The sequence below is a fragment of the Macaca mulatta genome, chromosome 7, assembly GCF_049350105.2.
Source record: "Macaca mulatta isolate MMU2019108-1 chromosome 7, T2T-MMU8v2.0, whole genome shotgun sequence".
NCBI classification, from domain to species: Eukaryota; Metazoa; Chordata; class Mammalia; order Primates; family Cercopithecidae; genus Macaca; species Macaca mulatta.
The window spans coordinates 95,764,459-96,045,189 of record NC_133412.1 but is presented as its reverse complement, the minus strand read 5'-3'; the positions used below and the strand labels follow the sequence as shown (position 1 = coordinate 96,045,189).

The 280,731-nt window shown below is 46.4% G+C and overlaps 10 protein-coding genes, 5 long non-coding RNA genes and 2 other non-coding genes across 85 annotated transcripts; 8 read left to right on the top strand and 9 right to left on the bottom strand.

Moving 5' to 3' along the window:
* Positions 1-6,933: 6,933 nt before the first annotated feature.
* Positions 6,934-17,402, top strand: HAUS4 (HAUS augmin like complex subunit 4). Of its 9 annotated transcripts, none has more exons than XM_015143380.3 (10): positions 6,934-7,148; positions 8,889-8,965; positions 11,380-11,522; positions 11,608-11,739; positions 12,357-12,491; positions 13,634-13,730; positions 15,620-15,765; positions 15,898-16,028; positions 16,386-16,454; positions 16,915-17,402. In XM_015143380.3, exons 2-10 carry the CDS (start codon positions 8,911-8,913, stop codon positions 17,096-17,098), a joined length of 1,092 nt encoding a protein of 363 aa, XP_014998866.1. In that variant the 5' UTR covers positions 6,934-7,148; positions 8,889-8,910; the 3' UTR covers positions 17,099-17,402. The 9 variants fall into 9 exon arrangements, with proteins under 9 accessions (XP_014998866.1, XP_014998863.1, XP_014998867.1 ...); XM_015143377.3 differs by having other exon boundaries at positions 15,599-15,765; XM_015143381.3 differs by having other exon boundaries at positions 6,934-7,156.
* Positions 14,441-15,100, top strand: LOC144330183 (uncharacterized). Its single transcript, XR_013396127.1, has 2 exons — positions 14,441-14,555; positions 14,989-15,100. It is a non-coding gene; the product is annotated as an uncharacterized LOC144330183 (long non-coding RNA).
* Positions 17,403-31,963: 14,561 nt separating the features above from the next.
* Positions 31,964-32,036, bottom strand: TRNAR-ACG (transfer RNA arginine (anticodon ACG)). The gene has a single exon. It is a non-coding gene; the product is annotated as a tRNA-Arg (tRNA).
* Positions 32,037-32,360: 324 nt separating this feature from the next.
* Positions 32,361-41,144, top strand: PRMT5 (protein arginine methyltransferase 5). Of its 19 annotated transcripts, none has more exons than XR_001446147.3 (18): positions 32,379-32,494; positions 33,128-33,246; positions 33,532-33,617; positions 34,103-34,237; positions 34,929-35,041; positions 35,176-35,225; positions 35,434-35,597; positions 36,646-36,807; positions 36,976-37,053; positions 37,144-37,202; positions 37,289-37,411; positions 37,498-37,673; positions 38,508-38,617; positions 38,828-38,921; positions 39,104-39,220; positions 39,423-39,487; positions 40,618-40,833; positions 40,942-41,144. XR_001446147.3 is itself a non-coding variant. In NM_001258067.1 (17 exons), exons 1-17 carry the CDS (start codon positions 32,521-32,523, stop codon positions 40,768-40,770), a joined length of 1,863 nt encoding a protein of 620 aa, NP_001244996.1. In that variant the 5' UTR covers positions 32,361-32,520; the 3' UTR covers positions 40,771-41,142. The 19 variants fall into 19 exon arrangements, 13 of the variants coding, with proteins under 13 accessions (NP_001244996.1, XP_014998772.3, XP_077794538.1 ...); XR_013395197.1 differs by having other exon boundaries at positions 32,379-32,579; NM_001258067.1 differs by having other exon boundaries at positions 32,361-32,579; positions 40,618-41,142.
* LOC144330181 (uncharacterized) lies at positions 38,268-42,212 on the bottom strand. The gene is made up of 2 exons (XR_013396125.1): positions 40,553-42,212; positions 38,268-38,697 (listed from the first exon to the last, which is right to left on the bottom strand). It is a non-coding gene; the product is annotated as an uncharacterized LOC144330181 (long non-coding RNA).
* A 279-nt stretch (positions 42,213-42,491) lies between these two features.
* RBM23 (RNA binding motif protein 23) lies at positions 42,492-63,098 on the top strand. 4 transcript variants are annotated; one of them, NM_001266374.1, is given in 14 exon segments: positions 42,499-42,669; positions 50,581-50,656; positions 52,703-52,818; positions 53,907-53,954; positions 55,946-56,116; positions 56,977-57,030; positions 57,179-57,296; positions 57,386-57,538; positions 57,620-57,757; positions 59,179-59,244; positions 61,404-61,599; positions 61,682-61,807; positions 61,904-61,973; positions 62,051-62,917. In NM_001266374.1, coding segments are annotated over 13 exon segments (1,326 nt in total). In that variant the 5' UTR covers positions 42,499-42,669; positions 50,581-50,590; the 3' UTR covers positions 62,055-62,917.
* A 15,356-nt stretch (positions 63,099-78,454) lies between these two features.
* Positions 78,455-82,908, bottom strand: REM2 (RRAD and GEM like GTPase 2). Its single transcript, XM_001100692.5, has 5 exons — positions 82,733-82,908; positions 81,112-81,453; positions 80,788-80,861; positions 79,896-80,103; positions 78,455-79,513 (listed from the first exon to the last, which is right to left on the bottom strand). The coding sequence occupies exons 1-5, from the start codon at positions 82,833-82,835 to the stop codon at positions 79,218-79,220; spliced, it is 1,023 nt and encodes a 340-aa protein (XP_001100692.1). The 5' UTR covers positions 82,836-82,908; the 3' UTR covers positions 78,455-79,217.
* A 5,684-nt stretch (positions 82,909-88,592) lies between these two features.
* On the bottom strand, positions 88,593-95,551 carry LRP10 (LDL receptor related protein 10). Of its 4 annotated transcripts, none has more exons than XM_077938405.1 (7): positions 94,949-95,551; positions 94,508-94,552; positions 93,847-94,079; positions 91,386-91,576; positions 90,259-91,276; positions 89,844-89,973; positions 88,593-89,722 (listed from the first exon to the last, which is right to left on the bottom strand). In XM_077938405.1, exons 3-7 carry the CDS (start codon positions 94,026-94,028, stop codon positions 89,135-89,137), a joined length of 2,109 nt encoding a protein of 702 aa, XP_077794531.1. In that variant the 5' UTR covers positions 94,029-94,079; positions 94,508-94,552; positions 94,949-95,551; the 3' UTR covers positions 88,593-89,134.
* On the top strand, positions 94,660-120,601 carry LOC114679535 (uncharacterized). 6 transcript variants are annotated; one of them, XM_077940635.1, is made up of 3 exons: positions 94,660-95,863; positions 95,968-96,008; positions 104,968-117,888. In XM_077940635.1, the coding sequence occupies exon 1, from the start codon at positions 95,039-95,041 to the stop codon at positions 95,651-95,653; it is 615 nt and encodes a 204-aa protein (XP_077796761.1). In that variant the 5' UTR covers positions 94,660-95,038; the 3' UTR covers positions 95,654-95,863; positions 95,968-96,008; positions 104,968-117,888. The 6 variants fall into 6 exon arrangements, with proteins under 6 accessions (XP_077796761.1, XP_077796757.1, XP_077796759.1 ...); XM_077940631.1 differs by adding an exon at positions 120,146-120,601 and having other exon boundaries at positions 95,039-96,008; positions 104,968-105,105; XM_077940633.1 differs by adding an exon at positions 120,143-120,601 and having other exon boundaries at positions 95,039-96,008; positions 104,968-105,105.
* A 27-nt stretch (positions 120,602-120,628) lies between these two features.
* MMP14 (matrix metallopeptidase 14) lies at positions 120,629-131,745 on the bottom strand. Of its 2 annotated transcripts, XM_077938393.1 has the most exons (11): positions 131,403-131,734; positions 126,731-126,879; positions 126,342-126,464; positions 125,660-125,967; positions 124,974-125,135; positions 124,509-124,669; positions 123,873-124,011; positions 123,602-123,752; positions 123,015-123,130; positions 122,512-122,678; positions 120,629-120,752 (listed from the first exon to the last, which is right to left on the bottom strand). In XM_077938393.1, the coding sequence occupies exons 1-11, from the start codon at positions 131,508-131,510 to the stop codon at positions 120,723-120,725; spliced, it is 1,614 nt and encodes a 537-aa protein (XP_077794519.1). In that variant the 5' UTR covers positions 131,511-131,734; the 3' UTR covers positions 120,629-120,722.
* Positions 131,746-134,256: 2,511 nt separating this feature from the next.
* On the bottom strand, positions 134,257-138,406 carry MRPL52 (mitochondrial ribosomal protein L52). Of its 7 annotated transcripts, none has more exons than XM_015143278.3 (5): positions 138,344-138,406; positions 138,182-138,242; positions 137,953-138,105; positions 135,119-135,183; positions 134,257-134,428 (listed from the first exon to the last, which is right to left on the bottom strand). In XM_015143278.3, the coding sequence occupies exons 1-5, from the start codon at positions 138,377-138,379 to the stop codon at positions 134,279-134,281; spliced, it is 465 nt and encodes a 154-aa protein (XP_014998764.2). In that variant the 5' UTR covers positions 138,380-138,406; the 3' UTR covers positions 134,257-134,278.
* On the bottom strand, positions 136,268-137,933 carry LOC144330169 (uncharacterized). The gene is made up of 2 exons (XR_013396082.1): positions 137,256-137,933; positions 136,268-137,157 (listed from the first exon to the last, which is right to left on the bottom strand). It is a non-coding gene; the product is annotated as an uncharacterized LOC144330169 (long non-coding RNA).
* A 68-nt stretch (positions 138,407-138,474) lies between the features above and the next one.
* Positions 138,475-196,454, top strand: SLC7A7 (solute carrier family 7 member 7). Of its 22 annotated transcripts, none has more exons than XM_077940601.1 (14): positions 138,475-138,543; positions 149,526-149,768; positions 149,870-150,129; positions 153,211-153,329; positions 157,561-157,689; positions 159,589-160,129; positions 189,692-189,817; positions 190,819-190,963; positions 193,397-193,520; positions 193,774-193,877; positions 194,157-194,253; positions 195,180-195,329; positions 195,564-195,747; positions 195,964-196,454. In XM_077940601.1, exons 6-14 carry the CDS (start codon positions 159,631-159,633, stop codon positions 196,068-196,070), a joined length of 1,536 nt encoding a protein of 511 aa, XP_077796727.1. In that variant the 5' UTR covers positions 138,475-138,543; positions 149,526-149,768; positions 149,870-150,129; positions 153,211-153,329; positions 157,561-157,689; positions 159,589-159,630; the 3' UTR covers positions 196,071-196,454. The 22 variants fall into 22 exon arrangements, with proteins under 22 accessions (XP_077796727.1, XP_077796730.1, XP_077796745.1 ...); XM_077940619.1 differs by lacking the exons at positions 138,475-138,543; positions 153,211-153,329 and adding an exon at positions 149,297-149,338 and having other exon boundaries at positions 149,670-149,768; positions 159,589-159,720; positions 159,987-160,129; XM_077940613.1 differs by lacking the exons at positions 138,475-138,543; positions 149,526-149,768 and adding exons at positions 151,057-151,122; positions 151,737-151,774 and having other exon boundaries at positions 150,071-150,129; positions 190,822-190,963.
* On the bottom strand, positions 149,479-157,900 carry LOC144330173 (uncharacterized). The gene is made up of 2 exons (XR_013396087.1): positions 157,737-157,900; positions 149,479-152,085 (listed from the first exon to the last, which is right to left on the bottom strand). It is a non-coding gene; the product is annotated as an uncharacterized LOC144330173 (long non-coding RNA).
* A 1,409-nt stretch (positions 196,455-197,863) lies between the features above and the next one.
* Positions 197,864-203,933, bottom strand: OXA1L (OXA1L mitochondrial inner membrane protein). Of its 4 annotated transcripts, none has more exons than XM_077940624.1 (10): positions 203,852-203,933; positions 203,141-203,368; positions 202,448-202,737; positions 199,721-199,864; positions 199,377-199,462; positions 199,028-199,192; positions 198,744-198,848; positions 198,473-198,635; positions 198,305-198,385; positions 197,864-198,219 (listed from the first exon to the last, which is right to left on the bottom strand). In XM_077940624.1, the coding sequence occupies exons 3-10, from the start codon at positions 202,704-202,706 to the stop codon at positions 198,089-198,091; spliced, it is 1,134 nt and encodes a 377-aa protein (XP_077796750.1). In that variant the 5' UTR covers positions 202,707-202,737; positions 203,141-203,368; positions 203,852-203,933; the 3' UTR covers positions 197,864-198,088. The 4 variants fall into 4 exon arrangements, with proteins under 4 accessions (XP_077796750.1, XP_001099660.3, XP_077796748.1 ...); XM_001099660.5 differs by having other exon boundaries at positions 202,448-202,661; positions 203,207-203,368; XM_077940622.1 differs by having other exon boundaries at positions 199,721-199,858; positions 202,448-202,661; positions 203,207-203,368.
* Positions 203,934-204,053: 120 nt separating this feature from the next.
* LOC106999355 (uncharacterized) lies at positions 204,054-206,561 on the top strand. The gene is made up of 2 exons (XR_001446153.3): positions 204,054-204,144; positions 206,271-206,561. It is a non-coding gene; the product is annotated as an uncharacterized LOC106999355 (long non-coding RNA).
* Positions 206,562-214,877: 8,316 nt separating this feature from the next.
* On the top strand, positions 214,878-214,946 carry LOC114680015 (small nucleolar RNA SNORD41). The gene has a single exon (XR_003732092.1). It is a non-coding gene; the product is annotated as a small nucleolar RNA SNORD41 (small nucleolar RNA).
* The last annotated feature ends 65,785 nt before the right edge of the window (positions 214,947-280,731 follow it).

Here is a 280,731-nt window from a genome sequence, read left to right as displayed (position 1 = left end):
TTCAGGCCGGGCGCGGTGGCTCAAGCCTGTAATCCCAGCACTTTGGGAGGCCGAGGCGGGCGGATCACAAGGTCAGGAGATCGAGACCACAGTGAAACCCCGTCTCTACTAAAAATACAAAAAATTAGCCGGGCGCGGTGGCGGGCGCCTGTAGTCCCAGCTACTCAGGAGGCTGAGGCAGGAGAATGGCGGGAACCTGGGAGGCGGAGCTTGCAGTGAGCCGAGATCGCGCCACTGCACTCCAGCCTGGGCAACAGCGTGAGACTCCGTCTCAAAAAAAAAAAAAAAAAAAAAAAAAAAAAATTGTTTCAATCTGTCCCATTTTTGAGCCAAATTTCTTAGCTTTTCTTTGAGCTCTAAATTTTTCTATCAGGCCTACTTCATACACTAGTTCACAATAGTGTCTCAAAGTAAAACCAAGCTCATTCTAGTTTGTATAACAGAAATTTCTGTGAACAGACAGGCAACCCTTGAAGCCTCAAGGGCCTAGCTTTGAAATCCCCTTGGAGGTGTTAAGCAATTGAAAAAATGGCACATTATGAACATTTGTTCTGAAATTTTCATTTGATGTCGTAGGTTGATTACGTATTTTTTTATCCACTTGTTTTCTTCTTAAATCATGTGCTTACAATAGGCATGAAATTTTCTAGCTTATTCATCAATAGTTGTAGCTCTGAATACCTTCATTTTCCAGTGAACACCCTTGAAAATAAATCTAAAATTTCTTGACTGCATGTAAAATTTTTTCTTTCTGAAACTAGCTTCTCAGTCCATATAATATCAGAATGTATTCAAATACTTTCAAAGTGATATGGCTTATTTTTCAAGTTTTTCTAAACTATTGATCAGTTAAATATGATTCCAGCCAGTCACAGTGGCTCATACCAGTAATCACAACAGTTTAGGAGGCCAAGGCATGTAGATCACTTGAGCCTAGGAGTTCAAGACCAGCCTGGAAAACATAGCAAGACATGGAAAACATACTGTCTCTACCAAAAACAAAAAAGCAACTGGTCATGGTAGCATTTGCCTGGAATCCCAGCTACTTAGGAGGCTGAGGTGGGAGGATCACCTGAGCCTGGGAGGTCAAGGCTGCAGTGAGCCGTGATCACACCTCTGTGAGACAGATACCCTGTCTCCAAAAAAAAAAAAAAAAAAAGATTCCAAGTTCCAATGCTATTTTAACATCCTAGCTTTGCAACTGGTTATTAAAGCCCATGTTTTTAGTGAGAACATGTTCTACTCAAAGATTTCTATTGGTATCATAAACAGAATACAGTACTAAATACTTACCTGGAATTTCTCTCTGGAATTTTTGTTTCCTGGCCTGAGTGTGGGAGGCAAAGTGCCTGCAATGTTCTTACAAATCTCCATTCTCTGCAATTCTAAACAATGCAGCAAAGGAATGTCCAAGTCTTAAAGGTTATGTAGACTTTTTCTCAGACTCCCATTTACATTTATTACTAAATTAAAAACATACATGAATAGTTTTTAGAAGACCAGGTCAACAGCAATGTCTCCGAAATGGCAGAGTTGGATTGAGGGCAGGAGTTATGTCTAATTTATCTTCCTACACCCCGACCTCCCACCCTTACAGGAATCTAGCTCAGGAATACCTGAGTATGTTCTTGCCTTTATCATTAAAGAGCATTTAAGAAGTGAGTGACTGTATTTTGCATATGGCATAACAGAAGGTGAGATGAACAACACTAATGAAAGGACAGGCCTTTAAAAGCCAAGCATTCCATGGAATAAACAAAACTATGTAAGGTATTTGTAGCGTGGGGGTGGCTGAAAATTCATTTTTCAACAAGTAAGTGCCTCACTGGAATTTGAAACAAACAAGTATGGAGATAGGTACCTTGGGGCTGTTAGAAGCACCTCCTTAAATACAAACCCAAACAAATTAAGGGCTTTTTTTTTTTTTTTTTTTGAGACCGAGTCTTGTTGTCGCCCAGGCTGGAGTGCAATGGCGTGATCTCAGCTCACTGAAACCTCTGCCTCCCAAATTCAAGCGATTCTCCTGCCTCTGCCTCCTGAGAAGCTGGGATTACAGGGCACCTGCCACCACTCCTGGCTAATTTTTGTATTTTTAGTAGGGACGGAGTTTCACCATATTGGTCAGGCTGGTCTCAAACTGCTGACCTCGTGATCTGCCCACCTCAGCCTCCCAAAGTGCTGGGATTACAGGTGTGAACCACTGCACCTGGCCCAAATTAAGGTTTTAAAGAAAGTTTCATATTTATCAGCAATGAAACGACATTAACTTAAAAATTAATTGGTTGGGCGTGGTAGCTCATGCCTGTAATCCCAGCACTTTGGGAGGCCAAAGTGGGAGGATCTCTGGAGCCCAAGAGTTCGAGACCAGCCTGGGCAACATAGTGAGACCCCAATGTAGTGAGTACATCTTTATTTGATTCAATTTACATAAGATTCTAGAAAGTCCAAACCATTCTATAGTGACAGAAAACAGAGTCAGTAGTTGAGTAGGGCAGGGAGAGGCTAGAGAAAAGAATTACAAACGGGCACAGGTAAACTTTTACAGTATGATACATATGTTCACTATCTTGATCTTGGTCATGGTTTCACACATATATAGTGGTATCAAAATGTGTTGAATTTTACACTTTAAATACTGTATGCCAAAATGAAGCTGTTTTTTAAAAATCTGGCAAAAAAGAGGGAGAGAGAAGGACGGAGAGAGAGATAATATGAATGAATTCTAGGGTTTTTCTTACAATTATTTCTTGTTCAAGGACACCAGATGGTGTCTGATTATAAACTTTTTTTTTCAGCACTTCGCTGCATTTTTTTTTTTTTTTTTTGAGATGGAGTCTCTGTCGCCCAGTCTGGAGTACAGTGGTGCAATCTCCGCTCACTGCAAGCTCCGCCTCCCGGGTTCACGCCATTCTCCTGCCTCAGCCTCCCCAGTGGCTGGGATTACAAGTGCCCACCTCCACGCCCCTCTAATTTTATGTGTTTTTAGTAGAGACGGGTTTTCATCGTGTTAGCCAGGATGGTCTCTATCTCCTGACCTCGTGATCCACCTGCCTTGGCCTCCCAAAGTGGTGGGATTACAGGCGTGAGCCACCGCGCCCAGCTTTTGCTGCATTTTTAAAATTTTTTATTTTTTATTTATTTTTTTTTTTTGAGACGGAGTGTCCCTCTGTCGCCCAGGCTGGAGTGCAGTGGCGCGATCTCGGCTCACTGCAAGCTCCGCCTCCCGGGTTCACGCCATTCTCCTGCCTCAACCTCCCGAGTAGCTGGGACTACGGGCGCCCGCTGCCACGCCCGGCTGATTTTTTGTATTTTTAGTAGAGACGGGCTTTCACTGTGTTAGCAGGATGGTCTCTATATCCTGACCTCGTGATCCGCCCGCCTTGGCCTCCCAAAGTGCTGGGATTACAGGCGTGAGCCACTGCGCCCGAACTTTTGCTGTATTTTTAACTGCCAAGATGGAGTATAGGCTTAACTTTCTAGTCTTATGTAGAGCTGGCCTATAAAATCCTTCACTTCAGTTGGTCCTATCTCCTCTTGGACCTAGAATGCAGTTTATACTCTCCTTGTCTCTGCTTCCATTTCCTGGGATGTTTCCTTCATTCTAAATGATCCAAATTTTCTCTGTCCTTTCAGGCACAATGAAAGTAAGATTTATTTCATCTATCCTATCCTATTTCTGCAGAAAGAATTCTGTACCTTCTTCATGTTTCTCTAGTATTTGTAATCTAAACCGCTCTTTTGACACCTATTTGCTGCCTTGTATTATTTGCTTTTTCATGTGCATATGTCTTATCTTTCAGATTATGAACATCTTTGGGGCAAGGACTGGGTCATATTTATCTTTGTGTCTCTCCCAAGGCACTTAATAGGTGTGTAATAATGTCAATTTAAAACACCTCACTTTTAGTCTTTCCAATGCACTTTCTCAGCCATTATCTCATTTGATCATTACATCAACACCATGAGATTGGAGGAGTTAGAAATAAGTTATTTTCTCCTTTTGACAGATAAGGACCCTGAAGCCCAAGATCACACAACTTGTAGAGACAGAGATGGAACAGATAATTGCACATGAAGGTCTGATCCAATTCAAGGCTTCTTTGCATCACTATCCTCTCTGTCCTGCTACCTGAAGACAGCCTGCTGCATCCTTCACCCCCTCATTCCCCAAAGTACTTTAGCCAAAGTTTTGTAGTACCATATTAGAGAACTTGACAAATCTGGGAGACAAAATTTCAGTAGATTTCTGATCAGCTCTGAGTCACCAAAGCATACTTGCTATTTTGTTCCAAGTGCCGTTTGCTACGGACATTATGCCTGATATTTAGCGTTGCTGTGCTACAGAGTTGAGGAAGCATAAATGATTTTTAAAAGCTTTGAGAAAATGACAGCAGTTCAATATTAATCATGAAAGGTGGCAGCTGATGAGCTGACCAAGAATACAAAATTTCTTCACTGGACCACACCATTCCTCTATGTATATTAATAGAATTCTCTAGCTGGTACTGAAGGAAAAGGTGAAACTCCCCGTCTCTCAGCACACCTAATGGAGATTCCTTCCCTACCACTCCAGACTATTACCTTATCTGATGTAAGGGATGAGATATACTTGGCACAGTTTACTTAGCATTGCATATTTTCTTTCTTTCTTTCTTTCTTTTTTTTTTTTTTGTAGAGACGGGGGTCTTCTCACCATGTGGCCCAGGCTGGTCTCGGACTCCTGGGCTCAAGTGATCCTCCTGCCTTGGCCTCCCAAAGTGCAGGGATTACAGGCGTGAGCCACTGCACCCCGCCTATTTTCTTTATATTTAATTTTTATTTATTTTAATTTTTTTTGAGACCGAATCTCACTTTGTTGCCCAGGTTGGAGTGCAGTGGCACGATCTCAGCTTACTGCAAACTTCGCGTCCTGGGTTCAAGCGATTCTCCTGCCTCAGCCTCTGGAGATAATTTTTTGTATTTTTAGTAGAGAAGAGGATCTCACCAGGTTGGTCAGCCTGGTCCCAAACTCCTGACTTCAGGTGATCCACCTGCCTCAGCCTCCCAAAGTGCTGGGATTACAAGTGTAAGCCACCGTGCCCAGCTCTTTATTTTTTAAAATTTATATTTTTAAAATAATTCACCGAAGGTGGGGGTGGGAATGAGGGTTGGGTTTAAGATTAAGACAGGTGGGCCGGGCGAGGTGGCTCATGCCTGTAATCCCAGCACTTTGGGAGGTGGAGGCGGGCAGATCACGAGGTCAGGACATTGAGAGCATCCTGGCCAACATGGTGAAACGCTGTCTCTACTAAAAATACAAAAAAAATAGCTGGGCATGGTGGCATGCACCTGTAGTACCAGCTACTTAGAAGGCTGAGGCAGGAGAATCACTTGAACCCAGGAGGTGGAGGTTGCAGTGAGCAGAGATTGTGCCACTGTACTCCAGTCTGGCAACTGAGCAAGACTCTCCGTCTGGGGGAAAAAAAAAGATTAAGACAGGTGAAAGATAATTGGCAGGGCAGATTGCTTGAGGTCAGGAGTTCGAGACCATCCTGGCCAATATTGTGAAACCCTGTCTCTACTAAAAATACAAAAGTTAAGGCCGAGGCGGGCGGATCACGAGGTCAGGAGATGGAGACCATCCTGGCCAACACGGTGAAACCCCGTTTCTACTAAAAATACAAAAAATTAGCCAGGCGTGGTGGCGGATTACAGGGTGGCAGCTATTCGAGAGGCTGAGGCACAAGAATGGTCTGAATCCGGGAGGTGGAGGTTGCAGTGAGCCAAGATCAGGCCACTGCACTCCAGCCTGGGCGACAGAGCCAGACTTTGTCTAAAAAAAAAAAAAAAAAAAAAAAAAAAAAAAAAAAATTAGCCAGGCGTGGTGGCTCGTGCCTGTAATCCCAGCTACTCGGGAGGATGGGGCAGGAGAATCGCTTGAACCCAGGAGGTGGAGATTGCAGTGAGTCGAGATCGTGCCACCGCACTCCAGCCTGGGCAACAAGGGCAAAACTCTGTCTCAAAAACAACAAACAAACAAACAGGCGAATGAGGAATGAGCGCTAATAGGGAGTCTGTGGTGGGAATTCGAGAGGAAGCTGACCCTGAGGAAGCTGCGTATGGTGCCCCGCATGGGCTGGGCTGGGCTGGCCTGGGCGGGCAGCGCCTCCGAGCCAGGCCCTGGTGAGGAGACTCGCAGGGCGCGGCGTGGGTGGCAGGTCTGGGAAGGTTCCGTGAACCATTGGGACAGGTTTAGACCCCACAAATGGCGACCTCGAAATTAACCCTTTGTGCCTCAGTTCTCCCCCTCTGTAAAATGAGTATGATGGTGACTTTCTCACAGGACGCTTTGAGAACTAAATGAGGCCTGGCAGGGCGAGGTGGCTCACGCCTGTAATCCCAGCACTTTGGGAGGCCGAGGCGGGTGGATCACGAGGTCAGGGGATCCATACCAGCCTGGCCAAGATAGTGAAACCCCGTCTCTACTAAAAATACAAAAATTAGCCGGGCATGGTGGCGGGCACCTGTGGTCCCAGCTACTCGGGAGGCTGAGGAAGAGAATTGCTTGAACCCGGGAGGCGGAGCTTGCAGTAAGCGGAGATTGCACCACTGCAACCCAGCCTGGGCGACAGAGCGAGACTCCGTCTCAAAAACAAAACAAAACAACAGCAAAAACTAAACGAGGCAAGGCAAGCAAAATGCTTGGCCTAGTGCCTGACTCATCGTAGGCCCTCAATAAATGTTAGCAATTACTACCATTTTCTCAGCATCTGCCCTTCACTGGAGAGGCACTAAGGAGAAGGGGCAAAAAAGCCTTTCCGAGACCATCCTGTTTTCCAGTCCGGGTTCCATAACCCGAGCGTGCGAACCCAGGGCGTTGGGAACCCAGGGCGCGCACCCGTTGAGGGGCGGGGCCTGCCGTTCCCGCCTCGAGTGTGGCCCCGCCTCCACCTCCTTCGACGCAGCCTCTAGTGCACTTTCGGCTCCTTCCCTTTCCCCGGCCTTCCAGCTTGGTCTTTCCGGGCCTCACTTCCCCCAGCCCCTGCGCCGGGCCCGAACAAGAGGTTCCGGAGCCCCGGTGCGGGCGGATTCTGGGGTGTAGACGCTGCTGACCAGCCCGCCCCAGCCGAGGTTCTCGGCACCGCCTTGAGAGCTTCAGCTGCCCCAGGGTGTGCAGGTTTGCTTTAGAGGGTCGGCGGGCGGGGCTTCGGGGAAGAGGAGCTCGGGGAGAGTCATTCCGGCCAGTCGCCGGCCTCCACGGCCGGAGAGTCGTCGCCCTTGGGAATCTTTGGCCGCCCAGACAGAAGGGAAGTAGGCGCGGGAGAGCCCGTTCTGCATTTTGATTCATCTCGAGCCCTGTAAGGGTCATATCTTGTGAAAATACCTGTAAAATCAATTTAACGTTCAGTGCAGCGTGTAAAGACAGCTCTAAGAATTTAAAAGACGTCTGAGTCAGAACATTTAAATGCTTGGGTCCCTGTAACAGCGTTTTAACACGTCTGAGTGCAGAGGGTGGAGAATCGAGCCTGATTGCGGTTCACGCCCTGTAACCTTTAAGAAGAGTAAAGAAAGGCACCCTAAAAAACGCAAGGGGACACTTACCCTAGGGAGGGACGAACAGCTGGCTTTTTGAAATTTGGGTTGGTCCTCATTTCCAAGTGCGAAATTTGCCTGCAAAACTTTTTATTTGCAGTCATAGATCAACGATAAACAGAATTGTTAAAACACTGAGCTTAACTAAGTAGTGGCTTTTGTTGACAAGTCGATTGTGTTATTAATTCTTAATGTCTCGTCCAAGGCAGGAATTGTTATCTCAGTTTTGCAGGCGGAAAAAGTTTGGCACAGAAAAAAGCATTTTCCTTAAGTTCACGGAAGCAACGGCCTAGCTGCAAATTAAGTCCCAGCATTCTGCCTTCTCAGCTGCGTCCCCCTCTAGACCATGTTAGAAAACAAATGAGTAGTTACTTTGATGTTACTCATAAAACGATCGAGTAAACCAAATGTTCTATAAACATGAAGCGTTAAATCATAATAACCTTCAATGCCTCTTCGGCTTTGGGAGGCTCAGCTGCCCTTTGGAGTTTGATACCTTACTCCAAGAAAAAGGGGCAGAGCAAAAACATGTAATGTCAAGGGAAAATTTTTGTCTCCTGAGGCCAAACTGTGCCCATCTTTACCGCCCCTGTGTTGGTGTCATTCCTTTCAGCGAACTCCATGTTCTGGCAAAACACCCACAGCAGTCCCGGCTGCAGCCACATTAGGCCTTTGCATTACTCTTTTGCCACTGACCTCACTGTCAGTCTTCCTGGCATGCTCTTTCCTCCAGGTTCTTTTTAGGCTGTTATGTGAAAACCAGTTGTTGTTCAAGTGTGGAATGATTTGTCATTCCTGAAGGATGATTCTAGAATTAACGATAAAAAAAACTACCAACAGATCTTAGATGAAAGTTAAAGAAGCACGAAAAAAGTATTATGGAATATGATAGCTGCGTTATTTGGGGGGAAAAAGTAGACTTTGATTTTTTTTCCCTTTTCCCTCAGTTCACTCATAACTGGGAAGCTGCAGCTCAGTTTTAACTTTGGCATAATGGTGGTGGTGGTGGAGAATCCTCTTGTTTAGACTCAGTGAATTGGAAAGCTCTCTTTTTAGGAGGCTCCTTTGGGACAGCTTGGAGCAAGTGGAAACATGTGTGTGCTTAGAATGTGACATGTTTTGGCACTTGCAAATTTGTTTGTCCATAAAACTTGTGTAAGAGCTTGGGACCCAGGGTGGGTGATACAGGCCCTCTATAAAAGTCATCCTTGAGGTTTCTTTCCAGCTTGTAGACAACAAATTTGAACCTAAGATAGTGTCCTTGAAGTAGCCAGCTGTTTATTCATCTTTTTGTTTTCTTTCACTTGGTTCCACAGATTAGAATCCCAAGAAAATCAAATGGCATCCGGGGATTTTTGCTCACCTGGAGAAGGGATGGAAATACTTCAACAAGGTAAGAGTAGTCATTTGCAAAAGGTTTGATGATTTATCCAGAGAGGTCTTATCCAGGTTCTTGTGTTTTCTAGTAAAAAGGATTTCTTGGCTCACACCTGTAATCCCAGCACTTTGGGAGGCCAAGGTGGGCAGATCATGAGGTCAGGAGATCGAGACCATCCTGGCTAACACGATGAAACCCTGTCTCTACTAAAAATACAAAAAATTAGCTGGGCATGGTGGCGGGCACCTGTATCCCAGCTACTCAGGAGGCTGAGGCAGGAGAATGGCGTGAACCCGGGAGGTGGAGCTTGCAGTGAGCTGAGATCGCGCCACTGCACTCCAGCCTAGGCAACAGAGCAAGACTCCGTCTCAAAAAAAAAAAAAAGATTTCTAAGTTTCCCCAGTATGTTTTTCCTCACAGAAGCCTATGTTTCTGAGGAAACTGGAATACATGGAGATCCTTGAACACTCTCTTACTGGAAAACATACTATACTAATTTCTGTTAATGTTGGTTCAATATCTGCTTGTGTAGTAGACTAAAAACTCAAGATGCTCCCATGCTGATGTTAGCAAGCATATTATAAAAATAAGGGTAGCCAGCAAATTCCTTGAAGGCGTCCTTCCTACCTGTGTCTTAAATATTCTCATATCTTAGTCTCCAAAATTTCAGATCCTTCTATATCTTGAGTTATTTCCATATCTCAGATCCTTTATATATCTTGAATCCTTCAAGAGCTTGCATTTTCTATATCTTGACTATTTCCATATTGGATGCTTCAGTACCTTAGGGAAAAAGAGAGATTTCTTATTTCCCAAGAAGACTTTGGATATGATGTTCCAAAGAATGAAAATTTGGGTGTTTTGGTAAGTAGAGGTTAAAGACCCCAAGAAAGAGCATATGGAAAAAGAAATGGAAAGAAAGCTCCTTGAGCATATGGAATAACCAGAGGATCTCAATTTCTTACACTTTTTTCTCATGCCTATGCTGTTTTGTATCTACATGGGTTACTTTACTCTACTGACAATTATAAGAATTTGGGCCAGCTGGCTGGATGTGGTGCCTCATGCCTGTAATCCCAGCACTTTGGGAGGACAAGGCGGGTGGATCACCTGAGGTTGGGAGTTTGAGACCAGCCTGACCAACATGGAGAAACCCCGTCTCTACTAAAAATACAAAAATTAGAGGCCGGGCGCGGTGGCTCGGGCCTGTAATCCCAGCACTTTGGGAGGCTGAGGCGGGCGGATCACGAGGTCAGGAGATCAAGACCATCCTGGCTAACACAGTGAAACCCCGCCTCTACTAAAAATACAAAAAAAAAAAAAAAAAAAAATAGCCGGGCATGGTGGTGGGTGCCTGTAGTCCCAGCTACTGGGGAGGCTGAGGCAGGAGAATGGTGTGAATCCGGGAGGCGGAGCTTGCAGTGAGCTGAGATAGTGCCATTGCACTTCAGCTTGGGCGACAGAGGGAGACTCCGTCTCAAAAAAAAAAAACAACAAAAATTAGCCGAGCGTGGTGGTGCATGCCTGTAATCCCAGCTACTCAGGACGCTGAGGCAGGAGAATCGTTTGAACCCGGGAGGTGGAGGTTGCAGTGAGCCAAGATTGTGCCATTGCACTCTAGCCTGGGCAACAAGAGCAAAACTCCATCTCAAAAGAAAAAAAAAAAAGAATTTGGGCCAGCTGTGGTGACTCACACCTGTAATCCCAGCACTTTGAGAGGCCAAGGTGGGAGGATCACTTGAGCCCAAGAGTTCGAGACCAGCCTGGGCAATGTAGTGAGACCCTGTCTGTAAAAAGAAAAAAAAATTAGCCAGTCATGGTGGTTTGCCTTGTAGTATCAGCTACTCAGGAGGTGGAAGGATTGCTTGATCTGGGGAGGTTAAGGCTGCAGTGAGCTGTGATTGTGCCACTGCACTCCAGCCTAGGTGACAGAGTGAGACCCTGTCTCAAGAAGAAAGAAAAATTTGGTTAGTTGAACGTTTAACTTACTCTGAGTGTATTCTGTTAGTCTTGTTTACGTGACTAGACATCACATCCAAAGTTGGAACTTCACGTGTTGTTTTTTTCTCCCCTACTTCAAGAACTCTATTAATTTTGGATGAATGAGGCATTTCGTGCATTGTGATTCCTACTAATGGTCCCTTAATTTTTATTCGATTTGTCTAATATGTACCAACCGCATTTCCATTTCTTAAGATCTTACTTTATTACTTATTCCCCCTTAATATCTTTATATATAATATAAATGCTTGTTACCTTGAATATCACCCCTAGTTTATTTGTGGATTTTAAAAAAACTCATTAGATTTAGCAATCTTTCCTATAAAAATCCTAGGGGTTTTTTGGAAGTATTAAGTTATGCTCAATTATGTAAAGTAAGAGTCTGCATCTTTTTTGTTTTTTTGTACCTGTGGGGACATGATGTTAAGTGTGCAGCAAACAACTTCCTCCTTGTAACCTGAGTAAAGAGGACTTGTTACAGAACCCATACTTCAGCAAGCTTCTCCTGAATCTCTCACAGCATGTAGATGAGAGTGGCTTAAGCCTCACCCTGGCAAAGGAGCAGGCTCAGGTAAGGGCTTTGGAAGAAGAGATAAGAAGAAGGGAAAATCCTGAGAGAGAGAGAGGTTCCTACCTGAGATTTTTTGGATTTCTAGGCATGGAAGGAGGTTCGACTGCATAAGACAACATGGCTGAGGTCTGAGATTTTACATAGAGTCATTCAAGAGTTGCTTGTGGACTACTATGTGAAGATGCAAGACACAAATGTAACTTCTGAGGACAAAAAGGTGAGGCAAAGGCTGGGCGTGATGGCTCACACCTGTAATCCCAGCACTTTGGGAGCCCGATGCAAGCTGATCACTTGAGGTCAGGAGTTTGAGACCAGCCTGGCTAACATGGTAAAACCCCATCTCTACTAAAAATACAAAAATTAACCAGACACACTGGCATATGCCTATAATCCCAGCTACTTGGGAGGCTGAGGCAGGAGTATCGCTTGAACCCGGGAGGCGGAGGTTGCAGTGAGCCAAGATTGTGCCACAGCACTCCAGCCTGGGTGACAGAGCAAGACTCAGTCTCAAAAAAAAGTGAGGTGAAAGAAACCAGGTACAAGAACCACCAGGCCAACTGTGGCTTTGTCTTATGATGTGATCTAGGGGAAGTAGGAGCTTTGAGAAATGGGTTGTCAGAAGAGAAATGGACTGTAGTTATGGGAAGGAGTGGATGTGTTATCAGAGTTTGAAATACAAACATTGACAGGAGAAGTCACTTGCAGCTGAGTTATCTGAGGGGAGATGACATATTTGAGGACTTTGAAAATATGTGAAAAAATGGTTCATGAGGATGGAAGAGGTGGAGTGGGAGAAGTTTTATAGTCACCTCTTTCTGTTTTTTATTCTGTCAGTTTCATGAGACCCTTGAACAGCGGCTACTTGTAACTGAACTGATGCGGCTCTTAGGTCCTAGCCAGGAGAGGGAGATACCTCCACTGCTGGGGATGGAGAAAGCGGACCTTCTGGAACTCATGCCACTCTCAGAGGTTGGCGGGGAGATATTGGAACCAAATAAATGAAATAGTTTAATTTCTCCCATATCTTTAAAATGTTTTTTGTCAAGCTTTATTGTTTTTGTAAAAATGATACACATTCAGGGTGGTCAGACTCAAATAAGAAAAACGTTACATAGGAGCAAGTAAAAGCTGAAATACTGCATCTAGAAGCACAATATTATTATAAATAGCTTGACATAAATGGTATTATACCCTTCATGCTTATACAGAGAGTATAAGTCTGAGTGTAGTGACTTCTGCCTATAATCTTAGCACTTTGGGAGGCTGAGGTGGGAGGATCACTTGAGTCCAGGAGTTCAAGACCAGCCTGGGCAATATAGTGAGACCTCATTTCTACCAAAAAAAAAAAAAAAAAAGAAAAATTAGCCAGGTGTGGTGGTGCACACCTGTAGTCCCAGCTACTCGGGAGACTGAGAAGGGAGGTTGACTTGAGGGTGGGAGGTCAAGGCTGTAGTGAGCTGTGATCATGCCACTGTACTGCAGCCTGGGCAGAGTGAGACCCTGTCTCAAAAAAAGAAAAGTACAGTCTATTTTCATGTAATATATTTCGGATTTCTTTTCAAGTCAATACATAAATGTATATTAGATGATACCTTTTATAGCACTCTTAGCAAAGTATCTAGGCACATAGTGCTTAGTGTTATGTCATCAGTTTAAATCTCTGCTAGGATTCTACTGTATGGATGTAGAATAATTTGCTTAACCTTATTGATGGATATTAAGGTTGTTTCCACATTTTTGCTGTTAGAAACCACAGGGAGATGAACATGCTGGTTCATATGTGTCTTTACCTTTGTATGATTATTTCTGTAGTGTTGGTGCTAAAAGTGGGATTCCTGAGTCAGTGCATACTCATATACAATATTGGTACCTAATGCCAAACTGCTATCCAGAAAGGTATTTTCAGGACTCCTGGATCCCCCATGTGCTCACCAACATGGGGTCTTAACAGTCATTTTATTCTTCGCTAATGGATAGGTGAAAATGAGTCTCTCTGATGTCTCTTGATGCATTTTCTTTGGCTATTGTTCGGGTTATCATCATGTATTCATTGCTGAGATGTCCTAGTTCCTACAGTCTATTTGCATTTCTGCTTTTACTTCTGTGACTAGGATTTTGTGTGGATGAGGGCTCGGCTACAGCAAGAAGTAGAGGAGCAGCTCAAAAAGAAATGTTTCACTCTGCTCTGCTACTATGATCCCAATTCAGGTGAGTGCTAGCTCTCTGTTCTGCTCACAGCTGGACTTCAGGGTTCCTGGTCTGCTCTTTTGAGACTAATATATTTTGATTTTAGATTTGGGACAGAGGTTTAGACCCATCAGAGATGCTTATTTGTTTCATTGCTGGTGGAATAAAAACAAGGACTTTTTTTTGAGATGGAGTTTCGCTCCTGTTGCCCAGGCTAGAGTGCAATGGTGCCATTTCTGTTCACTGCAACCTCTGCCTCCCAGGTCCAAGTGATTCTCCTGCCTCAGCCTCCCGAGTAGCTGGGATTACAGCCATGCGGCACCCCGCTCAGCTAATTTTGTATTTTTAGTAGAGATGGGGTTTCTCCATGTTGATTAGGCTGGTCTGGAACTCCCGACCTCAAGTGATCCTCCTGCCTGGGCCTCCCAAAGTGCTGAGATTACAGGTGTGAGCCACCACGCCCAGCCAAAACAAGGACTTTTGTAAGGACTCTTTATTCAGCAAGATACCAAGTGGGAGTGTCCTCCTGCTGCAGGGAAGGATGAGTTCTCTCAGGAGGTTCCGAATGGTTTAGGGAGGAAAGTTCAGACTCATAGAACACCTTATACTCTCTGTATAAACTTGGAGGGTATAATACCATTTATGTCAAGCTGTTTATAATAATGTGTTTCTAGATGTAGTATTCATATTTCAGCTTTTACTTGCTTCTGTATAATGATTTTCTTATTTGAGTCTGACCACCCTGAATGTGTATCTTTTTTTTTTTTTTGAGACGGAGTCTCGCTCTGTCCCCCAGGTTGGAGTGCAGTGGCGTGGTCTCAGCTCACTGCAAGCTCCACCTCCCAGGTTCACTCCATTCTCCTGCCTCAGCCTCCCAAGTAGCTGGGATTACAAGTGCCTGCCATCACGCCTGGCTAATTTTTTGTATTTTTAGTAGAGTTGGGGTTTCACCATGTTAGCCAGGATGGTCTCAATCTCCTGACCTCAGGTGATCTACCCGCCTCGGGCTCCCAAAGTGCTGGGATTACAGGCATGAGCCACCACACTTGGCCTCCCTAAACCATTTCTATGACTTAAGAATTAAGGTCCGGGCCTGGCGCGGTGGCTCACGCCTGTAATCCCAGCACTTTGGAAGACCGAGGTGGGTGGATCATGAAGTCAGGCATTCAAGACCAACCTGGCCAACATAGTGAAACCCCGTCTCTACTAAAAATACAAAAAATTAGCTGGGTGTGGTGGCGGGCGTGTGTAATCCCAGCTTCTTGGGAGGCTTAGGCAGGAGAATTGCTTGAACCTGGGAGATGGAGGTTGCAGTGAGCTGAGATTGTGCCACTGCATCCAGCCAAGGTGACAGTGCAAGACTCCATCTCAAAAAAAAAAAAAAAAAAGAATTAAGGTCCAAATCTGGAATCAAAGGTAAGAGTGAAGATAATTTATTTAATAATTATGAGAACCAGACGCCCCCCTCCTCCTCTTTTTTTTTAAACTCTGTCACCCAGGCTGGAGTGCAGTGGCACAATCAAACCTCACTGCAGCCTCGACCTTCTGGACTCAAGTGATCCTCTCACCTCAGCCTCCCAAGTAGCTGGCACTACAGGCACATAGTATGCCTAACTAATATTTTAGAATTTTTTTGTAGAGACAGGGTCTCACTATGTTGCCCAAACTGGTCTTGAACTCTTGGGCTCAAGCAATCTTCCTGCCTTGGCTAGGATTGCGGTGCTAGGATTGCAGGCATGAGCCACCATGCCCAGCCCAGAATGGGGCCATTTTTAATAGATTATTAGAAGAAAACCTGTTATTAGGCAGGATTTGTGGGGCTAGATATAGGATAGGGGCACTGGGAAGTTGCTTTAGAGGGGTTGTAGCGATTAGGGTTTTCCTGTCAGTCCTCTGCCCCCTTTGCCCAGATGCTGACAGTGAAACCGTGAAGGCAGCAAAGGTGTGGAAACTCGCAGAGGTTCTGGTGGGTGAGCAGCAGCAGTGCCAGGATGCCAAGAGCCAACAGAAGGAACAGATGTTGCTGCTGGAGAAGAAGAGTGCTACTTACTCCCAGGTTTATCAGGGCATGGGACAGCCCCTTTCCTTTATCCTGACCCCAGGAGCACTTTTGGGGAAGCCAAAGATTCCTGATCTACGCTCCTTTCTACTATATTTATGCCCTCTTCTTCCTCCATCTGGGGCTCAGGTGCTTCTCCGCTGCCTCACTTTGCTGCAGAGGCTTCTTCAGGAACACCGGCTGAAGACTCAATCCGAGCTAGACCGCATCAATGCCCAGTACCTGGAAGTCAAATGCAGTGCTATGATCCTTAAGCTAAGGTGAGCTGTGACCCCTGTGGATCTAAGGGATTCTGTCTCACATATCAGCCCTCTATCCCTCACCCTAATCTCTTTCCTCTCCCTTATCCTAGCACCTTGTGGGTATCCAGTAAATGTCACATAGGAGTATTACCTTTTGGATTACCCCAAAGCTTTCAACATCCTTGAGACTTTTCTTTTACAGCCTTCTGAAATAGGCACTTTACTGTGAGATCAATTGCTCGGGAATTTAGAGTGACCTTGTTTATCCTATCAGTGCTTAGCCCACACCTTGACCATCAGCAGGTACTGTGTCCATTCCCAATCCTGCTGCTATCAGGGACCTTCCACTTGCCATTTCTTTCTTCCCTCTGTCAGGATGGAGGAGCTAAAGATTTTGTCCGACACTTACACTGTTGAGAAAGTGGAAGTTCATCGTCTGATTAGGTGAGAACTCCTAAGAGTCTGGTATAGCTGTTCACAGGTGATTCTCACATTCCCTAAACTCATTTATTTAAAGATGTTGCCATTTTTGGCCAGGCACGGTGGCTCACACCTGTAATCCCAGCACTTTGGGAGGCTGAGGTTGGCGGATTGCTTGAGGTCAGGAGTTTGAGACTAGCCTGGCCAGTATGGTGAAACCCTGTCTCTACTAAAAAAATGCAAAAATTAGCTGTGCATGGTGGTGTGTGCCTGTGGTTCCAGCTGCTCGGGAGGCTGAGGCAGGAGAATCGCTTGAACTCAGGAGGCGGAGGCCGCAGTGAGCCAAGATCATACCATTGCACTCCAGCCTCCATGACAGAGCGAGACTCCGTCTCAAAAAAAGAAAGAAAAAGTTTTCATTTTTGTCTACTACTTTCTGAGGAGCAGCATCCTTATATTGTACCTTCTCTGCCCGGGCTCTTAGGGACCGTTTGGAGGGAGCCATTCACCTACAGGAGCAGGACATGGAGAAGTCAAGACAGGTCCTGAACTCCTATGAGGTCCTTGGGGAAGAGTTTGACAGGCTGGTGAAAGAGTACACCGTACTCAAGCAGGCAACGGAGAACAAGCGGTGGGCTCTCCTGGAGTTCAACAAGGCCTATCGTTGAGCTCTGGCAGGGCCAGGAAACATGGCTTCTGCACAGCTGCTGCCTCCTAATCTTCCTGCTAGTAGGACCACCTTCACCTGGGGCTGCCTTCACTACAAGGGAGTGTGGAAATGCTTACGCTTACTTGAAACACTGCAGTCATTTAGGCACCCTCGTGGTTTCCCTTTATTTTTTATAATGACTGGGCCTCTTCTGGAAAATCTAGCAAGCAGATTTATATAATTTTTATGCATAGCTGTGTGTCAGTGTCAGCCCTGTATTATATTTGATTATCTCCTGAATAAAGTTATGATATTATATCTTAGAATTTTAGTCATTTTCCTTGGGCAAAGATGGAAAAAGAACATTGAAGGCTCTGTGGGTAAGGAGGGGGGAACTGAGTGGATCCAAATAGAGACAGATATATGATGCTTATGCAAAGAGTAAGAAGTAGATGTGCCAGCTTGCCTACATCAAGTCTTAGAGGCTTCATTTTGGGAGAGTACAGTGGATTAAATTTGGGCTTGCTCTTGAAGAACTATAATGTCCAAAGGAGTGCTAGATGCTCAGGCAGGTAGGGAGCTATTTTCTAACTATGGGTATCAGTGTGGGAGTTATAATAAAGCAGCTGAGCCTGGGAGCAGTGACTCACACCTGTAATTCCAGCACTTTGGGAGGCCAAGGCAAGAGGATCACTTGAGCCCAGCTGTTCGAGACCAGCCTGGGCAACATAGCAAGACCCCTGTCTCTATGAAAAACACTTTTTTTTTTTTTTTGAGACAGAGTCTCACTCTGTCACCATGCTGGAGTGCAGTGGCGTGATCTCAGCTCACTGCAGCCTCCACCTCCTAGGCTCAAGCAATTCTTGTGCATCAGCCTCCCTAGTAGCTGGGATTACAGGCATGCACCACCATGGCCAGCTAATGTTTGTATTTTTAGTAGAGACAGGGTTTTGCCATGTTGGTCAGGTTGGTCTCGAACTCCTGACCTCAAATGATCCGCCCACCTCGGCCTTGTGAAGTGCTGGGATTATAGGCGTGAGCCACCACACTCAGCTGAAAAAATTGTTTTAATTAGCAAGTGTGATGGTATGTGCCTGTAGTGCCAATATCTCAGGAGGCTGAGGTAGGAGGATCACTTGAACCCAGGAGGTCAAGGCTGCCCTGAGCCATGATGGCACCACTGCACTCAGCCTGGGTGGCAGAGTGAGACCCTGTCTCAAAAAAAAAAAAAAAAAAGTAGGCCGGGCGCGGTGGCTCAAGCCTGTAATCCCAGCACTTTGGGAGGCTGAGACGGGCGGATCACGAGGTCAGGAGATCGAGACCATCCTGGCTAACACGGTGAAACCCCGTCTCTACTAAAAAATACAAAAAACTAGCCGGGCGCGGTGGCGGGCGCCTGTAGTCCCAACTACTCGGGAGGCTGAGGCAGGAGAATGGCGTGAACCCGGGAGGCGGAGATTGCAGTGAGCTGAGATCCGGCCACTGCACTCCAGCCTGGGCGGCAGAGCGAGACTCCGTCTCAAAAAAAAAAAAAAAAAAAAAAAGTAGCCAGTGTCCAGCTCAGTTATAGGAAAGGACACAAGCCACTTGTGTTCCTGGTTCCCTTGGTGTGGTTTGAGGGCTACATTTTCCTCTAAAAGCAGAGGTTTGGAGGAGATCCCCCTGAGGAACCAAGTTCAACAGTCTACTTAGCTTAGAACAAGGCAGAGTCCTGGCTGGCGTCAAAATAGGGGACTATGAATAGAAACAGAAGGCCTCCACCTTTATTTAGAAAAGCCTACTCAGTTTCTGAAACCACTTTCTAGGGAAGCTGTCTTGGGGTATTCTTCTGCTAATATAAAATGATGATCTGGATTTATTTACAAGAACAATTAATGTCTTTGACTCAACTTTTTTTTTCTTTTTTTTTTTTGAAACAGGGTCTCACTTTGTTGCCCAGGCTGGAGTGTAGTGGCATAAACATGGTTCACTGAGGCCTCAACCTCCCAGGCTCAAATTATCCTTCCACCTTAGCCCCATAAGTAGCTGGGACTACAAGCATGTGCCACCATGCCCAGCTAATTTGTGTGTGTGTGTGTGTATGTGTGTGTGTGTGTGTGTATATATATATATTTTTTTTTAGATAGTCTCGCTCTGTCACCCTGGCTGGAGTGCAGTGGCACAATCTTGGCTTACCGCAACCTCTGTCTTCTGGGTTCAAGCGATTCTTGTGCCTCAGCCTCCCGAGTAGCTGGGATTACAGATATGTGCCACCACACCTGGCTAATTTTTGTATTTTTAGTAGAGACGGGGTTTCACCATGTTGGCCAGGCTGGTCTTGAACTCCTGACTTTAGGCAATCCACCCGCCTCAGCCTCCCAAAGTCCTGGGATTACAGGTGTGAGCCACTGCGCCTGGCCAATTTTTGTATTTTTTGTAGAGATCAATTGCTCAGAGATTCAGAGTGACCTTGTTTATCCTATCAGTGTTTAACCCACACCTTGACCGTTGGCAGGCACTGTGCCCAATCCTAACCCTGCTCCTATCAGAGATCTTCCACTTGACATTTCTTTCTTCCCTCTGTCAGGATGGAGGAGCTAAAGATTTTGTCCAGGCTGGGCGTGGTGGCTCACCTGTAATCCCAGAACTTTGAGAGGTGGAGGTGGGTGGATCATCTGAAGTCAGGAGTTTGAGACCAGCCTGGCCAACATGGTGAAACCCCATCTCTACTAAAAATACAAAAATTAGCGAGGCGTGGTGGTGCATACCTATAATCTCAACTACTAGGGAGGCTGAGGCAGGAGAATTACTTGAACCCGGGAGGTAGAGGTTGCAGTGAGCCAAGATTGCGCCACTGCACTCCAGCCTGGGTGACAGAGCAAGACTCCATCTCCAAAAAAAAAAAAAAAAAAAGATTTTGTCCAGCATGCCACTGCACTGCAACCTGGGTGACAAAGTGAGACCCTGTTTTTCAAAAAACAAAATTGAATTTTTCAGTAGGCTGGTGGTTACTGTATTAGTGCAGATATAGAATATTTACATCATTGCAGAAAGTTCTATTGGACAGGGCTGTAAGCCTATATTTCCTCAAAACTGGAAGTAGGTCTACAGACTTGATTAGATTTGGGTGAAACAATTTTGCAAAGAATACTTAATAAATGACATTACATACTTCACATTACATTACGCTGGAGACATCAGGTCAGAATTTGTCACTTAATTATGCTCAGTTTCATTGCTTGGTTAAGGTGGGAACTGTCAGATACCACATAGTGCTATTTCTCTGGTGTATAAAAATCCGTTTCCTCTTTGTAAGTAGCAGTTGGAAATGAACTTCAAAAATCTCAAAATAGTTCTTCCTGATACTTATAGTATTTAGCATTTCTTCAGTCAATTAGTTTTGGTATACTCATCATCTTGAATCATACTAAAGTTTTAGTATTTGAAATAGTAAGGATAAAAACTTTTAAAATGGACCTTGACGCCAGGCGCAGTGGCTCAAGCCTATAATCCCAGCATCTTGGGAGGCCGAGGCTGATGGATCACTTGAGGACAGGAGTTCGAAACCAGCCTGGCCAACATGGCGAAACCCTATCTCTACTAAAAATACAAAAATCAGCCAGGTGTGGTGGTGCATGCCTGTAATCCCAGCTACTTGGGAGGCTGAGGCACGAGAATCACTTGAACCCAGGAGGCAGAGGTTGAGGTGAGCTGAGATCACACCATTGCACTCCAGCCTGGGTGACAGAGTGAGACTCTGTCTCAAAAAAAAAAAAAAAAAGGACCTTGATGAGGTGCAGTGACTCACCCCTGTAATCCCAGCACTTTGGGAGGCCGAGGCAGGTGGATCACTTGAGGTCAGGATTTCGAGACCAGCCTGACCAGGATGGTGAAACCCCACCTCTACTAAAAATAAAAAAATTAGCCAGGCATAGGGGCACATGGCTGGAGTCCTAGCTACTCAGGAGGCTAAGGTGGAGGATTACTTGAACCTGGAATGGGGAGGTAGCAGTTAGCCACCACTGCATTCCAGCCTTGGTGACAGAGTGAGACTGTTTCTAAATAAATAAATAAAAACTGTGTCCTCAATGTTTATAACCTATACACAGTAGTGGACACACAAAACAGTCTAAGAACATAAAGTAACAAGAAGTGCAAATACATGTGGTTGCAAACCAGAAGTGAATCAAGAATAGAATTTGGGGGCTGGGTACAGTGGCTCATGCCTGTAATCCCAGCACTTCAGATGGTCAAGCAGGGAGGATTGCTTGAGTCCAGGAGTTTGAGACCAGCCCGGAAGCATAGGGAGAACCTGTCTTTACAAAAATAATTTTTAAAAAATTTTTGTTTGTATTTTTGTTTTTTGTTTTTTTCCTCCTTCGTAGGGGAAAAGGAACAAAAGTCATGTCCATTGTGGCCTGAGGGAGCACTACAGGTGTTTCTCTTGGTCCATTCATTCTGCACATTGACTGGAGGTGGAAGATTTGTTGGAGGTGCCCTTCGTACATGCTGCTCTTTATTGTGGCAAAGATGGGAAGGAGCCTTGGAGGACAAGTAGAAGGGGCTGCATGAAAGTGACAGCTGAGGGGCCGGGCGCCATGGCTCATGCCTGTAATCCCAGCACTTTGGGAGGCTGAGGCAGGCGGATCATGAGGTCAAGAGATTGGGACCATCCTGGCCAACATGGCAAAACCCCGTCTCTACTAAAAATACAAAAATTAGCCAGGCGTGGTAGCGTGCACCTGTAGTCCCAGCTACTTGGGAGGCTGAGGCAGGAGAATCACTTGAACCTAGGAAGCAGAGGTTGCAGTGAGCCGAGATCAAGCCACTGCACTCCACGCCTGGCAACAGAGCGAGACTTCTCAAAAAAAAAAAAAAAAAAAAGAGAAAGTGACAGTTGAGGGTTAGCATCTTGGACCTTAGCTGCTCTCTTTCCCTCACACTGCTCAGAAAAGATTTGCATTTACTGCCTCCCTTCATTCTTTCAGTCGAACCTCTCTTTACTTGCCTCTTACCAAGTCTGATAAGTCTTATAGATTATTCCCTTGTGATGAGAGGCAAAGGAAATCACCTTCAGAACTTAGAATAGGATCAACTCTGGGACTCTTGGATAAACAAAATCTGTTTCCTGAATATTCTCGATGAAAGGTGAATATGGAGGTGTCCTGGGAAGTGACTGCACTCTTCCTTGGCCACCACAATCAGGAGACCCAGCGCCCCCTAAGGGCCAGCTTTGGCATCTCCAAAGGAGAAGGGTGCCCCTCACCCTATAAAGAATCTCTCCATATTGGCTGGGCGCGGTGGCTCACGCCTGTAATCCCAGCAATTCTTTGGGGGGAGGCTGAGGCAGGCAGATCACTTGAGCTCAGGAGTTTGAGACCAGCCTGGCCAACATGGTGAAACCAGGTCTCTACTGAAAATACAAAATTAGCCAGGTGTGGTGGTGCACACCTGTAATCGAGAGGCTGAGGCATGATAATAGATTGAACCTGGGAGTTGGCGGCTGCAGTAAGGCAAGATGGGGCCACTACCCTACATCCTGGGCAACAAAGCAAGACTCTGTTTTGAAAAAAAAAAAAATCTGTCCACATTATCCATCTTGAAGGACCTGGACTAGGTTTTGTTAAAGGAACTAGCAGGCTTCCTTATACCTTGAGACAGCAAAAATATGAGTGAATTTACAATGGACTAAACAATGTGTAGAAATAATTTACCCTAAAAGATGGTTTGTTTTTGAGTTGCTGAGGTCCAGCCAAAGTGGCTAAGTTCTGGTCTCAGGAAAAAACAACTGAAGTTTGGAGAGTCCTAAATTTACCAAGCCTGGCTGAATAAAGAATGTGTAACCAAAAGCAAATGACCTGCCTAGGATTTAGAAAAGGGTTATCTAAAGAGCAAGGTTGGCCAGGCACGGTAGCTTACGCCTGTAATTCCAGTACTTTGGGAGGCCGAGGCGGGTGGAACACCTGAGGTCAGGAGTTTGAGACCAGCCTGGCCAACATGGTAAAACCCTGTCTCTTCTAAAAATACAAAAATTAGCCAGGCATGGTGGCTTGTGCCTATAGTCCCAGCTACTCGGGAGGCTGAGGCAGGAGAATTGCTTGCATCCAGGAAGCAGAGGTTGCGGTGAGCCGAGATCATACCATTGCACTCCAGACTAGGCAACAGAGTCAGACTGTATCTCAAAAAAAAAAAAAAAAAAAAAAAAAAAAAAGCAAGGTCACAACCTGGAGATATATATATATGGTTTATTTTAAAGAATTGGCTCATGTGATTATGGGAGCTGGCAAGTCTAAAATCTGTAGGGCAGGCCAGCAGGCTGAAAACAAGCAGAAGTAATGCTACAGTTTTGGTTTTTTTTTTCCAACTTTCATTTTAGGCTCAGGGGGTACATGTGCAAGTTTATTACATGAGTAAACTGTGTCACTGAGGTTTAGTGTATGAATGATCCATCACCCAGTTAGTGAGCATAGTACCTGATAGGTAGTTTTTCAACTGTTGCCCCCCTCCCTCCCTTCCCCTTCTAGCAGTCCCCAGTGTCTATTTCCATCTTTATGTCCATGTGTACTCAGTGTTTAGCTCTCACTTATAAGTGAGAACTAGTGGTATTTTGTTTTCTATTCTCGCATTAATTTCTTTTACTTTTTTTTCTTTTGAGACGGAGTCTTGTTCTGTCACCTAGGCTGGAGTACACTGGCATGATCTCGGCTCACTGCAACCTCCACCCACTGGGTTCAAGCGATTCTCCTGCCTCAGCCTCCCGAGTATCTGGGATTACAGGCACCTGCCACCACGTCCGGCTAATTTTTTTGTATTTTTAGTAGAGACAGGGTTTCACCATGTTGGTCAGGTTGGTCTCGAACTCCTGACCTCGTGATCCGCCTGTCTTGGCCTCCCAAAGTGCTGGGATTACAGACATGAGCCACCACACCCAGCCCAGCCATGACTTTTTAATAATAGCCATTCTGACTGGTATGAGATGGTATCTTACTGTGGTTTTGATTTGCCTTTCTCTAATGATTAGTGATATTGAACATTTTTTCATATATTTGTTGTCAACATCTATGTCTTCTTTTGAGAAGTGTCTGTTCATGTTCTTTGCCCAGATTTTTTGTTTGTTTGTTTTCTTTTTCCGGGAGACAGGGTCTTACTCTGTTAACCAGGCTGGAGTGCAGCTGCAGCCTCAACCTCCTGGGCTCAAAGGATCCTCCCACCACAGCCTCCCTAGTAGCTAGGACTACAGGCATGTACCACCATGCTGGGTTTTTGTTTTGTTTTGTTTTGTAGAGATGTGGTCTCACTCTGTTGCTCAGGTTAGTCTGGAACTCCTGGGCTCAAGCAGTCCTCCCCACTCTGCCTCCCAAAAGTGTTAGGATCACGGGGTGAGCCACTCCAACAGGCTGAGAAAATTTTAAAATATTTGTTTCTTTTTTTTTTTTTTTGAGAAGGAGTTTTGCTTGTTGCCCAGGCTGGAGTGCAATGGCGCTATCTCAGCTCACCGCAACCTCTGCCTCCTGGGTTCAAGTGATTCTCCTGCCTCAGCCTCCCAAGTAACTACGATTATAAGTGCACCACCAGGCTCAGCTAATTTTTTTGTGTTTTTAGTAGAGATGGGGTTTTACTATGTTGGTCAAGCTGTTCTTGAACTCCTGACATCAAGTGATCTGCTGACCTTGGCCTCCCAAAGTGCTGGGATTAGGGGTATGACCGACCACGCCTAGCCTTTTGAGATAATATATTTAAAGTGCCTGGCATGTGGTAGAGCTTAATTAATATTAGCCCGGGCCGGGTATGATGGCTGATGCCTATAATCCCAGCACTTTGGGAGGCTGAGGTAGGTGGACCACGAGGTCAGGAGTTCAAGACCAGCCTGGCCAAGATGGTGAAATCCCATCTCTACTAAAAATACAAAAATTAGCCAGGCGTGGTGGCGGGCACCTGTAATCCCAGCTACTTGGGAGGCTGAGGCAGAGAATTGCTTGAACCTGGGAGGCAGAGGTTGCAGTGAGCTGAGATTGTGCTACTGCACTCCAGCCTCGGTGACAGAGCGAGACTCTGTCTCTCTCTCTCTCTCTCTCACACACACACACACACACACACACACACACAAAACAAACAAAAAGAAACAAATATTAGCCTGGCTAGGACTATCATGTTACTGTTATGAGGCAAGAATGATTGCTGAAGACTAGATAGCTACACAAGCCTACAGAGAAGGAGGGGGGCCTTGGCTAGACCTTCAAAAGAAAGGACATAAGCACAAAGATCAGGGAGAGGTAACAAGTTTGTTTATTTTTATTTATTTATTTATTTTTTTGAGACGGAGTTTCGCTCTTGTTGCCCAGGCTGGAGTGCAATAGCACTATCTCGGCTCACTGCAACCTCTGCCTCCTGGGTTCAAGTGATTCTCCTGCATCAGCCTCCCAAGTAGCTGGGATTACAGGCACACACCACCATGCCTGGCTAATTTTTTGTATTTTTAGTAGAGATGGGGTTTCACTATGGCCAGGCTGGTCTTGAACTCCTGACCTCAGGTGATCTGCCTGCCTCGGCCTCCCAAAGTGCTGGGATTACAAGCGTGAGCCACTGCGCCCGGCCAAGGTAACAGGTTTTATACGTATTTTTAAAAATATTTTACATGTAATATAAACATGCTTCTACAGAACATTTGGAAAATACATAGTTGAGGTCATTCTGTGTGTAAAATTTGTAATGTGTGTCTCTTAATGGCATGTCATAAGCCTTTCTCCATGTTACTACATCTTCTTTGATAACACTGATTTTATTTATTTATTTATTTATTTTTTTTTTTTTTTTTTTGAGACGGAGTCTCACTGTGTCTCCCAGGCTGGAGTGCAGTGGCGTGATCTCGGCTCACTGCAAGCTCCGCCTCCCGGGTTCACGCCATTCTCCCGCCTCAGCCTCCCAAGTAGCTGAGACTACAGGCGCCCGCCACCACGCCCGGCTAGTTTTTTTTGTATTTTTAGTAGAGACGGGGTTTCACCATGTTAGCCAGGATAGTCTCGATCTCCTGACCTCGTGATCCACCCGCCTCGGCCTCCCAAAGTGCTGGGATTACAGGCTTGAGCCACCGCGCCCGGCCTGATAACACTGATTTTAATGGCTGCTGAAGATTTCATTGAGGCGGAGTGTGGTGACCACGCCTGTAATCCCAGCACTTTGGGAGGCCGAGGCAGGCGGATCATTTGAGGTCAGGAGTTCAAGACCAACCTGGCCAACATGGTGAAACCCCATCTCTACTGAAAATACAAAGTTAGCCAGGTGGTAGTGGCGTGTGCCTGTAATCCCAGCTACTTGGGAGGCTGAGGCAGGAGAATCACTTGAGCCTGAGAGGCAGAGGTGTCTCAAAAAAAAAAAAAAAGCCACCACTCCCGGCCCCTTTCTCCGTTCTTTTTGAGGTTTCTTTGCTTTTCTTGTCTGATTTTTATTGCAGACGAACAGTAGAATTATTTTATCAAGTAACAAAAGATTCCATTAGAATTGTGCTTGAATGGGCCGGGCGCGGTGGCTCACGTCTGTAGTCCCAGCACTTTGGCAGGCGGAGGCGGGCAGATCATGAGGTCAGGAGATCCAGACCATCGTGGCTAACACGGTGAAACCCCGTTTCTAATAAAAATACAAAAAGCCGGGCGTGGTGGCAGGCGCCTGTAGTCCCAGCCACTCGGGAGGCTGAGGCAGGAGAATGGCGTGAACCCGGGAGGCGGAGCTTGCAGTGAGCCAAGCTCCAGCCTGGGTGGCAGAGCGAGGCTCTGTCTAAAAAAAAAAAAAAGAAAGAATTGTGATTGAATGTTGTGAAAGTGAGAAATTAATTTGGTAAGAATTTACATCTTTGTAAGATTCGTTATTTTCTAAGATTATGGCTTGTTTCTCCATTGTTTTTAGTCTTCTATTATATCTTTCAGCAAAATTTTTTTTTCTTTTTGATAGACAGGGTCTTGCTCTGTCACTCAGGCTAGAATGCAGTGGTTTGATCACAGCTCACTGCTGACTCAACCTCCTGGGCTCAAGCAATCCTCCCACCTCAGCCTCTTGGGTAGCTGGGACTACAGGTGTGTGGCACCACGCCCAGCTCTTTTTTTTTATTTTTGAGACGGAGTTTTGCTCTTGTTGCCCAGGCTGGAGAGCAATGGCCCGATCTTGGCGCACTGCAACCACTGCCTGCTGGGTTCAAGCAATTGTCCTGCCTCAGCCTCCTGAGTGGCTGGGATTATAATGCCTGCCACCACACCCAGCTAATTTTTTTATTTTCAGTAGAGACGGGCTTTCACCATGTTGGCCAGGCTGGTGTCAAACTCCTCACCTCAGGTGATCCACCCGCCTTGGCCTCCCAAAGTGCTGGGATTACAAGCATGAGCCACCGTGCCTGGCTGCTAATTTTTTTTTTTTGAGACAGGGTCTCACTCTATCGCCCAGACTGGAGTGCAGTGGCACGATCTCGGCTCAACGGTAATCTCTACCTAAAAGGCTCAAGGGATTCTCCCACCTTAGCCTCCTGAGTAGCTGGGATTATAGGCATGTGCCATCACACTCGGCTAATTTTTGTATTTTTAGTAGAGACAGGGTTTCACCATGTTGGCCAGGCTAACGCCCAGCTAATTTTTAAAAATTTTTTTGTAGAGATGGGGTATTGCTATGTTGCCTAGGCTGGCCTTGAACTCCTAGGCTCAAGCAATCCTCCTGCCTCGGCCTCCCAAAGTGTTGGGATTATAAGCATGAGCCACTGTAACCAGCCTATAATTTTCTTTATGTCAGTTTCTCACATTTTTCAGTAAAGATAAATATTTTATAGTAGTGTTACTGTTACCACTGTGAATGGGGAAAATAATAATCAAAATAGCTAATATGTATTGAAGGTTTACTATGTGCAGGGTAGCTTCTAAATGCTTTACTCTGTTAACTAATTTAATACTCATAATAACTTTATAGGAGCTATTATTTACATTCCCATTTTGTGGATGAGAAAACTGAGGCCAGAAGGGCTAGGTTCACAGTCCTAGTAAATGAATGAACAGGGCTTTAACCTCTTGCTATCTGGTTTAGCAGGCCATACTCTTAACTATCATATTATTGGGATTTTTTGAAATCAATTATGTCTTTTAACTGGTTATTCTTAGTACATGAGAAGCTACAGCTTTATTTTATACTTATCTTGCATCAAGTGACTTCTCTGCATTCTACTATTCTCATCATTTTAAAATGGATTCTTATGAATTTTCTATGTGTACAATCATATCATCTACAAATAATGATAAATTTACCCCTCCCTTCCTAAAAATTGTAACCCCCTTTTTTCTATTTCCAATCTTATTATATTGGATTTTTCAGAATAATATTAAATAACTCAGTGATGAGACTAGATATTCTTGTATCTTTTTTTTTTTTTTTAAAGAAAAGGTCTCACTATGTTACCCAGGCTGACCTCGAGCTCCTGGACTCAAGGGATCCTCCCGTCTCAGCCTCCTGAGTAGCTGGGACTATGGGCACTTACAACCATGCAGGGTAGCTCATTTCATCTTTGTTGATCTTATATATACACATATATGATTAATATAAAAACTATTAATATTTATGGCCAAGTGCGGTGGCTCATGCCTCTAATCTCAGCATTTTGGGACGCCAAGGTGGGCAGATCATAAAGTCAGGATTTTGAGAGCAGTCTGGCCAAAATGATGAAACCCTGTCTGTAATAAAAATACAAAAAAAATTAGCCGGGCATGGTGGCACACGCCTGTAGTCCCAGCTACTCGGGAGGCTAAGGCAGGAGAATTGCTTGAACCCAGGAGGTGGAGGTTGCAGTAAGCCGAGATCGCGCCACCGCACTTCAGCCTGGGCGACAGAGCGAGACTCCGTCTCAAAAAAAAAAAGAATACTTATAGAAAATGCAGTTAACGTACTGTGTTCTCTTATTTGACAATTAACAACCGTCAAATATTTTTTGTTTGGTTTATTTTTGACCTATTCTATAAAGAAATTTCCTAATACCTTTGTGTTAATTATTGGTATAAACCCTAATTGGTTGTGTTATATAATTACTATATTAACATACTGTTAAGTTTTATTTATTAATTCTAAATATTTTAGGAATCTTACATTTATATCCATAAGTGAGGGTCTATAGCTTTTTGGGAGTGTTATTTCTGACAGGTTTTGATATTAGATGTGTTCTGTCTTCATAAATAAATTGGGTAGTTTTCCATCTTTTTCTATGTTCAGAAGTTACTGCTTTCTATTCATTTTGACAGATAAACACTGTATAATAGAGATGACAAAAAAGAGAATGCAAATCTGCACAGATTATTTTGCCTCAGTAACTCTGCCACTTTTATAGCTGGAAGACAGCCTTGATTGTGAAAAAGCAATTTGGAGCAGTAGGAGGGTCAAACAGGCCATTATTTTGGTGTTGAAGAGTGTGGCTGGCTGGGCAGGCACAGAGGTGACTGAAGGTGGGCCTGGGGAGGGAGGCAAGCACCGAGGGAGTAGGGGAGCACAACAGAAGATGAAAAGAGGTTTCCAATGGGCTAGAGGTGTTTAAACAAGGACAAAAGAACAAGATAAGGTGGAAGAATTGGGCCTGAAAGTGAAGAAAGCCGGGAGATAAGTGGGAGCATTATCTGGGAATGGGGACCCCTTTCCTCCAGAAAGTCTCCAGTGCTCCGGCCTGTTGGTCATTGGCTCCTGTTGGAGACAGTAACATTATTTCTCACCCAGGGTATTTGCCCTTCTGTCCCACCATTTCCCTATCTTCATCTCAGCCAAGGCAAAAGTCCCATAGTATAACAGTGATTCACATGCTTCTGGGCCCAAAAGCTCAGCATGCAGGGCAGAGCAAAGCAGAGCATAATGTAGACTTCACCAACTTTGACTTAACACCTAGGGACAGGACTTGTTCAAGGTGCTCTATTTCTTTTCATTCCTTTCCTTCTTGTTCCTCTACAACTCACGTAGACAGACCCACGGTTACATGCTGTTTTTTATGGCATAGGAAAGTGCTATAGGAAAGGCTGAGAGCAACGTGGTATGGAGTTACTGAGAACTGTTCAGCATGATGCTAGCCACAATGCTAAGGCCATTTGGAATGAAAAGACAAAGACAACACAGACCAAAGAAATTCAGCCCATGTAAACTTACTTTAGGGTCAGTCAGAAATTCTAGGCTCTTTTTACATGAATCCTTTAGAAAATTATTTTAACTGATGGCAAAACCGACATTATTGTTTTATAGATTATCCTCTCTCCCTCTCACCCATGATGGGTTAGTTAACAACCAACAGAGCAGCTACCAGTTTGACATCAGGAGCGAGGTGCCAGGAGCACAGATGGTCCACAATCTAGACAATTAGCTTCTAAAGAAGAAAAAACGTCTAACGAGTCTTCCATGAATGTAGAGTTTGGTTGGGCACAGCTAGGGCAGAGAACAAGCAGACCTCCTCAACAACTCTTTCTTTTACCTCTTAAAATGCTGGTGAAGGCTGGGCGTCATGACTCACACCTGTAATCTCAGCACTTTGGGAGGCTGAGGTGGGTGAATCACCTGAGGTCAGGAGTTTGAAACCAGCCTGGCCAACATTGTGAAACCCCATCTCTACTAAAAATACAAAAATTAGTCAGGCGTGGTGGTACACACCTGTGGTCCCAACTACTTGGGAGATTGAGGCAGGAGAATTGCTTGAACCCGGAAGGTGGAGGTTGCAGTGAACTGAGATCATCGGCCTCCCGGGTAGCTGGGATTACAGGGGCCTGCTACCACGCCTTTGGTATTTTTAGTAGAGACGGGGGTTTTGCCATGTTGCCTAGGCTGGTCTCGAACTACTGACCTCAGGAGATGCACCTGCCTCCACCTCCCAAAGTGCTGGGATTACAGGCGTGAGCCACCGCGCCCGGTGGGTTTTCCAGCTTTCATTCTTCTGGGGCACTTGCATTGCACCCAGGGTTCCCCAGAATTTATCCTACCCCACACCCTTTTCGTATTTCCTATGGCTCTGTCCCCAACGAGCTATGGTGATCTCAGTCTCATGACCTCAGTTCTTTCTTCTGGCGACCTCCATCTCATCTGGTTCAGATCACTCTTCATCCAACTTTCTATTACACAGCGCCCCCTAGACGTTCAATTCAGCATGACTAAACCCAAACCCTGATTTCCCAAACCCTCTTCGCATTTCTCGCTCACTGCAGGGACAGAATCCTAGGCATCACCCCGACTGCTTTCTCAGGACTCCCTGCCAGTCGGTCCCTAAGTTCTGCCAGCAGCGCCTGCGTGGGGCCTCTTGTACCGTGTTCTCCTCTCCATCCTTGTTGCCGAGCTGCCTCAACACCAGTGGGCCCCCTGCCTTCAGAAGTTCCCATTTCCCTCCCCTATGTCTTTCCTTGCTTCCTTCCTTTCCATCTCTCTAGCAGCTATTGACATGGGAAAATGTAGATTCTCTCTGGCCTCCACGCCAGCCAGTTTCATGACTGCTGCCCACTGTAATTCATGAATTCCTTTTCTCTATCTTGAAGTGTGTGTGTGTGTGTGTGTGTGTGTGTGTGTGTGTGTTTAGGCGTTTATTCAAACCTTTTGTGTTTGAAACACAAAACACTACTTCCTAGAATCACTAGGAAGTAGCTGAGTTAGCAGTTTATTTTAATATGTAACATAATAAGGTGACAAAGCCCATTTTAATAGCACCAGCCATTAACCCAGTTTTCTCAATGTTCATATGGACGTAAATAATGACACAAGGAAAACACTTTTGAAGGTAGTTATGGGAAAAGCTGACATTAGATGGCTGCAGAACCCAACCAACTTAGGACCTGAAAATGAAAGCGTTAAGATAATAAAGAAGCTTCAAACGACGAAAGGTAAGGAAAATCAGAAAATGCTCATAAAGTAAAATTGTGAACAGCCCCACCGAGCCAGCCAGGAGTCGAACCTGGAATCTTCTGATCCGTAGTCAGACGCGTTATCCATTGCGCCACTGGCCCTGAGACGAAAGTGATTTTCTCCGTGATCCTCCTTCAAGGTTGTACTGCAGGGTTTCATGGGAGGTGTAGTCTCATAGCGGAGTTCTGCAGATACACTAAGCATTCTGGGAGATTGAAGTTCGTCTGAAACCAGACTCTGAGATTGGTGGATCTTCAGGAGCCTCGCCGTACGCCACTGCGCAGCCCGCGGATTGGCGGGAAAAGCCACTCCCCATCCCTCCCGTTCGGGAGCTGTGGCAGACGCTCTGGTTGTTAAGGCGACTCGTCCCGCCTCCTGGGTCTCTAGTTTGGCTTTGTGATTGGCTACTAGTATCAAGGAATCCCGGCATGGACAGCGCGAGGAAAAAGATGGCGGCGATGGCGGTCGGGGGTGCTGGTGGGAGCCGCGTGTCCAGCGGGAGGGACCTGAATTGCGTCCCCGAAATAGCTGACACACTAGGGGCTGTGGCCAAGCAGGGGTGAGGGCCGGACCTCCACGAGCGGAATGCGGGGTCTGAACTCGGGGACGGAGAAGGGCAGACTAGTCATCCCGGAGAAACTGGGGTGAGGGGGTCGGCTAAGATGAGAAGGGGAGAGACTATTACTCTTTGGAGGGGAGAAGCCTCGGACCCAGTAACGTGAGGAAGAGAACTTGTGGGGGGCCTGTGGTCACTGAGTCCCAAAGTTGGGAGAGTTGTTGAGTAAACTCTAAAGGGCTCTGGAGGTCGCGATTATTGTCTGGGAGTGGGAGGAGGTGTTAGGGGGCAAGGGAGAGAAGAGGCTAATCTTGACAGGGGAGGCACGGGCAGAACTGGGGCAAATCTGGATGTGATGGTCTTCGAAACATAGTGACACCTGAGGAGAAAAAAATTCTACTTGTGGATTTCCATCGTTTTCTCCTTACTCATATTTCCCATGGCTGTGTTTTGGGGAGAAACTGAGGCACAGTACAGCAGAGATATCCCCCAAGGTGGTCTGAACTCAGCAGCCTAGTAGGGTGAACTGATGGCAGCTGAAAGGGCTGTGCAAAATCAAAATAGCCTAAATCCAGTTGCTTGGCTTTCTGGCACTGCTGCTCTCTTTACATGATTCTGGGTCTGTCGCGGTTGTAGGTTTGATTTCCTCTGCATGCCTGTCTTCCATCCGCGTTTCAAGAGGGAGTTCATTCAGGAACCTGCTAAGAATCGGCCCGGCCCCCAGACACGATCAGACCTACTGCTGTCAGGAAGGGGTAGGGACCATCCCATATGCCCCTTAATTATTAGAGGCAATAACAACTTCTGCTTTATCGGGGCCCCGATTCTTCTCCTTTTCTGACTTGGATATATTTGTTAGTCCCTGGGATATAGATAACTTGTTTTCTCCTTGCTTCTCTATTCTGCATCAGGCTATCCCATGTCTATGTAGAAAAAACCTTTGTCTCTCATTTCTACTCTTGATTCCCAAAACTAAAAATTGAACAAGTAAAGTGCTGAACCTTATTCAGTATTTGTCTCTCTTGGGTGGGGGAGTGCAGACTGGAATACGCTAATTGTGGGAAAGCTTTCTCCATGGATTCGTCCAGACTCAAAAGTGGAGAAGATTCGCAGGAACTCCGAGGCGGTAAGACTCTTTGACTTCTATGCTGGATCTTTCTAACCAAGCTGGGTAGGGAGAGTGGTCCCCTCCCACCCCCAATAACTTGGTAAATCAACTGATACAATGAAATTAAAGCTATTAGGCTGGACCCCATGGTGCACACCTATGATCCTATCACTTTGGGAGGCTGAGGTTGTAGGATCACTGGAGCTCAGGAGTTTGAGACCAGCCTGGGCAGCATAGTGAAACCCCATCTCTATAAAATATACAAAAATTAGCCAGGCATGGTGGCACATTCCTGTGGTCCCAGCTACTCAGGAGGCTGAGGTGGGAGGATCAGTTGAGCTTGGGAAGGTTGAGGCTGCAGATGAGTGGAGATTGTGCCACTGTACTCCAGCCTGGGTGACAGAGTGAGACTTTGTCTCAAAAAAAAAAAAAAAAAAGAAAAGAAAAGAAAAGAAAGCTATTTGCTTGTTAGCTCAACCTTTTCCTCTTCATCTCCATTCCAGGCCATGTTACAGGAGCTGAATTTTGGTGCATATTTGGGTCTTCCAGCTTTCCTGCTGCCCCTTAATCAGGAAGATAACACCAACCTGGCCAGAGTTTTGACCAACCACATCCACACTGGCCATCACTCTTCTATGGTATAGCTGAGGGGCTCCTTTCCTGCTGCATATCATAGTAGTCAGATTGTGCTAAGTACCTTCTTGTGCCTAGCCATTCAGTGAAGGGTGTGTTTGGCAGAATTGAAGTATCAGTATTGCCGGGCACAGTGGCTCATGCCTGTAATCCCAGCACTTTGGGAGGCTGAGGTGGGCAGATCGCTGAGCTCAGAAGTTCGAGACCAGCTTGGGAAGCCTGGTGAAACCCTGTCTCTACAAAAACCAAAACCAAAACAAAAAAACACAGATTAGCTAGGTGTGGTGTCACACGCCTGTAGTCCCAGCTACTTGGGAAGCTGAGGTGGGAGAATGACTTGAACCTGTGAGACGGAGGTTGCAGTTAGCTGAGATTGCACCACTGCACTCCAGCCTGGGTGACAGAGCCAGACCTTGTCTCAAAAAAAAGGTCAATATTGCGCACCTCTCCATCTAAAAGTGGTATGAAGAGAGTTTCAAAACATGCAAATGTAATTATTTCGGAAACTTACGTAAGATAAGGCAGATATTTACATAAGGATCTATACATAAGGTACATGTTCACTTACAAAATCACAAATTGGGAAAAGCATATAAAGGGATTAGCGAGGTCTGAATGAAGTTTTTGATTGAGGGAAACTTTCTGGACCGAGTGAGTTCAAAAGGGTGTTCTAAAAGGGTGACTGTTCATGTGCAGTTCTGGATGCGGGTACCCTTGGTGGCACCAGAGGACCTGAGAGATGATATAATTGAGAATGCACCAACTACACACACAGAGGAGTACAGTGGGGAGGAGAAAACATGGATGTGGTATGTCTCCCTTTGCTGCTGTGATAGGGTGAGGGGAAGTACAGGGTGAAACCTATAGGGAGGTCTCCTTGAGCTATGGTGATTGGTCGGCCGTATCTAGTTGACTGTACTTTTCTGTATTTGACTCTGAACAGGTGGCACAACTTCCGGACTTTGTGTGACTATAGTAAGAGGATTGCAGTGGGTGAGTCCATGAGAATCCTGGGTTGGGTGTTGCTTCTCTGACCTCCTGTGAATAAGATTCAGGAATTTTGTATATAGTATACAATTTTACTACTTACCCTCTGTCTCAGACTGCCTTTCTCTTAAAGAGGTAAACAGATTTTTCACAAAGGAGCAAGGAAGGGTTTCTTGCCTGGCAGTGGTTGACAGTTTTTCTTTGTCTCATGTAGCTCTTGAAATTGGGGCTGACCTCCCATCTAATCATGTCATTGATCGCTGGCTTGGGGAGCCCATCAAAGCAGCCATTCTCCCCACTAGCATCTTCCTGACCAATAAGAAGGGATTTCCTGTTCTTTCTAAGATGCACCAGAGGCTCATCTTCCGGCTCCTCAAGGTGAGTGGTAGGAGGGTTCTAAAGGTGGTCCAGCTATACATCTTGCCTTATTTACCTGTGTATGATCGTTTTTTCCTGTGAGGCTGACTCTTTTTCTTTGGTTTCTGGGGAGCAATTTCAGTGAAGTTGGGAGTCTTGAGAACAAAAAGATAAATGCCAGTAATAGCCCTAGAAACCTTTCAAAACAAACCAAACCTCATGAGAACTTTGCAGAAGGTTTCATTTAGGAAGTTACAGCAAGGATCCATGAGGCTCTTTGGGTGTTGATGATACTTTTATGGCATAAGAGGGCTTTTCTTTTCTTTTTTTTTTTTTTTTGAGACAGAGTCTCACTCTGTCACCCATACTGGAGTGCAGCGGTGCAAACTCAGCTCACCAGAACCTCTGCCTCCCAGGCTTAAGCGATTCTCCTGAGTAGCTGGGATTATAGGTGTGCACCACTACTGCCCGACTAATTTTTGTATTTTTAGTAGAGACGGGTTTTACCATGTTGGCCAGGCTGGTCTTGAACTCCTGACCTCAAATGATCCACCTGCCTCAGTCTCCCAAAGTATTGGGATTACAGGCGTGGGCCACCACACCCGGCCAAGAGGGCTTTTTACAAGTTTACTGAGGCCTCATGCTGCCTTTGTTGGTATTGGAACAGATACTAGAGAACTGTTGGTCTGGGCCAGGCACAGTGGCTCACGCCTGTAATCCTAGGACTTCGGGAGGCTGAGGCGGATGGATCATCTGAGGTCAGGAGTTTGAGACCAGCCTGGCCAACATGGTGAAACCCCGTCTCTACTAAACATACAAAAATTAGCCAAGCCTGGTGGCACGCACCTGTAGTCCCAGCTACTTGGGAGGCTGAGGCAGAAGAATTGACCCTGGGAGGTGGAGGTTGCAAGTAAGCCAAGATCACGCCATTGCACTCCAGCCTGGGCAACAGAGCGAGACTCCATCTTTAAAAAAAAAAAAAGGAGAGCTGTTGATCTGGGCCATATTTTACACTGGGCCCAGAATCTTGGTTTGCGGGCTGTATCTGATAGTCTGACTTTTCTTACAGTTGGAGGTGCAGTTCATCATCACAGGCACCAACCACCACTCAGAGAAGGAGTTCTGCTCCTACCTTCAGTACTTGGAATACTTAAGCCAGAACCGTCCTCCACCTAATGCCTATGAACTCTTTGCCAAGGGCTATGAAGACTATCTGCAGTCCCCGCTTCAGGTGGGTCTGGAGTGCACTGAGAGTAGGAAGGTGGGGTGAAAATGTATCTTGAGAATATATGCCTCCAAATGTTACTAAAACTCAGAAAGCAGTGGAAAGTTTTTGATATTTTAGTGCATTGTCCTTTGCCAGAAACTGGCTAACTTTATCCTTTTCCTCATTCATCAGCCACTGATGGACAATCTGGAATCTCAGACATACGAAGTGTTTGAAAAGGACCCTATCAAATACTCTCAGTATCAGCAGGTACTGTGTGGTATGCAGGGTGAGGAAAGCACAGGGCTAGCATGACCTAGGGAGATTGGGATTACAACCATAGGATATTCTCTCCTCCAGGCCATCTATAAATGTCTGCTAGACCGAGTACCAGAAGAGGAGAAGGATACCAATGTCCAGTGAGTGCTTTCCCCTCAATCCCAGGGACTTGCATATCTACATCTGTATATGCCAAGTCTGCTTGACTCTTCCCTTTCTTTCTTAGGGTACTGATGGTGCTGGGAGCAGGACGGGGACCCCTGGTGAACGCTTCCCTGCGGGCAGCCAAGCAGGCTGACCGGCGGATAAAGCTGTATGCTGTGGAGAAAAACCCAAATGCCGTGGTGACGTGAGTAGCAGCCTGCTTGCTGGGAAGTTAGTCCCCATTGCCAAATTTCCTTAACATGTCTCCTCACCTTATTGTCTCTGTTTCAGGCTAGAGAACTGGCAGTTTGAAGAATGGGGAAGCCAAGTGACCGTAGTCTCATCAGACATGAGGGAATGGGTGGCTCCAGAGAAAGCAGACATCATTGTCAGCGAGCTTCTGGGCTCATTTGCTGACAATGAATTGTCGCCTGAGTGCCTGGATGGAGCCCAGCACTTCCTAAAAGGTGCACCCAGGTTGGGGTGTAGGTGGAGGGTGATGATGGATGAGACATCTACCTGGGAGGAGGGTACAGGGTTTAGGGGAAAGTGAGTTGGACCTGGGTCACATCATATGAGTTTGAGAGCTATTGCTCCACTGCCTCTGTGCCCTTAGCAAATGAAGTCGTCTCTTCAAACCTCAGTGTTCATATTTGTAAAATGAAGGGAGTGGGCCAGGTGCTGTGGGAGGCCAAGGTGGGAGGTCAGGAGTTCGTGACCAACCTAGGCAACATGGCAAAACCCTGTCTCTACTAAAAATACAAAAATTAGCCAGGCGTGGTGGTGCACGCCTGTAATCCCAGCTACTCGGGAGGCCGAGGCACGAGAATCGTTTGAACCCGGGAGGAGAAGGTTACAGTGAGCCACGATTGTGCCACTGCACTCCAGCCTGGGCAATAGAGCGAGACTCCGTCTCAAAAAAATAATAATAATGAAATAAAAAATAATGAGGGGAATGGACTCCTTGAGCTGACGTATGTACCCTGAGCTTAGCTTTCATCAGGAACTTTTGTGGGACTTTGTGACCCCACAAAAGTTAAGAACTACCAGATTAGACTATCTTGGGTTCTTTCAGTTTTTATCTGTGTGACTCTGTAAATTAACCTAGAAGTGGAATCATCCGTGACAGTAGTTGGAAGGCTGGCTTAATAATGTGACAACATGCATTTGTCTCTTTCTTCCATGCCCATGCCAACGTTGGTTGGTTTTGACATGGGAGGTTTGATCCTTCTGATCCTTCAGTTAGTACAGACACACCATTTCCCTCCCTCTGGAACTAATTTGACTCTCCTGCTGTGCAGATGACGGTGTGAGCATCCCCGGAGAATATACTTCCTTCCTGGCTCCCATCTCCTCCTCCAAGCTGTACAATGAAGTCCGGGCCTGTAGGGAGAAGGACCGTGACCCTGAGGTAAAAAAACACTCTCTGGAAAGAAGTGGTACTCTTCAGTCCTCTTCTTTTTCTGTATTTGCATCAGCTATTTTCTTCTGCTGGGGATGAAGAGGCGAAGAAGTTAGGGATTGGGGAAGCACTAAAGTAAAACTTTTTTTAATCCTTGGGGAAGTAGGTATCTCCTGTCTGTCTTCCCCAACACTCTCTCTCTCTCCTTGTCTCTGACAGGCCCAGTTCGAGATGCCTTATGTGGTACGGCTGCACAACTTCCACCAGCTCTCTGCGCCCCAGCCCTGTTTCACCTTCAGCCATCCCAACAGAGGTAGATTCTTTTATGACTGTCCTCTGACTAGAGGGGTGTGGGCTTCTTCCTTCCTCCTGCTTTCTTCCCTTGCTGTCCCTAGTCTGCCTTATCTACTCTTCCCTTCCTGGGTCTTGCTCATGGTTTACCAGGTTGTCTAGAGCTTCTGGCCCCTTGTCATCCACATGATTATTTCCTGACAGATCCTATGATTGACAACAACCGCTATTGCACCTTGGAGTTTCCCGTGGAGGTGAACACAGTACTGCATGGCTTTGCAGGCTACTTTGAGACTGTGCTTTATCAGGACATCACTCTGAGTGAGTGTCTATGGCAGTGGATGGCAGAGTATGAGGGTGTGCTGCCTGGGCAGCTTATATGTACATGTGTCATTTAGATTTATGGGGGGCCCAGTACTCAATGAATGGAGATCTTTGTGTGATTAGAGAAGAGACCCTCTTCAACATAGGCTAAAGGCACAGCCATGGAGACTTCTGTTTTTTCATTATTTTGTCCACACAGGTATCCGTCCAGAGACTCACTCTCCTGGGATGTTCTCATGGTTTCCCATCCTCTTCCCTATTAAGGTAGGAACTGCTTTTAAGACTCTGTAGGTTAAGGAGTAACTTTTGCCTTTGGTGTTGTGCCTCTTTCCTTCTCCCAGGAAGATAGTTGACTATATGACTCATATTCTCCTGATTTCATATGCTCTTGGATCCCAGTGGTAGGTGTTGGGAGTATTTGGAGTGGCCTTCTGCCTGGCTTTCCCGCATCTATTCTGGCTACCCTTCTGTCCTCTACTTTGAGCAAGAGCCATCTTTTAAACACTCAAATTTGATCTTATCTCTCTCTTTCTCTCTTTTTTTTTTAAAGAGACAGTCTCGCTCTGTCACCCAGGCTGGAGTGCAGTGGTGCAATTTCGGCTCACTGCAAGCTCCGCCTCTCCAGTTCATGCCATTCTCCTGCCTCAGGCTCCCTAGTACTTGGGACTACAGGTGCCAGCCACCATGCCTGGCTAATGTTTGTGTTTTTAGTAGAGATGGGGTTTTACCGTGTTAGCCAGGATGGTCTGGATCTCCCGACCTCATGATCCACCCGCCTCAGCCTCCCAAAGTGCTGGGATTACAGGCGTGAGCCACCGCGCCTGGCCTGATCTTACCTCTTTTTTGCTTAAAACCTTTCAATGCCTTCCCGTTGTCTTTAGGATAAAAGTCAAAATCTGGAACATTGCTTGTAAGACTTGATGTGATCTAGTGTTTGCTTGCCTTTGCAGCTCCTGTCCCCTTGCTTACACTGCTTCAGCCTTATGGACCTTCTTTTGGTTCTAATTGTCGATCTTCTTTCCTACCTCAGGCTTTCATGCCTCTCTTTTGCCTGCAGAGCTCTTTGCTTGTCTCTTCACACCGTTAACCTATCTTCTAGGTCTCCTTTAAACATTTCTATTGTGAGATAAACTTTCTCTGACCTCCTAGACTAGGTTAGTGTTCCCTTTCATAGTTGTTTTTCTAGCACTCTGTACATGTTCACAGCACTCACCACACTTTTGATTATTTGTTCAGTGTCTTATTGTTCAGCGTTCTGATAGGCTTCAAATAACTTTCATGAGGGTTGGGACAGTCTTGTCATGTTTATCATTTTATCTCCACACCTACCTTAATACACTGCCATTTATAATTCATTAGCTCTACCCTGAACCTCCCTGTCTTTCTTCTTACAGCAGCCCATAACGGTACGTGAAGGCCAAACCATCTGTGTGCGTTTCTGGCGATGCAGCAATTCCAAGAAGGTGTGGTATGAGTGGGCTGTGACAGCACCAGTCTGTTCTGCTATTCACAACCCCACAGGCCGCTCATATACCATTGGCCTCTAGCCCTGCGTGCAAGTGTCCAGAGCCTTGGAAGCAGCTTCATGTTCTGCTCCTGTAGTACAGAAGGTGCAGTACATCTATGGGCTGTGATTCCCCTTGCCCATCAGAGAGGAGCATTTCAATCTGCTTTCCTGCCTTACATCAAGGTGGGCAAGGGATTATAATTAATTGCAGGGCTCAAGCCACCAATCTGTGAAGACCTCAGGCCAGGGGGTGAGGAATTAGTGCTGGATTCGAAGCTACGCACTCAGCCTCAAGAGCTCCCTGGAATATCCCTGAGAACATGGGGTTTGGACAGATGTTCAGCCCTTCTCTGTTCTTGTTTTGATGGTTTCGTGTAAGAGGAAATACAAATAAAGTTATAGCCCTTTCCTGCACTACCCTGCCGCCCCTGCCGCTGTTTTCCCACACCTCACTTAGACCCAGGCATGTTCAGATCTGTCCTCATACCTTATCCAAGACCTAAAGGGGCCTAGTTGTATTCCCTACTTAGGAAGCTGAGCAATGACTGTTGTACTCCTGGATATAGGCCTTTCTGACCAGTTACAGTGAGCTCTTGTCCATTAGAACCTGTAGTTAGGCTTTTCTCTGGGGAGGAGGCATAGAGTTTGCCACCTTGGGAAAAGATGGAATAGTGAGTGAAGCCAGTTTCTCTTCCTGTATTCTTGAGCTACTGCACTGGCAACTGGTTACCTCTCCTTTGTTACCTCTTGGGAAGGCTGGAATCCATCCAGGAATCTCCAGCAAGAAGCTACCTATTTTTTTGAATAAAACCACAGGTGTACAGTTTGAAGTCCCTAAGAGGTCATCTAGTCCAATTTTCCATTTTACAGAGGGGGAATTTGAAATGGGTGCAATGATGTGATATTAGTATCCAAGTCAGAATTGGAAGTCAGCCTCCGACTCTGGCTCTCCCCATGTTATAACCAGCTACATTTTTGGTAGCTACAGTAGACCACAGAAGTGTCTAGGGGCTCCTGGAGGCCCTTGGAAAGTGAGGGTGGACATCAGTTCCTTCTTTCCCGTTAGAGGACTCAGTACTGCTACATCCAAGGAGTCACCTGAGAAACTTTCAAATTTACCCTTGCAGTGGGAAATGTGGGGGCACTGATTTGAACGGAAGTTATGATCTGTGGGAGCAGGCCATGACGATAGGGCAGAGTGTGGACCAAGACAAGTCTGTGGCAAGATCTGCTTTTCCCAGGTCCCAAGCAGCGAGGTCAGGAGAGGTGGTCGGGAGGGTTGTTTAAGTAGCCGGCTCAGAACGGGGATTTGGAGTTCAGCATCTCCGGACTTGAAACAAACGCCGCTGTTCTCTACAAAGCTTAACCGTAACGACTGACGTGACTCCTTCGGCAAATCCGAGTAGGGACGGCCAAGGATGTAAATTGTGCCTCGTTGGCTCCGCCCATCGCACTGGTCTAGTCAACTCGAGCACCGGGAGTGGGGTCGGTGGCTCCTTCACTCCCGTTCTCCGTCCCGTTTTCCCCGCCCTCCGCAAGTCATTTAACCAATGAGAGAATGATGGGCGGATACCAAAGGACGCTTCCATTTTCTGGAGTCTCTGAGGTTAGCCAATCAATGGGAACTCGTTGGTTGCTAAGACGCAGTTGAGTTTGCTCCACCCATACTTAGGACGTTAGCCAATGAGAACCCGTACTTTGGACGGTTGCCGCGAAACCAGCGAGGTTACTGCCAACGCTGGGGTGTCTTAGCGCATGCGCAGATTGGGGAAGGTTCTGGAAGACGGCGGAGGTGTCGCCATTTTGCGGGAAGAGGAGTAGCCGTACCTGCATTGCTGCTTTTCTTGCCTAGACTCTAGGAAATATCCGAGCTTCACTCCCCACAACATACCCAAAGGAACGGAGAGAACCGGGACCCCCCTGCGGGGAACCGGAACTGGTGAGAAACCCCAAAACCTGGTCCCCACCAGACGTCACCATGCGTGACGTTGCTGCACGGCGCCTCCCCCTGACGTCACGGGCAGAAAATAGCGTCACGAAGAGATTCAGGGGAACTTTTAACGTTAAAAAAAACCTTTGTTTTGACCTGGAAGTGTTAGCTACTTAAATGTAGCCCACTGGCACGACTTTAGAGGTGGGCACCCTCGTGGCTGTATCCTGCACCGATAAAGATGCGGTTTCTAGAATTCTGTGATTTTTTTTTCTGGGTCCCTGCAGCCGTGACACTTAGGGTCGCCCACGCTGGAAAGGGAGCATCGACCCTCTGCGGCCTGAGAGGACACACATCATCAGTTTCAGCCACTCGCACCACTATTCAGAGAGAGAGAAGGGAATTGAGCTTTCTTCCTCAATCTCTAGTCTGTCGAAGATTCATGTTCACTATGTTGAGCTTTATGGGCTTTTCCCTTTTAACTTTTTCAAGCACTCATTCCAGTAGGCGTATGATGAGGCCACATATGAAGATTGAGCTCTGGGACACTGGCTCCCGCAGAGATTGTGCCAGTTGGTTGCCTATAGGAGCTTTTTTTTTTTTTTTTTGAGGCGGAGTCTCGCTCTGTCACCCAGGCTGGAGTGTGGAATGGGGCGATCTCGGCTCACTGCAGCCTCTGTCTCCCGGGTTCAAGCGATTCCCCTGCCTCAGCCTCCCGAGTAGATGGGATTACAGGCGCCCGCCACAATGCCCGGCTAATTTTTGTATTTTTAATAGAGATGGGGTTTCGCCATGTTAGCCAGGCTGACCTCGAACTCCTGACCTCAGGTGATCCGCCCGCCTCGGCCTTCCAAAGTGCTGAAATTACAGGCGTGAGCCACCGCGCCCGTTTTATAGGACCATTTTTTAAAGCTACACAACATGGGGTGGGCAGTCCTTCAAGTAGTTTTTGTCTCATTGTTCCTCTTTTTTATTAAACTGCCTTCAGTTTGTAGGTGTTTGTGCTCAGCTCAGTGATCAGACCCAAGAGATGGCGCTGCCGTCACCCTTGGGGCTCCAGCTTTTCGTGAATTCTTCCCGAATTGGTCTGACAGTGGTTCTCTCTGCTCCTTTAGCAGTGGGGTCTACCTGCTGGCTTGTGCTGTGACGAGGTCTAGGAACTGATGTGATTGTGGGTCTCTAATGCTGTTTTTGGAGCAGGATGGAAGAAAACACGATACTCTGTATGTGGATGAGATTGAGTGGACCTTGACCCATAAGTTGGGACATGAAGAGAGAGTTTGAAAACTACCAGCCTGGGCCGGGCGCGGTGGCTCATGCCTGTAATCCCAGCACTTTGGGAGGCCGAGACGGGCGGATCACGAGGTCAGGAGATTGAGACCATCCTGGCTAACACGGTGAAACCCCATCTCTACTAAAAATACAAAAAAAAAAAAAAAAAAAAAGGAAAAAACTGCCAGCCTGAAAATGCATAGTGTTTGCTACCTTATTGCTTTTAGGACTTCTAGAAAGACACTAAACCCAGTAAGATTGCAAGTTTCAAAATACTGTGTTGTATATGTCTGCTTAAATAGATGTATTTGTTTCTGAGTGAAAACTTTTTACATAGAGGTTTATTTGTAGAGGCTTGTAAACTTAAGTGAAAGTTTTAGTGTGTGTGTTAAGTTGTTCCTTACGCTGCATTAGCACTCAACAATGAGCAGTTCTTGAAATCAAGCATTTCATTTGGAGGGGAAAAGGCAGATTGTAAAAAATAGTTTATAACAGAAAATTTGTGTAGACTTGGCAGCCAAAATGACTGAAACAGCTTGAGTATCAAAAACTTTTCTTTTTAAGTCGGGCTCGGTGGCTCATGCCTGTAATCCCAGCACTCTGGGAGGCCGAGGCAGGTGGATAACCTGAGGTCAGGAGTTCGAGACCAAGCTGACCAACATGGAGAAACCCCGTCTCTACTAAAAATACATTAGCGGGGTGTGGTGGTGCATGCCTGTAATCCCAGCTACTCAGGAGGCTGGGACAGGAGAATTGCTTGAACCTGGGAGGTAGAGGTTGCAGTGAGCCGAGATTGCGCCATTGCACTCCAGCCTGGGCAACAAGAGTGAAACTCTGTTTTAAAAAAAAAAAACAAACTTTTCTTTTTAGAACCATTTTCCCATAGTGAACAAGGTAGTGTATATTAGCCTAATACATTTAAGCATACACTGTACATGCCTGAGATATAGGAGACTCACAATGAGGTTTAGCTAATGGGACTGATTATTTTGAAAAACCTATCAGAAGAACATTCATGTTCAGTGAGTATATATTTAAAAGTAGATACCTTGGTATACTCCATGGTGTCTTTTTTTTTTTTCCTTTGAAGTTAATTACAAACCATATGAGAAGTAACGTGATATAATATAACATTAGATTTGAAGTCAGAAAACCTTTGTGATCAGGAATTAGCTCCTCTGGCCGGATGTAATCCCAGCATTTTGGGAGGCTAAGGTGGGTGGATCTCTTGAGTCCAGGAGTTTGAGACCAGCCTGGGCAACATAGTGAGACCATGTCTCTACCCAAAAAATCCCCCAAAATATGAAAAGTTAGCCTGGTATGGTAGTGCCCACCTGTGGTCCCAGCAACTTGGGAGGCTGAGGTTAGAGGACTGCTTGAGCTAGAGAGGCAGAGGTTACGGTGAGCTGAGATGGCAACACTACACTCCAGCTTGGGCAACAGAGTGAAACCCTGTCTCAAAAAAAAAAAATTAGTTCCTCCATTTGAGCTGTGTGACCTTTTCTGTTTTGGAGATTGAGACAGAATCTCAATCTGCTGCATAGGTTGGATTGCAGTGGCATGATCACAGTTCACTGCAGCCTCAACTTCCTGGGTTCAAGCAATCCTTCCATTTCAGGCTCTCGAGTAGTTGGGACTACAGGCACGCACCACCGTGCCGAGCTAATTTTTATATTTTTTGTAAAAATGGGACCTCACTGTGTTGCCGAGGCTGATTTTGACCTGGCCTCAAGCCATTCTCCAGCCTTAGCCTCCCAAAGTGCAGAGATTGCGCGAGCCACCCCCTCTGCCCAGCCCTTGAGCTATGTATGACTTTTAGCAGTTCAAAAAACTTTAGTCTTAAAAAATTTGGGTATGGGCCGGGCGCGGTGGCTCAAGCCTGTAATCCCAGCACTTTGGGAGGCCGAGACGGGCGGATCACAAGGTCAGGAGATCGAGACCATCCTGGCTAACACGGTGAAACCCCGTCTCTACTAAAAAATACAAAAACCTAGCCGGGCGAGGTGGTGGGCGCCTGTAGTCCCAGCTACTCAGGAGGCTGAGGCAGGAGAATGGCGTAAACCCGGGAGGCGGAGCTTGCAGTGAGCTGAGATCCGGCCACTGCACTCCAGGCTGGGCGACAAAGCAAGACTCTGTCTCAACCAAAAAAAAAAAAAAAAAAAAAAAATTTGGGTATGAATCATATATTACCTGTCTGCAGCATTTGTTACCTTTGATTACTAAATAAATATAAAGTGTTATTACAAAAAGTAGAAGGCTGGGCACAGTGGCTCACGCCTGTAATCCCAGCACTGGGAGGCTGAGACAGGCAGATCACCTGAGGTCTGGAGTTTGAGACCAGCCTGGCCAACATGGTGAAACTCCGTCTCTACTAAAAATAAAAAAATTAGTGGGTGCATAGTGGCAGGCACCTGTAATCCCAGCTACTCAGGAGCCTGAGGCAGGAGAATCGCTTGAACCTGGGAGGCAGAGGTTGGCGTGAGCCGAGATCGTGCCATTGCACTCCAGTATGGGCAACAGAGTGAGACTCCCTCTCAAAAAAAAAAAAAAACCCGGACGCGTTGACTCACGCCCGCCCGTAATTCGGACGCTTGAGGTGGGCGGATCACCTGAGCTCTGGAGTTCCAGACCAGCCCGGCCAACATGGAGAATCTGGACTCTACTAAAAATACAAAATTAGCCGGACGTGGTGGCACATACCTGTAATCCCAGCTACTTGGGAGGCTGAGACAGGAGAATCGCTTGAACCTGGGAGGCAGAGGTTGCAGTGAGCTGAGATCATGCCACTGCACTCCAGCCTGGGCAACAGAGTGAGACTCCCTCTCAAAAAAAAAAAAAAAAAAAAAGGCCGAGCATGGGGCTCATGCCTGTAATTCCAGCACTTTGGGAGGGCAAGGTGGTCGGATCACCTGAGGTCGAGAGTTCGAGACCAGCCTGACCAACACGGAGAAACCTGGTCTCTACTAAAAATACAAAATTAGCTGGACATGGTGGCACATGCCTGTAATCCCAGCTACTCGGGAGGCTGAGGCAAGAGAGTTGCTTGAACCTGGGAGGCAGAGGTTGCAGTGAGCCGAGATTGTGCCATTGTACTCCAGCCTGGGCAAGAAGAGCAAAACTCCATCTCAAAAAAAAAAGAAATTGAGTTCACTGGTTTTTATGTATACTGATTTGATTTGGGTTTGATTTCCATATTAAGCCTTAAATTTGACTCCAAGTAATTTTTTTCTTAAGTATCTTATCTCTCCATAACATGCTTAACACAGTGTCTAGCAGTTGTAGGTACTGTAAATCATAGAATCATAGTTGTAATGATTATACTTACTAAGTTGTCAAAATAGGATTTGGACTCTTAGGGCAGCCAGGGCAGCAGTGTTGCATAGTGCATTAGCTGCTTTAAAAAGGACGAAGTTCTTTTTTTTTTCTTTGAGATGGAGTCTTACTCTGTCAGCCCAGGCTGGAGTGCAGTGGTGTGATCTCAGCTCACTGCAACCTCCGCCTCCCAGGTTCAAGCGATTCTCCTGTTTTAGCCTCTTGAGTAGCTGGGACTACAGGTGCCTGCCACCATGCCCGGCTAATTTTTGTATCTTTAATAGGGATGGGGTTTCACCATACCGGTCAGGCTGGTATTGAACTCCTGACCTCAGGTGATCCACCCGCCTCGGCCTCCCAAAGTACTGGGATTACAGGGTGAGCCACCACGCCTGGCCAACAAAGTTCTTACAGTTATGAAAAGGTCTGATTATGATAGTCTCCTTGCATACAAATTCCTCAGGTTTTGGTTTTTTTTTTTTTAAAAGCATGATGTACATTTAATGGGCACACAATTAAACTGTATACATTAAAGTGTACACTTTCATACGTTTTGATATGTTAAACACCCATGAAACCGTCACTCCCAAAGATTTGTTTGTTTGTTTTTTTGAGACAGTCTCGCTTGTCATCCAGGCTGGAGTACAATGGCATGATCTTGGCTCACTGCAACCTGTGCTCTCTGGGTTCAAGCAGTTCTTATGCTTCAGCCTCCTGAGTAGCTGGGATTACAGGCACTTGCCACCACACCTGGCTAATTTGTTTTTGTTTTTGTTTTTGAGATGGAGTCTTGCTCTGTCGCCAGGCTGGAGCGCAGTGGCACCATCTTGGCTCACTGCAACCTCTGTCTCCTGGGTTCAAGCGATTCCCCTGCCTCAGCCTCCCCAGTAGCTGGGACTACAGGTGCGTGCCACCACACCCAGCTAATTTTTGTATTTTTAGTAGAGACAGGGTTTTACCACGTTGGCCAGGGTGGTGTTGATCTCTTGACCTCATGATGCGCCTGCCTTGGCCTCCCAGAGTGCTGGGATTATAAGTGTGAGCCTCCATGCCTGGCAATTTTTTTTTTTTTTAGAGACAGAGTCATGGTCTGTCACCCAGTCTGAATTGCAATGGTGCGATCTCGGCTGCAACTTCCGCTTCCTGGGTTCAAGCAATTCTCCTTTCTTAGCCTCCCAGGTAGCTGGGATTATAGGCATGTGCTACCAAGCTTGGCTAAGTTTTGTATTTTTTTGTTTTTTTGTTTTTTTTTTTTTTGAGATAGAATCTCGTTCTGTCACCCAGGCTGGAGCACAGTGGTGCATTCTTGGCTCATTGCAACCTCCACCTTCGGAGTTCAAGCAGTTCTTATGCTTCAGCCTCCCAAGTAGCTGGGACTACAGGTGTGTGCCACCACGCCTGGCTAATTTTTTGTATTTTTAGTAGAGATGGGGTTTAACCATATTGGCCAGCTGCTCTCAAACTCCTCATGACCGCACCCAGCCTTAATTTTTGTATTTTTAGTAAAGATGAGGTTTCACCATATTGGTCAGGTTGGTCTTGGACTCCTGAACTCAGATGATCCACGTGTCTTGGCCTCCCACAGTAGCTGGGATTACAGGTGTGAGCCACAACTCCTGGCCCCAAAGTTTTTCTTGTGCCCTTTTAAAATCCTTTTCTCCTAGTCCTTCCCCTCACTCCTATCCCTAGGCAACCCTTGTTCTGCTTTCTGCTTTTTTTGATATAGTTGATACAGTGATTAGTTTGCTTTTTATTTTGGAGACTGAGTCTCGCTTTGTCTCCAGGCTGGAGTGCAGTGGCATGATCTCGGCTAACTGCAACCTCTGCCTCCCGGGTTCAAGCGATACTCCTGCCTCAGCCTCCTGAGTAGCTGGGTCTACAGGTGCACGCCACCATGCCCAGCTAATTTTTGTATTTTTAGTAGAGACGGGGTTTCACCATGTTGGCCAGGATGGTCTCGATCTCTTGACCTCGTGATCCGCCTGCCTCGGTCTCCCAAAGTGCTGGGATTACAGGTGTGAGCCACCGCGCCTGACCTAGTTTGCATTTTTTAGAATTTTATATAAATGGAATTGTTCATTGTGCACTTTTGGGGGGGCTTGTGGGGGGTTGGTTTCTGTCACTCCGTGTAATTATTTTGAGATTCATCCATGTGTGGGTTGATAATTCCAGACCAATAACATTTGAATAATTTATCCTATTGGTTTTCTTTGGTATTTTCTGTTTTTCTTATTTGACAAACTGATGGTAGACAGCCTGGGGAAAGGCAGTTTCTAGATGTGAGAGCTTCGGGGAGGCACATTTTACCTTGCCTACCAGAGAAAGGTTTCAAAATGGGATTGGTCGAGCCTGTCTTAATCATATTTCTGAGTTACCTAAGCTATAGTTGATATTAGATAGAAAATGCTTAGGGATAAGGCCCTAATTATTGGTGTTCGGGGTATGCAGAGAGGAAGACCTTAGGGCAAATCTGCATTTTGATGTTGCTTTGACTTGCTTCTAATTTTTAGTCTTGCCTCTTTACCTTTTTATTGGAAATAATGTGCCTATATTTTTTTATTATTTTTTCTTTTTGTATTTTTCTCACATCTGTAGCAGCCAGGCCTATTTTTATTATTTAAGTTTAAACCAGGTATTTGTTCAGAATTTTGAACAGTAGAGTGGAGACCAAATGTCCATTTTGTAGTGAACAGTAGTTTTGACTACCATCATTTTCTCTTCATAGAACAGGATCGGTATTTTGTTTCTTCCTAGGTGTTGTTTCCCTCTATATCCTTGACTTTTTTTTTTTTGTATTATTTTTGTGTTTTTGTTTGTTTTGTTTTTGAGACACGGTCATACACTGCTGCCCAGGCTGGAGTACAGTGGCACGATCTTGGCTCACTGCAACCTCCACCTTTTGGGTTCAAGTGATTCTCCTGCGTCAGCCTCCTGAGTAGCTGGGATTATAGGCATGTGCCACCACACCCAGCTAATTTTTATATTTTTGATAGAGACAGGTTTTCGCCATGTTGGCCAGGCTGGTCTCAAACTCCTGACCTCAGGTGATTTGCCCGCCTTGGCCTCCCAAAGTGCTGGGATTACAGGTGTGAGCCACCGCACCTGGCCTATCTTTGACTATTCCAAGCCACAAAGCAGAACTAGTTCAGATCTATAGGATGTAAAAATAAATCTAAGAGTAAGTGACAGCTGGTAAGGTTTCTCTGCAGTTCAAGAAACAGAACTGAAATCTGTATATCCTGAAGTCTTCTTCTTGGAGGGGGAAAGAAATGTGTGGTGCTGGAAAGGGAGGAAAAATATAAAACAGGTTCTTACATATTAATATCCTCTCCCCAGATCTGACAGGATGGCATCTGATGACTTTGATATAGTGATTGAGGCCATGCTGGAAGCTCCCTATAAAAAAGAAGAGGTAATATTTTCCACCTCACTCCTGGAATTGGGTTAATAAGAAAGAGTAGTTGTCGATCATGACTTTCAACTTTCTTTTTTTTTTTGTTGAGACGGAGTCTCGCTCTGTCGCCCAGGCTGGAGTGCAGTGGCCAGATCTCAGCTCACTGCAAGCTCCGCCTCCCAGGTTCCCGCCATTCTCCTGCCTCAGCCTCCCGAGTAGCTGGGACTACAGGCACCCGCCACCTCGCCCGGCTAGTTTTTTGTATTTTTTAGTGGAGACGGGGTTTCACCATATTAGCCAGGATGGTCTCGATCTCCTGACCTCGTGATCCGCCCGTCTCGGCCTCCCAAAGTGCTGGGATTACAGGCTTGAGCCACCGCGCCCGGCAACTTTCAACTTTCAGCATTTTATAAATCCTCTTTCCCTGCTTATTTATTATGTACAATAACTAATCATAAAAGGCATAGTCTTAGTAAGCTTTGCTGGAGACTGTGGTTAAGAGCCATACTTTTAGAGAGGACCAGAAACCGGGGTGGGCACATAATGTGGTGATGGTATCTGTGCTTTGCTCAAAACTCGAAGTGACACAGTAGAAAGTCACTGTACCTCAGACCTAGCACCAATTCCTTTTTTTCTTTTTTTTTCTTTTGAGACAGAGTCTTGCTCTGTCGCCAGGCTGGAGTGCAGTGGTGTGATCTTGGCTCACTGCAACCTCCACCTTCTGGGTTCAAGCGATTCTCATGCCTCAACCTCCCAACTAGCTAGGATTATAGGCAAAAGCCACCATGCCCCGCTAATTTTTGTATTTTTAGTAGAATTGGGGTTTCACCATGTTGGCCAGAATGGTCTCGATCTCCTGACCTCATGATCCACCCACCTTGGTCTTCCAAAGTGCTGGGATTACAGGTGTGAGCCACTGCGCCTGTCCCAGTTTCTTTTTTAATATACTTTTTATAGAGACAGTCTTGCTGTGTTGCCTGGGCTGGTCTCGAACTCCTGGGCTCAAGGGATCTGCCTGCCGTGGCCTCCCAAAGTGCGGGGATTACAGGAGTGAGCCACTGCACCTGGCCCACTTAACACCAATTTTCTTGCTTGCTTGCTTGCTTGCTTTTCCCTCCCTCTGCCCTCTCCTGCCATCCCTCCCTCCTTCTCCCTCCCCCACCTTTCTTTTTTTCTTTCCTTTTCTTTTTTTTTTTTTTGGAGACGGAGTTTCACTCGTTGCCCAGGCTGGAGTGCAGTGGCGCGTTCTCAGCTTACCACAACCTCGGCCTCCCGGGTTCAAGCGATTCTCCTCCTGCCTCAGCCTCCCAAGTAGCTGGGATTACAGGCATTGCCATCACGCCTGACTAATTTTTTTTTTTTTTTTTTTTTTTTTTTTGAGACGGAGTCTTGCTCTGTCACCCAGGCTGGAGTGAGTGGCGCGATCTCGGCTCACTGCAAGCTCTGCCTCCCGGGTTCACGCCATTCTCCTGCCTCAGCCTCCTGAGTAGCTGGGACTACAGGCGCCCGCCACCACGCCCGGCTAATTTTTTGTATTTCTAGTAGAGATGGGGTTTCACTGTGTTAGCCAGGATGGTCTTGATCTCCTGACCTCGTGATCCACCCACCTCAGCCTCCCAAAGTGCTGGGATTACAGGCGTGAGCCACTGCGCCTGGCCTAATTTTGTATTTTTAATAGAGATGGGGTTTCTCCATGTTGGTCAGGCTGGTCTGGAACTCCTGACCTCAGGTGATCCGCCTGCCTTGGCCTCCCAAAGTGCTGGGATTACAGATAGGTGCCACCGCGCCCAGCCTAGCACCAATTTGTAACTCTCTGGGAAATGTCAGTGGAGCAGATGTTGGGGGTAACCAAAGTTTGACATCAAAATCTGTCATGCTGATCTCTTCCTTTTAGGTAGTTTCTTGATTCCTCTCTTACTCCCTTTGTTAGGAAATAAGGGTGCTCAAAATCTGGCTAATCAAGTGCTTCGATTTCTTCCTTGTCCACCTTTGTTCCCTTTGCCCATTGGAATCTGTGTGTCTGCCACCTTATACCTTGTGACATTTTCCTGGTGAATGCCTCAGGATGAGCAACAAAGGAAAGAAGTTAAAAAGGATTATCCTAGCAATACCACCAGCAGCACCAGCAACAGTGGCAACAGTGGGACCAGTGGAAGCAGCACCATCGGGGAGACAAGCAAGTGAGTGTGGGAGGAAGAAATGGGTTGGCACCTTGGGGAAGGGAAACAGTTTTGTCCATTGGAAAAATAACCAGAATAGGGAGATCGTTTCTGTTAAGAGTGCTGACTTTTAGTAATGGCTCCACTTAGGTCATGAGAATAATGGTGACTTGATTTATTTATCTAGTCTTCACTTTCCAGTGTAGATTTGTGGATTAGTCCTAGCATCAATATACTTCATTTGAATAAAATAGCAAGAGGGGCCAGGCGTGGTGGCTCACATCTGTAATCCCAGCACTTTGGGAGGCCAAGGTGGGTGGATCACCTGAGGTCAGGAGTTCGAGACCAGATTGACCGACATGGTGAAACCCCGTCTCTACTAAAAATACAAAAATTGGCTGCGCGTGGTGGCAGGCGCCTGTAATCCCGGCTACTCAGGAGGCTGAGGTAGGAGAATTGTTTGAACCTAGGAGGCGGAGGTTGTAGAGAGCCGAGATTGCACCATTGCACTCCAGCCTGAGAAACAGAGTGAGACTCTGTCTCAAACAAACAAAAAATTCAAGAGGACCCCTGATTTGGAAACACCAGGTTTTGCTTGGCATTAGGGGGAAAATGGCCTCTTTAGATGCCTGACAGCTTTCAGGGCTGTAAGTTGGTATTGTGCAGTTGCTGTGAACTACTGCTGGATCATCTTCGGGGCTTTGGCCTTTCCATGCTTTCTGTTTCATTCTGGCCTTACTGTAATTCCTTTTCTTTGGCAGCAATAACGAAACCTTCTCTTTAAGAATTTACACTCCTGACCTGGCGTGGTGCTCACGCATGTAATCCCAGCACTTTGGAAGGCTGAGGCGGTGGATCACTTGAGGCCAGGAGTTCAAGATGAGCCTGGCCAACATAGCGAAACCTTGTCTCTACTAAAAATATAAAAAATTAGCTGGGCGTGATGGTACATGCCTGTAATCCCAGCTACTCAGGAGGCTAAGGCAGGAGGATCGCTCAAACCTGGAAGGCAGAGGTTGCAGTGAGCCGAGATTGCACCACTGCACGACAGAGCGAGACTCTTTCTCAAAATTTAAAAAAAAAAAAAAAGAATGTACTCTCTTTCACAGGAAGAAGAGGAGTCGGAGCCATAGTAAAAGCAGGGATAGAAAGCGCAGGTCAGTAATTCTGGGCCAGGCACAGTGGCTCATATCTTTAATCCTAGCACTTTGGAAGCCAAGGCGGGGAGGACCACTTGAGGCCAGGAGTTCCAAACCAGCCTGGGCAACATAGCAAAATCCTATCTCTACAAACAATTAAAAAATTACCCAGCTGTGGTGGTACATATTTGTACTCCCAGCTACTTGGCAGGCTAAGGCTGGAGGATTGCTTGAGCCCAGGAGTTTGAGGTTGCAGTGAGCCGAGATTGTAACACTAAACTCTAGCCTGGGCAACAGATTGAGGACCTGTCTCAAAAAAAAAAAAAAAAAAAAAAATTAATAAAACATTTGGCTTAAAACACAAACACATTGTACAACTCGGCAAATTTTCTTTTTGTCCTTATTCTATAAGCTTTTTTCTACTTTTAACTTTTTTTTGTCTTTTACTTTTTAAACATTATTGTTATTGTTGAAAACTACGACACAAAGACACATGAACCTAGGCCTGCAGAGGGTGTTTCACCTCTGCATCTTGTCCCACTGGAAGGTCTTCAAGGGCATTAATACACATAGAGTTGTACTCTGCTATAACAATGCTTTCTTTAGGAACACCTCCTGAAGGACCCGCCTCTGTTCTATAGTTAACATTTTTTTGTAAGTAGAAGTAATATATTCTAGAATGATGATGATAAGTGTAGTAAATACACGAATCAGTAACATCTTTATTTTTTATCATGAAGTATATACTGTACATAATTGTTTTATTTTTAAACAATTTTAATGCATAATAGATGTGTGTAGTTTCTGATATGTGTGAAATTTAATACATATAATTTGTAAAGATCAAATCAGTGTACTTGAGATATCCTTGACTTAAATATTTATCTTTTCATTATGCTAGGAAACGTTCAAATTATTCTCTACTAGCTATTTTGAAATGTATAATAGATTGTTGTACATTGTAGTAATAACCCTACTGATCTGTTGAACACTGGGTCTTGTTTTTTCTTTTTCCTTTTTTTTTTTTTTTTTTAAGACGGAGTTTTGCTCTTGTTGCTCAGGCTGGAGTGCAGTGGTGCGATCTTGGCTCACCGTAGCCTCCGCCTCCCGGGTTTAAGTGATTCTCCTGCCGTAGCCTGCTGAGTAGCTGGGATTACAGGCATGTGCCACCATGCCTGGCTAACGTTTAATGTCTTTTTTTTTTTTTTTTAAGAGACAGAGTCTTACTCTGTTGCCCAGGATGGAGTGCAGTGGCACGATGTCGGCTCACTGCAACCTCCATCTCGCAGGTTTAAGCAGTTCTCCTGCTTCAGCCTCCCAAGTAGCTGAGATTACAGTCACGTGCCACCATGCCTGGCTAATTTTGTATTTCTGGTAGAGATGGAGTTTCACCATGTTGGCCAGACTGGTCTGGAACTCCTGACCTCAAGTGATCCACCCGCCTCGTTTTCCCATAGTGCTGGGATTACAGGCGTGAGCCACCACACCCGGCCTAATTTTGTATTTTTAGTAGAGACGGGGTTTCTCCATGTCGGTCAAGCTGATCTTGAACTCTCGACCTCAGGTGATCTGCCCACCTTGGCCTCGCAAAGTTCTAGGATTACAGGCATGAGCCACCGCGCCCAGCCCTGGGTCTTATTTTTTCTAATTAATGATATATTTGTACCCATTAATCTACTTCTGTTCATTCCACCCACACCCCCTATCCCTCCATCCTTCCAGGCCTCTAGTAAACACTAGTCTACTTTCTATTTTCATGAGATCCACTTTGTACATAATCGGATGTGCTGTACTTTTATACAACTGGGAGTGCAATAGATAGTAGTTTGGTTTACACCAGCATCACCGCAAACATAAGTAATACGTTACGACATGACAGCGGCTGTAACATCTCTAGGTTATAGGAACTTTTCAGCACCATTATAATCGTATGGGACCACTGTTGTATATGCACTTGGTTGTTGGCCTAAACATGATGTGGGCCTGACTATAGTTGTTTCCATCTGTAGTCGTAGTCGAGATCGGGATCGGTATAGACGGAGAAACAGTCGGAGCCGAAGTCGAGATCGGCAGCGTCGTCACCGTAGCCGTAGCTGGGATCGTCGACATAGTAGTGAGTTGCGAAGTCGGGACCGTCGACAGGATCGTGTGAGCTACAGGAGTCCTCCACTTGCCGCTGGGTATCACTTTTTGCTAATAAGATTCACCTTGGTATAATAATATGGATAAAACAACAAATGCACTATGAACCCTGCTTGAGGGTGCTTATTATAACACATTGCGATTGGCAGGATACTTAGGCACATAAAGGGTCGGTATTCAAAATTCACTGTTGGGCATGGTGGCTCATGCCTGTAATCCCAGCACTTTGGGAGGCTGAGGCCAGAAGATCACTTGGCCCCAGGAGTTTGAGACCAGCCAGGGCAACATGGCGAAACCCTGCCTCTACGAAAAATGCAAAAATTAGCTAGATGTGGTCATGTGTGTCTGTAATCTTAGCTACACAAGGAGGCTGAGGTGGGAGGATAGCTTGAGCCTGGGAGGCAGAGGTTGCAGTGACCCAAGATGGCGCCACTGCAGTCCAGCCTGGGTGACAGCGGAAACACTGTCTTAAAAAAAATAAAAATATGGCCAGGCGCGGTGGCTCAAGCCTGTAATCCCAGCACTTTGGGAGGCCGAGATGGGCAGATCACGAGGTCAGCAGATCGAGACCATCCTGGCTAACACGGTGAAACCCCGTCTCTACTAAAAAATTCAAAAAATTAGCCGGGCAAGGTGGCGGGCGCCTGTAGTCCCAGCTACTCGGGAGGCTGAGGCAGGAGAATGGCGTAAACCCGGGAGGTGGAGCTTGCAGTGAGCTGAGATCCGGCCACTGCACTCCAGCCTGGGCGACAGAGCGAGACTCCGTCTCAAAAATAAATAAATAAAAAATAAAAATAAAATGAGATGAAATACTGGAATCTGGTTTTCTCACCATGGAAGACCCAGCATTGGACCAATGAGAATAAGGTTTCACCTTTTGTTTTTCTCTATTCTTCAGTTATAGATATGGACACAGTAAGAGTCCTCATTTCAGAGAGAAGAGTCCAGTCAGGTGAGTTGATAACACTTTTTTAGGGATTGTGAGGTATGAGTAAAAGGTTATTTGAGCCAAATAACAGGAATGCGTAGTACTTGAGGGTTAGTTGGAGAACAATGACCAGGTATTCAAAGGGCTGGTCTCAATACATTTCACTCTTTAGGGAGCCAGTTGATAATCTGAGTCCTGAGGAGCGTGATGCCCGCACGGTTTTCTGTATGCAGTTAGCTGCCCGCATTCGGCCTCGAGATCTGGAGGACTTTTTCTCTGCTGTAGGCAAGGTAACCCTCCCACCTTAGTTTTCTTCTGAGTAGCTTAGCTTCTATCTCCCTTTATGCCCAATTCAGGATTTCTTTTGTGTCCTGGATAGGTTCGCGATGTACGTATCATCTCAGATCGGAACTCACGTCGTTCTAAGGGCATTGCCTATGTGGAATTCTGTGAAATCCAGTCTGTGCCACTGGCCATTGGGCTGACTGGGCAGCGGTTGCTGGGAGTGCCTATCATTGTACAGGCTTCACAGGTGAGCAGGCTGAGAAACAGACATAAGATTTTAAGGGGAGAGGGAGCGTGGGACATGACCCATCATTTCCTCCTTCCCCAGGCAGAGAAAAACCGACTGGCAGCCATGGCCAACAACCTGCAAAAGGGCAGTGGTGGACCAATGCGCCTCTATGTGGGTTCCCTGCACTTCAATATCACTGAAGACATGCTCCGGGGCATCTTTGAGCCCTTTGGTAAAGTGAGTAGAAGTGAGAGAAACCTCTGAAGGGAACTGGAAGAAGTGGGGAGGGTGAGTGTTTGAGTGTACTTCTGTGTTCTGCCTGGCCATGATTAACCTGCTGCATACATCATAACGGGCGTATGAGTCTCGCTGTGAAAGTTTGGCTCCATCTGTATTCATGTGCTTGGTAGACAAATAAGTTAGACACAATGAAATCAAATAATAGGCCAGATTAGGGAAGATTAATAGGTAAGATTAAGATTACTAATTAAGAAACGGGGTGCAGTGGCTCATACCTGTAATTGCAACACTTTGGAAGGCCAAGGCAGGTGGATTGCTTGAACCCAGGAGCTTGAGAGCAGCCTGGGCAACATGGCAAAACCCTCTCTCTACAAGAAATACAAAAATTAGCTGGGCATGTTGGCACGTGCCTGTAGTCTCAGCTAGTTGGGAGGCTGAGGAGGGAGGATCACCTGAGCCCAGGGAGGTTGAGGCTGCAGTGAACTAAGACCATGCCACTGCACTCCAGCCTGGGTGACAGAGATCTTGTCTTGGGGAAAAAAAAAAAAAGTAGAAATATTTTGGTAAAAGGTGGCCTTTTTTTTTTTTTTTCAAGGCTCACTACAGCCTCGACCTCGCAGGCTCAAGTGACCCACCCACCTCAGCCTCCTGTAGGCGTGCACCACCACACCCTGCTAATTTTTGTATTTTTTGTGGAGACGGGGTTTTGCCATGTTGCCTGCCCAGCTCAGCTTTCCAAAGTGCTAGGATTACAGGAGTGAGCCACTGCACCCTACTGTTTCTTTTTAAAAGAAGATTTGGGCCAGGCACTGTTGCTCAGTCTATAATCCCAACACTTTGGGAGGCTGAGGCAGGAGGATCACTTGAGCCTGAGAATTTGAGAGCAGCCTGGGCAACCTAGCAAAACCTCGTCTTTACAAAAAATAAAAAATTAGCTGGGTGTGGTGGCCTATGCCTGTAGTCCCAGCTACTTGGGAGGCTAAGGCGGGAAGATTGCTTGAACCTAGGAGATCAAGGCTACGGTAAGTCATGATTGTGCCACTGCCCTCCATTTTGGGCAGCAGAGTGAGACCCTATCGCCGAAAAAAAAATAATAAAAAGATATGTGATTTGTTGGGTAGAAAGCTAGAAGTATTGGCGGATCATCGTGGCTCACTCCTGTAATCCCAGAACTTTGGGAAGCTGAGGCTGGTGGATCATTTGAGCCCAGGAGTTCAAGACCAGCCTGGCCAACGTGGTGAGACCCCATCTCTGCTAAAAATACAAAAATTAGTGATTGCACCACTGCATTCCAGCCTGGGCAACAGAGTAAGACTCTGTCTTTAAAAAAAAAAAAAAAAAAAAAAAATCTGGGTAGGAAAGATTGAAGATAGGGACTAGTCAAAAATTTACTAATAATTTCCACTATTCTACTACAGATTGATAATATTGTCCTGATGAAGGACTCAGATACAGGCCGCTCTAAAGGTTATGGTTTCATCACGGTGAGTCTCTAGTCTTTTAATTTTTTTATTTTACTTTGTGTTTGTCCACTTGTCTGATTTTGCAGCTTAGCTTCATCCTCCTCCTTTAGGACCTGTCTAAATGACCCGTAAACCCTGGTGCCCGAAGCTTGGACTAGCCTTCTACCCCTTGAGATGAGTGCATTGCTTGAGATCTTGGCTTTGCTCCTACATTCTGTCAGTGGCCCTGGTATGGGGGTGTCCAGGAGTTCAGCCAGCTTCCCTGGTGCTGCAGCTTGGCTCTTTGGGTAATAGTAACCAGGCTGCAGCTAAAAGGTTGGGGGTATGAGGGAAGTTAGGTATGGGCTTTTAAAGACATGCTTTATAGAGCTGATGTTTCTCATAATTATGCTTCCCTCTGGTGCTACCCCATTTGAAGCAATTTCTGCACTGAGAAGGATCAGTTATTAACGTAGCACTATGGAGAGAATAGTGAGGCCACCTAATTATGGGCAAGTTTCACCTTTTCCTAACGTTCCAACAAAATTGTTGCCAATTCCTGTAACTGGTTCTTCCAGCCCCATGTGACTCCAGGCTGAGAACTGGCTGCCAGCCACAAAGTCTGATAGAAGCTTGTATTTTCTGGGCTTAAACCAGGCAGCATACACCCCCACAGTTACCCACAGGGCACAGGGCAATAGGTTGTATTCTATCATTGGAATTACTCACCTCAAAAATACCCAGTAAAGGCAAGCCATGTGTAAAACCTGCCTAGGAACTGTCAGTACCACATGCCAGGCCCTAAGGCAGGTAATACTGCTAGCTAGCTAAACAAAGCTAGCTGTGGTGTTGACAATTCTGTGGTGGCAAGTAACTTTTGTAACCTTTTCTAGCTCTCTATGTGACTGAGATATGGAAAGGCTTCTGTGGGGCATTTTTGCCCTTGTGTTGTTGCCTTTTAGGTCAACAACCTTGACACTTACACAAACAGCAGACTGGGAATCCTCTTTGTACCAGGGTGTTGCTGGGTGCTGCTGATAAAAGGGACTAGAGAGTAAAGGCCTTCTGGTCAGCAGGTCACTTAGTTAACAGCTCTGGTGTGTATGTCGGGATGTGCTTGCTGCCTTCCTGTCAGCACTAGGGTGTGTTCCCTCCTAAGCCTGGAATTAGGAGTTCCAGATTCCTAGTACTTGACTAAGAACTAAAACTTGGCCGGGCACGGTGGCTCATGCCTGTAATCCCAGCAGTTTGGGAGGCCAAGGTGGGTAAATTGCCTGAGGTCAGGAGTTCAAGACCAGCCTGGCCAACATGGTGAAACCCCATCTCTACTAAAAAAACAAAAATAAAAAAACTAGCTGGGTGTGATGGTGGGAGCCTGTAATTCCAGCTACTCGGGAGGCTGAGGCAGGAGAATTGCTTGAACCCAGGAGACAGAAGTTGCAGTGAACTGACATGGTACCACTGCACTCTAGCCTCAGTGACAGAGTGGGACTCCATCTAAAAAAAAAAAAGAACTAGGCCGGGCGCGGTGGCTCAAGCCTGTAATCCCAGCACTTTGGGAGGCCAAGATGGGCAGATCACAAGGTCAGGAGATTGAGACCATCCTGGCGAACACAGTGAAACCCTGTCTCTACTAAAAAAATACAAAAAACTAGCCAGGCGAGGTGGCGGGCGCCTGTAGTCCCAGCTACTTGGGAGGCTGAGGCAGGAGAATGGCGTAAACCCGGGAGGCGGAGCTTGCAGTGAGCTGAGATCCAGCCACAGCACTCCAGCCTGGGTGACAGAGCAAGACTCCGTCTCAACCAAAAAAAAAAAAAAAAAAAAAGAACTAAAACTTACTAGTACAGAGAACTGAATTAAAAGCTCAGGAGCCTTGGCTCTTAGCCTGTCTTCCATTTGATATACCCATTTGTGAAATAATTTGTCAGACTAGATTTCCTACAATAATAAACTTTTGCATTATTAGATTCTTAACGGAGCTGGAAGATTGAAAAGTGACTGCCATTGAGTTCGTTGGAAAAGGTCCTTTTCAGAGAACCATTTTGAGGTGATGGGCATAGGTCATATTTTCTGGGAAAGAAAAGTTTGTACCTCAGTGAGCATATAATTTTCCTGGGATAGTAGGACTAGGGAGTGTTACTGGGGCTTTGAGAGCATGTCTTTGGCAAGGAGGTGGCTAACATGGCCTGGGTTTCTTATAGTTCTCTGATTCTGAGTGTGCCCGGCGGGCCCTGGAACAGTTGAATGGCTTTGAGCTTGCTGGTCGACCTATGAGGGTTGGCCATGTGACTGAGCGACTGGATGGTGGCACAGACATCACTTTTCCTGATGGGGACCAGGAGCTGGATCCAGGATCAGCAGGTGGACGTTTGCAGCTCATGGCAAAACTGGCAGAAGGTAAAATATCTCCACAAGGTGAAGAATAGGGGGTTGAATTTTAGATCAAGGATTGGGGCTTAATCCCGCCTTTTCCTTTTAGGCTCTGGAATCCAACTGCCAACCACTGCTGCTGCTGCTGCCGCTGCTGCCGCTGCTGCCCATGCTGCTGCCTTGCAACTGAATGGAGCAGTTCCCTTGGGGGCCCTGAATCCAGCAGCTCTGACTGGTAGTCTTGGACATGGGAAAGGAAGGGAAGGTTTGGGGGTCTGGAAAGAAGGAGTGTGCTGTGCTTGCTCACTCACTCAGCCTCTCTTTGTTCTAGCTCTGAGTCCAGCCCTGAACCTTGCCTCCCAGTGCTTCCAGCTGTCCAGCCTCTTTACCCCCCAGACCATGTGAGTCTCAGGGCTTCGCTCATTCTAGTCTTTGATTACTCTTTTTCCTTTGAATTCCCATTTACTTCTTTCCACAGGTAAATCAGTGGCACAGCATACTGCCTCCTTGTGCTTCTGGATCCTGCCACTTCACATCTACTCTTCCATGGCCCCATTTCTCCATTTTGTGGACCAAGCCATCCTGAGGGCATGGACATTGTCTCTGAGGAAATTGGGGCCACCCTTAAGATACCAAGAAGAGCTCCTGCCCATGGCCCCACTGGAAATGGACTCTGCTGAGCAAAGCCCCCAGTTGAAGAGAACAGAATCCACACCTGCATTGAATACCTGTTTCTCCATGTGTATCGTCTCTGAGATTACCTTCTTGCCCTTTCCAACACCTTAGTGATTCCTCAATTCCTCCCCTATTGGGAAGGCCATAGGGCATTAACTGAAGGAACTGGCCTCTCTCCTTTTCCTGTACCTTTACCCTTTAGTCTGTCAAGGAAAACCTTAGGACCTCTGAATCAAGAGGACTGAGTTTGTGGGTGAACCTTGAAGGTGCTCTTTCTGCTACAGGGGCCCTGGGAGATAGCATGGACATGTGCATTGAGAAGCCAGCCTCAGACCTTAGCTTGAAGCAGCTTGAGGTGAGACCTACTGTAGGCTCAGCATCTTGCTAGGAGGCATGGGAGTGATCCATTCTGCCAGGCATTTAGGGGCTTTCAGAAATTTAGTAAAAGGTGGAGTGTATCTTTCCAGTATCTTCCATCTTCATATGTATACTTGTCCTTCCTCCCATTTCCTCCCTTTGGCCCAGGGTGGGAGGGTGGAGGGAGGCTGCTACTCTCTACCACTTCCTGTGTGCCTCTACTGTGGCCTCAACCCTGCCAATTAAAGCCGCTCCCATCCCCTACCTGGGCATGTGTGAGCCCTTCTCACTGGATTTTATACCCTTGTGTCTGTGTACATAAATATATATACATATATATATATATATATATATAAACTTTGTACAAAAGGCAAGCCGCCGCCTTGTGGCGGCTGTTGCCCATTTGTGTGTGGTCTTTGTTATGTATCTCTCTGACAACTTCTCATGAGCCCAACTCATGATGTTTCTAGGGATATAAAACATTAGTAACACCATTGTGTTTCTTTTATTTATTTAACCACCTTTAGAAAGAAAAGTGAAAACTCACACCTGGGTGGGGTTCCCATTCTGTATCTGCATTACACTCTTGATCCTATGGTTGTCTTCTCCATCTATTTTCATCTTAACTATCTCCATCCCAACTACCCACTGGACAGAATTACCCAAACAGCCAAGTTGCAGCACTGGGACAGACTTAAGACTTAACAGGCTCGGCCGGGCGCGGTGGCTCAAGCCTGTAATCCCAGCACTTTGGGAGGCCGAGACCGGCGGATCACGAGGTCAGGAGATCGAGACCATCCTGGCTAACACAGTGAAACCCCGTCTCTACTAAAAATACAAAAACTTAGCCGCGCGAGGTGGCAGGCGCCTGTAGTCCCAGCTACTTGGGAGGCTGAGGCAGGAGAATGGCGTGAACCTGGGAGGCGGAGCTTGCAGTGAGCTGAGATCCGGCCACTGCACTCCAGCCTGGGTGACAGAGCGAGACTCCGTCTCAAAAAAAAAAAAAAAAAAAAAAAAAAGACTTAACAGGCTCCTTTTCTGTGCCTAATGACAGATCTGATCTTTCCAGCAGATGGCACTATGACAGTACTACATTCTACACTTTTTTTTTCTAGTGGGGGGGTTGTGATCTTGAAGAGTTAAGTACCAGAGCTAAGCTGAGCATTCTTAACTCTATTGGCCTTTCTACCTACCTTTGACCCTCTTTGTAGTAGCAGTCCCAGTCCAGTATCCAAAGGGGTTTGGGTCTTGTTTAACAGCAGGTTCCCCTGACCTGATGTCTACTATTGTTCCTCTGTCAGTCACTGCAACCCTTGCTTTCCATATGGCTCTGCCTGGGATAACACAGGCCTGGGACCAGTGAATTCTAGGGTCCCGAGTATTCCAGAAATACCTTTGTGAAAGGGAAGGTGCACCTACCACTGCCTTAATAATAAGGAGGTGGGAGGGGCTGTCTCACCCAGCTTAGGGACCAAATGAAAGGAGAAGGCCTGAATTCAGGGGCAGGGCTCTGTGGGGCTCCTTTTTTGATCTCTATGGCAACAAAATGCTAAGACTTTCTTATGCTAAAAATATGGATAATTGCTGTTAGGTTTTAATTTGTCAGCTCTCAGACTTCTAAGCCAGTGATGTTAGCCTCTGGGGTTGCTTTTAACACAAAATCACTTAAATACTTGAAGCTTACTTGAGTCATAAACGGCCAGTGGGACTCTAGCTCCCAAGTCTGTTCACTGCTTCTATAACAATACCACAGACTGAGTAATTTACAAAGAAAAGAAGTGTAGGCTGGGTGCAGTGGCTCACGCCTGTAATCCCAACACTTTGGGAGGCCGAGGTGGGCGGATCACGAGGTCAGGAGTTCGAGACCAGCCTGGCCAACATGGTGAAACTCTGTCTCTACTAAAAATACAAAAATTAGCCGGGCCTGGTGGTGGGCGCCTGTAATCCCAGCTACTCGGGAGGGTGAGACAGGAGAATCACTTGAACCTAGGAGGCGGAGGTTGTAGTGAGCTGAGATTGCGCCACTGAACTCCAGCCTGGGCAAAAGAGCGAGATTCCATCTCAAAAAAAAAAAAAAAGGGGTATTTCTCACAGTTCTGGAGGCTGGGAATTTCAAGAGCATGGTTCCTGCATCTGGTGAGGGTCATCCCGTGGCAGAAGGGCACAAGGTAGAAACGAGTACATGAGACAAAGGGACCATGGGCCAAACTTGCTTTGTAACAGCCCTGTCTCGTGATAACCTGCTCTGTGATAGTAACATGAATCCGTTCATGAGGGCTCTGTCCTTGTGACTCAGTCACCTCGTATTAAGCCCCATCTTCAACACTGTTGCATTGGGAGTCAAATTTCCAATGTGAACTTTTGGGGCACACATTCAAATCACAGCATTTCTGATTCTTCCAGGCCTAGATCTCAGCTGATGTTGCTGTTCTCCTGGTTACCACCCCCATCCCTTCCCCCATCTGATCCTAGTTTGCTTTCTGGACCTGGGGAAGGGAAGGAGGGTGCACTATTTTTAGATAAAAGCTGCTGGCTATGACCCAGCACCCCTACAGTTATTGATTTGGCTTCTAATGCATCTTGAGAAGTGCAGTGGGTACCATTTTTGTTAGTCATCCTGAGGCCATGAACTGGATCTTCTCAGGGCTGGCTTGGCTCCTTCAGACTATTATAAATATCCACAGGCCTTGCCTCCCTGCCTTCCTCTGCTTGGTTTCCTTATGTTTCCATCCCTAGCTACTTTGACCTTCCTACACCCGGATCCTTCCACCTCAGTTCTTTCTTATTCTTAGTTCCTCATGTAGCCTCTTGCTGGGAGAGAGACAATGTTGGAAATAAGGAAATATCTAAGACAATTTCCAGTCTTACTCCATATAAGGTGATGGCATCTAGTGAGTGACAGTTGGTGTCAGTATGTAACTCAGTGCCTTCTTGTTACTCATCCCTCCATACGTAGTGGTTAGAGTGGAGAGAAGTGGGCAGTGAACAGACTCTGGACCCAGCTTAAGGTAAAAGAAACTTCCCTCAACATCTACCTGCACATGATGGCTGGCAGGGTAGGGGTGACATTGTGACCCAGATCCTTTGCCCAGCATAGTTAGAATTTCCCTACCAGTCCTCAGTTCTACAAAAGATTCTCACCTGATTTTTGGCTTCCAGTCTATGCTTCTATATTCTCTAAGGTGGTGACATTTCTTCCCTGTTCTTTAAACTGCTGTGCTCTTGACACAGGAATTCTGCCTGCTTCCTCAGACTCCCAACAACCCCCCAGATAGGAGTTACCAGTAGAAGCAGAGGCTTGACCTGTGAACCTTTAGTCCTGGAGCATATGATGAAGGGAATTGAGTAAAAACTTGGAAGGATGGGGCCGGGCGCGGTGGCTCAAGCCTGTAATCCCAGCACTTTGGAAGGCCGAGACGGGCAGATCATGAGGTCAGGAGATCGAGACCATCCTGGCTAACACGGTGAAACACCGTCTCTACTAAAAAATACAAAAAACTAGCCAGGCGAGGTGGCGGGCACCTGTAGTCCCAGCTACTCGGGAGGCTAAGGCAGGAGAATGGCATAAACCTGGGAGGCAGAACTTGCAGTGAGCAGAGATCTGGCCACTGCACTCCAGCCTGGGTGACAGAGCGAGACTCCGTCTCAAAAAAAAAAAAAAAAAAAAAAACCTGGAAGGATGGAATTATATCACAGTCCCTCTTTTCCCTGTAATGGAAAGGCTTTAGTGAAAATCAGGCAGCAACACTTGGACAGTGAAAAGAGACTCTGAAAGGTGAGGTGACAGGAGGTGGCATAATGGTCATTGTTAACATTTATGCAAGGTTGGTTGTAGGTTAGGTGTTCTAATCATTTTATGTGTATTAAGTCACCAAATCCTCACAACAATCCTCTAAAGTAGTTTATTATCTTTACTTTGTAAACAAGGAAGCATATCCAAATAGGTTAAATAATTTTCCCCATAAGCACAAAGTTAGCAAGTTAGGGATTCCAATCCAAGTACTCTGGCTTCAGATCCCTTGATCTTAACCTTACCTGCCTCTCAGCACCACCACAGAAGACAAGGCCTTAGAGTCAGTGAGGAAGTGTCACATTTCCTATCCCTGCACCCATAGCTCTCAGTAGACTCAGAATTTTTCCACTGCCATGTCTTTGCTTATCTTGAGTGACAGTGTTTGTGGGTGAACCTTGAAGGTGCTCTTTTTCTGCTACAAGGGCCCTGGGAGAGAGCATGGACATGTGCATTGTGAAGCCAGCCTCAGACCTTATCTTGAAGCAGCTTAAGGCCAGACCTACTGTAGGCTCAGTATCTTGCTAGAGGCATGGAAGTGATCCATCCTGCCAGGCATTTCTCTTCCTTTCCTCCTTCTGCTGATAAAAGTCCTGTCCTTGAAGACCTTGAAGCTTTCCTAGGTGGAGTTAATCTCTCTTTTCAGTATTCTTTGTCCTCTTGTGGGTCATCTTACTCTACTTTTATTTAGTAAATAAAATAATTTCAGTAAAAATTATTTTATTGAAAATTGCATTACTCGATGGTTACAGCCTGGTGAGACCAGACTTAGATGTCTTTCTCATGCTTGCTTTGCCTTGCACATATTAAATGTCTGTAGAATTGAATGAATGTTCTCTGTGTTAAAGTCAGCACCAAGCTTTCCAAAGGCTGCCCCTTCTAGGCCGCTTTTCCCAGCAGCCTCATCCATTCCTTCCTCACTCCACAAGGAGAGAAGATGCAGCTTTACTCTTTTTGATGTTACCATGGTAGCCTGTGATACTTTCTTTCTAAAGTGCTGCTTGCCATCCACCAGAGACTGATGTTTCCATGGCAGCCAGGTGAAGGCAATAGTCACGAGCTGGATGCAGGAAAGGAATTCCGGTCTGAGAAGCTGCATATCTGAATCTTCTAGCTTCAGACATCCTTTCCCCTCTCTCCTAACTTTTGGGCTTTATATCCAGGACTGGTTTGCTCTCCGGTATGCCCTTGGTTGAGATAGGTCTGTGAAAGTGAGGTAAAGCAGACCAACCAACTTAGATTATGTGGGAAGGTGGGGGCAAGGAAAGAGCTGATCAAAGATCACTTCAAAAAGTTGGATGAAGTCTATTAGTTGTTCAGATGATCTGCTCTCAAGAGCCCGTAAGGAGTTGGCTGGAGTTGCTGGAGAGCCATTAAGCAGTTATTTTTGAGAGCAATGGGTAGATGGATGAGGTGCCTGAACACTGGAAAGGAGCCAGTCACTGCCAGATTGTAGAAAGGGGGAACAATGACCTTGACAATCGGAGACCTGTCAAACTTGCCAATGTTCCAGAAAGGATGAGAGTTTCAGTCGGCTTTCAGGCATCAGGAAGCCTATTTGCTTAGAATTAGTGGTGCTAAGAATTTGCCTCCTCTCAACTCCAGAGCATAAGCAAGCTAGGGGACCTCCACCCTGTAGCTGAGTGTCACACTCTGGAACCACACAGCATGGTTCAGATCCCTCTTCCCTTACAAACTAGCTGAATAAGCTTGGGTAAGTTACTTCACTTCTCTCACACTTCATCTGTAAAAAGGAAACGGTAACAACTATCTCATAGGGATGTTGTGAGAATTCATTGAGAAGGGTTTGGAACTTGGCTTATTACTTTCCTCAGTATTTTCATTCCTTTGGATGCTTACTCACTCGATTTTCTAGCTGACTTTCATTCTCCCCAACTTCAGAGCTCAAGGTTTATGGGGAAAAGCAAGGGCGGTGCAATGGTGAAAATAAATCTTCATTTTTAAATAAATAAATTGTTCCTGGGCTAAAGCCCCAAGCTCACAAGGTCTTGGGTCACCTATAACCTGCCTAGTTTTCAGGAAAACAAATCCCACTAGCCCAATCTCTTTATGCTGGAGACTCTGTCCATATAGTTAGATTTTAACCAGATGGTTTTGAAAAATCAAAATGAGGCTGGGCGCAGTGGCTCAAGCCTGTAATCCCAGCACTTTGGGAGGCCAAGATGGGCGGATCACGAGGTCAGGAGATTGAGACCATCCTGGCTAACATGGTGAAACCCCGTCTCTACTAAAAAATACAGAAAACTAGTTGGGCGAGGTGGCGGGTGCCTGTAGTCCCAGCTACTTGGGAGGCTGGGGCAGGAGAATGGCGTAAACCTGGGAGGCAGAGCTTGCAGTGAGTGAGCTGAGATCCAGCCACTGCACTGCAGCCTGGGTGACAGAGCGAGACTCCGTCTCAAAAAAAAAAAAAAAAAAAAAAAAAATTCAAAACGAGCCCTCCTCACAGGTACCTTCAAGGTACCTAACACCATTAGCTTTGCTGGCAGGAGAAAAATGCCAGGGCACTCTGTTTTGTTTTGTTTTGAGACAGGGTCTGGCTCTGTTGCCCATGCTGGAGTATAGTGGTGCCATCACAGCTCACTGCAGCCTCAACCTCCTGAGCTCAAATGATCCTCTTGATTAGCTGAGACTACAGGTATGTGCCACTATGCCCAGCTAAGTTTTGTATTTTTTGTAGAGATGGGGTCTTGCTATGTTGTCCAGCTGGTCTTGAACTACTGGGCTCAAGTGATCCTCCCTCCTTGGCCTCCCAAAGTGCTAGGATTATAGGTGTGAGCCACCACAACTGGCTGAGAGCACCCTCTGTTACCACCCTTTCCTTAGCATCTCTCCTAGCCTCCCCCAAGCACCCATCTTTGTTGGTCTCCAGAGCCTAGCCCTACACTGGCACTTTCCTTTCTGAATAAGTATTATATTTATTTATTTATTTTTTTGGAGACAGTGTTTCGCTCTTGTTGCTCAGACTGGGGTGCAATGGTGTGATCTCGGCTCACTGCAACCTCTGCTTCCTGGGTTCAAGTGATTCTCCTGCCTCAGCCTCCTGAGTAGCTCGGATTATAGGCATGTGCCACCACGCCCAGCTAATTTTGTATTTTTAGTAGAGACGGGTTTCTCCATGTTGGTCAGGCTGGTCTTGAACTCCTGACCTCAGGTGATCTGCCCGCCTTGGCCTCCCAAAGTGCTGGGATTACAGCTGTGAGCCACTGTGAGCCACTAAATAAGGCACTGGGCCTTATTTATTTATTTATTTATTTATTTAATTTTTTTTGAGACGGAGTCTCGCTCTGTCGCCCAGGCTGGAGTGCAGTGGCCGGATCTCGGCTCACTGCAAGCTCCGCCTCCCGGGTTCACGCCATTCTCCTGCCTCAGCCTCTCGAGTAGCTGAGACTACAGGCGCCCGCCACCTCGCCCGGCTAGTTTTTTTGTATTTTTTTGTAGTAGAGACGGGGTTTCACCGTGTTAGCCAGGATGGCCTCGATCTCCTGACCTCGTGATCTGCCTGTCTCGGCCTCCCAAAGTGCTGGGATTACAGCCTTGCGCCACCACGCCCGGCCTATTTATTTATTTTTTTGAGACAGAGTCTCATGCTATCACCCAGGCTGGAGTGCAGTGGCATGATCTCTGCTCACTGCAACCTCTGCCTCCCGGGTTCAAGTGATTCTCCCGCCTCAGCCTCCCAAGTAGCTGGAATTACAGGCGCCCACCACCATGCCTGGCTAATTTTTTTTTTTATTTTTTATTTTTTATTTTTTTGAGACGTAGTTTCGCTCTGTCGCCCGGGCTGGAGTGCAGTGGCCGGATCTCAGCTCACTGCAAGCTCCGCCTCCCGGGTTTACGCCATTCTCCTGCCTCAGCCTCCCAAGTAGCTGGGACTACAGGCGCCCGCCACCTCGCCCGGCTAGTTTTTTGTATTTTTTAGTAGAGACGGGGTTTCACCGTGTTAGCCAGGATGGTCTCGATCTCCTGACCTCGTGATCCGCCCGTCTCGGCCTCCCAAAGTGCTGGGATTACAGGCTTGAGCCACCGCGCCCGGCCGCCTGGCTAATTTTTGTAATTTTTTTTTTTTAGTAGAAACAGGGTGGCTGGGCACGGTGGCTCAAGCCTGTAATCCCAGCACTTTGGGAGGCCGAGACGGGCGGATCACGAGGTCAGGAGATCGAGACCATCCTGGCTAACACGGTGAAACCCCGTCTCTACTAAAAAATACAAAAAAAAAAAACTAGCTGGGCGAGGTGGCGGGCGCCTGTAGTCCCAGCTACTCGGGAGGCTGAGGCAGGAGAATGGCGTAAACCCGGGAGGCGGAGCTTGCAGTGAGCCGAGATCGCGCCACTGCACTCCAGCCTGGGTGACAGAGCCAGACTCCGTCTCAAAAAAAAAAAAAAAAAAAAAAAAAAAAAAAAAGAGGGTTTCACCATGTTGGCCAGGCTGGTCTCAAACTCCTGACCTCGTGATCCACCCACCTCGGCCTCCCAAAGTGCTGGGATTACAGGTGTGAGCCATTTGCCTGACCTGAATAAATATTTTAAATCAGCACAGGTCCTCTGCTTAAAGTCAAATTATAATTTGAACACAAAAATGGAAAATCATGCAGTAAAATACCATCACGGAGCTTCAGTTGCCAATCTTTCCCCCAACCTTCCACCAAACAACAAAACCCTATAAAGGGTTACCTGTGAGTCCTATGGGAGGCATGTTGGACTTTGTAGACTATAACTTAAATTTTTATCTCCAGATGGTGCTGTGCTTTGAGAGTTTAGCAAGTTGCTTTGATGCCTAAATAAGGGACATAGGTTGCAAAAGGCATTCCTACTTCCACTGCTCCTCTATATAATGCTTGAGAAATTACAAAGATCTTTGCTCTTTTATTTAGTCCTCATGACTTTGCTACAAGGTAGGTATTCTTCGTTTTAGAGTTGGGATAGCGTAGCTGAGTTCAGCAAACCAGACAGGTTAAGAGTGACTTCATCCACAGACCCCCATCCAGGAAACATCCTGAGCACTAACTGAAAAGCATTCAAGGGCTTCCTGAATTTGCATTCACATCTGGAGTTTTCAAGGCCACTAAGCTATGGAAACTTGACATCAATATTCAAATAGATGAAAAGGGACCTTGAGCATATCCATCAGAGAGTCACCAAGATGATAAAGGCCTGAGAAGCAGTATGCTCTTGTCTGGTGTTTGTGTCCTTTGACGACTGCACCATCCACCCAAATTTTGCTGCCTTCTTTATAGGAAGGCCTTTTTCTCATGTGGTGGGCTGCCCACTGTTTCTCCTCTGTGCATTTGCTCATGTAGTTTGACCACAAGGAATGCTTTTCCTTCTTTCTCTCATCTATCTATAGCCTACGTATCCTTTAAGGCCCAGTTTCTAAAATATGTCTTCCAAATTTACTGTTTCTTCCATTCAGAATTCCTGGAGCACATGAGGTAGCCCCAAGTTAGATAGAATGTGGTATTGTTTGCTGCTGTTTTGCCTGTTTTGTGCTGTACCACCTCATCCATCTCCCCAGCTTAATTGTAAGCGATTTGAGGGGCAGAGATTGTGTCTTACTTGTATTTGTTTTCCCTATTGGGCCCAGCACAGTGATTGGCATATTGCAGATGTTTAGTACTTGAGAGAAACAAAATGTCTTCTAGCATTTGTGGATGAAAGATTAAAATGTCCAGGAAAAATGTACTCAGATTGATGTGGATTTAAACTATGTTAGATTAATAAAAAGATGTATGTGTGTGGACTTCCTGGGAGTGAGGGTTTAACCCAGAGGACTTCCACACATGACCCTGACTGTCCTTCAGAAGAGAGGAGCCCCTGTTCCATTTTCTCTAGAGGGGATCAGATGCAGCAGGGCCTAAAAGCTCATCTGTAGGCAGAGGCCCAGAGTGGAGAGATTTCCAGATGCAGGACTCCCCACTCCTCTGGCCCTCAGGGGAGAGCACACAAAGTCTATGCTCTGGGCCAATGAGGGGGTCTTGTGGGCAAAGGGGAGTGGGAGTAGTAAGGGCTGGGCAGGGGCTGGTAAGGGAACACGGACTCCAAGACAAAATTGCAGTGGTTAAGAGATGCATGAGGACAGAAGGGACCTTACCGGGCCTGGCAGCTCAGGCCCCAATGCCCTCTGCTGACCTCTCACCCCAGCCAAGATCAATGGCTCTACTGTGCCTTGATCAGAGAAAGAGAGAATGGCGTGGCTGTTGGAGAAGGCCTCACCTCTCCCAAGGCTGGCGGGAGCCTGGCTTCAGCTTCTGTCTGTTCTGAGCTATTCCCTGTAGGCGTCTGGAGGGAACACACAGATGGGTTGGGCTGATGGGACTAGCTGAGTTGGGGGAGGGAGGCTCGTGGTGCATGGCTCCCCTCATGGGGGAGGTCTTGCCGTCATCATCTTCCATACATGAAAGACGTTTTAAGCTTCTGCCACATAAAAGGCACTGGGCCTTTCTTGTTCCTCATCCTCCTCTCTGGCCATATCTGACCACTGGTGATACTCTCCTAGAAACCCCTCCTCTGGCAGTAGTCACAGCAGGCTCAATCCTAGTTCTCCCACTACCTCTTTGGTAGCTGCTTCTCCACCTTCTCCATCTATATATCCCCAGGAGCTCCTTTTTCCCTCTTTTTTCTCTGGACCCCTGAGGCTTTGTTTTAAATTATTCTGTTTCCTTCCTTCCTTCCTTCCTTCCTTCCTTCCTTCCTTCCTTCCTTCCTTCCTTCCTTCCTTCCTTCCTTCCTTCCTTCTTTCCTTCCTTCCTTCCTTCCCTCCCTCCCTCCCTCCCTTCCTTCCTCCTTACTTCCTCCCTTCCTTTTTTCTTTGACGACTCTCACTGTCACCAGGCTGGAGTGCAGTGGCATGATCTCGGCTCACTGCAACCCCTGCCGCCCAGGTTCAAGTGATTCTCCTGCCTCAGCCTCCCGAGTAGCTGGGATTACAGGTGCCTACCCCTGCACCTGACTAATTTTTGTAGTTTTTGGTAGTGACGGGGTTTCACTATCTTGGCCAGGCTGGTCTTGAACTCCTGAGCTCATGATCCACCCGCCTTGGCCTCCCAAAGTGCTGGGATTACAGGTGTGAACCACCGTGCCCAGCCTATTTTGTTTCATTTTTGAAGAGGTACTAAACGACATAGTTAAAAGTTCCAAAGGTAGGCCAGGCGCAGTGGCTCACATCTGTAATCCCAGCACCTTGGGAGGCCGAGGTTGGTGGATCACGAGGTCAGGAGTTCAAGACCGGCCTGGCTAAGATGGTGAAATCCCCATCTCTACTAAATACAAAAATTAGCTGGGCATGGTGACGGGCACCTGTAATCCCAGCTACTTGGAAGACTTAGGCAGGAGAATCGCTTGAACCCAGGAGGTGGAGGTTGCAGTGAGCTGAGATTGTGCCACTGCATTCCAGCCTTGGCGACAGAGCAAGACTCTGTCTCAAAAAAAAAAAAAAAAGTTCCAAAGGTAGAAAAAGGGCATACAGACTCGGCGCGGTGGCTCAGGCCTGTAATTTTAGCACTTTGAGAGGCTGAGGCAGGTGAATCACCTGAGGTCAGGAGTTTGAGACCAGCCTGACCAACATGGAGAAACCCCATCTCTACCAAAAATACAAAATTAGCCAGGCATGGTGGCACACGCCTGTAATCCCAGCTACTCGGGAGGCTGAGACAGGAGAATCGCTGGAACCCAGGAGGCGGAGGTTGTGGTGAGATCGCGCCATTGCACTCCAGCCTGGGCAACAAGAGTGAAACTCTGTCTCAAAAAAAAAAAAAAAAAAAAAAGAAAGAAAGAAAGAAAAGAAAAAGTAAAAAAGAAAAAGGGCATACAATGAAAAGTCAGCTCCCCATCCCATCCCGGTCTTCTACTCACTCAGTCCCCTTCCCAGAGGCAGCCAGTACCACCCTTTTTTTTTTTTTTTTTTTTTTAAAGACAGAATCTCACTCTGTTGCCCAGGCTGGAGTACAGTGGCAGGATCTCAGCTCACTGCAACCTCCACCTCCTGCGTTCAAACAATTCTGCCTCAGCCTCTCGAGTAGCTGGGATTACAGGCATGTGCCACCATGCCCAGCTAATTTTTGTATTTTTAGTAGAGACGAGATTTTGTCATGTTGGCCAGGCTGGTCTCGAACTCCTGACCTCAGGTGATCTATCCGCCTTGGCCTCTCAAAGTGCTGGGATTACAGGCATGAGCCACCCTGAGCCTGGCCTGTCACAAACCCTTTTGTGAATCTGATGAAATTCATGAACCCTATTCTCAGACACATGCATGACTACACAAATACATCAGATTGTATGTGCCATTTCACAAAACACAGACTCCATCAGTAGTCTGGGGTAAGGATCTCAGCCAGTACTGTACCTTCTCCCTTAGTATAATTATGGATCCCCTTGCAAAATGAAAATCAGGGCTCCTTGTTCGAAGAATTTTTTTTTTTTTTTTTTTTTTTTTTTTTTTTTTTGAGACGGAGTCTCGCTCTGTAGCCCAGGCTGGAGTGCAGTGGCCGGATCTCAGCTCACTGCAAGCTCCGCCTCCCGGGTTCACGCCATTCTCCAGCCTCAGCCTCCCGAGTAGCTGGGACTACAGGCGCTGCCACCTCGCCCGGCTATTTTTTGTATTTCTTAGTAGAGACGGGGTTTCACCGTGTTAGCCAGGATGGTCTCGATCTCCTGACCTCGTGATCCGCCCATCTCGGCCTCCCAAAGTGCTGGGATTACAGGCTTGAGCCACCGCGCCCGGCCGTTCGAAGAATTTTAAGAACACAACAGCAGAACATTAAACTAAGCTTAGGGTCCTGTGTGACTGCACTGGTCACCTTTTCCCCTTGCTCTTCTACTACTATCTTTATGGTAATTATTCTCAAATCTGTTTCTCTTGTCCCAACTTGTTCTGAATTTCGGATTCAGCTCCAGAGAGCTGCTGAAACCCCATACAGATGTTCTTCTAGCATCTCAAATTCAGTTTCTCCAAAATGGAGCTCCTTACTCTCACTACCTCCTTTGCCCCCTAACTCCAAGTTCCTCACCATTCTCTCACCACCTACAACTTTTTCCTCTCTTTACACCATCCACTAAGTTGCCAAGTCCCATTAATTCTGACCCTCAAACCCATGCCTCCTTCCTTTCCCACTGCCACCCTCCTCAGGGTGGCCTTTCATTATCCTCCATATGTATCACTCTTACTGGTCCCTAAACTCAGCTCCTCAGGACTTCCTCTGCAGCTCCAATCCATACACACCTCTCCCAGCCTCCTCTTCCCAAAGGACCATCCTAATCATGACTTCCACATTCAGAGACCTGCAGTGACTCTCCCTGCCTACAGAGTTGGGCACAAACTCTTTTTCCTGGCATTTAAGATCCTTTACAGTGGGACTCCAAACCTTCTTTTCCATGCTCATCTCTTACCCCTCCTCTTCATGTCCCTGAGGTTTCAACCCAACTGTACAGCCATCTGGTCCCTTAATGGGCCCAGTGTGTTTTCCTGCATTTTAAAATTTGAGCTGCCTCTGTTCATGGTCCTCAGAATTTAGAACTTGCTTACTCCACTACAGGCATGTAATTTCTCTGGACCTTTCACCACAGCCGCTGCACATGGCCCTGCCCATGGTGTCCCTGCATCTTGACTGCTGTCCCCTCTTTCTCTTCCTCCCATCCTTATTGGAAAGGGAGCCTCAGATGCAAAACTGGATAAAATCACCATTAAGTATCAAGCAGAGCCAGGTGCGGTGGCTCACACCTATAATCCCAGCACTTTGGAAGGCTGAGGCAGGTGGATCACCTGAAGTCAACAGTTCAAGACCAGCCTTGTTAACACGGTGAAACTCCATCTCTACTAAAAATACAAAAAATTAGCCAACTGTGGTGGCAGGTGCCTGTAATCCCAGCTACTCAGGAGACTGAGGCAGAAGAATCACTTGAACCCGGGAGGTGGAGGTTGCAGTGAGTGGAGATCGCGCCATTGCACTCCAGCCTGGGCGATAAGAGCAAGACTCCATCACAAAAAAAAAAAAAAAAGGTATCAAGCAGACATAGAATCCCAACTCTGCTGCTTACTGGGTAACCTCAGGCAAGTTACTTACACTCCGTTTCTTCTACTGTTAAACAGGTAGTAACACCTTATATAGTTTTTTGGTTTGGTTTGGTTTTTTTTTTTTTTTTTTTTTTTTTTTTGAGACGGAGTCTCGCTCTGTCACCCAGGCTGGAGTGCAGTGGCCGGATCTCAGCTCACTGCAAGCTCCGCCTCCCGGGTTTACGCCATTCTCCGGCCTCAGCCTCCCGAGTAGCTGGGACTACAGGCGCCCGCCACCTCGCCCAGCTAATTTTCTTGTATTTTTAGTAGAGACGGGGTTTCACCGTGTTAGCCAGGATGGTCTCGATCTCCTGACCTCGTGATCCGCCCGTCTCGGCCTCCCAAAGTGCTGGGATTACAGGCTTGAGCCACCGCGCCCGGCTGTTTTGTTTGTTTGTTTGAGATAGAGTCTCGCTCTGTTGCTCAGGTTGGAGTGCAATGGCACGATGTTGGCTCACTGCAACCTCCACCTCCTGGGTTCAAGCAATTCTCCTGCCTCAGCCTCCCGAGTGGCTGGGATTACAGGCACACACCATCATGCCCAGCTAATTTTCTTGTATTTTTAGTAGGGACGGGGTTTCGCCAGGTTGGGTGGGCTGGTCTTGAATTTCTGACCTCAGGCGATACTCCCGCCTCAGCCTCCCAAAGTGCTGGGATTATAGGCGTGAGCCACCGCACCTGGGATTATCTTTTTGTTTGTTTGTTTAAAGAGACAAGTTCTGGCTCTATCACCCAGGCTGGAATGCAGTGATTACAGCTCACGTCAGCCTCGAACTCCTAGGCTCAAGTAATCCTCCCGCTTCCCAACTAGTTAGGACTACAGGTGCACTGATTTTTTAAATTTTTTTAAATTTTTGTTTGAGACAGGGTCTTGCTCTGTTGCCCACGCTGCCGTGCAGTGGTACAATCACAGCTCACTGCAGCCTTAATCTCCTGGCTCAAGCAATCCTCCCAGCTCAGCCTCCCAAGTAGCTAGGACTATCCGAATGACACCACGCCCAGCTAATTTTTTGTAAAGACAGAGTTTCGCCATGTTGCCCAGGTTGGTTTCAAACTCCTGAACTTGAATGATCCTCCTGCCTCAGCCTACCAAAGTGCTGGGATTACAGGTGTGAGCCACCATGCCTGTATATTTTTTATATTTTTTGTAGAAACTGGCTCTCACTATGTTTCCCAGGCTGGACCTTATATAGTCTTTAAGGAATTAACATATAAAGTGTATAAAGTCCTAAGGATAGTGCCATTATTCATCTTATTATAACTACCCATGCTGGGCTGGTCCCCTTGGCTCCTCCCCAGGTGCAGGGACTCAGGAAGCATTGCAACCCTCTTTCCATCAAGTTCTGGGAGGCTGTGTGGGGTGGAATGGAGGCTGGCCCTCAGGTGCTCAGGTAGCTGTATTGTGTCTAGGGGTGGTGAGGGGAGCTGCTGCCTCTGCTCCCTTTGTTCAAACTCATGGCTCAGGCAGCAGCAGGCGTGGGCGTCCCCAGGGGAGGCAGTGACAGTTTCAGTACTCACACGGGCTTTGCAGGTGACAGCTGGGGCTGTGGAGCCCTGCCAGAGGAGGCACAGAGAGACCCCATCACGCACGCGATATGGGCCCCACTTTGAACCAGCCCAAGTCAAAGCTGAGTACCTCTGGGAGCTAAGTGTAGCCTCTAGCCTGTTCCCTGCAGGATAGAGTGGGGTAAGGAGATGAGGCTCAGAGTCTAGAGATTTGGTCCCACTGTGTCACTAATTTACAAATGACTTCTAGGAGGTCCTTGTTCCTCTCCAGGCCTGTTTCTCATCGGCAAAAGAAGTGGGCCCGATTATCTGTAAGGGCCTGTGGCCCTTTGACACGGACTATCCCAGGTCAAGTCAGTTCCAGAGCCTCCTTAGAGAGTTAGGTTCCTTGCTCCTCTAGGCCTGAGTTTTCTGGTGGGTAATAGCAGTTTCCATCAACACCCATTTCCTCCCCCACAGACTCCAAGAACAGAGTCAAACGTGAACAGATGCAGTACAAAAATTCTTTATTGAAAAGGGAAAGGGTGGCCTCTTGCTGGTGCCCCCTGGGCCCTGGCCCAAAGGGGTTGCCACTGCTCAGCTTCTGAATGCAGAAAGTCTGTCCACCCCTTACCTTTAATAATCTTAAAGGGGAAGTGCCGTGGTGGACTAGTAAGTCAAGTGAATCAAGGGCTTCCAGGCCCTTGCCTTTAAGAACTCCTTAAAGGCAAAGTGGACACATGCGGCAGCAGATGAGAGCCAGAACGTTTTCAGGAAGGTCCCTGGAGGAAGGGTCTCCGTGTCTTCACCTTTAAGACTCTCTTAAAGGTGAGGCATGTTCACGCAGCGTACAAAGGAGGCAAACTCCGTCAAGGAGTCTACAAAGCACTTTTTCCAGATCTCGCTTTTAGAATCTCTTTACAGATGAGGTGGCCAAGCGCGAATTAATAAAAAACAAACTACGTTGCAGAATTATTTTTCTTCCCGACCCAGCAGAACCCGCCCCGCTCACCGGCCGCCTTCAGGTCTGCGTCCTTGCCTTCTAGGCGCCCTGAGGCCCGAAGGTCCGGAGAACGCGTGGGGGCGGGTGTGGAGGTACCGCCCAGCGGCCCCGGGCCGCCCCCCGCGGTCACACCGGGGCATCCTGGGAGTTTTTGGTTTCCTAGACGGCCTCCACCAGGGAAGCCGGACGGGGGCGGGGAGGGGAGGGGCGAGGGGGGCGAGCGGAGGGCGCGGTGACCATGGCGACCGCAGTGGTCATGGCGACCGCGGCTCAGAGCACCGAGAGGTCGTGACACGACCTGGAGCGCTGCTTGAAGAACTTGGCGTTGCGCGGCACCAGGTTGGCGAGAAACCGCTTGGCCTTCTTGGTGAGGCTCTCGCGGCGTGCGGGCGGCGCAGGACCCTCGGGGCTGCCCGGCTCGGGCCTCTGGCCCCCGGCGCGGCTTCGGCCCCGCCGCAGCCGGATCTGGCGCACCGCGCCCTCGAAGAGCTCCCGCGTGTTGTGGTGCAGTGCGGCCGACGTCTCGATGTGCTTGCAGCTCAGCGTCCCGGCCAGGTGGCGGCCCTCTGCAGGAAGGGACCCGCTCAGGCGCCCGCTAGGCCGTACGGGACCTGGGGCGAGGGTGGGTCTAGGGAGGGCCTGGGCGTGCGGTGGCAAGGGATTGGTACTAGTGACTCTTGCAACCGAGAGAACTTGGCTGAGCTCATATGGTGGGGAGGTGGAGGTGCGAAGGAGAGGGAGAAGGAGGCCTAGGGGAGAGGTGAGGGGAAGTGACAAGAAGGGATTCTCAGGGTCCTCGAGTAGGGCATTGGGAGTGTGCCCTTAGCCTGGGTCTGATTGCAAGTGAGAGCGTCCGTAATGGTAAAAAGGCCTTAGGGAGAAGAGGTGACCTGGAAGGGACAGCGTTCCCCTGAGATCCCAAGTATGGAATCTGTTCAGGATACACACCCTCCAGTGATACCTCCCGGGAGCGGGCCAAATCGCTCTTGTTTCCAACAAGGATAACGGGTAGGTCGTGGTGCGGCCTCCCAGCCCGGAGCCGAAGTAGGGTCTCTGGAACTTTGGAGAAGCTCCGTCGGTCAGTGACTGAGAAGACGATGAGAAAGGCGTCCCCGGTCTGAAGGCAGTGGTCCCGCAGCCACCCTCCTGCATCCCCCTGCAGACAGGCAGAGGAACGTTAGGGCTAGAGGCACAGGAGATCCTGTCCAGCACCTACACCTCAAAGAGGAGGAACAGGGCTGTGAGGGAGAAAGAAGCCACCTGCTTAGGATAGTAGAGCTAGTTAATGGCAGAATCTCCATACCCAGAGTGTTTGTGGAAGAGGAAGAAGTTAGTACTATGAGGATCCTAGACTAGGGTAGCCATCCTAATTTCTTAAGCTTAAGCTCTTGATTCAAAAATGAATATTATTCACACGTCTGTAATTTGGCCTCTTATTTCTACATAGTAACCTTTATGTCCAAATATTCAGAAGTCCTCACTTTTTTCCCCCTTCCCTGATATTCCAGATCCCTGAGCTCTTGTCCTGTCACATCAGATTCCTTCAGACTGAAACATTTATGGATGGAGTCAATTTCAGGGTGTCCAGCCTAGCTTGGAGCTGCAGGGTTTGTCAAATTCCCATTCTGAGTTTGCTCTGAGTCAGAAGATCCTGGAAAGACTGTGACTCTTAATGGCTATGGACTGTGGTGTGGGCCTTTGCTTTCTGAAGTGATATGAATGAAAGGTCAGGTTCCAGTACATGTTGAAACCAGGACCAGCAGTCCCACCTTCAGCCACTTTGCCCTTCCCCAGTTCTCCCAGCTTCATTACCTGCTGGCAGCCACATCTTAGTTCTCACCTGTTCCCAGATATCATAAACGACTAGAGTCACTTCCTCCTTATCCACCATGATGCGTCTTTCATAGGTATCCTCTGTTGGGAAATAGGGAGAGGGAATAAAGTCCATTAGGAGATTTCCCAACATTTGTGAGACCTGGTAACCAGGGACACCTCAGATATCAGCACCAGGGAACCCCACCCCTCTTCAGGGAGGCTGCCACATAAAGCATTGGAAAAGCTTCTGTTAAGCTTTGTCCTTCAGGGGCTGCTCAGGTCATGAGCACTTCCTTCCCTGACCAGGGCCCCAGAGCCCCCTCAACCCCTGGAGGGCTTCTTCAAATACCTGGGTTCTCTGGTTCATGAGCACTGTCTCCCTGGAGACCACCAAAAGTGCCTGCTAGGGTGCTCTTGCCCACACCGCTCTCCCCCACTAGCATGACCTTGAAGATGCCATCCTTTTGAGCAGGGGCTGCCTCTCCTGAGCCCAAGGAGTCAGAGGAGCCAGATGATGAGGCCTGAGGTGGCCAGTCAAGTTCATCTACAGCCTGGGCCCGCCGGAGCTGATGCTTGTAGGGGACAGGCATACTGCCTCTTCGTCTGGGGGCCCCAGGGACAGAGGGTAGCCCGCTGCGGTCCAACTCTGCCAACAGTTTCTCTGGCTTCTTTAGTAGTGTGGTATCTGCTTCTAAAATAAAATGGGAGGGCAAAGAAAAGGACACTGTGAGTGGGATATGCCCAACCATATGCAGAAGGGTCAATCCAGGCCGTTCCAGTACCAGAGGCCCAGCTACACCCACTTGACCATTACCCAGAAGGAACTGAGAATGTCTGGCCTGACCTCTTACACTAAAGTCTCCAGAAGCCTGAACTGGAATTGACATGATAGCTTCTCCAATGTGGTCCCAACTCCAACCTATTCAAAACGTGCCCCATGCAGGGAAGGGACCTGAATGCACACTCACACACCCACTCACACTTTACACTGATATACAGGCACATCCCCAGACTAGGCCTCTGGCCCTGTGGGGTGGAGTGGGAGGGGGGTTTGGGGAAGCTGCCTCTTTTTCCATCAAGAGGCCCTTCCTCCTCCTGTTTCCGGCACTGGTCATCCCCAAACTGAGGAGCAGAGAGGATGAGAAGCTGAAGCTGCTGCCTAGTGTCTGGGGAGTAGGTACAGCAGAGTAAAAAACTTTGTAGTGAGCCTCTTCCTAGGAAAGGGCCTTTGCTTTTTGAGATGATGTGCGTGCTGGGGCTCTGTGGGCTCTCTCTGTGTGTGTGTGTGAGAGAGAGAGGGGCTGCCGCTGCTTCCCGTGGCCCTGTAGGTGAGCATCCCTCATTGCGTGGTTGGGTGTGAGAATCCTGCATCCCTGTCTGTCCCTGTGAGTGGGAGAGAATATTGTGTTCATAGAGCAGTAGAAGTAGAGAGAGAGAGAGAGAGTGTGTGTGTGTGTGTGTGAACGAAAGGGAGAGTGACAATGCGCGGGTCAGGGTAACTGGAGGAGGAACAACAGACACAACAAAGGGGGCTGGAGGGAGGCTGGAAATAGCCCAGGATCAATACTTGGCCAGCAGCCAGGACCTCCAGGAGCCAGAAGAACCCTTACAACAGTTCCCCAGGGTAGCCCCTGCCTGTGATTCCCAGGCTTGTGGGCTGCCCCTTTCCTCTCCCCTTCCTTCTTGCCCATCCTAGCCTCGGGAATGAGGCTGAGCTAGGGGCCATGTACCAGTTTCTCAAGCAAGCCCTGGGAGTGATGGGGGAGGGGGCATTTAGGCAGCTCTTCCCCTCCACCCTAGCCCAACCCCAATCCCTTGTGTGAGCAGGGGTTTTCTCCACTTTCTCAATTGCTCTTCCCCTCTTGCTGACTGGGCTCAAGCTCCCTCAAACCCTAGTTCTGACCTCCCCATCAAAGCTTCAGCTCCCACCCCCATGGTTTCAGCTGGAACCTGCCCAGGTTAGCCCTCACCTGGCGTGGGCGTCCCTGGAGGGGAGGCCCGGCGGCTGCCAGAGGGGCAGAGTGCTGTGGTTTCTGTGTCCGTGTCCATGTCTGTGTCCGGGTCCGTGTGCATCGGTGTGCGTGTGCGTGTGCAGCCCAGCAGCTCGCAGCACCCTCTCCCTCACTCAGCAGCACTGTCAGCTTTTCCCTTTAAATACCACCCCCCCACACACACATGCCCTCCCCCCCAGACACCTGGGGAAATTGTCCCGCCCCCTGATGAGGTCACACATGCTAATGAGCAGTGATGTCAGCGGGATTCCCTCCTTTCTGCCCCCCCTCTTTTCTTTGTGTCGCTTCCCTCTGGGAGCACACACACTGCAGAGCTTGGTTGAGTTACAACAGAACAGTCAAGGGGCAGAACAGACAAGGGTTGCAGGAGGTGTCAGTGGGTAAGGGAGCTGAGGGTGACAGAAGGCAGGGACCTGGGGAGGTGAAGGTCTTTCTCCAGCAGCCAGGACTATGCATCATTTGTCTCTGTATTTCCAGACACTGTCTAGCCCAGAGAGCGTGCTCAGTGGTTGCACAGGGGCAAGAGGCAGAAAGACTAAAAGCTGGTCTGAAAGACAAAGAGATACAGGCCAAAAGAGGTGTGGGGACTGAGGGTCAGCCACCTGCCACCTTTTCCTTCTCCACCCTGCCTCTTCTGGGCTAAGAGCCACAAAAGTACCCATTTCCTAGCCACTAGTCAGATGCGGGCTCTGAGGAAGGAAATTCAGCTGCTTCATTTGGGCAGCTTTATTTTGCCACTAAGTTCAGGTAGGGGCAAACCACCGTGGAGACTCCTCCACCTTCTCTCCCTGCCAGGCCCACCAAGCCAACGATAATCAGAGCAGGAAAAAAGGGTGAGACAAAGCTAGCTATCTCAAACACGAAGTTCCCAATCTTAAGTGGGTGGGGGAGGGGGGAGTGCCCACTACCCCCCAACTCCCCTATCCACTGTTAATGTTTTTTGGTGTAGCTGCCAGGCCTTCTGGGCTATGCAAGGCAGATACACAATGGGTGATGTGTGCCTGTTTGTAGGAAGCCCAGATAGCACATCTCTTTTACTGTTCTTTTTCTGCCCAGTTCCCTTTCCCTTCAGGTTCCTTCTCCTGCCCCTTTCCTCCTCGTCCTCTTTCCTGACACCCTGAAGCTCCCAGACACACATTTTGATTTCCTTTCCTTGCCCTGTTTTTGCCAGATGCTGTGCTAAGTACTTTCTTGCATTATCTCCTTTTTTTTTTTTTTTGAGACGGAGTCTCGCTCTGTCACCCAGGCTGGAGTGCAGTGGCCGGATCTCAGCTCACTGCAAGCTCCGCCTCCCGGGTTTATGCCATTCTCCTGCCTCAGCCTCCCGAGTAGCTGGGACTACAGGCGCCTGCCACCTCGCCTGGCTAAGTTTTTGTATTTTTAGTAGAGACGGGGTTTCACTGTGTTAGCCAGGATGGTCTCGATCTCCTGACCTCGTGATCCGCCCGTGTCGGCCTCCCAAAGTGCTGGGATTACAGGCTTGAGCCACCGCGCCGGGCCGCATTATCTCCTTTCATCTTCTTCACCCCAAGGCCCACAATGGTAGGTGGGTGCCCTGTCCCTAAAGCGATCTTGTAGCTGGAAAATGGGAACACCAAGAATCCCACCCACATCTTTCCAGTGCCAAGGATTTTTCATTTCTACACTGTGCTGCTTTCTTTCTCTTAAATATTCCAACTGTCTCCTATTATTGGGAAAAGTCTATATTGCAATCATCAGTGGACTTTTCGGGGAAGAGGCAAATAATCATCTTGGGAACAATGTGCAGTGACACTTCACTTATTTGGAGGTCAGCTATAGGGCAACAGTGCAGAGTTTGAGGGAGCAGAAAGGACCCCTCAGCAGCTAGAATACTCATGTGCTTTACCCACTGGGTAGATTCTCCAGTCCTCAGTCATGGCCTACTTACTTTTCACTTACTTTTATTCACAATTTTAATGTGTCCATGTGTGTTCCTGTACTAGCAGATTAGAAACACATTTAGAGTAGCAAGTGACCCCTTGTAGTCAGGGAGGCAACAACACACACACACACACACACACACACACACTCAAAGCATTCATATGCATTTTATAAGTGGTCTAAGGTCGTTTAGCATAAAAGCAAATAGCTCCCCGTGCCCCTACTGTTACAACTTCAGAAGACACTGCTGGAGAAAAGCCATTGCTTTCTGTGAATGATCCTCAGTTATGCAGAAAATTTTTATTATATTGCAGATACGCTGAAGACAAGTGTAACATTTTAGAATGACTTCCTTCCAAAATGAGTATTTTTTTTTTTTTTCAGAGACAGGGTCTCTCCCTATTGCCCAGGCTGGACTGCAGTGGTGTGATCATGGCTCACTCTAACCTCAACCTCCTGGGCTGTGCACTTGCCCGTGTCCAGGCTCCGTCAGGAATGGGAGGTCCCGTGGAACAGTGGGATAAGGTTGAGATTTGGAACAGAGCCATACCGGGTCTAAATCCACCACTTGGTAGAGATTGGGCCAGTCTTCTGATTTCCCTGAAACTCCTCCTGAGCCTGCAAAATGGGGTTTATGATGCCCATGGCCCAGCTCTGTTGTGTGGGTTCACTTCAGGTGATGAAAAATCTGGCATCATCAGGCACTCACTTTTTTTTTTTGAGACAGGGTCTGGCTCTGTTGCCAGGCTGGAGTGCAGTGGCGCGAGCTCGGCTCACCGCAACCTTCGCCTCCCGGGTTCAAGTGATTCTCCTGCCTCAGCCTCCTGAGTAGATGGGAATACAGGCGCGCACCACCATGCCCAACTTATTTTTGTATTTTTAGTAGAGACGGTGTCACCATGTTGGCCAGGATGGTCTTGATCTTTTGACCTCGTGATCTACCTGCCTCGGCCTCTCAAAGTGCTGGGATTACAGGCATAAGCCACCGCGCCACATCCAGGTACTCACTCTCTAACCAAGGTGCTTCTGCAGCCTTGGGCTGTGTGGCTGGGGGGTCCTTCTCCCCTCTCAGCGAGGCCTGGAGCTTGGTTCAGGCCCAGGATTTTTTTTTTTAAATCTATTTATTTATTTTGAGACCAGGTTATGAGACTGGCTAGTTTTTAGTATTTTTGGTAGAGACAGGGTTTTGTCATGTTGTCCAGGCTGTTCTTGAACTCCTGGCCTCAAGCGATCCACCTGCCTTGGCCCCTCTAAAGTGCTGGGGTTACAGGCCTGAGCTACTGTGCCTGGCAGAATTTTGTTTCTTAAGGACTGAGTTCTGGTATCTTCTTTTTTTTTTTTTTGGAGATGCAGTCTCTGTCACCCAGGCTGGAGTGCAGTGGTGCGATCTTGGCTCACTGCAACCTCCACCTCCCGGGTTCAAGCAATTCTCCTGCCTCAGCCTCCCAAGTAGCTGGGACCACAGGTGCATGTCGCCACACCCAGCTAATTTTTTGTATTTTAGTAGAGACGGGGTTTCACCGTGTTGCCCAGGTTAGTCTCGAATTCCTGAGCTCAGGAAATCTGCCCGCCTTGGCCTCCCGAAGTGCTAGGATTACAGGCATGAGCCACCACACCCGGCCCTGGTATCTTCTTTTATCTTAGATTCTAGATTGTGATTCACAGCCTGAGCCTTATCTCATGCTGAAAACACCTCCCACCTTCCCACCAAGAACCTCCATGTGGATCCCACACCCCTAAGACCAAGCATCTTGGATATTGGTATCTATCTTGATGGAATTTTAAGTGGCTTCATTTCTTTTCTTGGGCCCTGGTGGAAATAAACCTGAGTGACTACTCCCCAGTGCCATCACTTGGGCAGGACCCTCTGTCTTAGTTTCTCCATGCTGCCTGTACAAGGTCAGTCCCCTATCCTGGCTAGCCTGGGGCTTCACTATGGCTGACAAGAGTAGTATTACTGCCTATGCCTCATACAGCACACAACCAGAACCTGGAGAAACTTCTTTCAGGCCCACTGATCTATAATCACAGGCCTCCTTGGTGAACTCTTTCCTAAAGTCCTTCCAGCATTTGGAAGCATTCCACCACGAGGAGCAGTTTTACCTTAAGTCTTTGTCCACTGTCTTTTTTTTTTTTTTTTTTTGAGACGGAGTCTCGCTCTGTGGCCAAGGCTGGAGTGCAGTGGCGCGATCTTGGCTCACTGCAAGCTCCGCCTCCCGGGTTTACGCCATTCTCCTGCCTCAGCCTCCCGAGTAGCTGGGACTACAGGCGCCCGCCACCTCGCCCGGCTAGTTTTTTGTATTTTTTAGTAGAGACAGGGTTTCACCGGGTTAGCCAGGATGGTCTCGATCTCCTGACCGCGTGATCCACCCGCCTCGGCCTCCCAAAGTGCTAGGATTACAGGCTTGAGCCACCGCGCCTGGCGTCTTTGTCCACTTTCAATTTGCAATACCACTAGGAGAGAAAAGGTCTGGATGAAGGGGAATGAAGATATCAGGCTGCAAGTATTTGAGGTGGCTATGGGGGAAGAGAAGAGCAAAGAAGAGGGCAAAGACCAGGCTATGGAGAGGCAGGGGAGGGATAATCACTGCTTCACTATTTCCATTGGGCCTGATGCTGAATGGACCAGGATTGTTTGCACTTGGGAAGGAGGGCCCAAAGGGAGAACAGTAAGCAAGAACCAGGTTCTCCGGAGCCCTCTCCCCAGTCCCTGGAGAGGGTCAGCAGTGAAAGGAGCTCAGGTCTTCCCTGAGCCAAGGTGCCAGGGTCCCAGAACTGCACATGGGCCCACATCCCTTTCTGCTACTTCCTCAGGCTCTTGCTCACTAGAAGAGAGGAAAATTGTGCAATTAGTGCTGGGTTTGAGGATGCTGACAGCGTGTAATCAACAGGGCCTCTCCACCAGGTGTGGGGCGAGGCTGGGTACTGGGCTCCACCAGGTGTGGGGCTAGACAAGAAGAGCCTTAGGGGAGCCTCTTTTCCCAGGGACTGGCTCCGTTAGGGAATTCCTCAGTTTTGCTCCTGAGGCATCACTCCCACCCCTACAGCTTCCTTCTACATCTTTTGCCTCTATCTTCCTCCCAAACTCTGGGGCAGCTTCTGTCACTTTGCTCACTAGGGGCTGGGTTCCAACACTGCTTACGAATCATTACCTCCATCACCCACCCCAGCTCTGCAACTCTCGCCGCTGCTTGTGCTCTCAGGCCCAGGGGCTTGCCTATAATCCTTGCCCTCATCTCCTCAGTTTGCTTGTTCTGTGGACACTCCTCCTGTCTAGAATTCACAGCTCTATTCCAACTGCTGACAGCACTCTTTAGATTCCAGTTTGGGCCCTCTTCCAGGAAGACCTCTTGGATTTGGCCATGGTGATGCCAGCACCACACATCCTGAATGTTTGTGAGCTTTCCCTCCACTCACCTTTGCCTGCCTTGAGGTATCCTGGCTGAGAATCCATCTGTCTTGCATAGGACAGACTGCTAAATGCCTGGTAGGTGTGGAGGGTGGAGGGTAGGAGTCATGACTCCTGTGTCCCACCAGGGACAGTTGCTCCTATGTTCTGGGCTCGGGGAATGCTCCATAAATGAGAACCTTCCTGACCGCAAGGCCCAGCTGGCTCCCCTGACTTCTATCTTGGCAGTGAGGAAACAAGGCTTGGTGCACACCCCTGGAGTCAGTCACTGCAGAGCTGGGCGCCAGGCATTTGAGTGGAAATGGAGAGGGCTGATCCTTAGGGTTCCTAGAATGTTCTTACCTTCTGTGTGGTATAAAAATCAAGAGAATAGTGGTTGGGAGATGACCAGGAAGAGGGCAGGAGGTAGAGGGCCAAGCAAAGGGCTCCACAGGGAGGAGTGGGATGAGATGAGCATAGACTGAGATGGGCAGCGGCAGGGCTCAGGCTCGCAGCTAATTTGCAAAATTTTGAGATATATCATTCCTTTATTTTTTACCTCAACTTACTGAGCAACGCATAGCTATGGAACAGAAGCATTTGTTGCACTCTTTTTGTGAGCCAGGCCTTGTAGGAGAGATTGTGGATGGCAAAATCTCAGGTTCTGCCGAAATCCTCCCCTTGGGGGCTGGAGGATCTCTAGTTAATTGGCATTCAGGTGCTTAAGGCCACTTTTGGGTGGAGGTTTGGCAAAGATGGAGTGTCCAGACCTATGATCCTCTAATAACTTTACTTTTTAAAAACAGCCACCCAAATGATGGTGGCGTGGGGAGCAGGTGGTGGTGAAGGGACTGGGGTCTCTGGCCATGGCCATGTACAGAGGAGACTCTGTGAGCGCTCTCCCTGCCTGAGGGACACCTAACTTTATAGCATAGACTGAGGGTCAACAGGAGGCCCACCAAGTCCCTCAGATCCAGGGACAGGGAAGGAAGTGGTGGAGGGGAGGCTGACCCACCTCTAAAGGGTTGTGCCACTATGAGTAGAGCCCCCAGTAGAGCCCCCAGGTCCCCTCAGGTAAGCAGTGGCTCATCCTCTGCCTCAGCTACCCACACCCCCGGCTCAGCCAGTGGCACCAGTAGCACATCGTCCTCATCTTCTGGGGCCAGGACTGCTGTGTGGGGTCCAGCGGGGCTCCGGGTTGGTCCTGGGGGCCCCAAGCTGGGCAGGAGACGGCCTCGCAGGGCCTGCACCACTCCAGACAATAGCGATGGCTCTAGAGGCAGTGAGGGCAGTGGCCCTGGGGCTTCGGGGACAGTAGTGGGGGCTAGAGACGTGCTAGCAGATGGGAGGGGAGCTTTGATGGGCAGTGGGGGTGCCTGCTCCCCATCTTGCCCACCCACTGCCCCGCCCTCACAGGCTGGACCTGTGCCACCATCTAGGGCCTCAAGGGGAGCAGCGGAATGTGTGACCTGGGATCTGGCCTCAGAGGCCCGAGCTGGGGTGTTGGTTCGAGGGAGCAAGCCCCAGCGGCGGAGACGGCGTACCAGGCGGCGCATCAAGCGGCCCCGCTGACGACGGCGGGCACCTGAGCCACCTCCTGGAGTCATATCCTGGCGTAAGATCTGTAGCAGAGAACGCAGGTTGCCCAGCACTGAGTTCTGCAAGGAGATGAGAAGACCTCAGAGTCAGAGGGCCAAAGGTTGGATGAAGGAGGGTACAGGGGTGGGGCCACAGCAGAACTGGGACCAGGAGGTGCTAGGGTTGTGGGGAGTGACTTACATCATTAGGATTCTCTGTAGGAAAGTCTTCTACAGGCGGGATGGCACCCTGGGCAATGAGCTGCCCGTAGGAAGGGGGTGCCTGCTGCTGCACAATCTCAGCCTCCATCCGGGAGAGGGGGGCAAAGATGCTAGAAGGAATGATGACTGCTCAGTTGCTGGTAGTTCTTGGCCAGCTTCCACACCTGGGCCAGGCCAGCTGGAGCTGTGCCATGGCTTTCCCAAAGGTCATCTGAGGTCCCTCCTCCCTTGAAACTGCTTTCAGGATCTGGACCTGTCCCTTACAGGACACAACTGATAAGCTGATCATGGGAGCCTCTCCCCCAAGGTGGGCGCTTTCATGGTCTCCTGTAGCTGCACGGCCCAGCCTCACCCTCAGGGTCTACTCCTCTACTGCCAGTCCCACTCCCACTGACCTGTACTCCTGGGTGCGAATGGCATAGAGCTTGCAGGTGCAGCCCAGGGCGATGACCAGGAGCAGACCGCACACTAGGCTGCCAATGACTGCGGCGGTAATGACCTTGCGGGGCAGAACATAGGAGCAGTCCCACTCATCACTGCCGTCCGCACAGTCAGGCTGCCCGTCGCACACCCATGTCTCATACACGCACTTCTCATCCCGGCATCGGAAATTGCCAGGCTGGCAATGCCGACAGCGTCTCTCGTCTGCTCCATCAGCACAGAAAGTCTGGTAGTTGCAGCGGTCAGCAGGCAGGTAGCAGGCTGTGGCACCAGAGGTGCCAGCAGCCCCACAGGGGAAGTGTCCAGGTGGGCAGCCTGGGCAGTCCTCCTCATCTGTGCCGTCAGCACAGTCCCACGAGCCATCACAGCGCTGTGCCTCACTGTAGCAGCGCTCACCTAGGCCTTCGCCAGCCCCCAGGCCAGAGCCTAAGCCACAGGGTCTATCCCAAGGCAAGCAGTAGCCCCGCACATGGTAAGTGGCATTGAAGCCACGACCATTGCTCCAAGCAACTGTGTGGTAGGACACAACAGCCTGGCCAGATAGTGTCTCCACAGTGACAGCCTTGCCATTGCTGAAGTGGGTGAGACTACGCAGTAGTCGGGAGCTCTCAGGGGGCCCAGGGCCATCAAACACATGCACTGCATCTCCAAAGCCCAAGTCCAGGGCTGTGAAGCGCACGGCCAGCCGCCGGCCATCATGGGGGTCCAGCAGCCAATGGCAGGACTGGGGGTGGGAGACTGAGGCAAGGTGTGCATATCCAGGGGAGGAGAAGACCCCATAGAAGTCCTCCAAGGTGAGATTGCAAGGCAGGGAGGGGATGGGCCTTGGGGTCAGGCCAGGGAAGGGGTCTGAGCTGCAACCTGCTTCATCAGAGCCATCGCCACAGGCATCAATCCCATCACAGCGCTGGACAGCAGATACACAGCGGTGGTTGAGGCACTGGAACTCTTCCTGCAGGCACATCAGCCAATCTGCAGAGGCACCATGGAGAGGGGCTGTGAAGCACCAGAGCCCTCAGGATCCTCCCCTCCTGCCTGGGGCTTTCACTGCCTACTCCTCAAACATCCCTGTCCAGCCTACCTTGGCTGTAGGAGAGCAGGAAGCCCTGGCCCATGGGTGCTCTGGCCCCAGCATAGCTGTAAGTGATGGTGACGTTGCCTCCGGGCAGCTGCAGAGGGCTGGGAGGTGCCTCACACAGGGAGATCGGTGGCTGGAGAGGGGAGCGTAGGGTTAAGTGCTCTGAGCCACAGGCCAGGTGTAGTTTCTGGAACCTATGGGAGTAGAGGAGAGCAGGACATGAGATGCTCTTGACTGCTGCTGGCTTTCTCCTCCCCCGGTGCCACCAGGCCCCTAGTATCCCAGGAAGCACAAACATCTGCTTCTCTGTGATCTAAATGGTCAAATAAAAACTCAGCCTATTTAGCCGGGCGAGGTGGCGGGTGCCTGTAGTCCCAGCTACTCGGGAGGCTGAGGCAGGAGAATGGCGTGAACCCGGGAGGCGGAGCTTGCAGTGAGCTGAGATCCGGCCACTGCACTCCAGCCTGGGCGACAGAGCGAGACTCCGTCTCAAAAAAAAAAAAAAAAACAAAAAACAAAATATTCCAGCAAAAGAAAAATAATTGGCAAAGAGAACTGGGAACTAAATTGGCAACATGTTGATAATTTAAGTGGAGTGGTTTGTTCGTGGAGATTTATTGCTCTAATATTTCTACTTTTGTATGTGTTTGAAATTTCAATAATAAAATGTTTAAAATGAAAAAAAAAAAAAAAAAAAAAACTCAGCCTATTTATTTATTTATTTATTTATTTATTTTGAGACGGAGTCTCGCTCTGTTGCCCAGGCTGGAGTGCAGTGGCGCGATCTCGGCTCACTGCAAGCTCCGCCTCCCGGGTTCATGCCATTCTCCTGCCTCAGCCTCCTAAGTAGCTGGGACTACAGGCGCCCGCCACCATGCCCGGCTAATTTTTTGTATTTTTAGTAGAGACGGGGTTTCACCGTGGTCTCGATCTCCTGACCTTGTGATCCGCCCGCCTCGGCCTCCCAAAGTGCTGGGATTACAGGCGTGAGCCACTGCGCCCGGCCTATTTATTTATTTAGAGACAGAGTTTCGCTCTTGTCACCCAGGCTAGAGTGCAATGGCGTGATCTCGGGTCACTGCAACCTCCACCTCTTGGGTTCAAGCAAGTCTCTTGTCTCAACCTCCCAAGTAGCTGGGATTACAGGTGCCCGCCACCACACCTGGCTAATTTTGTATTTTTCATAGAGACGGGGTTTCACCGTGTTGGTCAGGCTGGTCTCGAACTCCTGGCTTCAGGTGATCTGCCTGCCTCAGTCTCCCAAAGTGCTGGGATTACTGGTGTGAGCCACTGCGTCTGGCAGCCAAATTATTTTTAAGTCAATGTAATCAATGGGGATCTTCCTAACATGGGCTGGTATCACCATAAGACCATAAGATATATCCTAGAGCCCTTTGGAAAAACTGACTTGTGTTCCGGGACTGAGTTAAGAAGAGGTGCACTGCATTCCAGTTGTTGTAGCACTGTCACCCAAGTATGGTACCAGCAGTAGCTGGTGATTACCATACAGTTCAATTAACCAGAACTCACCATCTTACCCTACCCCATTGTGCCAGATGTGAGACGTGGGTTGGTTTTCCACGGCATTCTGATCCCTTTGCCCTGCCAGCCTCTCCACAGTTTGCCTCTCTCTTTGTCTACCTCTTTCTGGGTGAATTTATGGAAAATGAACTATGTGAGGCAAATAGCCAGGTACTCAATATGATCCCCAAACAATGATCCAAGGTCAGGGGAGCCTGGGGAAACTTGGAATGTTTAAAAGATCCAGAGAGGCTGAGGAATGTTCTAGGCTGATTAAGGAGTAGTTCGGAATCTCACACAGGACATGCAATGAATGGAAGGACTCCTCAGAACAGTTCTATCTGAGCTGAGGACCGTTTGTAGAGTGGCCTCTGTCCTTTGGAGATGCCCAGGACCCAAGCTAGATGTCCACTCCAGCCCAGCTCCACTTCAGTTCATTAAATCTGGCCCAGAAAAAGTCAGGCTTTTAGGGCACACTAGGCCAAATCAAATTCTACTCTTTCCCTGTTGACAAGGATGGAAATTCCATAGAGAAGTGATCCCTGAATGGGCCAGGCCCAGTGGCTCACGCCTTTAATCCCAGCACTTTGGGAGGTCGAGGCAGGTGGATCACTTGAGGTCAGGAGTTCAAGACCAGCCTGGCCAATGTGGTGAAACCCTGTCTCTACTAAAAATACAAAAAAAATTAGCTGGGCGTGGTGGCAGGCACCTGCAATCCCAGCTGCTCAGGAGGCCAAGGCAGGAGAATCACTTGAACCCAGGAGGTGGAGGTTGCAGTGAGCTGAGATTGTGCCCTTGTACTCCAGCCTGGGTGACAAGAGTGAAACTCTGTCTCAAAAAAAAAAAAAAAAAAAAAAAGGGAAAGAAATGTACCTGAAGACTTCCAATGGAGGGGAAGGGGCAAGGGAGAAGAATGGGTTCTTGTTCTTGCTCCGCTTCTCACCTGATGGTGACAGTCTGTTCCTTGCTGCCCAGGATGAGCCAGGTGCAGTTGGCAGGGGAGCTGCGGCTGTCCCGGACCAGGGGCCTCTGTAAGGTGCCTTGCACTTCTAAGAGCACTGCTGGGGGGTCCTCACAAGCTGGAGAGAGGAAGGTAGGACACTGGTAGTAGACAGCCCTTAGCATCTCACCCTTCCGCTTCCGCTTGGAGGCTTGAGGTTTCCAAAAGTCTGGGCTCTGCAAGGAGGAGCAAAGTATCTGCCCCTGCCCACACACATCCTAGAGTTACAGCCCTCTGGCTTCGCTCTTTCTCTCCACATTCTTCATAGCTTCACCAGTTAATACTAATACCACGAACAATTCTGAAGTCTGCCTTGTGCCAGTCACTGAACCAGGAGAAGCAGGAAATACTACCTCTACCCTCAGGGAGACTACATCCTGGTTAGGACGATCAAGCATAGATATTCCCAGAAAAAATAAAATAGTACATAGCAACTACCAGATGAAGGTCCACACCGAGCCTTATTTTCATCTATAAAATAAAGGCTAAATGATCTCTCCTCTAAAACTGTGGTAGGTCCCATGGAATTGAGGGAACAGAGCGTCCTTCTCGAGTGCCCCCACATTCCCAAGCCCACGGAGCCCCAGAGGTTCCCTCAACTCACCAAGATTTGGGAAAATAATCCGGTCTGGATGGGCCAGAGCGCCTCCTAGAGGAGGAACGAGAAAGGGCAGGAGAGTGAGACACCCCTTAGGAGTTTTCTTCACCTGAGCAACTCAAGGAAGCCATCCGGGACTTCCGGGCAGTTAATAGGAAGAGGGAGTCGGGGGTGGGAGAAGGCTGCGGCGTGGGACTTCCATGGAAGGAAGGTCCGACAGCAGGGCCTGTGGGGTTGGTGGGGTGATCTGGCGAAAGCCGGAGAGAGGACGAGGGCCCAGCGGAGCGGCTGAAGACTTCCTGGGGGTTGGGGCCGGCAGTGCTGGGGGTGGTGGCAGGGGCTGGAGGGAATGGGCAGGCAGGATGGAGTGCGGGGCCGCACTGGAGGGAGTTAGAGCTGCTGGCCCGGTGACAGAAGGCTCGGGGGTGGTCTCGTTTCGGCTCTTACCAAGGAGGAGGAGGAGGAGGAGGGTGGCCAACAGCATCCTGGGCTGTCCAGAGGTGCCGGAAGGGTGCCGGAGCTTCTGTAGTCTACCCGATGGGGTCGCGGCGGAGCCCCGGCCGCCCAGGCTCCCGGGTGCCGCCTCCCCAAGGGGGCTCCATGGCCCGGGCTCGACTGGTGCTCTGGATGCCAGGGCTGGGGGCGGGGAATCAGCGGCAGCCGGGGAGTAGGGGCGGTGCCTTTCGCCAACTTTGGAGTTGTTTTCTCCGGCGGCCGCCGCCGCACTCTTTCTCCCAGGGCTGGCTCCTGAAGTCCCGGATCTCGGCACTGGGTCGCGCCCTCACCTACAGCCCGCCCGCAGGCCGCGAGCGCCCCTGGCCTGGCCTGGCCGCCACCTGCCGGGGTTTGAGACCACTTCCTCTTCGGGCCAAACTTTGCCGACTTTCAGCCCCTAGGGCCGGCTGGGTGCTGCTCCACTCCTCTAGCGCTTGCAGCCCGCGGAACGCGACAGGGAAGCGGGGGAGGGGCAGAGGTGGCTCGGCCCGGCGCTCCGGCCCTTGCCCAGGAGGTACCCCCGCCCGCCCAGGGGTTGGAGTAGCCTGGGCGGGTGACGAGCCCGGTCCCACCCCTGCCAATCAACGAGCGGGCCACACCCACTTGCTCGCCTTAACCCCTTTCCGGCTCTGCCGGACTTGTCAGACGGGCCCTTGACTGGCAGCTTCAGCTTCCGCATTTAACCCTGCTTTGTTTAATCCTTGGGGTGTAACACGTTTGTCAGACGTTTGTCAAAGGACGTCTGCTTATTCCATAACTGTGATGTCTTTCCTTTGGGCCCTAAGCTCTCAGTACTTTTCTTGTCCCGGGGTCTGAGATCCGGCAGCACTTTTTGGAGTGAGACTTTATTACAGCTATTACCACACGGTATGGTAACTATTTGTTCGTCATTCCCGCCCCCGTCCCGCCCCTTCTCTGCAAACAAACTTCCCGTAGGCTGGGGCCTAGACTGTTTACCTTTGCACCTACAGGGCTTCTCTCCTGCTGAGACACAGGAAGAACTCAATAAATGGTAAATAAACGAATAAGTACTCCTTCTCCATTTGCTGGCTCTGACCTCCAGAAAATTACTTAACCTCTCCGTTCTTCTCAGGTATAAAATGAGGTTTATGATAGTGCAACTTCCTCTTAGGGTTGTTGCTAACATTTAAGGAGAGCAAGTTGCCTGACATACGGGAAGTGCTCCATATCGGGTAGCAACTATTATTATCAGTCACAGAAGGTATTTCTAATTTGTGTGAGCTGGGGGTTACCGATTTCCTGTGGCACTGATAGATAACATTAATAAACAATATTGAAGCTCAGAATTTTCAGTGAAAAATAAACAACAAATAGCAAACAATTTTAGATTTTTCCACTTTTCAGGCACAGATCTAAGTAAGCACTCTACTAAATACTTAGGAACTACTTTAGTATATACTAAATACGTTAAAACTTTACAAGTATTTGCGGGCTTTACAAGTATTTGCGGGTTTAATTCTCTCAACAACAGTGTGAGGTAGATACTATTGTTACTTCCAATTTCCAAGGTATTCCAAGAAATGCAGGCACAGAAAAATTAAGTATTTTGCCCAAGATGTAATACAGTGGGCCCTCCATATCTTGGGTTCTGCATTCGCAGATTTAACTGATCGTAGACAGAAAATATTGTCAGGGGTGGGATTGGGGGAATTGAGTGGAATTGCATCTGTTTTTTTGTTTGTTTGTTTGTTAGTTTTTTGAGACGGAGTCTTGCTCTGTCGCCCAGGCTGGAGCGCAGTGGCGCAATCTCCTCTCACTGCAACCACCACCTCCTGCCTCCCGCATTCAAGCAGTTCTTCTGCCTCAGCCTCCCCAGTAGCTGGGATTACAGGTGCCCGCCGCCGCCATGCCCGGCTAATTTCTGTATTTTGAGTAGAGCCGGGTTTCACCATGTTGGCCAAGCTGGTCTCCAACACCTGACCTCAGGTGATCCATCCGCCTTGGCCTGCCAAAGTGCTGGGATTACAAGCATGAGCCACTGCGCCTGGCCATGAAGCTAGGGTTTGAACCCGGGCAGTCTGACTCTGGATAGAGTCCACATTCTGATCTTAACCACTTTCTCTCTTCTACAAATAATATAAAATTGTTTTGTTTTGTTTTGTTTGTTTGTTTGTTTGTTTTTGAGACAGAGTTTCACTCTTGTTGCCAGGCTGGAGTTTAGTGACTACCATCTAGGCTCACTGCAACCTTCACCTCCTGGGTTCAGGCGATTCTTATGCCTCAGCCTCCTGAGTAGCTGGGATTACAGGCATGGGCCACCATGCCCAGCTAATTTTTATATTTTTAATAGAGATGGGGTTTCACCATGTTGGCCAGGCTGGTCACAAACTCCTGACTTCAGGTGATCTACTCGCTTACAGGCGTTAGCCACTGCACCCAGCAATTTTAATTTTTAATTTTAATTATTTTTTGAGACAGGGTCTCACTCTACAAAATTGTGTAGTGGCACAATTTTGGCTTACTGCAACCTTAACTTCCTGGGCTCAGGTGATCCTCCCACCTCAGCCTCATGAGTATACACACCTGTGTCACCATGCCGGGCTAATTTTCTTTTTTTTTTTTTTTTTGAGACGGAGTCTTGCTCTGTCGCCCAGGCTAGAGTGCGGTGGCACGATCTCGGCTCACTGCAACCTCAGTCTCCTGGGTTCAAGTGATTCTCCTGCCTCAGTCTCCCAAGTATCTGGGACTACAGGCATGTGCCACCATGCCGGCTAATTTTTTGTATTTTTAGTAGAGATGGGGTTTCACTGTGTTAGACAGGATGGTCTCAATCTCCTGACTTTGTGATCTGCCTGCCTCGGCCTCCCAAAGTGCTGGGATTCAGGCGTGAGCCACTGTCCCCAGCCTAATTTTTGTATCTTTTGTGGAGATGGGGTTTCACTATGTTACCCAGGCTGGTCTTCAACACCCGGGCCAAGTGATCCTCCTGCTTTGGCCTCCCAAAGTGCTGGGATTATAGGCATGAGACACTTCACTCAGCCTATTTATTTATTTATTTATATTTAATTTTATTTTTTTGAGACAGAGTCTCACTTCATTGCCCAGGCTAGAGTGCAGTGGCACAATGTTAGCTCACTGTAACCTCCACCTCCCCGGCTCAAGTGATTCTCATGCCTCAGCCTCCCAAGTAGCTGGGATTACAGGCGCCTGCCACCATGCCTGGAAAATTTTTGTATTTTTAGTAGAGACAGGGTTTTGCCATGTTGACCAGGCTGGTCTTGAACTCCTTACCTCAAGTGATCCACCTGCCTCGGCCTCCCAAAGTGCTGGGATTACAGGCATGAACCACTGCACTCAGCCCTATTATTTTTATTTTATTTTATTTGAGATGGAGTTTCGCTCTTGTTGCCCAGGCTAGAGTGCAATGGTGCGACCTCAGCTCACCACAGCCTCCCCCTCCTGGGTTCACGCAATTCTCCTGCCTCAGCCTCCCGAGTAGCTGGGATTACAGGCATGCGCCACCACGCCCAGCTAAATTTTTTTTTTGAGACAAGAGTCTGGCTCTGTCATCCAGGCTGGAGTGCAGTGGCGCGATCTCAGTTCACTGCAAGCTCCGCCTCCTGGGTTCATACCATTCGCCTGCCTCAGCCTCCCGAGTAGCTGGGACTACAGGCATCCGCCACCATGACCGGCTAATTTTTTGTATGTTTTTTAGTAGAGGCAGGGTTTCACCGCGTTGGCCAGGATGGTCTCGATCACCTGACCTCGTGATTCACTCGCCTTGGCCTCCCAAAAGTGCTGGGATTACAGGCGTGAGTCACCGTGCCTGGCCTAATTTTTATATTTTTAGTAGAGACAGGGTTTCTCCATGTTGGTCAGCCTGGTCTCGAACTCCTGACTTTAGGTGATCCACGTCTCAGCCTCCCAAATTGCTGGGATTATAGCCGTGAGGCACTGTGCCCGGCCGGCCCTATTATATTTAAAGGCTAATCAAATAAGCAGTGGGAGTGGAAAAGGGATAAAGAAATCTGTAACTGATTGTGATCAACTAGTTGTAAACACCACTGTAACAGACCAGTCAGAACAGTTTTCTTTTTTGTTTGATTGTTTTTTGCTGTTTTTTGAGACAGGGTCTCACTCTGTCGCCCAGGCTGGGGTGCAGTGGCACGATCTCGGCTCACTGCAACCTCCACCTCCTGGGTTAAAGCGATTCTCCCACCTCAGCCTCCCAAGTAACTAGGATTACAGGCGCGTGCCACCATGCCCAGCTAATATTTGTATTTTTTGGTAGAGACGGAGTTTCACCATGTTGGCCAGGCTGGTCTCGAACTCCTGACCTCTGGTGATCCACCTGCATCGGCCTCCCAAAGTGCTGGAGTTACAGGTGTGAGCCACCGCACCCAGCCTCAGAAGGGTTTTCTATTAATAACATTTATTGTTGTAGGGCTTCAGTGGGCCTGATACCATAGAGTTGGCCATAAAAAGGCTCTTCTTCCACTTGGACCTTGGTCCCACGTCCTAACTCTCTCTGTGCTCCCAGGATTAATGAGAAGATTGAATAGAACCGTGAAGGTGGAAGCCAGGGATTTTTAATACCTTCAGGGATCCTTGATATCTTCAGGGATCCTGAAACTAATCTCTTGAATCTCCTGCAGATTCGGATTGGGATAACTATAAATGACAAGCCCAGGAGTTTGAGACAAGCCTGGAAAACACAGTAGGACCCCGTCTCTACAAAAAGTACAAAAATTAACTGGGTGTGATGGTGTGTACCTGTAGTCTCAGCTACTTGGGAAGCTGAGGTGGGAGGGTTGCTTGAACCCATGAGGTTGAGGCTGTGGTAAGCCGAGACTGCACCACTGCACTCCAGCCTGGTAAATAGAGCGAGACCCCATTAAAAAAAAAAAAAAGAAGAAGAAAAGAAAAGAAAAAGAAAAAGAACCCTGAAGGTGAGAGGCAGATGCAAAAGGAAGCAGGACAAGGAGGTTGGGGAGTTTGAAAATATTTAGGTCCTAAAAGTGGACGGAAGTTTCACCTGAGCGCTGGCTGTATTCTTGTTGGATGCCTGGAATTCCTAAGACTTCACTTTAGCTTCAAGGAGCTTACAGTCTAGTTGGAAAGAGAGGTCAGATACATAAATTGATAATGCCAGACAGCCATGGGGAGTGTCCATGGGAATGAGCATCGCAGGGAGTAGGAGTCTGGAAAGGAAGCAGGAAAGGTGGTAGTGAGATGGGAAGAGTTATGGGGGTGAAGAAAGGGGGAAGAGAACCCATGGTCTGGAATGTTGAATAAACTAAAATTTGCAGAAAATAGTCAAGACCTATGCTGTTGGGGATAATCATCATCAGGAAGAAATGGCACCAGGGTAGAACAAACTTTCATTCTGTAAATATTTAAGTGCCTTCCAAGTACAAGACACTGTGGCAGACACTGGGAGTTAATATTCAAGAGTGAATGCAAACCAAAAAAAAAAAAAAAAAGATGAGGGAAAAATTCAAGATGACCTAGGCCTTTATAATGAGTTTAAGCTTTTTTTTTTTTTTTTTTTTTTGAGACGGAGTCTCGCTCTGTCGCCCAGGCTGGGGTGCAGTGGCGCGATCTCAGCTCACTGCAAGCTCCGCCTCCAGGGTTCACGCCATTCTCTTGCCTCAGCCTCCCAAGTAGCTGGGACTACAGGTGCCCACCACCGCGCCCGGCTAATTTTTTGCATTTTTAGTAGAGATGGGGTTTCACTGTGTTAGCCAGGATGGTCTCGATCTCCTGACCTCGTGATCCACCTGCCTCAGCCTCCCAAAGTGCTGGGATTACAGGCGTGAGCCACTGCGCCCGGCCCGAGTGTAAGCTTTAATTAGCTTAGTGAGTTTCAGTGTTCAGTCCCATAAAAATCATATCCTAAATGATCAAGTACCTTTGGGAATGGGACTGTGGAAATATTCTTGGAAATCTTTGAGGAACTATGAAAAATAGTGAAAGTAATGGGAAATGGACAGATGTTAATTTTTTTTTTTTTTTTTTTTTTGAGACGGAGTCTCACTCTGTCGCCTGGGCTGGATGGAGTGCAGTGGCCGGATCTCAGCTCACTGCAAGCTCTGCCTCCCGGGTTTACGCCATTCTCCTGCCTCAGCCTCCCGAGTAGCTGGGACTACAGGTGCCCGCCACCTCGCCTGGCTAGCTTTTTTTTTGTATTTTTTAGTAGAGACGGGGTTTCATCGTGTTAGCCAGGATGGTCTCGATCTCCTGACCTCGTGATCCGTGCGTCTCAGCCTCCCAAAGTGCTGGGATTACAGGCTTGAGCCACCGCGCCCGGCCCAGATGTTTATTTTTAAATTTTTATTTATTTATTTGTAGATATGGGCTCTTGATATGTTACCCAAGCTGGTCTCAAACTGCTGGCCTCTAGCCATCCTCCTGCCTTGGCCTCCCAAAGGGCTGGGATTATAGGCGTGAGCCACCATGCCTGGCTGATGTTTAGTTTTTAAGATGATAATATCTAACTTTTATAGAGGACTCACCACATCAGGCACGGTTCTAAGCACTTCACATTACATCATCTCATTTAATCCTGACCACACTAGGAAGTAGGTGTTATTTTTTGTCCTCATTTTTTAATTGAGGAAATTGAGTCACAGACAGTTTGACACTTTGCTCAAGATCAAACTACTAGCATGTGCAAGAGCCAAGACGTAAGTCAAGTTGTCTGAATCAGAATCCTAGGTGTTAAACATGGTAGATTCTAGAATCTTCAGAGCAAGGAATTTAACACCTGACTAATTTCTAGAATGGATGCTAGTCATTTACTTGTCTGTGTTCAGATTAATCCTGCTGCCTCTTCCTGCAAACTACACTTTCCAGGCTCTCTGGCCAAGTGACTTTGGGCTAGGTTCAGCCAGCAGGAGGCACTAGTGGGAGACTGGAGGGGAGGCAGGGAAGGAGGACCCAGGGCGGGCCCCATCCCCTCTGCCTCAGCTTTGTCTTTAGCAGCAGCTGCGCTTCTTCCATGGTTCTAGTTCCCACTGGGTAGCCTGGCTTGTTAGGTGCTGGTGACACCACCTTCTCCCTTTGTTCCTCCAGCTTCCTGCTGTTGCTTATCTCTGGGCTACCTCACCATCTCCTTTCAGACTTTTAGCAATTTCATCATATTTTTCTAGTTCTTTGTTAAATTTCCTCTACTGAATTAACTGTTACGGACTGTTTACCTGACCAGATTCTGACCCATGGAGGTAATCATCAGTAGTACCTGGCATAGTTCACCGACTAGACACATCATTCTAAAATCATTCTTGGCTGAGGGTGGTGTCCCACGCCGGTAATCCCAATACTATAGGAGGCCAAGGTGGGAGGATTGTTTGAGCCCAGGAGTTTGAGACCAGCCTGGCAACATAAGGAGACCCCATCTTTACAAAAAACAAAAATAAATTAGCTGGGCATGGTGGCATATGCCTGTGATCTCAGCTACTTGGGAAGCTGAGGTGGGAGGATCACTTGAACCCAGGAGGTCGAGGTTACAGTGAGCTGTGATCCCAGCACCTCACTCTAACCTGGGTGCATTCCCTGTCTCAAAAAGAAAAAATTAATTAATTAAAAATAAAAATCGACTGGGTGCGGTGGCTCATGCCTGTAATCCCAACACTTTGGGAGGGCAAGGCAGGCAGATCATGAGGTCAGGAGTTCAAGACCAGCCTGGCCAAAATGGTGAAACCCTATCTCTACTAAAAATATAAAAATTAGCTGGCCAGGTGCGGTGGATCATGCCTGTAATCCCAGCACTTTGGGAGGCTGAGGTGGTCGGATCACTTGAGGTCAGGAGTTGGAGACCTGCTTGGCCAGCATGGTAAAACCCTGTCTCTACTAAAAATACAAAAAAATTAGCCAGGCACGGTGGCAGGTGCCTGTAATTCCAGCTACTCGGGAGACTGAGGCAGGAGAATTGCTTAAACCCAGGAGGCAGAATTTGCGGTGAGCCAAGATCGTGCCCTTGCACTCCAGCCTGGGCGACAAGAGTGAAACTCCGTCTCAAAAAAAAAAAAAACAACAACAACAGGCTAGGCATGGTGGCTCACAGCGGTAATCCCAGCACTTTGGGAGGCTGAGGTGGGTGGATCACCTGAGGTCAGGAGTTTGAGACCAGCCTGGCCAATATGGTGAAACCCCGTCTCTACTAAAACTACAAAAATTAGCTGGGTGTGGTGGTGGGCGCCTGTAATCCCAGCTACTCGGGAATCAGGCATGAGAATCGCTTGAACCTGGGAGGCGGAGGTTGCAGTGAGCCAAGATCGTGCCACTGCACTCCAGCCTGGCGACAGAGTGAGACTCTGTTTCAAAACAAACAAGCAAACAAACAACACCAAAAGTCAGCTGGGCGTGGTGGCGGGCACCTGTAGTCCCACCTACTCGGGAGGCTGAGGCAGGAGAATTGCTTGAACCTGGGAGGCGGAGATTGCAGTGAGCCAAGATCGCGCCATTGCACGCCAACCTGGGCAACACAGCAAGACTCCATCTCAAAAAAAAAAAATAAATAAAAAGTTAAAAAAAAAAAATACAAATCAATCTCTTTTTTGGGAGTATTACTTAGTACCATAAACAGACTATCTAGATTTAAGCCAATAGGAAAATATGGACTGAATGATAATACGACTAGTACCCTCAAGTTGAAATAGGTATTCATAATGCACACATCAAAACTGATGTCAGCCTGGAGAGTCCCAGTCAACATATACGAAAATTAATTAAGGCCAGGCACAGTGGCTCACGCCTATAATCCCAACACTTTGGGAGGCTGAGGTGGGCAGATTGCTCGAGCTCAGGAATTTGAGACCAGCTTGTACAAAATGGTGAAACCCAATCTCTACAAAACATATAAAAATTTGCCACTGCTCTCCAGACTGGGTGACAGAGTGAGACCTTGTCTTAAAAAAAAAAAAAAATTATTTATATGAAGATGTAGAATAAGAGTTAATTAGATTCTAAGATGACATGAATTGGAATTGGGAGCTAGAAGATAAAATAAGGAATCTAAAGATTTTGACAACCTAGGATGATGAATCTGAGAGATCTACAATGACAGAGGAGATAAAAATGCAAAATCCTACAACTTAGGTAAAAAACATCAACTTACAGAAAGGACAGGTGGCTTAATTATTGTTTATGTAAAGTGGAATTAAGCCCAGATACTTGGGAGGCTGAGGTGGGAGAATTTCTTGAGCCCAGAAGTTTGAGTCCAGCCAGGGCAACATAACAAGACCCCTTCTTTAAAAATAAAAACTAGGAGCTGGGCGTGGTGGCTCACACTTGTAATCTCAACGCTTTGGGAGGCTGAGGCAGGCGGATCACTTAAGGTCAGGAGTTCAAGACCAGCCTGTCCAACATGGTGAAACCCCATTTCTACTAAAAATGCAAAAATGAACTGGGTGTGGTGGTGCGTGCCTGTAATCCCAGCTACTTGGGAGGCTGAGGCAGGAGAATTGCTTGAACCTGGGAGGTGGAGGTTGCAGTGAGCTGAGATTGCGCCATTGCGCTCTAGCCTGGGCAATAAGAGTGAAACTCCATCTCAAAAATAAATAAATAAAATAAAATAACAAAATAAAAAATAAAAATTAGGGACCAGGCACAGTGGTTCATGCCTGTAATCCCAGCACTTTGGGAGGCCAAGGTCAGAGCACTGCTTGAAGCCAGGAGTTTGAGACCAGCTTAGGCAATATAGCAAGACCCTGTCTTTACAAAAAATAAAAATACAAATAAATTTAATTGACAAATTAGAGATTTCTGCTGATGTTGAATGAATAGCATGGCATGGTTGCATAAAAGCTAACATACTAGAGAAGCAGAACTGGCCAGTACTGCCATTTATCAGCTGAATGAACTTGGCAAGTTTTCAGTTTTCTATGCCCAATTTTCTCCATGTATAAAATAAGGATGATGCTAATGTTAGTGTTTTAATTATCTATGGCTGCATAGCAAATTGCCCCAAAATTTAGGGCTTAAAACAGTGACCATTTATTTTCTCACAGGTTTTGTGTGTCAGTAATTGAGAAGTAACTTAGCTGGGTGATTCCAGCTTGGTGTTTCTCATGAAGGTGCAGTCATCTGAAGACTCAACTGGGGCTGAAGGATCCATTTCCAAGATGGCTGACTTACATGTCTGGCAAGTAGGTAGTGGCTGTTGGCAAGAGGCCTCAGTTCCTCCCCATATGGGCATCTCCATAAGCTGTTTGAGTGTCCTCATACCATGGCAGCTGGCTTCCCCCAGAATGGGCAGTGTAAGAGACAGCAAGGCAGAAGTCACAATGCTTTTAACACTCAGTCTCAGAAAGCACACCCCATCATTTCTGCAATATCCCTTAGTAACACAGGTCCACCCTATGTATTGTAGGAGGAGATTACACAAGAGCACAGATATTGGCAGGTAAAGATCATTGACATCCATCCTGAATGCTGGCTATGCTAGTCTACACTAGTCTACACTGTGGCTCCCAAAGGTTCATGTCCTTCACAAATGCAAATCTGTTTAACTCTCCCAAGGGACTCAAAAGTCTCATCCCATTACAAAACCAGCTTGAAGTCCAGAATCTTGTCATCTAAAACAGGCCTCCAGGTGAAGTTCTTCTGGACTAATTCCTATGAACAGCTTGAGTAGCTCTTCTTGATCTGATGACCTATGAGCTAAAAAGAGAACTTATATTTTCCGTCCTACTCCTCCATCACCAACATACAATGATGAGATGTGGGAAAAACATAGGATTACCTCGACAGATATTTCTATTCACAAAAAGAGAGTGGTCCGCTGGGCATGGTGGCTTACACCTGTAATCCCAGAACTTTGGGAGGCTGAGGTGGGCAGATCACCTGAGGTCAGGAGATCGAAACCATCCTGGCTAACGTGGTGAAAACCCATCTCTACTAAAAACACACAAAAAATTAGCTGGGTGTGGAGGCAGGTGCCTATAGTCCCAGCTCCTTGGGAGGCTGAGGCAGGTGAATGGTGTGAACCTGGAAGGCAGAGCTTTCAGTAATCTGAGACTGCACCATTGCACTCCAGCCTGGGCAACAGAGCGAGACTCCGTCTCAAAAAAAAAAAAAAAAAAAAAAAAAAAAAAAAAAAAAGGTCCCTGGTGGCAGGGGGAAAAAGGGATAAATAAATATAGGAAGTAGTCACTATTCTATAGAAATTCTAAAATACTGAAGGATACAGGTTGGCTGTTCCTTGAGTAGAGCTCAGAGCCTGAGCATAATTTCTCATAGCTTTTGGCTCCAGCTTTGGGCTCTTTGTGCTCTGCCCTCTGAGCCACCTTTCCTTTTCATAGAAAGGCTCATGCTTGCAGCTGTGTTGTTTTCTCAGCCTGCTTTTGCTGTAGAAGTGTGGGGGTCAAGACTGGGCATGGTGGCTCGTGCCTGTAATCCCAGCACTATGGGAGGCTGAGTCAGGTGGATTTCTTGAGGTCAGGAGTTTGAGACCAGCCTGAGCAACATGGTGAAACCCCGTCTCTACTAAAAATACAAAAATGAGCCAGGTGTGTTGGCACACGCCTGTAATCACAGCTACTGGGGAGTCTGAGGTGGCAGAGTCACTTGAACCCAGGAGGTGGAGGCTGCTGTGAGCTGAGATCATGCCACTGCACTCCAGCCTGGGTGACAAGGTGAGACTCCACCTCAAAAAAAAAAAGTTTGGGGGTCCAAAAACTTCTTCTTATATATTGCCTCTATCTGTTTCAATACAAGCTGGTAGCGTTTCTGCCAATACAATTTTCTTAAAACTTTTGTGACTCTCCAGTGAATCTTATTGGGGTTCACTCAATTAGATAAAAGTCATACTTACAAATCTCTTTGAGATAAACTCTTTTCTACCTCAGGCTTCAGTTTAGACTGGTGAGGGGCAACACTCATAAGCTTCTTTTTTTTTTTTTTTTTATGGAGTCTCGCTCTGTCACCCAGGCTGGAGTGCAGTGGTGTGATCTTGGCTCACTTCAACCTCTGCCTCCTGGGTTCAAGTGATTCTCCTGCCTCAGCCTCCTGAGTAGCTGGGACTACCAGTACATGCCACTACGCCTGGCTAATTTTTGTATTTTTAGTAGAGATGGGGTTTCATCATATTGGCCAGGCTGGTCTCGAACTCCTGACCTTGTGATCCACCTGTCTCGGCCTCCCGAAGTGCTGGGATTACAGGCATGACCCACTGCGCTCAGGCATAGCTTCTTTTTAAAATTTTTTAGAGACAGGATCTTGGTCTGTCACACAGGTTAGAGTACAATAATACAATCATAGCTCACTGCAGTGTAGAACTCCTGGGTTCAAGTTATTCTCCTGCCTCATCCTCCTGAGTAGCTATGACTACAGGTGCATACTTTCATGCCCACTATTTTATTTTATTTTATTTTTTTGAGATGGAGTCTCACTCTCTTACTCAGGCTGGAGTGCAGTGGTGTGATTTTGTCTCACTGCAACCTCTACCACCTGGGTTCAAGCAATTCTCCTGCCTCAGCCTTCCAAGTAGTTGAGATTACAGGCATGCGCCACCATGCCCAGCTAATTTTTTTGGATTTTTAGTAGAGACAGGGTTCGACTATATTGGCCAGGCTGGTCACAAATTCCTCACCTTGTGATCTGCCTGCCTTGGACTCCCAAAGTGCTGGGAACCACCGCACCCGGCCCACGCCCACTAATTTAAAAATTTTTTTTGTAGGATGGGACCATGCTATGTTGTCCAGGCTGGTCTTGAATTCCTGGCCTTAAGTAATCCTCTAACCTCGACCTTCTAGCGTTCTGGGATTACAGGTGTGACCCACCATGCCTGGCTCTTAAGTTTCTTAAAAACTATATTGTTAGGCTGGGTGCTGTGGCTCACACCTGTAATCCCAGCACTTTGGGAGGCTGAGGTGGGTAGATCACATGAGGTCAGGAGTTTGAAACCAGTCTGGCCACCAGCCTGGCCAACATGGTGAAATCCCATCTCTACTAAAAATACAAAAATTAGCCAGGCATAGTGATGCGTTCCTGTAGTCCCAGCTACTTGGGAGGCTGAGGCAGGAGAATCGTTTGGACCCAGGAGGCAGAGGTTGCAGTGAGCCGAGATCACGCCACTGCACTCCCGCCTGAGTGACAGAGTGAGACTCTGTCTCAAAAAAAAACCAAAACCAAAACCAAAAACCAAAAACCCCAAAAACCATATTGTCAGACTAAATGGTTTCCTGAGTACCACCTTAGATCCTTCTGATATTAGCAAAGCATGTTACACTCAATCTTGGCTTTGTCTTTATACCATGTTTTCCTGAGAGTGCCCAGGATTTGATATTTGCCCAGAAGCTATTTTAAAAATTTAACATCATTTACTGTCTGCAAAGGCTGAGAATTTTAAAATCCAACAATTCCTAGCTCTTTTTTTTTTTTTTTTTTTCCCCTTTTGAGACGGAGTCTCAATCTGTCGCCAGGCTGGAATGCAATAGCAAGATCTTGGCTCACGGCAACATCTGCCTCCTGGGTTCAAGCAATTCTCTTGCCTCAGCCTCCCAAGTAGTTGGGACTACAGGTGAGCGCCACCATGCCAGCTAATTTTTGTATTTTTAGTAGGACGGGGTTTTACCATGTTGGCCAGGATGGTCTTGATCTCTTGACCTTGTGATCTGCTCGCCTTGGCCTCCCAAAGTGCTGGGATTACAGGTGTGAGCCACTGTGCCTGGCCTCCTGGCTCTTTTTAAGTGTTTTTTTTTTTTTTTTCCCCTAGCTATCTCTCTCATACTTTACTATAAGCAGCAAAGAAGAAACCAGGTGTTAACTTCAACACTCTCCCTGAAAATCTCTTAGCTAGATTTCCCATTCATTAATTACATTTTTTACTTTCCTTGTTACTACACACTAACTACAGTTGCTAAACTTGCTGAATAACGAGAATCCTCTTTCTTACAGTTTCAAAACACATTTTCCTCAGTTTCCTTTAAGTCTTCACTGGCCACCACTTCAAAGGCCATCATGGCTGGGTATGGTGGCTTGTGCCTATAATCTCAGTGACTTAGGATCAGTTGAGGCCAGGAATTTGAATTCAGCCTGGGCAACATAGTGAGACCCTGTCTTAAAAAAAAAAAAAAAAAAAAAAAGGCCACTATGGTTCTACTAACTGTCACTTCCAGGCATTTTAGACTTTCACTAACACTCTTCTCAAAGTCTTTCCGGTTTCTGCCCTTTGCCTAATTTCAAAGTCATTCTTACATTTTAGGGGTTTGTCACAGCAGCACTCCACTTTTAGTGCCCAAACCTATTAGTTATCTATTGCTGAATGAGAAATCATCCCAAAATTTCACAGCTTAAAATATAAAATAAACATTTATTGTAATCATTTTATATTGGTCAGGAATTTGAAAGTGACTTACCTAGATGACCCTGGCTCAGGGACTCTCATTAGGTTGCAGTCAAGATGTTGGCCAGGGGCCGGGCACGGTGGCTCAATCCTGTAATCCTAGCACTTTGGGAGGCCGAGACGGGCGGATCACGAGGTCAGGAGATCGAGACTATCCTGGCTAACACGGTGAAACCCCGTCTCTACTAAAAAGTACAAAAAACTAGGCAGGCGAGGTGGCGAGCGCCTGTAGTCCCAGCTACTCGGGAGGCTGAGCCAGGAGAATGGCGTAAACCCGGGAGGCGGAGCTTGCAGTGAGCAGAGATCCGGCCACCGCACTCCAGCCTGGGTGACAGAGCGAGACTCCGTCTCAAAAAAAAAAAAAAAAAAAAAAAAAGATGTTGGCCAGGACAGCAATCATCTGAAGGTTTGACCATGGCTGGAGGATCTGCCTCCAAGACGGCTCACTCATATGCCTGGCAAGTTCATGCTGGCTGTTGGCAAGGAGGCCTCAGTTCCTTACCTGTGGACCTCTCTATAGGACTTCTTGAGTGTCCTGCAACATGGCAGCTAGCTTTCTTCAAAACGAGTGATCCAAAAGACAGCAAAATATATTTTTTATTTTAGAGTTCAGATTTTTATATAATGTCTTTTATTGCTTATTACTCTTGGAAGTCACACACTGTCACTGCTGCCAGACTGTATTAGATAAATAAGTCACTGGCCAGGCAGGGTGGCTCACGCCTGTTATCCCAGCACGTTGGGAGGCCGAGGCAGGTAGATCACCTGAGGTCAGGAGTTCAAGACCAGCCTGGTCAACATGGTCAAAAATTAGCCTGGTGTGGTGGCATGTGTCTGTAGTTCCAGCTACTCTGGAGGCTGAGGCAGAACTGCTTGAACCTGGGGGTCAGAGATTGTAGTGAGTGGGGATCGCGCCACTGCACTCCAGCATGGGTGACAGAGCAAGACTCCATCTCAAAAGAAAAATAGGCCGGGCGCGGTGGCTCAAGCCTGTAATCCCAGCACTATGGGAGGCCGAGACGGGCGGATCACGAGGTCAGGAGATCGAGACCATCCTGGCTAACACGGTGAAACCCCATCTCTATTAAGAAATACAAAAAACTAGCCGGGCGAGGTGGCGGGCGCCTGTAGTCCCAGCTACTCGGGAGGCTGAGGCAGGAGAATGGCGTGAACCTGGGAGGCGGAGCTTGCAGTGAGCTGAGATCCGGCCACTGCACTCCAGCCTGGGCGACAGAGCGAGACTCCGTCTCAAAAAAAAAAAAAAAAGAAAGAAAAATAAATAAATAACATATATTTATTTAATATATGCTAATAATGAGTATTTATAATAATATATAATAATAATGAGTATTTACACTGTACTAAAATATCACGTCCTTCCTCTACGCCGCTGCAGTCTTCCTTCCTTTCAGTTAGAGTAGGAGCCAAAGTCTTTACAATGACTTACATGGTTTTATGGGATGTCACCCCATGACCCGTCTGATCTCCTCTTCCATTGCTGTCTTCCTTGCTCATTCTGTTCCAGTCACACTACCTTGTTCAGTAAGGTGTGAATATGGGAGCCGTGTACTCACCTCAAAGTCTTGGCATTTGCTTTTGCTTTTGCTCGGAGTGCTCTTCTTCTTGAGAACCACTTGGTTTGTTTCCTCATATCCTCAGGTTCTTGGTGGGGCCTTCTCTGACCCCAGTGCCCAAAATTACACTCCCAACAATGTCTGTCTCCCTTCCTCAATTAATTTTTCTCCTTAGCACTTAGCACTATCTAATAAACTGTTTTATTAATTTATCACATGTATCCCTGCTCTTCTCACAAGAATGTACGTTCCATGAAGATGGGGTCTGTTTGTTTACTGCCGTGTCCTCAGTGCCAAAAACAATGTCTAGCACATAGTAGGTATTCAATAAATGCTTTTTGAGTGAATGAATCAGTGACCACTAGTGACAGGCATCACATAGATGATGTCTTTTAATCTACTCAACTACCCTTTGTATTATTAGCTCCACGTTAAAGGTGAGGAAACTGAAGCTCCAGCAGGATATATAACTTGCTGAAGGTCCCAAACAATAAGTAGTAAAGACTAGATTCACACACGAATTGCACAAGTCCAGAGCCCTTGTTCCTAGCCACTCCATGTTACTGCCTCCCCATGTACTGGAAGCCACATTGTAAAAGATTAGTAAAGTGAAATAATGCAGAGGAAAGTGACAGGAATGTTGAGATGTCTCTAAGTCATGTCATATGATAAGCTGTTTATGAAACTAGAAAGGCTCTTCAACTAAAGGAAAGGAAAGCTTAACCTTTTTTTTTTTTTTTTGAGACAGGTTCGTACTCTGTTGCCCAGGCTTAAGTGCAGTGGCACGATCATGGCTCACTGCAACATTTACCTCCTAGGCTTATGCAATCCTCCCACCCCAGCCTGCCAAATAGGTGGGACTACAGCCCCGCGCTACTATGCCTGACTAATTCTTGTATTTTTTGGTAGAGATAGGTTTTCACCATGTTGCCCAGGTTTGAGCCTTAAGCTCGAACTCCTGAGCTTAAGCAATCCTCCTACCTTGGCTTCCCAACGTGCTGGGATTACAGGAGTGAGCCACTGTGCTTGGCTGGAATGCTTAACTTTAGTGAGGGATAGAATACATGAAAACCAGATTCAAATATTTGACAAGCTGTAGTGTAGAACAAGAATTTGTTTATTCTGTGTACTCTGAAGGCCAGAAACTGGAATTAATGGACCAAATAAAGTCAGCCTACTTCCTGCTTGAGGTACAGAAGCTGAGGGGGAGTGTTGATATAGAGGGATACCTGTCTGGGGCCATCAGTACTCCTTGACAACTCTGTGACTCATGAGTTTCAGGATGGTTCACTTCACAGAAGACAAGGGCAAAGGGAGCTTATTGAAGTAAGTTGTCTTGCTTTGTCGCCAGGCTGGAGTGCAGTGGTACAATCTGGGCTCACTGCAACCTCGGCCTCCCAGGTTCAAGCGATTCTCCTGCCTCAGCCTCCCGAGTAGCTGGGACTAGAGGTGCACGCCACCACGCCCAGATAATTTTTGCATTTTTAGTAGAGATGGGGTTTCACCATGTTGGCCAGGATGGTCTCGATCTCTTGACCTCATGATAGGCCTCCCAAAGTGCTGGGATTACAGGTGTGAGCCACCGTGCCCAGCCAGGCTTTTTTTTTTTTTCTTTTTTGGTGAGATGGAGTTTTGCTCTTGTTGCCCAGGCTGGAGTGCAATGGCGTGATCTCGGCTCACTGCAACCTCCGCCTCTTGGGTTCAAGAGATTCTCCTGTCTCAGCCTCCTGAGTAGCTGGTATTACAGGCACGCGCCATCATGCCCAGTTAATTTTTGTATTTTTAGTAGAGACAAGATGGGGTTTCACCGTGTTGACCAGGCTGGTCTCAAACTCCTGACCTCAGGTGATCCACCCACCTTGGCTTCCCAAAGTGCTGGGATTACAGGTGTGAGTCACCACGCCTGGTCCACAAAGTGCTTTTATGGAACAATTTTGGCAAATGTCTGGGTTGGAATACAGATGTAGAGGTTAGGTTAAAAAGAAATGATTGGCCAGTCGCGGTGGCTCATGCCTGTAATCCCAGCACTTTGGGAGGCCGAGGTGGGTGGATCACAGGTCAGGAGTTTGAGACCAGCCTGACCAACATGATGAAATCCCATCTCCACTAAAGATACGAAAAAATAGGCTGGGCGTGGTGGTGCGCGCCTGTAATCCCAGCTACTCAGAAGGCTAAGGCAGGAGAATCGCTTGAACCCAGGAAGTGGAGGTTGCAGTGAGCTGAGATCGCGCCACTGCACTCCAGCATATGTGACAGAGCAAGACTCCATCTCAAAAAAAAAAAAAAAAAAAGAAATGACCAGTGAAGGAATATAGACAGCTAGATAGCTTTTAAAAACTTGCTTGCAGCCAGGCATAGTGGCTCATTCCTGTAATCTCAGCACTTTGGGAGACTGAGGTGGAAGGATCAGTTGAGTCCAGAAGTTCGAGACTAGCCTGGGAAACATAGTAAGACCCCTTCTCTACAAATAATCAAAAATTGACCAGGCATGGTGGTAGATGTTTGTAGTTACAGCTACTCAGGAGGCTGAGGCAGCAGAATTGCTTGAGTTTAGGAAATTCAGGCTGCAATGAGCCATGATTGTGCCACAGCACTCAGCTTGAGTAACAGAGTGAGACCCTGTCTTAAAAACAAAACAAAAACACCACCAACAAAATTTCTATGTTCGAAGGGAGAGAGGGAACTGAAGGCCTACATATGGTTTTGGGAGCTGGCTTCCTTGTGCTTTGAAAGAGAATAAGATGCAGTTCAATTTTTTTTTGTGCAGTGGTGCAATCGTGGCTCACTGCAACCTCCGCCTCCTGGGTTCAAGTGATTCTCCTGGCACAGCCTCCTGAGTAGCTGGCACTACAGGCACGCGCCACCACGCCCAGCCAATTTTTGTATTTTTAGTAGAGATGGGGTTTCACCATGTTGGCCAGGATGGTTTCAATCTCTTGACCTCAGGTGATCCATCCACCTTGGCCTCCCAAAGTGCTGGGATTACAGGTGGGAGCCACCATACCCAGCCGCAGTTCAATTTTTTATGTGGGGTGGGGACACCCCACATAAAAAGAAATTGGAGCGTAACCTCAAATCATGTCCATTTTTTAAGCCTCTGATATATTAAAAAATTAAGGCTGGGCCCAGTGGCTTATGCCTGTAATCCCAACACTTTGGGAGGCCGAGTCAGGCGGTCACTTGAGGTCAGGAGTTTGAGACCAGCCTAGCCAACATGGTGAAACCCCATCTTTACTAAAAATACAAAAATTAGCATGCCGGGTGCCTGTAATCCCAGCTACTCAGGAGGCTGAGGCAGGAGAATCGCTTGAACCCAGGAGGTGGAGGTTGCAAATGAGCTGACATTGTGCCACTGCACTCCAGCCTGCGTGATGGAGCCAGACTCGGTCTAAATAATAATAACAACAACAGCAACAACAACTATGAAATGCTAAGATGGTTTTGAGAATACTTGGTATATTTAAACATTTAACAAATAAAAACTTGGTACAAACAACACAGCCATAAAGTACTATTAACAAGAACGGACATCAATTTTTTAAACTACAAAATTAGAAATTTGAGGGCCTTTATAAATGTCAGGCTGAGACCAAAGGATTCTCATGGCCCCAGGGTGGGGATGAGGACAGGGGCATGGGTCCAGGTTAGAGTTCCCTCAAGAGGCGTGGGTGTTATATCCAAAGCCTCAGGGAATTGGCACAGAAATGTCCCACTCTTAGATAAAGGGGACACAGAGCCCTGCTTGTCTTGGTCAGAGGGAGTTCTGTGATAGCATTCTGCAGTCCGGGAGTGCAGAGTCTCACCTGGACTCTTACCCTGGGACCCCGGAGACAGGCATCCTGGAGTGATTCGTGTCTGAGGCGACCACAGGGGGGCAGTGTGACAACTCGGAGGCGCTCCAAGGAGAGGGCACAGAAGTGCCAACCTTCCTTCCCCCGCGGATCATCTGTCCTGTACCACCCACCACCCCCCGACTCCCTCTCCTTTCCTGGAGTTGGTGAGGGCTGCCCACCAACCTCCACACAGGGACGGCAGACGGAAACTCTGACGTTTCCCTCCGCAGCTGGAAAGCTAAGAGCGGCTTGTCTGCCCGTCTCGCCCAGAGTCCCACCCCTTTAAGTACAGGTGTCCAGGATGGAGACATAGAAAGTGGAACAGGGGATGGGACAGGCTAGTAGTACCCGCGGCCCTGGTGGGACTAGCTTTGCCTCCCCGTCTCAATTCCCTGGGTTCTGTTTGCAGTCCCAACACCCAGCACAAGGGGGCGCTACCACCCTGCAAACCCTGCCCCGCAGGTCTTGTACATGGAGTGGGCACAGCCATAAAGAGCGGGATGTGTTCCTCTAAGTCCCTTACCCAGCTTTCCTCCACTCAGATCCTACATGCAATCTTGTAGGGATGAGGTGGGGAGACCTCTGGAGCACAGGCCAGCAAAGCGGAGGAGAGTCTGGGGAATCTGACATAGAGCTTAGAGGGATATAGGGAAGAGAGGCCTCCTGGCTGGGCCCTCCAGGTCAGAGTCTAGGTGTGGGCTGGGCTGAGAGTGCAGCCCGAAGTCTGGGTATTTCCAGAAGAGTTGGGTCAACACAACCTGATACCAGCCACTCCCAGATTAAGGGCAGGCAGGAAGTGGAGAGTTGACACCTAAGCGGGAGGGAATGGGGCCGACAAGGACAAAGTAGGGAGTTCTGGGGGTATAAACCTCTTTACCTCAATATATTTTTCTTTTTTAAAACCTTTTAAAGATTGAGGTAATGGTTGGTCTGAAGATAATGTGTTATCTCAACAGATTGCTCACAGTCAGTTACAGATCAAACTCCCTGTTCTGTTCTTATCCCCCTTCTCACTACTGCACTTGACTAATCTGAAAAAAATAAATAAGTAAGGTAAAATACACCATGAAAGGCCAGGCGCGGTGGCCCACGCCTGTAATCCCAGCACTTTGGGAGACTGAGGCAGGTGGATCACGAGATCAGGAGTTTGAGACCTGCCTGGCCAACGTGGTGAAAGCCCGTTTCTACTAAAAATACAAAAAAAAAAAAAAAAAAAAAAAAATTAGCTGGGCGTGGTGGCAGGCGCCTGTAATCCCAGCTACATGGGAGGCTGAGACAGGAGAATCGTTTGAACCCGGGAGGCGGAGATTGCAGTGAGCTGAGATTGCACCATTGCACTCCAGCGTGGGCGACAGGGGGAGACTCTGTCTCACACACAAATATATGTGTGTGTGTGTGTGTATATATATATACCATGAAGTTCACAAAGTGCACTAAGTTTAAGTGTTCAGCTCAATGATTTGAGTTACATATTCACTACTTATGTGTTCATAATATGTACATATGTATACAATACTTATGTAATCACAACTACCACTGGTAATTCAACAAACTTTTATTGAGTGCCTCCTGTGTGTCTAGCACTATTTTACCCTTTTGAAAGAAAATTGAGGCTAGAACCTGTTTTCCAGTGGCTGTGATAGGGTTGGTATTATAAATTATAGTAATTCCTTGACAGAACTATACCATCACCTGGTATGAGAGATCAACATGGTGTGATCTACTCACAGTGGCCATCACCTTGGACTCCAGAATGGGAAGAGTTGTCTACCATGTCTGAATATACTAACTCACAGAACTCCAGGGGACATAACTGGATCCAGTAAATACAGTCAGGGCAGCCATACTCCTAGCACAGAGTGAGGTGCTGAGCAGGTGAGAGAGCGTTTTGGGGAATTGATCCTGCTCTCTGGCCTGGTGCTACATGTCTGGAAGCTGGGCAATGAGTGATGTCTTTGACAAACCAAAGTGAAATGGAGCCTGTTGCATGTGTATGAATTCACTAGGCTTTCTGACACGCCAGTGTTTTTTCTCAGCTTTGTGGTCAGCCTGGCCTTGCCTCACCCAGACCCCATCCTGCTCCAAGTCAGAGAAGTGGCCCTAGCAGGAAATTGAGTGAGTGAGCAGGATGTAACCCGTGATGAGGCAGCTCCCAGACCTGGCTGGTCCCTGAGTCAATGAGCTACTTCGGGCACTCAAAGGAAGCCCTTCCGCCCATTCACTACTTCCACTGCCTCTTCTGTCACCTCTAACATCCCTCCCTACCCAGGTGTGGGTCTTTGGAGGCAGGGAGCTGGTCTCCTTCTTCTCTAAGTCACAAAGGAATACGGGACTCTGGGGGCAAATGGCCTCAGCATGGAGGCAGAGGAAGCTGCTCCTTGGGGATGCCAGTGACTGCCCTGGCCAGAGGGCTACCAGTGATCTTGCTTTGGAGCCCCTAGGGCCAGGACTGGTGGCAGGGTAGGACAGAGGGGGCTGGGCCTGGCTGGGGAAGGCTGGCCTGGAAGAAGCTGAGCCATCGGCCCTGGGCCAGGGTGGAAAATATGTGTGTGAGCTCATTTGGAAGGTGGCTTCTGGCCAGTCAGGCCTGCCTCGCTTCCAGGCCCTGGCTGCCTAGCCCCTTGCAGGCGGCCTCTGGTCTCCCTACTTTCACAAGACTGAGCGAAGAGGGCAGAAACCCCCAAGGCTGGGGCTAGGTGTGCAGACTTGAGCTTTTAAAAGAAGTGTGTTCAGATTTGGGATGGTAGGTAGGAAACGGGTACAGGAACCGCAGGACGATGGAGCAGTCTTGGCTGGGGTTTCCTTGGGGCCTTTGGGAATGGGTACCACCGCTGAAGCCCTCCGCCCTCCCCCGATGCCCTCGAACACAAACATTCACCAATCCCACCCTTCCCTTAGCTGCTGCCATTGTCTTATTCCATCCCTTTGGCTTCTGAGTCTTGGTGCCACCTTCCTTCTCTCAAGAAGGGAGGCAATGGGCTGGCAAAGTGGGGTCCTTTTCCCTCTGCACTCCTACCCCCCATAATATTGCTGCACAATAAGCAAATACAGCTGGGCATGGTGGCTCACGCCTGTAATCCCAACACTTTGGGAGGCCGAGGTGGGCGGCCTGAGGTTGGGAGTTTGAGACCAGCCTGACCAACATGGAGAAACCCCGTCTCTACTAAAAATACAAAATTAGCTGGGTGTGGTGGCGCATGCCTGTAATCCCAGCTACTTGGGAGGCTGAGGCAGGAGAATCACTTGAACCTGGGAGGCACAGGTTGCAGTGAGCCGAGATTGCGCCATTGCACTCCAACCTGGGCAACAAGAGTGAAACTCCATCTCAAAACAACAACAACAACAACAACAACAACAAACACAATAAGCAAATATATATGTGTTGACAGATCCCCAGAACACACACTGCCGTGAAGACGCCCAGCTACCCAGGGTCCATGCTGGGAGAGACACCAAGAGATTGCCGGGATCTGCCAGTATAGAAACATAAATAAGTAAATTGGAAAGATCTGGGTTTTAAATTTGGACTAACAACCTGTGACCTTGATCAAGTCATTTATCTTTCTGGGTCTCAGTTCCCTTATTTGTAAAACGGGGACAATATTAGTGCCTGTGTCATTGTGTGTTGTAAGGAGCTCAGCAAATGTTAGTTTCACCATTGCTGGAAGGGAAGGAGGGATACAGAGGGGAAAGAGACCACTGGAAAATCTGTCAGATAGTGGGGAGAAGGGGCCCTGGGGGAGGGACAGTGAAGGACCAGCAGAGCTAGCCAGATTGTGCTTTGGGGTCTGGAGGGGTGTGGGGGTGTCTCTCTGCCCAGTCCTCCCTCCTCTAGAGGACCCAGCTCCTCTTAGATCTTCCCTTCCCTTCCCGCTGACCCAGAGCCTGGCTGGCAGCCCTGCAGTCATGGGCCCAGCTGGTGCCAGGAGCCCTGGAGAAAGGGAGGTGATGACAAGGGAGTCCGTGGCCCCCCTCCAAATGTGTGGGGTGCAGTCGTGGGCAGAGTGCTGCTCCTCTTCAGCCCTTGCCCCCAGTCCAGCGTCTCCTTAGCACCAACTTTCCTGGGTTCTGCCCAAACCTCCTTGAAGATTCCCCTTGGCTCCCTCCTGGCTGCTCCAACTCACATGTGCTGCTTTCGAATAAAGGAACTTGGAACCATAGAAACTGGGTCAGGCCCAACGGACAAATCGGGGTAGGGCCAGTGAAAGCAGAGTTTGCAGGTCTTTTGGAAGCCACAGGGCCCTCTGCTCTCCCCTCACCCCAGCCTGACCTGGAGGTTCACTCAGTGGGACCTTGTGATCACTAAGGCACCTCCCAGGGTCCCTGGGCAGCCTCACTGGGGTGGATCAGGCAGGCCCAGGCACGTCAGAAGCACGGGACCCTGCGTCTCCACCCTGAAATTCTCTCTGCTTGTTTTAATTTTTGTTTTTTGTTTTTTTTAAACCAGTCAAATTTAGCAGTGGGGGATTTTATAAGCCCATCTTCTACCTCTTCCCCCTTTGTCTCTGGTCCTCCATTCCCATCTCTCCCCCTTGGCTCCAGAGAGCATCTTGTGATTCCAGAATCAGGGCCAAACAATTTCCTCGTGATGGGGAAACCGCACTCCAGCGCGGGAGCCCTAGGCTCCCCCTCCTCTTCTCTCTGGCAGTCCCCCCTCCCCAGGCTCCTCCACTGGCTCCAGCTGTGTTTTGCAAAACTCCCACTGGATAACATCTGTAATTGCCTCCAGATGTGGACCACAAAAACACAAAGGGGCCATGAGCTCATCTTTGAGTTCCTTGCCACCCGCACAGACCCTACCACCCTCAGATGCCCCTGACTTCCCCTGCCACCTTGTCAAGGTCCCCATCCCCTCTGGTAAGGGTGGTTCGGAGGTGGTGTCCAATTCCACCGAGACACACAGACTCTGCCAAACAGTTGTTGGCAGGGGAGGTGCAGGAGGCCAGGCGTAGGGTCAGGGTTCCTGGCAGACAGGAAGGTGGGGTACCCCTTCTGCCAAAGCAATCACACTAACCAGCCCTGAATAGCAGCTGGATAGACTGACTGGCATGATGGGGCCAGGACTCTGCAAGGCAGGCGGTGGAGGGAGTCTGGGCTGGAGCCCAGGGTGGGCTGGGTGGAGGCAGGAAGGGAAGGGGGGTGAAAAAAAGGGGCTGCTCTCCTCCAGCTGAGCTGACTCAGCACTGGGCTGATTCCTCCCTCCAGGCTGGTTTCAGAGGAAGGGTGGGTGGATAGCCTGGGAACCCTGTCTGGGGCAGGAGTTTCTAAGGAAAGAGGAAGCAAAGCCTTGTTATTCTGCCCTTCCAACCTGACCATCCTGGTTCTTCCGGACAATTAGGATGAGATCTCTGTTTGGCCAGAGACAGGCTGCTCCTAATAGGCCCAGCAGCAACACCTATCTCTCTTTCTCCCTTGTTTCCTTCTGTCTCAGCAGCAGAGCCCCAGGCCTGGAAGAGACTTCTTAGGTCCTGAGGGCTGGGAAGGACATGCCAGTGAGCCCAAGGCTGAATATGATCATGGGACTCCCCCTGCCTCTGGAAGAGACGCATGAGGAAACAGAGGGTCTGCGGGTGGGTCACAGGACAGGGTAATGCAATTTAGGAAGATTTTCCAAGTGGCCTCAGCTTGACCACTTCCTCTTGTCTCTGAGCCTTGGGGCTCAAGGCAGCCTTTTAAGCCAGGTGGTGGGAGAGCAGCTGAGCTCTGTCAGTCACCCCACTGCCCCCTATGGGTATGCCCTGCTCCCCAACTCTGGCCCCTGAATCCCTTTAGTCCACTAAGAATAAACATACTACTTTATGAAAAATGCCAAAGCCCCACCTCATGGAAAACGCTGCTCATGACTCGTGCCCTTGCCTCATCCAGCTCCTTTCACCCACAGCCCATCACCCTCTACAGAGCTCAGCCACACAAGGAATGTGAAACACAATTTATTCTTTGTGGAAGGTTGAACAAGGTCAAAATTGTCCTTAGAGGGCACCGACCCAGCCCCGCCCTGCAGGTTCCTGGGGTCAGACGCCTCTGCCCCCCCACCCCCACCCCTCCCCATGCCCCTTGTTAACAAAAAGAAACGATTTGAATGGAATTCATATATAATAATTATAATAAAAATATACATTAAACAAAACAAAAAAACGAACAAGACAGAAATCTAGCCGAACTGCCAGCACCGTTCACCCCATTTCCCCCACCCTGTGCCCCACCCCCCCTGACATCCCTCTCCTCTTGCTCCCTCCACTGGGTCTCACTCTCCCAAGTCCCCGGTACCATGGCCACCACCTTTGGTGGCCCAAGGAGACTTCAATGGGTGGGCTGGGTGGGTGGGGCTGTGAGAGGGCAGGCCACTGGTGAGACAGGCTTGAGGGGTGCTGGCACCAGGGAAGCGTGGGCCCAGCCTAAGCGAGCCCCAGCTCCTGCCCCTCACTGAGGTGGTGAGCAGGCCGGGACAGCGCGGCCAGCCAGGCCCTGTGGCCTCTCATGAAGCCCCTCATTCCTCGTTTGTGTGCCTTCTCTGCTCCTTTCTCTGGGCTGCCCCACCCTTCCCCTCCATGCTGCCTGGGCAGCAAGGACAGGGACCAGAAGGAGCAAGTGTGCCTTCCTCAGGGCCCTTCCTGAGAGCTCCACAGCCCACCCTGTGGCCCCTGCTTGGCCTGGCCTGCCCGGCCCCAGCCTTCCAATGCTGCTGCACGTCCTCATTTTCCTTTTTGGGCCCATCCTGCCCTCTCTGGCTGCTCTGCCTTCGGGCCTCAGCCCCAGCTGCCTGAGTTTGGGCAACGTTCTTTCTCTGTGGCCTTCAGGCTCACCCCCAGGGCTCTGACCCGGGCCTCTCCCGCTGGCCCCACTCTACCTGACAGCTGCACCCCTGGTTTCAGCTTTTCTAACTGTGAAAGCCCCATCCAAGGCTAACATTCGAGAGGCATAGGGCTGCTAAGGGTTTCTTCTGTCCCTTTAGTCCCCAACGGCTCAGGCTCCTTCCTTGGAAGTTCCCTGGGGTAGGTGAGGCAGAGGCAGATCTCCGAGGAACTTGACTGACTAAGCAAGGAAGACCCTCTCTGAGTTTTCCTCCCAAGGTCTTAGGGTGGCTGGGCAGTCCCCACCCCCGCACACTGTCTCAGGGTCTCTACCCCCAACAAGATTAGATTCCTTTTAGCCAGAAAGAGTAGTGAGAGGCTGCCAATTGGGTACACCTGGGGCTTTCAGGGCTGGAGTGCCCAGAGCCTCCTGAGGTCAGAGTTCAGAGGTTAAGGTATGTCAGGGGATGGAAAAGGAGCAGATGACCCCATTTGACCTTTACCAGCGAGGTCTGAGGGTCCTGCCTTCAAGTGCAGAGCCCCCAACACATTCAGATGGGGCTGGACAGACACAAAACTACAGGGTTCCGCTGAGGGGCAGAGGCTGGAAAGGGCCACCCTCCCAGTCAGCCCTCATGGGAGCCATCTAGGGAAGATGCAATGCCGGGGCAGCAGGGAGGGAGGTGGTCAGGGTGAGGGAGGCCAGCCAGGGGACAAAGAGAAGCAAGGAGGCTGTGGGGAGGGGGCTCGGGACGGTGGGGGCAGCCCACCCACCACCACCTGCTGCCACTGGCCTTCAGAGGCCAAGTCCTTGTGGTAGGAGTGGGCGGGCCGGCGGTGGGCGTCAGACCTTGTCCAGCAGGGAACGCTGGCAGTAGAGCAGTCGCCTGGGGGTCCCATGGCGTCTGAAGAAGAAGACTGCAAGGCCCACCGCCAGCACCAGGAGCAGCAGCAGCACGGGCAGTACCACGGCAGCCGCGCTCACCGCCCCGCCGCCCTCCTCGTCCACCTCAATGATGATCACCTCCGTCTCCTCCTCAGTCCCCTCATCCGGCCGGCCTCCTGATGGGCAGCCCATCCAGTCCCGCAGGGCTGACTTGGGGTAGCCCGGTTCTACCTTCAGCTTCTGGTTGTTGAATTTCCAGTATTTGTTCCCCTTGTAGAAGTAAGTGAAGACTGCAGGGGGTGAATCAGAAGGTGGTAAGGAAGGGAAGACCCAAAGAGAGGAGAGGAGCGAGGGAAGCTCTGTTAATGTGAGGGCAGCTGAGTTCCCCTCCACCTTCCTGAGCATCAGCTTCCTCAGCTGTAAAATGGGGGTGCCGATAGGACCGGGTTGGAAGGTGGTGGGGATGAATGGGTACCACATGTGGAAGGACCTAGCCCAGCGCCTGGTGTGTGGTATTATCATCGCCATTGTTTCCCACACAGCACTCCCTCAGGCTTCCCTCCCACTCTTCCTCAACTCCCTATTCCCATCCTTCTCTCAGCGACACCTTCCCTTGCCCCTCTCACCTTCATCGCTGCCCATGAATGACCCTCTGGGAGACTCAGGGATCCCTTCCCAGACTTTGATGTTCTTGGGGTACTCGCTATCCACTGCCCTGAGCTCCTCGTTGAAACGGTAGTACCTGGGGAAGGGGAAAGGAAGGGCAGTGGCAGACACTGGGCATGTCCTCAGAAGGCAGCAAGACCCAGATCGAATCCACCAGTGGGCAAAGGATAGCTGCGGACAGGGTGGGGACAGGGGTTTTGAGTAATGAGGGCCTGCTGCTGAAAGCAGCGGAAGGTGGGGGTGGAAGGGAGGGTCCAGGCTGCAAGGAGCCACTAGCAGCCCTAATGACAGTGCCTGGCTGCTGGGGCGGAGGCACAGTGCTGGAGGCAGGAGGTGCCAAATGACCAGGTCTGAAATGACCCGGTCACATCCCACTCACACGGTGCCCAAAGGAGGCTGCCCATTTCTAGGCAACAGCAGAGGCTCAGCCAGCTCCTTCTCCAAGGAAGCATCTTGGGGGTAAAGTGCGTCTTTCTCCAGAACTGAGGGAATTTGGGGTGGTGGTGGTTTCTGAGGAAGACCTGGGGCTAAGGGGTTGAGGTCTTACTTGTTTCCACGGAAGAAGTAGGTCTTTCCATTGGGCATCCAGAAGAGAGCAGCATCAATCTTGTCGGTAGGCAGCCCTCGGCCCAGCTCCTTAATGTGCTTGGGGTAGCCAGGTTCCAGGGACGCCTCATCAAACACCCAATGCTTGTCTCCTGGGGAGGACAGGAGGGCAGCATCTGGGTTCAACGTAGGCTCTAGGGACTTTAGAGGAAATCAGCTCCTCTAGGGAGACCTTCCTCACTCCCAAAGACTAAAGTGGAGTGCCTGGTTACCTTTGAAGAATACAAATTTGCCATCCTTCCTCTCATAGGCAGTGTTGATGGACGCAGGCAGGCCCCGCCAGAACTGGCCAATGGGCATTGGGTATCCATCCATCACTTGGTTGTTCCTCACCCGCCAGAACCAGCGCTCCTGGAAGTCAGTCAATGCAGGAAGAGTCCATTACGTCTTGCGGCCTAGATCTCTGGCTCAGTCCCCAAAGCTCCCCTACTGCTTTTTGTTCCTCAATTTTAGTTTTCAGGCCAGCTGTTGTCACTTCCACCCAGCTGCCCTACCACAGAGCCCCCCTCCTTTTCTTTTGAGATGGAGTCTCGCACTGTTGTCCAGGCTGGAGTGCAATGGCCCTATCTCGGCTCTCTGCAACCTCTGCCTCCCAGGTTCGCACGATTCTCCTGCCTTAGCCTCCCAAGTAGCTGGGATTACAGGCACCCACCACCACACTCAGCAAATTTTTTGTAGTTTTAGTAGAGATGGGGTTTCACTATGTTGACCAGCCTGGTCTCGAACTCCCGACCTCAGGAGATCCGCCTGCCTTGGCCTCTCAAAGTTCTAGGATTACAGGCATGAGCCACCACGCCCGGCCCATAGAACCCTTTTGTCTTCCAAACCAGCCCACCTCTTCTTCTCACCTTGAAGACAAACATCTCCCCTCGGAGCATGGCCACGGTGTCAAAGTTCCCATCACAGATGTTGGGTCCGTAGGTGGGGTTTTTGGGCTTATCAGGAACAGAAGGCCGGGAGGTAGTCCTGGGTTGAGGGGGCATCTTGGTGGGGAACCCTGACTCACTCCCTGGGGCAGAAAACACGAGGGGCATTTCAGACTTAGGAGGAGAGAGGGGAGGGAAGGACAGACAGATGGGCAGACAGTACCCTTGGAAAGGTGTGGATGGGCTTCTAGGGGAGGCTGAAGCAACCAACTGGGAGGCGACAGAAAAGGTGGGCTCCAAAGTGGAGCTGATAGAGGCAACGTCGGGTTGGCAGGAGGCGGTGCAGACACTGCACGGCATGAAACAGGGGAAATGCGTAGACCAGGAGGGGACAAGGAGCAGAGGAAGGAGCAGAGGAGGGAGCAGGCGTGGGTGTAGATTACTCACCATAAAGTTGCTGGATGCCCCGGCGGTCATCATCAGGCAGCACAAAGTTCTCTGTGTCCATCCACTGGTAAAACGGTGCCATGATGGCCGAGGGGTCACTGGAATGCTCGAGCCCCAGGGCATGGCCCAGCTCGTGCACAGCCACCAGGAAGATGTCATTTCCTGGAAGGATGGGGACAGTGATGATAGCAGCCTGAGTCCCTTCCCTCAGCCTCCCTGCTTCCCCACCAGCAGCTTTGGTTTCACCCCCAAGCCTGCTGCCCATGTTTTCAATCCAAAGTGACCAAATTCTGAGGTCCAGCTTTTTAATCTGGCATTTAAGCAAAGCTCCTCTGGGTGGAGGTGAGACAGTGCTTGGAAGCAGGACCCCCATCCCAGAAAGACCTGTGTTAAGGGAAGCCAAGGCCCTCTCTAGTCCCGTTTCTCCCAGGAGCTAGACATGACATCAATTTGGAAAAGTGGGTGATAAGGATGCTTTGAAGTCTTTGACTGGAAAGCCAGTCAGTGGGTGAGAGGAGGGACCAGATGTAAATAGCTCAAACAGGACTCCTGCTTTTGTCAGCAGTTAGACCAGAAGGTCTTTGTGGTCCCTTCTAGCCCCGAGATTTTGGAAGGAGGGAGGGGAATCACCCCTACAAATGACTGTTGGCTTTTTCCAGAGTAAGTCCCAGGGATACTTGGCTCACCATTCAGATCCTCATTCCCGACAGTCCAAGGCTCGGCAGAGTCAAAGTGGGTGTCCCCTCCAATGTTGGGGCCTGGGAAGTAGGCATGGGCCAGGAAGCCGCCCTCACCATCGAAGGGCGTGCTGTCACCATGGAAGCCCTCGGCAAAGAAGATCATGATGTCGGCCTGCTTCTCATGGCCCTCACGGATGTAGGCATAAGGCACCTCGCGGAAGCGCAGTGGTGTGGCACTCTCCCACACGCGGAATGCCTTGCGAATGGCCTCGTATGTGGCATACTCGCCCACCTTGGGGGTGTAATTCTGGATGCTGAGGTCCAGCCACGTGGGGAGAGGATGGGGTGTGTTAGGATAACGAGGGGCAACATTCTCCTTCCCTGCACTCTCCCAGCTCTGACTGTGCTGCCCAGCCACCTCTGCCTGACTCAGCTCTTCCTGCTACCTCATGCACGATGCCTCTGTCTCAAGAACAAGGGATCCTCAGGCTTTGGCTCTCTGGCACTGGGGTACACCCTTGATGGCTACACCTCTTTCCAGGATGAGAGCCATTTTCCTCCCCACTCCCAGGGATGCTTCCCAGGAACTGAGGGGAGTAGGGCAGGAGGTCTCTGAGTCTCTGCATAAGCACAGTGGGTAGGGAATAATTACAAGATGTGAGAAAGGTTGCTTGCCTGCTGGACTCACCAGAAAGTGATTTCATTATATTGCCATTTGAGACCCTGGATGGCATAGCGCTTCCTTCGAACATTGGCCTTGATCTCAGCCCCAAACTTGTCTGGAACACCACATCGGGGGCGCCTCATGGCCCTGGAGTGGGTTTGGGTGTGAGGATTGGGGTCAGTGCAATGTATGAAAGAGAAAGGTCTCCAGCGTCAGTGTTAGGTGAGACTTGCTGTGTGTCAATGTGGGGAAAGGCCAAGGTTATGAGGTCAGGGTGAAAATGAGAGGGTCAGGATCAGCATGTGGGGATGAGGTATGGGGGGGCACAAGCCAGGCATTCAGGTAGGAACATCTCTGGCGCTGGCATTGTCAGTGGGTGCTAGGCAGAACTCCTGCCAGGGTCTAGCACTTACTTCATGGTGTCTGCATCAGCTTTGCCTGTTACTTGCAAGCCGTAAAACTTCTGCATGGCAGCGATGGCCGCTGAGAGTGACTGGGGTGAGCGCTGCGTGTGGGTACGTAGGTCCCCGGGAGGCAGGTAGCCATACTGCTGTAGCCAGGCCTGTAGGGAAAGGGGTATGGCTTAGAGCATCCCCACCTGGTCGATGGGTGCCTCTACCTCCCCCACAATGCCCAGCATACAGCCTTGGCTTGGTGAGGAAAGGGCAGTGGGTTCCCAGCTTGGCTCCGCCAGCAGGTCTGGAGGAACTCCCAGGCTAGACCTGATCTCTGGTCCAGGCCCCAGTAGGGCTTGTCCCCTCGGGGCTATGGGCCCAAACAGGCTTTTGGCTGTAGCTCTCTTGAAAATGAGAGAGAGCCTTGGTAGTTTAATGGAGTTCTGAGATGTCTTCTCAGAGCTGTGATTCCTTCTAGCACTTTTCTCCTTCATGTCAGTGTTCTTGCAGATATAGCATGTTCCACCTGGGAATGGGCTATGCCCATGATGGGTGGGGAGGGGTCTTGACAGGCTGAGTGAGCTCTACTATTGGGTTTGACATGAGACCCTCCTGGGATGGGAGTGCCATGTCCCCGGGACCTTCACAGCTGAGATCTTTTTAGAAAGGAGGGCAGAAAAAGAGCTAGAGCTAAGGCTGGCCACTACAAGGGGAAACTAGGAACTTGGGATGTGGTAAGAGGTGTGATTCAGCTGGAGCCAGGATCCTGTCACTGTCCTTATCCAAGCAGCATCTGACCTGTGGCTTAGAACCTAAAGGCCTATTTAAGATTCTTAGCAGAGGCCGGGCACAGTGGCTCACACCTGTAATCCCAGCACTTTGGGAAGCCAAGGCAGGTGGATCATGAGGTCAGGAGATGGAGACCATCCTGGCTTACACAATGAAATCCCGTCTCTATTAAAAATACAAAAAAAAATTAGCCGGGCGTGGTGGCAGGCGCCTGTACTCCCAGCTACTCGGGAAGCTGAGGCAGGAGAATGGCATGAACCCAGGAGGTGGAGCTTGCAGTGAGCCGAGATTGCGCCACTGCACTCCAGCCTGGGTGACAGAGCGAGACTCCGTCTCAAAAAAAAAAAAAAAAGAAGAAAAAAGGATTCTCAGCAGAGGAAGTGGGAGATAGGGGTGGAGGACACTTGGTGACTGTATTTTATTTCAGGTATGTTGTGAATTGGTCATAATATAAAGGCGGCATATCGCCTTAAATTAATGTTAGGTTTTTGGTGTTTGATTAAAAGGTTCACACACTGCAAAGCCCTGTTGAGGAGAAAGTCAGCCTTTATTGTAACGACGATGGAGTATTTTCTTAAAGCCTCAAAGTAAAACAAGCCAGGCTGGGTGTGGTGGCTGATGCCTGTAATCCTAACAGTTTGGGAGGCCGAGGCGGTCAGATCACCTGAGGTCAGGAGTTTGAGACCAGCCTAGCCAACATGGCGAAACTCTGTCTCTACTAAAAATACAAAAATCAGCCAAGCATGGTGGTGGGCACCTGTAATCCCAGCTACTCAGGAAGCTGAGGTAGGAGAATCGCTGAACCTGGGAGGCCAAGGATTGCGCCGCTGCACTCAGCCTGGGTGACAGAGCAAGACTCTCTCTCAAAACAAAACAAAACAAAACAAAAAAGTAAAACAAGCCAAGTTATATATGAAATATGAAGATGCTTGGATTCTTTTATGGGGAGAAGACACCACCCAGATCGCTCTAGTCCCTGCTCCAGTTTTGCTTTCTTAGGGAGTTCGGGAAGGGGCTGTAGGTTGCCCAGGACGGGACCTTGGAGGGGAGATGGGGGAGGCTGCTGTTGGGTGCTGCATCTCCTATCCAAGGTCATCAGTATGGACTGCCACATGGCCCTTCACCTCTGGCTCAGGCCCTGGTGATGGGGCAGTAGTCTTGCATGGGGACTGGGGGTGACTCAAGAGCAGCTGACTGGGGACCTGAGCCCACAGGGGCAAGAATTGCAACATGGTTCTGGGAAGTGATCCCCCAAGGCTGATGGGAGCTAGAACCCGAGACGTAAACAACCCAGCCTTTTCCCAGCCAACAGTCTTGGCTAGAACAACCCTAGCACCACCTAGCTCTGAGGCTCTGAGAGCCCCTCTTCAGGGGTAGAGGAAGGAGTGACATTTAACCTCTGGTATACCAGAGGGGAGCCAAGCAGGGCACGCCAGTCCCGGGCTGCTCTCAGGGAGCTGCAGGCTTGCCTTGACCTGTTCTGGCTGATGCTACAGCCAGTGCCTGGGGAGGCCTGCTGTGGCCTGTGCCTAAATATGCAGGAAACGTCTTTTGCCCCTAGCCTCACCTGCAGGATAAATACACCCCAGGCTTATGACCCTTGGTTGGGGAGCAGCTGCTTCAGGACTTGGGGAAGGACAGGACTGGTCTACTTCTGATGCTGGAAGGCAGGAGGACTGAGGCCAGGCCCCCTCAACCCTCAGAGAGCAAAGCTGAGAGAATTCACCTAAAGCAGAACGACAGAAGGGAGGGCAGCACAGAGATGGGGAGAATCCACATCCAGGAGCTCTAGGGGAAATCCCCTCTGGAGTCTTTCAAGAAGCTAGGCGGGTCTAAATATTCATACCCACAACCTCCACCCCATACCCTAGGGAGAAAAATGAAGGCTCAGTCAAGTGAAAGACTTCCCTGGAGTCAAGAGAGCTGCAAGGCCTGGAAAGGAAGTGCCCCCATCCCTCTCCTCCCACCAGGCCTAGGCAAGTTTCTCTCCTCACAGAGACTATGAGGTCGAAACCACAGAAGAGAGGACTCTTGTGTCTGCGGCTGGGGGGGAGGAAGGGCTCAGCGCCAGACGGGCCATAGGGAGGAGAGGGCTGTCCTGGAGCTGGTGCAGGACTCTGGAGGCCTGGTGGGAGGGACCCAGCTGCATGAGGCCTGCACCACCCCAGCTTTCCCTCCACATTGGTCTGGAGTAAAAAGCAACTATGTTGGGTCAAAGAACTCAGCTGGTTGGCTCTGTCTTTGTGAATGAGAGAGATGCAAGGTATCCCCTAGGAGAAAGTCAACGGAACACCTCCCACCTTGGCTTAGGAGTCCAGTGGAGGGTGGGGGGACCTCCAGCTCTGCAGTAGGCCCTGGATCCTAGCCTCTGGGGCTGCTCCTCCCTCCCTTCCAGGGCCCAGAAGCAAATGGTGGTTCTGGCACTGGGACCGCCCATGACCCACTTAAAACGGAGCCAGGGCTGCCGCCCCTCCCCTGGGGGACCCAGCAGAGCAGGGGAGGGAAAAAAGGCAAGGCAGTGAAGTTGGCTGTGGGCAGCTCCCCAGATGCCCAGGCTCGTTTTCTTAGGGGCGCTCCCTTTCAGGTCTCAGAGGAGGACTCTAGGCCTGGGAAGAAGACGACTCCTCCCCGAGAGTCAGGCTCAGCCTCCAGCACTAGGGCAGGTTTTTACTCTCCCTGGTGTCTGAGCACTCCACGTTTCGTCTTCCACCCCCATTCCTGGGGCCATACTTTTCCAGTTGGCCCCAGACCCCTTCAGGGACAGAGAGAGAAGAGAGTATTCTTTCCAAAGAGTTTCCTCCGGGGTGGGACCAGGGCGGAGAAGCCAAACCCAGATCCCATCCCCCTTCTGGGGCCCTTCCTGGCCCCTCCCGACCGCACCCAGGCCCTTGCCAGGCTGAGTGGGTTGAGATGGCCCAAAATAAGAAGCTCATTAAATCCGTCTCCCACCTTCACCCCAAAATAAGAGAGAGAGAGGAAAAACCTCCTCAGACAACTCCCACGCAGCTTCCTCTGGGGCCCGGTGGGCCACCGTCTGGGCCGGGGTGGGGGTGGGGGGCGCCCGAGCCAGTCGAGACGTGTGAGGGCACCCCGGGCCAGACCCTCTCCCCACTCCCCGAGCGACGCCCCCTGGCTCCCTGCAATTAACACAGAAAAACAATTAACAACAAAAAGGGCCTGAAGGCGCCGACGCGGGTGGGGACAGGGGAAGGCAGCGACCCGGCGGATCACCCGGCTCACAAGGAGAGCTTTGTGTGGACGGAAACGCGGCCAGCGCGCCGGCGCTGCGACCCTCGACGCCAGGGATGCGGGTAGGGGGACAGCGGGGTCCTCTCGGGGAGACGGGGGCTGTGGCCCTGGACGCTCGGCCGTCCACCCTCGACCCCCATCTGGCCGCAGACGCGTCTGCTGAGGGCCTGGGCCGCCCGGGGAGGCCGGAGCGCCCATCGGAGGGCGCGCCGGCGGGAGAGCGCTGGAGAGCTGGAAAGTCGAAGGAACAACAAACTCTCGCGCATGACGAGGAGCCGGGACAGCGCGGGGTTTGAGCGGAGTCCAAATGTTTACCAGGCGGTTCCAGAGCGGAACGCAGAGCCCAAGGGAATTGGGGAAGGGGGAGTCTGCCCCAGTGGTAAAGTTCTTCCAAGGACTGGGAAAAAAGAAGGAATGGGAAAGACAGTCGGCGGCGCAGGGGGTGGGGGCAGCTGGTTGGAAGCGGGCAAAAGTTGGATCGATCTGGAAGTTTGGAGACGAAGAGGAAAAAGAAAAGGAGGGGGAGTCCTGCAGGCCCGAACAGCCGAGATCCCAAGAGCCCTCCTCTCCGAATAGAGGCTGTCCCCTTGGAGACCCCCGGGCTCGCCTCCCGGCGGGCGAGACTCCAGGAAGGGCCGGGGAGCTCACTTACTTCGGGACTGAAGGTGCTGCTTTGGGTCGAGCCGAGGGAGGCGAGCGCGGTGCCGAGCGTGAGCAGGGGGAGCAGGAGACAACGGGAGGGTCTTGGGGCGGGAGACATGGTCCGAGACCACCGGGTCAGCCGGGCAGTGTGGGCTCCGCGGCGGGGCCCACGCCCTGGGGTCGCACCGCCACTCCCTCGGGGCGCCTTTGTCTTCGGTAGCACTGAACTTTAATTCCTAGAGCGCTGTCGGCTTGGAATTAAGGGGATTGTTCCTGAAAGTGCCTGTTTGCTCTTCTCCTCTTTTCCGGTTTTTGATCTTTCTTCTGCTTAGTCGGCGAACTGGGGTCTGGATCCCTCTCGCTCTCTCCTCTGGTCCCTCCCTTTTCCCGCAGCCTCTCCTCCGTCCCCGCCCCAGTGCCCTCCTTTCCTGGTTGGGGACGTGGTTGTTTTAGCCTGAATCCAATTACAACCAAGAACTGGAAAAAAAAAAAAAAAAAAAAAAAACAACCAACCCGCTAAGTTGCCTTTTTGTGGTGCAGGCTGCCATCTGCAGGGGTTGAGGCCACGGTGGACAGCAGGGGGCTGTAGGGGACCCAGGGGACGGGATGTGGGAGACTTTCTCCCCATAAGCATATTCTGAGTGGCTTGATTCCTCTGGTATTCAGCATTTGTCTCACCTCAGGGTGGAAATTATTGGGGGCTACGTGGCTATGGGCAACAAGGAGCTCAAAGTGTGGGATGGTGAGGTCTTCCTCTATGCTCATGAGACCTGCATAGGGAGAAGGGGCCAGTTTACTAATAGTTGGGGGGTTATCTTCTGGCCCCTATAGACAACTGTCTATGTTCCTCCCTCCGCTGCCAAAAATTCCAAACTATAACCCAACTACCAACAAAAAACCCCACAACCATACTGGATCTGTGGCTCCAACCTTGTAGAAAGATTCCTTTATTGTCATTTGTAATGTGGCTGCACCTTTAATTGGAACTCGCTGACAGGAAAAGGGTACAAGGCCATGGGATCTGGGGAAAGCAAATCAAGCTGGGTGAAATTATTGTAAAAGAAGGGATTGGGAGTTGGGACGCTGGGGTTTAGTTCCACCTCTACACTGAAAAAGGAGGCAATTCTTAAAGAGTAAAATCTCCTTTAGGGACTTACTGGACTCAACAAAAGATGGAGGTATGTAGGAAAGGGAGAGGGCAGGATAAAGCTGACCGTGAGAAAGGGAGACAGATAAAGAGTCCGGAACTAGACAGATGTGGAAAAGCAGCACAACAGAAGCAGGAAAAGTGTGGGAGACAGAAAACTCGACTATCAGCGAAATCTAAGATCCAAGAATTGCATTTGGTCAGTGAGAGAGGACGGAGGTAGTGCGACGAGGGAGAAGAAAGCAAAGGAAGGAATAAAGGAGGGTGGACAGAAATTAGGTCAGGTAGGAAGCTTCAGAAATCCAAGGGATTCAGGAACTATCGCACTTCTGTGGCAGAAGAATGGAAGTCTAGTGCTCAGTACTGTAATGAAAACAAAGGTCTTTTGCTCTCAGATTCACGATCAATAAAATGAAAAGCTTTTCAGGTCCTGTGGAGCCTCCAGGTTTGTGGGAGGTATATGGTGTGCATTTATTTATTTATTTATTTATTTATTTATTTTGAGATGGAGTCTTGCTCTGTCACCCAGGCTGGAGTGCAGTGGTGCAATCTCGGCTCACTGCAAGCTCCGCCTCCTGGGTTCATGCCATTCTCCTGCCTCAGCCTCCCGAGTAGCTGGGACTACAGGCACCCGCTACCACGCCCGGCTAATTTTTTGTATTTTTGGTAGAGACGGGGTTTCACCTTGTTAGCCAGGATGGTCTCGATCTCCTGACCTTGTGATCCGCCCGTCTTGGCCTCCCATGGTTGTGTTATTAAACAGTTACCTACCCCACAGTGACTGAGGGCTAAGCCCTTACGTAGGGCTTTCCTACACAAACTGGGGTTGGAAGGTACAAGCCCCTCTTCAACCAATCTCTGGAATACAGTCAGAAACATGGAGACCTCAGAACCCCACTCTTGGCAGAACATGCAACACCCAGGTATGGTTCTTCCCACATCAGCCTTCCCAGTGGGGGTAACCACCTGGACCACGTATTTGAATCTTAGGAAGACTGACACCAGATGCTTGTCAAAAAAGGGACCTAGACTAGAAAATTTTTTTTTCTTTTTTTTGAGATGGAGTCTCACTCTGTCGCCCAGGCTGGAGTGTAGTGGTATAATCTTGGCTCACCACAACCTCCACCTCCTGGATTCAAGTCATTCTCCTGCCTTAGCCTCCCAAGTAGCTGGGATTACAGGTGTGTGCCACCACCCCTGGCTAATTTTTGTATTTTGAGTAGAGAAGGGGGGGGGGTTCACCATGTTGGCTGGGCTGGTCTTGAACTCCTGACCTCGTGATCCACCCGCCTCAGCCTCCCAAAGTGCTGGGATTACAGGCGTGAGCCACCGTGCCCGGCTGAAAATCCTTTTCATGAAAACATTTATTAGATGCCAGCTGTACATGGCCTAAACTGTGTATGGGCTCTTAAAGGCTTTAGTGCCTGGCTAGAACCAGGAAAACTGCTGTCCCCTTTTCATGTGCACAGAACAGCTATTTCTCATAGTTGGGCCAGTCCTATGGCCTGCAAAGGAGGTAAACATTTTAAAGCAAGACTTAGCCGAACTGGAATGGAGCCAGAGATGAGGGCACTAAGCCAAGCCTCCCAGGCAGTGATTTAACAGCTTGTTCTTGGTGTCCCAGCTCTTTTGCTTTGGAGACAGATGGGGAATGTGAAGGCTCTCTTCTGGGTGGGATGAAGCATCTAGGTGACAGAAAAGAAATCCAGAGAGAGGCTGAGGGAGGCAGGAGCTGCTTTTTATTGACTTGGAAGTGGGCTCTTTAGTGAAGCCCCTTTGGATTTAAGAGCATTTTCCTTCTTCCTTTGTTCTTCCTGCAACTTCTGCTGCCTGAGCTGCCATGCTTGTAATCCAGTGTCCATTTCCTGTGACAGCAGTACAACTCGTCTCTGAAACAGACAGGAAAACAGTGTGGATAACATCTGGGACTTAAGCGCTACACTATATATCCTTCCACTTACAAATTCAAAGGTTTCATCTGGAAAATGACACTGCTGACTCCCCAGTGGGAGCAAGTCCTGGCTTGGGAAGCAGAGGGAGACAGCAAAATGCGCAGCAGGATGTCTACTACTGGTTCCTGTCCTGGCAGTGCCCCACTCTCTTCCTCCCTTCTCACAGTGCTATTAAAACCTTTGGCTGGGGCCAGGCACGGTGGCTCACGCCTGTAATCCCAGCACTTTGGGAAGCTGAGGCAGGCGTATCCCCTGAGGTCGGGAGTTTGAGACCAGTCTGATCAAAATGGAGAAACTCCGTCTCTACTAAAAATACAAAATTAGCCAGGCGTGGTGGCACATGCCTGTAATCCCAGCTACTCGGGAGACTGAGGCTGCAGAATCGCTTGAACCCGGGAGTAGGAAGTTGAGGTGAGCTGAGATGGCACCATTGCACTCCAGCCTGGGCAACGAGCGAAACTCCATCTCACAAAAAACAAAAACAAAAACATAAACAACCTTTGGCTGTTATTAATAAAACCTCTGCATGAGGGGTACATGTTTGCTTAGGTGCAACACAGCTCAAGACAAATTATGATTTAAATGTTCTCCTTCCAGGTAGCCCTGGCTGTTGCTCTAGCCACTCACTGCAAACTTCTCCCTTTCAGCTTTTCTTCGAAGTTGGCCTTTCATTGGGGGAGCAGGGCGGCCATCTACAAGTAGAAGTGAGAGAAAAGGCAAGTGTTAGAGACGGTCTGCAGCACCTTGTGCAAATACTGTGATAGGAATAAGGGAAGAACCAATCTCTAGCTCCTCTCTTCCATTTCATATACACTGTAGCTTAATTAAGCTAAAATACGTCCCTCATCTTCAGGGGTAAGGTACGATAACCCAGAATGAGCTCTCAGGCATACTACTACTCTCTTTCATTTTATTTCATTTATCTATTTAGTTTTTCAGAGAGTCTTGCTCTGTTGCCACGTTGGAGTGCAGTGGCACAATCTCAGCTCACTGCAACCTCTGCCTCCCGGGTTCAAGAGATTCTCCTGCCTCAGACTCCTGAGTAGCTGGGACTACAGGCATGTGCCACCATTCCTAATTTTTGTATTTTTAGTAGAGACGGGGTTTCACCATGTTGGCCAGTATAGTCTTGATCACTTGACCTTGTGATCCACCTGGCTCAGCCTCCCAAAGTGCTGGGAATCCAAGCGTGAGCCACTGTGCCTGGCCTTTTTAATTTTATTTTTTATTTTGAGACAGACTTTTGCTCTTTTGCCCAGGCTGGAGTGCAATGGCATGATCTCGGCTCACCTCAACTTCTGCCTCCCCGGTTCAAGTGATTCTCCTGCCTCAGCCTCCTGAGTAGCTGGGATTACAGGTGCGTGCCACCATACCCGCCTATTTACTACTCTATTTCACTTAACTCTCATTAGCCTTGTATTTGAGGTCCTCTGCAATGCTGAATCTGTTTTGTCTTCAGAAATTCTTAAGCAATGTGATCACTGTTGTACTATGTATCTTTGCTAAATTCCATCCCACTCCACAATGAAATGCCCTCTTTTCTTTTTCTTCCAGCCAAATTTTCATCCTTAGGTCCACTCAAACCCTAACTTTCCCAGAAACTCTAATCTCTTCAAATCCATCAGCCTTTTCTTCTGAAAGAAGTGCTGACTATTTAATATTCACCTATTTGCCTTGGGACATTTACTGTACTTTTTTTCTTTAAGTGTTATTTAGCTACCTCAGGTCCTTTTGGAAAGGGGCAGAGTATTGAAATACTATTTATTATTATTATTATTTTTGAGACAAGGTCTTGCTCCGTCGCCCAGGCTGGAGTGCAATGGCACAATCTCAGATCATTACAACCTCCACCTGCTGGGCTCAGGCGATTCTCCTGCCTCAGCCTCCTGAGTAGCTGGGACTATAGGCACATGCCACGGCGCCTGGCCCTGAATACTATTACTTAATTTTTAAAACGTCCACGCTTTGTCCCAGTTAGACTTTAAGTTCCCTGGGTCAAGAACTGTATCGCTAGCTTTTGCTATTCATAGTATAGTGTAGGCACATAAGCATGTTAATAAACATCCACAAATATCTGCTGACTTGCTGAAAAGATGCAGTATCTGACCCAAGTAGTTTACTTTCTGCAAAGAAAGAAACAGAGTGAAAACTCTGCCCAAAAGTTTGAAGGCAAGACAGAGAAGAGGTGATATTTATCAGGAAGGGGAACCAATATTGTGTATGCCACGTGCTTTACATTGGTTGTTTCATTTTATCCTTATAAGAACCGTATGAGATAGGTATTCTTTTACAGATATGGAAACTGAGACTAAGATAAAATTAAGTAACTTGTCCAAGACCACAAAGTTAGCGAGAAGGGAAGCCTAGATTAAGAATAAGGTCCACAGGCTGGGCGTGGTGGCTCATGCCTGTAATCCCAGCACTTTGGGAGGCTAAGGGGATCACTTGAACTAAAGAGTTCAAGACCAGCTTGGGCAACATAGCAAGACCTTATCTCTACTAGGTGTTAAAAAAAAAAAAAAAATTAGCCAGGAATGGTGGTGTGTGCCCGTGGTCCCACCTACTTGGGGGGCTGAGGTGGGAGGACTGCTTGAGCCCAGGAGATCAAGGCTGCAGTGAGCGATGATCATGCCACTGCACTTCAGCCTGGGTGACAGGGAAAGACCCTATTTCAAAAAAAAAAAAAAAAAAAGAAGCAGTCATATATAATTCCAGAGTCTTTCCAACAGTCCATACTCCTACAAGGAGATGCCAAGCTTCTTACAGTAAATAACAAGTGGAAAAAATCTTCACCATCTTCCTCAGTCACCAATTATCCAATTAAGCAGGATCATACTCCTAGAGAGCAACAATAGGGGATTAAATATTCAGATCTCTGTGTTGTCAAGGAGGACTGGCCTATGTTTAGTCCTGGCTTTGCTACTACCTAGCTGTATGATCACGGGCAATTCACTTCTGTAGGCCTCAAATTTCCTACTTGTACACTGGAGTCTCATAAGAAGAATGGGGAGTAGCTTCAACTTCTCTAAGGTCCCTCCCTTCTAGGGCTAATATCTACTCTCCCCCACCCCTCTCTTTTGTAAGTAAAGGGAAAATAATTTTCTGAAGGGAGCCTGCCATCCGTAGTCTTCATCCTTCTACCCCTCTGAGATGTTTATTTCTGTAGCTTTTCAAAGAGCTCCCCCTGCATTTGGTACCAAATACTGAAAATTCACTAACCACACAGAAAAGTGGTTCTTGGTTAAAAAAAATAATGTCCCCCTTTAAAAAACGCAGAAGTCTTGTCACCCGCTTCCACCCTGGCGGCCCCAAGTCAGAATTATCTTCTGCTTATCTCCACAAGTCAAGATCCTATTTAGCTTTACCTTCCTTAGTTGAAGTGTAATCTACAAAATAAACACGAGGGATTCCCCAAATTCCGTTTTCCAAATAGAAAGTTCAACACTTTTACACGCCCCCACCTTGATACCCCCAGCTCCCCGTCCAGGGGCGTTCCCTCTGGGTGAAAATCTCCCCAGTGGAGTTAACTGTCAGATCAGCGCTCACCCGCATATGACCAGTCTGGGAGGTCTGTAAGGGGCCCGTAGCCGGAGGGGTTGGCAGCCAGTCCCTGCCTATGTGGAGAAAAACAGATCTGTGAGGACCCAGCCCGGCTTCTGGTCCCCCAGGATCCCTCATCCCAGCACTCACTGTAGTCGCCACTGGCTGCCCGCCCAAGCGGCTGCGCCGCAGTGCAGCCTCCGGACACCTGCTGGGAAAACAGAACAGAGCTGGGGGAGAGGCCGCGCAGCCGGATCAGGGGTCCTGTGCCCCTCCCCAACGCGCCTCCGAGTCCACGGTCACTATCTATACCCACTCACTGAAGAGAACAGTCGCTAAAGCAGCCATGCTGAGCCGGAGTCGCCGGAAGTAGGCGTGGCCTCGGTGGCCACGCGCGACGCTATGGGGGAAGCTGGAAGTCGCCATCTTGAATCTGGGTTTTCAATCCCGGGCTCCGCCATCTTGGGTCATCGTACGGAAGGAGAGACAAAACTGCGATCCAGGTTTTTGAGGTGAAAACGAATTGTCGTTCAGGGCATGCATTCTCAGTAGAAGTCGTGTCCTCCCAGATTAAACCGTTCTGAACAGTTCCCACAATCTCCCTACAGCGGTCTCTAGTTCATCGAAATTGATATTAATAGTAACTTTGATCTCAGAGGAGTAACATCAACGTCATTCTACAGATCCTCGCATCACTGTAACACAGTTTTCCTAGACTAAGAAAAGTAATCAAATCTAGAGTTAATCGGAAATTGGGCCAGCCTGGGCAACATGGCGAAACTCCCTCTCTACAAAAAAATGAAAAATTAGCTGGGTGTGGTGGTGCATGCATGTGGTCCCAGCTACTTGGGAGGCTGAGGTGGGAGGATCGCTTGAGCCTGGGAGGCCCAAGGCTGCAGTAGGCAGAGATCACGCCACTGCACTCCAGTCTGGGTGACAGAGCCAGACCTTGCCTCAAAAAAAATTCCATATGACAAGTGCTGTATTAGGTGTAGGAGATTTTATGGAGAATAAAACCAGACATTAATATCCTGATAGAGCTTTCGGAATAAAAGAAAAAAGACAGGCCGGGTGCAGTGGCTCACATTTGTAATACCAGCACTTTGGGAGGCTGAGGTGGGCGGATCACCTGAGGTTGGGAGTTCCAGACCAGCCTGACCAACATGGAGAAACCCTGTCTCTACTAAAAATACAAAATTAGCCAGACATGGTGGCACATGCCTGTAATCCCAGCTACTCTGGAGACTGAGGCAGGAGAATTACTTGAACCCGGGAGGCGGAGGTTGCTGTGATCTGAGATTGCGGTGATCCGAGATTGTGCCATTGTACTGCCTGCCCTGTAGAGCATCCCTGGCGGGGACTCTGGCCAGATTAAGCAATGCGGATCCTGAGAACGCTCCTGGACACTGGCTTAAAGAAGGAAGAGGTTTATTCGGCTGGGAGCTTGGCTTTTAAGACACAAATCTGCTGACGTTCCCGGCCGAATAAACCTCTTCCTTCTTTAATCCGGTGCTGAGGAGTTTTGACTGTGGCTCGTTCTGCTACAGTACTCCAGCCTGGGCAACAAGAGTGAAACTCCATCTCAAAAAAAAAAAAAAAAAAAAAAGACAATCAAATGATGACATACATTAATACTGTCATTCATATGTTAATACTGTCATTCATATGTTAATACTGTCATTGAGTGCTGGGAAAGGAAGTACATGTTGTTTATGAGTTTATAGTGTGAACTTGATCTACAGTACACCATCAAAGATGACTTTCCTGAGAAAGGGGTATTGTATTGGAGCTAAGATGTGACATTCCATTTTTATAAGTGCTACTGCCACACATTGGTTAATATTATCCTTGCAACAACCCTGTGAGGTAGGTACTAGAAAGTGGCAAACCCTCATTGGTGACTCCCCTCCTTTTATCACTTGCTATTCAGTGATGTCTTGGAGAAGTTATTTATCCTTCATTTTTTAATTTTAAAAATGCTAAATATGTTACATTTGTGAAAACAGTCTAAAAGTGATAATGTGAGTGAAAGTGCTTTATAAATCCTGAAACTCCTACAAAAGAGCCCATTAACTGTATGCCAGGTGTGAAGGGAAAATATCTTGGGCCTCTTCAAGCTGAGAACCTGAGAACCACAGAATTGGAGGCAGATTTGTGCCTCCAATTCTATTCAAAGTCATCTCTCTGCTCACAGAGATAGATGCATATTCTGATTACCTCTTCTGGAAAGACTTATCAGAAACTCAAAATAATGCAACCATCTGTCTCTCACCTACATGTGACCTGGAGGCCCCCAGTGAGGGGGGGCCTCGCTTTGAGCTGTCTCTGCCTCTCTGGACAGAACAAATACTAATGTACTTCTTACATTTTGATGTCTTCCTAAAATGTATAAAACCAAGCTGTGCCCGGACCACATTGGGCACATCTCTTCAGGACTTCCTGAGACTGTGTTACAGGCGTGTCCTCAACCTTGGCAAAATAAACTTTCTAAATTAACTGAGACCTGTCTCAAATTTTGGGAGTTCACATTTTGGTAACCACAGGAGAATTCTGAGTGGAGATGCCCTTAACCTTTAAAAAAAAATCTCCTATTGTCTAGGCACGGTGACCCATGCCTGTAATCACAGCACTTTGGGAGGCCAAGGCAAGTGCATCACTTGAGGTCAGGAGTTGGAGACCAGCCTGGCCAACATGGTGAAACCCCATCTCTACTAAAAATGCAAAATTAGCTGGGCACGGTGGCTCACGCCTGCAATCCCAGCACTTTGGGAGGCCAAGGCGGGCGGATCATGAGGTCAGGAGATCGAGACCATCCTGGCTAACACGGTGAAACCGCATCTCTACTAAAAATACAAACAATTAGCCTGGTGTGGTGGCGGACGCCTGTAGTCCCAGCTACTCGGGAGGCTGAGGCAGGAGAATGGCGTGAACCCAGGAGGCGCAGCTTGCAGTGAGCCGAGATTGTGCCACTGCGCTCCAGCTCTGGGCGACAGAGCGAGATTCTGTCTCAAAAAAAAAAAAATTAGGTGTGGGGGCGTGTGCTTGTAATCCCAACTACTCGGGTGGCTGAGGCAGGAGAATAACTTAAACCCGGGAGGCAGAGAGCCAAGATGGCGCCACTGCACTCCAGCCTGGGCAACAGAGCGAGACTCCATCTCAAAAAAATAAAAGAAATCTCCTATTGGTGCTTGGTACCAGCATGAGCTAACTTTATGGCTCAAACCAATAGGGCAATTTGCTGAGGTCTGAGAGCACCCCCTCCAGAGAATCCCTGATCTCCCAAAATTTGGTTGAGATCTAAAGTAGTTTATTTTGCTGTACAACTCCTTTTTTCTTTCTTTCTTTCTTTCTTTTTTTTTTTTTTGAGTTTTACTTGCTTCCTACAGGAAGGTAAGTTTTCCTCTTTCCATGAGTTCGAACTCACTTCCAACAGAGAAGACGAGTTGTTTTTTTTCCTGCTTCTAGGCTGGTAGAGAGCAGTCTACAGCCTGTGACCCATCACTAGGTAAGAAACTGGTTTGGCATTTTTGTCTTGCAAATTCCTTTTAAACGAATAAAGTTAGCATTTAACAGCCAGCTGGTGTTAATTTCTGCTTACACTTAGAGCGCTCAGAAATCATATAATTTGTGTGATCACTGTTAGTTTAGTAGCATTTTGTCATAGCTGAAATATGGTAATGAGATTTAAAATTTTTTTTTCTTTTGTTAAGGAGCTCAATAGTTAAAAGTCAGCTTAATTAAAAGGCTAACATCCAAGATGTGTGTCTGTATGCATGCATGTGTGCATATTTGTATTTAAAAGGCTTTCATTAGGCCGGGCTCGGTGACTCACGCTTGTAATCCTAGCACTTTGGGAGGCCCAGGCGTGTGGATCACAAGGTCAGGAGTTTGAGACCAGCCTGGCCAACATCGTCAAACCCCGTCTCTACTAAAGATTCAAAAATTAGCCAGGCTTGGTATCGCGCACCTATAGTCCCAGCAACTGGGGAGGCTGAGGCAGGAGAATTGCTTGAACCTGGGAGGCGGAGATTGCAGTGAGCCAAGATCGAGCCATTGCACTCCAGCCTGGGCAACAAGAGTGAAACTCTGTCTCCAAAAAACACAAACAAACAAACAAACAAAAACTGAGATAAGATTTTTTTTTTCTTTTTCTTTCTTTTTCTTTTTTCTTTTTTTTGGGATGGAGCCTTGCTCTGTCACCAGGCTGTAGTGCAGTGGCGGGATCTCAGCTCACTGCAACCTCTGCCTCCCAGGTTCAAGTGATTCTCTTGCCTCAGCCTCCCTAGTAGCTGGGACTACAGGCATGCGACACCATGCCTGGCATATATATATATATATATATAGAGAGAGAGAGAGAGAGAGAGAGAGAGAGAGACAGAGTTTCACTCTTGCCACCCAGGCTGGAGTGCAATGGCGCAATCTTGGCTCACTGCAACCTCCGCCTCCCAGGTTCAAGTGGTTCTCCTGCCTCAGCCTCCCAAGTAGCTGGGATTACTGGCACCCACCACCATGCCTGGCTAATTTTTGTATTTTTAGTAGAGATGGCGTTTTATCATTTTGGCCAGGCTGTTCTTGAACTCCTGACCTTAGGTGATCCACCCACCTTGGCCTCTCAAAGTGCTGGGATTATAGGTGTGAGCCACCGTGTCCAGCCTAATTTTTGTATTTTCAGTAGAGATGGGGTTTCACCATGTTGGCCAGGCTGGTCTTGAACTCCTGACCTCAGGTGATCTGCCCACCTTGGCCTTCCAAAGTCCTGGGATTACAGATTATAGGTGTGAGCCACCACACCCAGCCTGTATGTGCTTTTTTTTTTTTTTTTTTTTGAGATAGAGTCTTGCTCTGTGGCCCAGGCTGCAATGTAGTAGCGCTATCTCGGCTCACTGCAGCCTCTGCCTCCTTGGTTCAAGCGATTCTCCTGCCTCAGCCTCCTGAGTAGCTGAGACTACAGGTGCGCGCTGCCATGCCCGGCTAATTTTTGTATTTTTAGTAGAGACGGGGTTTCACAATGTTGGTCAGGATAGTCTTGATCTCCTGACCTTGTGATCCGCCCACCTCGGCCTCCCAAAGTGCTGGGATTACAGGTGCAAGCCGCGGTGCCTGGCCTGTATGTGCTTTTAAAGTCCTTGTGACATTGAGTTTCAGGGGTCTGACTCTTGGGTCTAAAAAGGACATCAAGTCCTGCTAAATCTTAAACACTGACAACAATTAAAGCCTCATCTTCAAGCCCCATAGAACATGCAAATCAAAATAAACTGCTTTCCTGAGACACAGGGCCTGAAATTATTCAATTCCTCAAGGCCCAGGGACTATTGTGGAAGAGGTAGGCATGTAAGATTGTAAGAGCCAATTTTGAAATGTGAAATAAGTTCAGCTTCTCTATAAATATCATTAGTGTCAAAGACACACTGATGCAAAACCAGTATATAGACCCTGTGTCAGATTAACAAGGTTTTCTTGCAGCTTTAACCAACTCGTTAATAAAGGTTATAAAGGTTGTAAAAGGCTTACGGAAGTTACATTTTATAATCAAGATTAAATTTTATAAATTGTTTACAAAATTTTGAAATCAAATATAATTGACTTCATGCTGTTTTCATTAGGCCTTCTTGTTTAGAAAATTAAGTCTCCTCTCTCGAAGAATTAAGGTTTTTGCTTTTTTTTTTTTTTGAAATTCTTGAATTATCACTTTGGTTAAATAAATGACTTTACAATGACCTGTAATCCTACTTTATAATATCAAGTGTTTTAAACCTTTTATGGTTGACAAACTTTCCAAAATCACATTATAAATTTTGTCTTTTTCTAACCTAATTCTTTAAGAAATTAGATCCCCCAAAAGTTCTCCCCCGCAAAAAATGACATAATTTGGCTTGTTTGGTATACAAATTATACAGGAAGCATTGTCACATATGAAATGGTGTTTGGTTTTCTTTGGGCTGTATTTGTGTAAATATGTTATTGGTATGTGTTCCAAAATTATGGGAAACTCCAGTAACTTTGATATAACTTAGTGTTAGTGTACATTATCATTAATAATCATAATCGTTATATAAAAATTATTCTGTGTCACAGTGGTAACAAATTTCCTTGTCAACTGTGTCTTTTAAGTATGGCTGCCTTAAAACTTTTTTTCATCCATTGACAATTGTCTTCTGGTCCTCTTTAGAAGCTGGTTTTGTAATCAGCTATAAAACTCCAGCAGGTGCTCTTGAATGCAGGTTTCTGATAACTTTGGAGATTGTGACATCAGAATAGAGGAAAAACTTTCAGGACTCATGGAGAGCTAAAATGCTCATGAGTATTAAGCAGAACAGAAATTAACTGCATGGACTGAACCAATCTTTCTGACTTTTTGCTTAAAATGTTTGTTGATTCTGGCCAGGTGTGGTGGCTCATGTCTGTAATCTCAGCACTTTGGGAGGCTGAGGTGGATGGATCACCTGAGGTCAGGAGTTTGAGACCAGCCTGGCCAACATGGGAAAATCCCATCTGTACTAAAAATGCAAAATTTAGCGAGGTGTGGTGGTGCGCGTCTGTAATCCTAGCTATTTGGGGGGCTGAGGAAGGATAATTGCTTGAACCCAGGAGACAGAGGCTGTAGTAAGCCGAGATTGTGGCACTGCACTCCAGCCTGGGAAACAGAACAACCCTCCATCTCAAAAAAAAAAAAAAGTTTACTGATGCTTTGTTTTGTTTTTCAGAGTCTTAAAACTTTTCTTTTGAGCTATTGATAGCTTTTAACAATTTAGTATAGTCCTATGAACAAATTTGGAGCATATTTATGTCTCTCTACCTGATTTCTCCAGAATTTGGAAACATTTGTGAGTATTCTTAACTTACGGCAATACAGTTATTTGTGTAAATGCAATAAGAATATATTTTTCAGGGCTGGGCGTGCAACCATCTGTCTCTCATCTACATGTGACCTGGAAGTCCCCAGTGTGGGGGACCTTGTTTGAGCTGTCTCCACCTTTCTGGATGGAACTAATATACTTCTTACATATTGACTGATGTCTCGTCTCCCTAATATGTATAAAACCAAGCTGTGCCCCGGCCATCTTGGGCACATGGCATCAGGACTTCCTGAGACTGTGTCACAGGAGCATCTGTAATCTTGGCAAAATAATCTTTTAAAATTAACTGAGACCTGTCTTAAATTTTTGGGGTTCACACAGGCAAGACACAAACATGTGCTGATGGGAGAAACCCACGGGAGTGGTATAATGATCTATCTGGAAGTTTATCATTTTCTTCTGCAAGAGTGGGAAGTTTTTCCACAGGAGGTGGCTGTAGGTTGTGCTCTGAAAGAAGGGAAGGGTGGATCCTGGTTGAAGTAGTAAAAGCAGCTATTTTTGATAACAATAAGAATGATACAGGCTAGGGCTGAACAAGAAGAGGGGATAGGAACAAAAGAAACGTGGCTAGAAGCCAACAGATTGACTTAAATAAGCAAGGGAAATAAGACATACAGTATCACTGTCATCTTGCATTAATACTCTTCATTTTTACTTATCAAAACACTTCCACATAAACAATTTCCTATGATTTTCACAATAAACTTGTAAAGTAGATAGACAGTCCAGGAAGCAATCATTGTACAGATTGCTTTGTCATTTTTAGAAATCAAAAAATTGAACCAAAATGTGGCCCTGAATTTATTGTTTTACAGTTAAAGGAAGAATGAAGACTGAGTGACACTTTTCCCAAGCTTGGTTCCTTGAGCCTTTGGCTGGCCTTGAGATAGACAGGTGAGGTGTACAGCACTGGAGTCTCACAGTTTACATTTGGGGAATCAAGTAGCAGAAGCCAAAGGCTCGAAGAACTACCCAAGTGTCAACATACAGGATTGACAGAAAAGACAAGTGGCGGGGCGCAGTGGCTCACGCCTGTAATCCCAGCACTTTGGGAGGCCGAGGTGGGAGGATCAGGTCGGGAGTTTGAGACCAGCCTGGCCAACATGGAGAAACCCCATCTCTAGTAAAAAGACAAAACTAGTTGGTGTGGTGGTGCATGCCTGTAATCCCAGCTACTCGGGAGGCTAAGGCAGGAGATTCGCTTGAACCCGGGAGGCAGAGGTTGTGGTGAGCCGAGATTGCGCCATTGCACACAAGAGTGAAACTCCATCTCTCTCTCGCACACACACACAAACAAGAAAAGATGACAAACTGGCCAGGTACTGTGGCTCATGGCCTGTAATCCCAGCACTTTGGGAGGCTGAGCCTGGAGGATCACCTGAGCCCAGGAGTTTGAGACTAACCTGGGCAACATAGTGAGACTTTACCTCTACTAAAATTTAATTTGTGTGTGTGTGTGTGTTTTGCAGGGCATAGTGGCATGCACCTGTGGTCCCAGCTACTTGAGATATTGAGGTCAGGGAGGTGAGAGGACTGCTTGAGCCCAGGAGTTCGAGGTCATCCTGGACAGTATGGTGAGACCCTGTCTCTACAAAAAATACAAAAGATTGGCTGGGCGGGGTGGCTCATGCCTGTAGTCCCAGCACTTTGGGAGGCCGAGGCAGGCGGATAACCTAGGTCAGGATTCGAGACCAGCCTGGCCAACATGGCGAAAACCTGTCTCTACTAAAAATACAAAAATTAGTTGGGTGTGGTGGCACATGCCTGTAATCCCAGCTACTTAGGAGGCTGAGGCAGGAGAATCACTTGAATGTGGGAGGCGGAAGTTGCAGTGAGCCAAGATCACGCTATTGCACTCCAGCCTGGACAACAAGAGTGAAACTCCATCTTGGAAAAACAAAAAACAAAAAGCAAAACAAAAAATTAGCCAGGTACGGTGGCGTGTGCCTATAGTCCCAGCTATGTGGGAAGCTGAGGTGGGAGGATCACCTGAGCTTGGGGAGGTCAAGGCTGCAGTGAGTTGTAATCACACCACTGTCCTCTAGCCTAGGTGACAGAGCAAGATACTGTCTCAAACAAACAAACAAACAAAAAAACACCTGGGGTGGAGTGGGGCATATGCATTTAGGTGAACAAATAATGTATATAATATGAACACAGCATGCAAAAGTAGACAAGTACAATTATTTAGCAGATGTGGGAGTCAAGGAGCCAGAGCTGGAGGACTTTGGGAGCAGGGTGGGAAGTTTCACCGGAACTAGGAAATCTGGGAAGAGAAGGGTCTTTAGAAGCGCCATGGCTCATGCTTGTAATCCCAGCACTTTTGGAGGCCGAGGAAGGCGGATCACAAGGTCAGGAGTTCGAGACCAGCCTGGCCAATATGGTGAAACCTCATCTCTACTAAAAGTACAAAAACTAGTCAGGCGTGGTGCTGGGCACCTGTAGTCCCAGCTACTCGGGAGACTGAGGCAGGAGCATCACTTGAACCCGGGATGCAGAGGTTGCAGTGAGCCAAGATTGTGCCACTGCACTCCATCCTGGGCCACAGAGTGAGACTCCGTCTCAAAAAAAAAAAAAAAAAAGAAAAAAAAAAAAGGAAGACAAGTTCAGCCTATATATATATATTTATTTTTTTTTTAGAGATGGGGTCTTGCTATGTTTCCTAGGCTGGTCTTGAATTCTTAGGCTCAAGCAATCTTCCTGTCTGGGCCTCCCTAAATTTAACCTTTGATGTGGTTAGTGTGATACAGCAGGGGGACAATCTATGGGTTGTAAATACCAGAAAGGGCTCCTCACCGAAACAGCTACCTCTCATGTCAGCCTCCCTGGACACACACACACACACACACACACACACACACACACACACACACACAGAGAGAGAGAGAGAGAGAGAGAGACAGAGAGAGAGAACCCCAGAGCGCTGACAACATCATCAGCATTCTCAGGGACCTCATGGAACTCTGTTGGAGGGAGGGGTCTGGCACCTGGACAGCACTCCTCTATGACTTCATCAGCCTCAGAAGCCACAGGAAAGCAGCTTCGTCATCCTAAACTGAATGTCTTTTAACCTCTGGACTTCAACTGGCAAAGACTGGAGTTAAGAATAATGTGAAGCATCAGGCATCTGTGCTTCATGTGTTTCCTCTCTTAAGCTGCTTTGTTTTTCAAGGGCGTCATGCCCTGTATTTGGCTTTAACATTTTGCTTTCTCAGCCTAGGCAACACAGAAAGACTTTGGCTCTCTCTCTCTCTCTCTGTTTTTTTTCTTTTGAGACAGTCTCGCTCGGTCACCCAGGTTAGAGTGCAGCGACTTGATGGCGGCTCACTGCAACCCCCGCTTCCTGGGTTGAAAAGATTTTCATGCCTCAGCCTCCCGAGTAACTGGATTACAGGTGCACGCCACCATGCCCAGCAAATTTTTGTAGTTTTTAGAGACAGCCAAGACTCTGTTTCTTAAAAAAAAAAAAAAAAAAAAAAAAGTCGGGTGCAGTGGCTCACGCCTGTAATCTCCACACTTTGAGAGGCGGAGGCGGGCAGATCACGAGGTCAAGAGATTGGGAACATCCTGACCAACATGGTGAAACCGCGTCTCTACTAAAAATGCGAAAATTAGCTGACGTGGTGGTGCGTGCATGTAATCCCAGTTACTGGGGAGACTGAGGCAGGAGAATCCCTTGAACCAGGGCGTCAGAGGTTGCAGTGAGCCGAGATGGTGCCATTGCACTCCAGCCTGGCGACAGAGCGAGAATCAATTAACAATAATAATAATAATAATAACCTGGGCACCCACCTGTAGGCACCCACCAGCAAGTCCCAGTTACTTGGGAGGCTGAGGCTGGAGGATTACTTTAGCCCAGAAGTTCAAGGGTGCAATGAGCTCATGCTTTGTCTAATATATTTATCCAAACAGCCTCTTTCTGTTCTGTACGTTTGTATTTATACGGTTACTTTTTTTTTTTTTTTTTGAGACGGAGTCCCGCTCTGTCACCCAGGCTGGAGTGCAGTGGCGCTATCTCGGCTCACTGCAAGCTCCGCCTCCCGGGTTCTTGCCATTCTCCTGCCTCAGCCTCCCAAGTAGCTGGGACTACAGGCGCTCGCCACTACGCCTGGCTAATTTTTTTTTTGTATTTTTAATAGAGACGGGGTTTCACCGTGTTAGCAGGATGATTTCGATCTCCTGACCTCATGATCCGCCCGCTTCGGCCTCCCAAAGTACTGGGATTACAGGCATGAGCCACCGCGCCCGGCCCCTACAGTTACTTTTGTACAAGTGCTTTGCTCTGGGAAATTAGGTGCCTTGTAATTGTTGTGATTGATAATGATGACATTGCAGAAGGAACCTAAGATGAAGGAAGCTGACTCTGGGTAGGCAATTCTACTTCATTTTGCAATCTCTTTTCCTTTTTGCTTGCCTGTGCGAATATTCTAAGATTGAAGAAGTTGTGGAGGTAAGAGTGAACTGTTTGGGAATTCTTTCATTATCTCCCTTTTTAGGACAGCACAAAGATCAAATCACTGTCACCTCATGCAAGAAATGTGAGAACTGTGGCTACAAATCACTCAATACAGTACTTTGCATATTATTTCCTTACTGCTTACATAATTTATTGCAACATATTCTGCTTCTTTTCCCAGAACTGTCAAATCTCTGCTATATCAGTACTGGCTAAATTAGGTGTTAAATGATTGAGCTTCAAGATGGGCAAATCATGACTTCGGACTACATTCCTCTTTGCCTGGGGGCTGGGAAATTCTGTAAGCTCTCTGTGTTTCTATCAGACTGGTCTTGAAGGCGGTGGCTGTTTGTGGATCTCCGCAGAGCGCCAACGTTGGCTTAAAAAAACCCCAAAGCTAGATTGTCCAAAAGGTATCCAAAAGGTAGTTGTATTATTTACCAGCCATCTTTTAGCTTTAAAACGTGATGAAGCATTTCCAGTTCCCTTTTCTTGAACTAATTCAGCAACTCCCTTTTTTGTTAGGTCCGCGCTGCTGCGAAGACTTCAGATGAAAGATGCTCCGGGCACTCCGTTATCCTGGGCCCCTCTGCCCGACATTTTTGATTAAGCGCTGCCTCCTGGCGGCGGCTCTAATGCCCGACGCCTTCCCAGCCTAGTGGAGTTCACTTTCTCTGGTTTGGAATCTGGAAGCTGATGCAACAGCTCCCCCGAGGGGGCGGGGAGTCGGGAACCCGGAGTGGAAGAGACGGCCTTCGGGAGACCCCTCCTCCGGCTCCGAGCAGGCACCTTTCCTCGCCCCGCCTCCCGCCCCCGCCCCCGCTCCCCCCCACAAGGGGCTTCCCGTCTGGGGGTCCTACCCAGATTCCGCTAAGCATCTCGGGGCAGGAGGCACTTGTGGCCAAGGGTTGGGGCTCCTGCCCCGACCCCTGTCTGGCAGCCAGATTATGCGGGGTTGAGAGGGAGGGAAGAGGAAGCTGAGCGTTCATGGGGTGGACGACCAGTCTCTAAGGGTGTCCGCGGTCATTTTCATTTCCCGGCAGCAATCCAGCTGTGCGGGAGCGAGGAGCGGACGGGGGAGCGGGTTGCGAGGCCTCAGTGCTTGGACCTTTGCGCCCTTCGCCTACACCCACGACAATCCCCTCTTCTAGCGCTTCCTAGAGTCGGTGGAAGGGCGGGGGCCGCTTGGCCAGGTGGAGGGAGCGGAAGGGACTCCTGTTGGGGTGAGGTCCTGGTCCCCCAAGGCAGAGCTCGAGTGGGCCCCCACAGCCAGACCTGGGCCTCGGGGGCGACCCTGTTCTTCAGAGGGGTAATGAAGGCGGACGGTGGCTGGATCCGAGCTTGGGAAGGCGTTGTCCTAGGACCGCAGACTGGGGACCCAAAAGAAGGAGGGAAATAAAAGCGAAACAAATGGCAGGGGACCGGAGAAAGCGAGGGTGGATTGCGGGGTGGGGATGGGAGAAAGGGACAAAGGTGAGTGAGGCCAGCAGGTTGGGCGGGGGCGGAGAGGGGGATGGGAACGGCCAAGGGCTAGGCCAGTGAGGATCGCGGGCTAGGGGAGAGCTTTTCCGGGGAAGAGCAGCGGGCGGGGCGCATGGTGGGGAGTTGAGTGTATGCTTCGAAGTTCAGCTGTAGAACCCACTTGCATATGCATGAACCTGAGCGTTCGCCTCCCTCGGTCTTTTCCTCCTTTGCCCTTCACCCTTTCGCAGTTGTAGCACTTAGCTCTCGTCATCTCCACGCCGCACCCAGACCGGTCACCTGAGCCTGGGTGTGAGGTAGAGCAGACAAGAATTTCCTGGATCCAGGGAAAGAGTGTTAGATGATAGGCTTTTTGTTTTGCTTTGCTTTTCCCATTAATGAAACAAAAGTCCGTTTCAAATCATTCTAGGCCTCCCAGTAAAACCGTGAAAGCCATACTTTCTTCTTTGCCTTTAACACATTACTGTCAAAAAGAGTACCTCCGGGTACTCCTTGCTTAGGAGCCAGAGCGGCAGCCAAACAGGAGGGCCTGGAGAGCAAATTCAAGGACATGCCCAGGAGCCTAGCTACCTGGGAAATCAAATAAATAACATAGTTCATTCATTCATTTATTAACCCAGCAAACATTTATTAACTGTCTATGTGAGCCCAGCTCTGCGGGGATACAGTGGTGAACAAAGCTTTTGTGATGCTTACATTCTAGTGGGGGTGGTGACAGCAAACAAATGACACCGGGAATGGACAATATCACTGGGAAGCATGTTCCAGGCAGGGAGAACAGAAATTGCAAAAGCTGTGAGGCGGGAGCGTGCTTGCTGTGTGGCCACAGCAGGGAAGCCAGTGAAGCTGTAGTGGAATGAGGAAGACAGCAGGGGGGCCCATGCAGGCAAAGACAGCTTCCTCTTCCTAGGTCTTCCCTCACAACTTGGACCCGACCCCAGAGTGCAGGTAAGGGGCCAGCAAGTTGGGTAGCAGACTGAGAGTGTCTAAAAGACACTAAATTATCTTTGCAATAATCCAGGTATTTGGTGCCAGTGTACTATGATTTCTGTGTCTTGGTGAAATATGAGTTGGCTTTCATCCAGTGACATAGACTTATTGACAACTCCTTACCTGGACTACTTGTGTCTGGAGTAATTTTGCAAGACAGGTGCAAATTGCAGGGTGTAGCCCAGGGGCCAGCCAGCTGGCAGTTGCTTAAAGGCATTAGTCACAGTTGTAATTCCAAAAATGCATGATGCACTGTGAAGTGCTGCTCCCTGAGGGCAAGAGATTTATACTATTATCTGATTTTAAGTGGTTTACTGTGCTTACCAAGAAGCTGTTTGCTTCGGAATATTGCATGTGATGAAGATGTGTAATAATTTCTTCTTTTTTTTTTTGACTGGAGTGCTCACTGCAACCTCTGCCTCCCGGGTTCAAGCGATTTTCCTGCCTCAGCCTCCCAAGTAGCTGGGATTACAGGTGCCCGCCACCATACCTGGCTAATTTTTGTATTTTTAGTAGAGACGGGGTTCCACTATGTTGGCCAGACTGGTCTCAAACTCCTGACCTTGTGATCTGCCCGCCTTGGCCTCCCAAAGTGCTGGGATTACAGGTGTGAGCCACCACACCCGGCTGATACGTAATAATTTCTAATTTTGAATATAAAGAGGCTTACACAATTTGTATTCCAGGAAAATTGGTATTTCCCTCACCTCTGCTAAGTAAACGTTCGACAGATGTTTAAGTAAAACTGGTTTGAAGGGATGCCAACTCATTAGTCTGCCCAGGGTGCCACGGGCCAGTTGGCTCTTACCTGGTGACACACATCTGTATCACCTGAACCAATTAGAGATCTCAGCTGTGAGTGAGCTTGCTTGGTGTCTAAATGTGCTTGGCTGTCCTCCTATAAGTGGTCTTCCTTGGCCTGCATTACCTCCCTTGGCTTGCTTTAGGGGCTGAAATGGCGCTTGACACTCTTGAGATGGGACTGCAAAGTTTCCTTCTGACCATGGGATCGTATCCCCTCTGCAGGACTAAGGATAGTACATGAGTGGGAGTGAGTGGGAGATGATTAGGAAATGGAATGAGGGGAGTTGCAAGAGGCATCAGAGGTCACTATCAATGGAGGGGAAAGCTTAAATGCTCAGTAAATGTAGGGCAACAAGGAAGAGGGGGGTGGGGCTGAGGGAGGGAGAAGGAGCTGAGACTCAGGTATTTGGTGCCAGTGTAGTGGAGAAGGTGCCTGGAGGCTGGCAGGCATTGAGGTCCTCTGGGTCTGACCAGGCAGTCCCAGCTCCAGCCCGTCCCCTGGCCCCTCCCCGCTGCCGGCCAGAGTCACACATGTGTTTTCCTGTTTTCCATTTCAGTCCCCGTTACCCTCTGCTTTTTCTGCTCCTCAGAGTCAACAGCTGCTGCAGCGTGAGCCATACCCTTGTTTCTCCTAACTAGCACCTTCCCCTCTCCCTTGACTGAGCTGGTAGCCCCTCCTCCCTGCACCTGCCCAAAGGTCACTGGACAGGTAAGAGGTGGGAGAGGAGGGACAATGGGCGAGAGGGGAAGTGTAGGAGGAGGATGGAGTGAGTCCTAAAAATCGGCTGAATGGAGACCCAAGAGCCTCCTGTTTCTTGATCCCAGCCGTGTCCCTCCCTGGGCTGAAACTTCTGCCCAGAGACTTCAGCCCTTCCTTAATGGAAGCCCTGGCCACAGGAGTAAACAATTTCTTTTTTGTTTCACCTTTTTTTTTTTTTTTTTTTTTTTAAGAGACTGACTTAGCCACAGTAGAATATAGAAAAACAAACAGAGAACTGGGGAGGGAGGAGCTGAGCTTCTAGCTTGGAGTGATGGGGAAATCTAGTCATACCAGAGTGTATCTGTTTTCTGTTTCTGTTGTTAGGGGAGGCAGCACAGACTGGTTGGAGCCAGGAAGGCAGGACATGGGGTCTCTGGGAGAGAAAGTGTGTTCTTACAGTAGTTCCCTGAGCTCGGCTGAGAAGCCAAGACCCCGAGTTATGTGCTAGTTCCTGGAGGAAGTGTGTTTTGGTGTTGCCATTCGAGGGTGAGGTTAGGGTGAGGGGCTCCACTGACTGTTCTGCCCAGCACTGCATACTGGAGGCCCTGCTGCCAGTTTCTGAATCAAATTTCTTCCACAGGCTGTAGGATGAGTGTGTTGTCCTGTAATCTTCACTGGGTGTTCAGAGATGAATGCATCTCAGACAGGGAAAGACGACAAGGGCTGCTGTTATCTTACGGGGTTGCTCATGTAAAACCTGGGGTGGGCCAGGTGCAGTGGCTCACACCTGTAATCCCAGCACTTTGGGAGGTTGAGGTGGGAGGATCACAAGACCAGGAGTTCGAGACCAGCCTGGTCAACATGGTGAAACCCCGTCTCTACTAAAAATAAAAAAAATAAAAATTAAAAATTAGCTGGGCATAGTGGTGAGTGCCTGTAATCCCAGCTACTAGGGAGGCTGAAGCAGGAGAACCCGGGAGGTGGAGGTTGCAGCGAGCAGAGATTGCGCCACTGCACTCCAGCCTGGGGGACAAAGCAAAACTCTGTCTCGGAGGAAAAAAAAACCCCAAAACCCAAACCCCCCCCAAAAAAAAAGAAAAAAAAAGAAAACCTGGGGCAGAAGAGCCCCTTTGGGAGAGCCTAGGGGTATTGTTGGTTGCAGGCTGCCTGAATGGCGGAAGCATTACCCTAAGACCCGGGGTCTTAGGGAGAAATGTGAGCTGCCAAAGATGGTGCCTTCTTGTCCAGGGTGCTAGGTAGTGGTTGAGAAAAGACAGGGGCTTCATGTTCTCTATGAATGGCAGCCTCCCTTGCCTAGTTTGCATGGGCAGACTGAAGTAGGTTAGAGTCCACTAGCACTTCTTGGTGCTACCACCAGGGCATGCTGTTTGCTGGAGTGCGGGTTTTCCCCCAGCAGATTTCTGTCTCAAAATTCCACGGATAGGACTTCACTTTTCAGATGCCACCAGTCAGGAATGAAACCCTGTACACTTCTCTCTCCATTCCCCCTCACAGTTTTCCCTTCCTTTGTCCCTCCTTCCTTCCTTTCTTTTACATCATATTAGGACACATGCCCACCTCTTGGTACCAGTGAATTTGGTCTTAAAAGGGCAGGCGTGATGATGTGTTTGTGTTTTCTTTTGTTTGCTTTAGAAGTGGGCACCCTAGCAATAGCAGCACTGCCAAGAGGACTTGTAATCACCTCTTATCCCTGCAAAGAATGAGAAAGGGGAGGGGCAGCCAGGAAGGAGATTAACAAACTTTGTTGGAGCCTTTAGTCTAGGCTATAGACTGAAGGATGACAGAGGCTTTCTTTCTTTTTAGTCTAGTCTGATTACATCTTCCTCCAGGTAATCCATGTAGGTCATTCCTGTCCAAAAGCAAGGTCTAAGGTGGTGCTGGTGGCTCATGCCTGTAATCCCGCCACTTTGGGAGGCAGAAGCAGGTGGATCAGTTGAGGCCAGGAGTTCAAGACCAGCCTGGCCAACAGAGCGAAACCTCATCTCTCTAAAAATACAAAAATTAGGCTGGGCACGATGGCTTATGCCTGTAATTCTAGCACTTTGGGAGGCTGAGGTGGGCGGATTGCCTGAGTTTAGGAGTTTAAGACCATCCTGGTCAATATGGTGAAACCCCGACTCTACTAAAAACACAAAAGATTAGCTGGGCGTGCTGGTGTGTACCTGTAATCCCACCTACTCAGGAGGCTGAGGCAGGAGAATTGCTTGAACCTGGGAGGCGGAGGTTGCAGTGAGCCGAGATCGCGCCACTGCACTCCAGCCTGGGCAACAGAGCAAGACTCTGTCTCAAAATAAAATAAAATAAAACAAAATAAATAAAAATACCAAAATGAAAACACAAAAATTAGCCAGGCGTAATCCTAGTTACTCAGGAGGCTGATGCGTGAGAATTGCTTGATCCAGGAGGTGGTGGAGGTTGCAGTGAATCAAGATCGTGCCACTGCACTCCAGCCTGGGTGACAGAGTGAGACCTTCTCTCAAACAAACAAACAAAAAATAAAATAAATAAATAAATAAATAAATAAATAAATAAAATAAAATAAAATAAAAAGAAGGCCTAGAGACTAGGGCAGGCCAGGGGGATGGGGAGATGGATAGTATACTTGTGTGATTAAGAGTATATGAGCTCTGGTGGTTCCATTAGATGATGTGCTTAAAGTCCTTAGCAGTGTGTCTGACCCAGGTAAGTGCTCAATAAGTGATAGCAATTATTATTACAGGAGCATTTTGGAGAAAAGGATAGTCTCCTGCAGAAGGATTTCAGATCACTGTGAAGCCTGTCTTGGGAGAAGCATGATCTCTGGAAACGCTCACACCAGAATCCTCCTCCTAGATTAAATTAAAAGTTTAAAGAGCTAGAATGGGAGGATGTATGGTGGAGATGTCTCCCAGAAATATTTAGATCTCTATTCTCTGGTTGTAGAATAACCAAAGAGGGTTAGAAGAGATATGAGAAGAAACAGACAGTTGGATTTCAGAATGGATAGGGTCTATTTCTGTTGGTAAAATAGAATACCAGATTTAAAGTAAATAATAAAGACAGCATAAACTATGTGATTTCCAAAAAATGCTCAGCTTTCTCTGCCTGTTCTGGGCCTGTCTGTCCAACAGAATTCAGTGAAATCTGATTTCCTCATTTTATTAAAAATTTTTTTTTTTTTGAGACGGAATCTCGCTCTGTCACCCAGGCTGGAGTGCAGTGGCCCAGTCTCGGCTCACTGCAAGCTCTGCCTCCCGGGTTCCTGCCATTCTCCTGGCTCAGCCTCCCGAGTAGCTGGGACTACAGGCACCCGCCACCCCACCCAGCTAATTTTTATTTTTATTTTTATTTGTTTGTATTTTTAGTAGAGACAGGGTTTCACTGTGTTAGCCAGGATGGTCTTGATCTCCTGACCTTATGATCCAGCTGCCTTGGCCTCCCAAAGTGCTGGGATTACAGGCGTGAGCCACCGCGCCTGGCCTGATTTCCTCATATTTTTTAGGAAAGTGGAGTAAACTTATATATGAGGAAGTCGTTCATAGGAATTTATGCTTACCCAAAAATCTTGGTATGTTTTGTCAAGAATGAAAAGGCACATGGGTCTGGTGGGGATGCAGTCAGATATTTGATCTCTTGACTGTGTTTCTTTTGAAGTAGTCTGAGGCTCAGACTTTGGGGCAGTGGCCCAGGTTTGGAGGCAACCTCCCAGTCTCTCTTTGCATGGGGAAGTGTGCAGAGTTCTCTTAGAACGCCCAGTCACAGGGTGTAGAGACTGCTCTTACACTTCCTGTAATCTCAGCATGGGAACAAGCCTTTGTGTCACACTGTGCAACCTTCCTCCCTTTCTTAAATGCTTGGGGTGAGAGAGAAGAGAGGCTAGGGTGGGGCATGGAGGACACACACAGAGAGAGAGTGCTGTGTATTCCTTCCCGGCTACTGTCCTGTCCTCAGCTAACTTGGTCTGGAACAGTTTCCCCAGGGCTACAGATACTGCACCCAGCTGACTGTCCTTTCATCTGGGTCCCCGGTCCCAGAGCAGAGCTGACAAAGGAGATTCCTGAGAGAGTGACTTCTTATCACAGAAAGTGCTGAGCCAAGAGCTCCTAGCCACCGCTTTTGCAGATGTGAAGGGCCAGTGAACCTTGGACACAGATGGTTGCTTAACAGTCCTTTCCCCCTCCCTCACTCCTTCCTTTGCAGGCTGCCTCACCTCCTCCACCCTTCTTGCTTAAATCCATAGGCATTTTTCTGGCCTTCCCTTTTACTGCTGGCTGGGAAGGAGGAGCATCAGACCACAGATCCTGGAAGGCACTTTTCCTGACTGCTGCTGGCACTGCCGTGAGAACCTGCTTATATCCAGGACCAAGGAGTAAGTGTGCGTTCCACCCTCTTCTCATCTCCACTCGCCTTGCTTACCCTCGTCTTTGCTGCTGTGCAGTGTCTAATTGCTTCTTCTCCCGAGTGCCTCTCGCCCTAATATCTCTCCATTGCTTGACTAGCCTCTTCTGTTTTCCTCTCAGCTGTCTCCTGCTCGGTGTTTTCCAGCATGTGCTGCCTGGCTGCAGCTGTCTTCCTGCCTTGGCTTGCAGTAGTATCTCTCCAGCAGCAACTCTGGGGTAGGGAGTGGCCATCAGCTGCCTCCAATCATCTCTAGGTTTCATTGTGCATTGGATCACCCTTCTCTCATTCATACTTTTTTGGGTGATTCAACGATGCTGATGTGAGGGATCTGAGAGCAGGAGGCTTGGAATACCAGAGACCGGGAAAAAGGTATCTGGGAAAGGAAAAGCGAGGAAAAGAGAATAGCCTGTTTTCTTTCAGGGTGAGGTGGGTCTACTTGGGCTTTGCCAGGGCTGAAGACTCCAGCTAAGGGTTAAGGGATGCTCCTTGGGCAGGAGGATGGTTGTGGGTTTCCAGCAGATTTCTGAAGCCTTTAGGTTTGGCAGACATAGAGTCCTTGGGGAAAAGAGCAGCGTCATGAGGCGCTCCCACAGATTAGTTGCTTGTAAGATCGGTTCCTAATGTTGTATCTCAGCGCAGGTGATCGCTGAAGCTGAAATTGGAGGGAAGACGGGTTTTGGATAAGGCTGAAAACTCAGGGTCAAGCCATTATGGTTATTTTCTGGGAACTGCCACGCTGCCCCCATGCCTATCTTGTATTATAGCAGGCTCAGAGAGAACCAACATTTAGTGTTTTTTTTGTTATGTTTTGTTTTGTTTTTTTTTTTTTTTGAGACGGAGTTTTGCTCTTGTTGCCCAGGCTGGAGTGCAATGGCCTGATCTTGGCTTACTGCAACCTCCACCTGCCGGGCTCAAGTGATTCTCCTGCCTCAGCCTCCCAAGCAGCTGGGATTACAGGCATGTGCCATCACACATGGCTACTTTTTGTATAGACCAAGTAGAGACCAAGTTTCTCAATGTTGGGCAGGCTGGTCTTGAACTCCCTTCTTTAGGTGATCTGCCCACCTTGGCCTCCCAAAGTGCTGGGATTACAGACATGAGCCACTGTGCCCAGCCCAAGATTTCGTTCTCTATTTGGTGAGTTGGGTGAGCAGCAATATCCTAATGATGAGAGACAGATGCTTTCTCTCTGGCGAATGAGTGCCTTCTCTTAAAAATTCAAGTTGGAGGCCGGGCAAGGTGGCTCATGCCTGTAATCCCAGCACTTGGGGAGGCTGAGGCAGGCGAATCACCTGAGGTCAGGAGTTTGAGACCAGCCTGACCAACATGGAGAAACCCCGTCTCTACTAAAAATACAAAATTAACCGGGTGTGGTGGTGCATACCTGTAATCCCAGCTACTCGGGAGGCTGAGGCAGGAGAATCACTTGAACCTAGGAGGTGGAGGTTGCGGTGAGCTGAGATTGCACTCCAGCCTAGGCAACAAGAGCGAAACTCCATCTCAAAAACAAAAAACAACAAACAAACAAAATTAGCCAGGCGTGGTGGCAGGTACCTGTAATCCCAGCTACTTGGGAGGCTGAGGCAAGAGAAGTGCTTGAACCTGGAAGGCTGAGGTTGCAGTGAGCCGAGCCAAGATTGCACCACTGCACTCCAGCCTGGGCTACAGAGCAAGACTCTGTCTATAAATAAATAAATACATACATATTCAAGTTGGGGTTGTTTTGATGAGTGAGCTAGAGAAAAGGTTATTTGGAGGTCTCTGCAGTGGTTGGTGGGCTGCCCATATTAGCCTGCGTTGGAGGCAGGTAGAGGTTCTATGTAATTGCCAACCACCTAATATATAGCATCATCTTTCTTCCTTAAAGGGCAATGCCAGGAAGCTGGTGAAGGGTTTCCTCTCCTCCACCATGGTTGACAGCACTGAGTATGAAGGGGCCTCCCAACCTGAGGTGGAAACCTCCCCTTTGGGTGATGGGGCCAGCCCAGGGCCGGAGCAGGTAAAGCTGAAGAAGGAGATCTCACTGCTTAACGGCGTGTGCCTGATTGTGGGGAACATGATCGGCTCGGGCATCTTTGTTTCCCCCAAGGGTGTGCTCATATACAGTGCCTCCTTTGGTCTCTCTCTGGTCATCTGGGCTGTCGGGGGCCTCTTCTCCGTCTTTGGGGCCCTTTGTTATGCGGAACTGGGCACCACCATTAAGAAATCTGGGGCCAGCTATGCCTATATCCTGGAGGCCTTTGGAGGATTCCTTGCTTTCATCAGACTCTGGACCTCCCTGCTCATCAGTGAGCCCACCAGCCAGGCCATCATTGCCATCACCTTTGCCAACTACATGGTACAGCCTCTCTTCCCAAGCTGCTTGGCCCCTTATGCTGCCAGCCGCCTGCTGGCTGCTGCCTGCATCTGTAAGTAGGGCTGGGGCAGGAGGTGGTGGATGGAGGGCTGGGCAGAGGCTGGGATGTGAGTGCAGTCTGGGAGTAAGAAGGAGATAGAAAGGAATGCCTCTGACAACATATATATATATATATACACACACACACAACTATATATATACACACACACACAACTATATATACACACAACTATGTATATACAATTATATATATACACAACTCTCTCTCTCTCTCTCTATATATATAGTTAAATTAATGTATGCTTAGTGTGAAATTTCAAACAGTACCACAGTGTAACATAAAAACACTCACCTTTTCCCCAACTTCTCATGGTAAGGACTATTAGCAGTTTGCATATTCTTCCTGATTTTTTTTTTTTTTTTTAAGAGACAGGTGTTTTGCTCTGTCACCCAAAACACAGTTTTGGTGATTATACAGTGGTGCAGTGGTGTGATTATACCTCACTTCAGCCTGGAACTTCTAGGCTCAAGCTATCCTCCTGCCTCAGCCTCCTGAGTAGCAGGGACTACAGGCACACTGATTTTTTTTTTCTTGTTCCTTCAAGACATGTAGTTTTGGCAGGGTGTGGTGGCTTATGCCTGTAATTCCAGCACTTTGGGAGGCTGAGGTGGGCAGATCACCTGGGGTCAGGAGTTCGAGACTAGCCTGGCCAACATGGTGAAACCTCATCTCTACTAAAAATACAAAAATTAGCTGGGCATGGTGGCAGGCACCTGTAATCCCAGCTACTCAGGAGGCTGAGACAAGAGAATCACTTGAACCCAGGAGGCAGAGGTTGCGGTAAGCCAAGATTGCACCACTGCACTCCAGCATGGGTGACAGAGTGCGACTCCATCTCAAAAAAAAAAAAAAAAAAAAAAAAAAAATTTAAAAAAGAGATATGTTTTGTTCTTTTACAAAAATGAGATCATACTAGTCTACATGTAATTCTACAACGTGCTTTTCCTCTAGCATTATCAGTGACATTCTTTTCTACTTACAGATCTACTTTTTAAAAAATGCTTCGTATTATTCCATGTTAATTTTAAGGATGTATTTTAAAATTATGTTTTAATTCCATGTTAATTATAAGGATTTAAGTAGTTTATTTATCTAGCTAGTCCTCTGTTAATGGCCATGTACCTTGGTTTCAGTTTCTCAGTCTTACAGATAACGCTCCAGTGGATGTCCTTTTGCAGTTGCGTGAGTATTTCTGTAGGCTAGATTATTCCTTTTTTTTTTTTTTGAGATAGTCATTCTGTCACCCAGGCTTGAGTGGCGCAATCTCAGCTCACTGCAACCTCCATCTTCTGGGTTCAAGTGATTCTCCTGCCTCAGCCTCCCTAGTAGCTGGGATTACAGGCATGTGCCACCATGCCCAGCTAATTTTTTTGTATTTTTAGTGGAGATGGGGTTTCACTGTGTTGGCCAGGCTGGTCTTGAACTCCTGACCTCAAGTGATCTACCTGCCTCGGCTTCACAAAGTGTTGGGATCACAGGCATGAGCCACTGCTACCACCCTCTGTGGGCAAGATTTTTAATACTGTCATTTCAGTCCACCTTGGCTTTTTCTCCATCTCATAAATAAAATATTATTTAAATCTGTACATTCAGCAAAGCCATTGGAGGTGCTGAGATGATGATTCTCCACAGCCCCATCCCTCAGATGCCTCTATTCTTGAAAAATGCCCTTCCAACCTGAGAGAGCCTAGGACCTTAGAGATGCCTTCCACCCCACAACTGTGAAGAAGCTCAGACATTCTGTCAGTTTGAGGGGCAGCTGCTGTAGCAGTTGGGGCACAGGAATCTTGCACCAGGTGCAATTGCTCATTGGCTCCCTGCTCTCCCATCAGCTTGTGTCCTTTTTTCTTTCAATTTCTGTATTGCCCCATTCCTTTCCAGCTTCCCTGATTTTACTGTTGTGTAGAGAACTGGCTGTCTTCGGTGGGGTCCTTCTGTGTTTTGTGCGTCCTTGTGTCTGGCCTGGGCTCATCTCTGTGTATGTTTGTCATACATGGCAACAGTCAGGGAGGGGTGGAAGGCACCACTTTGTGTTGCAAGAAGGGGGTTTTCACTGAGGTTTTTTTTTTTTTTTTTTGAGACAGAGTTTCACTCTTGTTGCCCAGGCTGGAGTGCAATGGCGCAATCTCGGCTCACCACAACCTCCGTCTCCCGGGTTCAAGTGATTCTCCTGCCTCAGCCTCTCAAGTAGCTGGGATTACAGGCATGTGCCACCATGCCTGGCTAATTTTTGTATTTTTATTAGAGACAGGGTTTCTCCATGTTGGTCAGGCTGGTCTCGAACTCCTGACCTCAGGTGATCCGCTCACCTCAGCCTCCCAAAGTGCTGGGATTACAGGCATGGGCCACATTCCCAGCCTTAGAATTCTATTATTTTAACTATCTTTGTCTGTGTCATTTCTGACAGCTCTTATTCCTTGATTCTGGCATTGTGCCTACCTCTGCCAGTCACCCCTTTTTAATTTTCTGCTGCTGCTGCTGCTTTTTTTTTTTTTTTTTGAGACAGAGTTTCGCTCTTGCTGCCCAGGCTGGAGTGCAATGGCGCGATCTCGGCTCACTGCAACCTCCGCCTCCTGGGTTCCAGTGATTCTCTTGTCTCAGCCTCCCAAGTAGCTGGGATTATAGGTGCCTACCACCACGCCAAGCTAATGTTTTTGTATCTTTAGTAGAGACAGGATTTCACTATGTTGTCCAGGCTGGTCTTGAACTCCTGACCTCAGGCGATCCACCTGCCTTGACCTCCCAAAGTGCTGGGATTACAGGCGTGAGCCACTGCACCTGGCCAATTTTCTGCTTCTAATTTAGGAATAGAGACATACATGTTCAAACCCTCATTCACCCATGTACACATTCATGTGCCTGTATATCCTTGTAAGAATACATGCAAAGGCCGGGTGCAGTGGCTTACGCCTGTAATCCCAGCACTTTGGGAGGCTGAGGCGGGTGGATCACAAGGTCAAGAGATCAGGACCATCCTGGCCAACATGGTGAAACCCCGTCTCTACTAAAAACACAAAAATTAGCTGGGTGTGGTGGTGCATGCCTGTAGTCACGGCTACTCGGGAGGCTGAGGCAGGAGAATCGCTTGAACCCAGGAAGCAGAGGTTATAGGGAGCAGAGATTGTGCCATTGCACTCCAGCCTGGGTGACAGAGCAAGACTCTGTCTCAAAGAAAAAAAAAAAAAAAAAAAGCTGGGTGTGGTGGTGGGTGCCTGTAATCCCAGATACTGTGGAGGCTGAGGCAGGAGAAATGCTTGAACCCAGGAAGCAGAGGTTGCAGCGAGCCGAGATCATGCTACTGCACTTCAGCCTGGGCCACAGAGCGAGACTCTCTCAAAAGACAAAACAATACAAAACAAAACAAAAATAACACATGCAAAGTAGCCACAGTTATGGTTCATATGCAGAGCTCTTTAGTGAGTAAAAGGCATGGAGTTTTGTGCACAGATGTGTGACACACATTTGAGATTACTCTGATAGAGTGAAATGTGCACACCACTTCTGCACACACTTGTGTTTGAGGTTGGGCTCAATAGCTATGTGACCTTGAGCCAAGTGCACTGACTGTTTAATTCCAGGCTGTTGTGAGAATGGAATGAGATTCAGTGAAAATCATAAATTATGACTCAAGTATAAGGTATTATGTTTAAAATTACTGTCTTTCTTGGTCACTTATAGTCCTGTTCCTTTTCCTGTTTCTTGGCTTCATCTGAGTAGTTATGGTTAGATAAATGAGATATTACTGCATAGGTAATATCTGGACTTTGTTCTATCTTTAATAACTTCAGAGGAACATAGAGATCTAAAGAAGGTTCAGAAGGGCAATCAAGACTAAGAATTTAGTGACATATGATTCATGGGTTTATTCCTTCAGCCACTGTTTTAGTTTTGTTTTTAAATTTTTTTTATAGAGATGGGGTCTCGCTATGTTGCCCGGGCTGGTCTCAAACTCCTGGGCTCTAGCAATCTGCCTGCCATGGTCTCCCAAAGTGCTAGGAGCCACTGCACGTGGCCTTCCGGAACTGTTTAATAAGCACCTGACACAAGTCAGATGCTAGGACCTATAAAGACATTCTGATTAGCCTAAGTGAGAACTTAGGCAGAATCTTCAGATTTAGCAACAGAAGGGCTTTAATTTAGAGCTTTCATACATTCCCTCCCTTAGAAAAAATTTAATTAGGGCATGCTATGTGTGTGCTAGATATTTTACTTAGTGCTGCAAAACGAAGAAGAATGATATCTGGCCCTTGCCATTCCATAATTTATAGTCCAGAAAGGAGACAGACATGTTAACAAATAATTGTCATGCAATATAATTCGTGCACTGATAGAGGCACCATAAGAGCAAATGGGGCAATATTTTTTTTTTTTGAGACGAAGTTTCACTCTTGTCGCCCAGGCTGGAGTGATCTCGCCTCATTCATGCAACCTCCATGTCCCAAGTTAAGCGATTCTCCTGCCTCAGCCTCCCGAGCAGCTGGGATTACAGGCATGCACCACCACACCTGGCTAATTTTTGTGTTTTTAGTAGAGACGGGGTTTCACCATGTTGGCCAGGCTGGTCTCGAACTCCTAACCTCAGGTGAACCGCCTGCCTCAGCCTGCCAAAGTGCTGGGACTACAGGCATGAGCTACCACGCCTGACCTAAATGGGGCAACTTTATTTTTGTAGGGGAGGAGAGCTTAGGAAAGTATCACAGAGAACATGGTGTCTGAGCTGAATTTTGAAAACAAATATAGCTGTCTCCTGCGACCTTTCACACAGGAGACTGCATGTACAAAGGTGTGGAGGTGCAAGGCACAGAATGTTCAGAGAATTCCAGGTCATTGGTATGGTTGGAATGTGGGGTGGGAGAGGGGCTAGGAGACAGCGCTGGGTGAGATGGGTTTTATAATCAGGTTGGACTTTATCTAAAAGATAAGGGGAAGCTATTGTTTATTTTTTTATTTTTAGAGATGGGGGTTCTTGCTCCGTCGCCCAGGCAGGAGTGCAGTGGTGCAGTCATAGCTCACTGCGGCCTCCAACTCCTGGCCTCAAGTGATCCTCCTACCTCCTGAGTAGCTAGGATTACAGTTGGGAGCTACAAAGCTACACAGCTACTGATTTTAAGCAGGGGTATGGGGACTACTGAAATAATCAGATTTGGTTAAAAGGAGAACTCTGGTGGCGACATGGAGAATGTTTTTAGAAAGAGCAAGAGACAGAAAGGTGGGGAGACTAGTTTAGGGAGCTGAAAACTGAATCCATGTGAAGGGTGATGAAGATCTGCACTGTGGAGTGGCCTTAGGAACAGAGATGAGGGTATGAATAAAGAAATAGTTGGCTGGGCGCAGTGGCTCACGCTGGTAATCCCAGCACTTTGGGAGGCCGAGGCGGGTGGATCACGAAGTCAGGAGATCCAGACCATCATGGCTAACATGGTGAAACCCCGTCTCTACTAAAAATACAAAAAAAAGGCCGGGCGCGGTGGCTCAAGCCTGTAATCCCAGCACTTTGGGAGGCCGAGACGGGCGGATCACGAGGTCAGGAGATCGAGACCATCCTGGCTAACCCGGTGAAACTCCGTCTCTACTAAAAAAAAAAATACAAAAAACTAGCCGGGCGAGGTGGCGGGTGCCTGTAGTCCCAGCTACTCGCGAGGCTGAGGCAGGAGAATGGCGTGAACCCAGGAGGCGGAGCTTGCAGTGAGCTGAGATCCGGCCACTGCTCTCCAGCCTGGGCGACAGAGCGAGACTCCGTCTCAAAAACAAACAAACAAACAAACAAACAAACAAAAAAAAACCAACAAAAATTAGCTGGGCGTGGTGGCGGGTGCCTGTAGTCCCAGCTACTCGGGAGGCTGAGGCAGGAGAATGGCAAGAACCCAGGAGGCGGAGCTTGCAGTGAGCTGAGATCCGGCCACTGCACTCTAGCCTGGGCGACAGAGAGAGGCTCCGTCAAAAAAAAAAAAAAAAAAAAAAAAGTTAACAGTGGACTTTCAAGGACTTTTTGCTGTGGGTCGGGGAGCTCTCATAGGTAAAGCCCTCCTCCAGCCTTGCCCACAGGTTTCCACCCCAGTATGTTGCTCCCTGTTTAAAATCCTCCAATGACTCCTCATATGCTTTAGGAGAAAATCTAAACCCCTTGAAGGTGTGCCTCGTGCTTTCACTGCTTTGGCCTTCTCATATCCCATAATCCTTCAGGCACACTCCATTATGCATATATTCTAGGTATGGGGGATGTGGAAGCTCTCAGAGTTCGTGAAGCTAGGGGTTTGAGCTTGGACAGGTGTGGGTGATGGGGCTGCCATCTAAAATAGGGAAGATGGGCTGAGTGTGAGGTAGACAGGGCATCCGAGTCTTCTGCTGGGCACTCATGTGGCCCTTCCATGAGCAGTGCCTTCTTTGGCTGTCATGACATAGAAGTGGGTCATTTTCCCAGCAAGTGAGTGATGCTTACCTGAAAAAAGAGGTTGACATGGTGAAACCACGTCTCTATTAAAACACAAAAAAATTAGCTGGGTGTGGTGGCGGGCACCGGTAATCCCAGCTACTTGGGAGGCTGAGGCAGGAGAATCGCTTGAACTTGGGAGGCAGAGGTTGCAGTGAGCCCAGATTGCACCACTGCACTCCAGCCTGGGTGACGGAGCAAGACTCAGTCTCAAAAAGAAAAAAGAGGTTGATGTGTGAATGATAATGCCAGTTTACTGATGTATGTACAGTTTTTTTTTTTTTTTTTTTTTTTTTTTGAGACAGAGTCTCACTATGTCAGGAGGCGGAGGTTGCAGTGAGTCGAGATCCCAGGTTCAAGTGATTCTCCTGCCTCAGCCTCCCGAGTAGCTGGGATTACAGGCTCCTGCCACCACACCCAGCTAATTTTTGTATTTTTGTTTCACCATGTTGGCCAGGATGGTCTCAATCTCCTGACCTCATGATCTGCCTGCCTTGGCCTCCCCAAGTGCTGGGATTACAGGCGTGAGCCACCGCAGTTGGCCTTTGATGTATGTACAGTTTGTTGATGAGCATACATGGGTAATTTCTTTTTAAAAAATTTTTATTTGTTTAATTTTTCTTCCACTTTTAAGTTCCAAGGCACATGTGCAGGATGTGCAGCTTTGTTACACAGGTAAACATGTGCCATGATTGTTTGCTGCACAGATCAACCCATCACGTGGGTATTAAGCCTAGCATCCATTAGCTATAATTCCTGATCCTCTCCCTCCACCAACCTCCACCGACAGGCCCCAGTGTGTGTTGTTCTTTCCCCACGTTTGTCCATGTGTTCTCATCATTCAGCTCCCAATTATAAGTGAGAACATTTGGTGTTTGGTTTTCTGTTCTTACATTAGTTTGCTGAGGATAATGGCTTCCAGTTTCATCCATGTCCCTGCAAAGGACATGATCTCATTCCCTTTTATGGCTGCACAGTATTCCATGGCATAAATGTACCACATTTTCTTACTTGCCATATCTTCCTTTCTTTCTTTTTCTTTTCTTTTCTTTTGTTTTTCTGAGACTGAATCTTGCTCTGTTGCCTAGGCTGGAGTGCAGTGGCATGATTTTGGCTAACTGCAACCTCTGCCTCCTGGGTTCAAGTGATTCTCTGGCCTCAGCCTTCCAAGTAGCTGGGATTACAGTTGCTCGCCACCACACCCAACTAATTTTTGTAATTTTAGTAGAGATGGGGTTTCACCATCTTGGCCAGGCTGGTCTTGAACTCCTGACCTCGTGGTCCACCCGCCTCGGCCTCCGAAAGTGCTGGGATTACAGTCATGAGCCACTGCGCCTCACCAGGCGTTCCTTTTTCTCTGCAAACTTGCCAGCATCTGTTGTTTCTTGACTTTTTTTTTTTTTTTTGAGACAAAGTTTCGCTCTTGTTGCCCAGGCTGGAGTGCAATAGCACAATCTCGGCTCAACGCAACCTCTGCTTCCCAGGTTCAAGGGATTCTCCTGTCTTAGCCTCCTGAGTAGCTGGGATAACAGGTGTGCACCCTCACGCCTGGCTAATTTTGTATTTGGCTAATTTTGTATTATTAGAGACAGGGTTTCTCCATGTTGGTCAGGCTGGTCTTGAACTCCCGACCTCAGGTGATTCACCTGCCTCGGCCTCCCAAAGTGCTGGGGTTACAGCTGTTAGCCACCACGCCTGGCTGTTTCTTGACTTTTTAATAATTGCCATTCTGACTGACATGAGATGATTTCTCGTTGTGGTTTTGATTTGCATTTCTCTAATGATCAGTGATGTTGAGCTTTTATTCATGCTTGTTGGCCACATGAATGTCCTCTTTTGAGAAGTGTTTGCTCATGTCCTTTGCTCACTTTTTAATGGGATTGTTTGTTTCTCTCTTGTAAATTTGTTTAAATTCCTTGTAGACTCTGGTTATTAGACCTTTATCAGATGGATAGATTGCAAAAAATTTTCGCTCATTCTGTAGAGGTTGTCTGTTCCCTCTGATGATAATTTATTTTGCTGTGCAGAAGCTCTTTAGTTTAATAAGATTCCATTTGTCAATTTTTGCTTTTATTGCAATTGCTTTTGGTATTTTTGCCATGAAATCTTTGCCCGTGCTATGTCCTGAATGGTATTGCTATGAAATCCTAGATTTTTTCTAGGGTTTTTATAGTTTTGGGTTTTACGTTTAAGTCTTGAATCCATCTTGAGTTAATTTTTGTATAAGATATAAGGAAGGGGTCCAGTTTCAATTTTCTGCATATGGCTAGGCAGTTCTCCCAGCACCATTTATTAAATAGGGAATCCTTTCTCACGCGAGTAATTTCTAATGACCAGAAGGTGTGTGTTCACTATCAAGGCATCCCCTTCCTGGTACCCTGGTAACTGGGAAACCAATCTAGTAATCAGGAAGTTGCTTGCAGGGTATGGAATTGAAACAAAAGGAGAAAATTTGAATAATTTGAGAATTTTTTTCTGAACATGTTGGGCTCTATAAAGCATGGAGCTGAAAGGTGGAGCCCCTGCCTGCAGGGAACGCAAGTGTGGTGGTGAAGCGAGGCAAACATAGTCTTAAACATGTATATGTGGCAAGTGCTTGCAGGGGTGGAGAGCGGCTTGTTCAGGGGATGATGTCTGCATCAACACTGAAGGATGAAAGGAGTCAGGCTGGGCTGAAGCACCCACATCTCTATTGTGGCCTATGTGGCCGTACTCCACCTGACTTCTCTGATTCACCTTGGACTTCTTGCCCTCACTTTGTCTGCTCCAGCCACACTGGCCTTTTCTCTCCTGCATTTTCCTGGCACATGCATGTCTCAGGGATTTTGTATTTGTTTCTTCTGCAAGGAAGGCATGTCTCCAGATGCCTGCAGAGCTTATTCCCTTACTCCATTCACCTCTTTGCAAAAATAGTACCTTACTAGAGACCTATCCTATCTAAAATGGTCACTCTCAGTTCCCCATCCTGTTTTCTTTTTCTTTTTTTTTTTTTTTTTTGATACGGTGTCTTGCTCTGTCGCCCAGGCTGGAGTGCAATGGCACAATCTCGGCTCACTGCAACCTCCGCCTCCCGGGTTCAAGTGATTCTCCTTCCTCAGCCTCCCAAGTAGATGGGATTACAGGCACCTGCCACTATGCCTGGCTAATTTTGGTATTTTTAGCAGAGACAGGGTTTCACCATGTTAGTCAAGCTGGTCTCAAACTCCTGACCTCAGGTAATCCACCCGTCTTCGTCTCCCAAAGTGCTGGGATTACAGGTGTGAGCCACTGCGCCTGGCCTCTTTTTCTTTATAGCACTGTTCAACACATTGTTTACTTGTCTCTCTTTCCCTCTAGAATATAAACATCATGCGAATAAGGACTTTGTTTTACTCACTGCTGAATCACCAGCACATAGAACAGTGCCTGGCACCTGCTAGGTGCTCAATAATTATATGTTGAATGAAGAAGGGTGCAGGATGTTCTAGGCACAGGGAAAGCCAATGTAAAGGCACAAGGTGAAAAAAATATATGGGGTGTGGGGGTGCATGGGGGATTGTGGGATATGAGGCGGTCAAGATGGACAAGGGGCTAGAACACAAGGTATTTCTTTGCAGGGGTTTAGAATTTATCCAAAGCATATGAGGAGCCATTAAAGGATTTTAAACAGGGGAGTGATATAGCTGGGGTGGAACTTAGGAGACAAGGCTGGAGGCAGAGACACTATTAGGAAGCTCTTATAGCAATCCAGGCAGGAAATGACAAAAACCTGAACTAGGGTGGTGGCAGTTGGGGTAGACAGGGAAGGATAGATCTGAGAGCAATTTAGAAGGTATAATCAATACAACCAATGAGACCTATTAAGATGTCAAGTATAAGAGAGAGGTAAGTGTCAAGGAAAACATCCACCATCTTGTAAGTTTTGTGCCAGAAGAGCTGTGCCTATCTATGATCCACTGTATCCCCAGCAAGGAAACAGAGAAGCTTGATAAATATATATATATTTTTTGATTGTTGTTGTTATTGTTTTGAGACAGAGTCTTGCTCTGTCACCCAGGCTGGAGTACAGTGGCAAGATCTCGGCTTACTGCAACCTCTGCCTCCCAGATTCAAGGGATTCTCCTGCCTCAGCATGCTGAGTAGCTGGGACTACAGGTGTGCGGCACCAGGCCTGGCTAATTTTTGTATTTTTAGTACAGATGGGGTTTCACCATGTTGGCCAGGCTGGTCTCGAACTCCTGAACTCAAGTGATCTGCCTGCCTTGGCCTCCCAAAGTGCTGGGATCACAGGCGTGAGCCACTTACCATGCCCGGCCCTCGATAAATATTCTTTGAAGAGATGAAGTTTCTGGTTTAGACAACTTGTAGGCAGTGATATCAGTTATTCTAAGGAGGAGGATGGGGGCATGTTGAATTTGGAATTTATTTGTAACGTAGTAGGCAGATATGCCCTTTGGAATTTAGGGAAGAGATAGGGTTGGAGATTAAGCGTTCAACAAGTATTTGCAAAGAGCTTGCCATGTTCCCTGCACTGTCAGTGTCTTTTTGGAGCACTTGATGTGTGTGCATGTGTGTGTGTGACTACATGCATGGGTGCATGCCGGGGTCAGGATGGGCAACCTGATACAGGGATTTTTGTTTTGTTTTGTTTTTTTGAGACGGAATCTTGCTGTGTCACCCGGCTGGAGTGCAGTGGCATGATCTCAGCTCACTGCAACCTCTGCCTCCCTGGTTCAAGAGATTCTCCTGCCTCCTCCTGAGTAGCTGGGACTACAGGCTCCTACCACCACGCTCAGCTAATTTTTGTAGTTTTTAGACGGGCTTTCACCATGTTGGCCAGGATGGTCTCGATCTCTTGACCTCGTGATCTGCCTGCCTCGGCCTCCCAAAGTGCTGGGAACACAGGTGTGAGCCACCGTGCCTGGCCTCCGATACAGGGTTTTAGTGGATTGTGATGGTGGTGTAATTTGCAAGGTTGAACAAGGCACAGGAGGAGACCAGTCCTAACCTAGGCATTTAGAAACCATTCCTGTAGATGTTTGAGCTGATATCTGAATGGCGAAGAAGAATTAATCAAGAGTAGGAGTGTTCCAGGCAGCAAGAACAGAATGTATGAAAACTTAAATGCAAGAAAGAAGTGGTCCTTTCAGGCCCTGAAAGGAGTTCAGGGTGGGCTGCAGTGTTGAATTTCAGGCAGGAAAGGTTGAGAGTTGGCTTGCAGAGGAAATAGAGGTCAAGGCATAGGTTGTTCAAAGCTTTATAAACTGTGCTAGTTATTATTGTGCTACAACAAATAGTCTAAAACTTAATGTCTTAAAACGGTAGTCATTTTATTTATGATTTCTGTGGCTTGGGAATTTGGGAAGGGCTTAGTGGGACAGTTCTAGGTCAGGATCTCTCATGTGGTTGCAGTCAGATGGTGTCAGGAGCTGGAAAAAGGGTTGCTGAGGAAGTTGCAGACTATCTGGGCTTCTTTTGCTTTTTTCTTTCTTTTTTTTTTTTTTTTTTGAGATTGAGTCTTGCTCCTGTTGCGCAGCCTGGAGTGCAATGGCGCAATCTTGGCTCACTGCAACCTCCACCTCGCAGGTTCAAGCAATTCTCCTTCCTTAGCCTCCTGAGTAGCTGGGATTACAGGTGTGCCCCACCATGCCTGGCTAATTTTTGTATTTTTTTTTTTTTTTTTTTGAGATGGAGTCTTGCTCTGTCGCCCAGGCTGGAGTGCAGTGGCGCGATCTCAGCTCACTGCAAGCTCTGCCTCCCGGGTTTACGCCATTCTCCTGCCTCAGCCTCCCGAGTAGCTGGGACTACAGGCGCCCGCCACCTCGCCCAGCTAGTTTTTTGTATTTTTTAGTGGAGACGGGGTTTCACCGTGTTAGCCAGGATGGTCTCGATCTTCTGACCTCGTGATCCGCCTGTCTCGGCCTCCCAAAGTGCTGGGATTACAGGCTTGAGCCACCGCGCCCGGCCAATTTTTGTATTTTTAGTAGAGACGGGTTTTGCCATGTTGGCCAGGTTAGTCTTGAACTCCTGACGTCAGGCGATCCACCCGCCTCGGCCTCCCAAAGTGTCAGGATTACAGGCGTGAGCCACCGCACCCGGCCTTCTTTCTCTTATCAAATTGTGTCAGAGCCTTTCCATGTGGTCTTTCCGTATGGACTGTGTTGAGCTTTCTCACAGCATGGTGACATGTGGGCAGTCAGACTGCTTATGCAGGCAGCTGAAAGCTTCCAGAATGAGTGTTCTAGCAACCAAAGTGGAAGCTGCATTACTTTTTATGACCTAGTCTCCAAAGTTGCATGGTGTCAATTCTGTCATACTCAATAGGTAGAGTCATTCACAGAAGACCATCTGGTTTTGAGAAGAGGGGTACAGACCCTGCCTCTTGATGGGTAGAGTGTCAAAGTTACATTGTAAGAAAGGAATATGGGACGGGAGATGTTGAGACATCTTTGAAAAGTGCAATCTATTGCACCAACTATATTAAGGAGTTTGGTGGGCTTTCTTCTAAGGCAATGAAAAAACTCTTAAGGCCTTTAAAAGCAGAAGAGTGGCATTTGTGATTTAGATTTTAGAATTTGTGAGTTTAAGAAAGATTACTCTAGTTTTTCTATGTAGGATTGAAAGCCGGGAGACAGGTGGGTAGCTGCTGCTATGATCCTAGTGAGAAATGATGGTGGTATGGACTGAAGTCATGTTTTGGGGATGGGGAGACTTAAGACTTGGACGATGAGTAGATATGAGTGGAAGTTGATGATGATAATAACATGCCCAGGTCTTTGGCTTGCATAAATGGGTGGATGGTGATGCCAGTTACTTGTATGGGGAACACTGAATGTGCAGTAGGTTTGAAAGAAATTGAGGGAGTCAGTTTTGGACATGTTGAGTTTGATGTGCCGGGTGATGTCCAGTAGGTGGTTGAATATTCATATGTATCTGGAATCATGACAGTTGGGCTGGTAATATACTTTTGGGAGTCATCATTATATACATGGTTATTGAAACCATAGGGAGCAGGCTGGGGCAGTGGCTCACACCTGTAATCCCAACACGTTGGGAGGCCGAGGTGGGCTGATCACTTGAGGCCAGGAGTTCGAGACCAGCTTGGCCAACATAGTGAAACCCTGTCTCTACTAAAAATACAAAAACAAGCCGGGCATGGTGGTGCGCGCCTGTAGTCCCAGCTACTCTGGAGGCTGAGCAGGAGAATTGCTTGAACCGGGGAGGCAGAAGTTGCAGTGAGCCAAGATAGCGCCACTGCACTCCATCCTGGGTGACAGAGCAAGATTCTGTTTCAAAAAAGAAAAAAGAAAAAAGAAACCACAGGAACAGATGAGATGACCTTGGGACAAGATGTAGAAAGGGAGGACAAAAGGGCTTTGAACAGCATTCTGAGGAATACCCACATTTGAGGGATAGGTATTTTGCGAAAAGATGGAGAAGGAGCATCTAGAGAGATAGGAGGAAAACTGGAAGATGGTGAGTGGAAGGGAGTGAATTGAGAAGGAATGAATGATCACCTGTGTCCAATCTGCTAAGAGGTGAAGCTAGGTAAAGATTGAGTATAGTTGATTGGATTTATTGATATGAAGGTCACCGGTGGCTTTTCATGTGGGCTTTCTCCTAAGGCAATGAAATTTCAGGGCAGTGAGGGTGAAATCAGGTTTCAGAAATATCATTTATTCACCCAGTAAAATGTATTAAGTGCTACTATGTGTCTAGTTCAGGACTATGCCCATGGGTACAAGGATAACTGTTATCCACTCTCTGCCCTCACACAGCTCTCATGGGTGGGAGAGACATATGTACACTGTTCTAATGTAGTGTAGTTAATGTGGGGAGGTGAGAGCACAGAGCAAGGGCAGCATACCAGAGGTGGTGGTTTTACACTCAGAAATAGCCTTTCTGGAGGAGCTGTTAAGTTTAAAATAAGGAATAAAATGTCATTTAGAATTGGCAACTCAGAGGGTCAAAGGGAAACTTTTGCAGGGTGGAAGAGGAAGGAGTTGCAACATCTCAGATTGCATTGTAGAGACATGGGAAGGGGAAGGAATGTAGACGTGCTCTTTAGATGAATGATTCTGAAAGCACGGAGGGTGGCTGTTAGAGGAAAGGACCAAGGTTGAGGGACAATTTTATGAAAAAGAGTTAAGTCTGCCTTAGGTTGGTTGAGGTATGTTTCTGGGAAAGTTGGATGAAATATCTTTACCCTACAGTGATGCCTTCTCCATGGCTGTAATGATTGGGTGCCCTGAGTCAGACTTCTTTTTCTTGAACAGTGTAGGGGATACCCTTATCCCTTTGGGAGGCACTGGTGCATGGTGGTGAAGAGCATGGAATCAGGCAGGATTCATTCAATCCTAGGTCAAATTTGTTAGCCTCAGTTTCCTCCTCCTCCTCCTCCTCCTCCTCCTCCTCCTCCTCCTCCTCCTCCTCCTCCTCCTTTTCCTTCTCCTTCTCCTTCTCCTTCTCCTTCTCCTTCTCTTTCTCTTTCTCCTCCTCCTCCTCCTTCTTCTCTTTTTTTCTGATGGAGTTTCACTCTTGTTGCCCAGTCTGGAGTGCAACGGCGTAATCTGTTTACTGCAACCTCCGCCTCCTTGGTTCAAGTTATTCTCCTGCCTCAGCCTCCCAAGTAGCTGGGATTACAGGCACCCACCACCATGCCCGGCTAATTTTTTGGTATTTTTAGTAGAGATGGGGTTTCACCATGTTTGCCAGGCTGATCTGAAACTCCTGACCTCAGGTGATCTACCTGCCTTGGCCTCTCAAATTGCTGGGATTACAGGCGTGAACCACCGCGCCTGGTCCTCAGTTTCCTCTTCTATAGTATGGGGTCCCTACCTCATAGAAATGTGATCTATATTTCTACCATATTTTCATCTTTTTCTATTCAACCATGACAGTTTCCAGAGAGCAAACACAGAGTCTCTGCTCCTGCCAGTTGTTTGCAGTCTTTTGGCAGGCATAGTCTACCTTTAGAGCTGTTGAACTACATAGTCTGGTATTACTAATAGACCTTGAAATCATTTACTCGTTATTGCTTAAGTGGGTTTTTTTATACGGGTGGGTGACTTCATTCATTGCTGATTTCATTGTCAGGGTAATAACGTGTTGCTCTCTCTGTCAGGAAATTTGCTTTTCCTCCCCCACCCCAGCACCAGCCTCCATGCACTCAGTTCAGATAACAGTGATCCTGGTGCTTGCCTGCACCCCAATTACTCCTCCAGTGATGTGTGGGTGGATAGGTTGCCTCTCAGTGACTTTCGTAGCACCTGATTCTTGTAATTGTCAATGTCCACTTCTGAGTGAAGGCTGGGGACTGGGTCTTAATCTCAGAGCCTGCACAGGGCCTGGAACCCAGTGGGTACTCAATATAAGCTTAAAGAATGAATGAATGAATGAGTGAAGGAATTCTGAGTTTTGAAGGAGCCTCGCTGTCCTGTCTAGGGTAGTAGAAGTGGTTGCTTTTCCCAAACAGAGAGGCGCGCAGATGGCACCTCCCGAAGCTGCTTATTCTGACTTCTCGGAGCAATTCGTGGACTGCCCCAGCGCTCTGCAGTTCTAGGTATCTCCATTACCACAGGGGAAGATAATCCCACTCCCAGCCTCACATTCTTGCATACAGTTAGGGAGGTATGTGATGTGGTGGAATGGATATAGGCTTTGGAGCTAGTCACTGACTGACCTCAGTTTTCTCAAGTGTAAAATAAAGATAAGAAAACTTACCGTCTGTCAGATTAAATTAGAAGATAGTATCTATTACTGCAAGTATCTAATAGTATCTATTACTGCAAGTTATATTCATATCATGTGCATCTTATTAATTTCTAAAAGCTTTACCTTCCATATGCTGTCTTTGGATGACTTAAAAGCAGTTTAAATTTTACTTCACAATAGCTCAGTGATCAGAAAGGAGGGCTGAGACTTTTCTTCCTGTTTTGCGAGAGAGGTGGAACTTTCCTCTCAGCAAGAGGACAGGTGTCCAGAAGTCCAGCTCCACCCAATCGGCCTTTCCTCAGAGCCAAGGTGTTTTGGCCCACTGTTCACAGGTAGACATTACTCTTCCTGCCTTACCTACACTTGTCCACACTGAGACCTAGTTGTTTTGCCATTCAGGACACCACCAGGACGTTTTTACCATCTATGTCTTCAGTATGCCTCCTGTATCAGTGAGTCAGCAATACCTGGCAGTTCAGGGCTATTTTTTTACGGAGTACTGTTCTTTAGGGATCAGGCAAAGATTCTTCGTGTCATGCACACGTGGCTACAGTGAATTGCATGTAGTAGGTTCTTCAATAAATGTTGACTTGGTGAATGAACAGAAGATATGATTCCAGGTTCAACTTGGCTGAGAAGGGTATTTTGTGTTTTTGCCTTTCAGGGTGCTGGTGGGGGCTGAGGGTTGCTGTGGGAAGGGGGCAGACAGCTTACCCTGAGTCTGCCAGAGACGCTGTGGGCTGTGAAGGACTTCGGATCTTTGTGTGTCTGAGAGCTTTGGCCAGGTGTTCTCGTGCAGCTTCTCCTGGTACCAGAATGACCAATCTCATGTACTTGTGGCTAATGAGGTGGAACAGTCAGACGCTGGGCCCCCAACTGACTTTTGCCCTTTGAACCTTCTACTTGGAAGCTAGTTGCCTTTTTCAGAGGGTTTTTCCCAAGAGCCATCTGAAGGTGGAGGTGAAGAAACTTACCTTTTCTGGCCCATATTCACCTTAAGAAACAGGCTTTCATCAGAGCCTTGGGTTCTTTCTAGTGTGGGTTTGTTGTGAACTTTGGAACAAACTCTTGACCAGCAGTGAAGGGGTAGACCTTTATGTTGCTTTGATCATCAAGGCCCTTTGGGGGCTCATCCTTGCTCTCTTCCTTTCTCTGTTCCCTTTCTCTCTGCCGCAGGAGAAGCTGGACAGGTAGCCTACAGGAGGTTGCAGAAGATGCTGGGCAGGAGTGGGTCCTAACTCTGGCTGTGGATTAGAATCATCTGGGGAATTAAGAAAATGATACTCAGATTGGGCACTGTGGCTCACACCTGTAATCCTAGCACTTTGGGAGACTGAGGTAGGAGGATGGCTTCAGCTCAGGAGACCAGTCTGGGGAACTTGGTCTCTATAAAAAAAAAAAAAATTAGTTGGGCATGGTGGTGCGTGCCTGTAGCCCCACCTACTCAGGTGGCTGAGGTGGGAGGATTGCTTAAGCCCATTAGGTCCAGGCTGCAGTGAGCCAAGATCGTGCCACTGCATTCCAGCATGGGCAACAGAGTAAGACCCTGTCTCAATTAAAAAAAAAAAAAAAAAAAAGAAAAGAAAAGAAAAGAAAGAAAACAATACTCCTCACTCCCACTCCCTGACTGCATAAATCTGAACCACTGGGGAGAAGAATGAGATGAGAATTGGTTTGGAGAACGAGAATTGGGGAAGCAGAAAAATTGCTTTTGAGGAGAATTGATGAGGGTCTTGTGTCACTGGAGGTGGGAAGAGCCATTCTCAATTGTCACCATGCTTCAGAGTCACCTGGGGAGTTTTAAAAACATGCCAATGCCTGGGTTCCACCCCAGAATTTCTGACTTAATTGGTCTGGGTGGGGCCTGAGCACTGGCCTTTGTTAAAGCTCGTCAGTGATGCCAGTTTGCAGCCAGGATAGAGGAGCCTTGAGTTAGCAAAGGGTTGCGGCTGTTCTGATACAGTTGTTCTGTGTGTGGTTATTTCCTAAGGAAACACACCCAGAAAAGCAGGTCCTCAGACTGGCCTGTGAAACTGTCTCAGGTCTCCTGCATCAGAACCTGTGGGGGTGGGGCCCTGAAGTTGGGGGTCGACAAATTCCTCAGGTGATACTGATGCTCACTCAGACTTGAGATCTGTACCTGAGGACTTGAACTGACCCCTAGCTAAGCAAACCAATAAGGATTGGATTTACATGGCTTGGAGAAGGGACTCATGGGGTTGTTACTATAAGACCCTCCTGGTACAAACTGCCTGCTTGCTCCCTCAGAGTGGTCAGAGTCCCAGGGACCAAAGTGCTGACTGAGTTCCAGGAAGGAGAGCGGGAGGACTCTGATCCAGTGACCCACAGGGATTGTATTTGGTGTGTCTTCTTGCCAGAGGTGTAACTGCCTAAGGGGTTCATCTTGCCCGCTGCCTAGACAGAGCCGATTCTTCAAGACAGGGAATTGCAATAATGAGTAATTCACACAGAGCCGGCTGTGCGGGAGACTGGAGTTTTATTATTACTCAAATCAGTCTCCCCGAGCATTCTGGGAGCAGAGTTTTTAAGGATAACTTGGTGGGTCAGGAGAAGCCAGTAAGCCAGGAGTGCTGATTGGTTAGAGATGAAATCATAGGGAGTCAGAGTTGTCTTCTTGCTCTCAGTCAGTTCCTAGGTGGGGACCACAAGATCAGATAAGCCAGTTTATTGATCTGGGTGGGGCCAGCTGATCCACCAAGGGCAGGGTCTGGAAAATACCTCAAGCACTGATCTTAGGAGCAGTTTAGGGAGGGTCAGAATCTTGTAACTTCCAGCTGCATGACTCCTAAACCATAATTTCTTTCTTTCTTTTTTTTTTGAGATGGAGTCTTGCTCTTTCACCCAGGCGGTAGTGCAGTGGTGTGATATCGGCTCACCTCAACCTCTGCCTCCCGGGTTCAAGCAATTCTCCTGCCTCAGCCTCCCGAGTAGCTAGGGTTACAAGTGCATGCCACCACACCAGACTAATTTTATTTTTTATTTTTACTAGAGACAGGTTTTTGCCATGTTGGCCAGGCTGGTCTTGAACTCCTACCTCAGGTGATCCGCCCTCCTCGGGCTCCCAAAGTGCTGGGATTACAGGCATGAGCCGCTGCGCCCAGCCCTAAACCATCATTTCTAAATCTTGTGGCTAGTGTTAGTCCTACAAAGGCAATCTAGTCCCAGGCAAGAAGGAGGTCTGCTTTGGCAAAGGGCTGTTATCCTATTTGTCTAAACTATAAACTAAGTTTCTCCCAAAGTTAGTTCAGCCTGTGCCATGGAATGAATAAATACAGCTTGGAGGTTAGAAGCAAGATGGAGTCGGGTAAGATAGATCTCTTTCACTGTCTCAGTCATAATTTGGCAAAGGCAATTTCAGAGGCTCTCACCCATGACACCTGAGTAAGCGAATTGGTTGTTTCTTTAAAATTTTTATTTTAGTTGGCCGGGCATGGTGGCTCACGCCTGTAATCCCAGCACTTTGGGAAGCCGAGGTGGGTGGATTACGAGATCAGGAAATCGAGACTATCCTGGCTAACACAGTGAAACCCTGTCTCTACTAAAGAATACAAAAAATTAGCTGGGCATGGTGGTGAGCGCCTGTAGTCCCAGCTACTCGGGAGGCTAAGGCAGGAGAATGGCATGAACCCGGGAGGCGGAGGTTGCAGTGAACCGAGATCACACCACTGCACTCCAGCCTGGGCAACAGAGTGAGGCTCTGTCTCCAAAAAAAAAAAAAAAATTATTTTATTTTCTCCTTTTTTCTTTTCTTTCTTTCTTTCCTTTTCTTTTCTTTCTTTTTTTTTTTTTTCTGAGACGGAGCCTCGCTTTATCATCCAGGCTGGAGTGCAGTGGCATGATCTCGGCTCACTGCAACCTCTTCCTCCCTGGTTCAAATGATTCTCCTGTCTCAGCCTCCCAGGTAGCTTGGATTACGGGCGTGTGCCACCAAGCCCGGCTAATTTTTGTATTTTTAGTAGAGATGGGGTTTTGCCATGTTGGTCAGGCTGGTCATGAACTCCTGACCTCAGGTGATCTGCCCACCTCGGCCTCCCAAAGTGCTGGGATTTCAGGCGTGAGCCACCACCACACATGGCCAAAAACGTTATTTTACTTTCTGAGACGAAGTTTTGCTTTGTTGCCCAGGCTGGAGTGCAGTAGCATGGTTGTGGGCTCAATTCTGGACTCAAGTGACCCTCCTACCTCAGCCTTCCAAGTAGCTAGGACCATCAGTGTACACTCACCAAGTCCAGCTAATTTGTAATTTTTTTTTGTAGAGAAAGGGTCTCAGCCGGGCGCGGTGGCTCAAGCCTGTAATCCCAGCACTTTGGGAGGCCAAGACGGGCGGATCACGAGGTCAGGAGATGGAGACCATCCTGGCTAACATGGTGAAACCCCGTCTCTACTAAAAAATACAAAAAAAAAAAAAAAAAAAAACTAGCCGGGTGAGGTGGCGGGCGCCTGTAGTCCCAGCTACTCGGGAGGCTGAGGCAGGAGAATGGCGTAAACCCGGGAGGCGGAGCTTGCAGTGAGCTGAGATCCGGCCACTGCACTCCAGCCTGGGAGACAGAGTGAAACTCCGCCTCAAAAAAAAAAAAAAAAAAAAAAAAAAAAAGAGAAAGGGTCTCGCTATGTTGCTCAGGCTGGTCTCCAACTCCTGGCCTCAAGTGATCCCCACGTCTTGGCCTTCCAAAGTGCTGGGATTATAGACATGAGCCACCACACCTGGAGTAAAATGTTTCTGTAGACTGAAAGGTAAAGGAATTTGAAGGCCATCTGCTATCTGAGAGAAATAACAGCACCTAGGGAGAGTGGAAGAAATAATGTATCAAAGAAGCCAGGGTGAAAATGTGATTTTAAGGTGTAGAGAGTTTCCCGAACCAACATTAGACAAAACAAATGGGGATGCAGCAAAGAAAAGGAAGAAGAAGAGACTCGAAATCTCTGGGTTTAGGTCACAGATATGAGGCATTTCCAGAGAGCTTAAATCTGGACCCTCTGAGGAAACAGCAGTGGTAGAGTATTTTGGAGACACCAGGGTATTAGCAGGCCTGAGTATGCCAGTTGTGATTTTTTTCACAACTGGTTTGGCCTCTCCCCATGAATAGTGTGCATCTGACTATACACAGACCCAGCCTAACCTAGAAATGTGCAGTTTTTCTGAGCAACATGTGACCAAGAGCTTGCTCACCCAATTAAGCCTAGGGACTGCTATCCTTCTGCTGATTGCTGTGGGATGAATGATGTCACCAGTCAGGAGATAGCTGAGATGTCTCACTGGTGGAGTGAAGCTTAAAGTAGCAAACTGAGTGGCAGGTGGAATTTTCGTCTCTTTGTGAACTGAAGGCTGTATATGTGAAAGCAAAAAGAACACAGAACAGAGTTCCTGACCGTAAATTCTAAGATAGCAGAAAGATAAACTCCTGGTAAGGGATAGAGGAGGTTTGTAGGGATTGGGAGAGATGTGTATAATAAGGCTTTAAAATAGAAATTTTAGAGGAAAGGAGAAAAATGCCTAGATAAAAGTATAAATCTGGGTATTTTGGAGACTATCAGGTACTACATAGCAAGAGAATAAAGGCAGAGGAGTTGCTCAGTAATGCATTTGGAGAAAATAGGATGGGAGATCAGAAATGATGCTTTTGAACTCTTATCTACAAATATTACCAGTAAGGCTAATAAACATATTTGACCTTTTTTTTTTTTTTTTTTTTTTTGTGAGACAGCATCTCACTCTGTTACCAGGTTGGAGTGCAGTGGTGCAATCGCGGCTCACTACAACCTCCACCTCCTGGGTTCAAGTGATTCTCCTGCCTCAGTCTCCCGAGTAGCTGGGACTACAGGCGCGCACCACCACAGCCCTCTCAGTTTTGTATTTTTAGTAGAGACGGGGTTTCACCATGTTGGCCAGGGTGGTCTCGATTTCTTGACCTTGTGATCCGTCTGCCTCGGCCTCCCAAAGTGCTGGGATTACAGGCATGAGCCACTGCACCCGGCCTGTATTTGACCTTTTACTGAAAGGAGGAAACAATTTCATAGCCATCAGCGATATTTGATTAGAATATGATAATGAAAGAGTATACATTGTTCAAAAGTGATGATTTGCTAGAAGAGCTGGGATTGATGTAGTACGTTAAAGAGAGATGTACAGACTTGTTTGAGGATCTGCTATCATAAGGGATGCCTGCCTCCTTTGCATAAGGTCACATTTAGATTCTTTTGATTGCAGCGAGAGGGAAATTTCAGTACACCAAGATCCAGTGAGCTGTCAAGGGTTTCACTTCCCCTTTCGCCATTTTTCTTGTTTTTTTTTTTTTTTTGAGACGGAGTCTCGCTCTGTCGCCCAGGCTGGAGTGCAGTGGCCGGATCTCAGCTCACTGCAAGCTCCGCCTCCTGGGTTCATGCCATTCTCCTGCCTCAGCCTCCCGAGTAGCTGGGACTACAGGCGCCCGCCACCTCGCCCGGCTAGTTTTTTGTATTTTTTTTAGTAGAGACGGGGTTTCACCATGTTAGCCAGGATGGTCTCGATCTCCTGACCTCGTGATCCGCCCGTCTCGGCCTCCCAAAGTGCTGGGATTACAGGCTTGAGCCACCGCGCCCGGCCCCTTTCGCCATTTTTCAACAAATGTAATGAATAGTAACCCAGTGCTGCTTCCAGTTTTCTGCCTGCAGTTAGGTGGTTTTTTTGGTTTTTTTTTCAGACAGTCTTGCTGTGTCACCCAGGCTGGAATGCAGTGGTGCAATCACGGATCACTGCAGCCTTGACCTCCCCAGGCTCAAGCAATTCTCCCACCTTAGCCTCCTGAGTAGTTGAGACTATAGGTGCATGCTACCAGGCCCAGCTAATTTTTGTTTTTTTTGGGTAGAATCAGGGTTTCTCTATGTTGCCTAGGTTGGTTTCAAACTCCTGAGCTCAAGGGATCAGCCTGCCTTGGCCTCCCAAAGTGCTGGAATTACAGGAGCGAGCCACTGTGCCCAGCCAATATATTAGTTTTCTATTGCTTTTCTAACAAGTTACCACCAATTGAGTGGCTGAAAATGACACAAATTTATCATCTCATAGTTGTGGAGGTCAGAAGTCTGAAATGGGTCTCACTGGGCTAATATGAAGTAGTACTGTGTTTCTTTCTGGAGGCTTAAGGAGAGAATCCATCTTCTTGCCTTTCCCAGCTTCTAGAGGCTCATGGCCCCTTCCATTTTCAAAGTCAGCAGTAACTGGGAGAGTCTTTCTCACATTGTACAACTCTGACATTGACCTTTCTGCCTCCCTCTTTCATCTTTAAGAACTTTTGTGATTACATTGGGCCCACCCAGATAATACAGAATGATTTCCCCGTTTCATCACTTGATTAGCAATCTTCATTCTGTCTGCAACTTTTTTTTTTTTTTGAGTCAGAGTCTTGCTCTGTCGCCCAGGCTGGAGTGCAGTGGTGGGATCTTGGCTCACTGCAACCTCTGCCTCCTGGGTTCAAGCAATTCTCCTGCCTCAGCCTCCCGAGTAGCTGGGATTACAGGCACACACCACCACACCCAGCTATTTTTTGTATTTTTAGTAGAGACTGGGTTTCACCATGTTGGTCAGGCTGGTCTGGAATTCCTGACCTCAGGTGATCTGCCTGCTTTGGCCTCCCAAAGTGCTGGGATTACAGGCATGAGCCACCACGCCTGGCCTCTGTCTGCAACTTTAATTCTCCCTTGCCATGCAATATAACATGGTTCACAGGCTCCAGGGATTAGGGGGTGGACATCTTTGGGGGGCCATTAGTCTACCTACCACAAGTGATAACCCAGCTTTCCAACAGAGGCGGATGAGCAGGAGCAGCACTATGAAGTGATAACTTAAGGTGGATTATTGCCCAAATTCTAGGCTTGTAAGTTAAACCTGGTTAGTGAAGTATGAGGAGAAGAGTGGGAAATCATTAGTAACCTGTATGAACTCATTAAGAACAAGCCATACTCTGCTAACCTCACTTTTTGGTTCAATTTTTTTTTTTTATTCAAATATACAGAAGGACCAGTGCAATCTCATAAGTTTATGGCTTAATGGTCACTAGTTGAGCGCATGTGTAACTAGCACCCTTGAACCCTTCCTATGCTCTTCCCAGTCCCTGCCTCTCCACCCCACACAAAGGGAAATCACTATTCTGACTTCTAGTTGCATTGGTTTTCCCTGATTTTATGTAAATGGATATAATTTATATGTACACTTTTGCATCTGGCTTGCTTATTATGTTTGAGATTCTTCTGTATTTTTGTCTGTAGTTGTAGATTGTTCATTTTTTTTTTTTTTTGAGACAGAGTCTCACTCTGTCGCTGGGGCTGGAGTGCAGTGGCAGGATCTTGGCTCACTGCAACCTCCACCTCCCAGGTTCAAGCAATTCCTCTGCCTCAGCCTCCTGAGTAGCTGGGATTACAGGTGCCCACCACTACGCCCAGCTAATTTTTTGTATTTTTAGTAGAGACGGAGTTTCACCATGTTGGCCAGGCTGGTCTCGAACTCCTGACTTTGTGTCTGCCCACCTTGGCCGCCCAACATGCTGGGATGACAGATTGTTTATTCTTTTTTTTTTTTTTTTTTTTTTTTTTTTTTTTTGAGATGGAGTCTCACTCTGTCACCCAGGCTGGAGTGCAGTGGCCGGATCTCAGCTCACTGCAAGCTCCGCCTCCCGGGTTCCCGCCATTCTCCTGCCTCAGCCTCCCGAGTAGCTGGGACTACAGGCACCCACCACCTCGCCCGGCTAGTTTTTTGTATTTTTTTAGTAGAGACGGGGTTTCAGCATGTTAGCCAGGATGGTCTCGATCTCCTGACCTTGTGATCCGCCCGTCTCGGCCTCCCAAAGTGCTGGGATTACAGGCTTGAGCCACTGCGCCCGTCCCAGATTGTTTATTCTTAGTGCTGTTTAGTATTTATTCAATCTACTGTTGCTGGGCATTTGGGTTGTTTCTAGTTTTTGGCCACTGCAAGGGTGTGGCTACAAATATTCTACATATATACTAATTTCATTTGAATTGTTTGATAGCATCATTAGATTGTTAGAGCAGAAGCATGTGTATGCAGATTTTGGAGAGGTTCGTGGCAAATTCTCATGATATTCTCGTTGACAAGGTAGACTAGATAAAAATATAGTTCGGTAGATTCTTAGTCGGCTGAATAACATTGTGGAATAATGACAAATACAGAAAGGTCTATAGTGATAGACTATATGGCTCTGCTGATCCTAGTCAACATTTTAATTTTTTTATTTAAAAAAATTTGTTTGAAACTGAGTCTTGCTCTGTTGCCTAGGCTGGATGCCCTCTAGGGGAGGGCATCTCTGCCCTCGAGGTTAACTTGCAGTTGCCTCCATATTATCCTAACCCCATGGTCCCCTCCTGTCCCCGGCCCTGAAGCAGGAGGTTGGGCTCCACTTCAAGAGCAGTGCACTTGGCTGGGCTCTGGGGCCACTGGTCAGCTGTATCCGCTGAGGTGGGAACAAAAAGCCCTGTCAGCACTGCTGCCTGCCATACTCATTTCCTGCTCCCACAGCCAAAAGGCCCTGGAGGAAGCTGGGCTTTGAGGAAGAGGAGGACTAGCTCTCTTCAGTCAGTTCCCTCTGCTCCCTGGTTTCTTTCTGTAGGATTCCCTTCCTCATTCAAACTGAGCCTTCTTTGCTCAGTACAGAGAGAAGATCAGGGCTAGAAAGTGTGTCAGTGGCTGAGGAATCAGGCTCAGGAATGGGGGAGGTGGGATACTGGTGGACAAAGAGAGGGATACATATGGATGGAGAGAGAAGTAGAGAAGAGTCTGGGCACAGTGAGTCACACCTGTAATCCCAGCACTTTGGGAGGCTGAGGCGGGAGAGTCACCTGAGGTCAGGAGTTCGAGACTAGTCTGGCTAACATGGCGAAACCCCGTCTCTACTAAAAATACAAAAATCAGCCAGGCGTGGTGGTGCATGCCTGTAATTCTAGTTACTCGGGAGGCTGAGGCAGGAGAACCGCTTGAACCCAGGAGGCGGAGGTTGCAGTGAGCTGAGATTGTACTGCTGTACTCCAGCCTGGGGAACAGAGCAAGATTGTCTCAAAAAAAAAAAAAAAAAAAAAAAAAAAAAAAGAGAGCAGTAGAGAAGCAATAGGGATTAAAAGGTAAACAAGCCACCCAGGTGCCATGACTCCTCCCTATAATCCCAGTCACTCCTCAGAAGGCTGAGGTGGAAGGATTGCTTGAGGCCAGGAGTTCAAGACCAGCCTGGGCCACACAGCAAGACCCTGTCTCTAAAAAAAGTAAAACAGCCAGGCGCGGTGGCTCACGCCTGTAATCCCAGCACTTTGGGAGGCTGAGGAGGGCGGATCATGAGGTCAGGAGTTTGAGACCAGCCTGACCAACATGGTGAAACCCCGTCTCTACTAAAAATATAAAAATTAGCCAGGTATGGTGGTGGGCACCTGTAGTCTCAGCTACTCAGGAGGCTGAGGCAGGAGAACTGCTTGAACCCTGGAGGCGGAGGTTGCAGTGAGCTGAGATCGCACCACTGCACTCCAGCTTGGGTGACAGAGGAAGACTCCGTCTCAAAAAAGAAAAATAAAAAATAAAACAAATTAGCCGGGCATGGTGGTGCACACCTTTGATCCCAGCTACTAGGGTACCTGAGATGGGAGGATCCTTTGAGCTCAGAAGTTTGATGCTGCAGTGAGCTATGATTTCTCTACTGCACTCTGGCTTATTTGACAGAGTGAGACCCCCATCTCCAAAAAAAAAAAAAAAAAAAAAAAAAAAAAAATTAGGGCCAGGTGTGATGGCTCATGCCTGTAATCCCAGCACTTTGGGAGGCCGAGGCGGGTGGATCACCTGAGCTCAGGAGTCTGAGATCAGCCTGGCCAATATGGTGAAACCCTGTCTCTGCTAAAAATACAAAAAAATTAGCTGGGCGTGGTGGCGTATGCCTGTAGTCCCAGCTACTTGAGAGGCTGAAGCAGGAGAATTGCTTGAACCTGGGAAGCAGAGGTTGCAGTGAGCTGAAATCATGCCATTGTACTTCAGCCTGGGCGACAGAGCAAGACTCCATCTCAAAAATAAATAAATAAAAATAAATAAATAATAAAAAAATATAGGCTGGGCACCGTGGCCCACGCTGTAATCCCAGCACTTAGGGAGGCCGAGGTGGGTGGATCACCTCAGGTCAGGAGTTTGTGACAAGCCTGGCCAACATGGTAAAACCTCGTCTCTACTAAAAATACAAAAATTAGCTGGGTGTGGTGGCGCACACTTGTAATCCCAGCTACTTGGGAGGTTGAGGCAGGAGAATTGCTTGAACCCAGGAGGCAGATGTTGCCGTGAGCTGAGACCGCACCATTGCACTCCAGCCTGGGCAACAAGGGTGAAACTCTGTCTCAAAAAGAAAAATAAAATAAATAAAATAAAATATAAACAAGCCATGTATTTCCATTTCAGAATCTGCTATGGTAGTGGGTGGTGAATTGGTTGCTCGTCCCTCCTTTTCCCTACCTACATCCCTGGACAGAGCTGAGAAGAGAACCTTGTGGCACACGGCTCAGATTCTGAGTCTGAACTAGAACTAGTCCTGTAAGCTTATTCCAGTTTGGTGTTGTGACCTATGGTTACCTGGCAGGGAATCATAACTTTGTATTTGGAGATCCCATTCCCCTGACAATGTGGCACCATCCTTTGTGCCTAGTGTTTCTACTTGGAAACCTGGCTATGTTGTGGTTATGAGCCAGCCACAGAGCCTAGGATAAGGGCAGAGGTTACAGGCTGGGTAGAAGGGGCACTAGGTTGTTGAGTGGCTGGAGGCTGGAGTCCAGTGGGGAGTAAAGGATGGGTGACTGAGGAGGAGCAACAGATTTGAAAGATTTGTGGAGGGCAAGATACAGGCACTTTGGTCATTTTGTGGGGTGCTGCACACTAGTGTCTTTAATTATTAACTTAGCACTGGGGTGGCCTGGAGCTGTGGGTACATTTTTGCCCAGCCCTGTGATAAGGTTTGTTGTTTATTAGGCAGAAAGGCAAGCATCTGTATAGGACAGGAATGCCCCTTCTCAGGAAGAGCAGAAAGGAACTTGGGCAGTGAGTAGAATGAGGGTGGTGGTGGAAGGGAGGGTGAGAGAGAGCAGATGGTGCAGCTGTTCTGAGAGGCCAGTCTTCCCTGCTTCTCAGGATGAAGTAGCCAGAATGCGATGAGGCCAGGACACGACAAAATAGGAGGACTAGGGACACCAAGGCCACACCACTGCCAGGATAACTCAGAGTGTTTCTGACTGCTTCGGTGGCCTGAAGTAGGCAAGACCTGTACTAGGCCTCATTCTCTTGACTGGTAAGGCAGGGTGATGTTGACCTTGCCCTTAGAGCCCTTGGGAGAAGGGCTGTAAAATTAAGCCCTCCTTATAGTGTTCTAGTTGCTGAGCTGAGAAGGAGGGATAAATGAAGCGATTTGCTATGCTACCAGTGGGAAGATCTATGTTGTTTTTTCCAGCTTTCTTCTCTGCTACATCCTGGGGCTACTGGTCAACCTCACAGCATCTGTGGGCCTCCCTTTTTGAATTTCTTCAAGTAATTCAAATTCAAGTCGTAGACTGTAATTTTTTCGTTGGGGGAGGGATAATGGACTTCTTTGAGATTCTGATAAAAGCTATGATCCTTTTCTAAGAAAAGGTATGAACCTTTTTCTTAGGTATATCTGTATTAATATGGACATAACACTTTGGGAAAAAGAATTTTGAGCCTTATGGAGAACTTAGTTAAGAACCCTGGTAAAAGGACTACCTGTACTTCTGAGTAGAAGGACTGGGGGAATGTGTGTGGCTCTTATTTCTCTATTGTCCCATCAGGAAAAATGCCCTGTCCCTATTCTACAGGAGCCACTCTTAGCTGCAAGAATCTTTCCAAGCACAAAAGCAGGCAGCTGAGCTGCCAGGCAGTGGGCAGGAAATCTGGCCTTCATCCTAATCCTTGGCCACACGGCCTGACCTGCTGGCTCAGCATTGGTTAAGTCACAGCAGGACTCCTCAAGGTTAACAGTAATACCACAGAGTCAGAGTGCTATGTCCTGGAGCCCATGGGGAATGGGAGGTAGGAGGGAGAGACCGTGACTTTTCAGAGCCAAGAGCCGGAACAATCACTAATCCCGTATAGTTCCCAGTTGCCTCCCACTGCTGTGATTGGAAATCTGGATGTATTTTTTATGTAAGCAGATCTGCAATCACTTTGTTTTGTGTCTCCCATATAAGGTGCTGGGGGGTAGGGAGTATGGAGGCCTTTGCATGATAATGGTGAGGACATTCTGGGGTCTGAGGCTTCCAGTGCAGAGCAGGTCAGAGGGTCTGTCTTTGGCTGAAGGGTTTATCTTGGTGACTGGTACTGGAAAAATTGCTTGGGAGTCTAAGGTCCTACAGTGGTGAGGGTAAGTCACCAATCAGTATTATTTTTCTTTCAGGTCTCTTAACCTTCATTAACTGTGCCTATGTCAAGTGGGGAACCCTGGTACAAGATATTTTCACCTATGCTAAAGTATTGGCGCTGATCGCGATCATCATTGCAGGCATTGTTAGACTTGGCCAGGGTAAGAAATAATATTAGCAGCAACTAATCTTTGTTAAGCATTTTCTGTGAGCCACACTCCTCTAAGTGCTCTTCGTGCATTATCTCATTTCTTATAATAACCTTATTTGGTAGGCACTATTATTATCCACGTTTTATAGATGAGGAAACAGGCTGCAGAATTAAGTATCTTGGGCTGGGCGGGGTGGCTCATGCCTATAATCCCAGCACTTTGGGAGGCCGTGGCAGGTGGATCCATGAGGTCAGGAGTTCAAGACCAGCCTGGCTAAGATGGTGAAACCCCATCTTGACTAAAAATACAAAAATTAGCCGGGCGTGGTGGTAGGTGCCTGTAATCCCAGCTACTTGGGAGGTTGAGGCAGGAGAATCGCTTGAACCCAGGAGGCAGTGGTTGCAGTGAGCCAAGATTGCACCACTGCACTTCAGCCTGGGCGACAGAGCGAGACTCCGTCTCAACAACAACAACAACAACAACAACAACAACAAAGATTTAATTATCTTGCCCAAGTCGCTACTGGCAAGTAGAGGAGCTGAAATTTGTATCCAGGACAACTGACCCAAAGTCTGTCCTTTAACTTTCATTCACACTGCCTCAGAGGAGGCTGATCTTGGCAAAAGGGTTGACAGCCATGCCCTGGGAGCTGGCTTTGGCAGATTGCCATAGGAGGCAGGAATCAGGCAGCCTGCAGAGCAGAGCAGAACTGCATTGTTTCTATTCTCCAGCCTATCTGCTCTATGGTGGTTTCTTATCCTAGAAAGCTACCCTGGACCCTTCCTGTCAAGATCCCCATCTATGTCATTAGGATGCAGGGCATTCTGGTCTATCTCTGTAGACGTCTCTCTACTGTTTCCTGTTCCCTTACTGTTACTCTTGCTGCCAAAGGTGTTGTAGGCCACTTACCTGCTATTATATTACCATATTCTCTCAGTCCTTTACTTGATCATCATGAAGTGGGAGAATAAGCCACTAATCCTCTGCCTTCCAATGTTCTTGGGTTCCAGGAGCCTCCACTCATTTTGAGAATTCCTTTGAGGGTTCATCATATGCAGTGGGTGACATTGCCCTGGCACTGTACTCAGCTCTGTTCTCATACTCAGGCTGGGACACTCTCAACTATGTCACTGAAGAGATCAAGAATCCTGAGAGGTAGGTACTGCACCACCAATTTTCCATAGCAGTGATAGCCATCATTTAATGAGCTACTACTCTGTGACAGACAGCATATCACAACCACCTATGAGGTTAATTTTATCAGCCTCATTTTAATAGATGAGAGGCCTGAGGCTCAGAGAAGTAACTTGTCTATGATCATAGTAACAGGGCTAAAATATGAACTTTCTCATGTATGCTTTGTAAATTTTTTAAAATGCATTTTTACATTTGTTCATTAATTTCTGCATTAATTAAAGCAGGTTGTATTATATGCTTATGTATGTTTTTAAAACAGATTTTCCTTGATAGATATTTCATCCACCCTTATCCCCACATACATAGCTTTGGGATATAGACATCCAGAAACCTTCCTATGTTTCCCTCTGATCCCTTCCTTGTTTCCTAAATTCATATTGACATTGTGGTATAGTTTCAGTCATTCAATTAAGTCACCCCACCATTATTGCTCTGTAGTCTATATATAGAGTGAAAAGAGCACTGGATAGGAAGACAAGGACCTAGAGTTTGTCTTTCCACTGACTTGTGGGCTGACCTTGAGGGAGTTGCCCGGCCATCTCTTTGTCTGCTTCCTTATCTGTAATTGAGGGGGTTAAATTCTGTGACCTCCATGGCCTTTCTTGGCTCTAAAATTCTATGATTCTGGGAACTAAGATTTGCCAGGGAATGGAGTTTTTTAAGAGAGAGTCTTGCTGTATTTCCTAGGTTGGAGTATAATGGCGCAATCTTGGCTCATTGCAACTTCTGCCTCCCAGGTTTAAGTGATTCTCCTGCCTCAGCCTCCCAAATAGCTGGAATTACAGGCACCTGCTACTGCGCCTGGCTAATTTTTGTATTTTTAGTCAAGATGGGGTTTCACCATGTTGGCCACGCTGGTCTCGAACTCCTGACTTCAGGTGATCCGCCTGCCTTAGCCTCCCAGAGTGCTGGGATTACAGGCGTGAGCCACCGTGCCCAGCTCTCTGTAAATGTTTAAGTCAAAAGAATCACAATTCTTATACCAATAAACTCCTTTTGGCTTGAGAAACAGAAGAGCACTCTTGGTACACAACTAGTGGTAACGCTATGGGAGCAGAGATAACAGAAGCAGGATGAAGGCCTGGGTGGTGCTTCCACCTAACGGACAGAAGCTGCATGACTCTGTATTTGCAGAGTATTTGCCCCACTTTGTGCTTCTTTTGGGCAGCCTTACTGTTAAGGATGTTTATAAAGTTCATGGCTTTATTGGTCTACAGGGACCTTGAGAGCTCTTTGCATCTTTCTTTTGCCCACCAGTTAGGATGGCTCCTGAGGTTCTCAAACTGAGGAAGGGGTGGGCAGACATATCTTCCAGGTTGCTTGTCAGATACACACACTTCTCTTCCTACTGAAGGCCTATCTCTGAAGATGTTAAATTTCACAATTTGCCTCCATAATTTCCTTTTATATTTCTCAACCTTGAGACAAAAGTGCCAATGTTGATAATCTTAGAGATGGAATCCTGACACCAAAAGATCTCTGGAGTATAAAACAAAATAACCTCCCATTTTCCTGTGCATTATTATGCTGGGACACTCTTTGTTAATCCTTTTTTTTTTTTTTTTTTTTCAGACAGGGTCTGACTGCCTTGCCCAGGCTGGAGTGCAGTGGCCCAGTCATGGTTCACTGCAGCCTTGACCTCCTCGGGCTCAAGTGATCCTTCCACCTCAGCCTCCCAAGTAGCTGGGATTACAGGCATGCGCCACCATGCTTGGCTAATTTTTTGTTTTGTTTTTTTGAGACAGAGTCTCACTGTTACCCAGGCTGGAGTGCAATGACACAATTTTGGCTTACCACAACCTCCACCTCCTGAGTTCAAGTGATTCTCGTACCTCAGCCTCCCAAGTAGCTGGGACTACAGGTGCGTGCCACCATGCCCAGCTAATTATTTATATTTTTAGTAGAGACAGGGTTTTGCCATGTTGGCCAGGCTGGTCTTAAACTCCTGACCTCAGGTGATCCACTTGCCTCGGCCTCCCAAACTGCTGGGATTACAGGCGTGAGCCACCACGCCCGGCTGCTTGGCTAGTTTTTTGTACAGACAGGGTTTTACCATGTTGTCCAGGCTGGTCTCCAACTCCTGGACTCAAGCCATCTGCCCACCTTAGCCTCCCAAAGTGTTGGTACTACGGGCATGAGCCACTGATCCCAGCTGCACAGTCCTATCTCCTAATATGATATTCCTTTCCCCTAATGTTCTTTAGTTCTTAAGTGTTTAGTTCAGAGCTTCAGCCACTATCCAGGGCACCGTCAAAGACAAATGCATTGAGGAAATGTAGCAAGAGTCTCCATCCCTGGAAAGACTGGTGTGGCAGGGAGAGTCTAAGGATTAAAGGAGAGATAGGGATATGACTGTGGGACTAATGTGTATTTTATTCTATTTGGCTGTAGGAACCTGCCCCTCTCCATTGGCATCTCCATGCCCATTGTCACCATCATCTATATCTTGACCAATGTGGCCTATTATACTGTGCTAGACATGAGAGACATCTTGGCCAGTGATGCTGTTGCTGTGGTAAAGGATTTTCACTAGCAGGTTGAGGGTGACTTGTGGGGTACTGGGTATATTCTGGCTCTTGAAAGTCCTGGAAAGGGGGTAGATGGCCTTGGAAGGAGTTCATTTCGAATATGGGGCTTGCAAGAAGGTCCTGTTACCCCCACTGTGGAAGAAGAGTTGGAGTCCTAATAAGGGGAATCTGGGGCATGCCCATCCATGTCTTTCATCCCTTTTAGATCCTGCTAATGACTCTTCCATTCTTTTCCCTTAGACTTTTGCAGATCAGACATTTGGAATATTTAACTGGATAATTCCACTGTCAGTTGCATTATCCTGTTTTGGTGGCCTCAATGCCTCCATTGTGGCTGCTTCTAGGTAAGAGTGGCATCTTTTGAAGGGCTATGGCAGTGGACGGTAGAACTTACAGGACCTGGACTTTGATTACCTGTGTTTTCCAACTGATACCATAACCTCTTTCTTCTTGTTTCTAGCAGAAGCCTGCAGTTGTCATTAATCTTAATACTGAGCTCCAGTCTATATTATCCAAACACTTTTGAAGGAAGGGATGGCAGAGAGGGAGGGCCATGTGGCAGGTGAACCAGGCTGCATCGTGTCCACCAATTTTCTCAGCTTCTCCTATCTTACCTGACATAGGCTTTTCTTTGTGGGCTCAAGAGAAGGCCATCTCCCTGATGCCATCTGCATGATCCATGTTGAGCGGTTCACACCAGTGCCTTCTCTGCTGTTCAACGTAAGTCAGCTCAAGGATGAGACTGAAAATGATTGGGGGGGTGGGGGGAAACTTTAGTAACAGCAGAAGCGACTGTTCTAGCTTCCTGAAAGCTCTAAAAGAAATTCCAATAGAAAAACTATTGGTGGATCAGAATGTTCACCATGGGCAAGGCACTATGCCAACCGCTACAGGCACTACAGGGAAAATCCAAATGCTCTAAGGAATGGTACACCTCTGCTCTAAGAGAAGCCATAAAGTACATGGAATACATTGTAATGATTGATTGCCATGACAGATAGTGAGTGATACAGTATTTAAGAAATGATCACTTCCATGGGAGGAGAGGGTGAATGAAGAATTACTTCTAGAAGTGTATGTGTGTCTTAAAATCCACCAAAATGTTCTCAGAAAAAAAAAAAAGGTGCATCTTGATGGCTAGGGTTGCAAATGGTAGAGATGGGCTTTAGGTAGGAGAAATAATATCAGAAAATCCTGTGGCAAAGCAGTATGGGTTTTAATACAGGTTGAATATCCAAAATCTGCAATGCTCTAAAAATCTGAAACTTTTTGAGTGTTGACTTGACAGTGGAGCATTTTGGATTTTCAGAATCGGGATATTCAACATGCAGGAGGAGATAAGAGCTGCATAATGTAGGTTGGAGCCATTATGGAAATGGTCCTATGCAAGACTTTTGAGGGATTGTTTCAAGACTTGCTTTATACAGGGTTAGCTTGAAGAATGGGTTGAAAAACCAGTTGAGACTACTGACTTGTAACAGAGGGGATAAGGTATTGAAACTAGAGTGTTAAAGGGATTAAAAACAGAAGAGGACCAGGAGACTCTGAGGATCGACGGGGGATGGATTTGGGAGGTATAAAGGGAGTGAAAAGCCTTTGGAGTAACAAAGGCCCTGAGAAGAGCTGACTTGGGCTCACGCTTACAGGGTATCATGGCATTGATCTACTTGTGTGTGGAAGACATCTTCCAGCTCATTAACTACTACAGCTTCAGCTACTGGTTCTTTGTGGGGCTTTCTATTGTGGGTCAGCTTTATCTGCGCTGGAAGGAGCCTGATCGACCTCGTCCCCTCAAGGTATGGCAACTCCATCCTACCTCTGCTCCATCTGAAACAGCTAGAGTTGCTGCTACAGGGGACTATTACAAGACACTTTATTTAGAAACCTTTGCCTGGGACTTGGTGGTTAGTACTGTGTTGAAATTAAAGGTATGGAAAGAAGGCTCAGTGCGCTAATCTTTATGGGAGGTGTTATTTTAGCTGTTAAGAATCCTGAGTGGTCCACCCCAGTTGTGTTTCCTGTGCCCTCAGCTCAGCGTTTTCTTCCCGATTGTCTTCTGCCTCTGCACCATCTTCCTGGTGGCTGTTCCACTGTACAGTGATACCATCAACTCCCTCATCGGCATTGCCATTGCCCTCTCAGGCCTGCCCTTTTACTTCCTCATCATCAGAGTGCCAGAACATAAGCGACCTCTTTACCTCCGAAGGATCGTGGGTAAGCATTGCATCCTTAAATCAGCTCAGCTATTGTAGAGCTTGGTTTTTGCCTTTTTCTGTAAATCTTGCCTCCAAAGACATTTTTGCCATAGCCCCTTCTTATGAACCCTTCGGCTTAATGGAATCACTCCCCTCAGGCCCAGTTCCATTCAATGACACTTGAACTCAGCCCAGTTGACCTCTTCTCAATTCCAACTCAAAGTTTTCTTTGTAGGGTCTGCCACAAGGTACCTCCAGGTCCTGTGTATGTCAGTTGCTGCAGAAATGGATTTGGAAGATGGAGAAGAGATGCCCAAACAACGGGATCCCAAGTCTAACTAAACACCATCTGGAATCCTGATGTGGAAAGCAGGGGTTTCTGGTCTACTGGCTAGAGCTGAGGAAGTTGAAAAGGAAAGCTCACTTCTTTGGAGGCACCTGTCCAGAAGCCTGGCCTAGGCAGCTTCAACCTTTGAACTTACTTTTTGAAATGAAAAGTAATTTATTTGTTTTGCTACATACAGTTCCAGACTTTTAAAGCGGACAATAGAGGAGACTGGGGAGAGGAGCATGTCAGGTGTGGGCTTGGTGGTTTTAGAAGCACCTGAGTGCGCCTACCTACTCCTCTTTTCTTTTAAAAGGGCCCACAATCCTCCAATTGTCTCCTTTAGAGAGACATCAAACTATCACAGGTGCTGGATGACAATAAAAAGTTATGTTCCTAAAGTCTGAGTGACTTCACTTTATATAGTATCTCTAGGACAGCTCCCATTAGCCTAGAAACACAAAGACTAAAAACAATCTTATGCTTGAAAGTAGATCCATCTTTTCTCTCTCAAGCTAGCTGCTGAAGGCTGATAAACCAGGCTCTACACAAAGGCAGACAACAGAACACTTCAACTGCTCTAGTGAAATGTTGGGTTGTTACATAAAAATGACATGAACTTCCTTTTTGAGACAGGATCTTGCTCTGTGGCCAAGGCTGCAGTACAGCAGCATGATCTTGGCTCACTGCAGCCTCAACCTCCTGGGCTTAAGCTATCCTCCCACCTCAGCCTCCCAGGTAGCTGGGACTATGGGCAAGCACCACCATGCTCAGCTAACTTTTTAGCAGAGACAAGGTCTCGCCATGTTGCCCAGGCTGGTCTCGAATTCCTGGACTCAAGTGATTCACCCACCTCAGCCTCCCAAAGTGCTGAGATTATAGGTGTGAGCCACTTTGCCCAGCCTGGAACTTTCATTCTTAATTATCACTAAGAATTTGCACACATCTACTTCTTGAAATTTTTAAAGTAATCTTGGAATCAAGAAATGCAGTTATTATATTTAGATACAATCTCAACATTCAACTTATCAGCCACACCTCTAGACTGCAATCCAAATGTGGATAGAACAACACATGTATGGGTTGGAAGTTTAAACTTTTTTTTTTTTTTGAAACAGAGTCTTACTCTGTTGCCCAGGATGGAGTGCAATGGCTTGATCTTGGTTCACTGCAACCTCTGCCTCCGAGGTTCAAGTGATTCTCCTGCCTCAACTGCCCAAGTAGCTGGAACTACAGACGTGTACCACCACGACTGGCTAATTTTTGTATTTCTAGTAGAGACAGGGTTTCACTATGTTGGCCAGGCTGGTCTCAAACTCCTGACCTCAGGCCATCTGCCCGTCTCAGCCTCTCAAAGTGCTGGGATTACAGGCGTGAGCCACTGTGCCTGGGTGGAAGTTTAAACCCTTAATGCCAGGTTAAAACATTATATTTTCCAATGCCATGGGCCAGCAAAAGCAATCATGACCCACTCTATTCTTTGGTTTTCTTTTTTTTAGACAGAGTCTCCCTCTGTTGCCCAGGCTGGAGTGCAGTGGCGCAATCTTGGCTCACTGCAACCTCCACCTCCCAGGTTCAAGCAATTCTCCTGCCTCAGCCTCCCAAGTAGCTGGGACAATAGGTGTGCGCCACCACGTGTGGCTATTTTTGTATTTTTAGTAGAGATGAGGTTTCCCCACGTTGGCCAGGCTGGTCTCAAACTCCTGACCTCAGGTGATCCGCCCGCCTCGGCCTCCCAAAGTCCTGGGTATTCTTCAGTTTTCTGAAGCACACACTCATTTCCCTGTTCAATAAGTATCAGGAAGCAGCATGTAGTACAGAGGTTTACTAACTCTGTGAATGGGAAGATCACTTGGCTACCCAGTGCTCTCTTATAAACATGAGTATAAGAGTGTTTCGTGAAATTGTTTTTAAAATGAACATCTCTGTGTGCCACAGTTCCTAGGACTGAGGCAAGGACACAGTGTCAAGTCTTGTTTTGAGGATGAGTCTTTGAAGAGACAGAGTTCCTGCCAGAATGCGCACGGAACGTAAGTCAGCCAAGCGTGTCGCGCCAGGGATACTTTGACTTTGGTTTGCTGCTGCTGCTGCTGCTAGGGATATTGGGAGGGTTATTATTTCCAGGTTGTAGGAGAGGGTTGTGGGTAAAGGTCTGTCGTAAGGGACCTGAGGGGAGAAGAGAAAACAAATCTCAACGAAGAACAGAAAGAAGAAACAAAAGACAGAATTTTGGCCTGAAAGGACTATTTACCCCTGGCTGCTAGCTCCAAGTGATTCTGCATGCGTTGTTCACGCTCTCGCAGCTGACGCGCCATTTCAGCATTTTTCCAGCCTGTGTAAAGAGAAGCAAGAGAGTCACTTGCATTCCTAGTTGTAGACCCCTCTCCCTAGTCCTGTTTCACAGAGGACGAGCCCTTACCTTTTTTGAAGCTCTCTAGGAAGCCTTCCCGTGGAGGTAATTTGTCAGGGTCATGTACAACACGCTGGGGGATTTTAAGTACAGTGCGTACTGCTGAAATCCGGAGACAGGATACTTGGCCCAGGGAAAACAAATTGGAGGAGAGCCAGTATATAAACACTGCCTGGGTGAGAACACAGAGAGGGGACTCAGAAGCTGTATCCCTGGTGAGCTTGCTAGGTGGCTAGGCTAGGCAGAAGGCCTTGGAGCCAGCCCATAAGGCATTACATACCGTGGGGAAATGCATGGTTACGGGCAAGGCTATCAGGGGCATCACTCTGATCACATTTCTCATCCACTGAAGGTCAGAACTTTGCACACCTGTCTCAGCACCTAGCTGCCAAAAGAAGCGGGGTAGAAAAGTCGGGAAAGCTGTCAGTTTCAGTGAACCTGTCTCTAATCTCTTACCCATCAACTCTTTCTCCAGCAAGTGAAGGATGACCATTCTGTACAATTACTTTACCCTCCAATCCCAGTTCACTTTGCAGGCCTGGCACTTGGCCAATCTGGGCTTACCTCAAGGACAGCCCACATTGTAGCAGTGACTACCAGTGGTAACACGTAGGTGGGATCGGATACCGTGAGATCCTGGAACCACCAGAGGCCACCTGTCTGCAGGCTGGCCACAGGAAGGTTGGCCATCTCTCTCAAAGCAATGAAGAAGGAGAGGAAGATTGGGGCCTATTACACAAGATAAACAGTGTCAGCATGCTTTACCAGAGGAAACATTTTCATCACCCCACTACTGAAAGCCATGTATAATCCACCACCACCTGTTTTTTTGGGGGGGCCTGGGGCACATCAAACACAGAGAGGAAATTTGATGGGTATAGGATGAAATAAGGAAGGAAATGTTTTTGCTCACCTGAGTCAGAGGAAGAATGAGAGGTTTAAAGAGTTTAATACCATGTTTTTTCTGGTAAAGTGCCATCTCCGAGGAAGCCTTGTAAACTGTGAGGTGAGAGGAAATTAATGGTTGGGGTAACAGTTACATCAGTGGAGGTGAACATCCTCATCATCTACCTGGCCTGTGAAATTTCTAACCAACCCTGGCCAGTCCTTGGGAGCATTAGGCCCAAGAAACAGATAAATCTTTAGAACTTTCCCGACTGTGGCAACTTCTGATTCACATTGTTCCTTTCCCCCAGCAGAATGTAAGGAAAAGTGCAAATGTGGTCCTCTCCCACGGTCATTCTGCAGCTGACTCACACTCAGTATCATCTCCCGCCAACTTGGCCTCTCTGACTCGACTGGAAAACTTCTGGATCTCTGGCAAGTGATTGTGGATCTTGGCTGCCTCTCGCTGGCCCACCACGATGAGAGGAAAAATGAGGCAGCGGGCAAAGACTGTACCTGGAAAATACAAACTAGGATTGGAGTGAAATTAAAGCAGTTCTGCAGCTAGAAGGTTGAAGGTTTTTAGGTCCTTATTGAAAGGGTCTTATTCTTGCCTTGTCCATTCTGTGACTTATGGCTAAGAGGCCCAGAATTAGGGTCAGGGGTATGAATTAGTTGCTTTAAGGCTCAGTTCTCTGATTTGGCATCACAAAAGTATGGCATTAACTTCTCTAAGCAGATGATTAGGAATCCTGTTTGTTTCCTCAAACACAAAGGTGACAGGAGCACTTTTCTAGATCAATAGCTTCCAAACTTTTCTGTGATCAAAAGAGCCTCCCTGCTCCATCAAACTGTACACGTAGCCCCAATGTCCAAAAAAAAAAAAAAAAAAAAAAAAAAAAAAAAAAAAAAAAATGCTGCCCTGAGCAAACGAAAAGCCTGGCCACAGGATTGTTTATGTGGCAGCCTTCACCTTGCTCAGAGGTCCCTTTACAAAACCCTGGGGCTTCCAGGAAGGAAGTTTGAAAGCCATTGTTCTAGAAATCCCTGGAGTAGGAAATAATCTGATGGCCTACTGCTTTAGCTCCTTCATATTTCTTTTCTGACACTTCATTTTTCCTGGTCATTCGTTTTGATTTTTAGATCCCACAAATAAGTGAGAACATGGTGATGTCAAATACGAGACTAGGTTATAGGTTTAGGCTTTATCAACATTATGATGAATGATGTGGAGTAGAAAGAGAAGGGAGCTAAGGATAGAACCCAGACTACTGGCACTGAACGGGTAGGTAGGATAATTTGGAGATGCAAAAGTATGGTCAGAAAGACAGGGAGAAAAATCAGGAAACGTTATCATAAAAGCCAAAGGATTGACTTTATTTTTTATTTTTTTTGAACAGAGTCTCGTTCTATTGCTCTGTCGCTCAGGCTGGAGTGCAGTGGCGCCATCTTGGCTCACTTCAACCTCTGCTTCCCAGGTTCAAGCGATTCTCCTGCCTCAGCCTCCCGAATAGCTGGGACTACAGGCGCCTGCCACCACACCTTGCTAATTTTTGTATTTCTAGTAGAGATGGGGTTTCACAATATTGGCCAGGCTGGTCTCAAACTCCTGACCTTGTAATCTTCCTGCCTTGGCCTCCCAAAGTGCTGGGATTACAGGAATGAGCCACCACGCCTGGGAAAAGATTGATTTTAAGGTCTAAAGTGTCTAATGCAGAAAGACCAAGTATAATAAAAGTGGATTTAGCAATTAGGTTACTGGCAGTTCAAATGAGGTGATATGAGTAAAAGCCAGATGGCTGAGAGAGTAAATGGAAAGAAGTGGGCTCATTGGATGCAGAGCAATCTTTTAAGTAATAGCTATCAAAAGAACGAAACCCAGTCATTTGTGACAACGTGGATGGAACTGGAGATCACTATGCTAAGTGAAATAAGGCAGGCACAGAAAGACGAACATCACCATGTTCTCACTTATTTGTGGGATCTAAAAATCAAAACAAATGAAATCATGGGCAGAGAGTAGAAGGAAGGTTACCAGAGGCTGGGAAGGGTAGTCAGGGTTGGGAATAATTAATGGGTAAAAAAAAATTAGTTAGAAAGAATAAGATCTACTATTTGATAGCACAACAGGGTGACTATAATCAGTAATAATTGTATATTTTAAAATAAAGAATGTAAAAATTAGCCAGGTGTGGTGGTACACCTGTAGTCCCAGCTACTTGGGAGGCTGAAACATGAGAATCACTTGAACCTGGGAGGTGGAGGTTGCAGTGAGCCGAGATTGGGCCACTGCACTCCAGCCTGGGTGACAGAGCAAAACTCTGTTTAAAAAAATAAAATAAAATAAAATATAAAGTGTAATTGGATTCTTTGTAACTTAAAGGATAAGTGCTTGAGGGGATGGATATCTCATTCTCCATAAAGTGATTATTACACCTTGCAGGCCTGTATCAAAACATCTCATGTAGCCCATAAATATATACACCTACTAGGTATCCACAAACAACAACAAAACAAATAAATAACAGCCATGAAAGGAAGAAGAAAGATAGGGTAGTAGGTGAAGGGGAACTAAGAATGAAGGGAAGAAATTTTCCCCCAAGTAACACATGGGTATGCTTGAGCATGCTTACATGTGCAGGGCAGGGCAATAAGGAGGGAAACGTTGAAGACACAGGGGAGAGAAGAGATCATTGATGGAGCAAAGTGGCAGAGAGACACATAATTCAAAGCAGAGTTTCAGCCTTTACAAAAGCAATGCGAGTGGCCTCCCAATTTGGGGGTTTAAGTGCCTGACTTGAACCTCTGTTCTTCTAAACCAGGACAGCCTCATGACTGTTAATAAGGTCCCCCGACTCTAACCCCATGTTTGTATTCGAATATCTATACTTCTTGAATCCCAGATGATCTGGTGGTTTTATAATGCTCTTTAAGAAATATAGGTAGACTGCATCTAGGTATCGTGTGCCTCTATCACTCATTTGAAATCATCTGCTCTTCTGATCCCAGAGCTTCTGCAACTACTTCCTGAATCCATTCAAATAATTGCCATCTATGAGGTTCTATCCCTAACCCATGTATAGGGTATATTCCCCTTACATGCAGCAATGGCCCCCCACCAAGGTAGGCCCAGGTCAACATGCATAAATTCCAGTAAATTCTGGATCAGTCCCACTGGGGTGTGTGACCCCAGCCCCAGTTCAGCGAAGCTCTGCTCTGCAGCAGCTTGGACTACATCTGCAGTCTCTCCAGAAGCCACCTCAGGTACCGCTGCGGGTGAGGGAGTTGCAGGAACAACAGGAGGGGCCTGAACCTGTGTGAAAGAAAGCCTTGTATATTTATTCAGTAGTGAACACATAGAAAGTGAGACCTTCTTAAAATAACCAGTACTGGGTTCTGTTCTCTCTACTTCTTGTTCTTCCAGGTTACCCTAGTGTACATAGAATTCAAGCTTAAAAAGGACATCTCATTTTTATCAATAGGTAGGAAGAGAAGTTACTTTGAGTAAGATTCCATGACTTCCCTTCATGCTGGGAAGTTATTTCTTTTATCACTGTTTCCCAAACTTCAGCCATTTGAATATCACTATTATGATTTTTACCATATATTAACATGAAACAATTACTTTTCTTTAAAACAGCTCAGAAAACCAAATATAACATCTCTCCTGTTGTACTTCCAATCATTTCCCCACTGAATTGAAAATTCATCCCAAGCAGAGATGCTACCGTTTTGGAGAGCTGTGTGGAGCGTGGACAAGAACTCTGCTTCATATTCCCCCTGCTCCCAAACAAAACAGAATATGAAACCAACCGGGAAACACCACTCCTAATATTGCAGGAACGAAAGGCCTCTTACCTGGACTTCTGCAAACGAGATGGCAGAGGTACTGAGGCTGCGGGGGCCGGAAGCCGCAAGGAAGAGGTAGTGTGGGCGACAGCAGCACCGGGCTGCTGGGAATAGGAGCCGTGCGGTCAGCGGTTTCCCGAGCCATTGCGAGGGCCCTGTGACGCTGTGGACCTAAGCGTGTAAAAGGATGATGGAGCCCCTTTACCGGGAGCAGAAGTCCTCGCGTAGGGGCAAAGGGGATTCGTTATGCTAACTTCCCAAAAAGCAAGCAGCCCGGCCACTACAGGTGCAGACATTGCTTTTACCGCGCGCAGACCGCTAGCCCGAAGGCATGCAGCTGGTGATGCCTGCAGAGCAAAGGCTGAATCCGGGTTCGCCGCATCTCAGTTATCGTAGACCCGCATCGGGGGGCCCTGAGAACTAGGCCGAGGTGCTGTCGCCAGGGGCGAAGCCAATTCCAGAAGCTGACACCGGGCTGCTGGGCCCACAGTGTTGGGGACTAACCCTAGCGCGTCCTCACAAGACCCGAGGTCATGACATTCAGGTCCCGGTGAGCGGGTCAGCGTCTGCTCATATCCCTAGCACGAGCTGTCCTGGGGCTTGGTTCACTGGGTGAGGGCAGCATCCCGGTGCTCAGCCCCGGGGCATCCTTACCCGACGCCCGGACTGTAGCAGGCGCAGAACCTCCCGGCGTCCGCACATCAGTCCCATCGCCATTTTGTCCGGAAGAGGACTTACTTTTGCGCCTGCGCACTAAGAACCACAATCCCGCGAGAGGAAGCACTTTTGGAAGCGGGCATGAAGCCAGAGTTGTTGCCGTAGATCAGGTGGTAAAAGAGAACGGAGCTTGGCGGCCATATTTGAAGTGGGTAAAAATCTGAAAAGCCGCGTTACCATGAGCACGCAGAGAGCCTTTTCTGGAGATTGAAAGGAAGTGGAAGAGCCAGGTTAGCTATCATCGTAAGCTATCATCGTTTGTGATGGCGTAAACCTGGGTAATTTTCCTCTAATGTCGCGATTGTCCTCTGATTCGTCAGTTTAAAAATAGCCTCAGAAAAGTCTTGGCTGTACTTGCAGAGGATTTTTCCCACTCAATGATGTTCGATTCTTTTGATTCTTATTGCTAGGTAAATTGTAATCGCAGGTCCAATGAAATTTGAGGGTAGTCTAGAGTCTGACAGAAATGAAGAGAAGGCAGCCGCTGGGAAATATTTTCCTCCCAGGTAAAAAGACAAAGCTTCCAGAGACTTCACCTTTCCATTTTTTCTTCTGTAAGTGGGGTGGTGTGAGGACTGACCATGAGGGGACAAGTTTCGAGATGAAAAGCTCACGTGCAGGCCGGGCGCGGTGGCTCAGGCCTGTAATCCCAGCACTTTGGGAGGCCGAGGCGGGTGGATCACGAGGTCAAGAGATCGAGACTAGGATATCCTGGCCAACATGGTGAAACCCCATCTCTACTAAAAATACAAAAATTAGCCGAGCATTGTGGCGGGCGCCTGTAATCCCAGCTACTTGGGAGGCTGAGGCAGGAGAATCACTTGAACCCGGGAGGCAGAGGTTGCAGTGAGCCGGGATTTTGCCACTGCACTTAAGCCTGGCGATAGAGTGAGACTCCATCTCAAAAAAAAAAAAAAAAAAAAAAAAAAAAGAAAAACTCACGTGCTGAAGATGGTTGAGGGCAAAGATAGAAAACACCCAAATACTTGATGATATCATTGAGCTGATGTACCATGCTTGGAACCGTCTATCTCCAGACTTTGTTGTGTAAGGTAATTAAAGGTCTTAGCAGGGTGCAGTGGCTCACGCCTGTAATCTCATCACTTTGGGAGGCCAAGGCTGGTGGATTACTAGGTCAAGAGATCGAGACCAGCCTGGCCAACATGGTGAAATCCCATCTCTACTGAAAATACGACAAACAAAAAAACTAGCCGGGCGTGGTGGTGCGTACCTGTAGTCCCAGCTACTAGGGAGGCTGAGGCAGGAGAATTGCTTGAACCCAGGAGGTGGAGGTTGCAGTGAGCTGAGGTGGAGCCACTGCACTCCAGCCTGGGCGACAGAGTGAGACTCCATCTCAAAAAAAAAAAAAAAAAAAAAAAGGCCGGGGGCGGTGGCTCAAGCCTGTAATCCCAGCACTTTGGGAGGCCGAGACGGGCGGATCACGAGGTCAGGAGATCGAGACCATCCTGGCTAACACGGTGAAACCCCGTCTCTACTAAAAAATACAAAAAACTAGCCGGGCGAGGTGGCGGGCGCCTGTAGTCCCAGCTACTCGGGAGGCTGAGGCAGGAGAATGGTCTAAACCCGGGAGGCGGAGCTTGCAGTGAGCTGAGATCCGGCCACTGCACCCCAGCCTGGGCGACAGAGCAAGACTCTGTCTCAAAAAAAAAAAAAAAAAAAAAAGGAAAAAAAAGATAATTAAAGGTCTTTACTGTTTAGACTCTAAATCTGTTGCTTGGGTGTTCTGTTTCTTGAAGTTAAAAGCATTCATCTCCAGGGAAAAAACTTACTGCTCAGAAAAGTGGAGTTCATTATATTTGAACCATTATAAAGTCTCTCAATATGCAGATTACTTTCTAAACAACAAACTAGTTTCAGAAAGATACAATAACCTGAAATTATTTCAGTGACTGCTAATTTGGGACAATTATGAATGTACCTGACAGATACGGCAAAAATAGGAGGCAAAGAAATATAATACTGATTTAGTAATAATTAATGGTATGAGCTGACACTTGCATATGTTGGATGCTATTGTAAACATCAATAGATTTTTGATATGGAAACACTGATTTTTTTTTAGAGATTACTTTTAAAACTCAATACAATTAGAAGTAATTGCAAATATACAGCTACAGAACACTTGGCAGGGTGACTATCTTATGGTACACTGCTACTTTGGTGACCCCAAATGAACCAGGCTTCACAATGTGTGCACCTTTAGGAGTTCTATTCTCTTGAGTCTGGTTGGCCCTGTAACTTGCTTTAATCAATAGTAGAATGCATTGGAAGTGATGTTATGCCAGTTTGGGACTATGCCTTAAGAAGGCCTGATAGCTTCTGCTTTTGCATTCAGGGGAAAGCCAGCTGCTGTGTTAGAATTTTGACTTCTCAGACTTACTGCCTGTGAAAAGCCCAACCAACCACTTGTAGAAGAACGGAGGTTTGGGCTAACAGCCTCAGTTGAACCCTCAGCCAGCAATCAACACCAGCTTTTGCCAGCCACGTGAAGAAGGCCATTTAAAACGTGGATTCTCCAGCCCATTGGAGCCACCTCAGGTGACTCCGTGTGGAGCAAAGAAAGGCTATTTGAGCCCACATTGCAAAATTACAAGCAAATAAATAAAATTATTGTGGTTTTAAGCCACTAAGTTTTGGAGTACTTTGTTGTTCAATAATAGCTGAAATGTACAGGCAAACTTGGGAGATACTATGGGTTGGGTTCCAGACCACTACAATAAAGCCAATATCATAACAAAGTGAGTCACAGGGAGTTTTTTGTTTTGCAGTGCATATAAAAGTTATGTTGGGCTGGGCGTGGTGGCTCAGGCCTGTAATCTCAGCACTTTGGGAGGCTGAGGCAGGTCGATCGCTTGAGCTCAGGAGTTTGAGACCAACCTGGGTAACATGGTAAGACCCCATGTCTTTAAAAAAAAAATTACTAGGCCAGGTGCAGTGGCTCATGCCTGTAATCCCACCACTTTAGGAGGCCGAGGAGGGTGGATCACCTGAGGTTGGGCGTTTGAGACCAGCCTGACCAACATGGAGAAACCCCATCTCTACTAAAAATACAAAATTAGCCAGGCTTGGTGGTGCATGCCTGTAATCTCAGCTATTTGGGAGGCTGAGGCAGGAGAATTGCTTGTACCTGGGAGGCGGAGGTTGCAGAGAGCCGAGATCGTGCCATTGTACTCTGGCCTGGGCAACAAGAGCGAAACTCCATCTGAAAAAAAAAAAAAGTGGCCAGGTGAGGTGGCTCATGCCTGTAATCCCAGCACTTTGGGAGGCCAAGGCCAGTGGATCACTTGAGGTCAGTACTTTGAGACCAGCCTGGCCAACGTGGTGAAACCCATCTCTATTAAAAATATAAAAGTTAGCCAAGGATGGTGGTGGGCACCCGTAATCCCAGCTACTTGGGAGGTTGAGACAGGAGAATTGCTTGAACCTGGGAGGCGGAGGTTGCGGTGAGCCAAGATCGTGCCATTGCACTCCAGCCTGGGTGACAAGAGCGAAACTCTGTCTCAAAAAAAAAAAAAAAAAAACAAAAAAGAAAAAGTTATGTTTACCCTATACTGCAGTCTCTTAAGTGTGCAATAACATGTTTAAAACACAATGTACATACCTTAATTTGAAAATATTTTATTACTTAAAAATGTTGACGATCATTTGAGCCTTCAGCAAGTCATATTTTTCCTTGATGTTGGTTGACTGATCAGGGTGGTGGTTGCTGAAGGTAGGGGTGGCCTAAAATAAGACAGTGAGATTTGCTCCGTCAATTGACTGTGCCTTTCATGAAAGATTTCTCTATAGCATGTGATGCTGTTTGATAGGATTTTACCCACGGTAGAATTTCTTTCAAAATTGGAGTTAGTCCTCTCAAACCCTGCTGCTGCTTTGTCAATTAAGTTTATGTGATATTTTAAATCTTTTGTTGTCATTTCAACAATGTTCATAGCATCTTCACCAGGAATAGATTTCTTCTCAAGGAACCACTTTCTTTGTCTAGAAGAAGCAACTCCTCATCTGTTAAAGTTTTATCAGGAGATTGTAGCAATTCAGTCACATCTTCAGGTTCCACCTCCAATTCTAGTTCTCTTGCTGTTTCTACCACATCTGCAGTTACATCCCTCCATGAAGTCTTAGACCCCTCAACATCAACCATGAGGGTTGGAATCAACTTCTTCTAAACTCCTGTTAATGTTGATATTTTCACCTCCTCCCATGAATCACAAATGCTCTTAATGGCATCTAGGATGGTGAATCCTTTCCAAAATGTTTTCAATTTACTTTGCCCAGATCCATCATAGGAATTGCTATCTATGGCCGCCATAGCTTTACAAAATATATTTCTTAAATAATAGACTTGAAAGTCAAAAGTAGTTCTTGATCCACTGGCTATGGAAATATTTTGTGTTAGCAGGCATGAAAACAACATTAATCTCCTTGTACATCTCAATCAGAGCTATAGGGTGACTAGGTGCACTATCAGTGATCAGTAATTTTTTTTTTTTTTTTTTAAATGGAGACTGAGTCTTGCTGTGTTGCCTAGGCTGGTCTCGAACTCCTGGCCTCAAGTGATTTTCCTGCCTTGGTCTCCTTAAATGTTGCCTGTAATCTAGTGATTACAGGCATGAGCCACTGTGCCCAGCCTGCAATAATATTTTGATAGGAATCTTTTTTTCTGAGGGGTAGGTGTCAAGAGTGAGCTTAAATTATTCAGCGAACTGTAGGGTAAACAGATATGCTGTCATCCAGGCTTTGTTGTTCCCTTTATGGAAAACAGGCAGAGTAGATTTCGCATATATATATAAATATATATTTTTAAAGAGACAAGATCTCTTTCTGTTGCCCATACTGGAGTGCAGTGGCATGATCATGGCTCACCGTAGCCTTGACCTCCCAGGTTCAAGTGATCTTCCTACCTCCCAGGTTCAAGTGATCTTCCTGCCTCAGGCTCCTGAGTAACTGAGACTACATGTGCAACTAATTTTTGCGTTTTTTTGTAGAGATAGGGCTTTACCATGTTGCCCAGGCTGGTCTCAAACTCCTGAGCTCTACTGATCTACGCAGCTACCTTGGTGCGTCCCAAAGTGTTGGGGGTTACAGGTGTGAGCCAGCATGCCTGTCTCGACAGTTTTTTTTTTTTTTTTTTTTTTTTTTTTTAGCACTTTAAATGTATTATCCCACTGCCTTCTGGCATCCAAGGTTTCTGCTGAGAAAATGGCCAATAGTTTTTTTTTTGTTGTTATTTATTTATTTATTTATTTTTTTTCCAGAGTGATTGGACTTCAGCTGATAGTGTTATTGAGGATCACTTGTACATTATGAGTTGCTTCTCTCTTGCTGCTGTCAAGATTCTCTGTCTTTCAACAGTTTGATTATAATGTGTCTCAGTGTGAGTCTCTTTGGATTTATTTTACTTGGAGTTTATTGAGATTCTTGGATTTGTAGATTAGTGTCTTTCATCAAATTTGGGAAGTTTTCAGCCATTTCTTCAAATAATCCTTTTGCCCCTTTCTCTATCTCCTCTTTGGGAATTGTAATGCATATGTTGGTCTACTTAATGGTATTCCACAAGTTCCTTTGTCTCTGTCAACTTTTCTTTTTTTTTTTTTTTTTTTTTTTTTGAGACGGAGTCTCGCTCTGTCGCCCAGGCTGGAGTGCAGTGGCCTGATCTCAGCTCACTGCAAGCTCCGCCTCCCGGGTTCACGCCATTCTCCTGCCTCAGCCTCCCGAGTAGCTGGGACTACAGGCGCCCGCCACCTCGCCCGGCTAGTTTTTTGTAGTTTTAGTAGAGACGGGGTTTCACTGTGTTCACCAGGATGGTCTCGATCTCCTGACCTCGTGATCCACCCGTCTCGGCCTCCCAAAGTGCTGGGATTACAGGCTTGAGCCACCGCGCCCGGCCTCTGTCAACTTTTCTTTCTTTTTTTTTTTTTTTGGGATAGAGCCTCACTGTGTTGCCCAGGGTAGAATGCAGTAACACAATCTTGGCTCACTGCAACCTCTGCCTCCCAGGTTCAAGCAATTTTCCTGCCTAAGCCTTCTGAGTAGTTGGGATTACAGGCACTCATCACCATGCCCAGCTAATTTTTGTATTTTTAGCAGAGATGAGATTTTGCCATGTTGGCCAGGCTGTTTTTGAACTCCTGACCTCAAGTGATCCACCCGCCTTGACCTCCCAAAGTGCTGGGATTACAGGCATGAGTCACCTCACTTGGCCTATCCACTTTTCTTTATTTTTCTTTATGCTCCTCAGATTTGAAAATTTCAACTGTCCTGTTTTCAAGTTCACTGATTCTTCTGTGTTTGAGCTCCTCTAGTGAATTTTCATTTCAGTTATTGTGTCTTTCAGCTGTAGAATTTCTGTTTAGCTCCTTTTTACAATCTTTGTCCCTTTCTTGGTATTCTAATTTTGTTAATATACCATTTTCCTGATTTCCTTTAGTTTTTTGTCCATGTTTTCTTTAGCTGTTTGAGCAAATTTAAGATAATTGTTTTAAAGTCTTTGTTTGGTGAGTCTAATGTCTGGGTGTCCTCAGAAATGGTTTCTGCCAATTAATTTTACTCCTTTGAATGTGCCATGTTTTCCTGTTTCTTTGTATGCCTTGTAATTTTTGTAGTTTTGGTTGGAAATTAGACATTTGAGAAAACAGCTAACTCCCCTAGTCTTTGCAGATTGGCTCTATACTGGTACAGTTCTTCGACAATGAGCGAGGCTTGCTTTGAGCCTAGGGATCAGCTGAGGTGAAGGCTTAAGGTCTTTTCAGGGCTTTTCTGACCAAGTGTCTTACCTGGGCATGTGTAACTTCCCAATTTCCCCATATACATGGCTGCTTTTGAATGTCTTATTTCCTAAAGAGTCTCAGTCCAGTTTCTCCTGGGGCCTTAGATGGTCTACTGTATGTATCCACCCATAGTCTTTTACTCCATATGTCAGTGGGTCTGTAGTCTCCTTGCAGCTTTCATGAGCAATGACTACCACTTTTCTGAGACCTGAGGCCAGTCCTTTAGGTAACCCCCATATGTACACAATAATTTGCGAAAAGCTTTGCTCTTCTCCCTTCCATTTGAGGGAGGGAACTTGGAATTAGGCTGCTGCCTCTTCCAGACTAAGAGCACTGCCACATCAGGGAGGAGGAGGGGGCAAGGGCAAATAAAAACACCACAAAACTTTCTCAACATTTTGAAGGTGGGCATTCACTTGGTTACTGTAAACTTTTAACTGTTTTTTGGAGCTCTTACATGTTAGTTCAGCTGATTTCTGGTTGTTTTATGAAGTTTCTGTGGGATAATGAAAGCTTGGATTATCCCACCAAATGGTTGGATTATCCCACCCGACAAATGGTGGCTTTGTCGTCCACCATTTTGCTGACATCACATGAGCATCCATCTTGATAGAAGAAAAGAGCAAATTGGACCTTAAGTAAGTATAAGAAAAGAAATAGAAAGATAAGAGAAGAGGCTGGGCACGGTGGCTCACACCTGTAATCCCAGCACTTTGGGAGGCTGAGGTGGGCAGATCACCAGAGGTCAGGAGTTTGAGACCAGCCTGACCAACATGGAGAAACCCCGTCTCTACTAAAAATACAAAATTAGCTGGGCATGGTGGCGCATGCATGTAATCCCAGCTACTCGGGAGGCTGAGGCAGGAGAATTGCTTGAACCCGGGAGATGGAGGTTGCAATGAGCCAAGATCACGCCATTGCACTCCAGCCTGGGCAACAGGAGTGAAACTCCATCTCCAAAAAAAAAAAAAAAAAAAAAAAAAAGACCAGGACTTCAAGACTAGCCTGGGCAACATAGTGAGATCTCATCTCTAAAAAAAATTTAGGGCTGGGCACAGTGGCTCGCACCTGTAATCCAGCACTTTGAGAGGCTGAGGCAGGCAGATCACAAGGTCAGGAGTTTGAGACCAGCCTGACCAACATGGCGAAACCCTATCTCTACTAAAAATACAAAAATTAGCTGGGCATGGTGGCCAGCACCTGTAATTCCAGCTACTTGGGAGGCTGAGGCAGGAGAATTTCTTGAACCCAGGAGGCAGAGGTTGCAGTGAGCTGAGATCATGCCTTGCATTCCAGCTGGGGCGACAAGAGCAAGACTGTGTCTCAAAAAAAAAAAAAAAAAAAAATCTATATTTTGATTATTGTGGTGGTTACGTAGGCGAATACATTTATCAAAACTCAGGAAACTATTCATTTAAATGGGCATATTTTATGTAAGTTATACATGAATAAATTTTATTCATAAGTAAAAAAACAGTTTACAGAGGCCACTGCCCTGTCAAAATAGTACATTTGTCTCTATTAATATATTTCGAGTGAAAAAATTTAAAAAGCTTGTTCTGTGGATAATTACTTTGTTTTTTCACCTGGTGTGGACATTTAATCTTTGGTGCTTTATGAGAGAAATGAATAAAGTTCTTAGGTAGTTCTGATGAGAGAGATCGTGTCTAAGAATACGTCAGGGATGGTTTCATAGAGGAAACCATTTTTAATCTTGGCCTTAATTAATAGATACAGAGAAAGAAAGATAAAAATAAAGAAAATAGCATGGCATTCCAAGCAGAATGAACAATAAAGGAAAACAATACTGCCTTTTGCAAAAATACACTGTTTTTTTTTTGAGGGACTCTGAGTTTTCATTGTAATATCACATCTCCATATTAAAGACCTAAGTGTAATTTTCGGTCATTAATTATGCACGGATGATTTCTCCCTATGCAGAATGCTGTTTGTGCTTAATCAGGCAATCCTTTAAAAGATACCATCTCTAGGGATTTGCTATTTAAGAAGTGGAATTAGCTACATTACAATTAAATAATTCCTGTTACAGTACCATGTAAAAGTTCATTCATCCATTCAACATTTATTTATTCTGTAAAATATTTATTGAGTACCCATTATATATTTGGTACTATTCTAGGCAGTAGAGATACACATAAGTCAATATTTATCCCTCATGGGGCCTAATATTATTTTTTTCTTTATTATTACACTTTAAGTTCTAGGGTACATGTGCACAATGTGCAGGTTTGTTACATATGTATACATGTGCCCTGTTGGTTTGCTGCACCCATTAACCCATCACGTCATTTACATTAGGTATTTCTCCTAATGCTATTCCTCCCCCATCCTCCCACTCCAAGACAGGCCCCAGTGTGTGATGTTCCCTGCCCTGTGTCCAAGTGTTCTCATTGTTCTATTTCCACCTATGAGTGAGTGAGAACATGCAGTATTTGGTTTTCTGTCCTTGTGATAGTTTGCTGAGAATGATGGTTTCCATCTTCATCCATGTTGCTACAAAGGACATGAAGTCATCCTTTTTTATGGCTGTATAGTATTCCATGGTGTATATGTGCCACATTTTCTTAATCCACTCTGTCACTGATGGACATATGGGTTGGTTCCAAGTCTTTGCTATTGTGAATAGTGCCACAATAAACATTTGTGTGCATGTGTCTTTATAGCAGCATGATTTATAATCCTTTGGGTATATACCCAGTAATGGGATCACTGGGTCAAATGGTATTTCTAGTTCTAGATCCTTGAGGAATCGCCACACTGTCTTCCAAAATGGTTGAACTAGTTTACACTCACACCAACAGTGTAAAAGCATTCCTATTTCTCCACATCCTCTCCAGCACCTGTTGTTTCCTGACTTTTTAATAATTGCCATTCTAACTGGTGTGAGATGGTATCTCACTGTGGTTTTGATTTGTATTTCTCTGATGACCAGTGATGATGAGCATTTTTTCATGTGTCTGTTGGGTGCATAAATGTCTTCTTTTGAAAAGTGTCTGTTCATATCCTTTGCCCACTTTTTGATGGGGTTGATTTTTTCTTGTAAATTTGTTTAAGTTCTTTGTGGATTCTGGATATTAGCCCTTTGTCAGATGGGTAGATTGCAAAATTTTCTCCCATTCTGTAGGTTGCCTGTTCACTCTGATGGTGGTTTCTTTTGCTGTGCAGAAGCTCTTTAGTTTAATTAGATCCCATTTGTCTATTTTGGCTTTTGTTGCCATTGCTAATATTCCTAAATTATATTTAATTTCAAACATTCTAAGACATCACTCTGTAATGAATGTAAAACCACTTTTGTTAGAGAGTATGATACCAGTAGTTCTATTTAATCTTCCTTTTAAACAAATACATATTTATTTTAAAACGTGGGTTTTTAATTATTTGGTTAAATTTTCAGCACTGTGTTTAATAATCCGGGATACCAAAAAAAAAAAAAAAAGCCTGAGGAATTTATAGTCTAGATATGGAGAAAATACCTATACATGACATGATTAAAGTACTTTTAAGTAGAGTGTGCAATGAAATTTGAGGTAACAAAATACAGGGTAACTGTGAGGGTGAAATTGACATGGAGTCACAACAGTCAGGGGACATTTATGACGGAAGAGTGTTGGTGAGATTTTGATTGGTGCTTCCAGGCAGAGGGAGCAAGACAGCAGGCCTGGAAGCAGTGATGAGTGGGGTATGTGGAGGACACTGTGAAGACTGGCCTGCAATAAAGTTTAACCTGTAATTCCTTTATAAAGATTTCCACGTAGGAAATTAATCACAGTTATATTCACAGAGGTTAATTACAGTGTTATTTAAAATGATGAAAATTGGCCAGACGTGGTGGCTCATGCCTGCAATCCCAGCACTTTGAGAGGCCGAGGCAGGTGGATCACCTGAGGTCAGGAGTTCGATACCAGCCTGACCAATATGGTGAAACCCCGTCTCTACTGAAAATACAAAAATTAGCTGGCTGTGGTAGCATGTGCCTGTAGTCCCAGCTACTCAGGAGGCAGAGACAGGATAATTGCTTGAACCCAGGAGGTGGAGGTTGCAGTGAGCCTAGATCACACCACTGCACTCCAGCCTGGGCAATAGAGGGAGACTCTGTCTCAAAAAAACAAACAAACAAAAAAACCCCAAAAAACACCAAAAAAGATGAAAATTGGAGGGAAGTGATGACACCTTTGACTATTGTGTGACACTGATTTCTCTCGTATTCGTACTGGCTGATCCTGAGGTGAGTCAAAAAAAGACAAAAATGTATAAAAATAAAGAAAAATAAATAAAATGATTAAAAATGGAAACAACCTACATTTCATTTTATTTTATTTTTTTATTATTATACTTTGAGTTCTAGGGTACATGTGCATAACGTGCAGGTTTGTTACATATGTATACTTGTGCCATGTTGGTGTGCTGCAGCCATCAACTCGTCAGCACCCATCAACTCTTCATTTACATCAGGTATAACTCCCAATGCAATCCCTCCCCCCTCCCCCCTCCCCATGATAGGCCCCAGTGTGTGATGTTCCCCTTCCCGAGTCCAAGTGATCTCATTGTTCACTTCCCACCTATGAGTGAGAACATGCGGTGTTTGGTTTTCTGTTCTTGTGATAGTTTGCTAAGAATGATGGTTTCCAGCTGCATCCATGTCCCTACAAAGGACACAAACTCATCCTTTTTTATGGTTGCATAGTATTCCATGGTGTATATGTGCCACATTTTCTTAATCCAGTCTGTCACTGATGGACATTTGGGTTGATTCCAAGTCTTTGCTATTGTGAATAGTGCTGCAATAAACATACGTGTGCATGTGTCTTTATAGCAGCATGATTTATAATCCTTGGGTATATACCCAGTAATGGGATGGCTGGGTCATATGGTACATCTAGTTCTAGATCCTTGAGGAATCGCCATACTGTTTTCCATAATGGTTGAACTAGTTTACAATCCCACCAACAGTGTAAAAGTGTTCCTATTTCTCCACATCCTCTCCAGCACCTGTTGTTTCCTGACTTTTTAATGATTGCCATTCTAACTGGTGTGAGATGGTATCTCATTGTGGTTTTGATTTGCATTTCTCTGATGGCCAGTGATGATGAGCATTTTTTCATGTGTCTGTTGGCTGTATTAATGTCTTCTTTTGAGAAGTGTCTGTTCATATCCTTTGCCCACTTTTTGATGGGGTTGTTTATTTTTTTCTTGTAAATTTGTTTGAGTTCTTTGTAGGTTCTGGATATTAGCCCTTTGTCAGATGAGTAGATTGCAAAAATTTTCTCCCATTCTGTAGGTTGCCTGTTCACTCTGATGGTAGTTTCTTTTGCTGTGCAGAAGCTCTTTAGTTTAATTAGATCCCATTTGTCAATTTTGGCTTTTGCTGCCGTTGCTTTTGGTGTTTTAGACATGAAGTCTTTGCCCATGCCTATGTCCTGAATGGTACTACCTAGGTTTTCCTCTAGGATTTTTATGGTATTAGGTCTAACATTTAAGTCTCTAATCCATCTTGAATTGATTTTCGTATAAGGAGTAAGGAAAGGATCCAGTTTCAGCTTTCTACTTATGGCTAGCCAATTTTCCCAGCACCATTTATTAAATAGGGAATCCTTTCCCCATTTCTTGTTTCTCTCAGGTTTGTCAAAGATCAGATGGCTGTAGATGTGTGGTATTATTTCTGAGGACTCTGTTCTGTTCCATTGGTCTATATCTCTGTTTTGGTACCAGTACCATGCTGTTTTGGTTACTGTAACCTTGTAGTATAGTTTGAAGTCAGGTAGCGTGATGCCTCCAGCTTTGTTCTTTTGACTTAGGATTGTCTTGGAGATGCAGGCTCTTTTTTGGTTCCATATGAACTTTAAAGCAGTTTTTTCCAATTCTGTGAAGAAACTCATTGGTAGCTTGATGGGGATGGCATTGAATCTATAAATAACCTTGGGCAGTATGGCCATTTTCACGATATTGATTCTTCCTATCCATGAGCATGGTATGTTCTTCCATTTGTTTGTGTCCTCTTTTATTTCACTGAGCAGTGGTTTGTAGTTTTCCTTGAAGAGGTCCTTTACATCCCTTGTAAGTTGGATTCCTAGGTATTTTATTCTCTTTGGAGCAATTGTGAATGGAAGTTCATTCATGATTTGGCTCTCTGTTTGTCTGTTACTGGTGTATAAGAATGCTTGTGATTTTTGCACATTAATTTTGTATCCTGAGGCTTTGCTGAAGTTGCTTATCAGCTTAAGGAGATTTTGGGCTGAGACAATGGGATTTTCTAAATATACAATCATGTCATCTGCAAAGAGGGACAATTTGACTTCTTCTTTTCCTAACTGAATACCCTTGATTTCTTTCTCTTGCCTGATTGCCCTAGCCAGAACTTCCAACACTATGTTGAATAGGAGTGGTGAGAGAGGGCATCCCTGTCTTGTGCCAGTTTTCAAAGAGAATTTTTCCAGTTTTTGCCCATTCAGTATGATATTGGCTGTGGGTTTGTCATAAATAGCTCTTATTATTTTGAGGTACGTTCCATCAATACCGAATTTATGGAGCGTTTTTAGCATGAAGGGCTGTTGAATTTTGTCAAAAGCCTTTTCTGCATCTATTGAGATAATCATGTGGTTCTTGTCTTTGGTTCTGTTTATATGCTGGATTATGTTTATTGATTTGCAAATGTTGAACCAGCCTTGCATCCCAGGGATGAAGCCCACTTGATCATGGTGGATAAGCTTTTTGATGTGTTGCTGAATCCGGTTTGCCAGTATTTTATTGAGGATTTTTGCATCGATGTTCATCAGGGATATTGGTCTAAAATTCCCTTTTTTTGTTGCGTCTCTGCCAGGCTTTGGTATCAGGATGATGCTGGCCTCATAAAATGAGTTAGGGAGGATTCCCTCTTTTTCTATTGATTGGAATAGTTTCAGAAGGAATGGTACCAGCTCCTCCTTGTACCTCTGGTAGAATTCGGCTGTGAATCCATCTGGTCCTGGACTTTTTTTGGTTGGTAGGCTATTAATTATTGCCTCAATTTCAGAGCCTGCTATTGGTCTATTGAGGGATTCAACTTCTTCCTGGTTTAGTCTTGGAAGAGTGTAAGTGTCCAGGAAATTATCCATTTCTTCTAGATTTTCCAGTTTATTTGCGTAGAGGTGTTTATAGTATTCTCTGATGGTAGTTTGTATTTCTGTGGGGTCGGTGGTGATATCCCCTTTATCATTTTTTATTGCATCCATTTGATTCTTCTCTCTTTTCTTCTTTATTAGTCTTGCTAGCGGTCTGTCAATTTTGTTGATCTTTTCAAAAAACCAACTCCTGGATTCATTGATTTTTTGGAGGGTTTTTTGTGTTTCTATCTCCTTCAGTTCTGCTCTGATCTTAGTTATTTCTTGCCTTCTGCTAGCTTTCGAATGTGTTTGCTCTTGCTTCTCTAGTTCTTTTAATTGTGATGTTAGAGTGTCAATTTTAGATCTTTCCTGCTTTCTCTTGTGGGCATTTAGTGCTATAAATTTCCCTCTACACACTGCTTTAAATGTGTCCCAGAGATTCTGGTATGTTGTATCTTTGTTCTCATTGGTTTCAAAGAACATCTTTATTTCTGCCTTCATTTCGTTATGTACCCAGTAGTCATTCAGGAGCAGGTTGTTCAGTTTCCATGTAGTTGAGCGGTTTTGATTGAGTTTCTTAGTCCTGAGTTCTAGTTTGATGGCACTGTGGTCTGAGAGACAGTTTGTTATATTTTCTGTTCTTGTACATTTGCCGAGGAGTGCTTTACTTCCAATTATGTGGTCAATTTTGGAGTAAGTGCAATGTGGTGCTGAGAAGAATGTATATTCTGTTGATTTGGGGTGGAGAGTTCTATAGATGTCTATTAGGTCTGCTTGCTGCAGAGATGAGTTCAATTCCTGGATATCCTTGTTAACTTTCTGTCTCGTTGATCTGTCTAATGTTGACAGTGGGGTGTTGAAGTCTCCCGTTATTATTGTATGGGAGTCTAAGTCTCTTTGTAAGTCTCTAAGGACTTGCTTTATGAATCTGGGTGCTCCTGTATTGGGTGCATATATATTTAGGATAGTTAGCTCTTCCTGTTGAATTGATCCCTTTACCATTATGTAATGGCCTTCTTTGTCTCTTTTGATCTTTGATGGTTTAAAGTCTGTTTTATAAGAGACTAGTATTGCAACCCCTGCTTTTTTTTGTTCTCCATTTGCTTGGTAAATCTTCCTCCATCCCTTTATTTTGAGCCTATGTATGTCTCTGCCTGTGAGATGGGTCTCCTGAATACAGCAGACTGATGGGTCTTGACTCTTTATCCAGTTTGCCAGTCTGTGTCTTTTAATTGGAGCATTTAGTCCATTTACATTTAAGGTTAATATTGTTATGTGTGAACTTGATCCTGCCATTATGATATTAACTGGTTATTTTGCTCGTTAGTTGGTGCAGTTTCTTCCTAGCCTTGATGGTCTTTACATTTTGGCATGTTTTTGCAATGGCTGGTACCGGTTGTTCCTTTCCATGTTTAGTGCTTCCTTCAGGGTCTCTTGTAAGGCAGGCCTAGTGGTGACAAAATCTCTAAGCATTTGCTTATCTGTAAAGGATTTTATTTCTCCTTCACTTATGAAACTTAGTTTGGCTGGATATGAAATTCTGGGTTTAAAATTCTTTTCTTTAAGAATGTTGAATATTGGCCCCCACTCTCTTCTGGCTTGTAGAGTTTCTGCCGAGAGATCTGCTGTTAGTCTGATGGGCTTCCCTTTGTGGGTAACCTGACCTTTCTCTCTGGCTGCCCTTAAGATTTTTTCCTTCATTTCAACTTTGGTGAATCTGGCAATTATGTGTCTTGGAGTTGCTCTTCTCAAGGAGTATCTTTGTGGCATTCTCTGTATTTCCTGGATTTGAATGTTGGCCTGCCCTACTAGGTTGGGGAAGTTCTCCTGGATGATATCCTGCAGAGTGTTTTCCAACTTGGTTCCATTTTCCCCCTCACTTTCAGGCACCCCAATCAGACGTAGATTTGGTCTTTTTACATAATCCCATACTTCTTGCAGGCTTTGTTCATTTCTTTTTCTTCTTTTTTCTTTTGGTTTCTCTTCTCGCTTCATTTCATTCATTTGATCCTCAATCGCTGATACTCTTTCTTCCAGTTGATCGAGTCGGTTACTGAAGCTTGTGCATTTGTCACGTATTTCTCGTGTCATGGTTTTCATCTCTTTCATTTTGTTTATGACCTTCTCTGCATTAATTACTCTAGCCATCAATTCTTCCACTTTTTTTTCAAGATTTTTAGTTTCTTTGTGCTGGGTACGTAATTCCTCCTTTAGCTCTGAGAAGTTTGATGGACTGAAGCCTTCTTCTCTCATCTCGTCAAAGTCATTCTCCGTCCAGCTTTGATCCATTGCTGTCGATGAGCTGCGCTCCTTTGCCGGGGGAGATGCGCTCTTATTTTTTGAATTTCCAGCTTTTCTGCCCTGCTTTTTCCCCATCTTTGTGGTTTTATCTGCCTCTGGTCTTTGATGATGGTGACGTACTGATGGGGTTTTGGTGTAGGTGTCCTTCCTGTTTGATAGTTTTCCTTCTAACAGTCAGGACCCTCAGCTGTAGGTCTGTTGGAGATTGCTTGAGGTCCACTCCAGACCCTGTTTGCCTGGGTGTCAGCAGCAGAGGCTGCAGAAGATAGAATATTGCTGAACAGCGAGTGTACCTGTCTGATTCTTGCTTTGGAAGCTTCCTCTCAGGGGGGTACTCCACCCTGTGAGGTGTGGGGTGTCAGACTGCCCCTAGTGGGAGATGTCTCCCAGTTATGCTACTCAGGGGTCAGGGACCCACTTGAGCAGGCAGTCTGTCCCTTCTCAGATCTCAACCTCCATGTTGGGAGATCCACTGCTCTCTTCAAAGCTGTCAGACAGAGTCGTTTGCGTCTGCAGAGGTTTCTGCTGCGTTTGTTATTGTTTACTGTGCCCTGTCCCCAGAGGTGGAGTCTACAGAGACAGGCAGGTTTCCTTGAGCTGCTGTGAGCTCCACCCAGTTCGAGCTTCCCAGCGGCTTTGCTTACCTACTTAAGCCTCAGCAATGGCGGGTGCCCCTCCCCCAGCCTCGCTGCTGCCTTGCCGGTAGATCACAGACTGCTGTGCTAGCAATGAGGGAGACTCCGTGGGCATGGGACCCTCCCGACCAGGTGTGGGATATAATCTCCTGGTGTGCCCGTTTCCTGAAAGCGCAGTATTGGGGTGGGAGTTACCCGATTTTCCAGGTGTTGTGTGTCTCAGTTCCCCTGGCTAGGAAAAGGGATTCCCTTCCCCCTTGCGCTTCCCAGGTGAGGCGATGCCTTGCCCTGCTTCAGCTCTCGCTGGTCGGGCTGCAGCAGCTGACCAGCACCGATTGTCCGGCACTCCCTAGTGAGATGAACCCAGTACCTCAGTTGAAAATGCAGAAATCAGCCGGGCGCAGTGGCTCAAGCCTGTAATCCCAGCACTTTGGGAGGCCGAGGTGGGTGGATCACGAGGTCAGGAGATCAAGACTATCCTGGCTAACATGGTGAAACCCCGTCTCTACTAAAAATACAAAAAACTAGCCGGGCGTGGTGGCGGGCGCCTGTAGTCTCAGCTACTTGGGAGGCTGAGGCGGGAGAATGGCGTGAACCCGGGAGGCGGAGCTTGCAGTGAGCCGAGATCACGCCACTGCACTCCAGCCTGGGAGACACAGCAAGACTCCGTCTCAAAAAAAAAAAAAAAGAAAATGCAGAAATCACCGGTCTTCTGTGTCGCTCGCGCTGGGAGTTGGAGACTGGAGCTGTTCCTATTCGGCCATCTTGCTCCACCCCCACAACCTACATTTTAATCAATAGGGGAATAGAAATTACTTAGGCTGTATTCATTCAATAGAACAATATGTAGCCATTGCAAAAAATGTTTTTGATAACAAGGTGGTAAAATGTCCATGATGAAATATAAATGTTCATAATTATGTAAAAGAAGCAGAATATAAAATTGTAAGTACATTATGATGCTAATTTTGTGAAAATGAAAAAAATTCATATCTTAGAAAAAATCCTGGAAGAAAATACTCCAAGCATTTTATTTACTTTAATATAATTTATTTATTTATTTTACAGAGACAGGGTTTCCCTATGTTGCCCAGGCTGGTCTTGAACTCCTAGGCTCAAGTGATCCTTCTGCCTCAGCCTCCCAAATTTCTGGGATTACAGGCATGAGCCACCATGCCTGGCCTCCAAATATTTTGTGATGGTTATCATTTGTTGATGGAATTATAGTTGATTTTTATTTCCATCTTTATATTTTTCTGTAATTTTAACATTTATTGTAACGATTACATATTTTATTTATACTCTTAGATAATATTTGTATTAGTTTGCTAGAGCTGCCATACCAAAATACCATGCACTTGGTTGCTTACACAACAGAAATTTATTTTCTCATGGTTCTGGAGGCTAGAAGTCCATGATCAAGGTACCAGTAGGCTTGGTTTCTTCTGAGGCCTGATTCCTTGGTTTGCAGGTGGCTGCTTTCCCACTCTGTCTTCACATGGTTTTCCCTCTGTCTGCACATATTTCTGGTGTCTCCTGGCATGCCTAAATTTCTCTTTCTTACCAGGACACCAGTCACATTGGATTAGGGCCCACCCTGAAAAAAAAAAGCAGGGCACCTCATTTTAACCAAAGCAATGCTTTAAAGACCTTATCTCCAAATATAGTCACATTCTCAAGTACTGGGGCTTAGGATTTACACAAATTTTGGGAAGACATGATTCAACGTATATACTAGTTTAAAAAGTAATTGGTATATTATTGGTAATACAGACACAAAAACTGGGGCAAGCCTGACTAGAGTAGAAAGATACGTGGCAAATAGCAATAGTAGTGTAGGTGAAATAACTTCAATGATAGCTTAAGTATTGATTGTTCACTGTGTACTGAGCATTGTATTAAGATATATTGACAGTCTCATGAAGTCATTGATTTAAATATTGATTAATATGGCATCAAGTTTGGGAAAACATTGAATCATGACAAGCTGTGGACTTTGGATGGACATAAGAAATGATTTGAAGGTAGGAAAATGACATGAGGAAGGATATTTTATTTATTTTTATTTTATTATTATTATTATTATTTTGAGACAGAGCCTCGCTCTGTTGCCCAGGCTGGAATGCAGTGGCGCAATCTCGGCTCACTGCAACATCCGCCTCCTGGGTTCAAATGATTCTCGTGCCTCAGACTCCTGAGTAGCTGGAATTACAGGCGTGCGCCACCATGCCCGGCTAATTTTTGTATTTTTAGTGGAGACGGGGTTTTCCCATGTTGGCCAGGCTGGTCTCAAACTGCTGACATCAGGTGATCCACCGTCCTCAGCCTCCCAAAGTGCTGGGATTACAGGCGTGAGGCACCGTGCCTGTCCATTTATTTTTATTATTGTTTTTGAGACGGAGTCTCACTCTGTCACTCAGGCTAGAGTGCAGTGGCGTGATCTCGACTCACTGCAACCTTCGCCTCCCAGGTTCAAGTGATTCTCCTGCCTCAGCCTCCTGAGTAGCTAGGACTACAGTCACGCACCACCATGCCTGGCTAATTTTTGTATTTTTAATAGAGATGGGTTTCTTCATGTTGGCCAGGCTGGTCTCAAACTCTTGAACTCAGCTGATCTGCTTGCCTCAGACTCCCAAAGTGCTGGGATTAGACGCATGAGCCACCGTGCCCGGCCACAGGAAGGGTATTTTAGAAAGATTAGTTTGGTAACAGAATGGATTAGTGGGCCGGGCGCAGTGGCTCATGCCTGTAATCCCAGAACTTTGGGAGGCCGAGGCGGGCGGATCACTGGAGGTCAGAAGTTCGAGATCAGCCTGGCCAACATGGTGAAACCCTGTCTCTACTAAAAATACAAAAATTAGCTGGGCATGAGAGCGGGTGCTTGTAATCCCAGCTACTCAGGAGGCTGAGGCAGGAGAATAGCTTGAACCTGGGAGGCGGAGGTTGCAGTGAGCCTCGCCATTGCACTCCAGCCTGGGAGCCTGGGAGACAACAGTGAAACTCTGTCTCAAAAAAAAAAAAAAAAAAAAGAAAGGAATGGATTAGTGACAGTTTAATTTCAGGGATCAGCAAACCTTTCTGTAAAGGACCAGAAAGTAAATATTTTGGGGCATACATACGGTCTCTGTTGCAAATACTGAAGTCTGTCATTGTAATATGAAAGCAGTGACAGACAATAAGTAAATGAACGAGCATGGCAGCTGCTAAATCTCAGGTTTAACCTAAAGCTACCTTCTTACATATTTTAAGTTCAGCCTAAAGGTTTCTTTGTGCATTGTGAAGTACAACCTAAATGGAATTGTAAACAGACTGTAGCCTACTCTTGTGCCAATCACTGTTTCGGCCAATCAAACATGGCCAACTGTTCAAACTGTGTTCAAATAGGGCAAATGCTGAGCTACAACCAATCCAGCTGTTTCTGTACCTCACTTCCATTTTCTGTATGTCACTTTCCTTTTTCTGCCCATAAACCCTCCACTGCGTGGCTGCTCTGGAGTCTCTGAGCCTACTCTAGCTCGGGAGGCTGTCTGATTCATGAATTATTTTTTGCTCAATTAATTCTTAAATTTAATTTGGCTGAAGTTTTTCTTTTAACTCAGTGTTCCAATAAAACTTATGTACAAGGAAAATTGCAATGTTCCCAACACAAAGAAAATATAAATATTTGAGGTGAAGCATATCCAAATTATACTGATTTGATTATTACATGTTGTATACAGGTATTAAAATATCACACATACCCCCCAAATATGAACAACTATTATGTATCAATTAAAAAACCCTGGATGTATAAGAACAGGTCGTGGGCTAGATTTGGTTGATTGGCCATAGTTTGGTGACTCCTGGAATAGACCTCGTAGAAGGGACAGTAGCAGATAAAAACTGGAGGTTCAAGCACAGTTAGGAAGAGAATATGGCAATAATTAATATCTGCAGTGAAGAGGGCCAGAATTAAGCTGGGCCAATGTGATGGAAATGGAGATATATTGGAGCCCTTTTAGGGGAAAAGGACGCAGACCAGGTGATGATTGGAATGCAGAACTTGAAGTGGAGAAAATGAAAGATTTTGGGGATTCTGAGCAGGAAAGCTGGGAAAGGGCAGGGCAGTGTCACTGTCATAAATGGATACATCCATGAACTGGCCATTTGCCTGGTTGCTCCCAGATCCTTTTCTGCTTTTACCCTCTCTGACTCATATCACATGAAACTACATTTCCCAGGTTATCTTGCCCCCTGGCTTCTGGGTGGGTTCTGGCAATGGAAGTGTAAACCAAAAATAAAATTCTAAGACCCCCCAACCATCTGAATGGACCCCTCCTCTTGGCCAAGGGCATTCCAGAATTAACCTGAAAAACTAGCTCAGGCCATGACGGAAGAGAGGGTCGGAAATGCCTCATTATACTCTCTTCCCTTTTGGAATTCAGGAAAAACCTGACCAGCATTGACATCAACACATATCTTAAGTCTGATCAGAAACATTTAGAATTTACCCTCTCAGGAGCCCGCTACCTGGATGCTTCAACTGCAGGATAAAACCTTGGTTTACACAACCCCTCACTGTAACCCAGACATTCCTTTCTATTGATAATAAGTCTTGCAACCTGATGACAATCAGATAATGGTTTCTTTTTTCTTTTCTTTTCTTTTTCTTTTTTTTTTTTTGAGGCAGAGTTTCGCTCTTGTTGCCCAAGCTGGAGTGCAATGGCGCGATCTTGGCTCACTGCAACCTCCCCTTCCCAGGTTCAAGGAATTCTCCGGCCTCAGCCTCCTGAGTAGCTGGGATTACCAGCATGTACCACGATGCCTAGCTAATTTTGTATTTTTAGTAGAGACAGGCTGGGCACGGTGGCCCACACCTGTAATTCCAGCACTTTGGAAGACTGAGGCGGGTGGATCAGGAGGTCAGGAGTTTGAGACCAGCCTGACCAACATGGTGAAACTCCACCTCTACTAAAAATACAAAAATTAGCCGGGCATGGTGGTGCATGCCTGTAGTCCCAGATACTCAGGAGGCTGAGGCAGAACTGCTTGAACCTGGGAGGCGGAGGTTGCAGTGAGCCAAGATCGCACCACTGCACTCCAGCCTGGGTGACAGAGTGAGATCCCCATCTCAAAACAAACAAACAAACAAAAAATTGGGCTGGGTGTGGTGGCTCACACCTGTAATCCCAGCACTTTGGGAGGCCGAGGCAGGTGGATCACCTGAGCTCAGGAGTTTGAGATCAGCCTGGTCAATATGGTGAAACCCCGTCTCCACTAAAAATACAAAAATTAGCCAGGTATGGTGTCACAAGCCTGTAGTCCCAGCTACTTGGAAGGTTGAGGCAGAAGAAGAGCTTGAAGCTGGGAGGCGGAGGTTGCGGTGAGCCGAGATCAAGCCACTGCAATCCAGCCTGGACGACAGAATGAGACTCCGTTTCAAAAAATAAAAAAATAAATAAATAAGTAGAGATGGGGTTTCTCTATGTTGCTCAGGCTGGTCTCAAACTCCCAACCTCAGGTGATCTGCCCGCCTTGACCTTCCAAAGTGCTGCGATTACAGGCATGAGCCATGGTGCCCGGCAGAGAATTGTTAAATCTACCTATGACCTGGAAGACCCACCCCCTACCTCCCTCCTTTGAGTTGTTCTGCCCTTCTAGATCAAACCAATGTAAATCTTACATGTATTGATTGATGCCTTATGTCTCTCTAAAATGTATAAAAGCAAGCTGTACCCCAACCACCTTGGTCACACGTTGTCAGGGCCTCCTGAGGCTGTGTGACAGGCACGTCTTTAGCCTTGGCAAAATAAACTTTCTAAATTGATTGAGACCTGTCTCAGATACTTTTAAGTTCACAAAAGTCACTGGCCCAAGAGTGTAGACAGTGGGGAAGAGAACCCAGGGAACCCAGGGTAGTTGTCTCCTGTTCTCTCTGCTTCCTGTATTATTCCTAGCAGCAACATCTCTTCCTCCTTGGCCAGACAGCCTTTCTCTCCACGATCCTAGTTCCCTCCATGCAGACCTTGCCATGATTCTTGTGACCTCTGGATGCCCTTAGATTCTGGGCTGCACTAACTCCACTAACTCCCATTGTCCCTCCAGCCTAGGGAGTGGCGGCAGATGCCTGCTGTTGCATTTCCAGATTGCTTCGTTGTGCCCCTTTTGGCTTCTTAGCTCTTCTCTTACCCATGTAGCAATTCCTTGTGGTAAAATCCTTCTGAAATACTTAGAGTGGTTTCTGCTTTCTGGCTGGACCCTAACTAATATAGTTCAGAAGCTGTGTCAGTTATTAATTTATTATCTCTTAGCTCCAAACCCACTGCTTTGTGATTCTGGGGCTGATAGTCCACAAACTGCTTTTCTGCTTCTGCAACTGGCTCCCTGTTCCACTCTGCCAGTGAGGGATGCTAGATCGGGGCTAGAAGGCTGGAGGTGGGAGAATGAATTGTTACCTGTAGTTTGTTCCATGTGGGTTTCCTATCTAATTGCATCCTGTGAACACCGTCAAGTGACACTTCTTTATTCCGGCAGTGCCTCTCATCCAGGAACTGTATCCAGTTTCCTATCTTTCTAACACTTGCAGAGCCGGTCTTATCATGCCCACTCAGAGACATCAGTGGTGCTCTCTCCTCAGATATATGAATTTCAGTTCTGGGGGAGCCTTTTATTTTTTTAGATGGAGTCTCGCTCTGTCGCCAGGCTGGAGTGCAGTGGCGCAATCTCAGCTCACTGCAACCTCCGCCTCGTGGGTTCAAGCAATTCTCCTGCCTCAGCCTCCCAAGTAGTTGGGACTACAGGCGTGTGCCACCACATCCAGCTAATTTTTGTATTTTTAGTAGAGGTGGGGTTTCACAGTGTTGGCCAGGATGGTCTTGATCTCCTGATCTTTTGATCCACCTGCCTCAGCCTCCCAAAGTGCTGGGATTACAGGCGTGCGCCACTGTGCCCGGCCTAAGCTTCAAAGTTTTAATCACCCTGGCCTCTTCCCTTCGTTCCCTCAGGTGTAGGGGTGGCAACTGCATTCTTCAATTGCTATCTCTGTGGTCCTTTAGAGTTCTCTTTTTGCTCTTTCAGTTACCTAATTAACAACTTTATAATTACTTAACAATCCTTTACATTTAATTCTTTCCATATACTGGAATGGTTTCTGTCTCCTGACTGGGTCTTGCCAGTTACAGAAGTGCAGCTGGGGTGGTTTTTGAAAGGTGTCAGGTTTGGTTTTGAATATATTGAACTTGCAATGACAGCAGGCTATTCAAGTGGAGATACCTTGTATGTAGATCAACTATGGCCCTGGAGTTTGTGGGAGAGACAGGATCTGAAAATGTTTTGTTCTCGGCAGCACTGATGTGGTCACAGTAACTATGATTGCTTGAGCTCTTTGGGTGAGTGGTGTGAAGTGCCAAGAGCAGATGACTGAGAACAGCCTCACAAAGAAAAGGTGTCGGCCGGGCGTGGTGGCTCAAGCCTGTAATCCCAGCACTTTGGGAGGCCGAGACAGGCGGATCACGAGGTCAGGAGATCGAGACCATCCTGTCTAACACGGTGAAACCCCGTCTCTACTAAAAATACAAAAAACTAGCTGGGCGTAGTGGCGGGCACCTGTAGTCCCAGCTACTCGGGAGGCTGAGGCAGGAGAATGGTGAGAACCCGGGAGGCAGAGCTTGCAGTGAGCCGAGATGGCGCCACCGCACTCCAAGCTGGGCGACTGAGCAAGACTCTGTCTCAAAAAAAAAAAAAAAAAAAAAAAAACACAAAAAACAAAGGAAAGGTGTCAACATTTTAAAAAATCACAAATTTCAACATACAATGATGAATTTATGATAAAGTATTGATAAATGAAGTTCATACCAAGATTTTTTTTCTGGCTACCCTTAAATTCTTACCCAGCCCGTGTTTCAAAGTATGTACCAATACTGAGGCTATCCTTACAAAGCAAAGCCTAGGTACCCTGGAGCTCTTACTTTTCCTCTAGCACCACTAGGGAAAGCCACCAGGTCACAGTGAAGACAGTAATTTATCCTTCCTTCTTTTGATTCTGTGAGTCTACTGTCAACATTATAGTGGTACTGCAGAAAGACATAAAAGTTATGAGAAAATTTTATCATCTGATCAATGGGGCTCTCCCCATTACTAACCAGCTATTTTTTAAAATATCTTTTTACACACGGTTATTTTACTTTTTTGTAAAGATGGGGTCTCACTATGTTGCCCAGGCTGGTCTTGAACTCCTGGCCCAAAGTTATCATCCCTCCTCAGCCTTCCAAAGTGCTAAGATTACAGGCATGAGCCACTGAGCCTGGCCTTTTAAAATGTCTTATCAATTTATTCAGACATCTACTGAGTAGGTACTGACACCTGGTGTCAGGTGTCCATTTCTTTGCAGTTTCCTGCCCACCATTGTTCTAAGCCTTTTCTCTTCTGCACTCTCCTCTTGGTGCCCCTCCGTGCCCCCTTCTCCTTTGACAGGGGCTATGTGTTACTTTGCTGGCAGAATAAAGACCATGTGAGACAAGCCTTTTAATCCATTCCAAAACAACTCTGTGGCTATTTCTTTCTCTTCCCCATCTTAGGTGAGGAACTGAACTTCCTCTTTCTAAGTTTAAACTAACCTTATGTTTTCAGTCCTCTCTGTTCTCTCCCTTTTCTCCCTGGTGGGTGCTATAACATCTGCAATCAAAGATTTTCTCTCTTAATTATCTCCTTTTTGTCTAGCTTAAGCACCTTTAATTTCTTCTTCTCTCCTCTGCCTGCAGACATAATCCTTTTTCCTCCTTGCTGAAAAAAAAACCAAAAACCCCAAACCCCAAAGCCTTCATTTGACCTTGCTGCATTTTTTATCCTATTTTCCTCATCCTTTTGTTGTTACATGTTTGAGGACAGAACTCCATTTTCTCAATGCAGAGTCATTTCTTGTTCTGCCCTCTTGACGTCTGCTGCTCCCTCAGCCCTCATCTCTGCCACTCAAACTGATTGCTGAAGGCAACCCTGGGTTCCTCATCCTGAGGCGTGGTGGATTTTTCTCATCCCTCATTGTCTTAGATTTCTCAGTGGTATTTGACACTGTTGATTATCTTTCTTTCTAACACTCTCCTTTCATAGTCTTCATAGAGCAACATATAATTTTCTTCCTATCTTTTTTAACCTTTCGAGATAGTTTGGATGACTATATATGCTGAGCTTAAATTCCAACATATCTACTGCAGTTTGATGGGGCATGAAGAAATAGTGGTGTCACCAAAAACTGATTGCTGCTAAGATAGCCTTTGTATAATTTTGCCCAGTGATGTTAAAATCAACTAGGGGTCTGTCTTCAGCTTGAGAGGTCTTACTATTTGATTGTGTCAGAAGCTGGTTAAAGTAACCAGTCTCATCAGAGAATAGTGCTTGTTGTATAGTCTCTCCCTTGAACCATGCTAGCTAGCTAATCGCTGACACATTTTGCCCTTCCAATCCCTTTCATTTCTCCTTGTTTTAACCTTCCAGTTTCTGATCTAGATATATTAATTCATTGTTTAGGATATGATCAAGTTCTATCTTCTGACTGTTTACATTTATGTCCCAGTGGCATGTATTGGTTCTATTCACTAAACTTAGAGTTCTGGAGGTTTTTCTGCCATCCTAAGAGTAACTCACAGTGCTCTATAAGAAAAACAACAACAACAACAACAACAACAACAGAACCTACTTCATTTGATAGGCTTTTCTTTCTTCTTTCTTTTTTTAATTTTTAATTTTTTTCTTTTTCTTTTTTTTTTTGAGATGAGGCCTTGCTCTGTTGCCCAGTCTGGAGTGCAGTGGTGCGATTATGGCCTGCCACAGCCTCGACCTCCTAGGCTCAAACCATCCTCCCTCCTTAGCCTCCCAAGTAGCTGGGACTACGGGGGTGCACCACCACACACAGCTAATTAAAAATTTAGAAAAATATATAGAAATGGGGTCTCACTGAGACAGCCAGGTGGGAGGTGGTCCCTGGAGAAACTCCAACCAGCCTGCCAACTGAGGTGGAGCCTTGGGAAGTTCATGACTTTCGCAGCGGAGAGGAGCCTGGCCCCTCCTCTTCCTGTGTGGAACCTGAGATTCAAAGGGTGAGCAGATGCGCTCCAGCAGGGGGCTCTGGCCTTGCTGAGGATCCTTGTTTCCCCCCCTTTTTTCCCCTTTTCACTCAGTAAAACCCTACTTCATTCACCCTTTAAACTGTCTGTGAGCCTACATTTTCATGGCGGTGGGATGGACAAGAACCCTGTCTTTAGCTCGACTAAGGAAAGTCCTGCAACATCACTATGTTGCCTAGGCTGGGCTTTTCTCTCTCCTTAAATGTAGAAGTTATTTAACATGATCCTGATTTTGAAAAGTAGAATGCTTCTTGGAGATTTTATGTTTGTTATTCAAGATGAAGAAAATAGGGTTTATTATTGTATAAGAATAATTCTATCCATAAATAGAAAATGCTAATTTGAAAAATGCCATCATTCTATGAGACTGGATAAAAATAAGAAAGGATAACCTGGTCTTATAAACAATTTTTTGGGTGTTGTGCAAAGTTATAGAGGAACTTCTCGTTCTTAGTGTTGTTAGTTGATATCTATCATGGCGCTTTAGACCAAATAGAAAGAGAACTGAGCATTGTGAGTCGTTGGAAAAAGAGGCCTCTACAACAAAGAAAAAAGAAGACTACAGTTTTTTGAACTTTAACTGTTACTTATTCCTGATTTGAAACATGGCAGATTCTTTTTTTCTTTTTCTTTTTGAGACAGAGTTTTGCTCTTGTTGTGCAGGCCAGAGTGCAATGGCAGTATCTTGGCTCACTGCAACTTCTGCCTTCTGGGTTCAAGCGATTCTCCGGCTTCAGCCTCCTGAGTAGCTGGGATTACAGGTATTAACCACTTGCCTCGCTAATTTTGTATTTTTAGTAGAGATGGGGTTTCTCTGTGTTGGTCAGGCTGGTCCCAAACTCCTGACCTCAGGTGATCTGCCCACCTTGGCCTCCCAAAGTGCTGGGACTACAGGTGTGAACCACTGCACCCGGCCTTCAAACATGGCAGATTTTAGTAGAGCCTTAACACTTATCCCTGCTGCTGTCATTTAGCATGAGTTAACTTATATTGCTGAAAGTAGGGAGATTTTACTACTTATAGATCATAGAATTTCCCTACTTCCCCCTTTTTATTCTTTTATGTTGTATTGCCTTTTCTCCTACACATATGTTGTAGTTGGGTACATTGTGCAGCTCAAATGTACAATCTAATTTTACTTTGGTGTGAAGAAGTTGAGAGTACAAGGTGACTTGGCTAGTAATGAGGAAGTCAGGACAAAAATGCATCTTGGATTCCCCACTAGCCAATTCTGGGACAATTTGAGCCTCAAAGTTACAATGATAGTTAACACATAATAACTTACTGACCAAAATAGGAATCCAAGAGTCCAAACTGATGTACGTGAAGGAATGAATAACCTATAAAAGGAAGACAACAGAACACCTTTTCCTTACAGCAGAATGCCAACTAATAAGTGTGATAAATGTAGATGGAATGAGAAAATCACCATTTGACAACTACCATATTAATAATTGCTTCAGACAAGAATCATCAATGGTAGCTAAAGTTAGCCAGCAAGTTTGATGAGGAACATGGTATTTACTAGTCTTGAATAATCTCCCTTAAGGTTACCTAGTCATTACAAAGGGAAAAATAGTAACTTTACAGTGGCGCTGTCTGGTAAACACTGCTTTAACCAAGTAATCAAAGTTATATCACTAATGATGGGACCAAGTAACATCATGCATTTCTCATGTGATGTATTTTTTTTTTTTTGAGACAGAGTCTCGATCTGTCACCCAGGCTGGAGTGCAGTGGCAAGGTATTGGCTCACTGCAACCTCCGCCTCCTGGGTTCAAGTGATTCTCCCACTTCAGCCTCCCAAGTAGCTGGGATTAGGGGCACCTGCCACCACGCCCTGCTAATTTTTGCATTTTGAGTAGATACCGGGTTTCACCATGTTGGCCAGGTTGGTCTTGAACTCCTGGCCTCAGGTGATCCACCCGCTTCGGCCTCCCAAAGTGCTGAGATTGCAGGCGTGAGCCACAGTACCTGGCCTTCTGATGTGATGTATTAACAAGGACACAACATCGTTTTAGTGGTATTCCTGCCAAAAATACATATGCTGAATCTAAACATGAGGAAATATCAGACAAACCCCAATTGAGGGATATTCTACAAACTGCCCTACAGTCTTCAAACAAGTCAAATCATGAAAGACTGATGATCTGTTTCAGATTAAAGGAGACTAAAGAGACATGACAACTGGATGTAACATAATCCTGGAATTGGAGACTGGACTTAAAAAAAAGACATGTTGGCATAACTGATGACAGATGACTATGTACTGGATTAGAAAATGGATTGTAGGTCGGGAGCGGTGGCTCATGCCTGTAATCCCAGTACTTTGGGAGGCTGAGGCAGGTGGGTTACCTGAAGTCAGGAATTCAAGACCAGCCTGGCGAATATGGTGAAATCCCATCTCTACGAAAAATACCAAAAATAACTGGGCGTGGTGGCTCATGCCTGTAATCCCAGCTACTCGGGAGGCTGAGACAGAAGAATCGCTTGAACCCTGGAGGCAGAGGTTGCAGTGAGCTGAGATCGCACCATTACACTCCAGTCTGGGCAACAGAGCAAGACTCTGTCTCCAAAAAAAAAAAAAAAAAAAGAAAAAGAAAATGGTATTGTACCAACGTTAAATTTCCTGATTTTGATAATTGTACTATGGTTATGTAAGGGAATGTCCTCGTTTACAGGAAATGAACATTAAAGAATTTAGGGGCAAATAGGCATGATGTTTGCCACTTAATCTCAAAGCGTTCAGGAAAAATGTATACACATATATTTGCAGAGAGAGAATGATAAAATATGGGAAAAATGTAAGCAATTAATGAATCTAGAGAAAGCGTATACAGGAATGCTTTGTATGATTCTTCAACTTCTCTGTAAATTTGAAATTATATCAAAATAAAAAGTTACCAAATAAGCCCAATTCTTAATATTTTGGTGAGGGTTAATTTTTTTAAGTAAAATATTTTTAAAAAGTATAATATGTATACAGAGGAGTGCACACACCAAAAGTGTACAACTTAATACAGTTTATGAAACAACTCCCCCATGTAATTGCAATTCAGGATTTCAAACATGAAACTTCCATACTCTCTACTCAGATTTCGAAGTTGTTAACATTTTGCCATATTTCTCTCTCTCTCTAACGTATATGATGATTCTTTTTCCAAACCATTGAAGAACAAGTTTCTCTCTCTAACGTATATGATGATTCTTTTTCCAAACCATTGAAGAACAAGTTGCAAACATGATGATCCAACCCTTAAATACTACTGTGAATTTCCCCTGAACAAGGACATTTTTCCGTATAATACAACTATCCCAATTCAGGAAGTCAACATTGATACAACGCTACTATGCAATTAACATAACAGAGCCTGTTCAAATTTTGCCAGCTGTTCCGTTCTCTCTTTGTAGTCTAGAATGTGATCCAGTATCACATTGCATTAGTTGTTATGTCTTTTTAGTCTTCTTCCATCTAGAATTGTTCCTTAATGTTTCCTTGTCTTTCATGACCTTTACAGTTTTAAACAGTATATTTTATTTCATTCTCTAAGTACTCTCAATTGGGGGTTGTTTAATGCTTTCTCCTGTCCAGACTCAGCTCATGAATTTTTGGCAGGAGTGGCCCCAAAATAATACTAAGCTGGCTGGGTGCGGTGGCTCACTCCGGTAATCCTAGCACTTTGGGAGGCCAAGGCGGGTGGATCACCTGAGATTGGGAGTTCGAGACCAGCCTGACCAACCTGGAGAAACCCCATCTCTACTAAAAACACAAAATTAGCTGGGCATGGTGGCGCATGCCTGTAATCCCAGCTACTTGGGAGGCTGAGGCAGGAGAATCACTTGAACCTGGGAGGCAAAAGTTGCTGTGAGCCGAGATCATGCCATTGCACTCTAGCCTGGGCAACAAGAGCAAAACTCCGTCTCAAAAAAAAAAAAAAAAAAAAAAAAAAAGCTATGCTGTTCTCAGTGCATTCCAGCAGGAGACATCTGTTGTCAACCTGTCCCATTGCTGGTGATGTTAACCTTGATTACGTAGCCAAGCTGATATCTGCCAAGTATCTCACTGTAAAGACATTTCTCAATTTGTAATGAATAGTATTTTGTGAGGAGATAGTCAAAGACCATACTAATATCTTGTTCTTCGTCAAATCTTTACCCACCAGCCATGGTATTCATTGATGAGTCCTACCTGAATCAGCCGCCACTGTGACACTTGCCATATGGTGAATTTTGTTTTTTTTTTTTTGCCATATGGTGAATTTTTTTTTTTTTTGAGACAGAGTCTCACTCTTTTGCCCAGGCTGGAGTGCAGTGGCATGATCTCAGCTGCAACCCCTACCTGCCAGGTTCAAGCACTTCTTGTGCCTCAGCCTTCCAAGTAGCTGGGATTACAGGTGTGCACCACCAAGCCTGGCTAATTTTTTGTATTTTTATTTATTTATTTTTGTTATTTATTTATTTATTTATTTATTTATTTATTTATTTTGAGACGGAGTCTCGCTCTGTCACCAGGCTGGAGTGCAGTGGCACAATCTCGGCTCACTGCAACCTCCGCCTCCTGGGTTCAAGCGATTCTTCTGCCTCAGCCCCCTGAGTAGCTGGGACTACAGGCGCCCGCCACCACACCCAGCTAATTTTTTGTATTTTTAGGAGAGATGGGGTTTCACCATATTGGCCAGGATGGTCTCGATCTCTCGACCTTGTGATCCGCCTGCCTCGGCCTCCCAAAGTGCTGCAATTACAGACGTGAGCCACCGCATTCAGCCAATTTCTTGTATTTTTAGTAGAGACGGGATTCGCCATGTTGTCCAGGCTAGTCTCGAACTCCTGAGCTCAGGCAATCTGCCCACCTCAGCCTCCCAAAATGCTAGGATTACAGGTGTGAACCACCATGCCCTGATCATATGCTGATTTTTAAAGTCCATCATTTCTTTTATATTATTAGATGATACTCTTCTGTAAAGAAAAACTACCCTGGCAGGGCATGGTGGCTCACACCTATAATCCCAGCACTTTGGGAGGCCGAGGCAGGCAGATCACCTGAGGTTGGGAGTTGGAGACCAGCCTGACCAACATGAAGAAACCCTGTCTCTACTAAAAATACAAAATTAGCCAGGCGTGGCGGCGTGCGCCTGTAATCCCAGCTACTCGAGAGGCTGAGGCAGGAGGATCACTTGAACCTGGGAGGCAGAGGTTCCGGTGAGCCGAGATTGCACCATTGCACTCCAGCCTGGGCAACAAGAGTGAAACTCCGTCTCAAAAAAAAAAAAAAGAAAAGAAAAGAAAAAGAAAAACTTTCCCTTCTTCCTTAATCATTCATTCATTCATTTATTCATGTCAGTGTGAACTCATGGACTCTTATGTTAGTCAATAGATTAGGATCTGTTATCATCATTTATTACGATGCTCAGATTGTCCCAGTTTTGGTCAGTGAAAACCCTCTCAAAGCCGAGTCCCACTTCCTTTGGATATATCTCCATCATTCTTTGAGTACTTCCTTATTTTCTGCTATTATAGAATATTCCAAACTCAACTTATACCTCAGCCCTGGAATCTGTCATTTCTGCAAGGATTCCTGGTTCCTTTTAGTGGAGGATGGTATTTAGCAACCAAGATCTGGGTGCTTAGTAGGCTCATTGGAACTAGTGTTCACATGCACACATTGATTATCTATATCTATCTAATCTTATCTATCTAATCATCAACTAGCGAATATAAATTCACACCAGTATCCTCAATTCCAATCAAATATCTCAGTTTTTTTCTAGCTTTCTTCCATTCCATGTGGGAGAAGGTCACTCCATTTTTCTTGACCCTGTCAACTTCTCAGCCCCAGCTCTGGTGCCACCTCTTTGGCCAACATCTTCCTTGGTTGTCTGCCTCCCTGTGGCTGCCTCTTTTGTGGCCATTCTGCCTCCTTCATGGGATAGACAGGAAGGGCAGGGAAGAAGGAAGAGGAAGAGCCATTCTGATATTCCCCTAGCTCTTTTTTTTTTCTTTCAAATGGAGACGGGGTTTCACCAGGTTGTCCAGGCTGGTCTTGAACATCCGAGCTCAAGCCATCTGCCAGCCTCTGCCTCCCAAAGTGTTAGCATTACAGGTGTGAGCCACTGCGCCAGGCCTTCCCTGGCTTTTTAGTTAGAACCCAACACTCTTCAGGAATTGATACACACTGAGAGTTTGACACCTCAAGATATTCTAGTGTGATGGGTTATTTTATGACTTAAAGTGACTAATATTTGCAAGATGAGTTAGTGTTGAGTGAGAATAGGGGAAAGAGAACCAGCAGGAGCAGACAGAGGGGAGAAAATAATGGAAAGGGTAAATAATCACCCTTCTAGTTGGGGATGGACAGAACTCAACTCCAGTCTTAGTTTTATAGGGGCAATGATTCTTACCAGTGCTCATGCCCCAGAGCACGCGCTTGCCGTAGAAAGGCTGGGTTGGTTGGAGTGGCGATGGAAAGTAGGTTTTCAGATCCATCAAGGAGAGAATGCACATTTTAGAATGGCTTTGGAATCAACTTGGCCTTCCCAGATGACCAGTGATCAGGCTAGACTTAGGACCCTTATTTTCTTTTTCTCTTTTTCTTTCTTTTTCTTTTCTTTTTTTTTTTTTTCAGATGGAGTCTCACTCTGTAGCCCAGGCTGGAGTGCAGTGGCGTGATCTCTGCTTACTGCAACCTCCGCCTCCCGGATTCAAGTGATTCTCCTGTCTCTGCTCCCTGAGTAGCTGCAATTACAGGCGCTCGCCACCATGCCTGGCTAATTTTTGTATTTTTAGTAGAGATGAGGTTTCACCATGTTGGAAACTCCTGACCTCAAGTGATTTGCCCCTCAGCCTCCCAAAGGGCTGGGATTACAGGCATCAGTCACCACCCCCAGTGTTTAGGTTCTTTAAAGTCATATCCAGGATTCTGTCCCCAGGTTAGAAGTCAAAATGGTCTTTGCAGGGCAGGGGAACACCTTGCCGTCATTCCTCAGCTCTAATCTAATCTAACAATTTCTGTTGCCCTATTAATGTGTTAATAAACTTCCAGAACTCCTTGACAGACCAACTGTTCTTTACATTTTGTCTAATAAACTAGAAGAAAGAGGAGATTTATAACCTGGGATGGAACTCAGAAGAATTAGGTGACATTTGTCTGTTATAAAGTTATACTTGGGCTCATATCTGTAAATAGGGAACAGCAATGAGCCAATTCGAGAATTAATGTTCAATGTATTGATTTGTTTGATGTAGTCATTACTAGCAGTCTCTAAAACATAGTTATTTGAATTTCTAACAGTGGGTACAATTGCCCAGGCCTTGTATATCTGGCTGTGTAAGACAGTGGTTAACAGTGAGGATTGTCTTAGACTGTTGAGGTTTGCATCCTGATGACTAAGGATATACTTACTAGATGTGTGTCATTAGGCACAACATTTTCCTCACCTGTGAAATCTGTAAAAGTATCATATCGGGCTGTTTTGAGGTAAGTGAGATAACACAATTTTTTTTTTTAAATGTAGATCATAGTCTTATTATTACTAATAATATTGGCACTATTTTTCTGAAACTAATATACATCAGATAAAATGAGTAACTTTGTCAATGTCACTAGGACCAATATGTTCATCATAAGTGATTATAGTCTTAGGATAATTGCCTAAAAGTGGAATGGCTGGGTCAGGAGATCTGCACGTTTTAAGGCTTTTTTTTCACATTCCTAGACTGTGCTCCTGAGGATCACACTAGCTGTTGGAGAGCATCAATTTTCTGAATTCTCTACAACATAGTTATTATTGTTTTGCCAATTTTATGTGTTGAGATGAACATTGTTCTCATTTTAAAAAACAGGAACTGAGGCTGAAGGAGGCTATGGATAATAGAGTGGACAGCAGTGCATGAGTACAGCTGGGCCAACTCTTCAATATCACACCTTCATTACTCATTCTCACTAGAAGGCCATATTCCTCCCAAGTGAAATGGGTGTCAGTTTACCTATATTATATGTTAATTTGTTCCTTTTTATGTCTGAGGAGCATTCCATAGTATGGGTCTTCCACAATACACTTATCTATTCACTAGTTGATGGACATGTGGGCTCTTTCTAATTTTTGGCTATCATTAATAAAGCTGCATATAAGTCTTTGAGTAGACATCTATTTTCATTTTCTTTGGGTACACATCTAAAAAGGGGATTGGTAGTTTGTATGGTAAGTGTATGTTTAACTTTATAACAGAAGGTCAGACTATTTTCTAAAGTGATTATAACATTTTGCACTCCCACTAGCAATGTATGAGAGTTCCAGTCATACATAGACTCTGAGATGGAGCAGGGACCCCTCTTAGGGGCCTGCCAGGGATGACCTTCCCCACAAAGCATGGAAATAAAGAAAAATCTCAAATTTCTTCAAGGGAAATTCCAGGCACCTAGTTAGCCTTGAGAAGTAAATGAACAACTTGATAAGCAAGAAGGGAATGGTAGCCTAAAACAATAGCCAAGGAAGTTGAAGTCACAGGATGTTTGGTTTCCTTTAGAAACTGAAGATAACATCTTAACATATATCCCTGAGTTGTTTTTCAGAAACCCAGACCTCCATCAAATGGCTCCTCTGGCATGCAGACCTCAGATAAGGGGGAAACTGAGGACTGAACGCTGGCCACCATTCTTTGTCATACATTTCTTCCTGAAGGGCGTGGAGGCAGCATGCCCATAAACCAGAGCTAACATTCTTTTCTGCTGATCCTAAATTTTTCCCTTCTTAACCAACTGCAAATCATTTTTGATTTGAATTCACCTGTGGCCTGTGGGCACTGCTTCGTAATGTCCTGTATAGCCTCCATGTATTGATTTATGATTTTTTTTGAGACAGAGTCTCACTCTGTCACCCAGGCTGGAGTGCAGTGGCGCAATCTTGGCTCACTGCAACCTCCACCTCCCTGGTTCAAGTGACTGTCCTACTTCATCCTCCTGAGCAGCTGGGGATTACAGGCGCTTGCCACCACACCTGGCTAATTTTTGTACTTTTAGTAGAAATGGGGTTTTTCCATGTTGGCCAGAGTGGTCTTGAACTCCTGACCTCAGGTGATCTACCTGCCTTGGCATTCCAAAGTGCTGGGATTACAAACGTGAGCCAAAGCGCCTGGCCCGATTTATGATTTTTGCCCATAACCGCTGTTTCCTTGCCTTAAGAAACCCTTAACTGTAAGCCACTGGGGAGGTTGGGTCTTAAGTGTGAGTTGCCTGATTCTCTTTGTTTGGTGCCCTGCCCTGCAAACAAATGCCCTCCTTTCTCCCACTGCAAAAAAACTTGGGGATGTTTGACTTTACTGTGCTGGGTGAGCGAACCCAAGTTCAGTGTGATAACAACTCTTTATAGGATCCGTCACATACATATAATCTAATTTTCCTACCATTAATGGATTTTGAAAGGGCTTCTTCTTCTTTTTTTTTTTTTTTTACTGTGAAACTCCAGAAAAAGTTTTGTAATTGCCCAGCAGGTTTCTCCTGCCTGCTATACAGACAAAACCAATTCATGGAGACCATGGCATTGCCTTAAAGAAAGAGTTTAATCAACACTTGGCTAGCCATTTGGAAAACAGAATTATTACTGAAATCAGCCTCCCTGAGAACTCAGAGCCTGGGGTTTTTATAGATAATTTGGCAGGCAGGGGCTAGGGAGAACTCAGAGGCTGGGGTTTTTGTAGATAATTTGGTGGGCAGGGGCTAGGAAGAACTCAGAGGCTGGGGTTTTTGTAGATAATTTGGTGGGCAGGGGCTAGGGAGAACTCAGAGGCTGGGGTTTTTGTAGATAATTTGGTTGGGGATAAAATCATAGGACTGTAGAAAACAACCCTTGTGTGCTGAATCTACCTCTGGGTGGGGGCTGCAGGACCAGTTGAGTCATGAGATAGAATACAAAAGTCTGGAAAACATCTTAAAAGACCAATCTTAGGTCCTAGAATCACTATTATACTGTATTTTTTTTTTTTTTTTTTTTTTGAGGCAGAGTTTCACTCTTGTTGCCCAGACTGGAGTGCAATCATGCGATCTCGGCTCACTGCAACCTCCGCCTCCCAGGTTCAAGCGATTCCCCTGCCTGAGCCTCCCAAGTAGCTGGGATTACAGGCATGCACCACCACACCCAGCTAATTTTGTGTTTTTAGTAGAGTTGGGGTTTCTCCATGTTGGTCAGGCTGGTGTGGAACTCCCGACCTCAGGTGATCTGCCTACCTTGGCCTCCCAAAGTGCTGGGATTACAGGTGTGAACCATCGTGCCTGGCCTTTTTATTTTTTATTTTTTGTGACAGAGTCTCACTCTATTGCCAGGCTGGAGTGTGGTGGCGAGATCTCAGCTCACTGCAACCTCTGCCTCTTGGGGTGAAGCGATTCCCTTGCCTCAGCCTCCAGAGTAGTTGGGACTATAGGCACATACCATCATGCCCAGCTAATTTTTGTATTTTTAGTAGAGATGGGGTTTCACCATGTTGGCCAGGATGTCTTGATCTCTTGACCTCATGATCTGCCCACCTCGGCCTCCCAAAGTGTTGGGATTGCAGTCGTGAGCCACCACCTATATTGTCTGGCCTATATTGTATTGTTATGGGGCAGGTGGGGAGATCACAAATATTGTGACCTCTGGCAACATGACTCCTGAGCAGTAAGGGGTTATAGAAACTCTGTTTACATCCTTAGCAGAATTCAGGCTCCTCCCATAATCCTAATCTCATGGCCTGTCATTCATTTTTAGTCCCTGAGCAAGGAAGGCAGGGGTTAGTGTTAGGGAAGGACTATTATCATTCTTGCCTGCAAGTTAAACTATAAACTAAATTCTTCCCATGGTTAGTTTGGCCTCACAGGCTTAGAAGCAAGATGGAGTCAGTCATGTCATGGAGGCAGTCATGACAGCCATTTCTCCCACTGTCATAATCCTTGCAGAGGCAGTTTCAGTTTCAGAATCTGTTTTGGTTACTCATTCAAAGAGTTAGTATGACAGATTCCACTGCTAGAAAACTGCCGAGTGTGGTGTCAGAGCCCTGGCATCAGCATTGGGAAGTGATGGACTTGCAGGTTGGTAAGAAGAATCTACCGACTATAGTACAGGTTTGAAAAAAGAAAGTTTTGGGCCGGGCATGGTGGTTCATGCCTGTAATCCCAGCACTTTGGGAGGCTGAGGTGGGTGGATCACCTGAGGTCAGGAGTTTAAGACTGGTCTGGCCAACATAGTGAAACCCCATCTCTACAAAAATACAAAAATTAGCTGGGCGTGTTGGCACGCACCTGTAATCCCAGCTACTTGGGAGCCTGAGGCAGGAGAATCACTTGAACCCGGTAGGCGGAGGTTGCAGTGAGCCAAGACCATGCCATTGCACTGCAGGCTGGGAAAGTGAGACTCGGTTTCACAAAAAAAAAAAAAAGAAAAAGGAAAGTTTTATTAAAAAGAAAGAATGCTACAGAAGAGGGCAGTGGGGCTCTAGAGGAGTGAGAATGCCAGTGGATTTTTCCTTAGGGGTATTTATGGACCTTAATGCAGGAACTGAACGGAAATTTGCGCAATAAATGACTACATTTATAGACATTTTGGTGCCTTAATGTCAGCAAGGGTTGCACAATGAGTTTCAACATGCATGCATTCTGGAAATGTATAGAAATTCTAGTTACTTACACATTTTAAGTTGAGAAAAGGCCTGGAACCAGATGCCTTTAGATAACAGAGAAGTCTAATTATCTCTAAATCCCTCAGATAATGAGTTTTTGTCTCCAGGGCCTGCTAGATGGTCACTGGGTGATTTTGCTCTTTTCATTTTTTGCCTGACAGATATTTTGGTCAAATCTTTGAACCTTTATGTTCTCTCATGATCATGGCTACCTGCTGCCTATTGGGGTCTCAAGAAAGGGAAAATGGCACAGTGAAGAGGGGCGACAAGTGTGTCTGGCTATTTCCTGCTGAAAGGGGGTGTTAAGGGATTAGGTTGCGTTTTTCCCTTTCTTGCTCTCTGTCATGAAGGGAATGAAGGGTCATGAAAGACTTGTGGGGAAGACTGAATTCCATCAAGAGACCCCGTGTGAATGGAAGTTGCTATTGCAGGCTGGTATTGGGATTGCATAGCCATCTGTAGGTGGAACTGTAATATTGAAGATGTAAACTTAATGAGAGCATTAAAAAGGCAGGGATCAAATATTAAAAGAATGACAAGGAATAAAGGTCCAGAATGGGAGAAGCCAAGTGATTTTTGGAGAGCAATCAGTAAAGGTTTTGGCCCAGTCTTGGCTACTTTGGGAAAGTGTGTGTAGCCGTTTGACTTGTTTAAAAATGTTATGGACATTAGAAATTCCACTTCTCCATTCACATTAATGTAGGTGCAACAGGTTTTGTTGATGACAGCACATAGTCCTCCTTGTTCAGCTAGGAGAAAATCCAGAGCTCATCTGTTATCAAACACCATTCCTTCTAGTGAGTCTAAAGACTTTTCTATTGCTGATAGACTTGCACCAGTTTTTGCTAAAGCTATTTCAAGGGAGACAGTATGTCCTTGTAGTGTGATTTCATGGTAAGTAAAACCCCTCAAGGGGTGAGAGTTGCAATAAAGTTTCCACAACTCCAGCCATAATAAGTCCTAGGGCCCCCTTTCTTCTAGAATGGAATTCTGAATTGGAAATTATATTCAAGACAGTGATTTGGGTGGGAACTATTGTTCTCAGAGTATACTCATCATAATGAAGAGAATTATCAAGGTGGGGTAGGGCCAAAGTATGAAAAGGGTTTAAATAATTATTGGCAGTGCCACAAAGCCGTAAGAGCCCAGGAGGAGCAGGTAATATAGTTTGAGGCTTTTTGGACTAAGAGGGCCACTGCAGCTGTTTTTTTTTTTTTTTTTCCCCTCCCCATATGGAGTTTTTGTCTATTGCCCAGGTTGGAGTGCAATGGCACAATCTCGGCTCACTGCAACCTCTGCCCCCCAGGTTCAAGCAATTCTCCTGCCTCAGCCCCCCGAGTAGCTGGGATTACAGGCGCACACCACGCCCAGCTAATTTATATATATATATATTTTAGTAGAGACGGGGTTTCACCATGTTGGCCAGGCTGGTCCTGAACTCCTGACCTTGTGATCCTCCTGCCTCAGTTTCCCAAAGTGCTGGGATTATAGGTGAGAGCCACCGTGCCTGGCCCACTGCTATTTTTAAGTAGGGGTGCCTTCCCTGGGGTACCAAGTCTAAAGTTTTTGAAAAATATGCTATAGGGCACTTAGAAGGCTCTAGATCTTGGGCTAAGACTTCCAAAGTGATTCCCTTTTGTTTGTGTACGTACAAAAAGAAAGGCTTAGTCAGATCTGGCAAGGCTAGGGCTGGGGCTGAGATTAAAGCCTGTTTTATAGTGTTTAGAGCATGTTTCATATCATTAGTCCATGTTAGAGTCTGTTCCTCAGTTCCCTTGAAAGCTTCATATAAAGATTTTGCTATTAATCTGAAGGAAGGAATCCATATTAAACCTGACCCTACCCAAAAAGGACCAAAGCTGTTGTTTATTTACTGGAGTTAACATGTTTAAGATAAGATCTTTACGAGCACTAGAGAGGCCCTTTGTACCAAGAGTTAAGATAAGACCCCAAAATTGAACCCTTTGTGTGGGCGTTAGGGCCCTAGAAGAAGATAATTTGTATTCACAGTCAGCAAGTTTGTTTAATACTAATACTGTATTTTGGTCTGAAACAGCCTTGTTAGGACTACAGATTAGTAGATCATCCACATACTGGAGCAGATTGCTATGTGGGAGAAACTGCAGGGTGGATGAGTCCCTAGTTAGAGCCTGTCCAAAAAGGTAGAGGCTATCTCTGAATCCCTGGGGCAGAACTGCATGAGTTAATGGTTGAGTTATTTGTGTATCTGGATATTGCTATTCAAAAGTGAACAAAACTTGGCTATCTGGGTGTACAGGAATGCAAAAAAGTCATCCTTAAGATCAAGTATGATAAACCAAGCTGTGGTGGTGGGAATTTGTCCAAAAAGTGTATAAGAATTTAGGACAATAGGATGAATAGAAATTACAGCTTCATCAATAATTCTAGGGGCCGGGCATGGTGGCCCATGCCTGTAATCCCAGCACTTTTGGAGGCCGAGGCAGGTGGATCACCTGAGGTCAGGAGTTTGAGACCAGCCTGACCAACATGGAGAAACCTCATCTCTTCTAAAAATACAAAATTAGCCAGGCGTGGTGGCACATGCCTGTAATCCCAGCTACTCAGGAAGCTGAGGTAGAAGAATCGCTTGAACCCAGGAGGCGGAGGTTGCGGTGAGCCGAGATCAAGCCATTGCCCTCCAGCCTGGGCAACAACAGTGAAACTCCATCTCAAAAAAAAGAAGAATAATAATACTTCTAGGCCGGAGTGGTGACTAACACCTGTAATACCAGCACTTTGGGAGGCCAAGGTGGGTGGATCAAGATCATCCTGGCCAATATGGTGAAACCCCATCTGTACTAAAAATACAAAAATTAGCTGGGTGTCGGTGGCACACACCTGTACTCCCAGCTACTCGGGAGGCTGAGGCAGGAGAATCGCTCAAACTCTGCAGGCGGAGGTTGCAGTGAGCTGAGATCACGTCACTGCACTCCAGCCTGGGTGACAGAGCAACACTCTGTCTCAAAAAAAAAAAAAAAAAAAAAAAAAGAAAAGAAACAGAACAGGTTGGTAGGACTGAAAAGGAGTGGGTAAAGAAATAGCCTTCCATTTTTCAAGGGACTGGCTGTGTGAAACAGCCTCGTTGGGGTTTTTCATCAATGCCCGTGAGGAATATGGAGGACATTTGGTCAACATTTGAAGCTGAACCTTGTATCTATGAGGAACATTATCTCTTGTTCAGTCACAGTTGGATTTACTGAGGCTCCTCCAAAGAGTTGGAAAAGATAGGTGCCTGGAAGGCCTCAAGGCCCCATCAGTCATCTAGGGGATGACTTTCAGAGGCTCGATCATAATCCAGGAATAGAGTTAGAGGTGCTTGTCCTTGCCCTTGCCCTTGTCCTTGCCCTTGCCCTTGTCCTCGTTCTGCAGGACCCCCTTGTTGGGTAGGTTGATGAGGTTGTGCCTGTGACAGCCCAGAAGGAGGAGGTGGCCCCTGCTTATGAGGGAGAGAAGGACACTCGCTGTTCCAATGACCCTCTTGTTTACAATAAGGACAGGATCCTGGGGGCAGCTTTGTAACCTGGAGGCTTGGAATGTTCTTTACGCCAATATCCTGGATTTCTGCAGTGATGACAGACCCCCATTCTGTATTATAGGGACATGCCTTGGGGTTATTAACTAATGAAAAAGAATGTGCCAATGCTGTGTCACCACGGAATTTGCTTGGTGATGGCATTGTTCTTCCTTCAATTGAGCCATTTTTATTTTTGAGGTTTCCTCCCAGTTATTGAAAAACGTAAAGACTGTATTTAATAAAGTAAGAAAGGGAATCTGTGGGCCTTGCTCTAATTTTTGGAGTTTTTGTTTGATGTCTGGGGAAGCCTGACTTATAAAATGTATGGCCAGAGTGAACTGGCCCTCAGGGGTTTCAGGGTCTAAATTTGTATATTTATGTCTGGCCTCCACCAGTCTAATTTGGAAAAGGGTGGGGTTCTCAGATGGCTGCTGGGTAATTTCTGGTAATTTAGAGAAATTGGTTTGGTGCGGTGGCTCACGCCTGTAATTCCAGCACTTTAGGAGGCCGAGATGGGTGGATCATGAGGTCAGGAGTTCAAGACCAGCCTGGCCAAGATGGTGAAACCCCATCTCTACTAAAAATACAAAAAAATTAGCTGGGTGTGGTGGCAGGCACCTGTAATGCCATCTACTCTGGAGGCTGAGGCAGAGAATTGCTTAAACCCAGGAGGTGGAAGTTGCAGTGAGCCGAGGTCGCACCACTGCACTCCAGCCCTGGGCGACAGAGGGAGACTCCATCTCAAAAAAAAAAAAAAAAAGAAAAAAGAAAGAAAAATTAACAGGTTTTATTACAGCCTTTTTCATTCCTTCCAACAAGCAAGTTATCATGCAATCTTGTCTGCCCCTGCCTCTGTTTGGGCCGGCATCAGCAGCCTGATATTGCCAATTGGTTTCTGTGTCAGGTTCACCTACTGCCCTGGCTCTATTACCATTAAGATTACGAGCATGAACTTCATCTGCCCAAAAACTCAAGCTAAAGACCATATGCATGATTTTTCTTTGTGGGAACAATAAGTAATTAATACCACAAACATGTCTTGCCAGGTTGAATCAAAGGCTATAGTCAAAAGCCCCCAATTCTTGAATGAGCTTAAAGGGATCTTGGCTAAATGAACTCAACTTGGATTAAATTTGTGAAAGGGACATGAACTTGAATTGTTCCCAAATTTCCATTTGTCACCTCGTGGAGAGGCAAAACATTTGTGGGATCTTCTGAGGACTCTGTACTAGTGGCATATGTGACTCCCATAAGAGTATGTGAGGGTGGTGAAGTGTCTGGATATGGAGGGGCGTTGACTCCCCGGGGATGGAGCAAATGGAGTGGGTGTAGGTGAAGCAGGTGCAGGCTGAGGAGAGTGTGACAGGCAAAAGGAAGGATCATCTAAGACATCAGAATTGGGGAGAGAGCAGGAGGCAGAGGTTGCAGTGGGCTGGGATTGTGCCACTGCATTCCAGATTCGGTCTCAAAACAAACAAACAAAGAATTGGGGAGAGAGGAAGTTCCTTGGAAGCATGTGTGACAATTTTTATGTAATTTTGGGCTTTGGGATAAAGCCAAAAAGACCTGGACATATGGGACCTCTAAATACAAAAGAAAATCGCACGCTTCTTTTTGAGAGTTTGTGGGTTAAAATGGGACCGGTTTTTAAGAATGCAACCCAAGGGTGAATTGGAATGAATTGAAGAATGAATTGAACCGATGTTGGGTTTGGATAAGGGACTACAAGATCCCTGAGGCGTCCCTGAAGGATTTGGACCCTCCTTTTCCCTTTGGCTCACTCTACGTGGGGCATCCCACCACCGATAGAGGGCCTGCCCTTGCCTGGATGACCAGTCCAGGCGTGCTTTTGTTTGAGTGGTCAGCTCCAACCTAATGTGAAGGAGAACTCATCCATAACTTGGGATGCAGTGCTTGTGATGAAGTTGAATCCAAAATTAGGTCTGCAACTAGTAGCATGTGTCTGCGCAGAGTTGAGATCGCTGCTGCTTGTTTCCAAGGCACAATTTACAGAGTGTTAAAGTAAAAGTGGACTTGCCACCCTGATGGGTGGCACTCTTTTGTCTTGGCTTTGGGTAACACCAGGGAGTGCCCTTGGTCAGACACCCTCAATTGCCAAAGAGTACTCAAGCTGGTTCACTGGCAGTCTGAAAACAGAAAAGAACCCTGGCTAGTCCCTCACCCCTCAGGGCAATGACGGACAGGTATCCCTTCTCTAGGGCTTCAGGATCCCACCAAAGAGTGGCCTCGGCCTATTAGGGGCGGGGAATATCTGAGTTACCGACAGTTACTGACTGCAGCAACCTCAATTCTTGTCTCCTCAGAAGAAAGAATTCAACTGAAGGGCATAAGCAGAAAAAAGAGACCACGGCAAGTTTCAGAGCAGGAGTGGAAGTTTCTTAAAAAGCTTTAGACCAGGAAAGAAAAGACAGCACACTTGGAAGAGACCCAAGAGGGGACTGTGGAGGTCAAGTGTGGTGTTTGACCTTTTGACTTGGGATTTTATACGTTGGCATACTTCTGGGGTCTTGTGGCCCTTTTCTCCTGATTATTCTCTTGGGGTGACCTGCCCATATGCATGGTGCTCGCCTTGTGCTTGGGAAGTAAACATGCCCAGTGTATTTAAGAAGTAGGCCAGGTGCAGTGGCTCACGCCTATAATCCCAGCACTTTGGGAGACCAAGGTGGGTGGATCACCTGAGGTTAGGAGTTCGAGACCAACCTGGCCAACAGGGTGAAACCCCATCTCTACTAAAAATACAAAATTAGGTGGGCGTGGAGGTGGGCGCCTGTAATCCCAGCTACCAGGGGGACTGAGGCAGGAGAATTGCTTGAACCCAGGAGGTGGAGGTTGCAGTGAGCAGAGATCGCACCATTGCATTCCAGCCTGGGCAAAAAGAGTGAAACTCCGTTAAAAAAAAAAAAAAAAAAAGGAAGTTCTAGGCCAGGCGCGGTGGCTCATGCCTGTAATCCCAGGACTCTGGGAGGCCAAGGTGGGTGGATCATGAGGTCAGGAGTTTGAGACCAGCCTGGCCAACATAGTGAAACCCTGTCTCTACTGAAAATACAAAAGTTAGCCGGGCATGGTGGCGCGTGCCTGTAGTCCCAGCTACTGGGGAGGCTGAGGCAGGAGAATTGCTTGAACCTGGGAGGTGGAGGTTGCAGTGAGCCAAGATTGCACCACTGCACTCCAGCCTGGACAACAGGGTAAGACTCCATCTCAAAACAAACAAACAAAAAAACAACAAAAAAAACATAACAAAAAGAAGTTGTAGGTATGCTCACCTGAGACTTTCTTCCCTCTTCTGGTGGAATGCCCCTGGAAGGTCATACTCTGCCATTTTGTCTCTTAACCCATTTATGCCCGAGGTTGCAATTTTTTGAATTTTTGCAATCAGACCTTGGCAATGACATTGAGAAGTAGGATATAAATAATTCCCACAAGCTTAGCGTCCCAATAATGGAACACTAGGCATTAATGGGTTTTAATGTGCATGCTCAAGCCCACTCACTCACTACCTGAGATTTTATTGGAAGCTGCTGATTTCAAGTGTTTTTTGTTTTGTTTTGTTTTTTTTTTCAGATAGAGCCTCACTCCGTCGCCCAGGCTGGAGTGCAGTGGTGTGATCTTGGCTCACTGCAAACTCCACCTCCTGGGTTCAAACCATTGTCCTGCCTCAGCCTCCCGAGTGGCTGGGATTACAGGTGTCTGCCACCACGCCCAGCTAATTTTTGAATTTTTTTTTCTTTTTTTTTGATATGGAGTCTCGCTCTGTTGCCCAGGCTGGATTGCAATGGCATGATCTTGGCTCACTGCAAACTCCGCCTCCGGGGTTCAAGCGATTCTCCTGCCTCAGCCTCCTGAGTAGCTTGGATCACAGGCACATGCCACCATGCCCAGCTAATTTTTCTATTTGTAGTAGAGACAGGGTTTCACCATGTTGGCCAGGCTGGTCTCGAACTTCTGACCTCAAGTGATCTGCCTGTCTCAGCTTCCCAAAGTCCTGGGATTACAGGTGTAAGCCACCATGCCTGGCTAATTTTTGGATTTTTGGTGGAGACAAGGTTTCACCATGTTGGCCAGGTTGGTCACGAACTCCTAACCTCAGGCAATCCACCCGCCTTGGCTTCCTAAAGTGCTGGGATTACAGGCATGAGCCACCGAGCCCAACCGCATTTTTATCTATTAGGAAATTGCCTCTCCCTGGTGCTGTGACCAATTATCATTTTAGTGTGACAGCTGTCAGACCATCATCTGATGATTGCCTGACATTCCTGGCGGGTGGGGGAAACCCTCTATTGCCCCACTTGTGCCTGACTAGCCACCTACTGTAGAAACCTGCCATTGCAAAATTGTAACTGAGATAATGAAAGAGATTTGACCTAGCCAACTCCATCTTGCTTTCAACCTCCGAGCTGTCCTTGTTCATTCCTGGGCGTACGCTGAACTAACTTTGGGAGGAACTTAGTTTATAGTTTTGTTTTTATTGTTGTTTGTTTGTTTTGAGACAGAGTCTCACTTTGTTGCCCAGGCTGCAGTGCGGTGGTGTGATCTCGGCTCACTGCAACCTCTGCCTCCTGGGTTCAAGCAATTCTGCCTCAGCCTCCTAAGTAGCTGGAACTACAGGCACCCACCACCATGCCTGGTTAATTTTTGTATTTTTAGTACAGACAGGGTTTCACCATATTGGCCAGGCTGGTCTCGAACTCCTGACCTTGTGATGCACCTGCCTCCTCACCCCAAAGTCCTGGGATTACGGGTGTGAGCCACCAGACCTGGCCATAGTTTATTGTTTAAAACAAAGACAATAACAGCCCTTTCCAAAACAAACATCCTTCTTGCCTGGGGACTAGACTGCCTTTGTAAGACTAACAAATTGGCCACAAGATTAGAAATTATGGTTTGGGAGTCATGCAGCTAGAGGCTACAAGATTCTGACTTCCCAAAGTGCTCCTAAGATCAGTGCTTGAGATATTTTGCAGACTGTATACTTGACAGATCGGCTGGCACCATCCAGATCGATTAACTGGCTCATTTGGCAGTCTCATGTGGCTCCCACCCAGGAACCGACTGGGTGAAAGAGGATGGCTTCAATTCACTATGATTGCATCTCCTACCTGACCACTTAGCACTCCTGGCTCACCGGCTTCCCTCCACCCACGAAGTTGTCCTTAACAAATCTGCTCCCAGAGAGACTGATTTGAGCAATAATAGAACTCCAGTCTCCCACACAGCTGGCTCTGCATAAATTACTCTGTATTGCAGTTCCTCTCTTGATAAATTGGCTCTGTCTAGGCAGCTGGCAAGGTGAACCCATTGGATGGTTACACTGTAACAGACAGGGACCTTCAGTTCCCAAGAATAAAGAACCAAACAGGCTGGGAGTGGTGGCTCACTCCTGCAATCCCAGCACTTTGGGAGGCCGAGGCGGGCAGATTACGAGGTCAGGGGTCTGAGACCAGCTTGATCAACATGGTGAAACCCCATCTCTACTAAAAATACAAAAATTAGCCGGGCGTGGTGGCACACGCCTGTAATCCCAGCTGCCGGGGAGCCTTGTATCCAGCAAATATTTATTTACCACCTGCTGTGTGCCAGACATTATGCAGAGTTTACTATTAAGTTTAGCTAGAGAGATAAGTGTGTAAATCTATAATGATAATACCATGAAACAACCAGTGATGAGCACAAGGACATGAATTATCGGTGATTAGAGTCAGGGTGATTAACTCCGCCTGAGGAAGTCAGGAAAGTAAGTGCCATATCTGGAAGAATAAGCAGGAGGTGGCCATGCAGAGAGGGAGAAGACATTAATGAAAACGCAGAGACAAGCAACAACTACAAGTGGGAATAGGGAGTGGAGTGGGATGTCGCTGGGAGGGGCCCAGGACCAGAGAGGTCATTGTAGGTCAAAAGGAACTTGGCCTTCTTCCTCAAGGTGGTGAGCAGTCAGCCAAGGTTTCAGACAAGGGGAATGGACCAGCTGTGCATGCATGTATAATTGTCAAGGACTCTGCATTCCTTAACCAGTGACCCCCAACCCCATCTCACAAGCATGTGGGGCTTTGAGTACTGAGATGCTGGGCTGACAGCACAGAGTGGCTCTGACTGGCTGAAGCCTCTCATCCCCTCCAGGCCAGGCAAACCCAGTCCCCAGCTAACCCCGGCACCCCTCTCTGGGCTTAGCACCAGATGGGCCAGACCTTGAGCCAGGTCAACAATTGGAGCAGGGCCTGGACGATTCAGGTAAGGTTTGAATGGGGAGCTGGTTTCTCTGACACCAAGGAGGCCCTGGGGAGGTGAAGTCCAGAGTACTGCCCATGCCCCTGCTGTCTTCCTCCATTAGGAAACCTGCTCCCCCCAGCCCCCATGGACTGGGAGATGCTGATGGAACCACCCCTCTTATTCACGGCTGTGACTCCCAATGGGGAGTCGGCCCCTCCAGCAGTGCCACTGCCTCCCCAGGCTCCACACTGCCATGTGGTGAGGTGGGCCCTGTGTAGGGAGCAGCCTATTTGCTAGAAGGACGATGTTGGGCTGCAGACACCGTGGGGGAGTGGAGACGGCTCACAGCCTGCCTCACCTCCTGTAAGAGAAGCTGCTTGGGACCAACTACTCTACCAGCTGACAACAGCCTCCGTGGACTGGGATAATGGGCAGCTAACTCTCTGAGGAAGGGCAGAGACCACAGCTGACCAGGGTGAATTGTTTGTGGGTCCAGTCAGGGCCCAAGGGCATGAGCAAAAAGTGGCAGAAGTATAGATCTGTGTGTTTGATCACTCTCTATACCTTGTCTTGATCACAAAGGATTTATTTTTTATCTGCCTCAACTATCAATAACTGAAATAATTGTGTGAAATAGTCTACTACGATGATGGTTTTGTAAATATTTCCTTGCATCACGTTAATCCTTGCTTTATATTTTTTGCAGCTATGTTATTCAGTGCTTGAACTTTGTCATTAAGCAATGATCCTCCTCATCTTCATAATGCTATCTTTGGCTTTAAAGTCTTTTTTACCTAATATTAATAAACACATGCCGATTTTTTTAGCTAATATTTTTCTAGTATATATTTTTTCATCCTTTTACCTCCTATAAATAGCTTATAGCTTAGTTTTGAGTTAAAAATTCCATTCTAGGGCCAGGCGTGGTGTCTCACACCTGAAATCCCAGCACTAAGGACTCAAGGCTGACCACATTGACAAGATAAAAAATTAAGCAGGGCAATGGGAAAAAGTAAAAATAAAAGGAAGCTGAGAATGAGGTTATATTAAAGGTGCATGCCATGAGGTTATATACTCTTGCAACCATAGGACCCAAAACTGACAAGCTTCCTAGCAGCCAGCACAGGGAGAAATATGATCTTGTAATGATTCACAGCACCCATAACATAAAAACAACTCTTTGTCATTTACGAAAAGACTTATTACAATTAAATAAAGTTAAAATTTCATTTCCTCAGTTGCACTAGCCACACTTGAAGTACCAGTAGTCACATCTGACTCATAGCTACCACATTGGATCATGCAGACATAGAACATTTCCATCCTCACAGAAATTTCTGTTAGTGCAAAAATGGGTGGAGGAAAAGGTGCCAGTAAATGCTTCCTCTTTGGAGTGTCCAAAGTGCTGAATTTCTGGTTGGCCAGGGGACCTTGCTCTGCTATGGGTTGAAGATTCAGCCTGACCGCTTCTTGTCAAAGTTGGTTCTGGGCCTAGCAAGACAATCTACTCTGTTCAAAAGTGGATAGAGGGAGAAGCTGGGAGGAACATTACATTTTTTTCTATGAGCCCTCTGTAGAGGGTGGATGATGGGGATTCCACAGGCTGCTCCTTGGTTTCACAGGCCATGCCTGGGGTGCTGGCTTCAAGCCCTTCAGACAAGCAAGGTCAGCTCTGCTCCTCTTGCTTCACTTGCCCTGTATGTAGCTATGCAAAGCTACCACTAGGGAGGTCCTGCCTGGGGCCCTACAGGTGTGGAGCTCAAGTAGGAGCCCTATTCTGGTAACCTCTCAGGTGCAGCTCTTACCTTACTGGCCACCCTCTTGGACAAACCTGACTCCTGTCCCCTGTTCCCCTGCAGAGCCAACCGAGCCCCCAGGAACCCCTCCTGCCTCTCACAGCTGTCTAGATGCAGCCCCTCTGTCCACAGTTGTCCCCTCTAAAGGTAGCACCCAAAGTTAGGGAAAGGTTAGGGGGAAACTGGGCTTAGAGACCACCTGCTGTCACTGATTGTCCCCACTGCTGGCTGATTTTTAAAAATTGTTTTAGAGACAGGGTTCTGCTGTGTTGCTCAGGCTGGTATCAAACTCCTGGCCCTAAATGATCTTCATTCCTCATCCTCTTTTTTTTTTTGAGAGGGAGTCTCAATCTGTCACCCAGGCTGGAGTGCAATGGCACAATCTTGGCTCACTGCAACCTCTACCTCTCAGGTTCAAGCAATTCTCCTGCCTCAGCCTCAGCCTCCTGAGTAGCTGGGATTACAGGTGTGTGCCACCATACCTGGCTAATTTTTTAATATTTTTCGTAGAGACAGGGTTTCACCATGTTGGTCAGGATGGTCTTGATCTCTTGACCTTGCAATCCACCCGCCTTGGCTTCCCAAAGTGCTGGGATTACAGGCGTGAGCCACTGTGCCCAGCTTTCCTCATCCTCTTGAGTAGCTGGAATTATAGGTGTGAGCCATTGCACCTAGCTCCTAAACTGACATAGTTTGGATATGTCCCTGCCCAAAGTTCATGTTCAATTGTAGTCTCCAGTGTTGGAGGTGGGGTCTGATAGAAGGTGATTGGATCATGGAGGCAGTTTCTCACAGTTTAGCACCATTTCCCGTGGTGCTGTCATCACAATAGTGAGTTTTCATGAGATCTGATTGTTTAAAAGTGTGTGGCACCTCCCCCTGCCCTCAGTCCTACTCCTGCCATGTAAGATGCCTACTCCTCCTTTGCCTTCCACCATGATTAAAAGCTCCCCGAGGCCTCCCTAGAAGCAGATTCTGCCATGCTTCCTGTACAGCCTGTGTAACGGTGAGCCAATTAAATCTGTTTTCTTTATAAATCACCCAGTCTCAGGTATTTGTTTATAGCAGTGCAAGAATGGACTAATAAATAAACATTTTAATTTTCTAACTATTTATTGCTGGTATATAAAACAAAGCTTTTTTTGTGGACTGAACTTGTATCAATTGAAATTATTAATTCCAAGAGCATAACAGTGGTGATAATAATAGCATTATTTCTTCCATTCTCAGTATTTAGTCCTTTAATTTCTTTTTCTTGCTATAATGCATTGACTAGCAACTCTAATACAGTAGAAGTGGGTGATAGCATGGTGATTTATTCCTGATCTCAGAAGGTAATCTTTCAACATTTTACCATAAAGCATGATGTTCGCTATAGGTTTCTATAGTTGCTCTTTAATAGATTACAGATATTTCTTTAACTTAAGAGTGTGCCAAATAGTTATTTCTTTTTTCTTTATTTTTTATTTTTAGAGATGGGGTCTTGCTCTATTGCCCAGGCTGGAGAGAAGTGGCTATTCATAAGCTAGATCTTAGTGAAATATAGCCTTGAACTCCTGGACTCAAGTGATTATGCTGCCTCAGCCTCCCTAGTAGCTAGGACTGCAGGTGCAAGCCACTGCACCAGCAAAGATCTATCTATATCGATATCGATATCGATATCTATATCTATCTATCTATATCTATATCTATATCTATATCTATATCTATATATTTTTTTGAGATGGAGTCTCACTCTGTCACCAGGCTGGAGTGCAGTGGTGCAATCTTGGCTCACTGCAACCTCCAACTCCCGGGTTCAAGCGATTCTCCTGCCTCAGCCTCCCGAGTAGCTGGGACTACAGGTGCATGTCACCATGCCCAGCTAATTTTTGTATTTTTAGTACAGACAGGGTTTCACCATGTTCGCCAGGATGGTCTTGATCTCCTGACCTCATGATCCACCTGCCTCAGCCTCCCAAAGTGCTGGGATTACAGGCGTGAGCCACCATGCCCACCAGATGCATTATTTTTCTTAGGTATCATTTCATTCAGTATGCTGATGTTTGGGATTTTTTAGCTATGTTTGTGAGAAAGATTTGTTTGTAATTTTTCTTTACTGTCATGTCCTTTTCAGTTTTGATATCAAGGTTTTGTTAGCCTCTTAAAATGATTTGGAAAGTGGTTTATACTTTTTTAGATCTACATTCTCCCATTTTCAAGTTCAGAGAGAGAGAGAGAGAGAGAGAGAGCCTCTTTTCCATCAGTTCTCGTAAGTGTCTCTGAATTGACTCATTTGGTCTCATTGGCCTGACTGGATGGTTGTGAGGCCATCCCTGAGCCAATAACCATGGCCATGCTCTGATTCATTGAGAATGAAGTCAGTGCCACCTGGGCTACATAGACTGAGAATGGAAAGGGGCTTTCTTGAGAAAAATCAGGATCCTATTATGATAAGAATGGGTAATGGATGCTAGGCAGGAAGAAACTGCATATGGCCAATACATTGTTTATTTTTCTCTGACTTAAAGAACTTAAAAAACTTCACATAGCCAAATTTACATTTACTTTTTCATGTTTTTTCCATTAAAACAACTCTACATACCTTAAATAAGATAGACTTTTCTATCTTTTCTATCTTAAATAATAAACTTTTCTTCTTTTTCATGTTTTCAGATTTTATATTTATCTATTCAATTCATTTTGAATTAATTTCAGTTTAAAATATGAAATATCTAACTTATTTTTCCCCAAGAGAGATCTCTCTCTCTTTTTTTCTTTTTTTTTTGAGATGGAGTCTCGCTTTGTCACCCAGGCTGGAGTGCAGTGGCGCAATCTCGGCTCACTGCAACCTCTGCCTCCTGTGTTCAAGCGATTCTCCTGCCTCAGCCTCCCCAGTAGCTGAGACTACAGGTGCATGTCACCATGCCCAGCTAATTTTTGTATTTTTAGTAGAGACAGGGTTTCACCATGTTGGCCAGGATGGTCTCAATCTCTTGAGCTTTTGCTCTGTCTGCCTCGACCTCCCAAAGTGTTGGGATTACAGGCATGAGCCACTGTGCCTGGCTGAGATCTCTTAATTTAGCTTTACTTATTCAACTGATTCCTTCTCTAAAAGATGATACCTTCACTTAACATGGTACTTATTCTGTACCAAACCCTGTGTTCAGCATTCTAACAAAATATTTACTTATTTAATGTTTATAAGGATTTTATAAGGTAGATACTATTGTTATTGCCAAGTGTATAACTGAAATACAGAGAAATCTTTCTTGCTCAAGATTAAATGGCTAATAGGTAGCTGAGCTTGGTGATGAATGCAAATAGTATGCTTCCAGTAGCTCTGTTCTCCATCTGTGTGCTCCCAACTGATTGATGTCCACAGCATGCTGAGCCTTTGCGGCTAGTAGGCTTCTGTATATACACACTTTTGTTCCACCAGTTGACTTATACCAAGAATCAGTTGTTTGTTTCCAAACTCCTCCTTTCATAAACGGACTTGTTATTGTAATGACATATTTTAACTAATTAAAGATAAACCAATGAAATACAAGTGTAAAAACCAAGTTGATTTCTTTAAATAGGTTCCATAAAAACAGGCAGCAAAAAAAAAAAATTGTTTAATTAGGTGTGACAGGGACTATGAAGACTGGCAAACAGACTGAGTAAAAATCTCAGAATTTTGCTCAGTTACTCAGCATCTTTAAAATTTTTGTACTACTGGCCAGTGTGGTGGCTCACACCTGTAATCCCAACACTTTGGGAGGCGAAGGTCTTGAAAAAAAAAAAAATCGAGACCAAACTGTAACTCTATACCCATTAAACAATAAATCCTCCAATCCCAGCTACTCGGGAGGCTGAGGCATGAGAATCACTTGAACCCAGAGGCGGAGGTTGCAGTGAGCTGAGACTGTGTCACTGCACTCCAGCCTGGGCGACAGAGCAAGACTCCATCACCAAACAAACAAACAAAAATAAAAACAAAACAAAAAATTATTTTTGATGTACTTTGTTTTTTTTGAGAGTGTCACTCTGTCACCCAGGCTGGAGTGCAGTGGTGTAATCCTAGCTCATTGCAGTCTCAACCTCCTGGGCACAATTGATCCTCCCACCTCTGCCTCTCAAGTAGCTGGGACTATAGGCATGCACCACCACTCCTGGCTAATTATTATTATTATTATTATTATTATTTTTGTAGAGACAGGGTTTTACCATGTTGCCCAGACTGGTCTCAAACTCCTGGGCTCAAGCTACCCTCCAGCTTCAGCCTCCCAAAGTGCTAGGATTACAAGTGCTAGGATTACAAGTGAGCCACTGCTCCAGGCCTGATTTTGATGTACTTCTATTCTATTTTTAAATTTTTATTTATTGTTTGTTAGTTTACATAGCTATGCTCATAGATTATGTACTTTATACCCCTTTCCTTCCTGCTTATCACTGTAACTATTTTTTGTCATGTTATTATGAACGCAAAGTTTGTGTCCCCACCCCCAAATTTATATGTTAAAGTTTTAACTCCTAGTGGTATGCCATTTGGAGCCAGGGGCATTTGGAAGGTAATTTGGTTTGGGTCATGAGGTGGGGCCCCATGATGGGATTAGTGTCCTGACTAGAAGTGGAAGACAAACTAGAACTCTCTCTCCATCACTGAAGACACAGAGAGGAAAGAGAAGGAAGAGGACCCTCACCAGGATCCAAATTGGATGGCACCTCTAACTTGGACTTCTCTACCTCCAGAAGTAGAAGAAATAAGTGTCTGTTGTTACACCCAGTTCATGGTATTTTGTTATAGCAGCCTGAACAGACTAAGACCTAGCACTTTCTTATTTTCTGATGCAAAAAGTTATTTCAGGTCCATCTTCTGCTTACTCTCACTTTCAACTCTGAAATCAGCAATTTCTTTAAGGAATTCTTGTTCTTATTAATGAAACGTGGCATTTAATAAGCAAATAGTAGATAAGTTTAGTGGTACTTGCGTGTTATTATTTCTAGACCTTTTCTGCAGAGAGCTACGATATAGACACATAGTTTACATATATTGAAACTGTGATTGCATATTGATACATCATCTCTGATGTCAAAGAACAAAACAAAACACCACAGGGTACATTCTAGTCTTCTGCCTTTCCATTGGTAACATTGTGTTCGAACTGTGAGAAATCTGGTTCCTGTAATTCTCAAAAGCTTATTTATTTGCTTAAGTTGATAAAAAATAGTTTCAGAATTTTAAAGATACCAAAGATACCACTTGATATGGTTTGGCTGTGTCTACACCCAAATCTCACCTTGACTTGTAGTTTCCATAATTCCCACGTGTTTTGGGAGATAATCAAATTATGGGGATAATTATCCCTATGCTGTTCTCATGATAGTGAGTGAGTTCTCATGAAATCTGATGGTTTTATAAGGGGCTCCCCCCACCGCTTGGCCTGGCATTTCTCTCTCCCGCCACCCTGTGAAGAGGTGCCTTCCACCATCATGACTGTAAGTTTCCTGAGGCTTCCCCAGCCACCCAAAACTGTGAGTCAATTAAACCTCTTTTTCTTCATAAATTACCCAGTCTCGGGTATTTCTCCATAGCAGCGTGAGAATGGACTAATACACCACTATACAAGGAAATCTACTCAATGGAGTTTAGTGTTTATTTCAAAACATCAAACTTATCACTTATTTGCTTTTTTTAAAACTTACAGTTACATACAGTGAAATGGACCAATGTTAGGTTTACAACTTAATACATTTTACAAATGCATACACAAGTATAAGCCCCACCCTTTTCAAGATAAAAACATGTTTATTACACCCGAAAGTTTCTTACTGCCTCTTCCTGCACAGAACAACCTCTGATCTGTTCTAGAACTTCATATATATGGGATTATACAGTATGTACTTTTTTTGTGCCCAGCTTTTTCTTTTCCTTAGAATGTTTTTGAAATTCATCCATGTTGTGTGTTTCTTTCTTTTTATCATTAAGTGGTATTCTATTAAACAAATATACTAAAATGTGTGTATGTATTGCTTATTGAACTCTGTGTTATTTTCAGTTTTTCTGTTGTAAGTGAAGTTGCTATGAACATATTTTTATAAGTCTTTTGTAGGCATACATCTTAATTTCCCTTGGAGAAGTAACTAGGAATAGAATTGTGTGGTTGTAGAATAGATGCGTGTTTAATTTTATAAGAAATTGCAAAAAATTTTTCAAATTTCATTATACCATGTTACGTTTTCATTATCAATACAAGAGGTCATTCCACATCCTCACTAACATTTGTTGTAGCCAGTCTTGGTTTATCCATTCTTCAATGCATGCCAAAATTAGGCAAGCACAACCTACCTTATGCAAGGAGTTGTTAAATGTGAAAAATCATTACTTTCATGGGAAAATATGGTAGCTCACAGAAAGTGAAATTTCTAAATAAAAACCATATTTCTGAAATATAATTATTGCTAAAAAACATTTTATAAAATGACCCATACATATTATTATTTTCTGTTAAAAATAAAAATGTGAGCTTATATACTTAAAATCCATGTAAATGATCAAATAAATTCAATAGGAAAAATGATCTATTTCAGCAGAAGCCAGAGACTATCATCTAAATATTGACATTTCAAGAAACCGGATATAAATGAAACCAAAGTGAGATATGAAATAATCCTGTGAGGAGAATAAGAAACCTGCCTAAAAATGAATTTTGAAAGTAAGGATAAAATGCAAGGGCATAACTAATGATTGTTCATAGTGTACCTTAGATAAAATGCCAACTCAAGCTAAGGGTGTGTATGTGGCAGGGCGGGAGTGGGGGCGGGGGTGTGTGCTGCTAAAATTTAGGTTTTTGAAATCCAAGTTTTACTCCAAAACACTAATTCCTTAGAAGGAGGGCCTTTCCGTCTCAGAGTAATGTTACCCAAAGTATCTTTTCTTAACATTGATAAAGTTGTTTTTCTGCTGTTTGTTAAGATAATGACAGAAGCTCATGTCTTGCAGAACAGGGCTTGAGAAGTTGGATATTAAGGTATATCTATTTAAATCTGTTGCATCTGATTTATAACAATTGTTCCAAACATTCATTTGGATAGACTGAATTCTACTACATGTAGCACTTAGAGTTTGCACTTTATAGACTATAAACAACCTTCTGAGTAAATCTTCAGCCTTACCAAGGATGCTTCCTTTAAAGACAATTAGAGATAGATTTTTGCATTATTTAGTTTGACTTCTATAGTACTTGAAAGACAGAATATTTTTCAAGTATTCGCCCTGCCTATGTATATCCTGTCTTACTCAGTGCAGACTACAAAATCCATAGACAGATGAAAAATCATTCAATATTTTCTGTTGCTTGTGCAAGATTAAGATTGTCTGACAAAAACCACATCACTTCCAAATTCTTTGCAATTGTAGACCCTTTTCTAACAAAGAAAGTGGGCTTATTTGGGAGTTTAAAGAGAGAGCCTAACATGTGAAATCTTCACAAATATCTTTCTCTGAAAAGAACTAACCCAAAGCTGTGAAAAATCTTTCCTAATGTTTACATTTTAAAAATGTGATTTGAAAGATAATTGCACTTATATAAATTATATAAAATTAATTTGGAAATTATAGAAAAATACTGAGAAAAGTGAGAAAAATCATAGCATAAAAACATAATTGCTGAGCAGAAAAACTCAATGGAATTATGCAAACAAAACTTTACAGAGGCAGTGAAGACCTACATGATAAATTATTGCATAACATAAACAAGAATGATAAGATGATAGAAACCATGAGTATGAGTATGAAAATTCTATGTACTTTGTATTCTCCAAAGAGAAAACTATTCTAAAAAAGTTATATACTCTCAAAAAGGCAACTACAAAATTTAAAAATTTTCTATTAAATTTTTATTAATTTAGTAAAATAAAATAATTTAATTTAATAATGTTTATTAATTTAATTTTATAATTTTAATTAAAAAGTTGTTTTGGAAAAATAGAAGTGATAAGTGAAATAATATAAAGCTAGATCTGTTGAGTCATTGCTTTAATATGTTTATTAGTCTTAATAATATTATAAAAATGAGTTAATAATGATAATGTCCACCTCCTGCCACATGGAAAGTAATATCACCCCGCCTCCCCATCTGGAGATTATGAGCCACATGGCAGGGAGGTGTCCACCCCCACCATATGGGGAGTAATATCACCCCCTTCTCCCATATTACACAGTCTGTTTACTTTATTGGGAGTAATATAATCTCCCTCTTTGGAAATTACGAGCAATATCACAGGGGGTGTACAGCACCTGCAAAATTGGGAGTAATATCACCCTCTCCCCTTCTGGATATTAGAAAAAAAAAATCAATGGGGGGTGTACACCCCTTACAATATTGAGAGTAATATCATACTCTTTCCCCCTGGATATTAGGAACAGTATCACAGGGAAGGTGTATGCCTCCCGCCATATTGGGAGTAATGTTATCCTCTCTTACTCTGGATATTAGGAACAATATTACAGTGGGGTGTACAGCCCCTGCGATATTGGGAGTAATATAATTTTCTCCCCCCGTCCTGGGTATTAGGAACAATATCGCAGTGGTGTTTACATTCCCTGTGATGTAGAGATATTGAGAGTAATATCGTCTTCTCTCTTCCTGGATATTAGGAATGATATCACAGCAGGGGAAGGGTGTACACCGTCTGTAAATTTGAAAGTAATATAATCTTCTTCTTCCCTGGATATTAGAACGATGTCACAGAAGGAACGTACACTTTCTCTGATATTGGGAGTAATATTATCTTCTCCCCGCCCCCCGCTAGATATTAGGAACAATATCACTGGGGGGGGGGTGTACACCTCCAGTGATATTGAGAGTAATATCATTCTTTTCCCTGGATATTAGGAAAAACATGAGAGGGTGGATGTACACTCCCTGCAATATTGGGAGCAATATCATCCTCCATCCTCAAATATTAAAAACAATATCCCAGAGAACATGTACATTCCCTGTGATATTTGGAGTAATATTATCCTCTCCCCCAGCTAGATATTAGGAGCAATATCACACAGGGGTGTACACCCCCCTGCGATATTGGAAGTAATATAATTCTCTTTCCTCTTGGATATTAAAACCAGTATCACAGAGGGGGTTTACGCCCCCTTCGAAATTGGTAGTAATAATATACTCTCCCTCCCAGGATATTAGGAACAATATTACAGGGTGGGTGTACACCCACTGCAATTTTGGGAGTAATATTATCCACTCCCTTAATGGATATTAAGAACAATATCACAGGCGTGGTGTTTTCCCCACCTGCGATATTGGGAGTAATATCATCCACCTACCCACCTGAATGTTAGGAATAAATCACAGGGAGGGTGTGTACACCCCCTTTGATATTGGGATTAATATCATCCTCTCCCCTCCTGGATATTATAAACGATATCACAACGGGGGGTGTACACTCCCACGATTTTGAAAGCAATATCATCTTCTCCTCCACTGATACTAAAAACATTGTCACACGGATGTGTATGCGTCCTGCGATTTTGAAAAGTAATTTCATCCTCTCCTCTCCTGGATATTAGGAAGAATATCAACGGTTGGCGGGCGGGGCGGCGGTTGGTGGGGGGGGCGTTGTACACCCTCTGCAATATTGGGAGTAATATCATCTTCTCCCCCCTGGATATTAAAAACAATATCACGGGGGGCGGCGGTGTACAACCCCTGCGATAGTGGGAGTAATATCATCCTCTCTCGCCCTGGATATTAGGAACAATATCACGGTGGGAAAGGTGTACACAACATGCGATATTGGGAGTAATATCCACTTCCGCTCTGGATTTAGAAACAGTATCACAGGGGAAGTGCACACCCCCTGCGATGTTGAGTAGTATCACTGCAGGGCGCGGTGGCTCACGCGTGTAATCCCAGCACTTTGGGAGGCCGAAGCGAGCGGATCACGAGGTCAGGAGATCGAGACCATCCTGGCTAACACGGTGGAACCCCCCTCTCTACTAAAAAAAATACAAAAATTAGCCAGGCGCGGTGGCGGGCGCCTGTAGTCCCAGCTACGCGGGAGGCTGAGGCAGGAGAATGGCGTGAACCTGGGAGGTGGAGCTTGCAGTGAGCCGAGATCGCGCCACCGCACTCCAGCCTGGGCGACAGAGCGAGATTCTGTCTCAAAAAAAAAAAAAAAAAAAAAAAAGGTTATATCACTCTCTCCTTCCTTCCCTGGATACTAGAAACAATATTACAGGGAGGTGTATACCAACTGCGATCTTAGGAGTAATATTATCCTCTACCCCCTGGATATTGGAACAATATCACAGAAAAGGTGTACAACACCTGTGATATTGGGAGTAATATAATCCTCTCCACTTCTGCATATTAGAAACACTACCACAGGTGGGGGTGTACATCCCTACGTTATTGGAAGTAATATCATTTTCTTCCTTTCTGGATATTGAGAACAACATCACAGGAGGGCTGTAAACCCCCTGTGATATTGCGAGTAATATTATCCTCTTCGCCCGTTGAAATTAGGAACAATATCACAGGCAAGGTGTACACTCCTTGAGATATTGAAAGTAATATCATCCTTTGCGAACCTGGATATTAGGAATAATTATCATGGGGAGTTGTACACTCTCCGCGATACTGATAGTAATATCATTTTCTCCCTGCTATATGTTAGGAACAATATCACAAAGGGGGTGTACAACTGCTGCAATATTGGGAGTAATGTCATCTTTTTTTCTTCTGGATATTAGGAACAATACTACAAGGGATGTGTACACCCCTGCAATATTGAAAGTAGTATCAACCTCTCCCTCCCTGGATATTAGGAAAAATATCACAGGAGGGGGGTACACCCCTTGCGATACTGGGAGTAATATTATCCTCTCCTCACCTGGATATTAATATCACAGGAGGGGTGTACACCCCCTAAGATATTGAGAGTAATATCCTCTCCCTCTCTGGATATGAGAAACCATATCACAGGGTGAATGTACATTCCCTGTGATATTGGGAGTAATATCTTTCTCTTTACCCCTGGATATTAGGAACAATATCACAGGGGGTTTTTACACCCCCTCTGATATTTATACGAATAGTATCCTCTTCTTTCCTGGATATCAAAAACAATATCACAAGGTGGGTGTACACCCCCGTGATATTGGGAGAAATATTATGCTCTCTTCCCCTGGATATTAGAAACAATATAACAGAAGGGGCGTAATCCCCTGTGACATTGGGAATAATATCATCCTCTGCGCCCCTGAATATTAGGAACAGTGGTTCATCCCCTGTAATATTGGGCATAATATCATCCTCTCTCTCTCTCTCTGAATATTGGGAACAATATCATAAGGGAGGTGTACATCCCCGGTGATATTGGGTGTAATATTATCTTCTCTTATTTTGGATATTAGAAACAATATGACAGAAGGTGCGTACACCCCCTGCGATATTGGGAGTAATATCATCCTCACTCCACCTGGATATTAGAAACGTTGTCACCTGGGGGTTGTACACCCCCTGTGAAATTGGGCATAATATCGTTATTTTCAACCCTGGATATTACGAACAGTATCACAGAAGAGGCGTACACCCCCTGCGATATTGAGAGTAATATCATCCCTTCCCTTTTTGGATATTAGCAACAGTGTTAGAGTGGGTGTACCCCCTCCATAATATTTGGAGTAATATCATCCCCTCCCCCTTTGGATATTCGGGAAATAGAACGTGGGGCTGTACACCCCTAGCGATATTGGAAGTAATATCATCCTCTCACCCCATGAATATTAGGAACAATAACACAGTGGGAGTGTACACCCCCTGCAGTATTGGGACTAATGTCCTTTTCTCCCTCTTGTGATATTAGGAACAATATCACAGGAAAAGTGTACACCCCCTCTGATATTGGGAGTAATATCATTTTGTTTCCTTCTGGATATTAGGATCAATATCACGGGGTGGATGTACACCCCCTGCGACATTGGAAATAATATTCTTCTCTTCTTCCCTGGATATTAGAAAATATATCACAGTGGTGGTGTACACCCCCTGTGATATTGGGAGTAATGTCATCCTCTCCCCCCCTGAATATTAAGAACAATATTACAGGACGCGTATACACTTTCTGTGATATTGGGAGTAACATCATTCTCTTTTCCCCATAATATTAGGAACAATATCACAAAGGGGGTGTACACTCCTTACAACATTGGGAGTGATATAATCTTCTCCCCCATTGAATACTAGGAACAATATCACAAAGGGGATATACACCTCCTGTGGTATTGGGAATAACATTATCCTGTCTCCTTTGGATATTAGGAACAATATCACAGAGGGATGTACACCCTCTGTGACACTGGACATAATATCATCCTCTCTGCCTCTAAATATTAGAAACAATATCATGGAAGGGTGTACAACCCCTGCGATATTGGGAGAAATGTCATACCCTCTATAACTGGATACTAGGAACAATATCACAGGGAAGGTGTACACCTGCTGTGATATTGGGAGTAATGTCATCCTTCCCCACCCTGGATATTAGGAACAATATCACAAGGGGAATGTACACCCGCTGTGATACTGGGAGTAATAACATCCTCTCTCTTCCTTGATATTAGGTACAATATCACAGGGGGATTGTACTCCCCCTGAGATACTGGGAGTAATATTTTCCTCTTCACCCATGGATATTGGGGGTGTACACTCCCTTGTTATATTGTTTGTAATATTTAGGGGGGAGTTGATATTACTCCCAATATCGTAAACACCCTGTGTGTATATTCTCTGTGATATAGTTTGTAATATCCAGGGTGGCAGAGGATGATATTTCTCCCAACATCACAAGGTGCGTACACCATCCTATGACATTGTTTATAACATCCAGGGGAGGAGAGGGTGCTATTTCTCCCAGAGTGTACACCTTCCTGTGATATTGTTCATAATAATCAGAGGGGGAGAGGATGGTATTACTTCCAATATCGCATGGGGTGTTTATAATTTTTCAGGGGGGAGCATAAAATTATTCCAAATATTGCAGAGGGTGTACATCCCCCTGTGATACTGTTTGTAATATCCACTAGGGAAGAAAATGATATTACTCTCAATGTCGCAAAGATTGTATACCCCTCCTGATATTGTTCATAATAACCAGGGGGAAAGAGAATAATATTACTCTTAATATTACTGCATGTGTACACTCCTTTGTAATATTGTTTATGATATCCAGCAGTGGGAGTATGTTCTTACTCTTAATATCGCAGGGGGTGTACACTCCCTTGTGATATTGTTCGTAATATCAAGGCAGGGAGAGCATGATATTACCCCTAATATCGCAGGGGGTGTACACTTTTCTGTTACATTGTTTGTAGTAATCAAGTGGAAAGAAAATATTAACCTCAATATCACAGTGGGTGTACATCCTACTGTGATACTGTTCATAATAGCCAGGGAGGGAGAGGATGATATTACTTTCTATATCGCAGCAGGTGTAGAACCCCCTGTGATGTTATTTGTAATATCTAGGAGGGGAGAGGATGATATTACTTCCCATATCTCAAGGGGTTAACACCCTTCTGTGATATTATTCGTAATATCCAGGTGGGGAGAGGATGATATTACTACCGATATCACAGGAGGTACATAACACCTGTGATATTGTTCCTAATATTCATGCTGTCTCCCCCCGAATATCACAGGAGAGGTGTACACCCCCTGCGACATTGAAAATAATATCATCCTCTGCGCCCCTGAATATTAGTAACAATATCACAGGAAGGGTGTACAATCCCTGTGACATTGGGAGGAATATCATCCTCTCTTACCCTGAATATTAGAAGCAATATCACAGGGGGTGGTTCATCCCCTGTAATATTGGGCGCAATATCATCCTCTCTCTCCCTTTCTCTGAATATTGGAAGTAACATAATTATCTTTTTCCTAGGATATTAGGAACAATGTAACCCAGGGGGTGTTCGTTCCCTGAAATATTTGGAGTGATATCATCTTCTCCCCTTCTGAATATTAGGAACAATATCACAGAAGGGATATACACCTCCTGCAATACTGGGAATAATATCCTGTCTCCTTTTGAATATTAGGAACTATATCACAGAAGGGATGTACACCCCAAGCGACACTGCAAGTAATATCATCCTCTCCACCTCTGGATATTAGAAACAATATGAGGGTGTCCACGCCCTGTGATGTGGGGATAAATATCATCCTCTCCATAACTGGACATTAGGAACAATATCACAGGGAAGGTGTACACCTGCTACGATATTGTGAGTAATATCATCCTTCCCCACCCTGGATATTAGGAACAATATCACAAGGGGAATGTACACCAGCTGCTGTATTCGGAGTAATACCATCCTCTCCCTTCCTGGATATTAGGTACAATATCATGGGGGGGGGCGGGGGGTTGTACGCCCTCTGCGATATTGGGAGTAATATTATTCTCTTCCCAGATGGATTTTGGGGGTGTGCACCCCCCTGTGATATTGTTTGTAATATTTAGGGGGGAGTTGATATTACTCGCAATATCGTAAACACCCTGTGTACAATGTGTGTACATTCTCGGTGATAACGTTCGTAATATCCAGGGTGGCAGAGGATGATATTTCTCCCAGTATCACAGGGTGTGTACACCATCCTATGATATTATTCATAATATCCAGGGGAGGAGAGGGTGGTATTACTCCCAGTATCGCAGAGTGTACAGCTTCCTGTGATATTGTTCGTAATATTCAGAGGGGGAGAGGACTATATTACTTCCAATATCGCATGGAGTGTAAACTCACCTGTAATATTGTTTCTAATTTTCAGGAGAAGGGGGGAGCATAAAAGTATTCCCAATATCGCAGAGGGTGTACATCCTTCTGTGATATTGTTTGTAATATCCACTGGGGGAGAAAATGATATTACTCTGAATGTCGCAAAGATTGTATACCCCTCGTGATATTGTTCATAATATCCAGAGGGAAAGAGGATGATATTACTTTTAACATTGCAGGGTGTGTACACCCCTTTGTAATACTGTTCATGATATCCAGGGGTGAGAGTATGTTCTTAATCTTAACATCGCAGGGGGTGTACAGCCCCTTAGGATATTGTTCATAACATCAAGATGGGGAAAGGATGATATTCCTAGTTTCGCAGGGAGTGGACACCCACCTGTGATATTTTTGCTGTTATCCAGGTGGGAAGAGCATGATATTACCCCCAGTATCTCAGGGGGTGCACACTTTTCTGTTATATTGTTCGTAGTAACCAGGTTGAAAGAAAATATTAACCTCATTATTGCAGGGGGTGTACACCCTCCTGTGATATCGCTCACAATATCCAGGGAGGGAGAGGATAATATTACTTTCTATATCGCAGCAGCTGTAGAACTTCCTGTGATGTTATTTGTAATATTCAGGCGGGGAGAGGATGATATTACTTCCCATATTGCAAGGGGTTAACACTCTTCTGTGATATTGTTCATAATATTCAGGTGGGGAGAGGATGATATTACTGTCAATATTGCAGAGGGTGTACACCCTTCTGTGACATTGTTCATAACATTTGGGGGGTTGAGGATGACAATACTCCCTATATCGCAGGGGTGTACACCTTCCTGTGATATTGTTTGTAATATCCAGAGAGGGAGAGGATGATATTACTCCAAATATCGCAGGAGGTGTACACCTCTCTGTAATATTGTTTGTAATATCCAGGTGGGGAGAAAATGATATTACAGGAAGTATGGAACCCCCTGTGATATTATTGGTAACATCCAAAAGAAAAGCGGATTGTATGTCTTCCAATATAGCAAGGGGTATTGTTCTGTGATATTATTCTGTGATATTGTTCGTAAAATCCAGGGAATGAGAAGATAATATTACTCCCCATATTGCAGGGCATGTACACCCCCATGTGATATTTTTTATAATATCCAGTGGGAAAGAGGATGATATTACTCCCCATATCGCAGGAGGTGTACACTTCCTTGTAATATTGTTCATAATATTTGGGTGGGGGGCGGATAATATTATACCCCGTATCGCAAAGGGTGTACACCCGCCTGTGGTTTGTTCGTAATATCCAGGGAAGGAAAGGATGATATTACTCCCAATATCGGAAAACGTGTACACCCACCTGTGATATTCTCCAAAACATTCAATGGGGGAAAGGATAATATTACTCCTCATATCGCAGAGGGTGTACACTTTTCCTGTGATAATGTTGGTAATATCCATGGGGGGAGAGGATAATATTACTCCCCATATCACAGATGTATACACTCCCCTGCGATGTTGTTTGTAATATTTAGGGATTGAGAGAATGATATTATTCCCCATATCACAAGGGTGCATGCCCCCCTGTGATATTGTTCATAGTATCCAGGGAGGGACAGGATGATATTATTTCTTATATCGCAGGAGGTGTACATTCGCCTGTGATATATTCGCAAACATTGTACACCTTCCTGTAATATTGCTCATAATATCTATGGGGGGAGGGGATGATATTACTCCCCGTATCACAGGGAGTGTATACCCCCATGTGACATTGTAATATCCAAGAGGGAAGTGGATATTACTTTCCTGTGATATTGTTTGTAATATCCAAAAAGGGAGAGGGTGATGTTACTCCCAATATCACAGAGGGTGTACACTTTTCTGTGATATTGTTCATAATATTCAGGGAAGGAAAGGATAATATTACTCCCAATATCTCGGGGAATGTACATCACCCGCCAAATGGTTTGTAATATCCAAAAAGAAGAACATGTACTCCCAATATCGCAGGGGGTGTACATCCCCATGTGATACATTGTTTCTAATATCCAGGAGAAAGAGGATAATATTACTCTCAATATCGCAGGGAGTGTAAACCACCCTGTGATATAGTTTGTAATATCTAGGGGGCAAGAGGATGACACTACTCCTCATATTGCAGTGGGTGTACACCCCCCTGTGATATTGTTCGTAATATTTCAGGGAGGGTGAAATAATATTTCTCCTTATATCTCAGAGGGTGTAGACCTTGTAGTATTATTATAGATATTATTCGTAATATCCAGGAGGGGAGAGGATGATATTACTCCGCATGTCGCAGAAGGTGTACACCCATCTGTGATATTATCGTAATATCCAGGGAGGGAGAAGATAATATTACTCCCCATATCGCAAAGGGTGTACACCCTCCTGTGATATTGTTCGTAATATCTGGGTTTGGGTTAGGATGATATTACTTCATATATCACAGAAAGTGTACACCCCGCTGTGATACTGTTCATAATATCCAGGGCAGGGAAAGGATAATATTACTTTCCATATCGCAGGGAGTGTGCTCCCCCTTGTGATGTTGCTCATAATATCCAGGGGTGAAGAAAAAGATATTACTCCCCATATCGCAGGAGGTGTACACCCCCCTGTAATATTGTTTATGATATCCAGTGGGGGAGAAGATGATATTACTCCCCATTGCGCAGGAGGTATACACACATTTGTGACATTGTTCCTAATTTCCTGGGGGCGAGAGAATAATATTACTTCTCACATTGCAGGGTGTGTACATCCCCTGTGATATTGTTTGCAATATTTAGGGGAGGAGAGGATGACATTACTCCCTATATCGCAGGGGGTGGACACTTCCCAGTGATATTGTTCATAATATACCGGGAGGGAGAGGATGATATTAATCCCCATATCATTTGGGGTGTACACCTTCCTATGATATTGTTTGTAATATCTAGTGGGGGAGAGGATGATATTACTCTCCATATGGCATGGGGTGTACACCCCTTTGTGATATTGTTCATAATGTCCAGGGAAAGAGAGGATGATATTTCTCCCTGTATCGCAGGGGGTGTGCACCCTCTTGTGATATTGTTTGTAATATCCAGAAGGGGAAAGAATGATATTACTCTCCATGTCGCTGGGAGTGTACAATCCCTTGTGATATTGTTCCTAGTATCCATCGGGGGAGAGGATGATATTACCTCCCTGTGACGTTGTTCTTCATATTCAGAAGAGGAGAGGATGATATTACTCCCCATATCGCAGGGGGTGTACACTTTGCTGTGATATTGTTTGTAATATCCGAAAGGGGAGAGGATGATATTACTCCAAATATTTCAGGAGGTGGACACCCTCCTGTGATATTGTTCGCAATATACAGGGGAAGAAAGGATGATATCAATCCCAATGTCATAAACACCCTATGTGTACACCCCCCTGTAATATTGTTCGTAACATCCAGGAAGGGAGAGAGTGATATTAGTTTCAATATCGCAGGGGGTGTTCACAATCTTGTGATATTGTTGGCAATGTCGAGGGTGGAAGAGTATGATTCAACTTCCAATGTAGCAGGGGTTGTACACCTTCCTGTGATATTGTTCGTAATATCCTGGGGTGGGGAGAGTATAATATTATTCCCAATATTGCAGAATGTGTACACTGTCCTGTGATATTGTTCATAATATAAAGGTGGGGGACGATATTACTCCCAATATCGCAGGGGGGTGTACACACTCCCTGTGATATAGTTTTTAACATCCAGAAGGGAAAGGATAATAATACTACCAATATCACAGACGGTGTACATACCCGCCCCCCCGTGATATTCTTCCTAATATCCAGGGGAAGAAAGGATGATATAACTTTCAATATCGCAGGGGGTGTACACATCTATGTGATTTTTTTCATAATATCCAGGAAAAGAGCGGGTGATATTACTCCCAATATTGAATGGGATGTACACCCACCCTGTGGTATTCTTTCTCATACCCAGGGGGGACAAGATGATATTACTCCCAATATTGCAAGAAGTGTACATTCCCCTGTGATATTCTTCCTAATATCCAGGGGGTGAAAGGATGGTATTAGTTTCAATATCACAGGGGATATATACCTCTCCTGTGATACTGTTTTTAATATACAGGTTGGTAGAGGATATTACTTCCAATATGGCAGAAGGTGTACGCCACCCCCGTAATATAGTTCCTAATATTCAGAAAGTGAGAAGATGGCATTACTCCCAATATCGCAGAAGGTGTAAACCCCCCTTTTAATATCGTTCACAATATCCAGGGGAGTAAGAGGATGATATTACTCTCAATATAGCAGGAGTGTACAAACCCCCTGTTATATTGTCGCTAATATTAAAGAGGGAAAGGAGATGATATTTCTCCAAATATCACAGGGGGTGTACACCTTTCCTGTGATATTGTTCCTAATATCCAGGTGGGAACAGGATAATATTACTCCCAGTATCGCAGGAGGTGTACGTAACACCTGTGATATTGTTCCTAATATTCATTTGGTAGAGGATGACATTACTCCCAATAGCGCAGAAGGTGTACAACCCCTTTGTGATATTGTTCCTAATACTTAGGGCTGAGAAGATGATACTACTACCAATATTGCAAAGGGTGTACACTCTTCTGTGATATTGTTCTTAATATCCAAAGGGGGGAGGATGATATTACTCCCAATATCGCAGGAAGCATACACGCTTCTTGTGGTGTTGTTTTGAATATGTAAGGTGAAAGACAATGTTATTACTGTCAATATCGCAGAGGGTGTACATTGGCCCTGTGATATAGTTCTTAATATCCCAGGAGGGAGAGGATGATATTACTCCCAATATTGAAAGGGGAGTACATTCCCCTGGGATATTGTTCCTAATATTTAAGAAGGGAGAGAATAATATTACTCTTAATGCCACAGGGGGTGTACACCTTCCTTGTGATATTGTTGTTAATATCCAGGGAAGGAGAGGACAATCCTAATATTGCAGGTGGTGTACACTCCCCCGTGATACTGTTTTTAATATGGAGAGTGGGTAAAGATGATATTACTTCCAATATCGCAAGGGGTGTACACCCCCTCTGTGATATTTTTTCTAATATCTATGGAGGGAGATAATGATATTACTCTTAATATCGAAGGGCATGTATAACCTCCTGGTGATATTGTTACTAATATCCAGGGAGGGAGACGACAATATTACTCCCAATATCGCAGGGGACATACACATCCCCTGTGATATTGTTTCTAATATCCAGAGAGAGAGGATGATATTACTTGCAATATTGCAGGGGGTGTACATTCTGCTGTGATATTTTTCCTCATATCTGGGAGGGCGGATTGGATAATATTACACCCAATATAGCAGAAAGTGTACAACTCCCTGCCATATTTTTCCTTATATCCGGGGGGAGACTATAATATTACTCCCTATATCGCAGGGGGTGTACACTTCCCTTGTGATGTTGTTAATATTATTCAAGGGGTGGGAAGACGATGATATCACATCCCCTCCCCATGATATTGTTTCCAATACCCAGGGGGAATTAGGATAACATTACTCTCGAAGTGTTCACCCCCTTTGCGATATTATTTTTAATATTCAGGTGGGGAGAGGATGATATTACTACCAATATCTCAGGGTAAGGGAACAACTCCTTGTGATATTGTTTCTAATATCCACAAGGGGAGAGGATGATATTACTCCAAATATTGCAGGGGGTGCACACCCCCCCTGTGATATTTTCCTAATACCCAGCGGAGGAGAGGATAATATTACATTCAAGAGCGCAAGAGGTGTACACGCACCCAGTGATATTGTCCTTAATATCCAGGGGGGTAGCGGATAATATTACTTTCAATATCGCAGAAATTGTACAGACCCCCTTGTGGTACTGTGTTTTAATATCCAGAGGTTAGAGGATGATATTACTTCCAATATATCAGGGAAGGAGAGAATGATATTACACTTAATATCACAGGGGGTGTACACCACCTGTGTACAACCCCCTGTGACATTGTTTTTAATATCCAGGGAAGAGAGGATAATAGATGATATTAATTTCAATATCACAGTGGGTGTACATCCACGCTGTGACATTCTTTTTAATATCCAGAAGGTGAGTTGTTGATATTACTTTCAATGTCGCAGGAGGTGTTCACATCTCTTTGATACTGTTTTTAATATCCAGGTTGGGAGAGGATGATATTTCTTCCAGTATCGCAGGAGGTTTACTTCCTTCCTCTGATATCGTTTCTAATAACCAGGTAGAAATAGGATGATAGTATTCCCAGTATTGCAGGGGTTGGACACCCCCCTGTAATGTTGTTTCTAATATCTAGGGGAGAGAGGATGATATTACTCCCAGTATTTCAGGAGGCATACATCCCCCATGTGATATTGCTCTTAATATGAGAGGGGGATGATATTACTTCCAATATCGCAGGGGGTGTACACCCCTTCTGTGATACTGTTCTTACTGCCCAGGAGGGGAGAAAATGATATTACTCTCAATATCGCAGGGTGTGTACACCCCTGTGATATTATTCATAATATCCAGGTTGGGGGAAGGTAATATTAAGCCCAGTATTGCAAGGGCTGTATGTACACTTTCCCTGGGATATTGTTCTTAGTACTTAGGAGGGGAGAGAATGATATTATGCCCCATATTGCAGGAGTTGTAAACCCTTCTAAGATATTGTTTTTAATATCCAGGGGGTGAGAGGGTAATATTACTTTCAATAGTGGAGGGGGTGTACACTCCCCTGTGATATTACTCCTAATATTCAGGTGTGTACTCTCGTTGTAATATTGTTTTTAATATTCAGAGTGGTAGACTAAAATATTACTCCCAACAGCGCAGGGGGGTGTACACTCCCCCATGTGATGTTTTTCCCAATGTCCAGTGGGGCAGAGGATGACATTACTTTCAATATTGCAGGGGGTGTACAACTCCTGTGATATGGTTCCAAAAACCCAGGGAAGAAGATGATGGTGTTACTCCCAATATCACAGGGAGTGTACACCCCCCCTTTGATATTCTTTCTAATATCCACAGAAAAGAGGATGATCTTACTTCCTATATCGCAGGGGTTGTCCACCCTCCTTGTGATAGTGTTAATAATATTTAGAGGGAGGGACGATGATTTTACTGTCAATATCAGAAGGGGTGTATACCAACTATGTAATAGTGTTCCTAACATAGAGCGGAAGAGAGGATGATATTAATCCCAATATTGAAGAAGGTGTACACCCCTTCTGTGATATTGTTTTTAATACTCAGGGTGGGAGAGGATGATATTACTCTCAATATAGCGAGGGGTGTACACTCCCGCTGTGATATTGTTTTTAATATCCAGAAATGGAGAGGTTGATATTATTCCCAATATTGTGGAAGGTGTATACACTCCCTGTGGTATTGTTCCTAATATCCAGGGAGAGAGACAATTATATTACTCCCAATTTCATAAGGGGTGTACACCCTCTTTGTGATATTGTTCCTAATATTTAGTGGAAAGAGAATTACTCCCAATATGGCAGTGGGTGTACACACTTTTTGTGATATTGTCCCTAATATCCAGGGGAAGAGAGGTTGATATTACTCCCCAAATTGCAGGTATGTACACACCCCATGTGATATTGTTCCTAATATCCTGGAGGGGAGAGGATGATATTACTCCCAATATCGCAATGAGTGCACCCTTTGTGTGATATTGTTCCTAATATTTAGGGGAAAGAGATTGAGGTTACTGCCAGTATCACAGAAGGTGTAACCCCCTCCCCGTGATATTGTTCCTAATATCCAAAAAGAAAGAAGATGATATTACTCTCAATATCGCAGGAGGTGTACTCTTCCATTGTGATATTGTTCCTAATATCTAAGGGAAGAGACGAAGATACTTCTGTCAATATTGCAGGGCATGTACACCCCCACCCCCCATGATATTGTTCCTAATATCCAGGTGGGGAGAGAATGATATTACTCCTAATATCACAGGGGATGTACACCCTTCCTGTGATATTACTTTTACTATCCAGGGAAGGAAAGGATAATATTCCTCTAAATATCATAGGGGGTGTATATCCCCTCTGTTATATGGCCCCCAATATCCAGGATAGGAGAGGGTGATATTACACCCAATATTGCAGAAGGTGTACACAACTCTGTGATATTGTTCCTAAATAAATAGAGCGAAAGAGGATGATTATATTCCCAATATCACAGGGTGTGTAAACCCTTCCTTGAGATACTGTTTTTAATATCCAGGGGGAAGAGAGGATGATATTACTCCTAATAGTGCAGGGCGTGCACACCCCCCATGATATTGTTCCTAATATCTAGCAGGGGAAAGGATAATATTACTTCCAATATGGCAGAGGGTGTACACTCCCCGAGTGATATTGATTTTAATACCCAAAATGAAAAAGATGATATTATTCCCAATATTGCAGAGGGAGTACACTTCCCCCGGTAATATTATTCCCCATATCCAGAAGGAGAGAGGATTGTGTTACCTTCAATATCGCAGAGGGTATACATGTCCCTGTGATATTGTTCCTAATATCAAGACAGAAAAGAGATGATGTAACTTCCTAAATCGCAGGGGGTGTATACCCTTCCTGTAATATTGTTCTTAATATCTAGAGGGGGAAAGGATGATATTACTCAAAATATTGCAGGCGTGTACACCCCCGCCCCATTATATAATTCTCAGTATCCACGGAAGGAAGAGGATGATATTACTCTCAATATCGCAGGGGTGTACACCTTCGCTGCCATATTGTCCCTAATATTCAGGGAGGACGAGGATGATATTACCCCCAATATCACAGAAGGTGTACACCCCCCTGTGATATTGTTTGTAATATCCAGAATAAAAGAGGATAATATTACTTCCATTATTTCAGGGAAGTGTCCACCCCCACCATATGGGGAGTAAATCACTCCCCTCTCCCCACCTGAATATTAGGAGCCACATGGCAGGGGGGTGTCCACCTCCAACCATATGGGGAGTAATATCTCCTTCCTTCCCCCCCGCCCCGAATATTAGGAGCCACATGGCAGGGGGTTGTCCCTCCCCCTCCCCCGCCATATGGGGAGTAATATCACCCCCCTCTCCTCTCCTGGATATTATGAGTCACATGGCAGGGGGATGTTTACCACCTGCCATATGGGGAGTAATATCACCCCCCTCTGCCTTTGTTGATATTATGAGCCACATGGCAGGGTGTTATCCACTCCCCAACATATGGGGAATAATATCATTCCCCTCTCTCCCCTTGGATATTAGAAGCCACATGGCAGGGGAGTGTCCACCCCCTGCAGTATGGGGAGTAATATGACCTCCCTCTCTCCCTCTGGATATTATGAGCCACATGGCAGGGGGTGTCTACCCTCCGATATATGGGTAGTAATATCATTTTCTTCTCTCCCCTTGGTTATTACGAGCCACATGGCAGGGAGATTAACCAAACATCGCTTGTTCTCACTCATAAGTGGGAGTTGAACAATGAGAACACATGGACACAGGGAGGGGAAGGTCACACACCGAGGCCTGTCAGTGCATGGTGGGCTAAAGAAGGGAGAGCCTTAAGAGAAATACCTAATGTGGATGACAGCTTGATGGGTGCAGCAAACCACCATGGCGCGTGTGTATCTATGTAATAAACCTGTACATTCTGCACATGTATCCCAGAACTTTAAGTATGTATACTCATATACATATATATATATAAATATATATATATTTATTTCATAAATAATGCATACCCAACACTTAGCACAGGGCTGGCCATAGAGTGAGCAGTCTCATAATGTTAGCTGTTTTCATTTTTTCCTTTGTGTCTGAAACTCTAGTAGGTTAATAAGAAGTAAGGGTAGATTTGGAGGCTGGGTGTGGTGGCTCACGCCTGTAGTCCCAGTACTTTGAAGGCAGGCAGATCACTAGGTCAAGAGATTGAGACTGTCCTGGCCAACATGGTGAAACCCCGTCTCTACTAAAAATACAAAAATCAGCTGGTCATTGTGGCGAGCACCTGTAATCGCAGCTACTCAGGAGGCTGAGGCAGGAAAATCGCTTGAAGCTGGGAGGCGGAGGTTGCAGTGAGCTGAGATGGCAACATTGCATGCCAGCCTGGTAACAGAGCGAGACTCCTTCCAAAAAAAAAAAATTGGAGAAAAGAGAATGAGTTTTAAGGCAATATGAAATTAAATAAAAAGTTTTAAAATTATAATAATATTATCAGCTTATTATGGAAAGTTCAGGAAATACAGGGAAATAGAATTTAAAAAATTATTCATATCCTCACAAAGACTACTTCTATTAAGATTTTGATGGCCAGGTGTGGTGGCTTATGCCTACAATCCCAGCATTTTGGGAGACTGAAGCGGGCAGATCACCTGAGGTAAGGAGTTCAAGACCAGCCTGACCAACATGGTGAAACCCTGTATCTACTAAAATACAAAGCTAGCCCATTGTGGTGGAGCATGTCTGTAGTCCCTGCTCTCCAGAGGTAGGAGAATTGCTTGTATCTGGAAGGTGTAGGTTTCAGTGAGCCCAGATCCTGTCACTACACTATAGCCTGGGCAACAAGAGTGAAACTCCAACTCAGAAACAAACAAACAAACAAAAAAACTTGTCTGGACAAATCCCAGGATGTGGTGGCTCACACCTGTGATCCCAGCACTTTGGGAGGCTGAAGCAGGCAGATCACTTGAAGCCAGTAGTTTGAGACAAGCCTGGACAACATGATGAAACCCTGTCTCAAAAACAAACAAACAAAAATACAGGCATAGTGGCTTTTGCCTGTAATCCCAGCAGTTCTGAACTGTTCATGTTATTACAAACTTTCTGTTATTATTTGGCTGATATTTTTTGAGAATTACATGTACTATGAAACTGACATATAGAGGGAAGAGAGAGCATACATTTGTAAACCAGGTATTATGCTTAATACTGTTGGATAATTTCCTCAGTAATAATAAATAATAATAATAATAAATGCTTAGTTTCAGAGTTGCTCATCGGTTCAATTTTAATTTTAGGGAATGTATCTTTCCCTTTTTTTTTTTTTTTGAGACAGAGTTTTGCTTTTGTTGCGCAGGCTGGAGTGCAATGGCATGATCTTGGCTCACTGCAACCTCCTCCTCCCAGGTTTAAGCAATTCTCCTGCCTCAGCCCCCTGAGTAGCTGGAATTACAGGCACATGCCACCAGTACAGCTAATTTTGTATTTTTAGTAGAGACAGGGTTTACCATATTGGTCAGGCTGGTCTTGAACTCTTGACCTCAGGTGATCCACCCGCCTTGGCCTCCCAAAGTGCTGGGATTACAGGCATGAGCCACCATGTTCGACCTGTAACTCTGAAAGTTTCCTCTTCAAAGTTTCTCTTTTTGTTAAAGAACAAATCATCTGTAAGGAGCACCCTTTCCGCAGAAAGTAAAATTGCCTTGCTGAGAAAACTTTTTATCTAAATACTGATTTTTCTTTGTGGTAGCGAGGAACAAGCATTCTGTTTCTGAATAAACATTTTACTTATAACAAAAAGCTTAGGAAAAGCCTCATGGATTCTGTGACTCACCAGCTGAACTTGAGTCAGGATATTGAGAATGAAGAAAAAGTCAAAGAAGTCAGTTGTGCCATAGCCTGCCAGTGGACATCTGAAAACAGACCACAGGCTTCTAGGCAGAGTGTCAGGAAGAACCAGATTCCCTTCTCCCATTCCAAAAATTGCACCAAGCAGTTTACCTCACTAGCTACCAGGCAAGGTGCTTGATTGTCTTTCCAGATGGTTCAGATGATGGAAAATCCTGGTTTTCACTAGAAGCTCCTGTGTCTGCAGTTTTGCCTGAGGACTACACTTCTTGGGGGGCTCACAGGGTGTTCAAAGTGAAAGAAGCTCCAGAGCTGTA

Excerpts from the sequence above, each read along its gene's own strand:
- MMP14 (XM_077938393.1), bottom strand. The coding sequence starts at position 131,510 with ATGTCTCCCGCCCCAAGACCCTCCCGTTGTCTCCTGCTCCCCCTGCTC. Across the intron at positions 123,131-123,601 it reads TACTTCTTCCGTGGAAACAA|GTACTACCGTTTCAACGAGG; the intron begins GTAAGACCTCAA and ends CCCCTTCCCCAG. Across the intron at positions 120,753-122,511 it reads CGGAGGTGATCATCATTGAG|GGGTGGGGGTGGGGGGGCAG; the intron begins GTGGACGAGGAG and ends GGGCATGGGGAG.
- RBM23 (XM_077938408.1), top strand. The coding sequence starts at position 50,591 with ATGGCATCTGATGACTTTGATATAGTGATTGAGGCCATGCTGGAAGCT. Across the intron at positions 52,819-53,906 it reads ACCATCGGGGAGACAAGCAA|GAAGAAGAGGAGTCGGAGCC; the intron begins GTGAGTGTGGGA and ends TCTCTTTCACAG. Across the intron at positions 61,600-61,681 it reads CATGGCAAAACTGGCAGAAG|GCTCTGGAATCCAACTGCCA; the intron begins GTAAAATATCTC and ends TTTTCCTTTTAG.
- HAUS4 (XM_015143377.3), top strand. The coding sequence starts at position 8,911 with ATGGCATCCGGGGATTTTTGCTCACCTGGAGAAGGGATGGAAATACTT. Across the intron at positions 12,492-13,633 it reads AACTCATGCCACTCTCAGAG|GATTTTGTGTGGATGAGGGC; the intron begins GTTGGCGGGGAG and ends TTCTGTGACTAG. Across the intron at positions 13,731-15,598 it reads CTACTATGATCCCAATTCAG|TCCTCTGCCCCCTTTGCCCA; the intron begins GTGAGTGCTAGC and ends TTTTCCTGTCAG.
- REM2 (XM_001100692.5), bottom strand. The coding sequence starts at position 82,835 with ATGCACACGGACCCGGACACAGACATGGACACGGACACAGAAACCACA. Across the intron at positions 80,104-80,787 it reads TTTATGATATCTGGGAACAG|GGGGATGCAGGAGGGTGGCT; the intron begins GTGAGAACTAAG and ends GCCTGTCTGCAG. Across the intron at positions 79,514-79,895 it reads CCGGGAGGTATCACTGGAGG|AGGGCCGCCACCTGGCCGGG; the intron begins GTGTGTATCCTG and ends CCCTTCCTGCAG.
- LRP10 (XM_077938404.1), bottom strand. The coding sequence starts at position 94,985 with ATGCTGTTGGCCACCCTCCTCCTCCTCCTCCTCCTTG. Across the intron at positions 91,577-93,846 it reads GAACAGACTGTCACCATCAG|GTTCCAGAAACTACACCTGG; the intron begins GTGAGAAGCGGA and ends CTACTCCCATAG. Across the intron at positions 91,277-91,385 it reads CCTGCTCTCCTACAGCCAAG|ATTGGCTGATGTGCCTGCAG; the intron begins GTAGGCTGGACA and ends GTGCCTCTGCAG.
- MRPL52 (XM_015143278.3), bottom strand. The coding sequence starts at position 138,379 with ATGGCTGCTTTAGCGACTGTTCTCTTCAGTGAGTGG. Across the intron at positions 138,106-138,181 it reads GGCAGCCAGTGGCGACTACA|GCAGGGACTGGCTGCCAACC; the intron begins GTGAGTGCTGGG and ends TTCTCCACATAG. Across the intron at positions 135,184-137,952 it reads GGGGAGCTGGGGGTATCAAG|ATGGCCGCCCTGCTCCCCCA; the intron begins GTGGGGGCGTGT and ends TTCTACTTGTAG.
- OXA1L (XM_001099660.5), bottom strand. The coding sequence starts at position 203,914 with ATGGCGATGGGACTGATGTGCGGACGCCGGGAGGTTCTGCGCCTGCTA. Across the intron at positions 202,662-203,206 it reads TCTCGTTTGCAGAAGTCCAG|GTTCAGGCCCCTCCTGTTGT; the intron begins GTAAGAGGCCTT and ends TCTTTCACACAG. Across the intron at positions 198,386-198,472 it reads CCTAGAGAGCTTCAAAAAAG|GCTGGAAAAATGCTGAAATG; the intron begins GTAAGGGCTCGT and ends CTCTTTACACAG.
- PRMT5 (XM_077938412.1), top strand. The coding sequence starts at position 32,385 with ATGGCGGCGATGGCGGTCGGGGGTGCTGGTGGGAGCCGCGTGTCCAGC. Across the intron at positions 35,226-35,433 it reads TAGTAAGAGGATTGCAGTGG|CTCTTGAAATTGGGGCTGAC; the intron begins GTGAGTCCATGA and ends TGTCTCATGTAG. Across the intron at positions 37,203-37,288 it reads GAGAAGGATACCAATGTCCA|GGTACTGATGGTGCTGGGAG; the intron begins GTGAGTGCTTTC and ends TTTCTTTCTTAG.
- LOC114679535 (XM_077940631.1), top strand. The coding sequence starts at position 95,039 with ATGGGGTCGCGGCGGAGCCCCGGCCGCCCAGGCTCCCGGGTGCCGCCT.
- SLC7A7 (XM_077940601.1), top strand. The coding sequence starts at position 159,631 with ATGGTTGACAGCACTGAGTATGAAGGGGCCTCCCAACCTGAGGTGGAA. Across the intron at positions 160,130-189,691 it reads GCTGGCTGCTGCCTGCATCT|GTCTCTTAACCTTCATTAAC; the intron begins GTAAGTAGGGCT and ends TTTTTCTTTCAG. Across the intron at positions 195,330-195,563 it reads ATCGACCTCGTCCCCTCAAG|CTCAGCGTTTTCTTCCCGAT; the intron begins GTATGGCAACTC and ends CTGTGCCCTCAG.